The sequence below is a fragment of the Heterodontus francisci genome, chromosome 3 (assembly GCF_036365525.1).
Source record: "Heterodontus francisci isolate sHetFra1 chromosome 3, sHetFra1.hap1, whole genome shotgun sequence".
NCBI classification, from domain to species: Eukaryota; Metazoa; Chordata; class Chondrichthyes; order Heterodontiformes; family Heterodontidae; genus Heterodontus; species Heterodontus francisci.
The window spans coordinates 102624506-102912863 of NC_090373.1; the positions used below are offsets into that span (position 1 = coordinate 102624506).

Sequence of the window (288358 nt, forward strand, 5' to 3'; positions counted from 1 at the left end):
CATGTATTTTTCTTATTAATTTAATTGTTCAGTTAAAAACTGAACAGCATCCATAAATTAAGAAAATAATGAAAATCAGAAAAACTTACTGGTAATGTGTTACTGACAAGTACACCTGTTCTCTGTAGCCATTACCGAGTTCTTGTCAGGAATGTGTAACAAATTGAAGAGCCAGATTTGGGTAGCAAGCATTTCTATCATTCCAGTCAATCAAAATGTATATGCAATAAACTCATAAATAAATAACAATAATTATATACTATAACGCTAAACATAGAATGATAGTCATGTCATAAACATATAGTCTGAGAATTCAGTAAAGGAAATATATTTTTTTATTTGAAATACAGGTGCTTTTAAGCAGTTTAGTGGCATCTGTTGACAACAATGACACTAGCTCAGGTGTGTGCACTGTTTCTTACAGAGGTCATAAACGGAAACTTAAAAACAATACTTTAAAAGAAAGGTAACAGTTGGTTCTCCAGGCTTCAAATGACATTTATTACATTCCTCTATATTACAAGGCAGCAATCTGTTAATAATTAAAAGAAAAAAGAAAAAAGATCCTATTGTCATTTTATACAGAAACTAGAACATGCACAAATGCACATCACATTTGATGAGGAATCTCCAGCACCAAAGCTAAAGACTTCCCTTAAAATGGAATAGTTTTTCTCAGCATAATTGGCTTTTTTTTTAACCCTTAAAGGGCTAGTCACGATACTTGTTGTGCTAACCATCTGGAGTTCTAATTTATTCAGTGGGGCAGGGTACAATTATGCCTAATATTGTATAAACTTAGGTATATCTACACTTTCGGCTTCAACTGTAGTCCTTGAAATGATTAGCAATGTCCATGAAGGTCAGGAATAAGGATTAGAAGTAGGAATCCAGCGCTGGATCCATTATACAGTGCACCTCTATAGGTTAGCTTGTTAATACATAGCAGCATCAGAAATCTCAGCAACCAAGTGAGGCTTTTAGTGAACAGTGCTCACTGTTGTAGGTATCTGTTTCTTATTCTGCCCTCTTCGTTTCTTGTTTTCAGGCTTTTCTTTCCTTACTCGTTCTTCTCTGATGTCTTTATTTTCTTTACCCCTATTGTTATCTTTACCTTGTTTGCCTTGCGTTGCTTCTTTATTGCCTTCTTTACTTAATTTCTTTCTCTTCTCTTTGCCCTTACTTCCTAAAATGAAAATGCACAGATTAATTACCAATGATCCAGTTTAAAGTTAAGGGCACAAGAAAACTTAGAACGAGAAAAAGTTATTTGTTACGTCAAGCCTGTTCCTTTGTCAGATCATGAAGAATCTGCTCTGTCCTGAATTCTACTCAAACCATTTTCTAACCTGAGGAAGGTAAATGCAAATCAAGTAAAACTTCAGAATACCTATCAAGTATTAAACCTTACAGCACACATCCCGATACAAAAGCAATATACTGCAGGTGCTGGAAATCTGAAATAAAAACTGAAAATGCTGGAAATACTCAGCAGCATCTGTGGAGACAGAAACAGAGTTAACGTTTCAGATCTGTGACATTTCATCAGAAGTGCAACTAAACAGAAAATGCTGCAAGTACAGAGCAGGTCTGACAGCCTCTGTGAAGACAGTTATAGAGATAACGGCCAGAATTTTACCACCCCCCTCTTGCAATAAGCTGGGAGGCTAAAATTGGGGGAGTGGAGCCTGACATCTTCCTGCCACCATAGGATATTCTCAACGGTGGGAATGTCAGTGGTGCAGCTGTTGGTTAACCTTAGGCAGGCTGTCAATTAGACCAATTAATCAGCCAATTAACACCCACTTTCCGCCGCCTGGAATTTTACTGGTGTCAAGACGGGCCCTGACGGGTGGGGAGACCACCAGGTAAACTGTAGCAGCCTCCCAACAGTTCCTCGGGGAGAAAATCTCACCCAAAGTCCCACTGTCTGTCTGGCCAGGACATTCTTTCAGTCCCGGCAGCAGGACAGCCTGGGATTTGGTAAGATTCTGGCCAACTTTTCAGTTTGATGGCCTTTTGTCAGAACTGTTTTGATGACAGTATAACGGTCCAATTCAAAGTACTTCATGACAACGCTACGTTCTCGCATACGTCATCAGGATGCGCCGCGTGCGCACATACGCAGACCGTCTGCGCATGTGCCAAAACAGCGCCATCTACCGATCGCGTTGTCAACAATTGCGGTCTTTATAATATGTGTCTTCTCGTGGTTGGATCAAAAACTGCAGCCAAAGTGGTTTTAGGCCAGATTGCCTCTCCCTCATGCACCTTCCTGGCTGGGAAAGGTGCAGGGGAGTGAATAAGAATAAAATGCCCCCTTCTCCTGCTTGGAAAAAGAAGGCACATTAAAAAAAGATATTAAATGTTATTTGTATTGTGAAACAATTTTTTGCAAACATACCTCAAATTGCACAATGCAAAATAATTTTGGTGAATAGCTATCAGATCATTTTAAAAGAAAAGTTGAAGAAAGACCCCCATCTCATGGAAAAAGAACCCAAATACCTTGATCATTAATCAACAAAGCATGAAACTCAGACATAGCCATTGAGTTATTGTTTGACATTCTCTTATAATGATGATATTACATTTCACAGCTGCACACAAAAAAGGAAAAGAAGTTAAACACAATGAATGACACATCCTGAGGCCCTCGGGTGCATTTCGGCATTTCTTAGTCATTGATGATAAAAGGACCCTGAGATCATTGCACTTCTGACTTTTAGTATGTTGCAAACTATTTGGAGCAATCGAGATAAAGGGGGAGGGTTTTTGTCATAACCGATATGTCTTTGTCCTCCGTAGGAAATCTTATCAGCTGGGGAATGCTTGCTTCATTCGTCTTTCTTCTTTTCCATTTCTATTCTGACTACTCAAACTAACTATGTCCCTATCAACTGTCATTGTGAAATAGCAGCTTTGAACTCCTGTAACACTTCTATATCATTTCATGAATATAAGGCTCAAAGTTTACTTTTAGGAAGCTGCAACTGTGGTAGTGCATTGAGAAAGACTCTTATAAGCATTGCAAGCACAATTGACTTAAGACTGCTGTTTATACAATAAATGCATAATTTCAGAACATGTAATGTTTGAGTATTCCTTTAGGAGTCAGGGTTCATCCAGCCTCTCTACCTTCCCCCCCCAGCTACCCTCTGCACACACCCCAAAACATTTCCCCTCTACTCATGCTCTCTCATACTTTACACAAGGGGCCAATTCCCATGTGTGAGTCTATTTCCTTGTGAGAAATTTGAAATTAAAATAGCACGGTATGGAAGCATACAGTCTATGACAGTCTCAGGTTCAATCCCTGGTCTGGAACATAGGAACAGGACTAGGCCATTCATTCCATTTGAGCCATTCAATTAGATCACGGCTAATCGGTGTCTTAAATCCACTACCTGCCCTGGAAATCAGCCAAAGTTCTTGCTCAATGAAATGGCATCATGTCCAACTCTCCTTTCCCACCTGGCCAAATTATGTTGCCTTTTTGGTATAACCTAAGTGGAAATTTAGGCTCATTTCTCTTCATAGAACAGTTTCAAGATCTCCATTGTGATCAGAAACACCAGCGGCTTCTGAATGCTGAACCTTCATATTTTGCCATTAATAATCAACTGCGCCTTGACACCTGAATCCCACTGTAGCTTGGAGAAGGATGAGCATAGTACTGAGTCTAGACATTGATAGTATTTACTGATTCCCTAATAACTACAATTGTCTATCCTTACCCACTTGAACATCCCTATCAAGTGTAATACCTGCCCATTTACCTCCTCTCTCCTCACTATCCCAGGCCCAAAACACTCCTTTCAGGTGAAACAGCGATTTACTTGTACTTCTTTCAATGTACTATCCTGTATTCGCTGCTCACAATGTGGTCTCCTCTACACTGGGGAGACCAAACGCAGATTGTGTGACCGCTTTGTGGAACACCTCCGCTCAGTCCGTAAGCATGACCCCGAGCTTCCGGTTGCTGGCCATTTCAAAACCCACCCTGCTCTCATGCTCACATCTCTGTCCTGGGATTGCTGCCGTGTTCCAGTGAACACCAGCGCAAGCTTGAGGAACAGCATCTCATTTATTGATTAGGCATGCTACAGCCTGCCAGACTGAACACTGAATTCAATAATTTCAGAGCACGACGGGCCCCCACTTTTTATGTTTAGTTATTTTTTTCTTTTTTATTTGGTTGTTTTATTTTAGTTTTTTTAGCTTGATTAGTTTGTTTCTACGGTGCCTACCCACTGAAAGTGTTTCTTTAAATAAAATTTGAAAGTTTGTGCTTGGAGTTCTTTGTGCTTTACAGTCAATTCACACCCTCTCTGTACTAACGCTTTGTCTTTCAGCACACCATTAACATACCATTTGCTTTTGTTCCATGACCTTCTGGTCAGTTATTCTCTGTGACCTTGCCCTATCAACACCTTCACCTTTGTTATCTCTTGCCCCACCCTCCGCTTTACTTGCTTAAAATCTTTTACATTTCTAATATTTGTCAGTTCTGAAGAAGGACCACTGACCTGAAACGTTAACTCTGCTTCTCTTTCCACAGAGGCTGCCAGACCTGCTGAGTACTTCCAGCATTTCTTGTTTTTATTTCAGGTTTCCAGCATTTGCAGTATTTTGCTTTTATTATCCCTATCATCATCTCCCTTTGCCCTTCTGCAATCCCTATCTTCATTCCTCTATCCCTTCTACAATCCTTGTATCTTCTATCCTTTCTATCTTCCTCATCCTGTCTGCAATTCCTTTCTTAATTTCCTTCATTCCGCTTTGGATTCCCTATCCTCTTCTATCCTTTCTATCTTTCTCATCCTGTCTGCAATTCTTTTCTTAATTTCCTTCATTCCGCTTTGGATTCCCTTTCCTCTTCTCTCTCACTCTCTCTGCAATGCCAGTTCTCATCTCCCTCATGCCATCTGCAATCCCAATCTTTTCTTCCTGCCCTCAGGAATCAGTCACTCCCACATGCAGATGTGAGCTCAGAGTGAATGCTTTTGGTAACAATGCAGATTTCAACCGAGTGTAGAACCAAGGAGTCCTAATAAACCTGAGGTCAATGGGGATTGCGGGGGAAATTCTCCACTGGTTGGAGTCGTACCTATGACAATTGAAAATGATTGTGGTATTTGGAGGCCAACTATCTCAGTCCCAGGACATCACTGCAGGAGCTCCTTAGGGCAGTGTCCTAGGCCGAACTATCTTCAGCTGCTTCATCAATGGTTTTCCATCTATCATAAGGTCAGAAGTAGGGCTGTTCGCTGATGTTTGGAATGTTCAGCTCCATTAGTAATCCCTCAGATAATGAAGCAGGTCATGCCCGAAGACCTGGACAACATTCAGCTAGAAAGTTGCAAGTAACATTCATGCCACACAAGTGCCAGGCAATAACCATCTCCAACAAGAGAGTTTAACTATCTCTCCTTGATATCTAATAGCATTACCGTGATGAAATCTCCCTCCATCAACTTCCTGAGGGTCACCATTGATCAGAAATTCAACTGGACTAACCATATAAATGAGGCGCTACTACAGCAGGTCAAAGGTGCATGGCTCATTTTCTGACTTACCAAAGCCTCTCCACCATCTACACGACACAAATCAGGAATGTGATGGAATACTGTCCATCTCACTGGATTGGTGCAGCTGCAAAAACACTTAAGTATGTCATCACTATCGAGTGCAAAGCAGTCCACTTGATTGGCAACCCATCTGACACTGTAAACTTCCACTCCCTCAACCATCTGTGGCTATAGTGTGTACCATATACAAGATACATTGCAGCGACTTGCCAAACCTCCTTCAACAGCATCTTCCAAATCCCCATTTCCACCACCTAGAAGGACATGGTCAGCAGGTGCATGGGAACACCACCATCTGCAAGGTCCCCTCCAATTCACACACCATCTTGACTTGGAAGTATCGCTGGGTCAAAATCCTGGAACTTCGTACCTAACAGCACTGTGGGAGTACCTTCACCACACGGACTGTAGTGGTTCAAGAAGGCTCACCACCACCTTCTCAAGGGTAGCTAGGGATAAGCAATAAATGCTGGCCTTGCCAACTACCCAAATCCCAAGAATAAATGTTAAAAAAATAATTTTTCTCATTTTCATTACCTCCTCTCCAATCCATTTACCTTACATTCCCGTGGTATCTAAACTAATCTAAATTAATTTTTCGATGAAGTAACAGAGAAAGTTGATGAAAGGCACTTGTCTATATGGATTTTAAGGAGTGTTTGACAAAATACCACATAAAAGGCTAGTTAACACATTTAAGACTCATGGAATAGGAGAGTCAATGTCAGCTTGGATAAAAAAAATTGTCTTCAGGACAGAAAACAGTGAGTTGTGATTAATGTTTGTTTTTCAGACTGGAGAATAGTAGACAGTGGTGTTCCTCAGCAGTCACTGTTAGGACCATTGTTTTTCTTGATGTGTAAAAATGACTTGGATATTGGAATACAGAATAAAAGTTCAACATTTTCTATTGATACCAAATTTGGAAGAGTGGGAAACATTGATGATGATACCAATCAACTGAAACAGGACATAGTTAGGCTAGCAGAATGAGCAGACAGGTGGCAGATGGAATTTAATACAGAGAAGTGTGAGGTGCTGCATTTTGGCAGAAGGGATAGGGAGACACAATATCAACTTAATAGTACAGTTCTAAACAATGTGCAGGGACAGAGGGACCTTGGGGGGGGGGGGGGGGGTGGGGGGGATGGTGAGGGTGGTGCATGTGAATCAGTCTTTGAAGGTGGCAGGACATATTGAGACAGTGGTTAGCAAAGGGACCTTGAGCTTCATAAATAGAGGTACAATAGAGGGAAGTTATTCTGAATGAACCTTTATGAGACTCTGTTTAGGCCACAACTAGAGTATTGCGTCCAGTTCTGGTCACCACACTTTAGGACGGATATGAGGGTCCTTGAGAGGGTGTTTTACCAGAATGGTTCCAGGGATGAGGGATTTTAGCTTCAAGGTTAGGTTGGAGAAGATGGGGTTGTTCTCCTTGGAGCAAAGGAGATTGAGATGAGATTTGATAGCAGTGTACAAGATTATGACAGGATTAGATAGGGTAGACAAAGAAAAACTGTTCCCATCAGCTGATGGGATAGGAACTAGGGAACACAGGTTTAAGGTTTTGGGCAGAGATGCAGGGGGAATGTGAGGAAGAACATTTTACACAGGGAATGGTAATGACCTGGAACTCGCTGCCTATGATGGTGGTGGAAGTAGAGACAATCAATGATTTCAAAAGGAAATTGGATGGGCACTTGAAGGAAATAAACTTACAGGGCAATGGGGATAGAGCGAGAGATTGACTGGATTGCCCCAGGAAGAGCCAGCATGGACTCAATGGGTCGATTGGTCTTCTTCTGTGACATAAATGATTTTCTGGCTGAAATTTAACACCACCCCACCCTCCCAAACAGGAATGGGCTAGGAGGCGGGTGTGGGGTGTAAGATCGTGTGGTTGGTGGGGGGGTTACCGTGCCCATCGCCTACCCGCCCCCGCTACTATTTTACCAGTGGCGGGGGAGGCAGCAAATGACCTGCTTGTCCCAGGTCAATTGAGGCCCTTAAGTGACCAATTAATTGCCACTTAGGGGCCACTTCCCACCTGCGATGATATTTTACCAGTGGTGGGCGGACACTTAGCAGCTGAGGAGGCTGCCCAGAAATTCCTGGTGGCCTCCTTGCGGGCTGGGGCCCTGGGGCCCTCCTGAGTGGGCACCCTGTGCCCCATGGAGACCCTCCCCAGCAGCACGGGCCGGCCCCACTAAAACTACCCCTTTCCCTGCTCTCTGAAACCACACCGCCCCTCGCCGGGGCCTAGCCGAATATCCCCCATCGAGGCCCGACCCCCCCCTTACATCTTTGAAGGGTGATGTCCATTGTTCCTCTGCTTGCTGGGTGCAGCTCTAGCAGTGGACACCACTCCCAGTGGTACTGCTGGGACTGAAGAGCTGCCGGCCCTCACATTGGCCAGCATCTCTTGGAGGCAGGACTTCCTTCCTACCTCAGAGGCGGTGGCAGAGTGGTATTGTCACTGGACTAGTAACCCAGAGACCCAGGGTATTGCTCTGCCGACATGGGTGCAAATCCCACCACAGCAGAAGGTGGAATTCGAATTCAATTAATAAATCAGGAATTAAAAGCTAGTCTAATGATGGCCATGAAACCATTGTCGATTGTTGTAAAAACCCATCTGGTTCACTAATGCCCTTTAGGGAAGGAAATCTGCTGTCCTTACCTGGCCTGGCCTACATGTGACTCCAGACCCACAGCAATGTGGTTGACTCTTACATGCCCTCTGAAATGGCCTAGCATGCCACTCAGTTGTATCTAACCACTACGAAGTCAATTAAAAGGAATGTAACTGGACGGACCACCCGGCATCGACCTAGGCACCGGAAACGACAACGGCAAACCCAGCCCTGTTGACCCTGCAGAGTCCTCCTATCTAACATCTGGGGGCTTGTGTTAAAGTTGGGAGAGCTGTCCCACAGACTAGTCAAGCAACAGCCTGACATAGTCATACTCACGGAATCATACCTCACAAACAATGTCCCAGACTCTGCCATCACCATCCCCGGGTATGTCCTGTCCCACCAGCAGGACAGACCCAGCAGAGGTGGCGGCACAGTGGTATATAGTAGGGAGGGAGTTGCCCTGTGAGTCCTCAACATCGACTCTGGATCCCATGAAGTCTCATGGCATCAGGTCAAACATGGACAAGGAAACCTCCTGCTGATTACCACCTACCGCCCTCCCTCAGCTGATGACTCAGTACTCCTCCATGTTGAACAGCACTTGGAGGAAGCACTGAGGGTGGCAAGGGCACAAAATGTACTTTGGGTGGGGGACGTCAATGTCCATCACCAAGAGTGGCTTGGTAGCACCACTACTGACCGAGCTGGCCAAGTCCTAAAGGACATATCTGCTAGACTGGGTATGCGGCAGGTGGTGAGAGAACCAACAAGAGAGGAAAACATACGACCTCGTCCTCACCAATCTGCCTGCCGCAGATGCATCTGTCCATGACAGTATTGGTAGGAGTAACCACCGCACAGTCGTTGTGGAGACAAAGTCCGCCTTCACATTGAGGATACCCTCCTTTGTGTTGTGTGGCACTACCACCATGCTAAATGGGATAGATTTCGAACAGATCTAGCAATGCAAAACTGGGCATCCATGAGGCACTGTGGACCATCAGCAGCAGCAGAATTGTACTCGACCACAATCTGTAACCTCATGGCCCGGCATATTTCCCACTCTACCATTACCATCAAGCCAGGAGTTCAATGACGAGTGCAGGAGAGCATGCCAGGAGCAGCACCAGGCATACCTCAAAATGAGATGTCAACCTGGTGAAGCTACAAGACAGGACTATCTGCGTGCCAAACTGTGTAAGCAGCATGCAATAGGCAGAGCTAAGCGATCCCATAACCAACGGATCAGATCTAAGCTCTGCAGTCCTGCCATATCCAGTCGTGAATAGTGGTGGACAATTAAACAACTAGCTGGAGGAGGTGGCTCTACAAATATCCCAATCCTCAATGATGGGGGAGCCCAGTACATCGGTGCGAAGGATAAGGCTGAAGCATTTGCAATAATCTTCAGCCAGAAGTGCCGAGTTGATGATCCATCTCGGCCTCCTCCTGACGTTCCCAGCATCACAGATGCCAGACTTCAGCCAATTATATTCACTCCGCGTGATATCAAGAAACGACTGAAGGCACTGGATACTGCAAAGGCCCTGACGATATTCCGGCAATAGTACTGAAGACCTGTGCTCCAGAACTTGCCGCACCCCTAGCCAAGCTGTTCCAGTACAGCTACAACACTGGTATCTACCCTGCAATGTAGAAAATTGCCCAGGTATGTCCTGGACACAAAAAGCAGGACAAGTCCAAACCGGCCAATTACCGCCCCATCAGCCTACTCTCAATCATCAGTAAAGTGATGGAAGGTGTCATCAACAGTGCCATCAAGCGGCACTTGCTTAGCAATAACCTGCTCAGTGATGCTCAGTTTGGGTTCCGCCAGGTCCACTCAGCTCCTGATCTCATTACAACCTTGGTTCAAACATGGACAAAAGAGCTGAACTCAAGAGGTGAGGGGAGAGTGACTACCCTTGACATCAAGGCAGCACTTGACCGAGTATGGCATCAAGACGCCCTAGCAAAACAGGAGTCACTGGGAATCAGGGGGAAAACCCTCCGCTGGTTGGAGTCATTCCTAGCACAATGGAAGATGGTTGTGGTTGTTGGAGGTCAGTCATCTGAGCTCCAGGACATCACTGCAGGAGTACCTCAGGGTAGTGTCCTAGGCCCAACCATCTTCAGCTGCTTCATCAATGACCTTCCTTCAATCATAAGGTCAGAAGTGGGGATGTTCGCTGATGATTGCACAATGTTCAGCACCATTTGTGACTCGTCAGATACTGAAGCAGTCCGTGTAGAAATGCAACAAGACCTGGACAATATCCAGGCTTGGGCTGATAAGTGGCAAGTAACATTTGTGCCACACAAGTGCCAGGCAATGACCATCTCCAACAAGACAGAATCTAACCATCTCCCCTTGACATTCAATGGCATTACCATTGCTGAATCCCCCACCATCAACATCCTAGGGGCTACCATTGACCAGAAACTGAACTGGAGTAGCCATATAAATACCGTGGCTACAAGAACAGGCCAGAGGCTAGGAATCCTGCGGCGAGTAACTCACCTCCTGACTCCCCAAAGCCTGTCCACCATCTACAAGGCACAAGTCAGGAGTGTGATGGAATACTCTCCACTTGCCTGGATGGGTGCAGCTCCAACAACACTCAAGAAGCTTGACATCATCCAGGACAAAGCAGCCCGCTTGATTGGCACCCCATCTACAAACATTCACTCCCTCCACCACCGACGCACAGGGACAGCAGTGTGTACCATCTACAAGATGCACTGCAGCAATGCACCAAGGCTCCTTCGACAGCACCTTCCAAACCCGTGACCTCTACCAACTAGAAGGACAAGGACAGCAAATGCATGGGAGCATCACAACCTGCAAGTTCCTGTCCAAGTCACACACCGTCCTGACTTGGAACTATATCGCTGTTCCTTCACTGTCGCTGGGTCAAAATCCTGGAACTCCCTTCCTAACAGCACTGTGGGTATACCTACCCCAAATGGACTGCAGTGGCTCAAGAAGGCAGCTCACCACCACCTTCTCAAGGGCAATTAGGGATGGGCAATAAATGCTGGCCTGGCCAGTGACGCTCACATCCGATGAATGAATAAAAAAAAAGAAAAGAGGGTCTCAAGTCCCAACCAAGGCCAATTATAGGCCAGGGTCATGCAAAATAGCAGCGTGGCTTCCAGGCCCGTGCTCTCCCCAGATTTTGCTGCTGGTGGGCGGGGCCACTGCCTTAATGTTAAATTCCAGCCTATGACTCTATCTTACCTCATCTGCTTTTCTTGACTACCTTATCCACCTGTGTTGCCACTTTCAGTGACCTGTGGGCCTTTAAAGAACCATGAGAAAATCTGAAGTTTCTTTTGAAAGTAATTGGGTAGGATAATTATCTGTACACCTGATGAAGACTGGTGCGTTTTCAAATGTATGTATTTTAAATGTATGTATGAGAGAATCTTTGAATTACATGTTGGTGGTCTTCACATTTCCTTACAGCATGTGTCCCTTGGAAATGAATTTGTGCTACTGTGCTCTGCTAGTATGGCAGCAACACCATAATCTGCAGTCCAAGTGTCTTGGAGGGAGCTGATGAGAGTGTGGCACTGTGGTACTAAGCAGTCGGTGCAGGAACTGGGAAAACATGTGGGTATGAAGAATGGTGTAGCAGGAATAGGAGGAGGGCACTGGATTGACTTTGAATTTCTCTTTTTATTCTAAGTGACGTGTTCCAGGTGTCTGGTTAGGGCGAGGAGGGTCCCTACTGTGTGACAGGGAAACAGATACTTGTGGCTCAGGAGAGGCCAAGGGGAATTAACTCAGCAGCTGTAAAAGGGGATTGTGGTTTTTATCCCCCCCGTCGGCTTCTAAATAAACAATAATCACAAAAGGGCGAGTGGGTGGGGGAATGACACAGTACTAAACATGAAAGGGTGCAAAAGACACAAAGGTGTATTCTGTGACAACGACAGAAACAGCAAACCATATTTTGTTCAAAATGCCAAAAATAAAGACCTCCCATGGCAATACCAACCCATCCTCTAAGATTAAAAGCAATGAAACAGCCACTCTGGAATTAGTCATGGCTGGTCCTTGCCTTTGAAATGCAGCTGGTGCCATTGTAGAAAGTTTGGGTACAGAGGTCTCTGACAGTCATTTACATTGCTGGGCCCAGGTGGCAGACACCAGAAAAACTCTAGAGGAAGTTCATATTGAAGAGCATAATGAGAGCACTCAATTGGGCACCAGCTGCCTGATACCCAAGTGACCCCCATCTAACCATCAGGCAGCTGGAGCGCACTTGAATGCTCTCATTTTGCTCCTGATTAGCACTGCACATAAGCTTCCTCGATAGATTTTCTGGCATATGAGGTATTATGTTTCTAGGTGCAGGTTATTATGGGAGATCATATGAGTGGAAGAAGATTTACCCCAGATTCTCTGAACAGTTACTGACTGTGTAAAGCCAGTAACACTTGCTGTGTGGATTAGAAAGTGAAAAAATTATATAACGATATAAGTTCCATGGACATATGAAGATTCAAATGTCTCTGGCCTACCTTGTCACTTGAGGCATATTGATATTGTAAGAAAAGGTGAGGTAGTCTTACTGCTTGCTTCATGTTTGGACAATTGAGCCCAGCTGCACACGGACCTGCTGACAGATCAACTTTTGGCCAGTTTGTGCCAAGCTGCAATCAGTTTATCCCAGCTTCTCCAAACCCCTCGACTTTAAGTAGTTCCGTCATGTTTAGAACTCCTTTCTCGTTTTTGTGTCTGCACTTCTGACCATGCATTCATGCATGTGAAAGTTTCTGCCAGGTTTTGGAGAACACACTTGTTTTAGCATGTTGGATACCTGTACCAAATAACTTGGCTGAATTCCTCATTGCTTCATCCACAAGTGATTCCAGTTTAATGGCTCACTTACATTATTTTTGAAATTTGGAGCTGCTAATACTCTCTATGAATATTCAGCATTGTGATCAGCACATTCCAGTCTCAAGATCTCAAAATCTTTATGGGGTTAATTAGGACACATTGAGGCTGATTTTTATCCACCCTGGTTTTAAGTGCTAACAGGATGGTAGAAGTCAGGAAATCTGGTTTCCTGCTGGTTTTTTGAATTCTGCTGAATCTTTCAGTCAGGCCTGGGTTAGGCATATAAAGCTCCTGTCAGAACATTAACATATAACATATTAATATTATGTGAAAAGGATCAGGGAAGATGCTGCTCCACCTTCCAGCTGGTGTGTGTGTTGGACGTGAAGTCCCCATGATCTCAATAAAATCTTGTGGAAAGAATTCAGTTGGACATTCAGTCAGGAGAGTCTTTCAGAGGGCTTGAGATTTTACAGTTAAGTATTTCAGAGCTGTTAAAGGCTCTTATTGCATTTTCTTCCAGCTCTCATTTAGGCTTTCATTTAGTGTGTAATTTTATTTTGCCCACAGTTCCAGAGGGTTTCCAATAGTTGACATGTTAAGAAGAAGAGGAGTTGTTGTGGAAGGATGACAGGTCAGGCTAACCAAGAGGTGCTTCATGTCCTCCCAGCAGCTCCTGAACCCCTGCATCTGCAGAGAGAGGTGTTATTTCAGTAATCACAGTGTTGGTGGAGGTTCTCTTTCCCTAAGGAAGATATCCCGGCAGATTCTCAGTGACACCATAATGAGATGTGAATGCATGACTAACCATGCTGCTGGCAGTTTCTTCAGAAGTCCCCCAATCACAGCGTGTCATGCTACACATGGCACTGCAAGAAAAAAGGCATTCAAGGGTAATTGGGAGCCAGCATTGTCTGTTTGGTCACATCAGCCATGATGTCACCAACTATTATTTCCCTGGCAAACCTACCTGGGAATGACCATGGGAACCTGCCTCCTCAAGGTCTGGGCCAGCAGAGGAGCTGATGCTGAGCTGTGCCATTTCCTGTAAGGATACCTGCAGCTACCATGCAGCAAAGGACTTGCAAGGGCAGTAATGATCAGCTGAGGCTGTAAGTTGGCTGCACCTACTTGCAGGCATGCTACAGTGATGACTTATGGGATAGTGCTATGGTTGGTACAAAAGGCAACTCTCCTCTCAACTATGTCATGCAGCAGAGGCCATCAAAGAGGAGGCCAGTTGTTGGAGTCTGCGTGCCATTAGTTGTCTGTAGATTAATGCCTGCACCTCGGGATACCTTTCTGTTTACCTTGCATATCACATCTTAATCTCATGCCCCTTTAATTTTGGCAAACGTTGCTAATGAGTGGAGATTTTTTAAATGCATTCCAGATACTTTTAAAATTTTTCTCCCACTCCTTATTTCCTTAGCACTGTAAATTGGATTTACAGATTTTCCTCCTCCTACAGGTGTTGTCTTCCTTTTGTCCATTTGAGTTTGCACCTAAAGCTGTGACTCATTAGTCAAATGAAGTCCAGCAGTTGAATTGTGTACTATTTACACATGAGCATCTTAAGGTGGTGAAAACCAAATTAGATCTGACTTACACACAAAGACAAATATTTTAAAGTTAGATGTCAGCCTTGACTTAGTGGTTGCATTCTTCCCCCTGAGTGTGTTGTGGGTTCAAAACCCACTCCTATTAGCCTAATTTCGAGGCTGGCAATTCAGTGCCATTATGAGGAACAAAGAACAAAGAAAAGAACAAAGAAAATACAACTTAGGAACAGGCCATTTGGCCCTCCAAGCCTGCGCCGATCTTGATGCCTGTCTAAACTAAAACCTTCTGCACTTCTGGGGACCATACCCCTCTATTCCCATCCTATTCATGTATTTTTCAAGATGCCTTTTAAACGTCGCTATCGTACCTGCTTCCACCACCTCCCCCGGCAGCAAGTTCCAGGCACTCACCACCCTCTGTGTAAAGAACTTGCCTCGCACATCCCCTCTAAACTTTGCCCCTTGCACCTTAAACCTATGTCCCCTAGTAACTGACTCTTCCACGCTGGGAAAAAGCTTCTGACTATCCACTCTGTCCATGCCACTCATAACTTTGTAAACCTCTATCAGGTCGCCCCTCCACCTCCATCGTTCCAGTGAAAACAATCCGAGTGTATCCAACCTCTCCTCATAGCTAATGCCCTCCAGACCAGGCAACATCCTGGTAAACCTCTTCTGTACCCTCTCCAAAGCCTCCACGTCCTTCTGGTAGTGTGGTGACCAGAATTGCACGCAATATTCTAAGTGTGGCCTAAGTAAAGTTCTGTACAGCTGCAGCATGACTTGCCAATTTTTACTCTATGCCCTGACCGATGAAGGCAAGCATGCTATATGCCTTCTTCACTACCTTATCCACCTGCGTTGCCACTTTCAGTGACCTGTGGACCTGTACGCCCAGATCTCTCTGCCTGTCAATACCCCTAAGGGTTCTGCCATTTACTATATACCTCCCACCTGTATTAGATCTTCCAAAATGCATTACCTCACATTTGTCCGGATTAAACTCAATCTACCATTTCTCCGCCCAAGTCTCCAACTGATCTATATCCTGCTGTATCCTCTGACAATCCTCATCACTATCCGCAACTCCACCAACCTTTGTGCTGTCCGCAAACTTAATAATCAGACCAGCTACGTTTTCCTCCAAATCATTTATATATAATACACACAGTAAAGGTCCTAGCACTGATCCCTGCGGAACACCACTAGTCACAGCCCTCCATTCAGAAAAGCACCCTTCCACTGCTACCCTCTGTCTTCTTTGACTGAGCCAGTTCTGTATCCATTTTGCCAGCTCACCTCTGATCCCATGTGACTTCACCTTTTGTACCAGTCTGCCATGAGGGACCTTGTCAAAGGCTTCACTGAAGTCCATATAGACAACATCCACTGCCCTTCCTTCATCAATCATCTTTGTCACTTCCTCAAAAAACTCAATCAAGTTTGTGAGACACGACCTCCCCTTCAAAAAACCATGCTGCCTCTCGCTAATAAGTTCATTTGTTTCCAGATGGGAGTACTGCACTGTTGGAGGTGCTGTGTTTTGGGCAAGATGTTTAACTAAAGCCCCATTTGCCGTCTCAGGTGGGTGTAAAAAATCCCATCGCACTATTCAAAGAAAAGCAGGGGAGTTCCTCAGCATACTGGGCAACATTTATCCCTCAATCAATATAATTAAACAGATGATCTGGTCATTTATCTCATTGGTGTGAATGGGACCTTCCTGTACACAAATTGGTGGTGTGTTTCCCAGCATTACAACAGTATCTACAGGGCCGACTTTAACTCCCTCTGCCCAGCAGGAATAGGGTAATAGCAGAGTTAAAATTGAGGCAGTTGACCTGCCACCTGGATGCCATTTTTACTATGGCCTTCTCCTGGGCACCCCTGGCTTCTCGATAATCTACTCAAATCGGAATCCAATGGTGTCTAATTTCGAGGACCGACTGTGTGCTTCTCTCATTTCCACAGGACTATTGTAGACGACGTGATCCTGGGTTCCAGCTCGCCCCTACTGTGATCGCCACACACCCATGCGAACTCTACCTTCATGCTGGCCAGGTTGGCTATTGGGCCACCCAATAATGCAGCAGCCAAGGCAGGTGAGCCACAGTGGGAAACAAGTTCACAGCACAAAGCACATCAGTGGTGTGTTAACGAGACCTATGCTCACATCTAAAGGAATTAGACAGCCAGTCACTGCACTCGTCAGAAGTATTAGACAGCTAGTCATGCGCACTGCCAGAGGGAATAGACAGCCAATCACTGCACTCCACCAGAGGGATTAGACAGCTAGTCATGCACACTGCCAGAGGGAATAGACAGCCAGTCACTGCGCACTGCCAGAGGGAATAGACAGCCAGTCACTGCGCACTGCCAGAGGGAATAGATAGCCAGTCACTGCACTCGCCAGAGGGAATAGATAGCCAGTCACTGCACTCGCCAGAGGGATTAGACAGCTAGTCATGCACACTGCCAGAGGGAATAGACAGCCAGTCACTGCGCACTGCCAGAGGGAATAGACAGCCAGTCACTGCGCACTGCCAGAGGGAATAGACAGCCAGTCACTGCACTCGCCAGAGGGAATAGATAGCCAGTCACTGCACTCGCCAGAGGGATTAGACAGCTAGTCATGCACACTGCCAGAGGGATTAGACAGCCAGTCACTGCACTCGCCAGAGGGATTAGACAGCTAGTCATGCACACTGCCAGAGGGAATAAACAGCCAGTCACTGCACTCCACCACAGGGATTAGACAGCCAATCACTGCGCTCTTCCAGAGGGATTAGACAGCCATTCACTGTGCACTGCCAGAGCGATTAGACAGCCATTCACTGTGCACTGCCAGAGGGATCAGACAGCCAATCACGGCACTCCACCAGAGGGAATAGACAGCCATTCACTGTGCACTACCAGAGGGAATAGACAGCCAATCACGGCACTCCACCAGAGGGAATAGACAGCCATTCACTGTGCACTGCCAGAGGGATCAGACAACCAGTCACTGTGCACTCCGCCAATAGGATTAGACAGACAGTCACTGTGCACTGCCAGAGGGATTAGACAGCCAGTCATTGCACTGCACCAGGGGGGACTGGACAAGCTGTCAATGAGCTCTGACAAGAGAGATTAGACAGCCATTCACTGTGCACTGCCAGAGGGATTAGACAGTCAGTCACTGCCCTCTGCCAAAGGGATTAGACAGTCAGTCGGTGCAGTCTGGTGCAATCTGGTGGTGGGTTTAAATAGTCGGTCGGTGCAGTCTGGTGGTGGGATTAGACAGTTGGCGGGTGTGCTCTCTCTGAGTGGTTAGACCAGTGTTGTCCAATAGGATTTCGATGCTTGCCAAACTTGTGGCGATCAGTTCATCATATTTGCCACACGATACAAAATATATATAATATTAATAAAACAAATATGCAATCTTTTGAAAATAGGTTTGAATTTTTAAACTGCCAGCAATCAAGACTGATACACTCACTGCAAGAACCAGAACAGTTTCAAAAAGCTTTGCAATCCAACTGATCCACAAAACAAGGGTGGTGACAAACTGTTAACTGAAGTGTTCTGTTTCTGACAGTGTGCTCCAGTTTATTTTAAAAAAAAATTCTTCAAGAGTAAACTGTCTTGATTTTATCAGAATTGATATATTAGGAGACTTGGGGAGGGAAAAGAATCGACAAATCTCTACATATGGGCTTCTGCACTCTGACTCTTGCCTTGCTTTCATTCTCTCGCCACCATTTCCGAACACAGCGTCTGGATATTTGATAGATCTTTGGCACATGGCTAATATCCTGTAATTTTTCCCTTTACTCCAAAGGAGTATTCCTTTCAGTTACTCATTTCAACAGATCTAATAAGATGAAGGTTGAACACATTTGGATGTTGCTGCACTGGTCCAGCTTGCCAAAATTGCACATTTCAATCCTAATTGGCAGCCATGCAGCATGGTCATGGCTCACACACCTCAACTGTTCTGCGAAAACTGTCAACTGTTAACTAAACAAAACCAAGTTCTTCAGTCACCATCACCCATGCCATTAGATTCCCGAAGAAAATTTCGAGGGCAATCGGACCGCTGTCCTTCCAAAGGCTGACCCTGCTTCACAGTGCTTGTCTGTTGAGTGGTCCTGTAGATCTGAATGTATCATCATTTAGAGGCACCCAGAGATAACAGGAACACAAGGTAACAAACAGTGGATGAATTTTCTTGTATCATTCAGCAAGGGGCCCTTCATCTTCCAGGTCACTAGAAACCTGACAACTGAACTATATTATGATAAACATTGTCATGTTCTGACCAATATGTGACTCGGTAGTGGGCAAATTATTGGAGAGGATTCTGAGAGACAGGATTTATGATTATTTGGAAAAGCATGGTTTGATTAGAGACAGTCAGCATTGCTTTGTAAGGGGCAGGTCATGCCTCACAAGCCTTATTGAATTCTTTGAAGATGTGACAAAACACATTGATGAACGAAGAGTAGTGGATGTGGTGGATATGGATTTTAGCAAGGCGTTTGATAAAGTTCCCCATGGTAGGCTCATTCAGAAAGTGAGGAGGCATGGAATACAGGGAAAGTTGGCTGTCTGGATACAAAATTGGCTGGTCCATAGAAGACAGAGGGTGGTAGTAGATGGAAAGTATTCAGCATGAGCAGAGGGTGGTAGTAGATGGAAAGTATTCAGCATGGAGCTCGGTGACCAGTGGTGTTCCACAGGGATCTGTTCTGGGACCTCTGCTCTTTGTGATTTTTATAAATGACTTGGATGAGGAAGTGGAAGGCTGGGTTAGCAAGTTTGCCGATGACATTGACAGGATGCAGAGCTGGGCTGAGAAGTGGCAGATGGAGTTCAACCTGGAATAGTGTGAAGTGATTCATTTTGGAAGGTCGAATCTGAATGCAGAATACAGGCTTAAAGACAGGATACTTGGTAGTGTGGAGGAACAGAGGGATCTTGGGGTCCATGTCCATAGATCGCTCAAAGTTGCCACCCAGGTTGATAGGGTTGTTAAGAAGGCGTATGGTGTGTTGGCTTTCATTAACAGGGGGATTGGGTTTAAGAGCCGCGAGGTTATGCTGCAGCTCTATAAGGCCCTGGTTCGACCACACTTGGAATATTGTGTTCAGTTCTGGTCGCCTCATTATAGGAAGGATGTGGAAGCTTTAGAGAGGGTGCAGAGGAGATTTACCAGGATGCTGCCTGGACTGGAGGGCATGTCTTAGGAAGAAAGATTGAGGGAGCTAGGGCTTTTCTCATTGGAGTGAAGAAGGATGAGAGGTGACTTGATAGAGGGGTACAAGATGATGAGAGGCATAGATAGAGTAGATAGCCAGAGACTTTTTCCCAGGGTGGAAAGAGCTATCACCAAAGGGCATAATTTTAAGGTGATTGGAGGAAGGTTTCGGGGAGATGTCAGAGGTAGGTTCTTTACACAGAGAGTGGTGGGTGCGTGGAATGCGCTGCCAGCGGTGGTAGTAGAAGCAGATACATTAGGGGCATTTAAGCGACTCTTGGATAGGTACATGGATGATAGTAGAATGAAGGGTAGGTAGTTAGTTTGATCTTAAGAGTAAGTTAAAGGTTTGGCACAACATCGTGGGCCGAAGGGCCTGTACTGTGCTGTACTGTTCTATGTTCCTATCTAACAGCAATATGGTTGATTCTTCCTCGCTCAATTAGGGATGGACAACAGTAGCAGTCCAGGGAGTGACGCCCATACTCAAACCCACCGCTGCAAATTTAACACATATCAATATTGTGTGGCTCTAAAAATGAACAGTATCGATTTGCCATATGTGTGTGGATGATTCGCCACATGGGAAAGCAGAGAGGCAGTGGACATGTGAGGAATCGCAGCAGAGAGGGAGAGCTGATGGCCCACACTCACCTGCGAGAGCAGAGAGGCAGGCTGGGGGATCAGAGAGGCGGACTTGGAGAGCGGAGAGGCAGACCAGGAGAGCGGAGAGGCAGGCCAGGGGAGTGGAGAGGCAGACTGGGAGAGCAGAGAGGCAGGCTGGGGGAACAGAGAGGCAGACTGGGAGAGCGGAGAGGCAGGCTGAGGGAGCGGCGAGGCTGTGGAGAGGCAGGCCAAGAGAGAGGAGAGGCAGACTGAGAGAGCGGCGAGGCAAGCTGGCAGAGAGGAGAGGCCGTGGAGAGGCAGGACGGGAGAGTAGAGAGGCTGCGGAGAGGCTGCAGCGAGACTGCGGAGAGGATGGCCGGGAGAGCAGAGAGGCTGCGGAGAGGCTGCAGAGAGGCTGTGGAGAGGCTGCAGAGAGGCTGTGGAGAGGCTGCAGAGAGGTTGCGGAGAGGTTGTGAAGAGGGTGCGGAGAGGCTGCAGAGAGGTTGCCGAGAGGGTGCAGAGAGGGTGCGGAGAGGCTGCAGAGAGGTTGCCGAGAGGGTGCAGAGAGGGTGCGGAGAGGCTGCAGAGAGGTTGCCGAGAGGGTGCAGAGAGGGTGCGGAGAGGCTGTGGCTGCAGCTGAAGGTCAGCGCACACTGCGTTTGAAAAAAGAATGAAAAAAAATCTAACAGTGACATCACAAGAAAGCCATAAACTGATTGGTTGATGACTAACTGGTGTTAGAGAGTACCTGTAAATAGCTAGAAAATCAGAAAAAATTGTAGTTTTTTTTTTAACCCTCAAATAGCTACCTTAAAAGTGGTACGGTTAGTATTACTAAAGTTTTAGTTGGTATAATTTATTACTAATTACTAATTAGAAAGTGCTGCTCGGACAGAGTGTGAAACTGTGAGTTTGGTGTGAGAGCAGTTCAGTGAAGAGGGGAAGGAGATGTTCCTTTGGCTCTTTCTTTTCTATTTCTGCCTTTTCAGCCTCCGGTATTTAGTTCTTACTTTGATACAGGGGAAGAAACTGATTGGCTAGTAACTTGGCTCTTGCTGCACTCCTCTGGGGACCCCTCACCTTCACCCCAGTATTCAAAATGGAAAACCGGTTAGCAAGCAAGATCGACTCAGGGGACTCATGCACTACTTGCTTGGTCCTCTTAGACTGCCTAGCAGTCACCCATTCCCTCTCTTGCTGCACACTCCTAACCTGCGGTATGACCACCTCCTTAAACGTGCTATCCATGTAGTTCTCTGTCTCACAGATACACCACAGTATCTCCAGCCGCCACTCAAGTTCCGAAACTCGGAGCTCAAGCTTCTGTAGCTGGTGACACTTTCTGCAGATGTGTTTGTCAAGGACATATGGTGCGTCCACGACTTCCCACATACCACATGAGACATATTCCACTCAGCCGAGCTGCCCTGCCATACCTTAGCTTTACAAACTAATTATTGTGGCACCATGGATGACTCAGCTGCACATGAGGGGAGGAAGAAGAATGGAAGGGCAATAGTGATAGGGGATTTGTTAGTTAGAATAACAGGCAGGCATTTCTGCGGCCACAAATGTGACACCAGGATGGTATATTGCCTCCCTGGTGCCAGGGTCAAGGATATCACAGGCTGGCTGCAAGACATTCTTCTGGGGGAGGATGAATAGTCAGAGATCATGGTCCACATTGGTACCAATGACATAGGTAAGAAGAGGGGTGAGGTCCTGAAAGCAGAGTTTAAGGGTTTAAGGAGTTAGGAAAGAAATTAAAAAGCAGGACCTCAAAAGCAGTAATCTCAGAATTACTTCTCATGCCACGTGCTAGTGAGCATATGAATAGAAGGATTAAGTGATGTAACACGTGGCTGGAGAATTGGAGCAGGAGGGAGGGCATAAGATTTATGAGACATTGGGGCCTGTTCTGGGGTAGCTGAGAACTGTACAAGATGGACAGGTTACACCTTAGCAGGAAGATTTGCTAGTGCTGTTGGGGAGGGTTTAAACCAAATTGACAGGAGGTTGGGAACCTAAGAGGGAGCTCAGATTGGAGGGAAGCAAAATTGGTAACAGGAATTAAACAGCTATTACAGAAACATGGCTTAAGGAGGGACAGGAATGGCAGCTCAATGTTTCTGGTTACAGGGTTTCCAGACACGACAGGGAGGGGGATAAGAAAGGAGGGGGAGTGGCAATTTTGGTGAAAGAAACAATTACAGCTGTGAGGAGGGATGATATGTCAGAAGGTTCATCAAATGAGGCCATATGGATTGAGCTAAAGAACAAAAAAGGGGCAGTTACACAGCTGGGAGTGTAGTATAGACCCCCAAACAGTCAGAGGGAGATAGAAGAGCAGATATGTAGGCAAATCTCTCAGAAGTGCAAGAACAATAGGGCAGTAATAGTAGGGGATTTTAACTACCCCAATATTAACTGGGATAGTTTTAGTGTGGAAGGAATTGAGGGAGCAGAATTCTTGAGGTGCATTCAGAAGTTCTTTGGCCAGTATGTAACAAGTCCAACAAGAGAGGGCACAGTTTTAGACTTAGTTTTAGGAAATGAAGATGGGAAGGAGTGGGACAGCATTTTGGTGGTAATGATCATAATTCAGTCAGTTTTAACATAATTATGGAAAAGGACAAGGATAGAACAGGAATTAGAATTTTCAATTGGGGCAAGGCCAATTTCACTAAGCTGAGGAGCGATTTAGCGAAAGTGGACTGGAAACAGCTACTTGAAGATAAATCAGTGTCAGAGCAGTGGGATGCATTCAAAGGGGAGATTCAAGGGGCTCAGAGTAAACATGTTCCCACAAAGAAAAAGGGTGGAACGGCCAAATCTAGAGCCTCATGGATGTCTAGGAGCTTACAGGGTAAGATAAGGCAGAAAAGGAAAGCTTATATCCGACACAGAGAACTCAATATACAGAAAGCTGAGAGCAGTATAGAAAGTGGAGGGGTGAAATCAAAAAGGAAATTAGGAAAGCGAAGAGAGGGCATGAAAGAATATTGGCAAGCAAAATCAAGGTGAACCCAAAGATGTTTTATCAATACATTAAGAGGAAGAGGATAACCTAAGGAAAGAGTAGGGCCCATAAAAGACCAAAAAGGTAACCTATGCAGATATTGTAGTTAAGGAAGAGAGGTGTGAAGTATTAGATGTGATAAACATAGGAAGAGAGGAAGTATTAATGGGATTAGCATCCTTGAAAGTTGATAAATCACAAGGGCCGGAAGAAACGTACGCCAGGCTGTTAAAAGAAGCAAGAGAGGAAATAGTGGAAGGTCTGACCATCATTTTCCAGTCCTCACTGGATACAAGTGTGGTGCTGGAGGATTGGAGGACTGCTAATGTTGTACCTGTTTAAAAAGGGAGCAAGGGCTAGACTGAATAATTGCAGGCCAGTCTGTCTAACCTCAGTAGTGGGCAAATTATTGTAATGTATTCTCAGAGACTGGATACTTAGAAAGGCACAGTTTAATCAAGGATTCTTAGCCTGGGAACAGCAAGCTGAGATCATATAATTCAGCAAAGATCAGAGATGAAACTAGGAGCTTCCTCATCTCTGGGTTAGTTTCACATCTTGTGATGCATTTCTCCCATTCTTTTAATCTATATCAACAACAAATGCAGTGGTTTCTTTTCATCGTCTCTAATCTTGAGCTCTCAATCCTCAAGATACAAAGCCTCAATCCAGCCTCGGTTGTCCTTCCGCCGTCACTGCTGGGAGCCGGGAAAGAAGCTCCACCGTCAGCTGGATGGCGACCACGAGCGCAGCGTCAGCCTGGAGGACGCTGATATCGAGGAGGCCGTGCAGGCTGTGGGCTGGCCCGCTTGCCAGGCTCGCGACCCCCGCCGGACGCCTCTCCCCTTCCCCCGACACCACCTATCCCCCAGCACCCCCTTCCCCCACCCTTTCCCCCTGCACCCCCTTCCCCCTTGCACCCCCTTCCCAGGTCACCCCCGCACCCACTTCCCCCCTGCACCCCCTTACCCCACCCCCTCCCCCCTCGCACCCCCTTCCTAGCTCACCCCTCGCACCCCCCTCCCAGCTCACACCCTCGCAACCCCTTCCCCCCACCCCCTCGCACCCCCTTCCCAGCTCCCCCCTCACACCCCCCCTCCCAGCTCACCCCCCTCCCAGCTCACCCCCCTCACACCCCTTTCCCCCCACCCCCTTGCAGCCCCTTCCCAGCTCCCCCCCCCACACCCCCTCCCCCTCGCACCATCTTCCCCTTACACCCCCTTCCCCTACCCTCCTGCACACCCCCTTCCCAGCTCCCCCTTGCACCCCCTTCCCTCCACCCCCTCCCCCCGCACCCCTCCCCCTCGCACCCCCTCCCCCCCTGCACCCTCTTCCCCCCACATCCTCCCCCGCCCCCCCAGCATCCACCAGCATCCACCTATCCCTCAGCAGGGGCCCTAACAACCCCACTCACTTGTGGGCATCTCGGGAGAGACCAAGGCTAAGATAGTAAGCCCTAACAGAAAATCTGGAGTCGAACCCCGAAGGCGGTCATAGAGTCATCGAGTCGTACAGCATAGAAACAGGCCCTTCGGCCCACCACGTCCATGCCGACCATAATGCCTATCTATACTAATCCCATCTGCCTGCATTAATTCCATATCCCTCTATGCTTTGCTCATTCAAGTACCTGTCCAGATGCCTCTTAAATGTCACTACTGTTCCTGCCTCCACCACCTCCTCAGGCAGCTCATTCCAGATACCCACTATGCTTTGTGTGAAAAATTTACCCCTTTGTTCCCTTTTAAACCTCCTCCCTCTCACCTTAAATCTCTGCCTTCTAGTTTTAGTCACCCCTACCATGGGAAACAGACTCTGGCTATCTACCCTATCTATGCCTCTCATAATTTTATATACCTCTATCATGTCCCCTCTCAGCCTCCTTTGCTCCAGGGAAAACAGACCCAGCCTATCCAATCTCTCTTTATAACTCAAACCCTCCAAACCAGGCAACATCCTTGTGAAACTTTTCTGCACCCTCTCTAGCTTAATCACATCTTTCCTGTATTGCAGCGACCAGAACTGCACACAGTACTCCAAATGCGGCCTAACCAACGCCATGTACAACTGTAACATGACGTCCCAACTCTTGTACTCAATGTCTCAGCTAGCTCACCCTGGATCCCATGTTTTCGAACATTCTGGAGCAGCCTACGATGCGGGACCTTGTCAAAGGCCTTGCTAAAGTCCATGTAGACAACGTCAATCGCCCTGCCCTCATCAATCCTCTTGGTCACTTCCTCGAAAAACTCAATCAAATTCGTGAGACATGATTTCCCACACACAAAGCCATGCTGACTATCCCTAATCAGACCATGCCTTTCCAGATGCATATAAATCCTGTCTCTCAGAATCCCTTCCAATAACTTTCCCACCACTGATGTAAGGCTCACCGGTCAGTAGTTCCCTGCCCTTCTTAAATAAAGGCACAACATTAGCTATCCTCCAGTCTTCTGGTACCTCACCCGTGGCTAACGATGATACAAAAATGTATCACCTTTGGTATGTTTCCGGCAGTTCCTGCAGCCATACCGGTGCCGAACATCATGCTCGGCACTCCTTTGGACCCCACCAGGAAGGCTGAGAGGGGGGTTTTGACACTTGAGCAACTCACAATCTCCACACATCCGTCCAGGCATGCACCATGGAGAAGTCACTCCATAGTCCCCTCACAGCGACCAAAACAACACAGAAGGCAGCAGTTACGGGTTATAAGTCCAGCTCAATTGGCATAGAGATTGGGCGCCACGGGTTGCCTTTGTCGGTGGGAGAGGTCATCGCATCTCACTGGACAGCTACCGTCCGCCTCAAACCGGGCAGCCCCCAGTCAGTAAGGTTCTGTCCCGCCACAGTCCACCTGCTTCAATGAGTGCTTGGAGCTCAGGGTCATTGCCTGACAAGTGGTCTGTAACACTGCACCAAACAGCATGACAAAAAAAGGAAAGAAGGTACCAGCCCTTCGTTTTGCAAGCTGGAACATCAGAACTATGTGTCCTGGCCTGTCGGAAGACCTTACACAAATCAACGATTCTCGGAAGACTGCCATCATTAACAACAAGCTCAGCAGGCTCAATGTGGACATTGCAGCACTTCAGGAGACATGCCTCCCTGTGAGCGGATCTCTAAGATAGCAAGACTACACTTTCTTCTGGCAGGGTAGGGATCCTGAAGAACCAAAACAGCATGGAGTGGGCTTTGCCATCAGAAACTCATTGCTCAGCATAATAGAGTCACCTTCAAATGGCTCGGAATGTATACTGTCCATCTGACTGCTCACCGCCTCTGGTCCAGTACACCGACTCAGCATCTATGCTCCACCACTCTGCTCCCCACTTGAAGTTAAAGACCAGTTCTACGAGGAACTCCATAATATCATTAGTAGCATCCCTAATACCAAACATTTGTTCCTACTGGGGGACTTTAATGCCAGGTTGGGGCCGACCATGACTCATGATCCTCCGCCTTGGGCGCTATGGCATTGGAAGGATGAATGAGAATGGACAGAGACTGCTTGAGTTGTGTACCTATCACAACCTCTGCATCACCAACTCGTACTTTCATACTAAACCCTGTCAACAGGTTTCATGGAGGCACCCAAGATCACATTGTTGGCACCAGCTGGACCTCATTGTCACAAGGCCTCTTTAAACAGCGTTCAAATCACACATAGCTTCCACAGTGCGGACTGCGACACCAACCACTCCCTGGTGTGCAGCAATGTTAGACTTAAACCAAAGAAGCTGCATCACTCCAAGCAGAAGGGCCGCCCGCGCATCAACATCAGCAGAATTTCTTATCCACAGTTGTTACATAAATTTCTAAATTCACTTGAAAAAGCCCTTCAAAACACTCCTGCAGGGGATGCAGAGACCAAGTGGGCCCACTTCAGAGGTGCCATCTATGACTCAGCAATGACCACCTATGGCATATGTGTGAAGCAGAATGCAGACTGGTTTCAATCTCACTTTGAACAGCGGGAACCTGTCATAGCCGCTAAGCGCATTGCACTGTTGAACTACAAGAAAGCCCCCAGCGAGTTAACATCCGTAGCACTTAAAGCAGCCAGAAGCACTGCACAAAGACCAGCCAGGCGCTGCGCAGATGGCTACTGGCAACACCAATGCAGTCGTATTCAGCTGGCCTCTGACACCGGAAACATCAGAGGAATGTATGATGGCATTAAGAGAGCTTTTGGGCCAACCATCAGGAAGATCGCCCCCCTCAAGTCTAAATCAGGGGACACTATCACTGACCAATGCAAGCAAATGGACTGCTGGGTGAAGCACCACCTAGAACTGTACTCCAGGGAAAATGTTGTCACTGAGACTGCCCTCAATGCAGCCCAGTCTCTGCCAGTCATGGATGAGCTGGACGAAGAGCCAACAAAATCGGAACTCAGTGATGCCATTGATTCTCTCGCCAGTGGAAAAGCCCCTGGGAAGGACGGCAGTACCCTTGAAATAATCAAGAGTGCCAAGCCTGCTATACTCTCAGCACTCCACGAACTGCTTTGCCTGTGCTGAGATGAGAGAGCAGTACCACAGGACATGCGCAATGCCAATATCATCACCCTCTATAAGAACGAGGGTGACCCCGGTGACTGTAACAACTGCCGTGGAATCTCCCTGCTCAGCATAGTGGGGAAAGTCTTCGCTCGAGTCATTTTAAACAGGCTCCAGAAGCTGAGCGTGTCAACCCTGAGGCACAGTGTGGCTTTTGAGCACAGAGATCGACCATTGACATGCTGTTCTCCCTTCGCCAGCTACAGGAGAAATGCCGCAGATGCCCCTCTACATTGCTTTCATTGAGCTCACCAAAGCCTTTTACCTTGTCAGCAGATGTGGTCTCTTCAGACTAATAGCAAAGATCGGATGTCCGCCAAAGCTATTAAGTATCATCACCCCATTCCATGACAATATGAAAGGCACAATTCAGCATAGCGGCGCCTCATCAGACCCCTTTCCTATCCTGAGTGGTATGAAACAGGGCGGTGTTCTCGCACCTACACTGTTTGGGATCTTCTTCTCCCTGCTGCTTTCACATGTGTTCAAGTCTTCAGAAGAAGGAATTTTCCTCCACACAAGATCAGATGGCAGGTTGTTCAACCTTGCCCATCGAAGAGCGAAGACCAAAGTACGGAAGGAAATCCTCTTTGCTGACGATGCTGCATTAACATCCCACACCGAAGAGTGTCTGCACAGACTCAACGACAGGATTGCGGCTGCCTGCAATGAATTTGGCCTCACAATCAGCCTCAAGAAAACGAACATCATGGGACAGGACATCAGAAATGCTCCATCCATCAATATTGGCGACCACGCTCTGGAAGTGGTTCAAGAGTTCACCTACCTAGGCTCAACTATCACCAGTAACCTGTCTCTTGATGCAGAAATCAACAAGCGCATGGGAAAGGCGTCCACTGCTATGTCTAGACTGGCCAAGAGAGTGTGGGAAAATGGTGCACTGACACGGAACACAAAAGTCCGAGTGTATCAAGCCTGTGTCCTCAGTACCTTGCTCTACAGCAGTGAGGCCTGGACAATGTATGTCAGCCATGAGCGACGTCTCAATTCATTCCATCTTCGCTACCTTTGGAGCACCCTTGGCATCAGGTGGCAGTACCGTGTCTCCAACACAGAAATTCTCGAGGTGGCCAACATCCCCAGCATATACACCCTACTGAGCCAGCGGCGCTTGAGATGGTTTGGCCATGTGAGCCGCATGGAAGATGGCAGGATCCCCAAGGACACATTGTACAGCGAGCTTGTCATTGGTATCAGAGCCACCGGCCGTCCATGTCTTCACTTTAAAGACGTCTGCAAACTCGACATGAAGTCCTGTGACATTGATCACAAGTCGTGGGAGTCAGTTGCCAGTGATCGCCAGAACTGGCGGACAGCCATAAAGGCGGGGCTAAAGTGTGGCGAGTTGAAGAGACTTAGCAGTTGACAGGAAAAAAGACAGAAGCGCAATGAGAGAGCCAACTGTGTAACAGCCCCGACAACCAATTTTATCTGCAGCAACTGCGCAAGAGTCTGTCACTCTAGAATTGGCCTTTATAGCCACTCCAGGCGCTGATTCACAAACCACTGGCCACCTCCAGGCACTTACTCATTGTCTCTCAAGGCAAGGAGGCCAAAGAAGAAAAAGAAAAGAAGAATCAAGGACAGTCAGCATGGATTTGTGAAGGGAAGATCTTGTCTGACCAACTTGATTGAATATTTTGAAGAAGTACCAAGGAAGATAGATGAGGGTAGTGCAGTTGATGTGGTCTACATAGATTTTAGCAAGGCTTTTGATAAGGTCCCACATGGCAGACTGGTTAAAAAAATAAAATCCCATGGGATCCAGGGAAATGCAACAAGGTGGATACAAAATTGGTTCAGTGCCAGGAAACAAAGGTAATTGTTGACAGGTGTTTTTGCAACTGGAGGGCTGTTTCCAGCGGCGTTCCATAGGGCTTAGTACTGGGTCCCCTGCTTTTTGTGGTATGTATTAATGATTTGGACGTAAACGTAGGGGGCATGATCAAGAAGTTTGCAGACGACAAAAAGATTGGCTGTGTGGTAGATAGCGAGGAGGATAGCTGTAGGCTGCAGGAAGATATTGATGGTCTGGTCAGATGGGCAGAAAAGTGGCAAATAGAATTCAACCTGGAGAAGTGTGAGGTGATGCATTTGGGAAGGTCAAACAAGGTAAAGGAATGCACGATTAATGAGAAAATATTGAGACGTGTAGAGGATATGAAGGACCTTGGAGTGAATGTCCACAGATCCCTGAAGTAGCAGGACAGGTCGATAAGGTGGTTAAGAAGGCATACAGAATGTCGAGGTATAGAATGTAAGAGCAGGGAGGTTATGCTGGAACTGTATAAATCATTGGTTAGTCCACAACTTGAGTACGCTGTGCAGTTCTTTTCGCCTTATTACAGAAAGGATGTAATTGCACTGGAGATGGTACAGAGGAGATTTACAAGGATGTTGCCGGGACTAGAAAAATGCAGCTATGAGGAAAGATTGGATAGGCTGGGGTTGTCCTCCTTGGAACAACGAAGGCTGTGGGGAGATCTGATTGAAATGTACAAAAATGTACAACATTGTACTGGCTAGAGTGGAGTTAAAGGGCCAATTTACCTTAGCAGAGAGGTCAGTGACGAGGGGGCATAGATTTAAAGTAATTGGTAGAAAGATTAGAGTGGAGTTGAGGAAAATTATTTTCACCCAGATGGTGGTGGGGGTCTGGAACTTACTGCCTGAAAGGGTAGTTAAGGCAGAATCCCTCAACTCATTCAAAAGGAGTCTGGATATGCACCTCAAATGCCATAATCTGCAGGGCTACGGACCAAATGCTGGAAGGTGGGAGTAGATGGGGTGGATCGTTTTTTGGCTGGCACAGACATGATGGCCAAGTGGCCTCTTTCTGTGCCGTAAACTTCCTATGATTCTCAGAAGTAGAAAAGTAGTGAGTTAAATTGGAAGGCAGATGAGACAAAGGCAAACATCAAATAGGATTGGAATGAGGAATAATGTTAAGACAAAGTTAAGGGCACTCTATCTGAATGCAGGCAGCATTTGCAACAAGGTAGATGATTTGAACGCATAAATAGAGGTAAATGGGTATGATTTAATTGCCATTGAGGAGATGTAGTTACAAGGTGACCAGGACTGGGAACTAAATATTCAGAGATATTCGTCATTTAGGAGGGATAGGCGGGGCGGAAAATTAGTGCTGTTAATAAGGGACGAGATCAGTATATTAGTGAGAGAGGATCTTAGATCAAAGGAGCAAAATGTAGAATCAGGTTGGGGGGAGCTAAGAAACAGCAAGGGGCAGCAAACATTGGTGTGAGTTGTTTATAGGCCACCAAACTGTAGTGTTAATGCTGGGCATGGTATAAATCAGGAAATTACAGCTGCATGTTCATGGGCAATTCAGTAATAATGGGCGACTTCAATTTACATATGGATCAGGGAGAGTCAACATGGTTTTGTGAAAGGGAAATCATGTTTCACCAATTTATTGGAGTTCTTTGAAGAAGTAACATGTGCTGTGGATAAAGGGGAACTGTACTTAGATTTCCAGAAGGCATTTGATAAGGTGCCATGTCAAAGGTTATTGTGGAAAATAAAAGCTCATGGTGTAGGGGGTAACATTTTGGCATGGATAGAAGATTGGTTAGCCAACAGAAAACATAGAGTAGGCATAAATGGGTCAATTTCTGGTTAGCGAGATGTAACCAGTGTATGCCATAGGGAACAGTGCTTGGGCCTCAACTTTTTACAATTTATATAAATGACTTAGATGAAGGGATCGAAGGTATGTTTGCTAAATTTGTTGATGACACAAAGATAGGTAGGAAAGTAAGTTGTGAAGAGGACATAAACAGGCTACAAAGGAATATAGATAGGCTAAGTGAGTGGGCAAAGATCTGGCAAATGGAGTATAGTGTGGGAAAATGTGAAATTGTCCATTTTGGCAGGAAGAATAAAAAAGAAGCATACTATCTAAATGGTGAGAGATTGCAGAGCTCTGAGAAGTAGAGGGATCTGGGTGTCTGAGTGCATGAATTGCAAAAGGTTAGTATGCAGGTACAGCAAGTAATTAGGAAAGTTAATAGAATGTTATCATTTATTGCGAGGGGAATTGAATACAAAAGTATGGAGGTTATGCTTCAGCTATACAGGGCATTGGTGAGACCACATCTGGAGTACTGTGTACAGTACTGGTCTCCTTATTTAAGGAAGGATGTAAGGGTGGGAGGATGGAAGCAGTTCAGAGAAGGTTTACTAGACTAATACCTGGAATGGGCGGGTTGTCTTATGAGGAAAGGTTGGACAAGCGAGGCTTGTAGCCACTGGAGTTTAGAAGAGTGAAAGGCAACTTGATTGAAACATATAAGATTCTGAAGGGTCTTGACAGGGTGGATGTGAAAAGGATATTTCCTCTTATGGGAGAATCTAGAACTAGGGGTCACTATTTAAAAATAAGGGGTCGACCATTTAAGAAAAGATGAGGAGAATTTTTTTCTCTCAGAGGGTCGTGAGTCTTTGGAACTCTCTTTCTCAAAAGGCGGTGGAAGCAGAGTCTTTGAATATTTTTAAGGCAGAAGTAAATAGATTCTTGATAAGCAAGGGATAAAACGTTATTGGGGGTAGGCGAGAATGTGGAGTTGAGGTTACAATCAGATCAGATCTTGTTAAACGGTGGAGCAGGCTCGAGTGGCCATGTGGCCTACTCCTGTTCCTAATTCGTATGTTCGTATGATTGGGTAAACATAATTAGCACTAATGCTGTGAAGGATGAATTCCTGGAGTGTGTATGATGGGTTTCTGGACCACTATATTGAAGAACTAGCTAGGGATTGGGCTATTTTAGATTTAGTATTATGTAATGAGAAAGGGCTAATTAATAACCTTGCTGTAAAGGAGCCATTAGGAAATAGTGACCACAATATGATAGAATTTTACATTAAGTTTGAAAGAGATATAGTTCATTCTGAAACTGGGGTCTTAAATCTGAACAAAGGTAGCTATGTAGGTATAAGAGGCAAGTTGGCTATGGTGGACTGGGAAAATGCATTAAAAGATTTGACAGTAAACAGACAATGGCTAGTATTTAAAGAAGTATTATACGGATTGCAGCAAATACACATTCCTCTAAGACACAAAAACCCAACAGGGAAAGTGAATCAACCGTGGCTAACAAAAGAAGTTAAAGATTGCATTAGGTCAAAGGGAGTGGCTTATAAGGTTGCCAGAAAAAGTGGTAAGCTTGAGGAGTTGGAACAATTTAAAATCCAACATATGAGGACCAAGAAACTGATAAAGAAAGGGAAAAGTGATTATGAATGTAAGCAACCTGGAAGCATAAAGGTGGACTGTAAAAGCTTGTTTAGGTATGTAAAAAGGAAAAGATTAGAAAGGATGAATGTGGGTCCATTGCATGCGGAGACAGGATAGTTTGTGGTGGAGAATGAGGGAATGGTGCAGAGACTAAACAATTACTTTGTATCTGCCTTCACAGAGAAAGATGCAGAAAATCTCCCAGAAATACTAGGGAACCAAGGGACTTGTAAAAATGAGGAACTGGAAAATATTAGAATCAATAAAGATTAATTGGATTGGAAGTTGATAAACCCCCTGGACCAGATGAGCTACATCCCAGAGTATTGAAGCAGGTGGCTATAGAGATAGTGGATGCATTGGTGGTTATCTTTCAAAATTCGATAGCTTCTAGAAGGGTTCCTGTAGACTTGGAAGTAGAAAATGTAACCAATAGTAAGAAGGGAGCGAGAGAGAAAATGGAGAACTACAGACCTGTTAGTTTGACATCAGTATTGGGGAAAATGTTAGAATCCATATAAAGGATGAGGTAACTGGACACTTAGAAAATAATGATATGATTGGGCAAAGTCAAAATGGATATATGAAGGGGAAATCATGTTTGACAAAGCTCTTGGAGTTTTTTTGAGGATGTAACTTGTAGCATAGATAAAGGAGAACCAGTGGATGTGGTGTATTTGGATTTTCAGAAGGCTTTTGATAAAGTCCCACAGGAGGCTAGTTAACAAAATTAAAGCACATACGATTGGAGGTAATCTACTGCAATGGATTGAGAATTGGTTAACAGACAGAAAGCAGAGAGTAGGAATAAATGGATCATTCTCGGGATGGCAGGCTGTTACTAATGGGGTACCACAAGGATAAATGCTTGGCCCACAGCTGTTCACAATCTATATAAATGATTTGGATGTGGGGACCAATTGTAATATTTCAAAATTTGCTGATGACACAAAACTAGGTGGAAATGTAAGTTGTGAGGAGGATGCAAGGAGGCTTCAAGGGGATTTGAACAGGCTAAGTGAATGGGCAAGAACATGACAGATGGAATATAATGTAAATAAGTGTGAAGTGACCCATCCTCATCTATCCGCTGAACCAACCCAGCAAACTCCAAACCACCTCCCTGCTGCTACTAACCAAGATCCAGCCTCTTCTTTTATAGCCTGCAGCAGCTACTAAGAAGTGACTTTAATTATGCCTTTATGCAGTGCTATCCAACTGCATGCAGTTATTTGTATACCCCTGTATCCATAACTAACAATGGCAATTAGAAATGGTTCATATGCTGTTCAGATCTTTTGGGTTGAATTTTCCTGGCCCTGTGGAGATGGGGTTGAAGGCGGGGGTCCAGGAAAAAAGTGGGAAGCCCTGTCGCGATTGATCCCCGATGTGTTCCTGCCTCCTGGAAACTTTCCCGAGGTGGACTGGAACCAGGATCAGCTCCATGAGGTGGGAAGCCAATTAGTGCAATTAAGGCACCAATTAGAAGCCATTTTGTGATGGCGTTGGCTGTCAGAGCAGCCCCCCCACTCCCCCGCCGAGCATGGAGGCCGCAGTCCCATGAGGTCATCAAAAGCCTCGTTTGTCACTACTCCTGTGGAGATGTTTCACCTCCACCCTGATAGCCTTACCAGCTTCAGGCCTCTTTATTTGATAACTTCAATCCGGGCAATTACAGGTGCGTCCATGTTGAGGCACCTTTGTGCTCGCCTGCCTGCCTCGGCAGAGCCCATCTCTCCTGGGGCTGGCCTGACATTGTCATGGGACCTCAGATTGGGTCTCCAGCCTCAGGAACCCACCCGTCTTCATTAATAGGATGGCAAGCGTGATGGCAGCCAGTTAGGAGACCACCCTCTGGAAGTATGTGCCAGTGGGCACTTTGACAACTTGGGCGGGCTTGACGCCCAGGGTCCCGAAGCCTGCCGGAAAATTCTGTCCTTTGATTCTTAGATAGCAATAGTAACCCTGATTTCAATTATTATCCCAGTTTCTATGTGCTCCACTAGATAGCGCACTTGCAACACAAGAAACTTTGTCCCAATCCACAGTCAGAGTAAGATCAAACTCCCTTCACTTAACTGTCTAGACAGCCACCCGTTCTTCATATATTATGAATGGATGGTTGCCAGCACAGCTCTCCAGATGCCTATGTCTGGTCACACTCAAGGGGCATTTGTTACCTCAAAACACTGAATCATCCTTTTACCTACCATTCAGTTGAAGGGCTCCCTCATTTCTCCAGATGAAAGCCAAAGTTAAACTCTCAGAATTATCTCATAGAACAAATTATCCAGAAGAAGTTCCACATATTATTGCAGTTTTTTTACATTTTGATTTTAGTAGAAAAATAAACAACAAAAATATCAGGTGAAAACAATCGCAGTAATTGCCTGATCTGGAAACTGAATTGCAAGTTATGTTTAGGAGATGCAATACTTTCTATAGCCTCAACTTTTACAATGGGACATTAATATTTTCATGATATGTAAATGTCATGTAATAAAGAAGGCATGTAAAAAGCTAATCTCAGTAACAGTACATTGAAACAATCATCAAATGTCATAAAAAAACCCATCTAGTTCACTTATGTCCTTTAGGGAAGGAAATCTGCCATCCTTACCTGGTCTGGCCTACATGTAACTCCATACCCACAGAAAAGCTGTTGACTCTGAAATAGTTGGCTAAGAATAAAATCGGATGGACCACCTGACATCAACCTAGGCACCAGAAATGACAAAGGCACACCCTTCCCAGTTGACCCTCAAAGTCCTCCTCACTAACATTTGGGAACTTGTGCAAAAATTGGCAGAGCTGTCTCACCGACTAGTCAAAGAAAATCTGACATTGTCATACTCACCGAATCATACCTTAGTGCCAATGTCCCAGACTCCTCCATCACCATCCCTGAGTATGTCCTGTCCCACCGGCAGGATAGACCCACCAGAGGTGGTGGCTCAGTGGTATACAGTTGGGGAGGAAGTGACCCTGGGAGTCCTCAACATTGACTCTGGACCCCATGAAGTCTCATGGCATCAGGCTAAACATAGGCAGTGGACATTTCTGCTGATTACCACCCATCCTCAGCTGATGAATCATCCTCCATGTTGAACATCACTTGGAGGAAATACTGAGGGTGGCAAAGGCGCAGAACATACTCTGAATGGTGGACTTCAATGTCCATCACCAACAGTGGCTTGGTAGCACCACTACTGATTTGAGCTGGCTGAGTCCTAAAGGACATAACTGCCAGACAGGGCCTGTGGCAGGTGGTGAGAGAACTAACATGTGGGAAAAACCTACATGACTTCATCCTCAACAATCTACCTATCACAGATGCATCTATCCATGACAGTATTGGTAGGAGTAGCGACTGCACAATTCTTGTGGACATGAAGTCCTGTCTTCACACTGAGGATATCCTCCATCGTGTTGTGTGGTACTACCACTGTGCTAAATGGGATAGATTTTGAACAGATCTAGCAGTTCAAAACTGGAAATCCATGAGGCGCTGTGGGTCATCATTAGAAACAAAATTGTATTCAACCACAATCTGCAATCTCATGGCCCGGCATATCCCTAACTCTAACGTTACCATTATGCTGGGGGAACAATGCTAGTTCAATGAGAAGCAGCACCAGCCATACCTAAAAATGAGGAAATGAGGTGCCAACCTTGTGAAGCTACAAAACAGGGCAACATGCATGTTAAACAGCTAAAGCAACATGTGATAGACAGAGCAAGGCAAACTAAAAACCAACAAATCAGATCAAAGCTTTGCAGTCCTTCCATATCTAGTCGTCAATGGTGGTGAACAAATAGAAACAACTAACTAGCGGAGGAGTCTCCACAAACATCCCGATCCTCAATGATGGGGGAACCCAGCATGTCAGTGCAAAAGACAAGAATGACATATTTGTAACCATCATCAGCCAGAGATGCTGAGTGAATGATCCATCTCAGCCTCCTCCTGAGATCCCCACCATCACAGATGCCAGTCTTCAGCCGATTTGATTCACTCCACCTGACACCAAGGAACAGTTGAAGGCACTGGACACAGGAAAGGCTATGAGCAATGACAACATCCTGGCAGTAGTATTGAAGACTTGTGCTTCAGAACTAGCCGTGCCCCTAGCCAAGCTGTTCCAGTATAGCTACAACACTGGCATCTACCTGCCAATGTGGAAAATTGCACAGGTATGTCCTGTTCACATAAAGCAGGATAAATCCAATCTGGCCAATTACCACCCCATCAGTCTACTCTCAATCATCAGCAAAGTGATGGAACATTTCATTGACAGTGCTATTGAGCAGCACTTACAGAGCAATAACCTGCTCACCGATGATCAGTTGGGTTCTGCCAGGGCCAGTCAGCTCCAGATCTCATTACAGCCTTGGTCCAAATATGGACAAAAGAACTGAGCTCCAGAGGTGAGGTGAGAGTGACTGCCCTTGACATCAAGACAGCATTTGACCAAGTATGGCATCAAGGAGCCCTAGCAAAACTGGAGTCAATGGAAATCAAGGGGAAAATTCTCTGCTGGTTGGGGTCATACCAAGCACAAAGGAAGATGGCTGTGGTTGTTGGAGGTCAATCATCTCAGCTCCAGGACATCACTGTAGGAGTTCCTCAGGGTAGTGTCTTCGGTACAACCATCTTCAGCTGTTTCATCAATGACCTTCCCTCCATCATAAAGTCAGAAGTGGGGATGTTCGCTGATGATTGCACAGTGTTCAGTACCATTTGCAACTTCTCATACTGAAGCATTCCATGTCTGCATGCAACAGGATCTGGAGAACATTCAGGCTTGGGCTGATAAGTGGCAAGTAAGATTCACGCCACACAAGTGCCAGATAACGACCATATCCAACAAGGCAGAATCCAACCATTCAGCATTGCCATCGCAAAATCCCCCATCATCAGCATCCTGGAGGTTACCATCGACAAGAAACTGAACTGGACCAGCCATATAAATATTGTGGCTACAAGAGTAGGTCAGAGGCTGGGATGCTGCCTGTCCACCATCTAGCTAGACAGATTTTTGATCTATAAGGGAGTAAAGGGTTATAGGGGCCAGACAAGCAAGTGGAGTTTAGGCCACAATCTTATTGAATGGCGGAGCAGGGCCAAGGGGCCAAATGCCTACTCCTGCTCCTATTTCTTATGTTCTTATGTTCTTATTTACAAGGTATTGGCAAATTGGATCCAAAATTGGCTTAATGGCAGGAGGCAGAGGGTGATGATTGAGGGTTGTTTCTGTGAGTGGAAGCCTGTGACCAGAGGTGTACTGCAGGGATCTGTGCTCTGACCCTTGCTGTTTGTAGTGTAAATTAATGATTTAGACATGAATATAGGAGGTATGATCAGTAGGTTCGCAGATGACACGAAAATTGGTGGTGTCGTAAATAGTGAGGAGGAAAGTCTTAGATTACAGGACGATATAGATGGGCTGGTAAGATGGGCGGAGCAGTGGCAAATGGAATTTAATCCTGAGAAGTGTGAGGTGATGCATTTTGGGAGGACTAACAAGGCAATGGAATATACAATGGATGGTAGGACCACAAGCTCAGAGGGACCTTGGTGTACTTGTCCATAGGTCACTGAAGGCAGCAACACAGGTAGATAAGGTGGTTAGGAAAGCATATGGGATACTTGCCTTTATTAGCCGAGGCATAGAATATAAGAGAAAGGAGGTTATGATGGAGCTGTATAAAACGCAAGTTAGGCCACAGCTGAAGTATTGTGTACAGTTCTGGGCATCACACTATAGGAAGGATGTGATTGTACTGGAGAGGGTGCAGAGGAGATTCACCAGGATGTTTCCTGGGCTGGAGCATTTCAGCTGTGAAGAGAGACTGAAAAGGCTAGGGTTGTTTTCCTTAGAGCGGAGAAGGTTGAGGGGGGACATGATTGAGGTATACAAATTTATGCGGGGCATTGATAGATTAGATAGGAAGAAACTTTTTCCCTCAGTGGAGGGGTCAATAACCAGGGGGCATAGATTTAACGTAAGGGGCAGAAGGTTTAGAGGGGACTTGAGGAAACATTTTTCACCCAGAGGGTGGTTGGAATCTGGAATGCACTGCCTGAAGAGGTGGTAGAGGCAGGAACCATCACAACATTTAAGAAGTATTTAGATGAGCACTTGAAATGCCATAGCATACAAGGCTACGGGCCAAGTGCTGGAAAATGGGATTAGAATAGGTAGGTGCTTGATGGCTGGCACAGACACGATGGGCTGAAGGTCCTGTTTCTGTGCTGTATCACTCTATGACTCTCAGACTAAGGCACAAGTCAGGAGTGTGATGGAATATTCTCCACTTGCCTGGATGGGTGCAGCTCCAACAACACTCAAAAAGCTCGACACCATCCAGGACAAAGCAGCCTGCTTGATCATCACCCCATCCACCACCTTAAACATTCACTCCCTTCACCACCAACGCACAATGCCAGCAGTGTGTACCATTTACAAGATACACTGTAATAACTCACCCAGGCTCGTTCGACAGCACCTTTCAAACCCGCAACCTCCACCACCTAGAAAGACATAGGCAGCAAGAGCATGGGAACACCACTACCTGCAAGTTTACCTCCAAGCCACACACCATCCTGACTTGGAACTATATCGCCATTCCTTCACTGTCACTAGGACAAAAACCTGGAATTCCCTCCCTAACAGCTCTGTTGATGTACCTACACCATATGGGCTGAAGCGGTTCAAGAAGGTGGCCTTTCTTAAGGGCCAATAGAGGCGGGTAATAAATGCTGGCCTTGCCAGCGATGCTCATATCCCTGAACAAATTTTAAAAAAAAATCACTGATATAATATCCAATATGATGGCGTGTCAAATGTTTATCGGACTTGTAAGAAATACATCTGTAATTCATATGAAATTCCTCTATGCACTACTTCAATGCTTTTATTAATTTGTTTTGTTACAAATACCAGTGAGAACAATTTAAACCCTTATATTGTTGGAATGTATTAGAGGACATCAACAATCCTAGAGTTTAGAACATGTTAATAACTGTACTAACTTCATTCTCACAATTTATGGCAAAGGGGCGGAGACTCAGGGTTATAATTACAGGAATCTTTTTCACATTATTTGAGCATAGAATGCTCTACTACAAGTGGTTATTGAAACTATAATGTAATTTAAAAAGGAATTGGATACGTATTTAAAGATGAATATAAAAGCGTACAGGAAAAATACTGGAAAATCAGAAAATCAGCTCTGGTTAAAGAGCTAGCAGCAGTAGTGGGCCAAATGGCCTTTTATTGTGTTGCAATTTGAATCTATGACAGAGTTTCAAATGTGGTGCCAAGTGTTTTTCATATAGTGTTTAACAATTCTTTATGTTTGGTGCCTAACAGTGTTTGGTGTCTGATGCCCAACAACATCTCATGAGTGGTCACCAAATGTGAGACACTGTCCGCATGAAATCCTGCTGCTCCTCACTTTTAAAATGTTTTGGTCAATATATGTGAAATGTTATCAGATACCAGCTGTGAAATGATGTTGCATAGCAGATTTCAGGCATTGCTTTTGATCATCACACATGAAACACCACCAGGTGCCAGACATGAAGTATTAACAGGCATAGAATTATGTGTAAAATTCTATGAAATACCTGATTATCACTTTCGACAGTGATGAAAAATAGGTGGTAGCAGATTGGGCGTCTGTTATATGCTGCACCTATTATACACATTGCCAGATTCCCTTTTCCCTTGAAGTTAATGGAAGAGAATATCAAACAAGTGTATATAATGGGCGGCCAATCTGCCACTGCCTGTTTTCCGGCTCCGCTGAAAGTTAAAATGAGCTTTTATTGGCCACTGCACACAAAAACACTGCCGGACACCAGATGCAAAAGCACTACTGGTCACCATCTGTGAAATACTCCAGGACACCAAATGCAAAATCTTGCCAGACCCATACTGAAATGCTGTCAGAAGCCACTTGCAGAGCACTTGTTCACGATGGGCCGAAGGGCCTGTTTCTGTGCTGTATAACTCTATGATTCTATGACACCCACCACACTTGAAACATTGTAGGAAAATACTCCTGGATTCCATACACAAACTGTCATCAGACACAACTTCTCTCTATTTAGTCACTTTTGATACAACTGAAGGAAATTAAGAGTAAAAATGGTCTTTCTGCCACTTTAAATACCTTCCAAAAGTGACTGGAAAAGATCATGTCCCACAGGTCAGTGGCATCTTAGAGGACAATGACCTAAGAAGATGACAAACGTTGGGAGAAACAGCATTGTCATCTACGGTATGATCTGAATAGGAGGGACTTTATCATCTGTGTCCACATTTTATTGTGTTGAATTAAATACTGCTTTTAAAATTGTGATATGTAGAAATTAAGAATCCTGTTTTTGAAAAGTTCCTGAGTGCATTTACTTGCATTTTCAGAAATAATTGTGCTTATTTAAAATGTGTAAATTTATTGCAGATTTGTTACCTTGACATGGAGCTCTGAAGAAAAATCATTTACCAATAATGTCTGTTCTATTGTACTATTCCTGCTGCATTTACATCAACAAATTAAAGAATCCATAGGAAATACATTAGAATTTTACACACACCTCAAATGTTTTTGTTCGTTATTTGTAAATAGCATGAGATTACAAATGAATACCATTTGAAAGGAAATTCGAACAGACCTTAAAGAACATAAAGGCATCCTTCCACCTTCTCTACTCTTGCATATTACTTATTATTGGCAGCTCACTCCAAGTCACGAAAACATGAATCCTGAACTTCCTTATGTCCACAACCAACAGCACTCTGTGGTTCGTCAGTGATTCAACAGCAGCAAGGCAACTAATGTCTTTTGTTAGTTTTTTGCCACCTTCTGGTAAGGGTGTCATAGCCCATATTGTACTCTTGCTACTAGCATAGCTGAGAAGTGATGGAACTTACCCAATAGAGACAAGTGAGTTTGCCGTCCCCTACAGTTGAAGGGACCAGTGCTGATTGTAGCTGAATTGACTACTTATAGTAAGACAGAATTTTGTGAGGACATTTGGAGTGGGAATGGAGGCTTGGGGATGCTGGAGAATTGCATCGGACAAGCTTGCCCATAAATCCGAGGTCATGATGTCTGTCCCGGATTTAGTCAGTGGTGGGAAAGCTCCAAGGTGGTGTTGGCGCCTCGGTGCAACTGGACTGCAATTTGAATTGCTGAACAGGTTTTTGGAATACATTAGCATGAAATTGATTGCGATACAATGGGGGATTGGGAATTAAGTGAACAGTGGGGGGCCTCATGTGCCTTTGGATTCCTGGCCGTTGAAAGATGGCATCAGTGCTGTGACAGGTAGGCAGCCATGACGAGCACTGGATAGGGGAAGAGGCGGGAGCAGGGGCCATTGTCGGCCTCCAGTGCTGTAAACTCTGCACCAGTGGGCTTGGTCTCAGTTGGCGGTGCTGGGTGGTCTTGGTCTTGAGTGACAGTGCTGGGTAGATTTGGTCTTGGGTAGCAGTATTGGGTGGGCTTAGACTTGGGTGAAAATCTCTGGTGGCCATAGTACTGGGTAAGAGGGTCGGGTGACCATACTACTGGGTGCTGGACAGGTTCTCAGCAAGGGTAGGCACTGAGGGGCATTAATGAATAAGCCGAGGTGAGTAGCAAAGGCAAAGATTCCAAGGCAACTTTCTCTCTGCAAGGACAGCAGTCTGGAGGGCTACTGATCAACTGCTATGGGTCTCAACACCTTGTCCTTTTGGACCCCATGACGTGGTGCAGCACCTCCGATGGAGGAAAGGCTAGGAGGCAGCTGTGCCTGCCTGTGAAGCTCCATGATGAGAGCGACAGCAGCCGGCCATGCCAAGAAGGGCCCATCTGCGCAAAAGAGTGTACCAGACTCCACCCAGCTACCTCCAAATGTCCGAGTGGCATTGTCAGTGAAAACTGTGGCTCTCCAGGAAAGCTGTCACCGATTTATGTGCCATGCTGCAGAATGAGTTGCAACCCATGGGATTTGGTGGTCACCCTATGCCCATGGCCCTGAAGATCACTGTGGTATGAAACATTTACATGTCTGCCTCATTCTAGAGATCCACCAGGGATATGTGTGGGGTCTCCCAGGCAGCAACCCACTGCTGCATTAAGGAGGCGATCAATGCCATGTTCAAGAGGGCCAGCGACATGTGTGACTGACCATGACAGTCAGGCGGGAGAGGTCCATCGGATTTGGGGCCATCACTGGATTCCCCAGGTGCAAGGTGTGATAGATTTCACCCATGTGGCTATCATGGCTCCAACAGACCAGCCAGCCAGCTTCACTAACAGGAAGGACTTCCATTCCATCAACGTTCAACTGGTCTGTGACCACCGAAAGTATTTCCTGAAGGTGTGTATCCGCTTCCCCAGAAGCAGCCACAACGCCAATATACTTTGACAGTCCCAGGTGCCACAGCTTTTCAGGCCCCTCACTCACTTTCAGGGATGGATTCTAAGTGATAATGGCTACCCATTGAAGACATGACTACTGATGCCTGTGAAGAACCCTCGCACTGCCTCAGAGGAGAGGTACAACAGTTGCCACGGCTCCACCCGTGCAACCAACAAGTCGGCCAATGGGCTGCTGAAGATGGTGTGCAGATCTGTGGGATTTGTGGGATCTGGCTCTCCATGAGGGTCGCCAACCTCTAGGTGGAGGAAGCCATGTGCTCACATGCCTGAGACATGGCAGCTGTCATGGCATGGATGGACTTCTGCATTGTCCGCTCATGGCTGCACATAGCCTCTGGCATCTCTGCCAGATATTGCCTTACCTCTCTCTGCAACTCCAGCATGCCCTGTGCTGTCAACAACGGAGGCTCATCATCAGCTTGGGGCTCAGCATGGGCCTGGCCACCCATAGTCCTCCATCTGTCAGAGGCCTCGGCTATCACAGCCTCAGCCAACTGCTTGGATGCATGTGTGGTGCTCTCACCAGCTTGTTACCCACCGACGTGAAAGTATCTGCATTGGTGGAAGGTGCAGGAGAGTCATGTGATGGTGCAGCCTCTGACAGCTCCTTCTCAGAGGTTGACGGCTGTCACCATTCAGCTGGAGCCTCCTGAGGATGACGACCTTCATGAGAGACCACAAACATCTGTGGGTTAGGCTGTGCAGATCTTGTCATTCCAACCATGCATGACGTGGATCTCCAGAAGTGCTGTGGATATCGAATGAAGACAATCCTCACTCTCTTGCGTATAGACTCTAGTCTCACCATCCGCTATTGAACGGCTGCCCTGGGTCCTCACTAGATCCAGTGCCTCCTTCTCAGCGGTGGAAAGGGGCCGGATATTGGCTATTCCTCCACCAGTCCATGCGGTCTCCCTGACGTTATGGGCCTGTTTGTCCTGCAAGTGGAAAGGGGGACAATAGTAAGACTTTGCAGGGTGAACAAGGAACAGTTCTGCTCGTGGCAGCCTCTCGTCCCCTGATGGAGTTTCCTACATGGCTCCTCCCTATGTCTGCTCTCAGGGGACATCATTCGGCTGAGCTGTGAAAGAAGATGGCCTGTCATCGAGATATATCCATGCATCAGCCTGGATGTGGTGATACCTAGGCCCCTTGTCATTGCATTTGTGGTGACTCCCTCCCCATGTCCCACTGCCTTCCACATAGCCACAAGCAAGCCCCAAAGAAGAGAAAGGTATGAAGCACTCACCTTGGCAGAACTAAGTAGGTCATTGACTCTCTTCCTGCACAGGACCCAGTTGTGTTTGGTGACCCGACGGCTGCTGACCTCCTCTGGGATCTCCATCCAGACTCACTTGGTCAGGCAGGAGGACCTCTTCTTGCCATCCCTTGGAAAGAGGACCTCCAGTCTTTCCCTTGCAGCCTGGAGGAGAATCTGTAGGGAGGCATTGCTGAACCATGGTGTCTTGTGCCTGACATGGTCCCTCTTGGCTTCCGGAGAGCTCCTGGCCTTTTGAGGCCTTAGTCAGCAGCACAGCAGCACAGGGACTCCAGGCAGGGGGTCAGCAGCAGAGGGATTCCAGGCAGGGGGTCAGCAGCAGAGGGATTCCAGGCAGGGGGTCAGCAGCACAGCAGCAGAGGGATTCCAGGCAGGGGGTCAGCAGCACAGCAGCACAGGGATTCCAGGCAGGGGGTCAGCAGCAGAGGGATTCCAGACAGTACAGCAGCACAGGGACTCCAGACAGGGGGTCAGCAGTAGAGGGATTCCAGGCAGCACATGAGCACAGGGACTCCAGGAAGGGGGTCAGCAGCAGAGGGATTCCAGGCAGAGGGTCAGCAGTAGAGGGATTCCAGGCAGGGGGTCAGCAGCACAGGGATTCCAGGCAGGGGGTCAGCAACACAGCAGCACAGGGACTCCAGGCAGGGGATCAGCAGCACAGCAGCAGAGGGATTCCAGGCAGGGGGTCAGCAGTAGAGGGATTCCAGGCAGGGGGTCAGCAGCACAGGGATTCCAGGCAGGGGGTCAGCAACACAACAGCACAGGGACTCCAGGCAGGGGGTCAGCAGCACAGCAGCAGCAAAGGCAAAGGAGCAACAAAGTCAGTCAGTGAAGCAGCAGGTTAAACGGGCTGGCAGTGCTTCAAATATGGCGCCAGCACCTGCATTCCTCTCCACAGACCATGTCATTGGTGTCTCGCTGCCGCCCCCATCCTGCAATAAGACTGGCACCACGCCTCCTGCATTCAAAAGGTCCAGCTGCTGTGTGATTGCGGTCAGCCAGCTACACACGTGACGAGTGGTGATGGCGCCCACTTCCAGGCTTGCTGCCCGGACTCGTGACGGACTCACTGCATTTGGTAACAACAGAGTAACGCCTCTTGTGTAAAAATGTTTTCTTCATTCAAGCCAGGACTTGCCTAATGTTGGAAGAGGTCCTTATGTGTCAGCAATAATTAAAGCAGATTGATGACCTGTATAGATGGCTTGTGAGCTCAGACGCACTGGTGAATTTAACACAGGTACCTCTTGTAGCACGACTTTGTCAGTAGAGGATGGTAATGCCTCTAATGGCACTGGTGCAGATTGTTTAGCGAAAGAAAGAACTAGAATTTATATAGCTCCTGATCACATCCTGAGGACATCCCAAAGTACTTTACATCCAACAGATAACGTTTTGAAATGTAGTCACCCTTATCATACAGGCAAACACGGTACAAAACTTCATATACAACCATATCCTGCAAACAAGGCATGACTAGTTAATCAGTTTTTTGATGATTTTTATTGAGGGAGAATTGTTGCAATAACTCACTACTCTTCTTCAAATAGAACCATGAGATCTTTACATCCGCCTGAATAAGCAGATGTGATATTGGTTTAATGTTTCATCCAAAAGACGGCACCTCCAAAAATACTTCACTCCCTCAATTCTACACTGAAGTGTCACCGGAATTATGCAGTCAAGTCCTCTCGTGGAGCTTGAACCCACAACCTTCTAAATCAAAGGCAAGAATGCTGTCATCTCAGTCCACAACAAAAAACATAAGTTATCAATTTTACAAATGTTACATAAACGTGCTCCCAACAGGAAACTGCACACATTAGGAAGCACACATTCGGAAATTGTGGCCACACTCCTCAAGATTTCCTGTCCATTCATAGCATTATCCTTCTAATAACTATGTTGCCTATGATAACGTGACAATACATTTTCTGAGTTCATTAACCATTTCAGCTACTAGATGTCCTAAAGGTTTAAAAAGGCTTCAATTATAGAAAGATAGGACTTGCATTTATATAATGCCTTTCAACTCCTAAAGACATTGCAAAATACTTCAGTCAAGGAATTGCTTTTGACTGTAGTCACTGCTGTTATGTAAGCAAATGTGGGAGCCAGTTTGTACAAATCACGGACACATGAATATCAATTAAGGTAACTTGCCGTGCTGGTCAAGACAGAATGCTGCCCAGAACATTGTGAGAATTCTCCTGCTCTTTTGAATATTGACATGGAATCATTTATAACCACCCGAAAAGGTAGATCGGGATTTGGTTTACTATCTCATCCTACGGATGGCAACTCTGACAATGCAGCTGTCCCTCAGTATGGCATTGAAGTTTTGTTACCATTTACAGCTTGTTGCAATCTATTTGCAGTGATAATCATTCCTAAAGTTATCACTATTTATGGACTTGCAGCAGGAAATTATCAAATGCCTATCTGTCTGACAGGTAGTGGGATGTTGCAAAGATTCTAAAGTAAAGCTAACTGAGATCAGTTAGTTTACTTTATATCATGCTGGTCTATTGTTCCCAAATTTCATTCAATGTAAAATAAAGTAGATGAAATTGTAATTAAATTTTATCTCTTGATACAAAGTAACAATAAAGCAGGTGTAGATGCAGAAAACTCTGATTAAAAATCAACATCTACAACTACTCTGCATGTTCCAAACAAAACCCAAAGAACACTGGGGCCAACAATCTGTAGCCCTTCCGGTGCACTCCCACCGTATATTCAGCAGGTGTGTGGCAGAAAGACCTGGAATTAGGCCAGGACCCTGATCTCCTACACCAGTTTCAGCGGAACCTCATATGAGAAGGAACCTTCAGCACCCCATACAAGGTCACCCAAGTCAAAGGAGGCATGGCCAGGTGGTAGTGAACAGCCAGGTCAAGATTTCCCAGTTTGGCAGTCAGTGAAAAAAGACTGGACAAAAAATAATCAATACAGCTAGCTCTAAGATGAATAAGCTTCCAGATGAAATCATCTGAAGTTCACTGCATTTACAAAGGGTTTCTGTCTCTCTGATTTATAATGTGTTGCGCTTGAGACAGATTAATTGTAATGCAGGATATTATTAAATGGAATTGCAAGAAAACCTATTTGGTCCCAGCTTTTAAATTGGCCCTATTTTCAATCATATTTAATCGTATTTTAATCATTTCATATCCTCTACTGCAGAACATTAACAGAGTTTGGTTTCAGTTGCTTTCCCAAGGAAAGGGAAAAAAGACGAAAATGAAAGGTGAGTTAAGCTATCATGCTCCATGCACTATCCAGTGACCCTCCCACACCACCCTCAAGAATAACGTTTGCAGATGGCTGGGGATATATCGGAGTGAATTTGCTGCTGGCTGATATAGCTGCTTTGATTCCGGTGAATGGTGTCCGGAAATTGTGTGGCTAATGCTACTGCTTGGTCCCTGCTGAAAAAGTGCCCTGTGCATTTCTGTGGGGGCTGTATGTCCACAGCAATGACTGTCCTTTTGAAGAGGAGTGTTATAAAATGTGCACAGACCATTTTAATGAAGGCCAGGAGCAGGCTTGTTTTACTTTCTGATGAAGTGGGTAGAAATCCCATGCTGTGGTGTTTCTGCACATTCTAATCACCCATCAAAGAGTAGCTGCATGAAGTCCAAATTTAGAAGAGATAGGAAAATGTTTTAGGAAAATATAAAATGTCTTCTGTTTCATTCTTCAGCAGTGTAACAAGAGGAGCAGCTGGATTATTGTTTCCAGCATCATAAAGTAGCTGACGGGACAGCAAAACTTTCCAAGAGTTCTGTAGAACAGAAAAATCCTTACAGAAGGCAAACTTGTGATTGATGTTGCATAATATCAATATTCACATTACTTAATGATACACCACTGTATCCAACTGGAAGCAATACCAAGTGCAGTGACCTTTGGCAAGTCCCTGCCACCTTACTATTTGGGGTATGCACCGAAAGCACCTCAATTTTTTTTAATTCATTCATGGGATGTGGGTGTCACTGGCTAGGCCAGCATTTGTTGACCGTCCCTAATTGCCCTTGAGAAGGTGGTGGTGAGCTGCCTTCTTGAACTGCTGCAGTCCATGTGGGGTAGGGACATTCACAGTGCTGTTAGGAAGGGAGTTCCAGGATTTTGACCCAGTGACAGTGAAGGAACGGCGATCTAGTTCCAAGTCAGGATGGTGTGCGGCTTGGAGGAGAACTTGCTCCCAACTATTTGCAGCCCTTGTCCTTCTAGGTAGAGGTCACAGGTTTGGAAGGTGCTGTCTAAGGAGCCTTGATGAGTTGTTGCAGTGCATCTTGTAGATGGTACACACTGCTGCCACTGTGTGACGGTGGTGGAGGGAGTGAATGTTTGTGGATGGGGTGCCAATCAAGCAGGCTGCTTTGTCCTGGATGGTGTTGAGCTTCTTATGCGTTGTTGGAGTTGCACCCATCCAGGCAAGTGGAGAGTATTCCATCACACTCCTGACTTGTGCCTTGTAGATGGTGGACAGGCTTTGGGGAGTCAGGAGGTGAGTTACTTGCCACAGGATTCCTAGCCTCTGACCTGCTCTTGTAGCCACGGTATTTATATGGCTACTTCAGTTCAGTTTCTGGTCAATGGTAACCCCCAGGAAGTTGATAGTGGGGGATTCAGCAATGGTAATGCCATTGAATATCAAGGTGAGATGGTTAGATTCTCTCTTGTTGGAAATGGTCATTGTCTGGCACTTGTGTGGCGCAAATGCTACTTGCCACTTATTGGCCCAAGCCTGCATATTGTCCAGGTCTTGCTGTTTTTATACATGGACTGCTTCAGTATCTGAGGAGTCGCAAATGGTGCTGAACATTGTGTTATCATCAGCGAACATTCCCACTTCTGACCTTATGATTGAAGGAAGGTCATTGATGAGGCAGCTGAAGATGGTTGGGCCTAGGACACTACCCTCAGGAACTCTTGCAGTGGTGTCCTGATTGACCCCCAACAATCACAACCATCTTCCTTTGTGCTCGGTATGATTCCAACCAGCGGAGAATTTTGCTCCTGATTCCCATTGACTTCAGTTTTGCCAGGACTCTTTGATGCCATACTCAGTCAAGTGCTGCCTTGATGTCAAGGGCAGTCACTCTCATCTCATCTCTTGAGTTCAACTCTTTTGTTCATGTTTGAACCAAGGTTGTAATGAGGTCAGGAGCTGAGTGGCCCTGGCAGAACCCAAACTGAGCATCATTGAGCAGGTTATTGCTAAGCAAGTGGCACTTGATAGCACTGTCGATGACACCTTCCATTACTTTACTGATGATCGAGAGTAGACTGATGGGTGGTAATTGGCCGGGTTGGACTAGTCCTGCTTTTTGTGTACCAGACATACCTGGGCATTTTTCCACATTGCTGGGTAGATACCAGTGTTGTAGCTATACTAGAACAGCTTGGCTAGGGGTGCGGCAAGTTTTGGAGCACAGGTCTTCAGTACTGTTGCCGGAATATTGTCAGGGCCCATAGCCTTTGCAGTATCCAGTGCCTTCAGTCGTTTCTTGATATCACGCGGAGTGAATCGAATTGGCTGAAGTCTGGCATCTGTGATGCTGGGGACTTATTTTGCTGCATTCGGGTGCAGACTAATTGTAATGTCAGTGTTTTGATGATTGTTTTAATATTTGTATTTAAGAAAATGACTTCCTGTTAAACAACTCTTGTTTATCAAGTAATATTGCATTTGTTTACAGTCTGGTTCTACCAAAACACGCATTTGAATTTGCTAGAAAAGAATATTGGTGTATAGCTAAGACTTACTAAGATTAAAGGTAGCCTTGAAGATGTGAATAAGATGCAGTGAGATGCTTTTCGTTGCAGTCTCCGAATTGGGTAACATTATTATTTGATTTATTTTAAATTAGTGGTAAAATCATTCATATGGTTATAGTTTGAGAACTTTTTTAAGGAGGAGGCTGAGATGGATCACCAACTCGGTACTTCTGGCTGAAGATTGTTGCAAATACTTCAGCCTTATCTTTCGCACTGATGTGCTGGGCTCCCCCATCATTGAGGATGGGGATATTTGTGGAGTCACCTCTTCCAGATAGTTGTTTAATTGTCCACCACCATTCACAATTAGATGTGGCAGAACTACAGATCTTAGATCTGATCTATTGGTTATGGGATTGCTTAGCTCTTTCTGTCGCATGCTGCTTACACAGGTTGGCATGCAAGTAGTCCCGGCTTTTACTGGTACTCAATTGGAGCACTTTTAAAATCAAATCTTTTCTTCTTTATTTCTTTCTTGCAGATAGAGGTATTCAAGATTTTGTCATTGTGGACTGCACAGAGGAGCTACAAATAAAGTTTAAATCCATGTTCCCATTAATTTCCATGTATCTCTAATTGCTAATAATAATAAGCCTTGGTGTTCTATTTTAAGACCTATCCACCAATGGGGCAACAGATCTAATAAAACAAGATATTTTCAAACCTCCAGGCCCACAAGAGACAAACCAACCAATAAATAATCAATTTAACTGCAAATAGGTCAAGGTGCCTAGGCATTGAGACCAGAATGCCAGGGCTGCGGGACTGCATGATGGACAGGCTTCAGGCCACCATGGAGCCAGTTGGTGATTTGTCCCACCTGCTGCAAGAACACTTGCAGCCAATCTGCACCACAGGGTAGGCACTGCCAGTGCCGGACAAGGTTATCTGTGCACTCACTCTTTCCATGCTAATACAACCTCTGCACTTTCAACCAATGTTGTGCCCACATGAATGATGTATGAAACATCTGACTGATACATGCCAGCATAGCCAGCTACTTCTGCTCCTCTCCTATCAACTGCTTGCAATTATCATTGCATTGCTGCATCTTCCAAATAATGGCAGCTAACAGATCCCTGCTTCTCCTTGGCCTGCACCATTTGCTCCTTCTCCTCTGTGTCTTGTGACCCTCCCAGAACGTGTGCAGCTGTGCTGCAACCTGTAAACTTTGGTCAGAGGGGTCCAGGATTCTTTCTTGTTGTAGCTGTCTTGTTCTGGTCCGCTGGCAGGTTGATGTGTTAGGGCAACAATGACAGAAAAATTATTTAATAAGGCTAATTCCACATCTCTGTGATCCCAGTAGTCTGTCCTGTGTGCAGAGAGTACAAGGACAGGCTATAGTCGCTAATGTGCACTCTGTTCAGGTGCAACATCTTTTTTTTCATAAAGAATGCAGTGTGTCTTTAAGGCTGGAAAAGGAGCCGCACTGCTTTAAGAACCAGCAAGTCTCAGGAGTTAGAGAAAGTGAATTTTGGTTGCCATTGGATACAACCATATGGAGAGGGAACCAACTAGCTTCAAAGAATGCATTCTGGTTACCCAGCAACAGCCATTCAGAGACCAAGGACTGGATATACAATGTTGCAATTATCTTTTGAACTGGCTTTTTAGTTGAGACAGACTTTTCTAACTGAGAAACAAACAGACAGCTGTGTGTTGGCACCTGAAAGGAGTGCTCTCAGACCATTTAAACTGAAGGAAGAGAATGTAGTTTGTTTATTTATTATTCTCTCAAAATTCTAAAAACTCAAACCAAAACACAGATCTCTGATATTTTAAACTGAAGGAAGGGAAGTTGGACTGTGACAATCTTTTATCTCTCAAAAAATTCTAAAATTGATTCATTAACAAGTTTTTGCAACTTGTTAATTGTTGAAATTCATCGCTGGAGCAGGAAAACAACAATTTCAACTTCTGGATTAGACTACGGACTGTTTTACTGTTAAAGAACTTTTTTTCCCCATTTGATGGCTATGAGAACTTCAAGCAATCTTGGACAGTGCCACATCCGGCAGGAACGTAAATCTGCAAGGACTCTAATTTTTTCTATTGTAAATGTTGTTGATATCTTAGCAGTGTTTAAGAATTTAGTTTTTCTAATTAAACAGTTAATTTGTTGATTTAAAGACACCTGGTTTGGTTAGCCTCATTCGGGGGTTAATAGATGGTACAATTTGGCTGGGTCTATCTTTCATTTGGAAAGTTTAAAATGATATGGTTCGGCGATCTGTGGAGGGACGGGATTGAATTAGCAATGCGTTTCTCCCACCACAATCAGAATTGTATATTTTGATTGGGGACTTTGACTTTTGTCAGTCATAACAGCTAGTATTGTGAGATCATGGAATTAAGCTTAATTTTACAATACAATTTCAACAGAGCTGTCATAAACTGTGTATTTTCTTTTATTCGTTCATTGGATGTTGGCGTTGCTGGCTTGGCCAGCATTTATTGCCTATCCCTAATTGCCCTTGAGAAGGTGGTGGAGATCTGCCTTCTTGAACTGTTGCAGTCCTTGGGATGTAGGTACACAAACAATGCCGTTAGGAAGGGAGTTTCAGGGTATTCACCAAGTGACAGTGAATGAACAGCGATATAGTTCCAAATCAGGATGGTGTGTGGCTTGGAGGGGAACTTGCAGGTGGTGGTTTTCCCATGCTTCTGCTGTCCTCGTCTTTCTAGGTGGTACAGGTTGTGGGTTTGGATGGTGCTTTCAAAGGACCCTTGATGAGTTGCTGCAGTGCATCTTTTAGATGGTACACACTGCTGCCACTGTGCATCGGTGGTGAAGGGAATGAATGTTTAAGGTGGTAGATGGGGTGCCAATCAAGTGAGTTGCTTTGTCCTGGATGTGTCAAGCCTCTAGAGTGCTGTTGGAGCTGCACCCATCCAGGCAAGTGGAGAGTATTCCATCACCCTCTGACTTGTGCCTTGTAGATGGTGGACAGGCTTTGGGGAGTCAGGAGGAGAGTTACTTGCCGCAGGATTCCTAGCCTCTGACCTGCTCTTGTAGCCATGGTATTTATATGGCTACTCCAGTTTCTGGTCAATGGTAACCCCCAGGAAGTTGATAGTGGGGGAGTCAGCGATGGTAATGCCATTGAATGTCAAGGGGAGATGGTTAGATTCTGTCTTGTTGGAGATGGTCATTGCCTGGCACTTATGTGGCATGAATGTTACTTGCTACTTATCAGCCCAAGCCACTCCATCACTTGTTCAGTTTCCTTCCTCCATGTTTATTCCACCAGCCACTAGAATTGTCAGACTTTTTTTGGTCTCAACCAGTCTTCAGAAATGCCCTGAAAATATTTGCAGCCGTTTCAAAAAAGAATAATTTTCAATCTCATTTATGATGCTTACCAAAATGTCTTGTGTGTCAGCATTCATCCAATTGGAAGGATCCAAAAACCATTACTGGTATGATAATATACAACAAAACTGTAAGGTTGTGTGAGGGTTTAGCATGGGCAAGCAACAAACATGGAAAAGGTTCACAGGCCACACTTTGTGGCAAGTCTACTTAAAGGGTACCATGAAATACAAAACAGGGCTACTCTCCTTATACTCATCACATGAAGCAGTGCTTTCATTTCAAATAACAGTGTTTAGATGTTATGTTGCTCCTTCACTTACCTGAAGACTCCATTTCCTGCCTCTATGTTTATTTTGCTGGCCACACCCCACCCCCACCCCCACCACCATATAGCCTCTGCAAAGGCTGAAAAATATATACATTTTTTCAGCTACAACAATATTCAGCCTCTAAGTATTTGCACCCCTTCAACATTTAGCCCTTTAAGGTCTACTGATGTATTGCTATTTTCTGTTCTCTTCTGTTACTGATCTCCAACACCAGTGCAATTATGGGCTATGAGCTCACAGTGAATAATTCAAAGTCTTGGGAATTTGGTCCACATGTGGCCATACGAATTAGGAGCAGGAGTAGACCACTCGGCCCCTCGAGTCTACTCCACCATTCAACAAGATCATGGCTGATCTGATTGTAACCTCAATTCCACATTCCCGCCTACCCCCAATAACCCTTCACTTGCTTACTTATCAAGAATCTATCTACATCTATCTTAAAAATATTCAAAGACTTTGCTTCCAACGCCTTTTGAGGAAGAGGGTTCCAATGACTCACGACCCTCTGAGAGAAAAAATTTCTCTTCATCTCTGTATTAAATGGGCGACACCTAGTTCTAGATTCTCCCACAAGAGGAAACATCCTTTCCACATCCCCCCTGTCAACACCCCTCAAGATACTATATGTTTCAATCAAGTCACCTCTAAACTTCTAAACACCTGATAGTCAACCAATATTACACTTGCTGTGCTCCAGATTTTCTGCTTTATCCCCAGGAACAGAAATACACCTTCCATCTCACTTTGGCAATACGGCAAAGAAGTTACAGGTTTGTACAACTTTGTGCACAGAATTATACTCGTACCCAACAGAGGAAACAATAGAAATGAAGCCCTTAAATTGTACAGTGCAACCCACTCTCTGAACTGATAGGCAACTCACAGTACCAAGATAAAACACCAAAAATAAAATAATTGGGCAGAGGCCAGATCATAAAACATTTCAGAAATCAACTATTGTGAAAAGAGTCTTTAAATTTTCAGTGCTAGAATTGTTCATGAAGACAGAGAAGCATTAACCCTTGCTCATCACTATAAATCATTCCAGATGCAAAGCATCATCAAAAGTGACTGCAAAATACTGCACAACATCTCAGTGACCCATTTCTACAAGGCATATGTAGAAAAGGGTCTTCACACTAGGCTGGGCTCCCTGCAATAAAAATTTGATTTTTTATTGTTTTGCAGCGAGAATTTCCAATAATATGCATACTCCTGTCCAAGGGGAGTATTTTGTACTATTCTACATTAGGGATCATCATAAACAATATGCCCTATACTGGAAATGTCATTACAGTGAGTGGCCTGATATCTGTCATTATTTATTTAAACTAAATGTCGGTAAGGCAGTGAACAGCTGTAACATGACATAAAAAAGCAGAATTTAAATAAAGTTTATAAATAATAATTTCTAAACAGGCAGCTGTGATGCCTCAGGATTGAAACTGTTTACAGTTTTTTAAGAGTGCTGTACACTTTTTAGGCAATTTATTTACACAATATTCATAGGGTCGCAGTCTTATTTCAGTTGGAGATAATAGAACATTAATATCAAGTACATGATACCACAGGCTAATTTTACTAATATTAATCTGAAGTACCTGTAAATAGAATTAAGAGTTCTGCCCACTGAATGAAAATACCTACCCTTAGTTTGGAAGAAAGAAACAATTCTAGGTTAATTTTTATCCTTAGTGCTCCTCGTCTGAGAAGCACTATATTGGGAGCATTGAAGATAAGAATTCAATCCTATATTTTTCAAGAGTGTTGGGCACTTGTTCTCTCTTTCCTAATCTTAGTGAAAAATATGATGTTAGTGATAAGTGGTAAAATCAACAGACTATCTATGTTTAGCATTGGTCTGAAGATTCTTTTCCCTCTAAAAATGCATTATTGAACACCAACCACTCCCTGGTGTGCAGCAAAGTTAGACTCAAACCAAAGAAGCTGCATCACTCCAAGCAGAAGGGCTGCCCGCGCATCAACACTAACAGAATTTCTTATCCACAGCTGTTACATAAGTTTCTAAATTCACTTGAAAAAGCCCTTCAAAACACTCTTGCAGGGGATGCAGAGACCAAGTGGGCCCACATCAGAGATACAATCTATGACTCAGCAATGACCACCTTTGGCAAACGTGAGAAGCGGAATGCAGACTGGTTTCAATCTCACTTTGAAGAGCTGGAACCTGTCATAGCCGCTAAGCGCATTGCACTGTTGAACCACAAGAAAGCCCCCAGCGAGTTAACATCCGTAGCACTTAAAGCAGCCAGGAGCGCGGCACAAAGAACAGCCAGGCACTGCGCAAATGATTACTGGCAACACCTATGCTGGTATTCAGCTGGCCTCCGACACCAGAAACATCAGAGGAATGTATTATGGCATTAAGAGAGCTTTTGGGCCAACCATCAGGAAGACCGCCCCCCTCAAGTCTAAATCAGGGGACACTATCACTGACCAATGCAAGCAAATGGACCACTGGGTGAAGCACCACCTAGAACTGTACTCCAGGGAAAATGTCGTCACTGAGACCGTCCTCAATGCTGCCCATTCTCTGCCAGTCATGGATGAGCTGGACGAAGAGCCAACAAAATCGGAACTCAGAGATGCCATTGATTCTCTAGCCAGTGGAAAAGACCCTGGGAAGGACAGCATTACCCTTGAAATAATCAAGAGTGCCAAGCCTGCTATACTCTCAGCACTCCATGAACTGCTTTGCCTGTGCTGGGATGAGGGAGCAGTACCACAGGACATGCGCGATGCCAATATCATCACCCTCTATAAGAACAAGGGTGACCCCGGTGACTGCAACAACTGCCGTGGAATCTCCCTGCTCAGCATAGTGGGGAAAGTCTTCGCTCGAGTCGTTTTAAACAGGCTCCAGAAGCTGGCTGAGCGTATCTACCCTGAGACACAGTGTGGCTTTCGAGCAGAGAGATCCACCATTGACATGCTGTTCTCCCTTCGCCAGCTACAGGAGAAATGCCACGAACAACAGATGCCCCTCTATGTTGCTTTCATAGATTTCACCAAAGCCTTTGACCTTGTCAGCAGGCATGGTCTCTTCCGGCTACTAGCAAAGATCAGATGTCCATCAAGATACTAAGTAGCATAAGTATGGGTGGCACAGTGGCGCAGTGGTTAGCACCGCAGCCTCACAGCTCCAGGGACCCGGGTTCAATTCTGGGTACTGCCTGTGCGGAGTTTGCAAGTTCTCCCTGTGTCTGTGTGGGTTTTCGTCGGGTGCTCCGGTTCCCTCCCACATCCAAAGACTTGCAGGTGATAGGTAAATTGGCAGTTGCAAATCGCCCCTAGTGTAGGGAGGTGATAGGGAATATGGGATTACTGTAGGGTTAGTATAAATGGGTGGTTGTTGGTTGGCACAGACTCGGTGGGCCGAAGGGCCTGTTTCAGTGCTGTATCTCTAAATAATAAAATAATCACCTCATTCCATGACAATATGAAAAGCAAAATTCAGCATAGCCTCATACCTACCCTGAGTGGCGTGAAACAGGGCTGTGTTCTCGCACCTACACTGTTTGGGATCTTCTTCTCACTGCTGCTCTCACCTGCGTTTAAGTCTTCAGAAGAAGGAATTTTCCTCCACACGAGATCAGGTGGCAGGTTGTTCAATCTTGCCCGTCTAAGAGTGAAGATCAAAGTACGGAAGATCCTCATCAGGGAACTCCTCTTTACTGACGATGCTGCATTAACATCCCACACTGAAGAGTGTCTGCACAGACTCATCGACAGGATTGCGGCTGCCTGCAACAAATTTGGCCTAATCATCAGCCTCAAGAAAATGAACATCATGGGACAGGACATCAGAAATGCTCCATCAATCAATATCGGTGACCACGCTCTGGAAGTGGTTCAAGAGTTCACCTACCTCGGCTCAACTATCACCAGTAACCTGTCTCTTGATGCAGAAATCAACATGCACATGGGAAAATTGTCCGTGGCTATGTCCAGACTGGCCAAGAGAGTTTGGGAAAATGGCATACTGACACGGAACACAAAAGTCCGAGTGTATCAAGTCTGTGTCCTCAGTACCTTGCTCTACGGCAGCGAGGCCTGGACAACGTATGTCAGCCAAGAGCGACGTCTCAATTCATTCCATCTTCGCTGCCTCCGGAGAATCCTTGGCATCAGGTGGCAGGACCGTATCTCCAACGCAGAAGTCCTTGAGGCGGCCAACATCCCCAGCATATACAACCTACTGAGCCAGCGGCGCTTGAGATGGCTGGGCCATGTGAGCCGCATGGAAGATGGAAGGATCCCCAAGGACACATTGTACAGCGAGCTCGTCACTGGTATCAGACCCACCGGCCGTCCATGTCTCTGCTTTAAAGATGTCTGCAAACGCGACATGAAGTCCTGTGACATTGACCACAAGTCGTGGGAGTCAGCTGCCAATGATCACCTGAGCTGGCGGACAGCCGTAAAGGTGGGGCTAAAGAGTGGCGAGTCAAAGAGACTTAGCGGTTGGCAGGAAAAAAGACAGAAGCGCAAGGGGAAAGCCAACTGTATAACAGCCCCGACAATCAATTTTATCTGCAGCACCTGTGGAAGAGTCTGTCACTCTAGAATTGGCCTTTATAGCCAGTTCAGGCGCTGCTTCACAAACCACTGACCACCTCCAGGCACTTACCCATTGTCTCTCGAGATAAGGAGGCCAAAGAAGGAGAAGAGGAACATTCAGAAAAAAGTGACAAAAGGGCAATTTTTACTTTTTCAGTTCATTAATAATCAAACCAATAGTATTTTGCGGATGTATAGTCAAAGCAAGACACATTAGAATCCATGTTAAACCTGGAGTTAATGAGTTTAATTGACAGGGCAACATTAAAGTATGACTACAGCAGTAACAGAAGCGAGTCATACCCATGAGATTTTTTTTCGTGTCACAGCAAATGGCTGTGGAGGCCACTGATAGGTATAATGCAACAGAGAAGCAGGAAGCAAAGATTCCCCAGTGATATAAAGTACATGATTCGTAACAGAGTCAAGTACAAGACCAAGGCAAATGACTATTACGTGACTCCAATGAGATAGGGATGTTTTATAACTCGGTCACAAAGACCTGTAGAAACATTGAAGCATCTGTACTGATCTAGACATAGCTTAACATAGGCCACCACTAGCCTCTACTTTAACACCACAGGAGTCATTCCAGGGACCTACAGGGAATATGCTGGGAGTCACTTTGTTTGCCTTTTGGATAATTGACACTTTTTAGCACAATGGTGGTTGATACATTTCTACCCAATGAAAATGCCACAGACAGCAAAATATGATGAGAGTGAAATGATTTTATTAAATTGTGCAATAGTTATGATTTATACATTTTGCTAGTGTTTTATCTTGTGTGTTTTGCATGTCATGCTGGTTGTGCTTGTGCCCGACTACTTGGTCTCCCCTGCTTAAAAGTAGTACAGGTGATTACTTGCAAACACAATTGATGAGCTGCGGAGAATGCAAAATGGCTGCTACCTGTAACTGTGTCTAACCCAGATATGCATTGATAATTCATCTATCCTTTTCAGGAGTTGATTTGAACTCATTGCTTTTGGAGGCAGCATCTGTTCTTGTTTTCTGGGACTGATAGCATAGTGGTTATGTTAGTGGATTAGTAAGCCCGAGGTCTGGACTAATGGCCTGGAGACATGAGTTCAAATCATAGAAACATAGGAAATAGGAGCAGGAGTAGGCCATTCGGCCTGTCGAGCCCGCTCCGCCATTCAAACAGATCATGGCTGGTCATCAACTCTATGCCATTTTTCCCCACTATCCCCATATCCCTTGGTGTCGTTAGTATCCAGAAATCTATCAATTTCTGTCTTGAACATGCTCAATGATTGGGCTTCCCAGCCTTCCTGGGCAGAGAATTCTGAAGATTCGCCACCCTCTGAGTAAAAACTTCCTCCTCATCTCAGTCTTAAATGGTCTGCCCCTTATTCTGAGACTGTGTCCCCTGGTTCTAGACTCACCAGCCAGGGGAAACATCCTCTCCACATTCACCCTGTCACACCCTGTAAGAATTTTCTAAGTTTCAATGAGATCACCTCTCATTCCTCGAGACACTTGAGAATACAGGCCCAGTTTCTGCAATATCTCCTCATAAGACAATCCTGCCATCCCTGCGATTAGTCTGGTGAATCTTTGTTGCACTCACCACAGTAGCTTGGGAATTTGAATTAAGTTAATAAATAAATCTGGAATTAAAAAGCTAATATCAATAATGGTGTTCATGTAAATAATGGATTGTTGTAAAAGCACATCTGGTTCACCAACGTCCTTTTAAGAAGGAAATCTACTGTCCTTAACTAATCTGGGCTATATGTGACTCCAGGCCCTCAGCGATGTGGTCGACTCTTATCTGCTTTCTGAAATAGCATAGCAAGCCTCTCGGTTGTCAAGAAGGTGGCTTGCTTAACTATCTCAAGGGCAATTAGGGATGGGCAATGAATGTACAATGTTATGTATAAAATTGCTACTGGCATGAGTGCCAATTAAGTGCTCCTGTGCCACTTCACACTTGCCATTTCCGAAGAGCATGATTTCATAATTCTCATTGATCTTGTGAAGATAGAGCAATGAAAGGTCTCAGAATCCCTGCATCATGGTTGCCTGCAATTATTTTTTAGTAAGTGAACCAAAGTTGTCCATGGCTGCATCTCAGAGTTAAGACCTGAATTCATCTAAGCATCACATGGAAAATTCCACTGCAGACACCATTAGTATTGCCCTGGGTGAGTAGAAACGTTTACTTCATGGTATTGCTCATACAGCAGATTATATCTGGGTGTTGGATTTCACAACACTACCCAGACCACTTTACAATGTAGAGAGCTAGGAGGCAACCAATTCCTTCGTATAGTTCTACTGCTGCACCAGGTGGCATTGGAAAGTAGGACTAATAATGTTTGAATCCTCATATAACTGAGAGGATCTCAGCAAACTCATTCTTCAGCCTGTTCCACCTGTACCATAAACTACCTACCATTATTGCTACTCCTTTCTCACCAGGTTTCAATAGCTCAGCCTGTACTTTCTCCTCAACATCATTAACTGCTTCTCCATACTGCGTATATTTGTGCCGGTTACTGATTCTAGAGGCAGTGCTAATAGATGATGCAATGATGAGTGGCACTCTTCAGGTTAGGTTGAAGAGCAATTGGTTTCTCCTTGCTCTGTGAACAGAGAGGATGGTATGTTTCAGTAAATAAGCACGGACTCACTTGTGTATTGCATTTTGTACACATAACACCATATGCTTGTGCATAATTATTTTTTATGGACATGTTGATGTAACATCTCATGCAGACCACTGAAATCTGAATAAAATAATGCATAACACATGTTGTGCATCCTCCATCAATCTCCACAGAATCCACATTTTCCAAGCTCTCCCTTCTGAACAGATCCATAATGTATTATCATAATGCTTTTGTAGATTTGGATTTTGAAGCCTGACACGCTGCAACTTCCAATTATGTGCAAGTTTAGCTTTGAAATATAAAGACCAATAGTGATCAAGATAGAGTGATTTCACCCATGGAAATTCCTCCCTACAGGACATTTCCTCCCATCACAGCATCTATAATGTTACGACCAGGTGAGGAAGGGGTCTAAGGCTCCCGTCTTGGCCTTTTCCTGGTTTGACCATAACAGGTTTAATTTTTAAAACAGTGTTTTTAGCTCCCCTCAGTGAGACCTTTCTCACTGCTGTCTAATTGTACTTGTAAAGGAATCACTCAGACAGGTTTTCTCAGGTATAAACACGAAAGGTGTAAGTTTATTAACACTAAAACTCTAACTCAGTTAAAACTACTAAGAATATTCGATGCAACCATGCTAGCATGCAAACGCGATAAAGACACTCACAGATAGATATACAGAGGAGGAGAAAGAATGAAAGGGGAGGAAGGTTTGAAGTAGTCGATGGAATTCAGTTACTGGTTTTGGGTTGGATGTAAAGTCTTTGATTGATGTTAAGTCTTGCAGTTCCCGTTGCAGTCCAATGCACACTTTCAAACTTGTTTCGCTGGTACCAGAAGGCTGCAGGGGACTTCTGTCTTGAGGCTTAAGTTACTTCTGGGGGTCCCTGGAACTTTGCATGAAAGGGAGACAGAGAGAGAGAGAGACCATGCTTCTCATTGGTCTTCAAAAAGCACTTTATCCCAAAACTTTACTGCAAGCACAATTCAATCAATTCCCAGGTTGGCCAGTAGGTTAGTCATGTGACTAGCTCTTTGTTTGAAATGGCATTGCCTGCAAGGTTTGTTGATTCTTCAAACCTTCCTAGACACCCGCAGTTGGGGGAAGGGGTGGAATGCTGGCTCTTATGCAGAAAATGACTCTCAATGTCTTTTGATCATGACTATTGACAAAACCTATCTGGTTAGTTGAGTCAGGAAGCACTTCCATTGTCTCTCTGTGCAACTGTCTCTCAGAAAGCAAATGTGCAGCCATGTTTTCAGCCACTGCTCTGTGGTCTTTTTAAACAAGTTATTTTCAATGTCCAGTAAGCGTTCAAATAATGTTCCATATGACAAAATTAATATGTTTACATTTGGCAGGTGTGGTTTCCGTCACACCTCCACATCCGGCCGAACGAAATGCGGCATTAGTGGGAGTATTTCATTATAAATTAGAAGGAAGAGAAAGTACAGGAAAACACACATGCATTTCTCTCATTTATTCTCATTCATTCAGGAATCTTAAAATTGTTACAGCCCGTCTTTCATTTGTGGCAGTGCTGCTTTAAACTGCTCCTTTCCCTGAGGTGGATCTGAGATAGTTCTGTGTTGCCCAAGGGGTTTAAAGTTTCTTCACTATCAGCCTGCAATACATTGGGAATGGTCATCCCAATAAACATGTGATTTTTGGGGAGGTTTGCAGTTTGCACATTTCCATGATTGTCTAGGGTGCCTTTGTTCCAGTTGAGGTCTGAAGGGAGGGTGGTTAGATTTAATTAGCCTTGGTTTAGAGTTCTGATCATGGGAGTCGGTAGTGAGTGGATCCACTCTGATCTCTCTTTCAGTGCATTGATGAGTCATGCAAGTGCTTTTCACTTTAGGGTATGGCTGTTTCCCTTTCTCCTGACTGTGGGGGATGATTCTTTGCTCATCCTTCCTTTGTCTGCTGGGACATTCCTGCTTGCAGGTATTCTACTGCACTCCCCGCGGCACTTTGACTAGGTAAGGCATCACCCTCACGGTTTCTCTCCCTCTTGAGGATTTTCTTTGTCCCTGCAGGTATCTGCTAGTGCTGTTAGCACCCCTGGTGGGGTGCTTCTGGTGTCTGCATTTACATAAGAGGATTTTGGTCTAATTTTCCCAACATTTCGGGGTTGGCTCATCGGACAGTAGGGGTTTTCATTTGGGAATCCTCCTGGACTTCCTTTAACCTGTCCTCATTGTCCCTTTTTCTCCATTTCTCTCTAACTTTTTGCCAGCCCGATGCCTGTCTGTCCCCTTTTGTTCTTGGCACTGGTTCCTTACAATTCACCAGCCCTTTGCTGGAGGGTTTCCCAAAAGCTGATACAGGACTTAGGGGTGCAGATTTCACTACAAGTTGGGGTTTCTCCTCAACCTGGCACATTAGCAACTCCCACAGTACGCCACCACATCTTTGTGGAGTTTTGGCCAGTCAAACTGCTGCCTTATGCAGGCTTTGGCTTTTCGTATACTGACATGTACAGCCATTGTAATCTCATGGGCAATTCTTAATATTTCTCTCCGGTACCTCTGCCGCATCACTAACTGGTGAACCACTGTCCACTCTTTGTCCTCAGGTCTGTGAGGAGAACTCCACTTCCTCATCAGTAACTCATTCTTTAAATAATAGCAATCAGGGACTCTCTCTGCTTTAATTTCAGTCTGGGCAGCCTGTGCTAACGGTCTCAGTACTGGGTCGGCTCACTGAGCCTCAGCTAGAGAATCCAATTAATCCATTCCCTGGATCCTCTAACTTTCCAAAGAAAGTTTCAGACAGACAGACCTCATGGTCATCTGCCTGCAGTGCCAATCAGGCTCCTCTGGGGGTGCTGGTTTGGTCATGGCCCGATTCACTGCACATTCAAGGGAACTGCAGGGGACAGTCTCTTGCCACTGCCCTGTCTCTCTGACCTCTGGCGGTCTCTCTTTCACTACTGGGGAAGCTACCACTTTCACCCCCGCTAGACCATTACCTAGGAGCAGGTCAACCCCGTCCACAGGCAGACTAGGGACAATCCCTACAGTCACCGGTCCCGAACCTAGGTCACACTCCAAGTGCACCCGGCACAAAGGTATGGGCGTACACTGCCCTCTAATACCATTTACTATCATTCTGGTATTTTCTGCACTCTCTGGGGGAAAGGTCAGGCCTTTTCAAAGTAAAAGGGATTGTGTGGCTCCTGTGTTCCTGCGGATTACGATGGCTTGTTTGTCCCACTCGAGGGGTGTGGGGTTACTCTCCCTTCAGACACAAAATCCTGATAACTTTCACGGATCCCATTAAATTTTTCTGCACCTACAGCAGTATGTTTTCTGAGTCTTACTATTGCTGCAGTTAAAGGCACAACTTGTTCAGCTGTGATTTCCAGCAGGGTCTCTTCTCCTTCAACAAGCGGGTGTGTCCTGATTAACCCTACAGGCTTTCCTCGTAGTTTTCAGCAGTCAACTTTCAGATGACCTGCTTTATTACAACGGATGCACGTTGGTCTCCGGGTCTCACGTTTACTTACAGCACCTCCCTGTTTGACTGGAGGAGGCCCCCCTTTGTCTCCTGCTTTTCTTTCTCTCCTGGGACTGCTTGGGCTTCTATCACCTTCCCACCCTTTCTCCTTTTGTGGACTTGTGGGAGTGACGAGGAAAGGTTTTCCCTTGGGTAAACGACTTGTATATTAGAGCAAACTCATCAGCCAGAACTGCGGCTTGCCTTGCTCTATGCACTTTTTATTCTTCCACATGAGTCTTTATGGAGAGGGTGAGAGAGATTTTAAATTCCTTTAGCAAAATTACCTCCCTGAGGTTTTCATAGGTGGGCTGCACTTTAAGAGCCTTCAACCACTGGTCAAAAGCCACCTGCTTACTTCTCTCAAACTCCAAGTAAGTTTGATCAGTCTGTTTCTCGAGGGTTTGGAACATCTGACGGTAAGCTTCTGGTACTAGCTCATAGTACTTCGGGTACTATGCCCCGGGGATAGCATTTTTCATCAGTTCATAATTTGATGAACTCTCATCTGGCAACAGGGAATAAACCTCATAGGCTTTTCTGGTTATCTTAATTTGCAGCAGAAGAGTCCAACTCTCAGCTGGCCATTTTAACTGCCTTGCAAGTTTCTCAAAAGATGCAAAAAATTTTTCCATATCTCTCTCATTGAATTTTGGAATCAGTTGGGAAAATTTTAAAATTCAGTACACAGCCCCATACCACTTGTATTTTTCATGCTTTCACTGGGGTTATGCTGTCACCCACTAGTTAACTCAAGCCGCCTCAGCTCTCCTTCCTCCCGTTCCTTCTGGAAATTTCTTTCTCTCTCTCTCTCCTGTCTTTCTTTTTCTTTCTCCACTCTCTCTTTTTCTCTGTCCTAACTTTCTTTTTCTTTCCCCTGTCTCTCCCTTTCTCTCTTTCCCTGTCTTCTAATTCAAGTTTCCTCTTTTCCAGTTGTATATTTCCTAACATTATGCTGTTGGAGTCTATTTCTAACCCTGTCTCTGATTCTTCAGATTTGAGGGAACAATGGGTGCCCACTAGTCTTAGGAGTTCTGATTTCCTAGCCTTGGCATAGACAGTGATCCCACACTGCTCAGCCATATTCCTCAACTCTTCCATAGACAGTGCTTTTAACTTATCCCAAGTTACTTCACCCTGACTTGGGTAGTTACTGGCTTCAGTCTCAGACATGTTAATATTCTAGCACACACAATCACAGGAAAACCTGTATTGAAATCTTTTCTCTTTTTGATTGGGGTCAATTTGATTTCCCACTTCCAATTTCACATTTGTCTGTGGGTCCAATCCCAGATGCTAGCCTCCAAATTTCTGTTACGACTAGGTGAGGAAAGGGTCTAGGGCTCCCCTCTCAGCCTTTTCCTGGTTTGGCCGTAACAGGGTTTAACTTTTAAAACACAGTATTTTTAGCTTCCCCTCAGTGAGTCCTTGCTCACTGCTCTCTAATTGTAATCGTAAAGGAATCACTCAGACCGGTTTCTCAGGTTTGAACACGAAAGGTGTAAGTTTATTAATCTTAAAATTCTAACTCAGTTAAAACTACCAAGAATACATGACGCAACCACACTAGCATGCATACGTGATAATCACACACACAGATAGATACAGAGGAGGAGAAAGAATTAAGGGGGGGGGGAGGTTTGAAGTAGTAGATGGAATTCAGTTACTGGTTTGATTGAAGTTAAGTCTTGTAGTTCTCATTGGGGCCTAGTGCACACTTTCAAACTTGTTTCACTGGTACGAGAAGGTTGCAGGGTCTTCTGTTTTGAGGCTTAAGTTACTTTCATGGGTCCCTGGGACTTAGCATGAGAGGGAGACAGAGAGAGAGAGACCTTGCTTTTCTTTGGTCTTCAAAAAGCGTTCTGTCCCAAAACTTTACTGTGAGCACAATTCAATCAATTCCCAGGCTGGCCAGCAGGTTAGTCATGTGATTTGCTCTTTGTTTGAAATGGCATCGTCTGCGAGGTTTGTTGAGTCTTCAAAGTTCCTAGACACACTCAGTGGGGGGTGAGGTGGGGATGCGGCGGGATAGTGGTGATGGAACGCTGGCTCTTACACAGACAATGACTCTCAATGTCTTTAAATCATCACTATTGACAAAACCCACCTGGTTAATTGAGTCAGGGAGCACTTTCATTGTCTCTCTGTGCAACTGTCTCTCAGAATGCAAATGTGCAGCCATGTTTTCTGCCACTACTCTGTGGTCTTTTTAAACAAGTTATTTTCAGTGTGCAGTAAACTTTTCAATAGTGTTCCCTATGATAAAATTATTATGTTTCCATTTGGTTGGTGTCATTTCTGTCACAATAATATCATTTCTATAACTGTTATTTTTGATTTTATTGTCTTACTTGTTACATCCATGCTAACATTTTTCTGTCCCAGAACTTTTTAAAAGAATTATCCATACATGATCTGTTCTGTTACTTGACAGTAATATTGATGTCTTATCTTTGTGTTCTTTAAAGTCTTGATATTTCTTCTGCCAGGTCCTCTGGTCTTTGACACTCCCATGCTTTTTACCTCATTTGTATGTTTGAAAGTTACTCTGCCCCACCATAAATTGTTCTCCTGCACTTAACGTATCTGGATGCCCAGAGTGTGGTGTGTGAAAAAAACCTTTCTCAAAACTTGTTGAGCCAATTTCTCTAAAACTGATCAATTCACAGATGGATTAGTGAACTTTTGGCATTTATAATGGTTGCATAGCATATTAGATATTTCAGAATCATTAAATGATTGATATCACAGCTGCATTTGGATTGCCTCCTATTTATTCTTGCACCAATAAAATTGTTTTCCAAACAATTCTCACATACCAAAACTTCCATTTTGCAATTAGTAGATTAGGAATTATGAAGTAAAGTGGTCATTCTCCCAATTTTTGAACAGGATGTTACCTCATTTTAAAAAAATATATTAATATTTCACAGCACTAACTGAATCCATACATTAGCACCATTTTGTGCATTTTGATTTAGCTTAAGTATTGTTCTGTGCAAGTTTTAGTCTCCTTTCCTAAGGAAGGATTTAAAAAAATTCTTTCATGGGATGTGAACGTTGCCCAACCTGAATTGTCCTTGAGAAGGTGGTGGTGAAGCTTGGGAGATTGATACAGTGCATCTTATATATGGTACACAAGCAGAACTGGCTGAGAACTGAACATTGATAACTTTGAAAGCAAGCCTCATCATCAAAATTCATCCACTTTTTGTTTACAATTTGAACTTTACTTTTCAAAAATGAACCCAAGATAATCTGTGCTAAATCCACTTTAATTTCTTTTTTATTCCTGGGATGTGGGGGTCGCAGGCTAGGCCAGGATTTATTGCTCATCCCTAATTGCCCTTGAGAAGGTGATATTGAGCCACCTTCTTGAATTGCTGATGTACATGTGGGGTAGGTACACCCACAGTGCTGTTGGGGAGGTAGTTCCAGGATTTTGATCTAGTGACAGTGACAGTGAAGGAACGATTTTGATCTAGTGACAGTGACAGTGAAGGAACGGTGATATAGTTCCAAGTCAGGATGGTGTGTGGCTTTGGAGGGGAACTTGCAGGTGGCGATGTTCCCATGCATCTGCTGCCCTTGTCTTCTGGGTGGTAGAAGTTGTGGGTTTGGAAGGCGCTGTCAAAGGAGGCTTGGGAAGTTGATGCAGTGTATTGTGTAGATGGTACACACTGCTGCCACTGTGTGCCAGTGGTGGAGGGAGTGAATGTTTCAGGTGGTGGATAAGTTGCCAATCAAGTGGGCTGATGGTGTTGAGCTTCTTGAGTGTTGTTGGAGTCGCAGTCATCCAGGTAAGTGGAGAGAAATCCATTACACTCCTGACTTGTGCCTTGTAGATGGTGGACAGGCTTTGTGGGAGTCAGGAGGTGAGTTAATCACTTCTAAATTTCCAGCCTCTGACCAGCTCTTGTAGCCACAGTATTTATATGGCTACTCCAGTTAAGTTTCTGGTCAATGGTAACCCCCAGGATGTTGATGGTGGGGGATTGAGCAATGGTAATTCCTTTCAATGTCAAGGGGTGATGGTTAGATTATCTCTTGTTGGAGATGGTCATTGTCTGCCACTTACATGGCATTAATTTTACTTGCCACTTATCAGCCCAAACTTGAATGTTGTCCAGGTGTTGCTGCATGTGGACACGGACTGCTTCAGTATCTGAGGAGGTGTGAATGGTACTGAACACAGTGCAATCATCAGCGAAGGGAGATCATTGATGAAGCGGCTGAAGATGGTTGGGTTTAGGACACTATCCTGAGGAGCTTTTCATTCTTTTTTTTATTCATTCATGGGATGTTGGCGTCGCTGGCCAGGCCAGCATTTATTGCCCATCCGTAATCGCCCTTGAGAAGGTGGTGGTGAGCTGCCTTCTTGAACCGCTGCAGTCCATGTGGGGTAGGTACACCCACAGTGCTGTTAGGAAGGGAGTTCCAGGATTTTGACCCAGTGACAGTGAAGGAACGGCGATATAGTTCCAACTCAGGATGGTGTGTGACTTGAATGGGAACTTGCAGGTGGTGGTGTTCCCATGCATTTGCTGCCCTTGTCCTTCTAGTTGGTAGTGGTCGCGGGTTTGGAAGGTGCTGTCTAAGGAGCCTTGGTGCATTGCTGCAGTGCATCTTGTAGATGGTACACACTGCTGCCACTGTGCATCGGTGGTGGAGAGAGTGAATGTTTGTAGATGGGGTGCCAATTAAGCGGGCTGCTTTGTCCTGGATGGTGTCGAGCTTCTTGAGTGTTGTTGGAGCTGCACCCATCCAGATAAGTGGAGAGTATTCCATTACACTCCTGACTTGTGCCTTGTAGATGGTGGACAGGCTTCAGGGAGTCAGGAGGTGAGTTACTTGCCGCAGGATTCCTAGTCTCTGACCCGTTCTTGTAGTCATGGTATTTATATGGCTACTCCAGTTCAGTTTCTGGTCAATGGTAGCCCCTATGATGTTTATAGTGGGGGATTCAGCGATGGTAATGCCATTGAATGTCAAGGGGAGATGGTTAGATTCTCTCTTGTTGTCGATGGTCATTGCCTGGCACTTGTGTGGCGCGAATGTCACTTGCCACCTATCAGCCCAAGCCTGGATATTGTCCAGGTTTTGCTGCATTTCTACATGGACTACTTCAGTATCTGAGGAGTTGCGAATGGTGCTGAACATTGTGCAATCATCAGCGAACATCCCCACTTCTGACGTTATGGTTGAAGGAAGGTCATTGATGAAGCAGCTGAAGATGGTTGGGCCTAGGACACTACCCTGAGGAACTTCTGCAGTGATGTCCTGGAGCTGAGATGATTGACCTCCAACAACCACAACCATCTTCCTTTGTGCTAGGTAAGACTCCAACCAGCGGAGGGTTTTCCCCCTGATTTCCATTGACCTTAGTTTTGCTAGGGTTCCTTGATGCCATACTCAGTCAAATGCTGCCTTGATGTCAAGGGCAGTCACTCTCACCTCACCTCTTGAGTTCAGCTCTTTTGTCCTGCAGCAATGTCTTGGAGTTTAGATGTTTGGCCTCCAATAACTCCAAGCATTTTCCTTACTGTTAGATATGACTTACCTGGGATGAGGGGATTTTCTTATGAGGAAAGATTGAGTAGACTAGGTCTATATTCCCTAGAATTTAGAAGAATGAGATGTGATCTCATTTAAAATTCTTAAGGGGCTTGACAGGGTAGATGCGGGAGCATGTTTCGCTCGGATGGGGTTTCTAGAACAAGGCATCGTGTTTCAGGATAAGGTGTGGGTCATTTAGGACTGTGATGATGAGAAATTTCTTCATTAAAAGGGTTGTGAATCTTTGAGATTCCCTACCCTAGAGAGCTGTCGATGCTCAGTTGTTGAGTATATTCAAGACAGAGATCGATAAATTTTTGAATACTAAGAGAATCAAGGGATTTGAGGACAGTGTGGTGAGGATGAGTTGAGGTAGAAGATCAGCCATAATCTTCTTGATTGGCGGAGCAGGCTTGAAGTGCTGAATGGTCCACTATTTCTTCTATTTTTTATGGTCTTAAATAGGTAAAACCATGTGTGTCGCAAATACTATTACTTATCTCTATGCACCTGTATGGAATAGAAACATAGAAACATAGAAAATAGGAGCAGGAGTAGGCCATTCAGCCCTTCGAGCCTGCTGCGCCATTCATTATGATCATGGCTGATCATCCAACTCAGTAACCTGTTCCCGCTTTCGCCCATTATCCTTTGATCCCTTTAAACCCAAGAACTCTTTCTAACTCCTTCTTGAAAACATACAATGTTTTGGCCTCAACTGCTTTCTGTGGTAGCGAATTCCACAGGTTCACCACTCTCTGGGTGAAGACACTTCTCCTCATCTCAGTCCTGAATGGTTTACCCCATATCCTTAGACTATGACCCCTGGTTCTGGGCTCCTCCACCATCGGGAACATCCTTCCTGCATCTACCCTGTCAAGTCCTGTTAGAATTTTATAGGTTTCTATGAAATCCAGCAAATATAATCCTAACCGACTCAATCTCTCCTCATACGTCAGTCCCACCGTCCCAGGAATCAGTCTGGTAAACCTTCGCTGCACTCCCTCTATAGCAAGAACATCCCCCCTCAGATAAGGAGACCAAAACTGCACACAATATTCCAGGTGTGGCCTCACCAAGGCCCTACATAATTGCAGCAAGATATCCCTGCTCTTGTACTCGACTCCTCCCGCTATGAAGGCCAACATACCATTTGCCTTTTTTACCGCCTGTTACACCTGCATGCTTACCTTCAGTGACTGGTGTACGAGAACACCCAGGTCTTGTTGCATATTCCCCTCTCTCAGTTTATAGCCGTTCAGATAATAATCTGCCTTCCTGTTTTTGCTACCAAAGTGGATAACCTCACATTTATCCACATTATACTGCATCTGCCATGCATTTGCCCACTCACTCAACTTGTCCAAGTACAAGACCACGCGTAACTCCATAGAGTTATATATAAAATTAAGTCGCTGATTTTTTTTGCATCCAAAAACCTGTCTGCAGTATATGTGGGACTACATAATATTTTTGTAAATTTAATCAGTATTTCTTTTTTTTATAGTTTCAAATATTTTGTTTTTGAAACTTACAGAGGGTAATATGTAGTTCAGTAGAAAAGATCATTTGTCAAATTTTTGTTGAAGATTACTCTAGTAAATTTTAGTTCCATTCCAGCTAAATTCTAATTGATCTTATTTGTACTTGCATCATGCACACATGGAAACAGTGCAAGATATTTCAAAGTGGGGAGAGGGTGTATTGGATACAAGGAGTGTGTCAAATCTTCAATTTTTGCTCAGCCCTTATTCAGCACTCACCCTTGGAGATACATCAGAGATTTGGAACTTAATGCATGAAGAATCAGGAGCACGTAGGCAATATCCTTCTGCTCAATGACGTTAGGACATTGCAGCACAGGCAGCCTAACTGCCCTGCTGTCCAATGTAGCGGTGAGCTTAAACCAGTTTACAGTCTGTGTTTCTTTAACTTGTCAACACAATACGATTTTGCTGAGGAAACTGTTTTCCTGATGAATTAGATAATAATCCAGATGACATTTTATCAAAATACAAACATCCTGTTATGCACTAAGGGCCCTATCTTCCGAATGTATGTTTGTATGCAAGTTATAGAGTTGTGTTATGCATTTTTTGCTGCTTTTTACCAAAATGTTATCTTCAATATTTTTGTACATTCGTAAAGAATGTTACAGGTTTCCATGGGCAATCAGCCACATACTATAAAAATAACATTGACTTGGAAGCCTGAGGAACAATTGTCATAAATTAAAATTATAATGAATGGGAAAGCTCCTTGCCTCAATAAAAATAGATATTAATAATTAGAAATATTGCTGCACTGGGTAAAAAGCTGACATCTTTCATATGCATTTCTATCACAGAAAGAATACTCCAGCTCCTTCTAATTTTCCTGTAGTTTTTGCCTGTGGAGTTGAGCTTGAGTCTGTTCCAACCTAAAGTGGTGCAACACAAGCAATGTTAACTAGCTCACCCAATGACTCAACGGGAAATCATTGCATGATGCGGCACCTAGGAATTTGTATTTTGAGGATCGTATGTTTGATTCTGATCAATGCTGAGTTAGTCATAGGGCAATAGCAGTTGTCTTCATTGTTTCTGGTTTGATGAGAGAAATAAATCCCACTCTTGACCACTATCAGGGGAATTCCATTACAAAGTATTTGTGTTTGATTTTCAGGTGAAGGTTAGGTTCAGCTGTGACATCCTGGATATCTCGTGACATTCATTGTTTACACATGAAGAATGGCCATGTGGGCAAGTTAATCAAATGGCTGCTGGCAACTTTGGGAGGTGAAGGACAGCAGGGAGAAAAGAATGGAAACTATTAGTACAATGCTCTGCTTAGTTGAAAATTTCCCTTTTGAAGAGCTTTTGACTTTTTTCTCTATTTACCCAATGCTGATCAAAACTAGTGCGAACACATAATCTAGATGTTCAAATTGCTATTATTTTAATGCCAGTGTCAATCAGTTTAAAATAAATGAGCTAATGCCAATTAGAAAATCTAGATCCCACTGTGGGTACAAGATTGAATTATAAATTAGTTTACAAGCACAATTTGCAGAAATAATGTAAAAATCTTTGGAAATTTGAATGAAGTATTCATGTAGTTGAATGACTTTCCTGTTTATCCCCTATCCTGCTTCTTTGTAACTTAAGTACAGTGAGGAAATGTACTGTGTCCAGGGTAGTCAGTATATACTACAGGACAATTTGAAGATAAGTGCCTATTAATTATGATCTGCAGAAACCCAGTATGTTCAATTAGAAGTATTTCTTTTGAAGCATCCTGTTCCTCATTCACAGAGATCCTGACACACTTTTAATCATGACCTTCACATCCTGGAGCATTGCCTTTTAATCCCAATTGCATTCTCAGTTCAGTTTTGATGATATACTGCAGCAAATGCTCCATGTCGTATTAATTATAGTCTTTGATTATGTCTAACATCAAGCTTTCTTGGTTCTAGCATCACAGGAATGTAATGTTGAATCTGGATGATTGCATCCTTAACCCAGGCACATATTGGCAATGTATGATTCTCATTTACTTGCATCATATATAAGTCTTTTCTGACCAGCGAATTTCTTATGGCATTGCACAAAGGAAGTCAAGACCAAGTGTAGTCTTTATGTTACAGAGTATCTTACTGGGACACACAGATAGAGTCCTAGAGAGATACAGCACTGAAACAGGCCCTTCAGCCCACTGAGTCTGTGCCGACCAACAACCCATTTATACTAATCCTACATTAATCCCATATTCCCTACCACGTCACCACCATTCTCCTACCACCTACCTACACGAGGGGCAATTTATAACCTATCAACCTGCAAGTCTTTGGCTGTGGGAGGGAACTGGAGCACCCGGCAGAAACCCATGCATCACAGGGAGAACTTGCAAACTCCGCACAGGCAGTACCCAGAACCGAATCTGGGTCACTGGAGCTGTGAGGCTGCGGTGCTAACCACTGTGCCACCCTATATAACTCGTTCCCATTTTAAAGTAATACATTCTATCCTTATTTTTATATTTCCATTATAATTTCCCACATCCACATTAATAATGGGAATAGCCAATGTAAACTTGTCTCACTGTAATAATACTCTCCTGCCAGTAGTGACAATGCAGCACTTCCCCTGGCTGGAGGGTGTCATAACAGCATGATACCTTTACATAGGCCATTTTAATTATAAGTGTGTATATACAAATTTATAATTAAAAATTTGACAGGAAATGCATACAGGTTCAAGTTATTTTTAGAATATTATATAGATTGTAGCAATTTGCATCTTTAATTGGCTGCAATATTAAATTCCTGCAAAGTTATGACAAGAGTCCTTTTAGTCATGTATAATTAGTGTTTGTGGTGCAATTTAACATGTCAGCATTTATTCCTGTAGAATATGGATTAAGCTAACCTGGATTTTGACATATATTTCCAATCAAGTTTGTATAAATTACCATGCTTTGTCATGCCTTAATTCAGTGACAGCACATCCCCAGTCCCGGATGAACAGAAATTTCCTCCAATTAAATACTGGGAACACTGAAGCCATTGTCTTCCGTCTCCGCCACAAATGCAATTCCTTAGCCACCAACTCCATCCCATTCCCTGGCCACGGTCTGAGGCTGAACCAGCCTCTATATTGGGGAGACCAAACACCCAAACACAGATTGGGTGACTGCTTTGCAGAACACCTCCACTCAGTCCGAAAGCATGACCCCCGAGCTTCCGGTCACCTGCCATTTCAACAACAGCAACCGTCTTTTGACATGTGTCGTCCTGTTGACATGCCATTGTTAATATCTGCCTCCTTGCCCCTCCAGGCGAAGAGGGCCCACAATTTGAGGGAGTCCTCCCGCACTGATGGAGGTCCACCACAGATGCAAACGCTAACAGATGCCAAGGAGGAGGCCCTGCAGCTGGCACCATGACAGCAGCTGCACTCATTTGACCAAATTAACATTGGGCTCCAAGGTGAGCAGACGTCCAATTGATATTAAAAATGAGCACTGTGGAATGTCGGTTCTGTAATGCAATGCTGCTGCAATTGTGAAATGTGCGACATCAAGACTGACAATGTCCTCTTCCCATTGTGTATTCCAGGTGAAAGAACAGAGTTGACCCCAGCTGCACGGGTGACTTCCAACACCTCAGAGGAAGAGCCAGACTCCAAGGAAGCAGCATCCCATGACACTAATGCACCTTCCACCAGCGCAGATACTGTCACCTCTGTGGGTATCCGTCTGACCCTAGAGTGGGGGTCACAATCTAGTGAGACCACTGCACACATGCCCAAGCAGCTGACTGGGGCTGAGACAGCCGAGGACCCTGACTGTCGGAGGCCTGTGAGTGACCTGGCCCAGGCTGAGCCCCAGGCTAATGATACTCCTCTGCTGTTGACAGACCAGGGCAGGCCGGAGCTGTTGAATAAGTTATGGCAACTGCAGGCGGAGATGCCACAGGCCATGCGCAGCCTTGAGCGGATGATAGCAGTCCATCCACGCCATGACAGTTGCCATGTCACAGGCAATTCAGTGCTTGGCGTCATCCATTGAGGCAGCGGCCCTCGTGGTGAGCCAGAATCAATTAATACGCTCTGACCTGCAATCCCTCACCGCTGCCATGACATCCAATCAGCAGTGGTTAGGCGAGAGAGGTCCCTGCCCCTGGTCCCTCCCAGGAGTGCAGAGGAGTTCCACCGAACCATGAGATGAAGGAGCTGAGCCAGTGCACCATATCTGGGGTTCCCCCTCCAGGTGATTCCAATATGGATGCCGGCCCCTCCGCCCTCTCGCCTGTGAATCAAGCTCCAGCAGCCGCAACAGCTGAGGAGGATCTGTGATGACGCAGGATTCCCCCAGCCAGCCGGGACCCTCCAGGCCTTGTGCACGCAGAGGATGACCGCCGAAGTCATCCACAGCCAAAGGGCAGTCAGGTCAGCAGCCTATCTCCAGTCAGGCTGTCAGCGCAGAGGTTGCACCAAGAAGGGGCACTCGCAAGCATTTACAGAGAACACACTGACACAAATCGGAATGCATGGGTGTCACAGCAATGTAAATACGTTTTTCACTAAATATTCTTCAACAACATGTGTGTCCTGTTTCTCTGTGGGAAGGATGTGTGCCAGCACGTAGTGCCAATGTCACATCCCTTTGCACCGTTGGCCCTTCAGGAAAGCTAATGTATGCAATAAAATCATTGCAATGCCACCATAACTCATGAGCGTCTCCACGGATGCAGTGACATGGACATTGGCTCAGTCAGCTGCCGCCTTTAATGGTTAACACAGGGATACTACAGATGTGGACTAGTGCACAGCAGGTGAGCGAGGGTGATGTGTGGCTTGCAGAGTTCATGTCGGTTCCAATGGAGCAGACAGATTTTGTCTGCTAAGCCTCTACCGTTCATCCCTAGCTCACTGCTAGCCCTACATGAAGAGCCTGGGTGCCATCTGCCCTCTCATGCGCCTTTCCTGTTGTAGGTCCTCAGCGTCCTCATAGTCCGAGGAGGAATCCTATTGACGTTTCTCCTCATCATGCCAGGCCTGGCCCCTATTGGGTGTGTAGTTGTGCAGAGCACAGCGAGCAGGAAAGAAAGGAGCTGGCCTTTTCATCCCATAGTACAGGGCATCACCCTATCTATCCAAGCACTGGGAGCATGTTTTGAGCATAGAGATCGCCTGCTCAATGGCAGATCTTTTAGCTCAGTGAACAGTGTTGTATCTCTCCTCTACAATAGTGGTGGGGTCTCTCACTGGTGTCAGGAAGCATATCTGCAAGGGATAGTGAGTCCAAGAAGCCACCCCTTCATTTTAGCCAGTTCAGTGAACAGCAGCGGCAGCTGGGACTGGCGCAGGACCCAGGTGTCATGGCAGCTGCCAGGGAAGCGGGCACAGATTTGCATGAAGCACCTCTGGTGCTACATACCAGCTGCACCTAGATTGAAATGAATCATCTGCAGGTGGTAGCCTGGCGGGAGCCTTGATGGCCACATGGATGCAATCTATGACCCTGGCTTTCAGGGTCCTGGCTTTCAGGGTCCATCGTGAAGCGGACATAGTCATCAGCCCTCCGGAGCAGGGCATCGGTGACATCCCTGATGTAGCAGTGAACTGCTGACTGTGTGACCCCATAAAGGTCTATGGTGGGCCCCTGAAATAATGCAGACGAGTAAAAATTGGGAGCCGCTGTCACTTTGAGGGCCACATGCATAGGATGTTCACTGAAGACCCTGGGCTGCAGGTCATCAATCAGCAAGGCACAAAGATGTGTCACCACCTCTCTCGACATTTGCAGTCACCTCTGACACTGGCGCTCTGACATCTGCATGTCTGTCATGCGGGACCTGTAGATGCGCAGCGATCTGTAGTGGCGAGCTCTCCTTGGGTGCTGCTGCTCACGACTGGGGGCCTCCATGTGGGCTGCAGCTGCCTGCTGGTTTTGCCTGTGGCACATATGGGTCCTCACAAGAAGCGGATCAATGAATATAGGGTGAACCATCCCCATTTCCAAGTTGCAATTAAACTGGGTTCCTTCACTTCTTCGAAGGTTCCTGACAGGGCAGAGATTGATGTTGAGTGGTCCATCAGATGCTTTCATGCAGCAGCTATGTGGCATGGCATGGCATTGTCCATCTTAGTTCCCACTAAGAGTGGCACTGCATGACCACATAGAGATTGTACAAGCTTCATTGATTGGCCCACCAGACATATAAGCTTCACACACCTACCATTTCTGGCACTCTCCCCACATACAGGGTGTCTCGAGTGCCATTGCTCCTTCACTGACAGAGGCAATCAATGGCACAGAGCTGACAACCTTTACAGTGGGTGGAATTGCAGTGGCTCCCTGCACATCTGCAGAATGAAACCCCTGTAATTCCCCCCTCCCTCCTCCATTCCAGTATGCAAAGTCAGACCCCTGTATATCTGGACTTACCTTCACTGTCGAGTATTCCTGCTTCTGATGTCCCGTCAGCTTTTCAGTTCATGAATGGAACGGCATGGGATGGCTGCTCATTCAAAGTAAAATGTGGAAGTGCGGAGCGAGAGATGGCGGGCTGCATAATCTGTAGAGGTAAGTAGCGTTTTACATATGGTAATTGGGATTGCTGCCGCCGAGCAGCTGGGATGGGAGGGGGGGCGGGGGGGTTGCTGCCCCGAGGTCCCCCCCGCTGCCGGTAATATGCGGCAGACCCTTCTCGACTTCAGGGGTCGAGGCGGGTCTCTCCCGGCAGAATTATATTGCCCCCGCCACACCCCGCCAGCCCCACGGCATCAAAGGGCTGGTAAAATTCAGCCCAAGATTTTTCTTTTCTTCCTTAAGACAGGGACAGAGTATTTCTGTCAGCAGTTCAAGTGGGAATGCAGCCCAACTAATAGGCTGGAACAAGCCAGGGAACTTTAAAATTTAACTCTGTGTGTTTATGTTTTACTTCATTACTAATTAAGACTTATTTTATAATAAAGTGATAATTTTGTTGTTCATTTAAGAAACTTGGTTAGTGTGTTCTATTCTGGGAAAAATAGAGTATATAATTGACTGTATGGATAAGTGGGAAAATATAAAATTATATGTTGTGGCCTGTGGAGAAGTGGGACTAGAATAAACAGTACACTCCTCCTGCCTCAGTTACAACAACATATATGCCCATGACACCTAACTTTATTTAAGCACCACCTCTCTCGACCCCTCCACTGTCTTTAAATTGTCAGACTGCTTGTATGACATCCAGTGCTGGATGAGCAGAAATTTCCTTCAGTTAAATATTTACTCAGCTCCTCGATGCTGTGGGCCATGGCGGGGAGGCCCGTCAAATGCTAGCGGGAGCAGCCCGCCATGACTCACGACGCCGCGAAGGCCTCGCCAGACATTAGCGGTGGCGGTGAGGCCTTGGTGCGGCCACCTACCCCCCGCCGCTAAGTGGCGGGGCCTTCATTAAAATATTGCAATTAGATAAATTAAGATAAAAAATGAGCTTACCTGCCGCTGCCGGCTGTCCCATGCAGATTTTACGGCCAACCGACCGCAACTCGTGCGCCTTCGGAACTCAGTTGGAGTTCCAAGACAAGACGCCGTTGGGGAGGGGGGAGGAATACAATTATCAGGGCAGGAGGGGTGGGGGAGCAGGGAAAACACTTTTTATTTGCTGTGGGGATGGTGGGCATTTGAAGGGCAAATGTCAAAAGGTTGTGGGGGGGGGAAGTTCACGATGGCAATATAGTTTATTCAGGGTCGGTGGCCCTAAAACAAACATTTAGGGGGTTGAAATGCCTCCAGGTTTCAATAAAATGTTATTAACAAATGTGCACAAATTCCTCTTTAAATATTACAATTTCATCTAAGGGCTTGAAGCCCTTTATAAATGGCACTGGTGCCTGCGTGGTGGCATGGATGCCGTTGCCAGGGACGTGGCAGCCACCCCCTCTACGCCATCGGGGCGGCCGCTCTGCCCCCTCCATTCAAATGAGCTCCCGCGCGAAATATCGCGGGGGCTCTGCGACGGCACTTCCGTGCCAGAAGGCTGCCGACTTCACAGTACGCCGCCACAGGGCTCGGCGCGCTGATAAATTTCAGCTCATTGTCTTCGGTCCCTGTCACAAACATGCCACCCACTCCATCCTCTCCCTGGCAACTATCTGAGACTGAACCAGACTGTTTATATTTCTTCATATTTGACCCCAGATCCCATTCATCCATGACCCTGTGCTTGCTGACCTACACTGGCTCCCTGTTAAGCAACACCTCGATTTTAAAATTCTCATCCTTGTTTTCAAATCCCTTCATGGCCTCACCCCATCCTATCTCCATAATCACCTCCAGCCCTACAATCTTCCAAGATAATGGTGCTCCTCTAATTACTCCACCATTGGTGGCCATGCCTTCAGCTGCCTCAGCCCTGGTTATCATTCTTCCATCTACAAAAGATGATGGTCGCGCAGCAAACAATTCATTTAGGTGGAGTGTCTTCTCTTGGTGCACCTTTGTTGATGGTTGTGAAGGCCAATCCTTGAGAGGCAGGTTCTGCCACAAGTCCCACATATGAAACTGCCAAGTGATGCTATGAGATTTTGTTTCTGATGTTGGTGCCTGTTGCCAAGAAGCTGTAGCAACTGGTCATTGTGATAGTGCACACCGGTCCCACAGGATGTGTCGCCTTTTCCCTCTTTCGCCAGCTGGTGACTCCCAAGTGCGAAAGTCAACATTTAGTGCTTCATGTCACGCTTGCAAGCATCCTTAAAGCGGAACTTTGGGTACCCAACTGGTCATCTGGCCCCGACTACCTCACCATACTGCAGGTCCTTAGGTATGGGACCATCTTCCATCCTGTGGACATGTCCGATCCACCAAAGCCACCTCTGTTTGATTAGTGCCAACACACTTGGAGCTCTGCCTTTGAAAGAACTGCCACATTTGTGATTTTGTCCTGCCAGGATATACCCATAATGTGCCACAGACAGTGAAGATAGAAATTGTTGAGCTGCTTTTCCTGGTAGCTGTAAGTTTCCAGGGTTTCACAGCCATACAGCAAGGTGCTGAGAATGCAAATCTTATAAACTATCAGCTTGGTCCTAAGGGTCAGCTTGGTGTTATCCCATGCACATTTAGCAAGTTGGCCAAAGGTAGTAGCAGCTTTCCTTATGTGTGTATCGAGCTCAGCAGCAAGGGACAGATTGGCTAGGCCCTAAGCACTGGAATTCTGTCCCTAAACCTCGTCACCTCTCTACCTCTCTCTTCTCTTTTGAGATACTCCTTAACCCCCTACCTCTTTGACCAAACTTTTGGTCATCTGCCCTAATATCTCCTTATGTTGCTCAGTGTCATATTTTGTTTTATAATGGCTTTATGAAATGCCTTGGGATGTTTTATTACACTAAAGGCATTACATAAATACAAGTTGTTGTTGTTCTCACTGCTGTTATGTATTTCAGGAGCTTAATTTTCCCTAATAGTGTGCTACCTGGTGTGGTATACCTTTAAGAAGGTGAGTTTATGTTTTAAGGTACAACAGTGTAAGGAAAATGATGTAATCTACCATGTGACTTCTACTCTGTGTGTGAGTCTGTGGAGAGTAGTCCTCCAGACTAGGCCTGTGTACGATTACTCCAAGTTGTGCACTTGCAGTATAGTCATCAATAAAGAATCTACGTAATGTGTTAACCAATCCCTTATGCATGGTTCGTACTTGTGCATAGCCAACACTAACACAAGGAGAAGAAAACACCACATTACCCAGTGTATTGGCATCAAATTTTCTTTGTGCATCTATTTGAAAAGTTGCAAATGCGCCTAAAGTAAGTTTTTAAAAGTAACATAAATGTAAAGCATGAAGGAATTTTATGTGTTAAGCAATGCATTACCATGGGAAATATCACCCCAAATAAAAAGTCATAGCCAGCTTTAACTCTTTTGGAGAAAGGTTACAGGTAACCATGAGGCGAGGTTTTGGAATCTCCATATATACCATGTTATATGGTCAGGTAGATTTATGAGAATCTTGAAGTGATGCTGTCTGATTGCAGGATTTGTGAAGTTGCAAAGGAGCAGCTGGCTGTCACACAGAACTTTAGTGTTCTTTGCTAACACCTAGCCCTGTACAAATGACAGCAAGTGTCTCTGAAAACCGTCAACCTACACCAATTTCAGCAAAGGCCACCAGGTCTGACAGGATTTGTTTTATTTACACTGGGCCTTCTGCATCCTTATCGGCTCACCAATTATCAATGGACCCAGCCACCGGTAGTATCCTTCCACCAGGGGAGTATATAGTTGCAGAACTGCACAAGAACCAGCTTGCAGAAGTTCATATGCACAACAGCCAAATTCATGCACAGATCACATTAAGCACATACATTCTATCCAATAAAATAGAATAAAATAATTCACTCATTATATTTTGCAAGCTGTTATTCTTGTATTAAAATTAAACATATAGTTCTGTGATTGTACATCCATCTATAAGAATGTAATGGTGGACAATTTTACAGCTTACTGGAAGAACTGGCCAATGACACTCTCACACACCTATCTCTTTTGTTGGAGTGGCTGTCTGTTATTACACAACGCAGCTGCAATAATGCCTTGGAGCAGCTCCTCATCCAAGCTCATGCTGAGTCTTCTGCCATTGTGAATAGTGAGAAGCTTTCAGTATATGCTACTGTAAGTTTGCTGACCTTCTATGGTCACATTGTAAGCCTCTCCCCTGAGGCCAAGCATCTGAAGTGGTACCTTAGCAGCCCAAATGATTGGTCAGTGAAGGGTTTGATTGACCATGTGCATTGTTTCTCTTCTCTGCTGGGGTGTGGGAGATGTGCAGATGTGTAATCAGCCATAGTCACAGAAAGAAAATAATGTATGTCAATTCATGCTGTCAGATCGCATATTATTGGGGCATTGAAATAACAGCTCTTTCTATTAGGTATGCCCAAAGGTTAGTTATAGACAAAGGACTAGCACCATGTCTGCAATCAACCGTGAGGAAGCCAGGATTTTTTGTGGTCTTGTTTCACCATACACCAGCTTGCATGCTGAAATGTATACAGGTATGTGTGTGATGAAACAATATAGTGATCTCCTTAACAGATGACAAAGTGGCTAAATTCTTTGTCCCGTGGGGTTGCATAGAAGGACCTATAGCACAATTATAACAGTTGTGACCTTTACTGCCACTGGTAGTGCAGGGGTTGGTGGACTATCTCTGCAGGCTTTTTGACCACATGGCATACTGCAATCAAACCTATTCTGCATAGGCGCAGTTATCCCTTGCAAATTATTGACTCTGTTGTGGTAGGCCAGCTACCTCAGATAGCTGCTGGTGTGAATTAAAGAAATAACTTGGATTTTAATAGCTCTTTTCACATCCTTGGGATGTCCCAAAGCACTTCACAAACAACGAAGTTTCCCACAAACAACAGTATGATAAATGATCAGATAATCCGTTTTAGTGATGTTGGGTTGAGGGATAAATATTGGCTAGTGTACCAGGAGAACTTCCCTGTTTTCAAATAGTGCCTTGGGAACTATTGGCTGAGATTTTATTGGCATGCGGTGATTCCCAACATTGGAACCCAATGCAAGTCCCAAGCCTAGGAGTGCAAACGGCAGGACCAATGGTAGCAATTTTACCATTGGCAGCCAATTAAGAGGTCACCGCCTAGCTGCCTTGGCAGTGCCACTGATAGAAGTGGCCGCTGCTGGCACTGCAACGGGCAAGAAAGGGGAGGTGCTCTTGAAGGATGGGAGAAAAAAATATTGATGTAACGGGGCCAGACAGGCAGGTCCCAGTGATCAGAGGGTTGAACCCTCCAGTGGCAGCATCAGGGCTGCGGGGGTAGGCATTGCCACTGGGGGGCTCCTCTGTGGGACATGGAGCCTCTGGAAAGGAAGCCCCCCTCCTCTTGGGAAGCAATTGGGACGCTACCTCAATGTAGCTGATGGTCTCCCCATGTGGTGGGGGGCTATTCCAATGTTCATAAAATCCTGGTAGCCTGGTAAAATGGCTGTCAATAGGCCAATTAATTGGATTAGTTGGCTAATTGCCTCTAGTTGGTGATTGGCCAGGCCACTGCCATTCCCGCCGCTGGGAATTTCCACTGAGAAGGGAACATGTCAGCCTTCTCTCCCAACACCATTTTACCGCTCCTCTTGCCTCCCTGCCCGTCTCCGATGTCAGGTAAAATTCTGGCCATTATGTCTGCTCATGTGAGAAAATGGTCTGCCAGCTTAACATCTTGTGAAAAGCATTGCACCTTTTACAATATAGCACTTTCATAGTACTGTATTGAATTGTTATCTTAGATTAGACACAGTGGCACTTGAACTCATGACCTTTTGACTCAGAGGTAAAAATGCTGCCACTGAGTCAATGCTGATCAAGTTGTAATTGCCTATGCCCTAACCACTGCTATTCCTCCACTAAGCGAAATCCAGCAATTGCTGCTGTATTACATGCTGCACAAATGTGGTGGGACAGAAAACTCTTCTCTACTGCACTGCAATTGCTATGGCAACCTTCAGTTGTCTCATAACAGGTAAGATCTGATGTAAAATATGCACTTGCTAAAGAGCCTTCAGTGCTGTGTAATTATGTATGTTTACCATGATTGGCCTTAACAAGTACAACATGGGTTTTTTTGTTCCTTTTCACTGAAGTTTTTCTCAGTTGGGAATTCTTAGAGAAACCCTAAACGTTGTCAAAATGCTCTCTTCACAAATTCTGTCACTTTTTATTCGTGTCTCCTTTTTTTTTACTAAAGTTAATGAAGGCAAGAATTTTGGTCCCTGGTTCTAAACATTACCTTACTATCCAGAGAATCCAAGGGTACAAATGCTCTGCTTGCTGACGACTATGGTTTAAATAGATATAAAAAAGTGATTCTTGAGTTGTCCGATGCATAATGTTTTGCTTATGGTTTTTCATGACTTTGCACCATCCTTTTCAGAAGTACAAATTTAACAAGCAAAAGTGTTAGCATCTTGCCATGTTTGTGACCAAGCCCTTGCCGTCTTGAGAGTATGAAGGAAACATTTGAGAAGTGCTAGGTCTCAACTTCCTTTTTGCATGGTTTGCCAAGACACAGAAAACCAAAACTCATCATGTAATGGATAACTTTAGGGACCTTGGAAGTGTTCAACACAGCAAAGGATTAAGAGGCACCCTGCAAGATTACGGTTTGGAATATAATGTTAGGGGAAAAAGAATTAGTACATTGACCCCTTCCCTCCCCCCCATAAGAAGTGCTCCACTAAGATCTGTTCCGGTCTAGTGACTATTCAGATAATTAGATTCAATGCTTAAAACAAAATGTTCCAGACCAAAATTAATAAAGCATATTCCTGACAAAAACTAAGAGGTAAACAGCAGAACCCTGAGGACATGCTGAGTTTAAATTGTATGCAGTTCACTTTTGGTAAGTTCAAGCTTTGACCCCTTCAGCGTATGTGAAATATAAACACTACAGCTCAAAGGATACAGTAATTAGTTTTGAGTTAATTTTAAAAGGCTGCAGCCTGCTGGATAATCATGAGAGAAAGGTCATTAACTACACTGGTGTCCATTACCTATACTTGCAGCTGCGATAGTGCACAGTGCTACCAACATACCCCAGCTCCAGCCTGCAAGCACTCTGACCTAGTCATAATTTGACTGGACCAGGGTCTCGCCTGGGAATTCAGATGTTTTTCTTTTATACTGAAGGGAAATTTAAGACAAGAACTGCGCCACAGAAAGGTTAAATTACAGACATAAAACACCCTTTAGTATTTTTACAATTCATTGCCAATTACACCATAAAAAGTTAAACACTGGGCATTGCAGCTGCAAGATTTATTAACTTTCGTTTGCACCTTTGGGAAATAACTCAGCTGAACTCTGCCAGTGGCTGTTTTTATTTAATTCATAATATTTCAAACCTGCAGAATGAAATTGTAATTTCTTACTATTTTGATTTTATAGGCTGCTGCAATGCATAACACCCTTCTTGGATTGAATAGGATCTATCTTAATGCATAACTTTTGAGGTTTGAGTGCTCTTGGCTGGGTTCCCTGCCTCTTCCAGCAGTATTTGACACAGTTCTAGGAATATAAGCCAGGGACCCATTTGTCAAATCTTATTGTGGCAGCAAGTAATCTGCAATCTTTATCAAAAAGTATTAGATTACTAAGCAGCAACTTGGCTAAGACCAGGCAAGTCCCTTTTGCTTTAGTTTCTTTGGTGACTTAGAATGTGGTTTGTGCTGTAAAAATATTGCTTCATTAGTTCTGCTAGTCATGTTTACATCTAACCTTTTGATTATAGATTATTTCTAAATTTGGGACCGAACTCAATTAAAAGTGCTTGACTTAAAGTAGATTTAATGCACGCACCTTCCTTTTTGTTAATTGTTAAAGTGATTCCTGTCAAAACTCCACTCTTTCAATGAGACTGTGTGCTGGCTGCTTTATGAGTGTGCACACACTGGAGGTTACCAGAATGTCTCTACATGTACTAGACTTGAAATCATTTCAACTGGTTTTGGTTCAAAATCTCTGAGAAGGTCTCAAATGAATCACATAAATTATGCTGAGATTGCTCTGAACTACATTTACTGCAGAGTAGTAACATTAGAATTCCAGGGGAAAAAAAGCTACAGCTTCCTATGTCAGCTCATCTTATACAGAGCATTTTAAAAGCATTCAGGCTCCAAAAGGAGGAATCGGGGAATACGCTTTACAGTTTTAAGATTTAAATTCTACTGCCAGATGGATTCTCTTATTTAGGCAGGCTACAGACATGTCTGAAGTTTACTTCTGCAAAGTTTTTCAATTCATTATCACCCATGTTTAGAGTGTATTGGCCTCTCAAACAATATTTCTGAAATGATAACAGTCATTACAATAGATTGTGCTTGCATAAAATGAATGTGAATTTATGAAATAAAGTTGGCTTACCTACAGGAATGTACTATTACACTTCTAAAATTCCTGTCCCATTGTAGCTTCGTAACCTGTATGTTTCCACATAGAACAGTACCAGCATCCATTCACCACTAATCCTTCCCACTAATTAAGGACTTATCCTCACATATAACATACACAGACTAGTTGTTGAATGAAATGGTATGGTAGAACAGACAGTTATAATGTAGGAAACACAGCAGCTAATTTGCACACAGCAAGCCCCCACAAACAGCAGTATGATAATGACCAGATAGTTGTTTCTTCTTAATGATGTTGATTCATAGATAAATATTGGGCAAGGATAGAGGGAAGCTTCACTGTTCTTCTTTGAAATGGTGCCATGGAAACTTTTACATCCACCTGTGAGGGCAGATGGGCCTTGGTTTAATGTCTCATCCAAAAGACGGCACCTCCAACAATGCAGCACTCCCTCAGTACTGTACTGGAGCCCTAGAGTACATGAATGTCAAGAAACATAGGCTCCAAATTTCCTTAAGGGTCCCAGCGGTCTGAAAATATCATGGCCTGAGCACCCATCCTACACCCACATCTCCCCACCAACACCCCCACCTTTTCCTCCTCTCCAATGGACAGGCACCAGAATGTCCAGCAGGCATGGAAAAGCAGGCACTGGAGGCATAACTGAAGTGCGCAAGCCTGATCCTTGCAAATAGCATGCCCTCCAACTGGTGCAACAAACTCAGCAGAGCCAGCACTGGAGGTCAGCATCAGTCTTAACCGTCAGGATCACAACCTGAGAAATTTCAAGGCCTATGGTTATCAGTAGTTCACTCTGCAGTAATAAGGAAATAACAAGAATTTTAATAGCATCCTGATATTTTCAGGAAAAGTGGAAACATTCAATGGAATTTCCTGCACTAGTGAAATTTACACAGGCAGGTCTTTGCAATAACCTGAGCAGAACAATTCAAGGCTATTGCCAAGTGTGTAATAAAAATGAGTTATTTCTGGTACAAGCAATCAATTGTGCAGAATGTTTCTAATTCAGAATCCGAGTCCAGCAACAGCCTGACATAGTCATATCCTACAGACAATGTTTGAGATACCACCATCCCTGGGTATGTCCTGTCTCACCGTCAGGACAGACCCACCAGAGGTGGCGGCACAGTGGTATAGAGTGGCATGGAGTTGCCCTGGGAGTTTTCAATATTGGCTCTGGACCCCATGAGTTCTCGTGGAATCAGGTCAAACATGGGCAAGGAAACCTCCTGCTGATTACCACCTATCGCCGCAACCCCCGCACACCCCCCCCTCCCCACACCCTCCTAGGCTGATGAATCAGTGCTTCTCCACGTTGAACACCAATTAGGGTATCAAGGGCACAAAATGTACTCTGGGTGGGGGACATCAAGAGTGGCTCAGTAGCACCACCACTGACCAAGCTGGCCGAGTCCTAAAGGACGTAACTGCAAGTTACGGTCTGTGGCAAGTGATGAGGGAACCCACAAGAGGACAAAACCTAATTGACCTCATCCTCAGCAATCTACCTGTCACAGATCTATCTGTCCATGATAATATTGGTCAGAGTGGAGATAAAGTCTCGTCTTCCCATTGAGGATACCCACCAGCATGTTGTATGGCACTACCACCATGCTAAATGGGATAGATTTAGAACAGATCTAGCAACTCAAAACTGGGCATCCATGAGATGCAGCAGAATTATATTCAACCACAATCTGTAACCTCATGGCCTGGCATATCCCTCACTCTACCATTACCGGAGGATCAACCCTGGTTCAATGAAGAGTGCAGGAGGGCATGCCAGAAGCAGCACCAGGCATACCTCAAAATGAGGTGTCAGCCTGGTGAAGCTACAATACAGGATTACTTGCATGCCAAACAACGGAAGCAGCATGCAATAGATAGGGCTAAGCAATCCCACAACCAACGGATCAGATCTAAGCTCTGCAATCCTGCCACATCCAGTCATGTATGGTGGTGGATAATTAAGCAACTGACAGAAGGAGGAGGCTCCACAAATATCCTCATCCTCAACAATGGGAGAACCCAGCACATCAGTGCAAAAGACAAGGCTGAAGCATTTGTATCTATTTTCAGCCAGAAGTGCTGAGTGGATGATCCATCTCGGCCTCCTCCTGAGGTCACCAGCATCACAGATTTCAATCAACAGCCAATCCGATTAACATCATGTGGTAGCAAGAAATGGCTGATGGCACTAAATACTGCAAAGGCTATGGGCCCTGACAACATTCTGGCAATAGTACTGAAGACTTGTGCATCGGAACTTGCTGCACCCCAAGCCAAGCTGTTCCAGTACAGCACTGGCATCTAACCGGCAATGTAGAAAATTGCTCAGGTATGTCCTATGCACAAAAAGCAGGACAAATCCAACACGACCAATTACCACCCCATCAGTCTACTCTCGATCATCAGTAAAATAATGGAAGGTGTCGTCAACAGTGCTAACAAGTGCCACTTGCTCAGCAATAACCAGCTCACTGATGTTCAGTTTGGGTTCTGCCAGGGCCACTCAGCTCCTGACCTCATTACAGCCTTGGTCCAAACTTGGACAAAAGAGCTGAACTCCACAGGTGAGGTGAGAGTGATTGCTCTTGACATCAAGGCAGCATTTGACCGAGTATGGCATCAAGGAGCCTGAGCAAAACTGGAGTCAATGGGAATCAGGGGCAAAACTCCCGGCTGGTTGGAGTCATACCTAGCACAAAGGAAGATGGCTGTGGTTGTTGGAGGTCGATCATCTCAGTCCCAGGACATCACTGCAGGAGTTCCTTAGGATAGTGTCCTTGGCCCAAACATCTTCAGCTGCTTCATCAATGACATTCCCTCCACCATAAGGTCAGAAGTGGGGATGTACGCTGATGATTGCACAATGTTCAGCACCATTTGCGACTCCTCAGATACTGAAGCAGCCCATGTCCAGATGCAGCAAGACCTGGACAACATCCAGGCTTGGACTGATAAGTGGCAAGTAACATTCGTGCCACACAAGTGCCAGGCAATGACCATCTCAAGCACAAGAGAATCTAACCATCTCCCCTTGTTGTTCAATGGCATTACCATCGCTGAATTCCCCACTATCAACATCCTGGGGGTTACCATTGATCAGAAGCTGAACTGAAGCCCATAGCCTTTGCAGTATCCAGTGCCATCAGCCAATTCTTGCTATGTGCTGGGAGAGAAGCGGACCTGTGAGAAAAACACGGAGTGAGGAGCGGATAAATAGAGCCCAACGATCATGGCCTAGAGCACTTACCTTCCGGGAGAGCAGCGGCGAGGTGCAGACCGGCAGGAAGAACATGGAGCGAGGAGTGAATAAATAGAGCCCGAGGATTGCGGCCAACAACACTTACCTTCTGGACAGCAGTGGAGAGGAATCCAAAAGAGTTTGAAAAAAGTGAGCAGTGGCATAACAGGAAAGCTGCAAGGTGATTGTTGTTAGGGAATAACTCTAAATAGCTGGGTTAGGACACTACTGTTAGGATATGTGTGTAAATAGCTTAATAATAATGAACAAGTGAGTAGCTGGTATTATTTTTGAGTAAGGTTTATTTTAACTAGCGAACTGTATTAATTTCTAGCAGGATTTATCAGTACTAGTAAGATTTTATTAATAATTCTAAGTTCTTGTAGTATTGGTAAGTTTTTTTTTTAGCAGTAGCAAAGGGTCAACTAATAAATAAAGAAATAGCATGGGTGCTTCAACCTCGAGAGTGCACCTCCTGTGCTATGTAACAGCTCCAGGATGCTTCCCATATCTTGGAGAACCATTTGTGCAGGAAGCATCGTCAATTGAAGCAGCTTGAGCTCTGGGTTTTGGAACTTGAGCGGCAGCTGGTGACAATGTGGTGCATTCAGGAGGATGAGAGCTATGTGGATAACACGTTTATAGATGTGATCATCCCACAGCTTAAAAGTATGCAGGGAGAGAGGGAATAGGCGACCACCAGACAGTCAAAAAGAATCTGGCAGGGAGTGCAGGAGACCCCTGAGTGCAACTCACTTTCCAACAGGTATTCAGTTCTGAATACTGAGGAAAGTGATGCTTCTGGGGAGTGCAGCCAGAGCCAAGTCTATGGCTGGCTCAGCTACATAGGAGGGTACAGGGAAGACAGGAAGAGCCATTGTGATAGGTAAATCAATTGTCAGGGGAACAGACAGGCATTTCTGTGGCCGCAGACGTTAATCCACGATGGTGTGTTGCCTCCCTGGTGCCAGGGTCAAGGATGTCACTGAAGGGCTGCATAGCATCCTGAAGGGAGAGGGTGAACAGCCAGCAGTTGTGGTCCACATAAGAACCATAGGTAGAAAGAGGGATGTGGTCTTGCAGTCAGAATTTAGGGAGCTAGGTAAGAAATTAGCAAGCAGGATGGCAAAAGTAGTCATCTCTGGATTACTCCCAGTGCCACACGCAAGTGAGTATAGAAATAGAAGGATAAGACAGATGAATGCGTGGCTGGAAAAATGTTGCAGGAGGGAGGGCTTTAGATTCCTGGGACATTGGGACTGGCTCTGGGGGAGATGGGATCTGTACAGGCCGGACGGGTTACCCCTGAACAGAGCTGGGATGGAGTTCCTTGCGGGACATTTTGCTAGTGCTGTTGGGGAAGGTTTAAACTAGTTTGGCAGGGGAATGGGGCCTGAGGGTAGACTCAGTTGGGACAAAATCAGAACTTAAAATGGAAGGCGGAAAATTAATGGATGAGTCTGGAAGACAGAGGAAACAAAGGTTAGAAAATAAAAGAGTTTGGCAGTGCACAACGGTATCTATTTCAATGCAAGGAGTATAGCAAATAAAGCAGCTGACCGAAGGGCATAGATAGACACGTGGCAGTATGATATCATAGCTATTACAGAAACATGGCTTAAGGAGGGACAGGAATGGCAGCTCAACGTTGCTGGATACAGGGTTTTCAGACGCGACAGGGAGAGGGACAAGAAAGGAGGGGGAGTGGCAATTTTGGTGAAAGAAACAATTACAGCTGTGAGAAGGGATGATACGTTGGAAGGTTCATCAAATGCAGCCATATGGATTGAGCTAAGGAACACAAAAGGGGAAATCATACTGCTGGGAGTGTACTATAGACCCCCAAACAGTCAGAGGGAGATAGAAGAGCAGTAATAGGGGATTTTATTACCCCAATATTAACTGGGATATTACCCAATATTACCCCCCCTCAAATGTAAATCGGGGGACATAATCACTGACCAACGCAAACAGATGGACCGCTGGGTTGAGCACTACCTAGAACTGTACTCCAGGGAGAATGCTGTCACTGAGACTGCCCTCAATGCAGCCCAGCCTCTACCAGTCATGGATGAGCTGGACATACAGTCAACCAAATCGGAACTCAGTGATGCCATTGATTCTCTAGCCAGCGGAAAAGCCCCTGGGAAGGACAGCATTACCCCTGAAATAATCAAGAGTGCCAAGCCTGCTATACTCTCAGCACTACATGAACTGCTATGCCTGTGCTGGGACGAGGGAGCAGTACCCCAGGACATGCGCGATGCCAACATCATCACCCTCTATAAAAACAAAGGTGACCGCGGTGACTGCAACAACTACCGTGGAATCTCCCTGCTCAGCATAGTGGGGAAAGTCTTTGCTCGAGCCGCTCTGAACAGGCTCCAGAAGCTGGCCGAGCGCGTCTACCCTGAGGCACAGTGTGGCTTTCGTGCAGAGAGATCGACCATTGACATGCTGTTCTCCCTTCGTCAGATACAGGAGAAATGCCGTGAACAACTGATGCCCCTCTACATTGCTTTCATTGATCTCACCAAAGCCTTTGACCTCGTCAGCAGACGTGGTCTCTTCAGACTACTAGAAAAGATCGGATGTCCACCAAAGCTACTGAGTCTCATCACCTCATTCCATGACAATATGAAAGGCACAATTCAACATGGTGGCTCCTCATCAGAGCCCTTTCCTATCCTGAGTGGTGTGAAACAGGGCTGTGTTCTCGCACCCACACTTTTTGGGATTTTCTTCTCCCTGCTGCTTTCACATGCGTTCAAATCCTCTGAAGAAGGAATTTTCCTCCACACAAGATCAGGGGGCAGGTTGTTCAACCTTGCCCGTCTAAGAGCGAAGTCCAAAGTACGGAAAGTCCTCATCAGAGAACTCCTCTTTGCTGACGATGCTGCTTTAACATCTCACACTGAAGAGTGCCTGCAGAGTCTCATCGACAGGTTTGCGTCTGCCTGCAATGAATTTGGCCTAACCATCAGCCTCAAGAAAACGAACATCATGGGGCAGGACGTCAGAAATGCTCCATCCATCAATATTGGCGACCACGCTCTGGAAGTGGTTCAAGAGTTCACCTACCTAGGCTCAACTATCACCAGTAACCTGTCTCTAGATGCAGAAATCAACAAGCGCATGGGTAAGGCTTCCACTGCTATGTCCAGACTGGCCAAGAGAGTGTGGGAAAATGGCGCACTGACACGGAACACAAAAGTCCGAGTGTATCAGGCCTGTGTCCTCAGTACCTTGCTCTACGGCAGCGAGGCCTGGACAACGTATGCCAGCCAAGAGCGACGTCTCAATTCATTCCATCTTCGCTGCCTTCGGAGAATACTTGGCATCAGGTGGCAGGACTATATCTCCAACACAGAAGTCCTTGAAGCAGCCAACACCCCCAGCTTATACACACTACTGAGTCAGCGGCGCTTGAGATGGCTTGGCCATGTGAGCCGCATGGAAGATGGCAGGATCCCCAAAGACACATTGTACAGCGAGCTCGCCACTGGTATCAGACCCACCGGCCGTCCATGTCTCCGCTATAAAGACGTCTGCAAACGCGACATGAAATCGTGTGACATTGATCACAAGTCGTGGGAGTCAGTTGCCAGCATTCGCCAGAGCTGGCGGGCAGCCATAAAGACAGGGCTAAATTGTGGTGAGTCGAAGAGACTTAGCAGTTGGCAGGAAAAAAGACAGAGGCGCAAGGGGAGAGCCAACTGTGCAACAGCCCCGACAAACAAATTTCTCTGCAGCACCTGTGGAAGAGCCTGTCACTCCAGAATTGGCCTTTATAGCCACTCCAGGCGCTGCTTCACAAACCACTGACCACCTCCAGGCGCATATCCATTGTCTCTCGAGATAAGGAGGCCCAAAAGAAGAAAAGAATATTAACTGGGATAGTTTCAGTGTGAAAGGAATTGAGGGAACAGAATTCTTGAGATGCACATAGGAGAACTTTTTCGGCCAGTATGTAGCAAGCCCAACAAGAGAGGGCACAGTTTTAGACTTAGTTTGAGGAAATGAAGATGGGCAGGTGGAAGGAGTGGCAGTGGGAGAGCATTTTGGTGGTAGTGATCATAATTCAGTCATTTTTATGTAAAAGGACAAGGATAGAACAGGAGTTAGTTCTCAATTGGGGCAAGGCCAATTTTAATAAACTCAGGAGTGATTTAGCGAAAGTGGACTGGAAACAGCTCTTGAAGGTAAATCAGTGTCAGAACAGTGGGGGGCATTCAAAGGGGAGATTCAAGGGGTTCAGGATAAACATGTTCCCACAAAGAAAAAGGGTGAGGTGTCCAACTCTAGAGCTCCATGGATGTCAAGGAACCTACAAGGTAAGATAAGGCAGAAAAGGGAAGCTTATGTCCGACATCGAGAACTCAATATGACAGAAATCCAAGAGGAGTATAGAAAGTAGAGGGGTGAAATCAAAAAGGAAATTAGGAAAGTAAAGAGAGGGCATGAAAGAATATTGGCAAGCAAAATCAAGGTGAACCCAAAGATGTTTTATCAATACATTAAGAGTACGAGGATAACTAAGGAGTGGAAGATATTGGTATGGTTCTTAATGAATACTTTGTGTCTGTCTTCACAAAAGAGGGGGATGATGTAGATATTGTATTTAAGGAGGAAGAGTGTGAAGTATTAGATGTGATAAACATAGGGAGAGAGGAAGTAGTAATGGGATTAGCATCCTTGAAAGTTGATAAATCACCAGGGCCAGATGAAATGTATCCTAGGCTGTTAAAAGAAGCAAGAGAGGAAATAACAGAGGGTCTGACCATCATTTTCCAATCCTCACTGGATACAGATGTGGTGACGGAGGATTGGGGAATTGTTAACGTTGTACCTCTGTTTAAAAATGGAGCGAAGGATAGACTGAATAATTACAGGCAAGTCAGTCTAACCTCAGTAGTGGACCAATTATTGGAATCTATTCTGAGACAGGATAAACTGTCACTGAGAAAGGCACAGGTTAATCAAGATAAAAACAAGAAATGCTGGAAATACTCAGCAGGTTTGGCAGCATCTGTGGAGAGAGAAGCAGAGTTAACGTTTCAAGTCAGTGACCCTTCTTCAGAACTAGCAAATATTAGAATTGTAAAAGGTTATAAGCAAGTAAAGCGGGGGTGGGGCAAGAGATAACAAAGGAGAAGGTGTAAATAGGACTAGGTCACAGAATAGCTGACCAGAAGGTCGTGGAGCAAAGGCAAACAATTTGTTAATGGTGTGTTGAAAGACAAAGCATTAGTACAGATAGGGTGTTAACGGACTGAAAATTGAACAACCACAAGTGCAAACATGAAAAAAACAGTGGGTAAGCAAACTGAGCAAACTAAGAGGATAGTCAGCATGGATTTGTTAAGGGAAGATCTTGTCTGACCAACTTGATTGAACTTTTTGAAGAAGTAACAAGGAAGATAGATGAGGGTCGTGCAGTCGATGTGGTCTACACGGATTTTAGCAAGGCTTTTGACAAGGTTCCACATGGCAGATTGGTTAAAAAAATAAAATCCCATGGGATCCAGGGAAATGTAGCAAGGTGGATACAAAATTGGCTCAGTGGCAGGAAACAAAGGGTAATTGTTGATGGTTGTTTTAGCGACTGGAAGGCTGTTTCCAGTGGCATTCTGCAGGGCTTAGTACTGATCCCCTGCTTTTTGTGGTGTATATTAATGATTTGGACATAAATGTAGGGGGCATGGTCAAGAAGTTTGCGGATGACACAAAGATTGGCCGTGTGGTATATAGCTGTAGGCTGCAGGAAGATATTGATGGTCTGGTCAGATGGGCAGAAAAGTGGCAAATGGAATTTAACTTGGAGAAGTGTGAGGTGACACATTTTGGGAGGTCAAACAAGGCAAAGGAATACATGATTAATGGTAAAATACTGAGAAGTGTAGAGGAAGTGAGGGACCTTGGAGTGAATGTCCACAGATCCCTAAAGGTAGCAGGACAGGTCGATAAGGTGGTTAAGATGGCATATGGAATCCTTTCCTTTATTAGTCGCGGTATAGAATACAAGAGTGGGGAGGTTATGCTGGAACTGTATAAATCATTGGTTAGGCCACGACTTGAGTACTGTGTGCAGTTCTGGTGACCTCATTACAGAAAGGATGTAATTGCACGAGAGAGAGTACAGAGGAGATTTACGAGGATGTTGCCAGGACTGGAAAAATGCAGTTATGAGGAAAGATTGGTTAGGCTAGGATTGTTCTCCTTGGAACAGAGACGGCTGAGGGGAGATCTGATTGAAATCTGCAAAATTTTGTGGGGCCTGGATAGAGTGGAGGTGAAGGGTCTATTCACCTTAGCAGAGAGGTCAGTGATCAGGGAGCATAGATTTAAAGTAATTGGTAGAAAAATTAGAGGGGAGGTGAGGAAAAGCTTTTTCACCCAGAGGGTGGTGATGGTCTGGAACTCACTACCTGAAAGAGTAGTTGAGGCAGAGACCCTCAATTCATTCAGAAGGAGTCTGCATATGCATCTCAGGTGCCGTAAGCTGCAGGGCTATGGATCAAATACTGGAAGGTGAGATTAGGATAGGTGGATTGTTTTTCAGCCGGCACAGACATGATGGGCCAAGTGGCCTCTTTCTGTGCCTTAAACTTTCTATGATTCTTTGATTCTACAAATACAGTTGCCACAAGAGCAGGTCAGAGGCTGAGAATTCTGCAGCGAGTAACTCACCTCTTGTCTGCCCAGTGCCGGTCCACCATCTACAAGGCACAAGTTGGGAATGTGATGGAATACTCTCCATTTGCCTGAATGGGTGCAGCACCACCAACACTTAAGAGGCTCAACACTATCCAGGACAAAGCAGTTCGCTTGATTGACACTTCATCCACCAGCTTCAACATTCACTCTCTTCACCACTGACACACAGTGGCAGCAGTGTGTACCATCTACAAGATGTACTACAGAATCTGACCAAGTCTCCTTCAACAGCACCTTCCAAACCCATGACCGCTACCACCTAGAAGGACAAGGAGAGCAGATACATGGGAACACCATCACCTGCAAGTTGCCCTCCAAACCATACACCATCCTGACTTGGAACGATATCACCAATCCTTCACTGTCACTGGGTCAATATCCTGGAACTCCCTTCCTAACAGCACTGCTGGTCTAACTACACCCCAAGGACTGCAGTGGTTCAAGAAGGTAGCTCACCACCACCTTCTCAAGGGAAATTAGGGATGGGCAATAAATGCTGGCCTAGCCAGTGACACCCACATCCCACGAACGAATATAAGAAATTGATGGAAATTTTGCAATCATTTTGCACAGGATGTATAAGTTTGTGTTGGAAGAAGCAATTGTGTAGGTATATGTAGTTCTGAGGCCTTGAAAAGTGCAGCTATTGAACTGCTGTACCTATTCTATGAGTTTAGCTCTGAATTAAAAATAACTGTATGAATTAAATAGTTCCAATTAAATTCCATTCTGAATACGAGCTGGAAAGGCTGGGTTCACTGATTGAGATATACAGTAAGATTCACATATTACTACAGAATATGGATTCTTATATTATGTATTTGATTCCGAAAATCCAGTGTTTTCTCTCTCATGCCCTGAGCTTATGCATTTGGTAGACACTTCATACATGTTGAGACTTCATTTGTATTGAAGACATTAATTAATAAATATGGAATTAAAAGCTAGGCTAATGATGGCCATGAAACCATTGTCGATGGTTGTAAAAAAAAACCATCTGGTTCACTAATGTCCTTTAGGGAAGGAAATCTGCTGTCCTTACCTGGTCTGGCCTACATACGACTCCAGAACCATTTGCCTGGATGGGTGCAGCACCAAATGTGGTTAACTCTTACAAGCCCTCTGAAATGGCCTAGCAAGCCACTCAGTTGTACCTAACCGCTACAAAGTCAATGAAAAGGAATGAAACCGGACGGACCACCCGGCATCGACCTAGGCACCGGAAACGACAATGGCAAACCCAGCCCTGTTGACCCTGTAAAGTCCTCCTTACTAACATCTGGGGGCTTGTGCCAAAGTTGGGAGAGCTGTCCCACAAACTCGTCAAGCAACAGCCTGATATAGTCATACTCACGGAATCATACCTTACGGACAATGTCCCAGACACTACAATCACTATCCCTGGGAATGTCCTATCCCACTGGCAAGATGACCCAGCAGAGGTGGTGGGACAGTGGTCTACCAGTGGACAGTAGGGAGGGAGTTGCCCTGGGATTCCTCAACATCAACTCTGGAGCCCATGAAGTCTCATGGCATCAGGTCTAACATGGACAAGGAAACCTCCTACTGATTAACACCTATCGCCCTCCCTCAGCTGATGAGTCAGTACTCCTCCATGTTGAACACCATTTGGAGGAAGCACTGAGGGTGGCAAGGGCACAAAATGTACTCTGGGTGGGTGTCTTCAATGTCCATCACCAAGAGTGGCTCGGTAGCACCACTACTGACCGAGCTGGCCGAGTACTAAAGGACATAGCTGCTAGACTGGGTCTGCGGCAGGTGGTGGGGGAACCAACACGAGGGAAAAACATACTTGACCTTGTCCTCACCAATCTGCCTGCCACAGATGCTTCTGTCCATGACTGTATTGGTAGGAGTGACCACCGCACAGTCCTTGTGGAGACGAAGTCTCGCCTTCACATTGAGGATACCATCCATCGTGTTGTGTGGCACTATCACCGTGCTAAATGGGATAGATTTCGAACAGATCTAGCAATGCAAAACTGGGCATCCATGAGGCGCTGTGGGCCATCAGCAGCAGCAGAATTGTACTCATCCACAATCTGTAACCTCATGGCCCGGCATATTCCCCACTCTACCATTACCATCAAGCCAGGAGACCAACCCTGGTTCAATGAAGAGTGCAGGAGGGCATGCCAGGAGCAGCACCAGGCATACCTCAAAATGAGGTGTCAACCTGGTGAAGCTACAACACAGGACTACTTGCATGCCAAACAGTGTAGGCAGCATGCGATAGACAGAGCTAAGGATCCTACAACCAATGGATCAGATCTAAGCTCTGCAGTCCTGCCACATCCAGCCGTGAATGGTGGTGGACAATTAGACAACTAACTGGAGGAGGTGGCTCCACAAATGTCCCCATCCTCAATGATGGGGGAGACCAGCACATCAGTGCGGAAGATAAGGTAGAAGCATTTGCAACAATCTTCAGCCAGAAGTGCCGAGTTGATGATCCATCTCGGCCCCCTCCTGAAGTCCCCAGAATTACAGATGCCAGACTTCAGCCAATTCGATTCACTCCGCGTGATATCAAGAAACGACTGAAGGCACTGGATACTGCAAAGGCTATGGGTCCTGACAATATTCCCGCAATAGTACTGAAGACCTGTGCTCCAGAACTTGCCGCACCCCTAGCCAAGCTGTTCCAGTATAGCTACAACACTGGCATCTACCCTGCAATGTAGAAAATTGCCCAGGTATGTCCTGTACACAAAAAGCAGGACAAGTCCAACCCGGCCAATTACCGCCCCATCAGTCTACTCTCAATCATCAGGAAAGTGATGGAAGGTTTCATCAACAATGCCATCAAGCAGCACTTGCTTAGCAATAACCTGCTCAGTGATCCTCAGCCCCTGACCTCATTACAGCCTTGGTTCAAACATGGACAAAAGAGCTGAACTCAAGAGGTGAGGTGAGAGCGACTGCCCTTGACATCAAGGCAGCATTTGACCGAGTATGGCATCATGGATCCCTAGCAAAACTAAGGTCAATGGGAATCAGGGGGAAAACTCTCTGCTGATTGGACTCATACCTAGCGCAAAGGAAGATGACTGTGGTTGTTGGAGGTCAATCATCTGAGGTCCAGGACATCACTGCAAGCGTTCCTCAGGGTAGTATCCTCGGCCCAAACATCTTCACCTTCCTTTAATCATAAGGTCAGAAGTGGGGATGTTCGCTGATGATTGCACAATGTTCAGCACCATTCGCAACTCCTCAAATACTGAAGCAGTCCATCTAGAAATGCAGCAATACCTGGACAATATCCAGGCTTGGGCTGATAAGTGGCAAGCAACATTCGCGCCACACAAGTGCCAGGCAATGACCATCTCCAACAAGAGGCAATCTAACCATTTCCCCTTGACATTCAATGGCATTACCCTTGCTGAATCCCCCACTATCAACATCCTAGGGGCTACGATTGACCAGAAACTGAACTGGAGTAGCCATATAAATACCGTGGCTACAAGAGCAGGTCAGAGGCTAGGAATCCTGCGGCGAGTAACTCACCTCCTGACTCCCCAAAGCCTGTCCACAATCTACAAGGCACAAGTCAGGAGTGTGATGGAATACTCTCCACTTGCCTGGATGGGTACAGCTCCAATGACACTCAAGAAGCTCGACACCATCCAGAATAAAGCAGCCCGCTTGATTGGCACACCATGCACAAACATTCACTCCCTCCACCACCGACACACAGTGGCAGCAGTGTGTACCATCTACAAGATGCACTGCAGCAACGCACCAAGGCTCCTTCGACAGCACCTTCCAAACCCGCGACCTCTACCACTTCGAAGGACAAGAGCAGCAGATGCATGGGAACACCACCACCTGCAAGTTCCCGTCCAAGTCACACACCATCCTGACTTGGAACTATATCGCCGTTCCTTCACTGTCGCTGGGTCAAAATCCTGGAATTCCCTTCCTAACAGCACTGTGGGTGTACCTACCTCACATGGACTGCAGCGGATCAAGAAGGCAGCTCATCACCACCTTCTCAAGGGCAATTAGGGATGGGCAATAAATGCTGGCCTAGCCAGTGACACCCACATCCCATGAATGAATAAAAAAAAACTATCTTTACAAGTTAGGAATCCCCTCTCTTTGCAAGTTGGGAATCTTCCATTTTTCTGATTGCAGCACAAGATGTGGTTTAATGTGGCTTTCATCAAAATTAGTCTGGACAACTGCACTTTAATGCAAAAAAATTAACTTCAGGTGTAATTCCAGTGAATAAGAACTGCACAGACTCTGATAGAGCATTACAGGTGAGCTATTGTGTGATTCTGCAGCAAAATGTACTTGAAATAGGCATACTTTAGGATTCATTTAATCCAAAATCAACAACCTCACAGATAAATAAGAAATAAAATAAAATAGAAGGTAATTTGGAAAGTTGATCTTTCTCCACTCCCAATTCTCCCTTTTAATTGAAAATTGCATATCTGTGCCCAAAACTGATCAGTGATGAGTAGAATGTCCTATTTTAACTCTGAAATGCAAATAGTTGTCTGAAGTAAGATGTGATGAAAAGCTTCAAATGATTGGCGGATATTTTAACCCTTCCGTCCCCCAACTTTGGGTTTGGGGCTATTGGAGTAAACTGCTCCGGAGAGGCGGTCAGTGATTATATTATTTAAATAATGCTCTATTCCTCAGATTTTGAGGGCCACTTGACTTTAACAGCGATGAGCCAGATTTCCCAGGGGTCTGGAAACCTAGCAGCTAATAGGAGGCTGGAACTGTCAGCTCCAGCAAGTAATTGCTTTCCCAGCACTGTTTGTGGGTCAGGAGGACCAGGAGTGCTTCTCCCGGTCCCTCAAGCAAACCCTCTGCTGTGATCACTTCCTGCCAGCGATCGTCCAACCTACTATGGTTGCTGCCTCACCATGATCTCTCCCCCCTGCCTTCGCAATCAGCTGATGCCCATGACCTACTACTCCCCATGAACTCACCCTCGCCATCAGCTGACCCTGTGATCTTTCCTTCTCCACAATCACTTCCCTGTGATCTCTCCCTCTCTACAATCTCTCTGTTCCTATGATCTCTCCCTCCCAAAATCTTCTCCACCTGCAATCTCTTCCCCTGCAATCCTCCCTCCCTCCTTGTTGCCACAATCTGAGCACCCCCACGAATCCCCCGATCTTCTCCGATTGTCAGGAACCATCCCCAACCACATGCCTTCCCGCCACACATGACTGCCATGTTAATGAGGTCCAGGTTTCCTGGCCACAGATACGTGACCCACTCCCTTCCCACCTCTCCGTAAATATCAGGGCCATAAATGGTAAATAGACTGTTCACGATAAAGGTATTTATTTATATATGTTTTATATATGTACTTGTGTATGTACATATATATTGTATATATGTGTGTGTGTATCATTTTCTTTAAAACATTTTTTACTTGGAAGTGCTCACCCAACTTGCGTCAGTTATTTTGCTATTAGAATAACATAAAACCTGGTAACATTTTGAAATATGGAAATAAGGAGCTTAAAGACTGTTTCCAGTCCCCTTCCTGAAATTGGGCTGCCCAGAACGCTGCTGGCACTGGGCCCAATCCTTTCAAAGTAATCTAGTCGACATGCAGCCTCACCAGACGTCCTGGAGATCACCACCAAAAACGTATGTTTTTAAAAATACTTATCTGAATGTGGAACTGGGTCCCCTCCCCATCCTCTTCCCAGGACCTAATTAAAGGTTGCTGCCAATGATGCAATGGCCAAAAATTCAAATTTTATTTGCTGAAGAGCTCCTGGTCTTATGTAAATGAGGCCAATATTGGGTGTGTCACAGGTCTGCCTGTTCCGGCACATGGGTTACCTTCCAGTTGCTAGGCTATTGGCTTACAAAGAAAGTATTTCCAAATCTTGTGACACTAAAGATGTAGGTCGGGTAACAATGTATTTTATGTTTAGAAAGTACAGTTGGCAGTTCTCTTCTTCATTGATCCTTTGAAAACTCTCCTTCAAAAGCTGCTTCAAGACCTATTTTCACAACACTGTAAGGTACAGGTATGCAACAAAACCACCCTGAGTTATCTGAATAAAGGCAGCAAACTGTGTTATAGTCATTCCGGGAAGCATGATGCAAGTAGTCTGCTTTTACTAAACAGTTTGCTTCCAGTGCATAGATGTAACATGTGTTATTAATTGCTAGTAGCTAGTAATTTGTTGATTACTGCAGCTTTTTATAGTCACTTCAGATGTTGTTCAGGCCACTTCAACAGGATTCCTACTTTGCGTAACATTGCACATGTGTTTGCCATAAGCCTGAGATTACATGGTCTTTCATCAGCAAAAGTACAGAAAGCATTGCAATTAGATATTAAAAGAGTAATAATTTACTAGTTATTCAAATAAAAAAGCAAATAGTTACTTTCCTAGTTAACTATTAGTTAGCGCAGCATGCAGTCCTGACAATAGTAAATGGTAATAGCATTGGTACCATGCATTGGTAGGCTCAGTTATTTGAGGCATTTGTTGTTCTAATATGATAAAATTATGGACTTAGTTACTGCAGTCACCCACTATCTCACCTTGGGAGCCAGGCTGGCCCTTGCAGGGAACCTCTTACCTTTTTCTCCTATAGGGCATCGTTTTTTCTGCACAGTACATTTCCTTGTCTCAGTGTTTTTTGGACAGGGGTTGCCATGTGCTGAGGGAAACTGCACAATGCCTCGCTTCCTTGACTCACTGCCTCTCCGGAAACCACATGTCTTCCCTCGCTTTGTGCAGGGACTCCAAGCATTCCACTCACTTACTTCACAGTGCACTGTAAATGAATAAGTAAAATTGTTCAAGATCTTTTTGTTTCATATTTTAAATCAAATTTTGTCTTTCCCCACCCCCCACAGGTGCTGATTTATGCTGTGTTGAGGCTTTACATATAATGGATGCCCTCAGTCCGCACCCAGGTATAAACCTAAATACTAAGTACCAATATTCTATACAACAGAAAGTCCAGTTGTTCCACATAGGCAAATTTTTCATCAGTAGTGGCTAAATAACAATGAGAAGCAGGCACCCTTCCACCCCCCTCCCACTGTACCAGGTTTATTGAGTTTAGTTGTAATGCCCCTAGTGCCAACTCAAAATGAGATAATCCAACTTGGCTTAGACCAGCAATTAAATTTGGACTGTTCCTGGTCTGTACAGTTCAGTTCTGCATTGAATAGTAAATTTCCCAGTTGCATTATTAGGGGACCTCTATGAGACTTGTCTGATTTTCATTTCTAATTGTGCTTTTCTGGGAACAAGGAATAAGTTATAATTTCATCACTTGGTGATTGCTGTTGAAATTTACATGGAACAGTTGACACTGACCAAAATTCTGTAAGTGCAGAAGCAATTGTTTAAAAGTTTAATTCTGGACAAAATGAGGAACAAAATTATGGATTAGGAGTCACTCTCGGCTAACATGCTACCTTCTCATTCCAGAAATCTTGGTCGGGAATTTCCATGGAGCTGCTCCTGCTCCTCTACCATAACTTCATCAGAGGTCTGGCAGAAACCCCTTTCACATGTACAAAATTAAAGAAGTGGAACAGGAGCAGCTCCAAAGAAATTCTAGGCCCTTGTCTGAATCTAACCTTTGACTTTTGGGATAAATTTTAAAGTCTTCTTTCTCTAAGGGCTGGAAGTAAAATAAGTCTGAACAGTCTCAATCGAGTTCCTAATGGATGCAAAATCCACAGCACAATTTCCTCTCCCCCACCCCACTCATCCCCCCTCCCCCCAATAATTGTGCTAAACTATCATATTTTAGGGTTTCTGACTATGCCATCAGAGAGGTCCATTGGTGCAATATGTTAAATATGGTACGATTCAGTTAAACAATGCTCTCGGTGGAATGGTGGGGTGGGGAGGGGGTGGCGGTGATGCAGGACAGTAGGGTTGGAGTTAAAGGGCTGAATTTTATGGAGGTGGCAGAGATCCCTCTGCCTGAGCCGCAAGAGGGATGCGATCCCACTTTGGTGGCTGGCAGGACCCAGAATGCCGACTGCAAGCTGGGGCTGCTGTCCTCTTAAGGATGGTGGCCCAACCTCAAGAGCTGCCGGCCCAATCAGAGGTTTGGCAGCTCAGTGGCCTCAGCAGTGCCACCAATAGTGGCACTGTAGCTGCTGGAAGAAGGCGTCTCAATGACCGGGCCTTGAAGAAACTGGGGTTGGGGAATGCAAGGCCAGGCAGGCAAGCACCAGCGATCGGGATGGTACAGTCACTGAGCATCAGCACCCATTGCCGGGAAGGCAGCCATCGCTCCTGGGAGTGCCCAGGAAGGAGGCCCCCCCCCCCCCCCCCCACCAGGACCCACTAGGAGGCCTCCAGGTTTCACTGGGCAGTCTTTCCATGAGGCGGCGGGGATCCCCGAACGGGCACACTGACCATGGAGGTGGGAAGTGGCCCATAATTGACCAGTTAAATGGTTCAATTGGCCTCCCAGTGGGCAGCTGATCTTCCATCCTTCCCGCTGCTGGCAAAATGGCATGGGAGTGGGAAGACGTCAGGTACCCCCACCCCCAATGTCTTCCCATGCCATTTTGCCAGCCTTCCCGCTTCTCAACCTATTGCCAAAGGGCCCGGAAAATTCCGGCCATAGACTAAGATCAGACAGTGTGTCTGAACCTATATGCTACAGTCTATGAAAGGTAGTTTAACATTCCAGTGATAGTTCATACTTCATGCTGCAGTGACAATCCTATTCATTCGATCTCAGTGTTGTCATTGCAGAGTTAGCTTGGGGGATTCCACTATTAGATGGGTGAGGTAGAATAGTCAGTTTGACTGAATGCTGACACTGGAATCAGGCTGACTTGAGAAAAAGAAACAAGAGGTTTCAAGTAGAGGAGGTCCTGACCTGGGTTGAAGGCCAAAATGAACGGGTTCATTTTCTTACAGTCAGTAGTTGCACAGAAAGTAATATAATTCTGAAAGTACTAGGATAATCTACCAATGTGGAATGGAATGTTGGGTTAATTATTTTGTTTAGGCATGGAAAGTGAGGTTGTTTTGATTACATCTTGTACCCTGTATTGTTATGTGCTTTGAAATAAAGCAACATAACAATCAGCATCTGATCTTGTCTCACCAAATGCTTGCTCGGTCCACCTTTGGAGAGATTGAGACATGATACATGCAAAAGACAGCAATATCAGTTCAGATCATAAGGGCATATCAATTGTTACGCATTGAATTGTGCTATTGCTCAAATAGATCGAGTGCAGTGTGAATCAACTCCCATAGAAGTAAGGTGTTCAGACTCCTCAGGGGAGCAACTATTGAACCTAAGAAATATCGACAGCAGACCTGAATTGCAACATTGGCGATATGGCTGGTGTGGAAAATGAAAATGGCACAAGGACATAGAAGGGTTCACTTCTAAGGTTAGTATTAAGATATTGTTAGAGCTGATTGAGGATCTTCACAGCCCTTTTCTATTTGTGTTGCAATGGGTCCTCCAGACAACTGGTCTTAACAAGTCCCAGAAGTTTTACATACAGTTTTCAGGAGGCTGTGCAAAAGCCACCCTTTGCGAATTGGTAGGCTAAGCGTCCCATGGACACCAATGTAAAAGGAACTTTGTTCTGCATTTTGCGCATTTGATATTCTTGATCCAAACACAGATTGTAAAAGTTAAAAATGTCTGATTACTCAAGTGCAAACATCCCTCCATTTGATGTGCAATAAACTCATCAAGAATGAATTTATACTTCACAACATTCACGTGAGTCTATGTGTCGGAGGTATTATACATGCAACTTGCTCAGTTTACCTCACCTTGAGTGGACCTCATACCATTAGTGACAAAAATAGATAAATTCTATTGTCAGCCTGCACCTTTTGAGGTAAAAATCTAAAAAAGTATCCTTTATATTACATTGGTGTAAATGATTTAAGCTTAAAGGAGACCATCAGAAAATTCTGATGGATGAACAAAAATGAAAAATCTTTTAGAGTTATAAACCCTCTTTATTATAGTCAGAAGTAACATTTTAGTTATAACACTCTTAGTGAGGTAACATTTAGTCCTACAATGTTTTATAACTGCAGTAATGCTTGATCTTTCAATTATATAACCCTTTTCCTGTAGTAACATGCTGTCTTTCAGGATAGCTGTTATAGTTGCACACAAACATCAAAATATATGACAATATTTGCAAGCTAACATCAAAATATATGACTATATTACACTTTTAAAGATTAATTAGAGAAGGTTTCAACCAAAGAAAACAATACTTTAGAATAGTCAGCAGTAAAAATTTATAAAGGCATATTCACAGAAACTGAAAGAAAAGTGATTCCTAGTTTTAAAAGTTAAGCATGCATTTTGTCATTAAAATAATTAAATAGAAACAGCCTTTTGATTCCACTGGCACCAGATTCTGATGTTATGCAACACACAACTTGTGGTAGGTGCAGCATGCTTGGGAGGAAAGAAGGTCACAAAGCTCTCCACCACTGGGATTTTCCTTGTGTCATGTCTGGGTCTGTTATAGACTATTTGATAGAGAATGCTTGCTATGATTAGTAAACTGCACCATTTTCATTGTATCATGTGACTACCAGGATGGTAGAAGGTGAACTATATGGACATAGGTCTTTTGTCATCTTGCAATTCCTATGTTCCATCGCCCCATATTCTGCTCTATTTTCTAGTTTGCTTTTAACCTTACTTTTCCATGACTTTCTCAATCGGGATTTATTTTTCATTCTTTCACAGGATGTCGGTGTCATGGGGAAGGTCAGCATTTATTGTCCATCCCTCATTGCCCTTGACAGCTGAATGGCTTGCTCAGCCATTTTAGAGGGCAGTTAAGATTTCCGTGGATTTGGGATCACATGTAGGCCAGACTAGGTAAGGACAGCAGATTTCCTTCCCTAAGGGGCATTAGTGAGCCAGATTCCACCAGCTGCCATAATGGGATTTGAGCCCATGCCCCCGGGGCATTAGCCTGTGCCTCTGGACTACTAGTTTAGCGACATTACCACTACGCCACCATCTCCCTTATCCTTTTATTTGTTTCTTATGTACAATGAAGTCTACTATTTCATAAATGTTTTCCTTGGCTTTTTTCTCAATAAAAAAGTCAAAATATCACAATATGCAACTCCAGGTAGGTAGCCATTGGTTTCTGCTGATTCTAAATAGTGCATTTCTGGAGAGGAAACAGCTTGTTCTTAAGATTCTTTTAAATCAACATATTCCAATCAATAATTGGTCAATAATTCCAGGAGAACTGCCAATCTGAGGTGCTGACTTTCAGATAAGATTCTAAACCAAGGCACCATCTGCCCCCTCAGGTGGATGTAAAAGATCCCATGGCACAACTTTGAAGAGAAGGGAGGTTAAACAACATCCTGGCCAATATTTGCTAAAACAAATCATCTGGTCATTATTGCATTGCAGTTCGTGGGAGCTTGCTGTGTGCAAATTGGCTGCTGCATTTCCTACATTACAACAATGACTACACTTCAAAAGTACTTAATTGGTTGTAATGTGCTTTGGGACATCTTGAGGGCATGAAAAGCATTATATAAATGCCAGTCTTTCTTTTTTCTTTGTGTTTACTTGAAGAAGTTCTCTTACCAGCAGTAGTACACTCCATTGTCTGATTATTTGGCGCAAACCCTTCAGGGCAGAGATCAAAGCATCTTCCTTTATGCAAGTAGAATCCTGGTTTGCATTTTGTACAGAAATTTTTGTTGAAGCAGGTATCACAGTTGTCAGCTCTGCATCCTGAAACATTTTTTTAAAAAGCAGTTAAAATATGGGAAAAGGTAAACAGGCTGTGCCATTCATTTGGTGCAAAATCAAACACAACCTTACACAATCTAAACCTAATAGACAGGACCAGAGGGAAAATGCTATCTAATTACACACAAACTGAACTTAACATATTTCTTTAATGATGGTTGGAGTCAAACGAGTGCAAGACCTGAAAAAACTTAATAGCATGCAAATGTGTAAAGATGGGATTTTAGAATGGCCACAGTGACAGAGCCTGCAGCTATAATGCATGGATTCTGCATTCATTACTGCATGAAGTATATTTACATTTTAAGAGATCATTTTGTACTAATGTTTCACAAAGCTTGCAGTTAATAAATAGTACGATTGGCAATGCACTTTAAACATAAAACTCTATAAATATACAAAATAACCACAAAGTACACTGTTTTGGGAGTTGAATTAAATTTTAAATGGACAATCAGCAAGTTCCATTGTTTGGAATGTACTACTGCATCTTGCCAGCAACATCGTGAAATGAGTGAGTCTGGACTTCAATTACAAATTAATGGGATGCTGAGTTGATAAAGAGCACATTCAGGCTACATAAACTTGAAGTGAAAATTTGATTAATTTGCTTATGATATCACTAAGGTGCTTTACATGGAAGTGGATCTACATTATGGCTCAACTATAAAATTCCCATGTTTCTGTTCAGATCCCTCCATGGCCTTGCCCCTCCCTATCTCTGTAACCTCTTTCAGCCTCCAAGATCTCTGCTCCTCTAGTTCGGGCTTCCTACACATCCCCAATTTTTATTGCATCACCATTGGTGGCTGTACCTTCAGTGGCCTAGACACTAAACTTTGGAATTCCCTCGCTAAACCTCTCTGCCTTTCTACATTTCTCCTCCTTTAAATCATTGCTGAAAACCTACCTCTTTGACCAAGATTTTGGTCACCTGTCCTAAAATCACTTAACGTGGCTCAGTATCAAACTTTGTCTGATAATGAGCCTGTGAACTGCTTTGGGCTATTTTTACTATGTTAAATGTCCTCTATAAATACAAGTTATTATTGTTGTACATTGCAATGTTACAATAGTGGCTAGACTTTAGAAAAGTACTTAATTGGCTGTAAAGTGCTTCAGTGTGTCCTGAGGTCGTGAAAGGCACTTTATAACCGCATGTCTTCTGTTAGTAAAGATAATTTGATAACTAATGTATGTTTACAGAATTTCACTGAAAAGTGGAACTAGATTTTCTGAAATTAGATAATAAATTAATGAAATAACATCTGTCTCACTCACTGCCAAGAATTCAAAAGCTTCAAACCTTGAGATGTGGTGGGGCAAAAGCTGAAGGCAGAGAGCAGAATTCAAGGCTTAAACTGATTGATTGAAATTGGGTAAAGCTAGTATTTGAAGTTATTGTGTTCAATGATAAGCAATTTTCCTTTCTGTGTGGAGCTGATCACATGAGGATATGGTTTTGTTAAAAACAAACTGTTTACAGTTCTAGTTTTACAGCACTTTACCATATATACAGATCGTAGAAAGTCCTGATGATTAATTGCAGATTATTTCTTGTTAATTTTGTTATTCCTCCAGTGTGTCCATTATGATTATGTAATGTCCTGACAGTTGCTGCTTGCAAGAAAAGCCCTGAAACTTAAATGTCACCTAAGATTAATTTTTTTATTTAAAAAAATTAGGATTTAATTCCAAGGTTGTAGTCTAATCTTGGACTTCACGGTGCAATTATAAATTGCTTAGGCTTTTCTCTCACTAATAAAACTGCTATCTGAGCTCCAGATTATTGTGTTGCAGCTGCCCTCAGGTATTCTCTGTATTATCTTGCACCCCCTACAGCATGAACCCTTAAACTCTGTTCGGCATGTTAACAAGATCTCAAAACTGGCAAACAAAAAACTTTAAAATCGATATCATTCTTTTTAACCAAATAAATACATATAGTGAATTTAATTAATCTAAAGGGCAAAGTGTGAAATCACAAACAGGTACATTGAACTATGGAGCAAAAGCTTTTGTGAAAATAAAGTTGTGGTTCCTTCAATGGTTCAATACATGGTACTATGTCATACAGTCTGTTTAAAGCACTACGGCAACACTTTCATCACTTATGAGGATATTGTTACCATACAGTGCAATAGGGTAGACATTGTGGGTGATCCAAGCTAATAAAGCAATGTGAGGGAGGGTAGCATCTAGTGCAACAATTGGCCATAGTGTTCCAGAGCTAGGGAGTGGAAAATTACATCAGGATTCTTAGTTCTGATTGGTGTCTATTAACCTCTGCCAGAAAGAATGCAAGTGTGGATGTCGCTGAAGACGAGGTCGGACTTAGGGCTGGATTTTGTTGAGCTCCCAACGTTGGGCTCCATGGTGGGGGGGGGGGGGTGCCGGATGATCACACTGGCAGCAGCCCGCCATGGAGCCTGAGGCCAGGATTGCCAGGCCTGAACTTCGCGGCGGCAGCCAGGCTCCGTGGCGCCCTCCCGCTGCTGCTCTGTGATAGGACCCAACTTTAAATATTTTCATAAAGGATAGTCATGTATGTACATACCTTTCACAGCGATCTTGCCGGCTGTCCCCGATCTTCCGTGCGAATGCTGGCACTCACGCACCTTCACTTTCCCATCCAGGGAAAGCTGGCACCACCGAGGTGGGAAGGGGGGATCTTCGGGGGTCAATTCTGCATTTCTAGTGTGGAGGCGCAGGGAAAGGGGTGACCTCTGCACTTTGTGAGTTTTTGGGGGAAAGGTCAGATATAAAATGTGTTTTGGTGGGGGTGAACAGGGTGGCCATTTATTTTCTTTGTATTGAGGGGGTGGGTGGGGGGCTACAGGCCAGAAATCAATTGACAGTATATTGGGGGTGGTACAGGTTTCAACTGTGCAGGTCTGACAGCCCTTTAGAAATGGCACCAGCACCTGCGCAAAGGCAACTGACACTGTTGCTGGCGTTGCAGAACCCGCCCCCGCCACTGGATTGAGGGGGGGGATGGGGGGTGAACCGCCCGGCATATGTAGATGAACCACCGCACACTGGATCATGGCAGCATGGCGGCGCGCGGCCCGCATGTGCAGACCGCCAGTTTTGGCGGTGGGAGAATAAAATTCAACTCTTAATGTGAATAGACTGTCAACATTCACCGTTTCAGTTCACACAAGTTGCCCTTTGAACAAAGTATCGGAAGGCTGATGGTGGATATGAAACCAATGCTCAGAAAGACCCAATAGTTTCAAGGCCGTAGACTTTAGGCTATTGGTTGGCAAATGTGCTGTATGGAGTCAGCTATACAAACCAAGAAAACTCCTAGGATTGACCCCTGGCTTAGTTAGCCAATCTCAGCAAATATTAGCATCTTTTGGCTAAGGAGGGAAACAAATCATCTAGGGTTCTCAATTGTGGTCATTATCTAACTATCCTGCTGGAAAATGTGTCTATGAACTTTGGAAGAGGCATGACTGAGCTTGCCTGTGATTTTTCCACCATTGTATTGTTTGTCAGCATTCATTGTGTTTGTTCACACATCAAGAATGACACTTTGGTGAGGTATGGAAATCTGCTGGTACTTGATGCCACCAGTTAATCTACAATAACCATTATTAAAATTAAATACAGTATATCTGAATTTGATGTTGACAAATTAAGCCTCTTTGTTTTCAAAGTACAATCCATTCCTTTGAGGGGGAATTTTTGCTTACACCAAGGTGAGCAATGGCAATGTTTTTTTTGCATGAACTTCATTTGCACAGATGCTCAGAATGTAGGGTGTGTGGGTTAGTGTCATCTACTTATATAATATTGTGGCTTTCCACATATTCAACCTAAGATGTTTCTGCAGAGATTTTTAAAGTATTTGTGTTGAGGTGAGCATATAGGACCGGAACTAAAATAATGTTAGAATTCTTTTCAATTATAGCATTTAATAGCTTTCAGTGATAGATAAGCCTTCAACAGTCCTCTTTGGCTCAAATGTCAGTATAAGACCAGCATGTTATCCAGTTTCCTTTGCCTCTGGGAAATGAGCCGTTAAGATAACCAACACAACATTAACCCCCAGGTGGCGCCCATATGTTTTAAACACTTACGTGTACATTTGTTCATTTCTGGTGTACGGACTCCATAATATCCACTCGGACAGGAGGAGAGACAGACACCGGTCTGTCTCATCCCATTTCTCTCCAGAAAGAAAAAGAGTCTGGGTTTACATGACAGGCATCCATTATACTCAGAACATCGATCACACCCTTTCGGGCAACCTTGGCTCACACTTGTGTTGGCTAGAAGAAAACAACAATAGTTATTGTCTAACTGGATATTAACACTACACAAACTTTAAAGCACACACTATTCATGACCAAAATCAATCTGAAACAAATGATATTGGGATAATAGTTGACATCCTTTGGGTAATGTGTTGGATGGCTCTTAGTAACCATTTAGTACTGCTACTTTGGTGGTTCTAAAACCTGTTGATCTAGACTGTTGTTTAGGTCACAAGATCACAAAAGAAATATAAATGAAGGGGCTTATTCGGTCCATCTTAATTCATCCATCTAGAAGCACTTTATACCCCCCCCCCCAGCGCAATATCCAGTTGTCTCTTAAATTATTCCATGGTTATCACCTCTACTACTTGGAAGGCATCCTTTTTTTTTATTCGTTCATGGGATGTGAGCGTTGCTAGTAAGACCAGCATTTATTGCCCATCCCTAATTGATCTTGAGAAGTTGTGAAGAATAATCTCCTGATATTAGCCTTAAATTTATAATTTACTAGTTTGAATCTGTTTCCCCTTGTCCTACTTTCACAATTCACTGTGAAGTACTATTCTGGACTTACCTTTACCATACCCATAACAATCTTGTATACACCTATAAGATCAGCCCTCTGACATAATGTTTGCATGCAAATTACTCCAGTCTTTCCTCATAACTCAAACCTCTAACACTGGGTATCAGCCTCCTGGCTCTTCTCTACATTGCCTCCAGTACTTCCTCCTTGTGTCTTGATGACCAGAATAGATTTTTTAAATTTCTTCTTGGGATGTGGGCACATTGTCAAGGCCAGAATTTATTTCCCATCCCTAATTGCCCTTGAGAAGATGGTAATGAGACAGCTTTACGAACCTCTGCAGTTCATGTGGTATAGGTTCACCCACAGTGCTGTTAGACAGAAAATTCCAGGATTTTGATCCAGTGATTTTGAAGGAATGGCTATATATTTCCAAGTCAGGATGGTGTGTGGCTTGGAGTGGAACTTGCAGGTGGTGGTGTTCTCTTGTGCCTGCTGTCATTGCCTTTCTAGGTGGTAGAGATTGGGGTTTGGAAGGTTCTGTTGAAGAAACCTTGACGAGCTGCAGCAGTGCATCTTATAGATGATACACACTCCTACCAAGATGTGCTGATGGTGAAGGGGTAAATGTTTAAGGTGGTGAATGGGATGCCAATCAGCTTCTTGAGTGTTGTTGGAGCTGTTCTCATCCAGGTACACGGAGAGTATTCCATCACACTGCTGATTTGTGCCTTGCAGGTGGTGGAAAGGCTTTGGGGAGTCAGGAAGTGAGTTACTCGCCACAGAATTCCCAGCCTCTGATTGGTCTTGCAGCCACAGTATTTATATGGCTTGCTCAATTAATTTTCTGGTCAATTATGTTAATGGTGGAGGATTCAGCGATGGTAATGCAGTTGAATGCCAAGAGGATAAGGTCAGATTCTCTTGTAATGGAGGTAGTCATTGCCTGGCACTTGTGTAGTGCAAATGTTACTTGTCACTTATCAGCCCAAACCTGAATGTTGTTCAGGTTTTGCCAAATGTGGGCATGGATTGCTTCAGTATCTGAGGAGTTGTGAATAAAACTGAACACTGTGCAATCATCAGCGAACATTGATGAAGCAGCTGAAGATGATTGGGCCTAGGACACTACCCTGAGGAATTCCTGAAGTGATGTCCTGGGACCGAGATGAGTGGTCTCCAACAACCACAACCATCTTGCTTTGTGCTAGGTATGACACCAGCCAATGGATCTCTGGAATTCTGCTCTTTCGTTGGTGTTTGGACCAAGGCTCTACTGAACTCTAGAGCCGGGTGGTTCTTGCAGAATCCAAACTGAGTATCAGTACACAGGTTATTGGTGGGTAAATGCTGCTTGATAGCACTGCCTATGACTCCTTCCATCAATTTGTTGATGATTGAGAGTAGACTAATGGGGCAGTAATTGGCCAGATTGGATTTGTCCTGCCTTTTATGAACGGGACATACCCGGGCAATTTTTTACTTTGTCAGGTAGATGCCAGTGTTGTAGCTGCACTGGAACAGCACTGGCTAGAGGTATGGCTAGTTCTGGAGCACAAGTCTTCAGCAACACAGCTAGCGTGATGTCGGGGCCCATAGTCTTTATTGTATCCAATACGTTTAGCTGTTTCTCGACATCATGTGGAGTAAATCGAATTGGCTGAAGATTGACCTCTATGATGGTGGGGATCCCAGGAGCAGGCTGAGTAGATCAGCCACTTGGCACTTCTGGCTGAAGATGGTTGCAAATACTTCAACCTTGTCTTTTGCACTCACGTTCTGGGCTCCACCATCATTGAGAATGCAGACGTTCATGGAGCTTCCTCCTCCTGTTAGTTGTTTCCCTTCATAACTGCAGGGAGTTTTGAGCTGATCCATTGATTGTGGGATCGTTTAGCTCTGTTCCCAAGGTACAGTCTGAACTAAGCGCTGTACAATATGATCATGACTTGAATTCTACTGTTTTCGCTACGAATTTCAACTTTCTACTTGTGTTGTTGATTGCTGCTCTGAATTGGTTGGGCATGTTTACTATTGAGTCTATAAGATTCCTAGGTCCCTTTCAAAACTCTATCTTCGGCTATTTCAACACTGTACATTAGGTACTAATGTTGTTTATTTTTCCTTCCAATGTGCAGATATATGTTCAATCTCACTTTTGCATCGAACTGCAACTAACCACCATTTCCAAGCATTCAGTGAGTGACATCAACAAGAAAATAAAGCTTCTTTAATGTAGTAAAATGTACCAAGGTGACTCACAAGAGCATTATCAAACAAAGTTTGACATCCAGCCACATAACAAATTAGGACAGGTAGCCAAAATCTCGGTCACAGCAGTAGGTTTTACAGAGTATCCTAAAGAATGAGAGGGAGGTTAGAGAGGATTAGGGGATTTCTAGAGCTTAGTGCTAAGGCAATTGAAGGCAAAGCCACCAATGGTGGAGCAATGAAAATTGTGAATATCCAAGTGGCCAGAATTGGAGGAGTGCAGTGATCTCAGAGGGTTGTGGAAGGTCACAGAGGTAAAGCGGGGTGAGGCCTTAGAGTGAATTGAAAACTAGGATGAGCATTTTAAAATCGAGGCTTTGCTGAACTGAGAGCACAGAGGTAATAGGTGAATGGGAATTTGTGCGAGTTAAAATTGCAGCATCAGATTTTTCGATGAGGTCAAGTTTATGGATGGTGGAAGGTTGGAGGCCAGGCAGGTCAGCATTGGAACAGTTGAATCCAGAGGTAACAACGGCATGGATGAGGGATTCAGCAGCTGATGAGCTGAGGCAGGGGTGGAGATGGGCAATGTTACAGAGGTGGAAGCAGGTACTCTTGGTGATGGAGAAGATATGGGGTCAGAAGATTCAACATCATAAAAAAGACTGAAGTTGTCCAAATCAATACAATAGTAATGATTAGTTCACATTAATGGCTTTAAGCCACTTATTAAAGATTAAATATTTATGTCTTGGGGAAGATTCTTTCTCTGCTTTGACAACTTTTGCTCCATTTAGGCCTCTAAATGTCCAACATGTTCACTATTACAATCCTAGTACAAAACAAAATGCTTTTAGTTTAACTTGTGAAAATGTCATATCTCAACCATAATGGTTTATGGAAATCCCTGTGACAATACTAACTACTTTACGGCAAACGTATGAGTCCAGTTTGTGACCATACATACATGTTAAGATGTTATCACCTCTTTTATATGGTAATAATAATTTATTGAAAATGCAAAATATTGTATTTTGAAATCTTTAATATTTGACAGGATTTTGTTTTATACAAATGATTTCAGGATAATTATCCAGCTAACTCATTTATTTTGAAATTTATTTTGAATTGAATCAAAAATATCAAGATTGTCACAAAGGTGAAGCAGAAGTTAAAACCAAAAAAATGTATCTCCCCAGAAACTCATAATCAAATGAGTTTCACATTGGCTTGATGGTTCAGTCTGAGAGTTTCAGCACTGCTTCATGGGAACATCAACGTAATAATACATGCAATTCTCAACTTAATTCACAAAAGATTCAATTAAATATATATTAAAGTAAACCATGGGAAGCTACAGTAAAGGGACAAAAATAGAAAAACAGTGAGCAGTTGGATATTCTGTATCCTTGCAGCACATGAATGCAATGCAGCACAAATCAGAGCAACTGTGTTTGAATTTGAATTAACCCTGCTGGGCAAACTGAGTTTTTTGAATTTATACAAACAGTTTGGGAAGAAAGCAGACTGCTCCTGGGCTGAGAAGATCTCTCCTGACTAGCTCGTCACAGCCTCTCCTGTCTGCCTGCTCCCATTTCTTTCTCACGGAACTCCAAATCTACTGAAGACACATGAACCCCAAGAGAGAAAAGTCTCCTACAGCGAACAAGGTTTAAGAAGAATACTGGGCCCCAATGAAAAACAGGATCTACCCACAATCAAGGACTCTACAGTGAGCTCGAAGAACCATAACAAAAACTCTTCAGATATTGCCTCAAACTTTTCCATTTTATTTTTCTTCTGCTCTTTTCTGTCTCTATTTGCATGTGTGTATCGCATATGCATGCTAGTGTGGGCGCGCGTGTATCCGTAGGCATCACCGGAATAGAGTTTAAGTTTAATAAATTTCAACTTTTCTTCTTTAAACCTAAGAAAGGCTGTTTGTGCTGGTTTATTTCTCTTATAATTGGAAAGTGGTGAACAAGGATTCACCAAGTGGGAGCTAAAAACACGATGTGTTTAAAAATAAACCCTGTTACGGTAAAACCGGGTGAAGGCTGAGAGGACCCCTAGACACCTTTCTCACCTGGTCTTAACAGCTTTGTCAGGCATTGACACTTAGGGCTGAAATTTCCCGGCCCATGATGGTGGGCTTGGCGGCAGGGGAGCTGGGAAAATAGGGAGCAGCCACATCGGGACAGTTCCCTGATGCACTCCTGCCACTGGGGAACTATCCCAGGGGCAGGCTGGGAATTGGATCGGCTGCACACTGCACGGAAGCCAGCAGCCAATGAATATATTTAAGGCCCCAATTGGGGTGATTATGTGGCCTCACCAGCATTTTTCCACTGATGGAGCACCCTATCGCATGTGGAGGTTGCCAGCTCACTGGAGGCAGCCTCCCTGCAGCAAGCTGGGGGGGTCATCAGAGCCAGAGGGCTCATGCCCCATTGACATGGAAGCAAGAAATAAAGGCCACAATCACGCTGCACCCAAACCAGTGGAGGGGTTTTCCCTCCAACTTGATCAGCCTGCTGCCCCAGATTTTGTTGACTTATGCACTGCTGTGCAGCCCATTAAGGATGCCTCCATGTTGAGGTGCCCTTGCAGTCCCCAATCTGCCTCACCTCTCCCGGTGGTGCTGCTAAGGTTCCAGAGCTGGCAGCCCTGTTCTTGGGCTTGCAGCAGTGAGAGGACTTCTGCCTCCTTCATAGGACAGAGGTGGCCAATTAGCAGGTTTCCTCCTGGAAGACTGCGATACCCATCTTGCTGCCAACAAGTGCTGACTCTGGATCCCCATTTGGTCCTGACATTGGGGTCCCGAAGCCCACAGCAAAATTCAGCCCTTAACCTCCCTATGTCAATCTTAGTTAACTTGTGAGTTGTGAGGAGTAAGGGAAAGATCACTAGCTGAGGGAACTGAAGGGAAATTAGAAAAAGTTCCACTTCAGATAACGTTTGAATGGCTGGTCATTAAGTTCCACTGGCAGAGACGATGAAGAAGTTTGTAGCTAGCCAATGACCTCTCCTCTGAAGACCAGTGCGCATTGCTCAGAAGACTGCGGAGGTGATCAAACTGACAAAAAAATAAAACGTGTACTATTGTCTGAGACCAGTAGGTGTGACCTCACATTCTGCCTACTAGGAAAGAGTTCCCTTCCACGTATGCTTACACATACAAAATTCTGTTCCTCAGTGAATACCTTTGAATGTGAAGACATCAGATATCTGCGACCTCAAGCATTAGAAAGACTTGAGCTATCGAACTACGTGAGTGAATTTTTCAGTGCGGTCGACATCAAATGCCACCGCTTCGCTGCTGACCGCAAAATCCGGACCGATATGAAGTGAATAAAGTGCCTAGGGTATCCAGCCATCTGCCTGAGCACCTTTTGAACCTTGATTCACATTACAATGGAGTTAGACTCCACCGAGTGCTGAGCTCAAGCAATATGCACTGGTCTCCTGCAGAGGTCTCACGCTGCTTAGGCTTGAGTGGGCTGCAAAACAGTTTTGGACCCGACTTGAATTACACTGCCACTTTTGTATTCAATTACAGCTAAAGGTCACTTTGTTTCGACGTGCAAAAGGACAATTAAACTCCAGTTTAGCTGTTAAAGGCGAAATGCATGTACTAAATTTCGCCCTCCCCGTCGTCTTGGGATTTAAGCAGGAGAGAGTTTTGCCCTACGATCAGGTGTTTTGGGTGGAGTTTATAATGCACAGTCTCGGAATTTACTTTCGGCAAATCGAAATAAGCCTGTCTGCTATAGACAGCAGTCTACTATGCGTGTTTATATAAATGCAGGAATACACGTTTATAATTGTACGGTGACAGTACCGATCACCTGACATTGCCCTGCAATAAATAGCAGAATATGGTCCTGCCATATTCATCATTTTCATTGATGAGAGGCAGACCTGTCTCGCCGCGGTAAGTGTTATTGCGAAAATGCGGCATTGCCCTGTTCAGGATAACACATTTAAATGGTGCCGATTGTTCAGGAGATCTCATGCGGTGCATCTCAGAGAGCAGCATCTAGTAGTGAACGCTCAGTGTAAGCAAACGGTTTGTGGATTCGTGTCTCTGTGGACACATTAATACATAACGCCGAGTTCCAACTGAGTGCAGAGACTGTTTAAAAAGCAGCAGTATGGTTCAAACAAATCACATGCTTTTATTACTGGGACCAAATCTAAACAAAAGTCCCATTTTGCTTATAGCCGCAATTTTGACCCGTCAATAAATTCGCTTTAATTGGTAAAAACTCTGAACAAGTGACTTTTCTGACTTTAGCCCGTCGAAGAGTGATGCTTGATTGAAGGCAATGCAAATGCCTTACGCATAGTGGAGCTAAAAGTGAAGATCGAGAAATATGCGGAGTTCATTTGAGTTATAAGCGTGCAAATGATTCAAGTACTCCGAAAACAATAAAGATTGGGGAATGGAATTAATGCAGTTCGGGCACCCTTTCCATTCAGTGGGTGACCCATCTCCATATTCCGGTTTTCTGTGGGGTTCGAGAAATGAGTTACAAGTTTTTTTTAAGGATTCAGTCTCATACTTAAACCCATTAATTATTGACCATGTATGTACTGCAGCGGCTAGAGTCACCAACCATAATTGGATCATTAATGAATACAAATATTTATCTTCTCTAGTATGTTATCAAGATTTATTGTACGGCAACGTACTTGTAAGCACGAAAATACCAGTTGTATGCCTCTCGCTCTCAAAATATTGGTTTCTGTAGGCTAAAAGTAGTTTAAAAATACATCAAAGAAAAGGTATTAATATTTCATCCCTCCATGTGAATGTAAGCTCCAGACTCGCTGCCCAGAAGAGGATAGATACTGGCTGTCCTCCTTGTTAAAAAAGCCAATGTTGTTTTTGTAATAGGAGCTGCTGTTGTGTTTGGACCCCGCCATTCCCGGGGCTCGAAGAGGAACGCTATGAATTACTTTTATCGCTTAGAATGTCAGTGGAAGCAATAATCGGATCATAACGCTGCACAAACAAGAAATACCACAATGTGATACAACTGCTGGATTTTGAAAAGGCTAAAATGTCTTTTCCCACGCGGAAATCTTTTGGGGGAAGGGGGGGAGGGTGGGTTCGGTCACAATTTTACTCTAATCCACATAAAATCCGTGTTTATAGAACGTATTTTAATAATAGCATCTGAATGGTTAAACAAGGCCACGAATATAAAATAATGTCACTGTGTGCTGGCATTTGTGAAATAAAAGACAGCTGCAGACCTTTAAAATGAATACGTTCAACTGTTTTATATATTTGATAAAGTTTCCCTAAAATAACTAAACCAGCTGTGCGTACATTATGAAGTGTACTCCTGTCGGGCAGCAACTCGCTTTTTCCACCTTGTTAGCATGTACCTGAATCCACAGATTCATTAGATGCTGCGGTCAGTTTGGGCTGATTATTACTGAACAACTGTATCGAACTTTGGAGAATCAAATAACTAAGATTCACTTTATTCTTATTGCATATTTCCATACCTCTTCCGCCATTGGCGCTCAATTTAAGCCACTACAAAAGGATCAAATATATTAGCATCGCGAACATTGGACTGTCACTCCTACTAAAGAGCAATAGTGTCACCACGGACATGGGTAGGCCGCCATAAGCACCACGACTCCTCCTAAGAATTTTTTAAAAAAGAAATGTTTACCTTGCTGAGTTCATAGAATGGGGCGGTTACATTTGAAGTTATGTGAGCCGCTGTGAAATGCCCAGATCAGCCTCCCACACGCTTCCTCACAGCACTCACTGAAACAGCGCCAGCCCTTCCGTGCGAGTCATTTTTACTTATTCATCTTGTACACTGTGTCACAAATCCTGGCAAATCTTCTAGTTTCAAGTGCGCAAAATTAAATTGAAAGATTTTCTGATTGGCTTCGTTCCTCACTTTTCAGTTAAAAGGCAGCTATCAGTCCCTCAACATTTACGATCAGCCCTTCACATACAGTATAAACCCCGTATATACTAATCTGGCGGTTTGGACAAATCCCTCATGTAAGTAGATTTTTACCAACTTCTTTCTTGAGTTATCACGGAATAGGATCCCACTGTAATTCTATTTAGGTTTCCAGTGCTTTGAAGACAATTGGATCTCAGCTGTGATATTAATGTATCCTCTCATCGTCTCAGTGTCAGGCAAATCCAATGGGATTGAAGACGATTTCCTCTCATCGAGATTTTCAGTCATTTGGGATTTTTTTTAAACCCATAGGGTAATCTGTTTTTTGTTGAGTGCCATCATTCAAAGGCCCGCAGGTTCATCATATTCAGATCGACCAAACCTTCTGCCAAAACTATGAGCTATAAAATTCATTATACTTTTATTGCCAAGGACTGAGGGTATCCTCGTCCAATCCAACTCTGCTAAAGTTATTAAATAGTCATGTTAACATCAAAACAGTAGTAACTGCCTGGCCCGTTCAGCGGGTTTTTTGGATTAATTTCAAAATGAACTATTTTCTCAAAGCAACCTTCAAAAGCCGTTGCGTCTTCAATAGATACATATTCTGAACGCAGACCTGTTTCTGTTGACCGGTCTCCCGCCAATAAACACACACATGATTAGGTGTAGGGATTTGGGAGCAGGATTTGTCATGAGGATAAGACCCCCTCCCCCGCCCTCTCTGGCCGCAGGTATAACAAAGGGAGAAGATGCATGGAGCTGACTGCGGTAAAATTATCCATCGCCTTTTAAATAATTCGATTTGGTTTAGAAAATAACTTCAATTCAAAAAGCGGGTACGCGACCTTTCCTGTGTTCTTACCTACAGAGACAAAGGAGTCGGGGTTTGAAAACCCGCGTTTTACCGCAGAGCTTTATGTTAACTTGTCATATAAACGACGCTCGCTTATCCTGTACCAAGGCTTATAAGAATAGTGAATTTCAGATGCAAACATTGTGACAGAGCCACGAGGAAATCATCCACAGGGGGGCCAAACTACCTATAAATAGGAATAGATTCATCAGATTCAATCCAGCGTCTGACTCCCAAATCTTTTCTTTAAATCATAAATTTATGTTCAATTCCTAAAATGACCTGCCTCCACATCACGTCAGAATGAGATTGATCAATAATTGTTACCTTTACATGTTAGAATTACTGTCAAATGTTGGCACTGCGGCTAAATCTTTAATACGATCAATATTAGCTGTTCTCCAAACTAACATTGCTTTCTCTGGACCTGCAATGCTCTGAGGTTATACTAATATTGAGTAATTATAGTGGCTTAAGCCAAATGCGGTCGTTGTCATACGGACTTGAACAGAATTTGCACGTTTAGGTATAAACTGGTTATGTTGTAGAGTTGTCGCTAAATGAGTTATGTTTTGTCTGATGTATGTGCTATTATCACATAACTTATATCAGACAAAAGGTTCTACTTTCCGCAGTCATGGAAATACAATTAGAAATAATATTTTACAACACAAGATGTCGCAGTAGGTGTTCGTTTGGACGGTTCATATATGAAAAAAAGAGAATCAACTTTGATTAAAAGGGGGAGGACTTCGTGCGGTGTTTTTGGCACAACCAATCTGCGGGAGTTGGCACGCCTGTCTTTCCCTCGGCATTTCCCCTGAGACTCACCACTATAAGCGGTAATATCGGAAAACATGTGGGCGGGAGGAATCTCTAAGTCACAGTAATGAACACGAGAGACTGGCCTCATACTCCAGTTGTAGACACCGTGGTGACACTGATTACACAATAGCCAAGCGATAAGACAATGTTTCGCTTGCACGACATTTCAAAGGTGATGGAAGGAGTGCAGAAAACAAAACTTGTTCTTTCAGATCAATGATCTCAACTAACAATTTCATTTAGGGGGTTCGTAAAATGTTGGAAACTATGAAGTTTAAAGAAGTTCCCAGAGGTACGGAAGCTAAAACGATTCTTGGCCAGGGTGCCATTTGTAATAAGCGGATATAGATTTAGTTTTGTTGCTCACTCTGAGTCCAATTTCATATTTTTAACTTACCCTGTGGTCAGTGACCGATTTTCCCCCTTCAGAGCTCTCCAACTACCACCCTGAGAGGCACAGTCATCAGTTCACCGTCTCCTCCTTTCACTAATTCTGTCCAAGACTTGAAAACTGTAGAATGACTTTCTTTCCTCCTGCTTCCTACACTTTTAACCCCCGACGTTGGAATTTTGTAATCCATGCTTTCTGATCTACCACCTTTTGCTCTGCCGTGTCCTGCACTATGGGCTTTGGGCCTTCACCTTGGCTTCTTAGTAACAAAAATACCGGTGACAACGGGTCATCCCTGAAACGTGAGGAGTCCAGATGATCTTCGAAGCAGCGACTCACCGAGCACGTTGGAAGAGTTTATTGGTGTTAGAACCGAGAACTTCACCTGGTTGAACTGCTTTGTTGATATGATTTCTCTTTCTTTATGGTACAATAAGTTATTGTGTCTGTGATACTCGAAGCACAGATTTGTAAAAAAAAAGTATCATCACATGCAATTCAACCATAGAGGAAAAAGCGTACACACCAGATGAATTGTCTTTAAAAAATGTGTAGGTATGGGGGAGGGGTGAAACCCATTAGGTAGCCGTATCCTTTGAGCTCTGGTTGTTTTACAATTGTGCTTTCTTTCAACAGTCTTAACATGAGAAGGTCGCTCATTTTTTTCATAAGTGAGGGGGTCATATGGTCACAGATGATCACAAGAAGATGGGAAACTTATAAATAAGGAAGATTTCGGACAGGTTTTGACGACCGGTTTCATTGAATTGTGAAGGAAATTTCTTAATGCATTTTCAAAAGATCTAGAACTGAGTATCATACACTGGGCAGTTTATGGAGATGTGTTGAAATCAATGACCCGCAAAAACGCACACACCCATTATTTGCAGACAGTTGCTATTTTAAAAGCTTTAAAAAAATCTTCCCGAAACTTTAATAACAATCTCCGAAATCTGTTAGTTTACGATCTTTTCTTTCGGATCCTCAACACACTGTGTCTGGTGTTTAGCCAGTAACTTGTGGGAATGAAATACTGACAGTAAAAGGTCGTGTGTGGTGGTTGTTTTATCTGGAAGAAAATAAACATACCAAGCACTTCCTAATATCTTAACTTTATGGCATTGTGTATGAGATACACTCTATTTCAGTTCCTACATGGCGCTAAGGAATGGAAGTCCAGCTGCGAGGAGTGTCTGTCAGTAAGTTTCAGGTTACATGTAGTTGACCAAAGAAGCAAAGTACTGAAATACTTCTGCAGTCAAACAGAAGAAGCACATTAGCTCCGCGATCTCAAAGCGATAAGCAAAGTGTCAAGTACAAAAACGCTCTCAGCCGCAGAGCTCCATCTGATGAAGGAATATGCACTTATTGACCCCGCTTCGGTGACCTGATTACCCGTACCCTTGACCTACAAGTTTTTCTAAACACTCACGGGCGAGAATGGATGCTGAACGCATTGAGGTGGTGGTACTGTGTATTGTACTATCAACCAGGAACCTTTCCCCTCCACAGGTATTCATGTCAATCCACACACAACAGTAAACCCTCTCGGAGGGGAGCATTGAGATCCAGAATATCCTGCTATCTTTATTTAATAAAACACTTTTCACAAAACACAGCACATCGTCCCCCTTCACTGATTGAATTTCATGCCATTCTTAGTGCAATATTTTGTTTTCAAAAATCTCAGTAAAAGCAGGAACCTGCTGATGCTGACCCTGTTTTCACATCGACCTGCACTGACTGGTTCGCTGACTTCCCAGTCTTGAAACTAACCTATAATTGACAAGCACCTCATTGCGAAAGGGATACCCCGCCGTTTGAAACTAATGGGGATACTGGACTCTCCTCCGTGCAAAAGTTTTTAATTGTTCTAACTTTTCACTAACTCAGCGAACGGCGGTTTAACAACATCGCAGATTAGAGAGCGGCAAAGGGAAACTGGGTGCAGATATGTTTTGTAGATCACTGCATCTTTTAAAGGTTAACAGTACTTTAGCTGTCTTTCAATCAACGGATTGAAGTGTCCACTGACAGAAAAGTTAACTGAAGCCCCCCAACCCCCTCCCCCCCCCCCCACCCACCCCCATCACCGCAAAGTGTCTTTGCTACGCCGATGTTCTGAATTTAGATGATAAAATGTGAAAGGAACCAAAGATACAGCAGGCGGAAAAAAGAAAAAAAAATGTATTTGGAAATTTAAACAGGTGTAATAGTAGTACAGAAAAATCAAACTTACTTCGTCTGTGTCGCCTTCCTCTGGAGGCGTTTTGGCTGCCAATGTATTCCATACAGTTTAATAAAATTAGAACCACAGAAATCAGTCGAAATTGCATAGTAACCTGCGGGTGATGTCTCCTAAAAGCAGCTACTGCAGTGACTCGGAGCTCACTTGGGGGAATCTCCGGGATATCCTCGGCCGTACAATCAAGTTCTAGCTATCGATGCAAATGTAGCAAAAAAGTAGTGAAGACAGCCTTTGCAGATCTATAGTGCTACAACGTGCAGACAGATCTGATGTAGGGCCCCGGAATCACTGGCCCGAGTTGTAAGTAACATCTTGCAGCCAAGTGTTTTGGAAGCCTCCTCATAGAACACGGAGTGCTGGGGTCTCACCTCTTTAAAAAGAAACGCCTTGGACAGCCCCAGACCAGGTCCCGTCAACATCTACTCTGCCGACTCCCCTCAAAAACTGTCACATTTAACACCTTCACAGCCATCCAGTTCTCAACAATCTGAACAAATGCCAATGTTTTTTTTCAAAACTTGGGTAAGCCTTTCTGGAATAATTTTCTAGCTATCTGATTGCAGTTCATCCAGATCCTTAAATCACAGAAAGATTGTTAGATCAGCAGTCTAACTGAAAGAACATAACATTTTTTTTAACCAAATAGGCCTTTCGGTTTTTTAAAATCAGATTTGGTTTGGTGCTGTTTCCCCTTACACTTTTTAAAGAAAAAAGGCAAGGCAAAATCTCTCCACACTTTCGCCCACAGTGCTTGTTACAATCCAAACTCTTTCCAGTATTACTGCGATTGCTTCTTTCTTCCTTCTGTTGGAGATGCCTGGTCTTAGTTTTACGGTGCTGTGTTAAACGTCCTCGGAGCTCCTTCGAACCGCTTGATATCTGCAGGTTATTTACAGAGTTGCAGCCGCTTTCGTTCAATGAGTAGAGGTGTGAAGCGTATATCGAGGTGGGAGCAGTTGAATGCTGAGATTTCTCCCAGTACAACGCTGATGTCGTTTGCACTCTTGAGGGCGATATGACTGAGGAGAACAGCACTGAGCAGATCATATGACGTAAGCTGGCGCTTAGAATCTCGAGAAGCCAGCATAGGGCTCTGTCTAATATACTTGTCTTTTCTCAGTAAATATGGCCTGGTCTCGCCCCTTCTGCTAGAAGGCTATGTAAATCCCTTTCTGTGCTGATTTATTTAGCTTTTCCAACAGAGCAAACGCCAGTTTCCAAAAGACAGTTAACGGGGCCGCTCCCTTGCAGAGGTTATTTTATATAATTTTTGTCCGATTCCAAATACATTTAAGTATTAGCGCTTATTCCGTGAGTGCAATATGACCAACAGAGCTATTCCACTTCCACCAGAATATTCCAAATCACAAGCTTTTATTTATTATATTTATTTTATTTAGAGATACAGGCCCTTCGGCCCACCGAGTCTGTGCGGACCATCAACCACCCACTTATACTAATCCCATGTTCCTACCACATCCCCACCTGTTCCTATATTTCCCTACCACCTACCTATACTAGGGGCAATTTATAATGGCCAATTTACCTATCAACCTGCAAGTCTTTGGCATGTGGGAGGAAACCGGAGCACCCAGAGGAAACCCACGCAGACACAGGGAGAACTTGCAAACTCCACACAGGCAGTACCCAGAATTGAACCCGGGTTGCTGGAGCTGTGAGGCTGCGGTGCTAACCACTGCGCCACTGTGCCGCCCTTCACAGCAATAAATTAGGAGGAACTATTTAAGAAAACACAACATCCTTACTTAAGGCCAAGGTAAAGAGAAGTTTCGTTTTGGGGAATGATGTTTTACCCTCTGCAAAAGAATTTTAAGGGAAATAGCAATACTGAACAGGGATATCCATAAGTGAGGAAGAGTTGATATTCAGGAATAAGGAAGCCAGGGACAAACCTATTAAAATTGGTAATACTGTGGGTGGTGCTTTCAATGCAAATTACCCAGGTTATATTTTCAAAGAAAACCTTTTCTTCATGTAGTTTTTCTAAATTTGAATGTCTGCCTGTTAAAAGGGTATCTGGTAGAACTTTTGATGCAACACGATTCATAAAATCAGAATGTGATAGCAGTAAAAGCAAAACAGTACAAAACAGCTGAAATAATACGGCATCACAGTTCACAACCACTTAAGTTCCTACTAATCAGACAATGGATGAAAAGTTTGTGCAGCCTACAGAACTCAAATAAAACCTGCTTGACAATCGTACACCCAAAGCATTGCAGGAACACAGTACTGTCTTATTACTGTAAATGCAGGCTGGGTCTTATTGCTCTTATGACGAAAGGTCACAGACCTGAAACGTTAAGTCTATTTCTCTCTCCACAGATGCTGCCGGACCTGCTGAGTATTCCCAGCATTTTCCTGTTTTTATTTCAGATTTCCAACGTCTGCAGTATTTTGCTTTTGAATGGGTGTTATTACTCACTGTTGGTGGTTGCACAACCCCAACTGGTTATGGGTGCAGGGAACACACTTTTACATATCTGTTATAAAAGCAACAGTGTAACAGTCAGTTTATTTAGATTTTGTTGGAACTTGATGTAGTTATATGGTATAAATCAGGAAATACTGGAAACACTCAGCAGGCCAGCCGGCATCTGTGGAGAGAGAAACAAAGTTACCTTTTCAGGTTGATGGCCTTTGATCACTTGATGGCCTTAGTTCTATAACCCTTAATAACCTTGCCCAATGAAAATCTATTAACCTCAATTTTGATTTTTTTTTCAATTGACCTAGCCTCCACTACTTTTGGGGGGAGAGAGTTCCAAATTTCCACTACTTTTGTGTGACGAACTGCCTAGTTCTCATTTTAAGGTTATGCCCCCTTGTTCTGGACTACCCCACCAGAGGAAATAGTTTGCATTCTGAACACAAGAAGCCAAGTGGATGTTTTTTTTAAAAGATTTTAGACAAAAAGGAGTTCTTTGCCTAGCTGTGGATGTATGTTATAAATCAATGCAAAGGATGGTTTAAATTATTTTGTCCATATTCGCAGTTTCTTTCTCATTTTATTACAGAAGACAAAATAATAAAGGTTTAATTTTTTGCCATTGACCTACATTGTAACAATAAATGTAAATCAGTTTCTGCATTTCGATAACAACCGCCCATATATTTTGCTTCTTTACTGTATTGAAATCTTACTAAACAGGATGGCATTTTTATATTTTACAATGAATATTGCACTGTTTGGACAGTCGTGTCTTATTGATGTGTTGCAATGAACTACAGTTGTAAAACTGGATTAATTTTGTGCCCTCTCCTTCAAAATTCAGAAATATTTTGAAATATTTAATTTATAATAAAATTGTAGGATATTGAAATAAATCAGATTTAAAAAAAATCTTAGTCCAGATTTCATACCCATAATATGGTTACAGGATCTTCCAATATACTCTACATGTTGTTATTTTAATTCTACCCAAGCAACTTTTCTTTATGGTGCTTCTGTTTGTTCGTCACTACATTAAAAATTTATCTCGGTCTCAGGTTTGTTGTCAAATAGACTTTTTTGTATCTTCATTTTAAAATTAAATAATTATTTTGTTTAATTCTCGATCATCATGAACAATACCGCCAATCTCTAATTGCTTCTAAGAAGTGCATGTTCATCAATATGAAATCTGCATTGATCTTCAGTCTTCAGTCATGTGCTCATTATTGACCCTTTTGCATTCATGATATGATATCTTGCTTATGATCCTTATGTGATACTTATTATAGTAATCTTACTAAAAGTTCTTGTTCATATGCTTTACTTCTGAATTTCTCAACACTTCCCATGTTTACTCTTAGATTATAACTTCTCCTAGTCTCCATTTCATGCTCCTCTTAGAAGTTTCTAATTTAAATTTTCTAAATAGAAATACATTGGATCTTCAATTCCCATCATCATGTACATTTAGCTTTGGCCCATCTCTTCTAAAAATCACAACCTTCCATTCAATCTAACTCTAAACAATCTTTCATATGAGCAGATTTGTACATACTAATGAGATTTATGAGGTCTATCTGGTCATAAATTATGAGGGAGTCATTGAACAATAGGGAGGTCTCATTAGAATGGATACAAACTTACATGGTACCCATTTTTCAAAAAGTAAAAAACAATCTCAGACATCTACAGAACTATTAATCACATATTATTGCCATATAAAATAACAAAATCTATTATACAACAAAGGCAACGACAGCAGCTTGTATTTGGCTTTGGGGGACGGTGAACCTGAAGGTTATCGAGCATGGGAGTGTCAGGAGAAAACTGAAGGACAGCATTGAAAAGCATCGCTCGGTGTTTTCTAGAGATGTAAGGAAAATCAGACACCGAACAAGAGAGGAGATATTAGGAAGAGTGATCAAAAGCTTGGTCAAAGAAGTTAGTTTTAAGGAAAATGTTACAGGACAACAGGGAAATGAAGAGGTCGAGAGGCTTAGGGAGGAAATTCCAGAGTGTGAGCTCTTGGTGACTGAAAGCAAAACATCAATGGATGGAGTGAAGGGAAAGAGGATGCAATAGAGTTTGGAGTCAGTGGAATCAAATTTTGGAGGGTTGGGGGCAGGGGTGCAATGTAGAGCTGGAGATGGTTATGGAGGTAGAGAGGAGGAAGGCTACAGAAGAGTTTAAACACAAGATTGAGAATTTTCATGCACTGGGGGAGTAGGAGCCAATGTAGTTTAGTGATGATGGGAGTAACAGGAGAAATCCCGTGGATTACCTGTATAATACTGCACAGCCAGTATTGTTTCAGATGGGGCATATTTTGCCTGATCTTTGATCTTTTTATTGATAATGGTTTCCCAAGTGGATTGCAGATGGTGTTACAATATGATATATCGAAACTTTCAAAAGACTTTGGCAAATTTCTGTATGCAAGGCTGCTAATTAACCTTAAAGCAGTGGGGATTCAGCTTACAACCTGATCATGGCCAAAACATTGGGTAGGAAGCAGTGTATACTTGTCTTGCGATTGATGTTAGGCTGGGGAGATCTGGTAATCAGCAGATCAGTGTTGGCATACCTACTGCTCCTAATTTGCATTAATTGCTTTGTATCAGAAGCTTTTTAAAATTATATTCGTTTGGGAGATGTGGGTGTCGCTGGCTAGACCAGAATTTATTGCCCATTCCTAATTGCCTTTGAGAAGGTAGTGGTGAGCTGCCTTCTTGAACCACTGCAGTCCTTGGGGTGTAGGTACACCCACAGTGCTGTTTGGAAGGAAGTTTCAGAATTTTGACCCAGAGACAGTGAAGGAACAGCAATATAGCTCCAAGTCAGGATGGTGTGTGGCTTGGAGGGGAACCTGCTAGTGATGGTGTTCCCATGCATCTGCTGCCTTTTTCCTTCTAGGTGGTAGAGATCATGGATTTGGAATGTGTTGTTGCAGGAGCCTTGGTGCATTGCTGCAGTGCATCTTATATATGGTACACCCTGCTGCCACTGTGCATCGGTGGTGGAGGGAGTGAATGTTGAAGGTGGTGATCGGGGTGCCAATCAAGCGGGCTGCTTTGTCCTGGATGGTGTGGAGCTTCTTGAATGTTGTTGGAGCTGCACCCATCCAGGCAAGTGAAGAGTATTCCATCACATTCTTGACTTGTGCCTTGTAGATGGTGGACAAGCATTGAGGAGACAGAAGGTGAGCTACTCACCACAGAATTTGCAGCCTCTGACCTGTTCTTGTAGCCACAACATTTATATGGCTGGTTTGTTCAGTTTCTGGTCAATGAAAACCCTCCAGGATGTTGATAGTGGGGGATTCACCAATGGCAATGCCACTGAATGTCAAGGGGAAATGGTTAGATTCTCTCTTGTTGGAGATGGTCATTGCCTGGCACTTGTGTGGCGTGAATGTTACTTGTCATTTATCAACCTAAGCCTGGGTGTTGTCCAGGTCTTGCTGAATTTGGGCTTGGGCTGCTTCAATATCTGAGGAGTCGCGAATAGTGCTGAACATTGTGCAATCATCAGCGAACATCCCCACTTCTGACCTTATGATGGAGGGAAGGTCATTGATGAAGCAGCTGAAGATGGTTGGGCCTAGGACACTACTGTAAGGAACTCCTGCAGTGGTTTCCTGGGACTGAGATGATTGACCTCCAACAACCACAACCATCTTCTTTTGTGCTAGGTATGACTCCAACCAGCGGAGAGTTTCCCCCCCGATTCCCAATGACTTGAGTTTTGCCCAGGCTCCTTGATGCCATATCGGTCAAATGCTGCCTTGATGTCAAGGGCAGTCACTCTCACTTTACCTGAATGCAAGCCTATTGAATATGCAGACAATATCAAACTGCTAATCTTTTCTCATAACTGAGGCTTATGACTAGGGATCATCCTTGATGCTGATCTTTAGACAGCCTTCAACAACTTCCTTATGTCTTCCTTATGTCTCGGTGACCAGAAATGGACACAGTGCTCAAGGTGTAATCTAACCAGAGCACTGTACTGTTTGAAAACAATGCCCTTTGATTTGTATTATAATGTTTCGACTATATAGTTCAACACTCTATTGGCTTTCTGGATTACTGCTTTGCTTTGTTTGTATATTTTGAGCATTGAGTCTATTAAAACTCTCAGGTCTTTTGCAATGTCATCTGTACCTATTTCAATACCATTCATGGAGTACAAGAGATGTTCATTTTTCCTTCCGATGTGCAGTTCTTTATGTTTACCTGTGTTAAATGTCAAAGAAGAACAGTACAGCACAGGAACAGGCCATTCGGCCCTCCAAGCCTGCGCCGATCTTGATGCCTGCCTAAACTAAAACCTACTGCACTTCCAGGGACAGTATCCCTCTATTCCCATCCTATTCATGTATTTGTCAAGATGCCTCTTAAACGTCGCTATCGTATCTGCTTCCACCACCTCCCCCGGCAGCAGGTTCCAGGCACTCACCACCCTCTGTGTAAAGAACTTGCCTCACACATCCCCTCTAAACTTTGCCCCTCGCACCTTAAACCTATGTCCCCTAGTAACTGACTCTTCCACCCTGGGAAAAAGCTTCTGATTATCCACTCTGTCCATGCCAATCATAACTTTGTAAACCTCTATCAGGTCGCCCCTCCACCTCCATCGTTCCAGTGAAAACAATCCGAGTGTATCCAACCTCTCCTCATAGCTAATGCCCTCCAGACCAGGCAACATCCTGGTAAATCTCTTCTGTACCCTCTCCAAAGCCTCCACGTCCTTCTGGTAGTGCGGCAATCAGAATTGCACGCAATATTCTAAGTGTGGCCTAACTAAAGTTCTGTACAGCTGCAGCATGACTTGCCAATTTTTATACTCTATGCCCCGACCGATGAAGGCAAGCATGCCGTATGCCTTCTTGACTACCTTATCCACCTGCGTTGCCAGTTCAGTGACCTGTGGACCTGTACGCCCAGATCTCTCTGCCTGTCAATACTCCTAAGGGTTCTGCCATTTACTTCCTGTATACTTCTCACCTGCATTAGACCTTCCAAAATGCACTACCTCACATTTGTCCGGATTAAACTCCATCTGCCATTTCTCCGCCCAAGTCTCCAACCGATCTATATCCTGCTGTATCCTCTGACAATCCTCATCACTATCCGCAACTCCACCAACCTTTGTGTCGTCCACAAACTTACTAATCAGACCAGCTACATTTTCCTCCAAATCATTTATATATACTACAAACAGCAAAGGTCCCAGCACTGATCCCTGCGGAACACCACTAGTCACAGCCCTCCATTCAGAAAAGCACCCTTCCACTGCTACCCTCTGTCTTCTATGACCGAGCCAGTTCTGTATCCATCTTGCCAGCTCACCTCTGATCCCGTGTGACTTCACCTTTTGTACCAGTCTGCCATGAGGGACCTTGTCAAAGGCTTTACTGAAGTCCATATAGACAACATCCATTGCCCTTCCTTCATCAATCATCTTTGTCACTTCCTCAAAAAACTCAATCAAGTTAGTGAGACACGACCTCCCCTTCACAAAACCATGCTGCCTCTCGCTAATAAGTTCATTTGTTTCCAAATGGGAGTAAATCCTGTCCCGAAGAATCCTCTCTAATAATTTCCCTACCACTGACGTCATCTGCCATTGTTTTGCCCACTTGCATATTTTGTCCAGCTCATTCTATAATTTCAGAGTTAGCTTCTCCGATTTACTGCTCCTCCTAGTTTAGTATCATCTGCATATATGATCAGTTTTCACTGACTTTCTGAATCCAAGTTATTGATGTAAATTGAAAATAGTAGTGGTCCCAACAACAATCGTTAAGTACTTCCTTAGTTTGTATTTAGTACTTCCTTCCACCCTAACATAACTCCTCTGGCGAGCACCAGTTGCTTCCTACCATTCTGCCAATTTCAAAATCCCACAATATTGAGATTGCCTAATAATGTTATATGTGGGACTTTGTCAAATGCTTTCGTAAATCTAGTACAACACATTGTTGGGCAGCCTGGAGGTTTCACTGTATTTGCACCCAGAGAGGCATATATCCTGGGTGCAAACAATTTTTGTGGCTTAAAGGATCGCAGAAATTTGGGCGAGTTACAAGATGCCCTGCTCCAGCAAGATTTGGCACAATATTTATGTTGAACCCAAAATAGCTGAATATCATCCTCAAATGATATTGTTTAGTTTAGTTTAGAGATACAGCACTGAAACAGGCCCTTCGGCCCACCAAGTCTGTGCCGACCATCAACCACCCATTTATACTAATCCTACATTAATCCCATATTCCTACCACATCCCCACCTGTCCCTATATTTCCCTACCAACTACCTATACTAGGGGCAATTGCTAATGGCCAATTTACCTATCAACCTGCAAGTCTTTGGCATGTGGGAGGAAACCAGAGCACCCAGAGGAAACCCATGCAGACACAGGGAGAACTTGCAAACTCCACACAGGCAGTACCCAGAATTGAACCCGGGTCAACCACTGCGCCACTGTGCCGCCCGTTGTAATTGAAACATTTACAATAACGTAGAAGGACAGGAAGACCTTAAAAAAGAGTTCACTGCAGCTCATATAAGGCAGAAAAGTGCAACTGCAGAGGACCATGGTGGTCAACAAGTCAAGTTAAAATTAATGATGGTCTTCAGATTTCCAATATTCACAGCTTTTCTTTTTACCTCCATAATGTTGTACTATGTCCTATTTGAAGCTATGCTTCTTCTAAACCTGCAAGTATTACTGTCTTGTGGTTTCATGTACCTTTTATAGCAAAGAAAAAAAAAATCTGAAAAATCTCTTTTCAGTTTCCCTCTTGCACAATCTGTTTTTTGTGGCTGTGTTCCATTACATTGGTTGTCCACATGTGATATGTCCTTATAATCTAGGGTAGCAATAATTTGGAAATAGACCATTATCTTTGAAGTAGTTCGTTGATATCATTCATTTTGTATTTATAAAACATACATTGTTGGTCTATCTTTAATTTACTCTTTGGTTTTTGAGCTAAAACTATTGTCATGCTAGGCCCCCCACCTGCCAAGAATGCGACACATTAACTTTGTCATGAACATTGATTTTAAACTGTTACTGGAGTGAAGAAAGGACTTGTTAGACAGATCAACCATGGCTGGAACTTGATCACCAGGTATTATGTGTAAGAGGAGCATTCCAGAGACTGCTAAGGTGAGACAATCCAAGATGTGATCAGACCAGTTAGGCACATGACTAACCTGCTTGGCAACCTGGGTTTTTCTGAATTGTACAAACAGTTTGAATTCAGAGTGTCTGTTTGCTCCTGGACTGAGAAGATCTCTCTTGTCTGCTCCCATCTCTTTCTCACAAACCTCAGAATCCACTGAAGACACATGAACCCCAAGACAAAAAAGTCTCCTGCAGCGAACAAGGTTTAAGAAGAATACTGGGCCCCAACAAAAAGCAAGATCTACCTACAATCAAGGACTCTACAGGGAGCTCGAAGAACCGTAAAAAAAACTCTTCAGATAGTGCCTCAAACATTTCCACTTTATTTTTTCTTCTGCTCCTTTCTGTCTCTATTTGCATGTGTGTATCGCGGATGCATGCTAGTGTGGGTGTGTCGTGTATCCGTAGGTGTCAACCGAATTAGAGTTTAAGTTCAAGTTTAATAAATTTCAACTTTTCTACTTTAAACCTAAGAAAACCTGTTTGTGCTGGTTTCTTTCCCTTATAATTGGAAAGTGGTGAACAAGGATTCACCAAGTGGGAGCTAAAAACATGGTGTGTTTAAAATTATACCCTGTTCCAGTAAAGCCAGGTGGAGGCTGAGAGGGAACCCCAGATCCCTTTCTCACCTAACACCATAATAATTTCTTCAAAAATCTGTTCTTGATTTCCTTATTTTCTCTTTATTGGACTAATAAATTGGGAACTATTGTGAAACGAAAAAGCTTTAAACATGATGCAGTAACTCATACTGAATATTTTGGAATGTTATGGTGACATAGTTTGTTAAGGCTTTATTAATTTCAATTAATCTTTTTATCCATCTTTTTGCAAATGTTTCTAACAACTGATTTTGAGTATTCCAAGCATGGATGTTTTCCCCAATGTTCCAGTTCAGCTCTATCCACACCTTCTTTTTGGTACTGCTTCACAAATGAAGGAATGACAGCTATCAGTATAGGGATACTGGCCTCAAAATGTAAAGTCAGATAGCTGAGCCTTTTCAATTGCCTTGAGAAGTTCTTGTATGAGTTAAAGTTTCAAAGTTATAAACATAAAGGAAATGCATCAAACACTCTGATAATTAAATCATTATGCTTCCTTTTTTTTTGAAAGGAAGTTACTTCAACTTGATAACTAAATTAATGCTACAGAAGCCACGTGTTTTAGCCACTACTGAAGGATCGGTCCTTAGAGTACTGTGGGTGTATCTTCAATTCTATGCCATTTTGTTGTGGTAAACTAAATCACAGCTTTAACTCAGGGCAGAAATTGGTTGGGTGGAGGGATGGGGCAAGTGTGAAGCCCAGTGTGAGGCTCAGATAATTTTAACCACTAAGCCTTATTTTAATTGAGCTGTCTATCTGATTGCATCAGGAAATGGGCATCCTCCCACTCGCTGCAACGACTTCCTCCAATTTAAATCAGTGATGCACCTCTTAAAGTGAGGCTGCATTCTCCAATGCCAGAATTAACTGCCATACTGTTGCAAGGAGGGAAATCTCAGAGATAAGTTAAAGGGTTGCCCCCAGGATTCCTGATGCCTGCCTGGAGGTCCCGGTAGAGGAGGTCTGGGCAAGGAGGCAGGTACCCATCCCCCACAGCCACAGGGGCATTCCCAAGGTCACTGTCAAGCAGGCCTGGTCTAAAGTAGCAGAAAGTGTCAGTGGCTCCTGCATCATCTCAAGGACCAGGGCTCAGTTTAGGAAGTGCTGCAACAACCTCACAAGAACAGAAAGAATGTGTACAGCTCTTCATCTTACCATCTCTCTCAACAAACACTCCTGTCAACCCCTCCCCCACCACCCTCAACAATTCCCTCCATGTTGTATTATCTGGGGCTTCAGACTAATACAAACACAGTCCAAAGGCTGGCATAGAGATTGAACACAAAGATTTATTGGGAGGCTTCTTCTTGCTTCCGCTTACATGTGCTACTGACTATGCAAGAGAACTGAATCATGTGATATTGCATCACTTCCTGTGGTGACATACATCTTAGCATAAACATATATTTAAAAGATTATATTTAACATACTAACAAATACAGTTTCACAACATCCCCCTTCCCTCAAATGACAACTCCATATAGTATAACATTAATATGTATATGAATAAGCAACCCTTATGAGATATAAGAGATTTGACAACAGTAGCACTGTTTACATAACACATTCAGCTGTAACAAAACCATTAGGAAAACTCCTCTTCAAGGTGTTGTTTACATCTGGAACCATACTGGTTATCCGCTGACTCGACCAGACCTTTGTGACCATGACCAGACATGTGGGTGTGTTCTTGAACTGCCTGTCCTCTCCTCCTGAAGATTGTGTTTGGGTGAATTGTCCTCAGTTGTTGGTGTGTTGCTTGTTGTCTTTTCATCTTCAAAATGTACGTGGGTACACTTAGGCGATGCTGGTTGGTCGCTTTGTGCATGACTAGCGGAGAGTCCTCTGAGGTGAGATTGATACCTTCACAGTACCACACCATTTGGTGTTGTTAGCTCATATGAACGTGGTTCTATGCACAGCTTGGATATCTCTGCTGGCAGCCATGCCTGTTCTTGCGGATGAAAGACCCTCACCTTCTGGCCAACGTATAATGGCAGTAATTCCACAACCGCATGCATGTCATTTTAACTTGTTTCTGATGCAACTGGTCTGTGATGAAGGATAGCTTGGTGAGATGATAACTTGATTGCGTGGTTCTTACTGGTCGACCAAACAGAATCTCAGCAGGTGATGGCAATTGCATGTCTAATGGCATTGCACGAAGATTTAGTAACGCAACTTGGACATCTTGCCCGGCTTCTGAACACTTTATGATCAGCAATTTGACTGTCCTGACCATACATTCAGCCATTCCCTTTGAACAAGGATATCAGGCTGATGATGTGACATAGTTGATGGAACATTGTTCACACATCTCCTGGAACGGTTTTCCTGTGTATTGTGGACCATTGTCCGACACCACTTCTACTGAGGCACAAAAAGACTAAAGACTGCAGTAACAGTGTTGGGCACTGCTGTACTCGATTTGTCACAAAGCTTCTGCACAATAGGAAATTTAGAGTGATCATCAGTCACTAGCAGATAGGCTTCTCTGCCCACAGAGCACAAATCTGTTGCAATCTTGATCCATGGTGATGATGGTATGTCATGCAGTTGGAGAGGCTCTTTTTGTTGACGAGCCTGGTGTTTCTGACACTCATCACAAGATCTCAACATCTGGTCAATGTCTATGCTGATGCTGTGCCAGAATACTAATTCGCAGGCAAATCGTCTTGTTCTTTCTATTCCCATGTCTCCTTGGTGGAGCAGTCCAAGTCAGACTGAAGTGTCACTGGGATGAGTAATTGGTGTCCTTTGAATAGTATTCCATTGGATATACTGATTTCATCTTGATATGGCCAATAGGTTCTCAGATCCATAGGGATCTCCTGAATGGTCTCAGGCCAACCCTTTACAATGATTTGCCACAGAGCTCAGAGTTTGGGGTCATGGAAGGTCTCCCTCTGACTTTCCTCTCTCTTGTTTTGACTGAAGCACATTGTAGACATGCTCCAAGCTGGCACAGACTTCATCCATCTGGAAGTCGAGTGGCATGTCTCGCATCTGCCCAGGGTTGAACAGTCTACTTAGAGTGTCTGCTGGGATCATCTGACTACTGGGTTTGTATCTGACATCACAGTTTTAGCCTGGAGTTGAAGTGGTGCAATCATGAGTGATTTTCTCCAGATTATTTCCAAGGGTTTGTCGTCTGTCTCAACCCTGAACTCTTCCCAAATAAATATGTGTGGAACCTGGCAATCCCAAAGGCAAGCACAAGAGTTTCCCATTCAATGTTAGCGTAATTTGCCTGTGTGGGTGATAGGCTTGTTGATCCAAACACAACAGGCATGCCATCCTGCAGGAGACATGCACCAAGACCTTTCTGCGATGTGTCTACTTCCAGCGTTGCCACATTCCATGGATCATAATACTGAAGACTTGACTTGGATGATAGCCCTTGTTTCAATGCATTGAATATGTATTGGTGGTTATCCTGCCATAGGAACAGTGCGTCTTTCTTCTGCAATCATCTTAATGGATTTGCCTTCTCCGAGAAACTTGGAATGTTCTCTGCTAGGAAATTGAACAAACCTAGGCATCTTTGTAGGTCATCCTTGTCCTGCAGTGTTCGCATTGATCGGATGTCTTCAATCTTCCCAGGATCCAGGTGGATACCTGTACTATACTAAACGGAGCTGAAAAAATTAATCTGATCTGCCTTAATGGAGCACCTTTACTGTTGAATACCAAACCTTCAGGCCTGGTGTCCTCCGTGAGCAAGTGTAGGTTTCTGTCATGCTCTTCATTCGTCCGTCCTACCACGGTTATGCTGTCTGCGATGTGCACACCACCTGGGACCCATTCTGTTATTTGGTCCATGTGTCTTGGCTGACCGATAGCCCGAAAGGTAGACAGGGGGAACAGTACCTGCCAGAAGCTGTTCTGAATATCATCCGCTCTTGTGACTCTTTTGACAGATGTACGGACCAATATCTGCTCTCGGTAGCTAGCTTAGAGAAGTGTTTTGCTCCTGAAAATGTTGGATTAAGCTCTTCCAGTGTTCATATCTTGTGTGGACATCTCTTCAATGCTTTGTTTAGCCTCCTTGGGTCCAAACATAACTGAATAGGACCGTCCTTTTTGACCATGGTGGTCACGGAGCTGCACCAGTCCATGCTATGCTGTTCTCGGCGGATGATGCCTTGTCTCCATGCCATCCAGTTGGATCCTCAGCTTCTCCCAAATGTTTTTCTCATTCTTTCGTGGGATGTGGGCATCACTGGCAAGGCCAGCATTTGTTGCCCATCCCTAATCGCCCTTGACAACTGAGTGGCTTGCTAGGTCATTTCAGAGGGCAGTTAAGAGTCAATCACAATACTGCGGGTCTGGAGTCACATGTAGGCCAGACTAGGTAAACACAGCAGATTTCCTTCCCTAAAGGATATCAGTGAACCAGATGGGTTTTTATGGCAATCAATAATAGTTTCATGGCACCAATACTGAGACTAGCTTTCAATTCCAGATTTTATTAATTAAATTTATTAATTAATTGAATTTAAATTCCACCAGCTGCCGTGGTGGGATTAGTACCTGTACCCCCAGGGCATTAAACTGGGCCTCTGGATTACTAGCTCAGTGACATTACCAGTATGCACCGGACAATGCACACTGCACTTCCATGGTGGGTTGATAGATGGCATTGCACCTTATCTAAGGTAAAGGACTGCATCACCACGGAAGTTATCAACTGTGTCAACACAGTCTAGGACCTCTGGGGTCTTGAATTGATTCTATAGGTGTATATGCAATTTTGATTGGTCAACTCATGGATGGTGACCACGTTGAGGTCGTTGCATGCCAGAAATCCTGCTACTACAGGTCCTGATGCATCCACTACATAAAATGTCTGCCCAGACCAGGTTGAATCTTTGTACCTGCATTCGAGGTTTAGGGAACCTAGGCACCTTATTGGTGATTCATTGTAAGCCGTGCGCTTTATGCTTGTGGGCTTGACCACCGATATCCATGCCTCGTGGTACATATCTTTAAGAGTGCGGAAAGGTAGAGTGTAGGCATTTGCGCCTGTGTCAACCTTCACCTGCAATTGATGTCTCCCAGCTTTATATGGGCAAATGATCTGCAGTGTTACAAAATCTTCTGTTTTGGTTACAGAATTAACCTCTTCCGCTAGGGTGATTGTGTGAAACAGCTGCTCATCAGGAATATCTTTACCTTGATCCACTTCATCCGATTGGGTCTGGCATCCCCCCATTTCTTGGATGGGTCAGTGCTTGTGGCAATGCCAAGAACTATCTCACCTGCCTTTGCCTCTGGTTGGCACGTGTCTGTAGTTGGATTGCTGGCGTTACTGCTGCTGGGCCTTCTGCAGAGCCTGGCCCAGTGTCCTCTAAGTCCACAGGACTTGCATGTGTCTGCGTATGCTGACCATCTAAGTGGTTTGTGGGAGAGCCTGCAGTTACTGTACACCTTGTTTTGCTTGGTTACCCTGGATATTGCACCGACAGACATTTCAGACCCTATAGCTTGCAAACACTGTCTCCCAGCCACAAAAGTCTTGTATCTGCATCCATCCTGTAACATAAAGGGCTGAATTTTACAGACCTCCCCCCGCCCGCCGATGTCGGGGATCGTGATGGAGAGGGCTGGAAAATGCCACCGGCAGAGGCCCACCACGGGCCTTGACACCGGGAAGGCCTAGTCCGATATTGCCGGCGGCAGTGAGGCCGCATGATGCCCCCCCCCCGCCGCTCGGTGACGGAAGCCAAAATAATGTAAACGAAGGAATAAATGATCCACCTGCTCCTGCCATCCGTTTTGGAGCGATGTTGGTGCCGGTGGGTAGCCAGCACTCCCGTGCCTTCAGATCCCCATTCAGGGATCTGACAGAAAACAGGTGGGAGTGGGGAGCAGTTAAGTTTTTCAATGAGGGATGGGAGGGGAGGGGACCAGTCTCAGAGTGATTTCATTGGTGTAGGGTATGGTGGGAAGGGGTAAAGATTAAAGTTTATGAACTTTGGAGGTGGAAGGTCAGGTGCACAAGTTGAACAATTTTTTGGGGGGAGGAAGAGGGCAAGGCATTAAATCTATGGTTGCTATGCGGGGGAGTGGGGTGGTGGTGGGAGAGGGGCAAGGTCAATTAATTAAACTTTTTAAAAACCATTTTCCTTTAAATATTTATATGTAACGATAGGGCTCGAAGCCCTTTAAAAATAGCATCAGTGCCTGCGCAAAGGCAGTTGACGCTATTGCCGGTGATGGACTGCCCGCCCCCTCCACATCATCGGCTGGGGGGGTGGTGGTCCGCCCTGGCCATTTAAATGAGCCGCCATGTTTAATATTGCAGCGGCTCCGGGACGTTGCAGACCACCATTGTTTACATCCGTCTCTGATTTTGGCGCTGAGAATGTAAGATGCAGACCACTCTCTATGCCATGTCCTTTCGGCTTTTCCAGTAGATCTTTCTGGAATGCCTTTATGGGAGTGGAAGCAATGACCAACTCTATACTGCGTTCCGAGAGTTTTGCATCCATAAAGTAACAATCTCTTGCTTTCTTCCTACATCTGCTGACAAAAATTACCTGTGCACTCATTGGTTTTCTGCCTACATCGCATGAGCTCCAAGCAGTGTATTCTAAAATTTACTTTCACTTTGAGCTGAGCTTCTAATGTTGACCATAACATTATGGGATCCTTCTAGTCAGAAGCCAACAAACCAGAGGTATTTATTCTGCGTAGCCCTTCATTTCCTACTACAATTCTGGCTTGTTTTTCAGCATCCACAACTGGTCCACAAAACATAACTCCATCCTCGGTTTAAATAATTTGAACTAGCCTGGGACATCAAACATTTTCTAATTCATCTTAGGGAATCTGGTTGCCATGACCTCAGCCTTCTATCACTTTGTTCTCCAAGGAACAAATCTTAGTATTGGAGCTGAAGCTAACCATGATGTCTATGGAGCTGAGCTGATGCCACACCCCAAGCAGTGTTGCTGCAGCACGAACTTCGAGTTTGCAGGTGGGAGGGGCTCTGGTGGCAGGATAGGTTTGTGATGTGAAAGTATGGCAATGGCAGGAAGAAATACGTACCCAAACACGACACTGTCCTGGTCTCTCCAGTTAAAACTGTGGCTAATTTTGCTTTGCTAGGGCATCACACATTAACACCATTCTCTTCTCACATCCTACCATTCCTTCCTCACCATATTACATACACTTGACTTTACATGCAGCACATCATCATTCCACCTTGCTTCTTCACCAGTTCTCAGCACATGCTCTATTAGCACAATGCCTTGACACCTCCACTTATCTCAAACAGCCACTCATGAATCCTTTCTTTCTGTAGGACAAAACAGCATACAATGCCAGGGAGAGCACCAAGAAGGGATGGAGAGAAATTACCCAATGTCATAGTCCTCACTCAAGTGCAGCACACAGCCCCAGACATTAGTGGCCCAGGCAAAGCCATGGGCACAGGGGAAGGGGATGATGGTATGTTATCTGTATATTGCTAGTATCTTCATTCACCTCAGCAAATATTCAGCAAGCTTCACGCTTAAAGCTGCATTCTCAATCATGGAATCAAAAATTTCACACTAAGGAAGGAGGCCATTTGGCCCATTGTGTCCATGCTGGCTGACAAGTCGCCATCCAGTCTAATCCCACTTTCCAGCTCTTGGTCCATAGACTTGTACGATACGACACTTCAAGTGCATCGCCAAGTACTTTTTAAATGTGTTGGGCGTTTTGCCTGGATCAGCCTTTCAGGCTGTGAGTTCCAGATCCCCACCACCCTCTGAGTGAAAGATTTTCCCCTTGAATCCCTTCCAAACCACCTACCTCTTACCCTAAATCTATTCCCTCTGCTTATGGACCCCTTAACCAAGGGGAAATAGGGCCTTCCTATCCATTCTATCTTTGTTTGGTCATTCGTTGGTGCCATCTTCTTCCCAGAAGGTTGACTGTCATGGATCTCCACCTCTGTCTGTTATGTGCTGTCATTACACATTCTGCATAGGTCAACTGCATCCAGTCCATTCTATCTATTATCCATCTTCTTCTCTGCTTCCCTCTCCTACATTTTCCATTGATCTTTCCTTCCAATAATTGTCTCTGTCTACCTTCTGCTTTAATGATGTGACCGAAGTATTGTATCTTTTGCTCTTTGGTGTTATGCACTAATTTACTCTTTTCTCCAGGCTTTTCCAGCACGTGCTCATAGTCTTTCTGTCTGTGTAAGATATGCAGAACATCCTCAGATATGTCCACATCTCAAATGCATTCAGCTTATCAATACTCTCTTTATTTGTTGTCCATGTCACCGAGGCATATAACATAGATGACAAAATGTAACACCTCAGCATTTTTTCCCGAGGATTCAGGGTCAGTTTCTTTGATGTTAACTATCTAGACCCCTCATAATTTTATACACTTAGATTAGGTCTCCCCTCAGCCTCATCTGTTCCAAAGAAAACAACTTGAGCCTATTCAATCTTTCCTCACAACTAAAATACTCCAGTCCAGGCAACATCCTCGTAAATCTCCTTTGTACCCTCTCCAGTGCAATCACATCTTTCTCATAGTGCAGTGACCAGAACTGCACGTAGTACTCCAACTGTGGCCTAGCTAGTGTTTTACCCAATATAACCTCCCAGCTCTTATATTCTATGCCTTGGCTAATAAAGGAAAGTATCCCACATGCCATCTTGACCACCTTATTTAACTCTCCAGTCACCTTCAGGGATCTGTGGATATGCACTCCAATCTCACTCTGTTCCTCGATGTTTCCTACTATTTTTTGTGTATTCATTTGCCTTGATAGCCTTCCCCAAATGCATTACTTCAGACTTCTCTGGATTGAACTCTGTTTGCCACTATTACACCCTCCTTTTTTAAAATGTTTTTCCTGGGATGTGGGCATTGCTGGCAAGGCCAGCATTTGTTGCCCATCCCTAATAGTCTTTGAGAAAGTGGTGGTGAGCTGCCTTCTTCAACTGCTGCAGTCCATCTGGTGCAGGTACACCCACAGTGCTGTAATGGAGAGAGTTTCAGGATTTGATCCAGCGACAGCGAAGGGACAGCGAGATAGTTCCAAGTCAGGATAGTGTGTGATTTGGAGGGGAACTTGCAGGTGGTGGTGTTTCCATGCATCTGCCGCCCTTGTCCTTCTAGGTGGAAGAGGTCGTGGGTTTGGAAGGTGTTGTTGAAGGAGCCTTGGTGAGTTACTGCAGTGCGTCTTGTATATGTTACACACTGGTGCCACTGCGCGCGGTGGTGGAGGGAGTGAATGTTTAAGGTGGTGGGTGGGATGCTGATCAAGCAGTCTGCTTCGTTCTGGATACTGTTAAGCTTCTTGAGCGTTGTTGGAGCTGCACTCAACCAGGCAAGTGGAGAATATTCCATCACATTCCTCACTTTTGCTTTGTAGATGGTGGACAGGCTTTGGGGAGTCATGAGGTGAGTTACTTGCCACAGAATTCCCAGTGTCTGATCTGTTCTTTAGCAGCAGTATTTCTGTGGCTGGTCCACTTCAGTTTCTGGTCAATGAAAACCCCCAGGATTTTGATAGTGGGGGATTCAGCGATGGTCATGCTGTTGAATGTCAAGGGGAGATGGTTAGATTCTATCTTGTTCGAGATGGTCATTGTCTGGCACTTGTGTGGCACGAATGTTACTTACCATTTATCAGCCCAAGCCTGAATGTTGTCCAGGTCTTGCTAAATATGGACATGGATTGCTTCAGTATCTGAGGAGTTATGAAATGAACTGGACATCAGACAGTAATCAGCGAACATCCCCACTTTTTATTGATCATTGATGAAGCAGCTGAAGCTGGTTGGGCCTAGGACACTGCCCTGAGGAACTCCTGCAGTGATGTTGTGGCGCAGAGATGATTGATCTCCAATAACAACAACCTCAGCCATCTTCATTTGTGCTAGGTATGACTCCAACCAGTGAAGTGTTTTCCCCTGATTCCCATTGACTTCAGTTTGGCTCAGGCTCCTTGATGCCAGACTCGATCAAATGCTGCCTTGATGTCCAGGGCAATCACTCTCACCTCACCTCTTGAGGTCTGCTGTATTGTCCACATTATGACCAAGGCTGTAATGAGATCGGGAACCAAGTAGCCTTGGAGGAATCCAGACTGAGCGTCAGTGAACAGGTTATTGCTGCTTCAGTGGTGCTTGATAGCACTGTCGACAACACCTTCCATCACTTGATGATCAAGCGTGGACTGATGGGGTGGTAATTGGTCAAATTGGATTTGTCCTGCTTTTTGTGGATAGAACATACCTGAGCAATTTTCCACATTGTGAGGTAGATGCCAGTGTTGTAGTTGTACTGGAACCGCTTGTCTAGGGGCGCAGCTAGTTCTGCAGCACAAGTCTTCAGTATTACAGCTGCGATGTTGTCAGGACTCACAACCTTTCAGTATCCAGTGCCTTCAGCTGTTTTTTGATATCATGTGGACTGAATCAAATTGGCTGAAGGCTGGCATCTGTGATGCTGGGTACCTCGGGAGGAGGCCGAGATGGATCAGCCACTCAGCATTTCTGGCTGAAGTTGATTACGAGTGCTTCAGCCTTTCCTTTTGCACCGGTGCTGGGCTCCCCATCATTGAGGATAGGGATATTTGTGGACCCTCCTCCTCCTGTTAGTTGTTTAATTGCCCACTACCATTGACAACTTGGATGTGGCAGGACTGCAGAGCTTTGATCTGATCCATTGCTTGTGGGATTGCTTAACTCTGTCGATTGCATGCTGCTTCCACTGTTATAGCTTCACCAGGCCGACACCTGACTAGTCTTAGTTTAGTTTAGTTTAGAGATACAGCACTGAAACAGGCCCTTCGGCCCACCGAGTCTGTGCCGACCATCAACCACCCATTTTATACTAATCCTACACTAATCCCATATTCCTACCGCATCCCCACCTGTCCCTATATTTCCCTACCACCTACCTGTACTAGGGGCAATTTATAATGGCCAATTTACCTATCAACCTGCAAGTCTTTTGGCTTGTGGGAGGAAACCGGAGCACCCGGAGAAAACCCACGCAGACACAGGGAGAACTTGCAAACTCCACACAGGCAGCACCCAGAATTGAACCCGGGTCACTGGAGCTGTGAGGCTGCAGTGCTAACCACTGCGCCACTGTGCCGCCCGTCCATTAATATCTTCCTGCAGTCTGCAGCTTTCTTCTTGATTATCAATCACATGGTCAATTTTTGTATCATCTGCAAACTTCTTAATCATAGCCCCTACATTCAAGTCTACATCATTGATATATACCACAAAAAGCAAGGGACCTAGTACTGAAGCGGATTCCTAATGTAAACAGCCTTCCAGTCACAAGAATACCCATCGACCATTATCCTTTGCTTCCTGCCTCTGAGCCATTTTTGGATCAAATTTGCCATTTTGTGTTGGCTTTTACTTTTGTGACCAATCTACCATGTGGGACCTTATCAAATGCCTTCTAAAATCCATGTAGACAACATCAAATGCCCTACCTTCATCGAGTATTCGGGATAAATCTTCATCTGTCAGGAGTGATCTTGATCGCTTTTTCTCCCCGTTCTCTCCCTCTCTGTCTCTCTCCCTCTCTCTTCCTTTGCCTGTGCCTGTCTGCCTTTGTGTGTCTCTCATTCTCTCTCTGTCTCTGTCTTTCCCTCTTTCTGTCTCTCTGTCTCTCCCACTTTCTCTCTCTGTCTCTCTCTCTCTATGCCTCTGTCTCTCTGTGTCTCTATATTTCTCTGTCTCTGTCTCTGTGTGTGTGTATCTCTCTCTATGTCTGTCTCTGTGTTTCTTTCTCTATGCCTCTGTTTCTCTGTGTTTCTTCCCCCTCTGTCTGTGACCCCCTCCCCACCCCGGCTCCTGGGGCCCCGTTATCCCAGCACCCTGCTCCCAGGGGTCCGGTTACCCTGGCACCCTGCTTCCATGGTTCGAACCTGGGCCCTGCCACTTCCTCAGGTGGCTCCTCCTCGGTGACGGTGGTGGAGATGACGAGGCCTAGGCCAGGTCCCTATGCAGGCAGAGGTAGTGCTAGGCCTGGGGCCCAGGCTCAAGTCCGGGAAGGCCCTACTAGGAATGTAGTTCGGGTGGGAAGTGCCGGCAGCCAGCCTGCGTGATGACATCTTACTAAAGGACCCAGAACATCAGGTGCTGAAGAGCGTCTACCATTTTGGTAAAGGAGGACAAACACAGTGTCGCGTCTCCATGATGTCAGTAAAGGAGCTGCAGCTGTTGTCAGTCACAGAAAGTTTTGGCAGGCCAGGTGGATTTCAGTGGAAATCTCTCATCCTTTGCAGGCTGGATGGTAAACTATGGCAGGTCAGACTCTAGCCCGTGGGCCATATGTTGGACAACCCTGAATATGAACAATACCAACGTCCTCCACTTCCACACACAGGTTACTCCTATGGTCCCTAATAGGCCCATGTACTTCATTGCTCTTCATGTACTTATAAAAAATCTTTGGATTTTCCTTGATTTTACTTGCCAATGTTTTTAATGCCCTCTCTTTGGTTTCCTAAATCCCTTTTTAATTTCATCCCAACACTTTTTATATTCCTCTAGCTTTTTTGTAGTTCTCAGCCCTCGATATATGCTATAAACTTCTCTTTTTCTCTTTATATTCTTCTTTAAGCCCCTTGACATCAAGAGCTCTCTGGATTTGTTAGTCCCACCCTTTTTCTTCATGGGAACATACTTGCTCTGAAGCCTAACTATTTCTTTCTTGACTGCCTCTCACTATCTGGCACTGATTTAACTTCAAGTTACTCTTTCCAGTCCACTTTAGTGAAATTATATCTCAGCTTCGTAAAATTATCTTTTTCTCTATTGAGAACTTCTTTTCCTGGTTGTTGTGTTGTAGTGTTTTGAAATTGCATTTTCATTGTACATTGTGTACTGTGTAATGAGTTCTTTATGTTGTTTGATGCAACATAAATGAAATGCATGGAGTCCAGTTTGCTGAAGTTCTCAAACAAGTTTATTACAGCTAAACTATTATATACAGTACAGAGCAAACTATTTACAGAACCTTCCTCGAGGTGTTACAGTTGCAGAGTGACTCAGGCTTCGACTCACGTGACTACTTCCTGGTACTCAGCTCATTAGCATACTAAGATCTTAAAAGGACATCACTCTTAAAGGCAATCATACAACATCCCCCTACTTTCCAAAGATAAGTATCGTATTCTACAAGTAAAAACATATAAAATTAGATAACATCAAAATTAGTTATGCGGGATTATAGATCGTAAAATTTACAAGTATAGAAGCTTAAGACTCCATATATCGTTTTGATGGTTTGACAACTCTTCCAGACCTTGTTACAGTATAACCTTCTGGGGATGTGGATTTCACCCTTGGCTGTTTTCTGTTTGCAGGCATGTTGTAGATGTGTTGGTTGTTGTCCTGTTATTCCATCAAACCCTCATTGTCGGAGTGTGTTCTTTCAAGCCTGCTGTACATAATTGGAGTATTACACACTTCTCTTAGTTGGCTTCGGTTCCTTCTCAACTCCGTTCTGCTAGATGGTGTAATCTCGTAAGCCATGGGCTTGAGGATACCTCTGCGGATAGCCATGTTCTCATTATGGGGTGTATGATCCTGACCTTTTGTCCTACGTGTAGCTGAAGTAGTTCCACCCTTGCTTGTTGCTCATGCACCATCTTCATTTGTCCCTGTTTTTTGAGCAGTGTCCCCTGCATTTGGGAGAATTTGGACAGATGATGGCTTGGCAGAGTCATCCGCACTTGTCTGCCAAACATGATCTCTGCTGGTGTAGCTCTGAGGTGGAACATGGCAACATGAAGGTCTTGTTTCGTTGTCCTACACTTCAGGATAAGTGCTTTTACTGTGCGAACCATTCGCTCGGCAAGCCCATTAGACCTGGGGTAATGTGGTGAGGACATCACAAGGTTTACGCCCCATTTGGCACACATATCCCTGAAAGGTTTGCCCGTATACTGTGGCCCATTGTCAGAAATTATTTCTTCAGGTGCATCGAATAGACTGAGTATGACTTAATGCGTCTCTGACGACCGTGCTTGAAGTATCTTTTACCTGTCTGACAATTGGAAATTTGGAGAAGTAATCAGTGACTAAGATAAAGTCGTCTCCATTAATGAAATTGGTGATTTTGGACTAAGGGACTGACGGAATATCGTGAGGGTGTAGAGGTTCTTTACGTTGTTTTGGCTGATGGCTCTGGCATGCCTTGCACATTCTCGCTAACCTTTCAATCTCACTGTTGATCCTTGGCCAATAAACAGTGTCTTGTGCCAGTCATCTTGTTCACTCTATGCCCATATGGCCTTGGTGAAGTTGTGACAAGATGTCCTCTCGGACAGCTTTGGGCACAATCACTTGTTTTCCCTTGAAGGTGACGCCTCTCGAGATACCGAGTTCCTTTCCATATGGCCAAAAGAATCTAAGTGTTTCTGGCACCTCTTTTACTATGTCAGGCCAACCTTCTATGATGATTCTCCACAGTGCCTTCAGCTGTGGGTCATTGGCTGTTACAGATTGTAGTTGGTTACATTTGTGTTGACCAAAATGCAATAACTCGATTTTGAGTACATTTTCCACCTCGATGTCCATGCTGTCTACTGGTAGATCCAGTGGAAGTTCTTCATTCCTGCTTGGGTTTGGCAGTCTGCTCAGCGTATCTGAGGTGACCATTGGTACCCGATTTGTAGCAGACGTCGAAATTGTACCCCTGTACTTTTACTAAGAGTCACTGCAGTCAAGGTAGCGTGCTTGTTAATGGTTTGTGCTCGATCATCTCCAGTGGTTTGTGGTCGGTTTTCACCGTGAACTGCTTATTGAACAGGTAGGTGTGGAACCTTGTGATCCTAAATACCAGAGCAAGTGTTTCACGCTCTATGTTTGAGTAATTGGATTGTGCTGAGGATAAACATTTGGACCTGAATGCAATTGGTTTGCCATCCTGCAGGATGCACGCTCCCAGTCCCTTTTGTGAGGCGTCGACTTCCAGGATTGTCTTCAAAGCAAAATACTGCAGATGCTGGAAATCGGAAATAAAACCAAAAAGTGCTGGAAATACTCAGCAGGCTTGGCAGTATCTGTGGAGTGAGAAGCAAAGTTAACATTTCAGGTCTGTGGCCTTTCATCAGAAATTTTCCAGGATTGTCTTCTTCCTTGGATCATAGTACTGCAGGGTACAGGTTTTTGCTGACAATGCTTGTTTGAGAGACTCACATATATGCTGATGGTCCTCCTGCCATTCAAATGGTACATCTTTCTTTAAGAGCTCTCTCAGTGATGATGCTTTGTCAAAAAAATTTGGAATGTATGGTGCCAAGAAGTTGAAAAATCCATGACATCTCTGTAGATCTTCCTTGTCGTGTGCCATAGCTGCATTGCGTTGTTAGTGTGCCAATGCAAGGGATGGGTGACCCGCTGTATGCAGATAACTTTGCAGTTGTTGGTTGTATCATTGATTTCCAATGACTCCATGTTTAGCATCCAACTTGGAGAAGAATTTGGCTCCTGTGAACTTGGAATTCAATTCCTCGAATGTCGGAATCTTGTGGGGGCATCTTTTTAGGAAGTGGTTTAGATGTCTCGGATCTAGACATACCCTGATTGCTCCATCCTTCTTCAGTACGCAAGTAATTGAGCAGCACCAGTCTGTGTGATGATGCACATGATGGATGATACCATTGTTTTCCATGTCATCTAACTCACGTTTAAGCTAGTCTTGTATGCACACACTGCACTTTCTGGGAGGATCGATTGATGGAGTTGCATCCTCTCTGAGGTGCAGTATGGCATCACATTTGAAATCTCCTATGGCGCGAACCTGTCCGGATACATTTGTTGTAAGTCATGGACTGACTCAATGCGGGTACCCTTGGTCTCTTCTGCTATTATAGGTACCTTGGTGACCTCGTGGATGGTCACGATGTTGAGTTTCTCACACGCTGGTAGTCCTGCCACTGCTGGTATGCTCGTGTCCATCGGGTAAAATGTTTACGGTTTCCATACTGACTTACCTAGCTGCATTGCATTGTTAGTGTGCCACTGCAAGGGATGGGTGACCCGTTGTATGCAGATAACTTTGTAGTTGTCGGTTGTATCATTGATTTCCAATGACTCTGGTACATATCCTTCAGGATTCAGACTGGTAGGATATTTGCACAGCTCCAATGTCAATCTTAACCCTGAGTGTATGTTTGCCATCTTTCTTTGGGCACATGATATTAATGGTAGAAAAAGCTTCCAGTTGTTTGACTTCATCAACGTGATGTGTCAGGTTCACAATATGAAACGCCTCTTCACCTTCTGACTGAAAATTACTCCTTTCTGAGTCTTGTCTCACGTCTGCTTCACTGTGGACTTCCTGTATCGGCTTGCATTCATGCAGGTCTCTAGAGCTCTCCTGGCTGCTGTTCCCATGTTGCTGTGCCTGTCTTTTGTTTGCTTGTGTCCTATTGTGACTTTTGGCTGTGTCTTTGGAGCCAGATTTCTTGCGTAAGTGGGCCCAGTGTCCTTTTGCACCGCACACCTTTCACAGGTCCTGAAATGCACGACAACTTTGCGGTAAGTTGGACAAACCACACTTACCATACAGCTGCTTGCTCTTTTTGACCTGGTTATTGTGCCGATACTGTTGGCTGCATCTAGTGCTTGTGGGGTAGGCATATGCCTTACATCTTCAATTTTGCCTAGGTCACGATGGATTCTGCAACCAGAATACTTGGAGCCAAAGAAATTGATCTGACTTACAGTCACCTGGCACTTTTTGCTGTTAAAAACAATCCCTTTGCGATGAGCCACAGCCATCATTGAATGCAGATTTCAATTATATTCTTCCTTGGTTTTGCCCATTTGGCAATGCATATACAGCCAGGCACGTTTTCTATAATTCTGTCCGTGTGCTGCTGAAACAGATCTTGACTGACAGATAAGCTGAAGGGTAGACTGTGGAAGCAATATCTTCCAAATGGTGTCCCGAAGGTGGTGACTTCTTGAGATTCCTTAGCTAGGTGTACCGACCAATATCCATGTTTAGCATCCAACTTGGAGAAGAATTTGGCTGATACTGTTGTCCAGTTACAATGGCTTCGTATTTCCTGCCATCTTATAGCAGTGCATCAGTGCTGTGACCTTTCTTTTTCCCTAAGAGGTCTTTCTGAAACGCTTCAATGGGTATTGATATGATCACCAGCTCTATTATTTGGTCTGACAGCTCAGTTTCTGAAAAATCGCATTCATTGCCCTTACTTCGGCATCTGCTGATGAACTGATCTACTGATTCCTGTGGCTGTTGTCCGTAGGACATCAATTCCAGGCAGTGAATTCAAAAATGCACTCTTAATCCGAGCTGATCATCTAGCACTTTCCATATCTTTGTGGGATCTTTCTGGTCCTCTTCAGATAAGCCAGAGGTATTGATTCTGTGTAATCCCTCATTTCCAACTGCTATTAGTATTTTCATGGCCTGTTTTTCTGGTTCTACAATTACTTGGTCTGTGAAGCATAACTGCATTCTTTGTTTGAAAAGTTTGAACTCAGATATCAATGGCCTTCCAGTTCATCTTGGGAAATTTGGTATCCATACTTATGCTGTTCTTTTGCTTTAAAACATGTTTTAAGTCCTGTTCTATGACTCTGCACTGTTTCCCCTTTAAGAAATTCTCTGTTGTTTATGCTAGCTGCTTGGTTTGAGAGGAGCAGGTGTTTCATAGTGCTCACGGTTTATCTTGCTTGCAACCTTAAGCTTGTCTGTTTACACAGCTGTTCAATAGGCAGTTCAATAGCTATTTTTAGAGTTTGCTTATATTTTTCAGGCTCAAGTAGTTTAATGGTTTTTTAAAGCTGTGGCTGTGTGAATGGAAGTTCTTTGCTCGAGTGATTTAACGATTTCTTTAAACTATGGCTGCATGAAGGGAGACTTTGCAGTGATCGGGCTCCTGTAATGGCACCGTCCTCGATTAGGCTGGGAGAGGAGTCGGGCCTTCCTTTTTTTATGGAACCTTTGAAAAAAATTAACTTTTTAAGGACTGCAAAGCTTTTTTTTAAACCAGTATCCCTCGACCATTGGGACAATGACTCACCCAATTTATTAGCTCTGTCTTCTACAGCTGGATGTAAGTTCCTTTATTCTTTATACTGTTTGGGCCAGTATTTCTCTTGAACTTTCTCTCTTTTGGCTGTAGGAAAGGTCATTTTCAGAGCTGCTTTACCTGTAGTCCTCAACTTTGACTTTTTTTCTTCTCACCACAGTTGCCACAATGTAATGAGTTCTTTATGTTTTCTGATGCAACATAAGTGAGATGTGCAGAATCCAGTTTGGTGAAGGCTTATTGCAGCTAAACTATTATATTCAGTACAGAGCAAACTATTTACAATACCTTCTTCTAAGTGCTACAGTTGCCGAGTGACTCAGGCTTTGAGTCACATGACTATGTCCTAGTACTCAGCTCATTCGCAAGATCTTAAAGAGACATCACTCAAAAATGCAATCATACAATATACTCTAGCAGCAGATGCCTTTCCCATGCGCTTGTTGATTTCTGCATTGAGAAACAGGTTGCTGGTGATGGTTGAGCCCAGGCAGGTGAACTCTTGAACCACTTCCAGAGTGTGGTCGCCAATATTGATGGATGGAGCATTTCTGACGTCCTGTCCCATGATGTTCGTTTTCTTGAGGCTGATGGTTAGGCCAAATTCATTGCAGGCAGCCGCAATCCTGTTGATGAGTCTCTGCAGACACTCTTCTGTGTGGGATGTTAATGCAGCATCGTCAGCAAAGAGGAGTTCCCTGATGAGGACTTTCCGTACTTTGGTCTTCGCTCTAAGACGGGCAAGGTTGAACAACCTGCCATCTGATCATGTGTGGAGGAAAATTCCTTCTTCTGGAGACTTAAACGCATGTGAGAGCAGCAGTGAGAAGATCCCAAACAGTGTAGGTGCGAGAATACAGCCCTGTTTCACACCACTCAGGATGGGAAAGGAATCTGATGAGGCACCGCTATGCGGAATTGTGCCTTTCATATTGTCGTGGAATGAGGTGATGATACTTAGTAACTTTGGTGAACATCCGATCTTTGCTAGTAGTCTGAAGAGATCACGTTTGCTGATGAGGTCAAAAGCTTTGGTGAGATCTATGAAAGCAATGTAAGGGGGCATCTGTTGTTCGCGACATTTCTCCTGTAGCTGGCGAAGGGAAAACAGCCCTCCCGATGGGGGGAAAGTGCTCGTGGGGGAGGGAAGTGGCCCTTAATTGGACCATTAAGTGGCTCATTCGGCCGCGCGACGGGCAGCTGTGCTGCTAAGGTTTCCACTGCTAGCAATATGCCATGGAGACAGGAAGATGTTGGGCTCGTCTCCCGACTCCCTCCTCCACCATATTTTCAGCCCTCCCACCTCCCAACCCATCTCCCATGTGGCAGGAAATTTCAGCTCATGACCACTTTCGCCAAAGTGCTCCCCAACCAAAGATTTCCACCTGACATCTTCATTCCCTAAAACCAAGTCCAGAACCATCCCTTGTCAATGCACTGCCATCCTCTATTGGGTTTGCTCTGTATGTACCTGCTAAAAAAGTTCTCCTCAATACACTTTAAGAATTCTGCTCCCTCTGTGCCTTTCACACCACTTCTATCCCAATTAATATTAGGGTAGTTGAAAACCCCCACTATTTCTATCATATTGTTTTTGCACTTCTCAGAGATTTGCCTACATATTTGTTCTCTCTCTCCTCTGACTGTTTGAGGCTATATAGTGCACTCCCAAAATTGGGATTGCATGTCTGTCAAGACTGTCACCTATTAATGTCCAGCTTCTCAGTTCCATCCTAACTCTGATCTCTTCTTCTAGGTCCTTCTCAGCACCTGGACCCTACAGAAAAACACACCTCAGAGGAGGATAATCCTCTTGAGGATGTGTTGTCATATGCTCCATCCCTCCTGAGCACCAGCACAGAGATTGGCACTCAGCTTCAGTTAGATCATGAGGTCAAGGAATAAGCATGAATGTTTGACAGGAGGTGATGGTAGCAGAGACAACACAGGGGTGATATCTTTGGGGGGAGGGGGTCGAGGTCTGCTCTCATCTTGCTGAGCAGGACAGAGATGAAGACTTCAGGAGCCAAGACACGAAAAAGTAATTACTTGCCGCTCACAAGCAGTCATACCAGCTATTGGAAGGCCTGTCAAGGAGTTTCACCACCATGGTTGAAGGTGTGGTGTCATCTCGCATGGAGGTATAGTCAGCTCCAAGGATGCTGCAGCCAGACTCTCACAACAGAAGTCAGTGTCACCAGCATTTGCAACTTTGGTAGGAGCTCGAACAGCTACCATGCAGGCTCAGCACTCCACCCTGCAGACACAGGTGTCCATCTTCGACAGCTTGGCAAACAAAATTAATACAACCTTTCAAAGAGTCCCTCATCTCCTGCTTTCTGCTGTCCCAGAGATCAGTGGAAGTGATGAGCCCCAGCCAACTGGTAGTGGTAGTGGCACCAGAGGTCAGCACATTTGCTCCTTGGATATACTTGAATGGTGCCAGGAAGTTCTACAGGGCCAGACTGTCCTGGTAGCTGTTGAGGAGTAGCAGTTTGCAGTTGGGCACCCAGATTCACTGACCACAAGTATTTGACCACAAGCATTTCAAAGGACCCGACATGTGCAACAGCAGCCATCCACCTGCTTTACTGAGGCCACTCGGGGAGCACCTCATAAGAATAGTAGACTTAGAATATCTTATAAAGCACCAAAACACTTGGGTAAGAAATAATTGGAAAGCAATTAAGGTGTGGGGAATTAAATCAATGATCTTAGTCACCTTTGGCACTTTGATTCGCAATGTGGTTTTATGGTAGAGTCTTCATTATCAGTATGTCATTGATATAAAAGTTTCCTAAATTATTTCAATGTTCTTTAATACAGAATTAAGGGAACAATGAAGGATGGAACACAAATTGTTAATGCAGAGCAGCTTTGTACCAGTTTTTAGGACAGTAGAATGAACAGGGCACTGGTGTGGCTGAGCAATTAACTCATCTTTCATATACTTAGACCACCATAGACTGCCTAGTGAACAGAAGGGCAACGGGCAAGGACAGAATCCCAGCTGAGCTGCTCAATCATGGAAGTCCCATCTATTGCCACATCTTTATGATCTTCTCCTTCTCTGCTGGAAAGTAGGCTCTGTTCCACAGGAGATGAGTGATGCCAAAATCATCACACAATACAAAAACAAAGGCGATAGAGGAAACCGCAAAAACTACAGGGGCATTGCCCTCTAGTGTCACACAGAACGCCTTTGCTAAGGTCATACTGAAAAGACTCCATTTACTTTCAGACCGAGTGTACCTGGAAGAACAGTATGATTTCCGTGCCGGCAGATCGTCTGTGGATATGATCTCCATGCGCCAGCTGCAAGAAAAGTGTAGGGAACAGAGTAAACCCTTTTACCCTAATCTCATAGATCTCACTAAGGCATTCAACACCATCAGCAGAGCAGGGCTGTACAAAATTTTGGGAAAAATTGGCTGTCCACCAAAGCTCCTCAGTCTCATCCGCTCCTTCCATGACAACATGCACTGCACTGTACAATTTAATATCTCCACTTCTGACTGTTTCAGAGTGTAGAATGTAGTGAAACAGGGTTGTATCCTAGCACTCACTCTGTTTGGCATCTTCATCTCCATGCTCCTGACCTTCGTCTTCCCTGCAGATATGGAAGGAGTCTACTTGCACACATGGTCAGATGGCAAATTCTACAATTTATCAAGGCTGAAAGTGAAGACAAAAGCACATCATGTCCTGATCAGAGAACTCCTCTATGCTGATAATGCTGCACTAGTCACTCACACAGAAACTCAACTATAAAGATTCATGGACTGTCTTTTCCATGCCTGTAACTTGTTTTCCTTGACTACAAGCATCAAGAAAACCATGGTCTTGGCCAAGGTGTGCATCTCTGCTCCTGATCACATTAAGTAACACCCCACTGAAAGTGGTTAGCAAATTCTGCTACCTTGGGTCCACAGTGACAGATAATCTGTCCCTTGATGCAGAGCTCGATACACTCAAAGGGAAAGTAGCTACCACCGACTTGTGAAACATACATGGGATAACACCAAGCTGATGCTTAGGACCAAGCTGATGGTTTATAAGGCCTATGATCTCAGCACCTTGCTATATGGCTGTGAAACATGGGCGACTTACAGCTACCAGGAACACAAGTTCAATCATTTCCATCTTCGCTGTCTGTGGCACATTATGGGAATATCCGAGCAGGACAAAATCACAAATGTGGTAGTCCTCTCAAAGGCAGAGCTCCCAAGTGTGTTGGCACTAATCAAACAGAGGCAGCTTTGATGGATCGGATACATTCGCAGGATGGAAGACGATCGCGTACCCAAGGACCTGCAGTATGGTGAGATAGCCAAACGACCAGTGGGGCACCCAAAGCTCCACTTCAAGTATGCTTGTAAGTGTGACATGAAGGCCCTAAATGTTGACAATTGCACCTGGGAGTGACTAGCTGGCGAAATAAGGAAATGGCAACACATCCTGTAGACTGGTGTGCACCAGTTGACCAGTTGCTACAGCAGCTTGGCAACAGGTGCCAACATCAAAAACAACAACTCACAGTGTCACTAGGCAGCTTCACGTGCAGCACTTGTGTCAGAACCTGCCTCTCAAGGATTAGCCTTCACAGCCATCAGCAAAGGTGCACCAAGAGAAGACACCCCACCTAAATGGATTGTTTGCTGCTTGTCCATCATCTTTCGTAGATGGAAGGATGCCAACCAGAATGAACAGGGAACTGGAATCGCTGAGCAAGTAACTCACCTTTCACATCTCTTGCTGCAAGTTTTGAAGTGACCTTCCTTCATCTGCTGTATCTTTGCCTTCCACTGATCTGCCTCATCTGATGAGAACTGCTGCTATTGTTCTGCCCCTTCCAAATACAGGTCACTCTGCATGGCAAGCTTGTGCAGGATGCAGAACAGCGCTATGATGCAGGAGACTCTAATGTGCATATTGGAGGGAGCCCCAAGCCTGAATCTCTGCTTCAGCAGCTCAATAATTATCCTGGTGATCCCATGGTATGAGTTATACTTGTGATGCTCAGGTGTGATGGGGTTGTGGAGAGGCGCCATGAGCCATGTTGATATGGATATCCCTTGACCCCCCCCGCCCCAGCCCCACAGCAACCAACATGCCAAGTTGTTGAAAAGTTGAATACGGTGAATGGTTGCAGCTTTCAGGATAAATGCATCATAACAGCTGCCTGAGTACCTTGCACAGACTTGCATGACCCTGTTTCTATGATTGGAGACTAGCTGAACTGATGCCGCTAGTTCTGCACTGACTATGTAGCTCAAATATATTATCCTCAGGAAACGAATCTAATCCCATGATTATTTTACACCCCTCAATAATATCCCATTCAACTCTGTGCTCTTCCAAGTTATTAAGTCCCAGCCTGATAATAAAAAGTGCTAAACTTGAGTGACCCTCTTCAACCTTTATCAGCTTCTATCCCCAAGATGTGAAAGAGCCAAACTGGCACCTTATGCGAGATACGGCTGGTCAAAGCCTTGTACTAGGAAAAGGTTGTATTTCTAGTTTTATATTTAACTGTCCTTGCTTTATATCCTAATGATTTAGTCATTTTTGCAACTGCTTTGTGGCACTGCTCATAGTCCTTCAATAATTCATGAACTATAATCCTGAGTGCTTTTCCCACTCAGCAGCTTTGAGTTCACAATATGGTTGGAAATGTGCTTGTACCAATGTATCATGCTGCACTTGTCTACAATGAAAGACATCTGCCAGATACTGACCCATTCACCCATGGTGTCTAGATCCACCTGCCAACTAGTTTTTTTTTATCAAAGATCCTAATCCCCACACATATGTTTGTGTCATTAGCAAAGATGTGGATTGTCCATGTGGATGTCTTCATCCAGATCATTAATAAAGATGCAGAAGAGCAACGACCTTAATACAGATCTCTGTGGAGTTCCACTAGTTACCCAGAGAGGATTGATTGCCTCATGCCTGAGGCAAAATGGCTCCGTTTAGTGCCGTGAAATTAATTTTTATCTTCCTCCCTGGGGTACTGCAGGTCCAGCATTTGCTGCTCCACTTTACAAAGTTAGATTAGGACATGCTGCACTGAAGTTCCCTTACAAGTGCTGGCGGCCAGTCCCAACCATATAAATGACCCCGTCTCCACAATGTCTGACAGGTTTGGGACCAAGCATGCAGGCAGATGAAGGCTTTGCTCCAACATTCTTCTTCCAGAAGAGCAGCCCCCAAAGAATTTCAGGACCCTCTATTCATATCAAGGAATTTGTGTAATGATCATTTTCATGCTACCTTTTTAAATGATAGAAAAACATATATCCATTGTTCTTTCCCTTTATTTGTGGATAACAATATGTTGTGTGAACTGTGCATTCCACTACATTATTCCGTCTGCCACCACTGGAATCTGTAGTATAAGTATGGATAGCATCACACTTAAGCAGAACCCAAGTAAATTCTGACCTGGAGTGCTAACTGATAAATTTCATCCACCTAAAAGACTTACTTCTTGCTTCTTGTATTGTGCAGTAAATTGTGTTAGCGTATCTTTATAACCATATAAATAAAATGATTAAAAATCTACTGAACCAAACCAGTGCCTCACAATAAACATGTGAGCTCTAACATATATTTCTGACCCAGCAACTGTTAAAACCAAACAAAGGTAGACATGTGGAAACAGATAAGCAAGATGGGCTGAGGCAAAAGGATTTTATTCTATTTCCGTACTACCGCGAGTCTTGCTGATATGTGTTTCTGAAAATACAAAAACTGCTTGTTAAGGACTGATTCAGCTTTTTTTTAAATCCAAGTGAGTGAAATTCTAACAGAATTGAGGAAAGATAGAGAATGGAAATGAAAATTGGGCTGCAAGGGCCCATTTTCCTGTGCTTAAGACATCACAGGCACCTGGTTCAAGAAATTCTGGCATTATTGGGAAGCTCCACTTGGAACACATGGCACATTCAAATTAGGTAGTAATGTTGCAGAATTGAAATCAAAACACCTCCTATGTCAGCTTGCTGGATTTACACCTGGTAGGTGGCCAAAAGCAGGATTGCCCAGAGAAAAGTAGCATTACAGCCCTGCTCCTTTAGACCTCGACAGAACTCCTGAAAGATATGCTTTAATGTTTTCTAGGCCAGCAAAGAGAAATAACAGGCTAGAACATCAGATAGATAATGTTAAGTCTTGTGATTCCTAGAGCTCTGAAATAATCACACTTTTTAACACAGATACTGGATCTTGCATCTCTTATATTTTACACATGTGTGGCAGAATGATACAAAGTGTGTTTGATACACAGACTGTAGTGCAGTAGTGGCTGATGTGGTCTTATGGATATACATGTATACATATGCATGAACAATATAGATCCTAAATCAATTTGAGATAATATAGCAATATAACAGTTAATACAGTTAATTAAAACAAACTGATGCAGTAGCAAAAACATGGCAACATCTATTTTTAATGTGTTGTTATGGCCACGTGGTGAGGAGTGTGGGTGGTTCCCACTCTTCAGCTCCCACCTGTCCGCAGCAAGTGCTTTTTGTTGTCAGGGTTTAACCCCTTTGTGTTTCATTTGTCAAATAAATGGACAGCAACAGGTTTTTTAGTCAGAGAGAGATACAGCACTGAAACAGGCCCTTTGGCCCACCAACAATTTATACTATTCCCTACCTACACTAGGAGCAATTTACAATGGCCAATTTACCTATCAACCTGCAAGTCTTTGGCTGTGGGAGGAAACAGAACACCTAGCAGAAACTCACACAGTCACAGGGGGAGCTTATAAACTCCACACAGGCAGTACCCAGAACTGAACCCAGGTCACTGGAGCTGTGAGGCTGCAGTGCTAACCACTGTGCCACCCTAGGTTGGTGGATGCGTTGGGTTAAAACAGAAGATTAATTATTTATTGAGCAATACGCCTTATCCCAAAATTGTTGCAACTGCACCCGCTCATGCATTCACTTGTGCGCGCGCACACACACATATACACACACAGATCAGCACAGACCATCAACACCACCCCCCCCCCCCCCCCAACACACACAGACAGAAGAGACAGATAGGGAAGAAAAAGGGTTAGTGGTTTTCAAGTGAGATAGGTTTTCGGGGTTCATGGTAAACCTTTTGAATTCTCTTGGAAGTCAAGTTCTTGTTGGGTGCAGGCCTGAGATGTTTGTAGATTTCTTTGTTGGCTGAAAGTTCAGTTTGAAGACAGAGTATCACTTCCAATTCACTGCTGCACCCATTAAAAATGTAGAATTTGTAGCAGGGTGCCTTTCTTTCTGGCTTGCTGGATTTTCTCCCAGTTCTTAGCTGGCCAAGCTTTTTGGTGATACTTCTTTCTGTGGGATGCTTCTCTCTCTCTCTCTCTCTCTCTGCCTCGAGGCTGCCTTTTTAAGGTAAAAGTTTGTCACATCAGATTTTGGTAGGAGATGCCTTGGTCTGTCCCCCATGATGATCACACAATGGCCCAGGATGAGAATAATCTGGTTCTTATGTTTCCACTTCATACCTTCTTTTTCAGTAGAACCCATTCAATTCAGGAATGTTTTAGGATGGGTGTAATTGACACTTCTCAACCTGGTTAGCCATCCTTTGTTCTAAACAGACAGTGTGGCAATGTTTGAATACACATGCAGTCATCTTTTGTAGCATTGTCATTTTTTAAAAAAAGGTAAAGTTAATTTTTATAACTCTTCAGTTTGAGTCTGTATTTTTTCATCATCACACTTCTCGTAAGCGTGACAGTGTTGGTATGAATATACAATTATTTCCATTATTGATATATTGATATAAGATAGCTACTGTCTGGTTTTTTTTTATGTGCTTTTTAACATTGCAAGGATTCCTTTCCCATATTGGAAATATTCTTAAATGAAGACCCTATAGCTTTCCATTTATGCACTTTACTGTGATAAAATGATAAATAAACAGTTTCTTTATAGGTACAAAGTATTGCAAGCTGTCACTTTTATTTCTCAAACTCCAATGTTTTGGGTATAAAAATGAGACATGCCAGCAGCAGTGCAGGGTATTGGAAAAAAAAAACTCCTCTCTATCTGTGCAAAGAATGAAAATGATATATTTTAGGAAAATATCCCTGTCTTATGTTATTGTGAGTAAAAAGAACAACCATCCCTTGATGCCAGCTAACATGAAGGGAAAATTTCCCCTGTGAATGATGTCCAATGATCTCCTAAAGCCATTCTTTTTAGATGTGTATACAATGTAGTTAGACAGAGTGCACAGAGAACATAGTGCCCATGGAGAACATAAACAATTTTATCAGAAGCAAATAGACTAAGGTATTATACCTCCATTCTGTTGAGTATTTGTAACTACTAATGCTTGTAAGTAAAATTACCTCATTTGTACCGTAGAACATGGTCACACCAGTTTAGATGGAAATAGGAGGGCTTCATTTACTTGGATCTCATTCCTTTTAGTTTAATTTGAAGTGTGAGTTAAATAAAGAGAAAATAATGGTGTGGAAAGGCATACTACATGCTGGTGTGTGTGCAATTTCCTTTTCACACCTGTATCTCCCCATTTTGCTTTGCTCTTTGTCTTGCCCAAGTTAAAAAAGGAAGCAGGCTGAAAGTTAGTTACATTGACTCCTCTTGAGGGCTGCTGGGATGGAAACATTAGAGCATAACATGGGAGGAATGGCACTGGCTGTATCAATTCACTACCACAGACTCAAGTGTGGTGCTCACCAATGGTTCTGCTGGCAAGAAGTGATTTTTACAGAAATGTAATGACTATATAATTCCACTATGTTTACGGTGGTAAATGGAAACTGAATTATATGGTTTTCTTTCTGTTGTGGCTCCTGTTTGTCATTATAAGCGATGTATGAATGGATTCTTTGTCAGGAGATCACAGCTAAAAAACTTGTATATATGCTGTTTATATTACTGTTATAGTGGAATCAGTAATTGACTCCAGCAATTAGAATGAGTGTTTGAGTTTTAACTTTGTCTTCAGAGACCATAAAACTGTGGGTGCATTTTTCTCTTTTTGTGAATAAAAGCTTACTTTCCCAAGTGGGTGCATAGCAAGATGATCCCTGGCCATACAGACTGGTGTGTATGCTGGTGAGGGATACAAGGAAGTGATTGTAAATGGCTTAGCCTATGGAATCATGGCCCCCCCAAAAAAGACTTGTATTTATATATCACCATTTACAAGCTGAGGATGCCAAAGGACTTTACAGCCAACAAAGCACTTTTGATGTGTAGTCACTGTTATAATGCAGGAAAGGATGCAGCCCATTTGTGCACAGCAAGCTCCCACAAGCAGAAACATTATAATGACTTGATAATATGTTTTTGTGATGTCGATTGAGGGGTAAATATAGGCCAGGACACTGGGAATGGGTCCCCTGCAAAATAGCAGCATGAGATCGTTTACATTCACCTGAGAGAACAGATGGAACCTCAGGTTAATGTCTGTCTGAAAAACAACACCTTGGATAGTGTAGCACTCCCTCAGTATTGCACTGGAGCATCAATTTTGATTTTTATGCTAAAACCTTCAGCCTTCTAATTCAGAGGCAAGAGAGCTACTAACTGATCCATACCTATGTGAAAGTAAATTTCTGCCCAGTATCCAAATCAGTAGTAGAGTAAAGCTGAAAATCCAGTGTGCATTGGTGTACAGCCCTGAAGCTCATTAGGTAACAGCAGCAGGTGGGGGGTACTGTAAACTGGAACAGGTTACATTAAAATTTGAAAAGACTGAGTGGCAGAGTAGAGGTACCTCAGCTGAATTGCACAGTGTAGTCCAGCAGAGCAACTGCCTAATGGCAGAGGAATCAAGGGGCTGAATTTTATCAGCCCATCACGGGTCCCGACAGTGACACCGGAAGCTCCCACGTCACCTGTGCGGCCAGCCAACCGCGATCACGTGGAAGCAGGCAACTAACATAATCGAACTGCCGGGCTTGTCCTATTGCAGGAAAGGGGCAGGTTATCAGGCGGTGTCTGCTGACGATCACACATCTTTAAAGCGTGGCCAGCCCTGCTTATACTGCTGCCTTTCACTGATGCCGTGAATCTGAAGTCTGCTGTACCCCCTCACTGCTGCTGTTACTCCTGGACTCCCACCTACTGCTGCTGTTACTCCTGGACTCCCGTCTACTGCTGCTGTTACTCCTGGACTCCCGTCTACTGCTGCTGTTACTCCTGGACTCCCGTCTACTGCTGCTGTTACTCCTGGACTCCCCTCTCCTGCTGCTGTTACTCCTGGACTCCCGTCTACTGCTGCTGTTACTCCTGGACTCCCCTCTCCTGCTGCTGTTACTCCTGGACTCCCGTCTACTGCTGCTGTTACCCCTAGACCCCCCTCTACTGCTGCTGTTACTCCGAGGCCCCCCCTCTACTGCTACTGTTACTCTGAGACCCCCTTCTACTGCTGCTGCTGCTGCTGTACACCCACCCCGCACCCCTGCCCCAGGACAGAAAACTGACCGGATGGAGTTGGAGCCAACCTGGACCATGCCCGATGCAAGACATAGGGTGGTTTTATGGTTTACAACTTTTTACAATTTATATCAATGACTTGGATGAAGGGACCAAAGGTATGGTTGCGAAATTTGCTGATGACACAAAGATAGCTAGGAAAGTAACAGGTGAAGAAGACATAAGGAGACTACAAAGGGATATAGATAGGTTAAGTGAGTGGGAAAAGATCTGGAGTATTATGTGGGAAAATGTGAAATTGTCCATTTTGGCAGGAAGAATAAAAAAGCATATTATCTAAATGGTGAGAGATTGCAGAGGGATCTGGGTGTCCAAGTGCATGAATCGCAAAAGGTTAGTATGCAGTTTCAGCAAGTAATTAGGAAAGCTAACAGAATGTTATCATTTATTGCGAGGGGAATTGAATACAAAAGCAGGGAGGTAATTCTTCAGTTATACAGTGAATTCGTGAGACCATATCTGGAGTACTGTGTACAGTAATGGTCTCCTTATTTAAGGAAGGATGTAAATGCGTTGGAAGCAATTCAGAGAAGGTTTACTACACTAATACCTGGAATGGGCGAGTTGTCATATGAGGAAAGGTTGGACAGGCTAGGCTTGTATCCGCTGGAGTTTAGAAGAGTAAGAGGCGACTTGATTCTAAAACTAGGGTCTTAAATCTGAACAAGAGAAACTATGGAGGTATAAGGGGCAAGTTGGTTATGGTGGATTGGGAAATTATATTAAAAGATTTGACAGTAGACAGGCAATGGCTAGTATTTAAAGATGTCTTACATAGTTTACAACAAATATACATTCCTCTAGGACACAAAAATCCAACAGGAAATGTGAATCAACCGTGGCTAACAAAAGAAGTTAAAGATTGCATTAGGTCAAGGGAAGTGGCTTATAACGTCACGAGAAAAGGTTGTAAGCCTGAGGATTGGGCGCAACTTAGAGTCCAAGAAGGGAGGACCAAGATGCTGATAAAGAAAGGGAAAAGAGATTATGAATGCAAACTAGGTAGAAACATAAAGGCGGACTGTAAAATCTTCTTTAGCTATGTGAAAAGGAAACGATTAGCAAGGATGAATATTTGTCCATTGCAAGCGGAGACAGGAGAATTTGTGGTGGAGAATGAGAAACTGGCAGAGAGAGTAAACAATTACTTTGTGTCTGTCTTCACAGAGGAAGACACAGAAAATCTCCCAGAAATACTAGGGAGTCAAGGGACTTGTAAAAAATGAGGAACTGAAAGTGATTAGTATCAATAAAGAGATACTACTCGAAAAATTAATTGGATTGAAAGTTAATAAATCTCCTGGACCTGATGAGCTACATCCCAGAATATTGAGGGAGGTGGCTATAAAGATCGTGAATGCATTGGTAGTTATTTTTCAAAATTCTATAGATTCTGGAAGGATTCCTTCAGACTGGAAAGTAGCAAATGTAACCCCTCTATTTAAGAAGGGAGCGAGAGAGAAAATGGAGAAGTACAGACCTGTTAGTTTGACATCAGTATTGGGGAAATGTTAGAATCTATTATAAAGGATGTGATAACTGGACACTTAGAAAATAATCATATGATTGGGCAAAGACAGCATGGATTAATGAAAGGGAAATCATGTTTGACAAATCTATTGGAGTTTTTTTGAGGATGTTACTTGTAGCATAGATAAAGGAGAACCAGTGGATGTGGTGTATTTGGATTTTCAGAAGGTTTTTGATAAAGTCCCACACAGCTTAGCAAACAAAATTAGAAGACATGGGATTGGGGTAATATACTGCAAAGGATTGAGAACTGGTTAACAGACAGAAAGCAGAGAGTAGGAATAAATAGGTCATTCTCAGGATGGCAGGCTGTTACTAGTGCAGTACCACAAGAATCAGTGCTTGGGCCACAGCTGTTCACAATCTACATAAATGATTTGGATGTGGGGACCAATTGTAATATTTCCAAATTTGCTGATGACGCAAAACTAGCTGGGAATGTAAGTTATGAGGAGGCTGTAAGGAGCCTTCAAGGGGATTTGGACAGGCGACGTGAATGGGCAAGAACATGGCAGATGGATTATAATGTAAATAAGTGTGAAGTGATCCACTTTGGTAGAAAAAGCAGAAAGGCAGAGTATTTCTTAAATGGTGAGAGGTTGGAAAGTGTCCACGTTCCATGCCCAAAGCGACCTGGGTGTCCTCGTTCATGAGTCACTAAAAGCTAGTATGCAGGTGCAGCAAGCAATTAGGAAGTCAAATGGTATGTTGGCCTTCATTGCAAGGGGATTTGAGTGCAGGAGTAAAGATGTATTGCTTCAATTGTATAAAGCCTTGGTGAGACACTTTAGGTCTCCTTATCTAAGGAAGGATATACTTGCCATAGAGGGAGTGCAACGGAGGTTTACCAGACTAATCCCTGGGATGGCGGGATTGTCTTTTGAGGTGAGATTGCAAAAACTGGGCCTGTATTTTCTAGAGTTTCAAAGAATAAGAGGTGATCTCATTGGAACTTACAAACTTCTTACAGGGCATGACAGGCTAGATGTGGATAGGATGTTTCTCCTGGCTGGTGAGTCTAGAACAAGGGGACAGAGTCTCAGAATAAGGGGCAGGCCATTTAAGACTGAGTTGAGGAGAAATTTTTTCTCTCAGGATTGTGAGTCTTTGAAACTCTTTTCCTCAAAAGATGATGGAAGCAGAGTTTTTGAATATTTTTAAGGCAGAGGTAGACAGATTCTTGATAAGCAAGGGGGTGAAAGGTTATCGGGGATAGGTGGGAATGTGGAGTTTAGGTTACAATCAGATCAGCCATGATCTTGTTAAATGGCGGAGCAGGTTCGAGAGGCTGAGAGGCCTATTCCTGCTCCTAATTTGTATGTTCGTATGTTTAGCCGTGCCTCCCTGCAGATTCTCCTCCAGGCTACAAGGGAAAGGCGGGAGGCCCTCTTTCCAAGAGATGGCAAGAAAAGACCCTCCCGCTTGACCTAGCAAGCCTGAATGGAGAGCGCAGAGGAAGTAAGCAGCTGTGGGGTCACCCCCCCCCCCATCCCCCCACCCCCCACCGCTCCTGGAACAATGCCACAAGAGCATGAATGACCTCCTTCGCTCCGTCAAGGTGATTCCTACATACCCATCCCATCTTTGGGGCTTGGAAGTGATCATGCAGGAGGAAGCACTACATTGGAAAGGAGTGACCACAAAGGCAGGGCAAGGGGGTAAGGTATCAGCACATCCTGCAAGATGCATGGCTGCATTTCAGTGACAGACTGCCTTCTTTTAGAGCTCACTCCCACAACATTCCTGTTGTGTTACTGGCTCTTAACACAAATGTACCAAACACTATGACAATCATGGGTGAAACAAAAAATGGGTTCTCTATTAAAGAATATCAGAATTCTAGGCGAATTCTCCAATACACGTGCTACCTGCTGACTAACACCGCTCCAACTACTGTATCACATGCTAACTTGCATCACTTCCTATGATGACGTATACTAAACTATTTACAGATTCATTAGTATGTTAATACATAATGTTAAAACAATTAAAGCAATATCACAGAAAGCTATAAGCTATGTACTTAATGAAATAGGATAATTATGAACAGTATTTACACATGTATGGACTCTTGCTTAATTATTCTAGTGTCCCTGAAATGTGCGGATGGTCTGCTGACTCGACCTGATCTAGGAACAGTGAAAATTTGTTGAGTTCTGGAATTGTCAGTTCTTTTCTCTTAACTCGTAGACTGACAGTTGTTTTGGGTGTTGTACGTATCACTTAACTTCAGTCTCAGAATTTGAATTTGAGCATGTTCTTGACGCTACAGGAGTGTTAGGTATGATGCTGTTGAATAACTCTCTCAGCTGACATCTATTCCTTCTCAACATTGCTCCATTCAGGGTGGTTACTTCGTATGACTGTGACTCATTACAGATCTTCGACACTTTGCAGGGAATCATGTCTTCTCTTGCGGATGGATCACTCTGTCCTTCTGCCTGATCTGCAGAGGAGGCAACTCCACACCTGTATGATTGTCATGTGTGATTTTCAGTTTCTCTTGTCTTGCCAATAATTTATCTTGGACTGACAATGATCTGATCCAATGATAATTCAGAAGATTTGTCCTGACTTGCCTTCTGAATATGATCTCTGCTGGGGTAATCCTGTGTCTAGCGGTGTTGCTCATAGGTGCAACATTGCTCTTTGAATGCCTTGATTGGTCTCTTTACATTTCAAGATTAGTGAATTTACCGTCCGCGCTATCCTTTCTGCTAGTCAATTTGAATCTGGACAGTGTTTTTTTTTATTCGTTTGGGGGCTGTGGGCATCGCTGGCTAGGCCAGCATTTATTGTCCATCCCTAATTGCCTTTGAGAAGGTGGTGGTGAGCTGCCTTCTTGAACCGCTGCAGTCCTTGGGGTGTAGGTACACTCACAGTGATGTTAGGAAGGGAGTTCCAGGATCTTGACCCAGTGACAGTGATATATTTCCAAGTCAGGATGGTGTGTGGCTTGGAAGGGAACTTGCAGGTGGTGGTGTTCCCATGCATCTGCTGCCCTTGTCCTTCTAGGTGGTAGAGGTTGTGGCTTTGGAAGGTGTGGAGATGATATAATGTGATTTGTAGCCCACTTTGCACACATGAATTGAAATGGTTTACCGGTGTACTGTGGACCATTATCCAACACTATCTCCTCCAGGGAACCAAAAAAGACCGAAAATTGCACTCATTGTGTTCGCAACCAATGCACTTGATGTATCCCTCAGTTGGTGAATGATAGGAATTTTGGAGAAGTCGTCGATAATAAGTAAGAAATTGTCACATCTGACAGCAAATAAGTAATAATTATTCTTGACCATGGATGTATTGGAACATCATGAGGATGGAGTGACTCTCTGTGTTGGCTCAGCTGATTCGCTTGACATGCATCGCACATTCTCACTGCATGATCTATGTCGTTATTGATCCCCGGTCAATAAACTGTCATAAGTGCAAATCGTCTTGATATTTCAATGCTGCTGTGGAGAGGTGAGAGATGATAAGGATGGTTCCCCCTTTCCCACCTCACCTGACTGACCGAAGACAGTGTTTTTTTTAAGAGGATTTTTTTAGCCCCTAAGAGCATTAATTATCAAGAACAGACAAATGACAGATTTCCTCGTAAATTTAAAAAGATAAATGTCTATTATACAACACCTGAAATATCTGCAATAACATCCACTCTCACACTCATACAGATACACACACACTCAAGAAAAGATAGAGATTTTAAAGATAACAAGTATTAGGTCTGATGATTTGTAAAGAGTTCTCTGTTAACTTGTTTTTTTCTTCCGGGGTGCAGACTTGAAACTGTGCAGGTCTGTAATCTTTTCCCTTGTTCACTGAAGAAAGATTTCGGAGGTTCAGGAAGATGGATGCACTGTTGCAGACTGCTCCTGTTATATTCCAGCCAAAGGTCAATGGCGAAGTCCTGGCATGATTTCTGAGTTAAAGAGTTGAAGGACTACTCCATCACTTCCTACATGTAGTTTATAGATAGTGATCTTAGGCTTCACTGGAAAAGATGGAATCCTCAATTTTGAACTAATAACTGAATTAATCAACACTGATTCCGCTCTGATTGTCCCAGAACGCACTGCCGCAATCCTTTCTCCTGATTGGTCAGTTTGAATCTGGGCTGCTTTAGTATGCCTCGAGTCTGTTTGGATTTGTTTCATAAGTTTACAATTTCTCCTTGCGTGAGCATGACAATGCCCATGTGACCCTTGATCTAATTGTGTAAGGATATCTTGACAAAGCACTTTTTGGTAACAACAGTTGCCTGCCCTTGAAAATGCACTTGATATCCCTTATTCATCACGATATGTCAAAAGGTTCTGAGGTCTATGGGAACCTTTTGCATTCTATCTGGCCATCCACTGATGATCAGCTACCATAATGCCATAAGGACAGGATCCCTGGAAGTCTCTCTTTGGAGCTCTTGGCGTTTGTTCTGTCCAAATCGCATTAGGTCAATGTTGTACACATCTTCTAGTTCTACATCTACTCGGTCCACTTGGACATCCAATGGTATATCTTCTGTTTTCTTGGGGTTTAGCCACCTGTTCAATGTTTCAGACATAACCATGAAGTTTCCAGGCTAATATCAAACCTCACAATCATACCCCTGTACTTTGATCAATAATCTTTGGAGTCGAGGTGGCACGCTGGTGAGTGGTTTTTGCCAAATCATTGGCAATGGTTTGTGATCATTCCTGATGACATAATGTTTGCCAAATAGGTATGTATGGAATCTGGTGATACCTAACACCAATGCCAATGATTCTTGTTCTGTGTTTGAATAGTTCGCCTGAGTGGGTGACAAACTTTTAGAACCAAATGCAATTGGTCTACCTTCCTGTAACAGACATGCTCTGAGACCCTTTTGTGAAGCATCTACTTGGACTGTAGTTTCTTTCCTTGGGTCGTAATGTTGTAACATGCTTCTGCAGAAAGTGGCTGTTTTAACGAATCAAACATGTGCTGATGATCAGTGTGTCACAAGAATGGTGCTCTTTCTTGAGAAGCTCATGCAGTGATGATGCTTTCTCACAGAAATTCAATATATATGGTGCTAAGAAGTTAACTGTAGAAAGCAATGTGGTTAGTTCCTGTGAATCTTTAGAAAGGTGCACGGACCAATATCCATGTTTCGCATCCAACATTGAGAAGAACTTGGCTACAGCAAACCTTGGGTTGAGCTCCTCTAAAGTAGGGATCTTATGAGGACATCTTTTGAGTGCTTGATTTAATCTTCTGGGATCCAAGTATACTCTAATGGTATCATTTAGGGTAGGGTGGAACAGTGGCGCAGTGGTTAGCACCGCAGCTTCACCACTCCAGTGATCCGGGTTCAGTTCTGGATACTGTCTGTGTGGAGTTTGCAAGTTCTCCTTATGACTGTGTGGGTTTCCACCAGGTGCTCTGGTTTCCTCCCACAGCTGAAAACTTGCAGGTTGATAGGTAAATTGGCCATTGTAAATTGCCCCTAGTGTAGGTAGGTGGTGTGGGAATGTGGTAGGGAATATGGGACTAATGTTCTTTCTTTTGGGCCTCCTTATCTCGAGAGACAATGGATACGCGCCTGGAGGTGGTCAGTGGTTTGTGAAGCAGCGCCTGGAGTGGCTATAAAGGCCAATTTTAGAGTGACAGGCTCTTCCACAGGTGCTGCAGAGAAATTTGTTTGTCGGGGCTGTTGCACAGTTGGCTCTCCCCTTGCGCCTCTGTCTTTTTTCCTGCCAACTACTAAGTCTCTTCGACTCGCCACATTTTAGCCCCGTCTTTATGGCTGCCCGCCAGCTCTGGCGAATGCTGGCAACTGACTCCCACGACTTGTGATCAATGTCACACGATTTCATGTCGCGTTTGCAGACGTCTTTATAGCGGAGACATGGTCGGCCGGTGGGTCTGATACCAGTGGCGAGCTCGCTGTACAATGTGTCTTTGGGGATCCTGCCATCTTCCATGCGGCTCACATGGCCAAGCCATCTCAAGCGCCGCTGACTCAGTAGTGTGTACAAGCTGGGGATGTTGGCCGCCTCGAGGACTTCTGTGTTGGAGATACGGTCCTGCCACCTGATGCCAAGTATTCTCTGGAGGCAGCGAAGATGGAATGAATTGAGACGTCGCTCTTGGCTGACATACGTTGTCCAGGCCTCGCTGCCATAGAGCAAGGTACTGAGGACACAGGCCTGATCCACTCGGACTTTTGTGTTCCGTGTCAGTGCGCCATTTTCCCACACTCTCTTGGCCAGTCTGGACATAGCAGTGGAAGCCTTTCCCATGCGCTTGTTGATTTTTGCATCTAGAGACAGGTTACTGGTGATAGTTGAGCCTAGGTAGGTGAACTCTTGAACCACTTCCAGAGCGTGGTCGCCAATATTGATGGATGGAGCATTTCTGACGTCCTGCCCCATGATGTTTGTTTTCTTGAGGCTGATGGTTAGGCCAAATTCATTGCAGGCAGCCGCAAACCTGTCGATGAGACTCTGCAGGCACTCTTCAGTGTGAGATGTTAAAGCAGCATCGTCAGCAAAGAGGAGTTCCCTGATGAGGACTTTCCGTACTTTGGACTTCGCTCTTAGACGGGCAAGGTTGAACAACCTGCCCCCTGATCTTGTGTGGAGGAAAATTCCTTCTTCAGAGGACTTGAACGCATGTGAAAGCAGCAGGGAGAAGAAAATCCCAAAAAGTGTGGGTGCGAGAACACAGCCCTGTTTCACACCACTCAGGATAGGAAAGGGCTCTGTAATGTAGGGTTAGTATAAATGGGTGGTTGTTGGTTGGCACAGACTCAGTGGGCTGAAGGGCCTGTTTCAGTGCTGTATCTCTCTATGACTCAATGTTTCTTAATTACTGTGGTTATAGAGCTACGTCAATCTGTGTGATGGTGAACAGTTCCTTGTTATTCAATCATATCAAGCTTGGTCTTTAATTCTCCTTTATGTGGACTTCCGTGGTGCTTCTATGAAGGGACCTACATCATCTTTCAGCTGAAGAGCAGCATCTCTTATTTCACTGCCCACGGTGTCAGATCTATCCTGGTTTTCCTGTTGCAGATTTTGAACAGAATCAATAGGGTCACACTTGCCTTGATTATATAACATTGGCACTTTACTGATTTTATAAATCATCATAAGCTGGAGTCCTTTGCATGCTGATAGTCCTGCTACTATTGGACCATTGGTGTCCATAACATAGAAGAATTGTGGCGATCATGAAGAACTTCCATACCTGCACTCCATCATCAATACTCCATACTGTAGATTGGTGAACCGTTATATGCGGTGAGTGTAGCTCTTGTTGGCTGTAACAGAGACTCCCACTTTGCAAGGTACATGTCTTTGAGTATCTGCAATAGTAAAATGTTGGCACTTACCTCAACATCTATCTTACGTTGTAGCTTGTGCTTACCACTTTTGATAGGACATATAATTTCAATGGTGGTGAAAGCTTCCAGTTGTGTGATTGCATCCATGTGCTGTGTGACTGTCACTATATAGAAAGCTTGTTCACTTTCTAGTTTGTATTTGCCTCATTTAGTGTTTCTTTGCTGTCCAAGTCTCTGCCTACCTTTTGAATGTGCCTGTGCTTGAAATGGTACTTGGTGAACTCTTTTTTTTATTGAGCTGTAGCTTCTGACAACTTCTTCGCTGCCAGATTTTCTACACAGTCTTGCCCAGTGTCCCTTTAGATCACACATCTGGCAGGTATCTCTGAATGCAGGACAGTTAGGTGGCTGATGCATTAGATTGCACTTGATGAACGCCTTGCCCTGTCAAGGTGCCTTGGCTATCTCACCTATGATTGTTGCTGTTCCATATGCTTGTATATATCACTGGCTCACAGCTATGGCTTTGTATTTTCGGGCATCTTTGAGTAGACTGTCGATGCCGTATCCTTTTTTCTTATCAAAAAGATCCTTTTGGAAAGCTGCTATTGGAATTGATATGATTACCAGCTCCATTACTCTCTTGGAGAGTTCATGTCTGAGAAATCACAATCTTTGCCTTTATTTCGACATCTACTGATGAACTGGTGAATAGTTTCTTTGGGCTGTTGTCTATAGGCCATCAGTTTGAGGCTATGGATTCTAAAGTTGACCTTGATGCTCAATTGATCTCCAGCGTTGTTCTGAGATTAGATGGGTCTTTCTGGTCTGCTTCTGACACTCTAGAAGTGCTAATGTGATGGAGACCTTTATTGCCAATCACTATCGTTATTTTTATTGCTTGCTTGATGGGTTCTCTGACTGCAAGGTCTTAAAGACATAACTCCATACGTTGTCAAAATAGTTGGAATTCATGAAGGGTGTCCAGAACCTTCCAATTCATAGCTGAATATTTTGTCATCATGGTGGCAAAATTTCTTGCTTCACAAAAATTCTTTTTGCCAGAGCTTTCCCCTTAAACTATTTTTCCTTTAGTGATTTTTCTTCGAGGAAAGAATAATGCAGGTCTACTGCTCCTGGAGTACTGGACCTCTGCCATGCCCCGAGTTCTGTGGCTGCAGCACGGGCTTTCAGCCTCTGCATGAGAAGACTCTGCCCACGGAGCTCTTTCTGGCAGGAAAACTCATGACACTCAATGGGGTGCGGTCTTGCAGCCCTGATTCGGATTGACTTTTTTTTAAGCCAGATTCTGCCAGAACACTGCCTTTCTGGTCAACTACCGTTCCGATTCGGGGTTTTCTAAAAGAGCCTGCTGGAAAACCCTGAATCTGTCCGAAGTTGGGAAGTGGATTCCTGCTTCAGCAGCTGTGAAACTGACAGCGCAATGTTTTTAAAAAGGCTGGTCTGCAAGAAGAAGACAAAGGGAAGTTTCCCATTTTAGTTATGGACCCCTGGCGAGGATGAGGAATAGCCTCGTGTACAGTTTGTATCCGCAGTCTGGATTAAAACCTTTGGTGGTCTGGATCCTGGCCCACGGGCCATAGGTTGGATAACACTGCACTATTACAACGATTGATAAACTAAACAGAGGGTTCTTTATTGATAGAAAACAGGATTCTAGGAGAGCTTTTCAATACATGTTTTACTTGGTCCAACTACTGTTAACTTGCATCATTTCCTGTGATGATGTTTACTAAACTAGTTACATATTCAGTAGTATGTTAATCAGTATTTTAGCAATTAAAGCAATATCACAACATTCCCCCAAGAGCGAACGTAAGGAGGAGCCATAAGGGAGACCCCATCAGGGATGAGGAGCTGCCACTAGCATGCGTGCCCCATTGTTCTTCGCGCAAAGTCTAACTGTGTCCCTCTTTCTGTGCAGGATAAACAGGCCTATAACACCAGAGAGACATTGAGGACTAACAGTGGGATCGTTGATGTGCATTCTCTGACACCAGCAAAGGAGGAGGCTCTGAAGCCAGTGGGGGCCTAGGGCAGATGAGCAATCATGAACAGTGAGACTGGAGTGTCTGCACAAGACAGTGAGGAGACATTGTGTTCGTGTGTTCTCCACCACACTTCTGGAGATCCACATCACGCATGGTTGTCATGAGGAGATCTGAACAACTGAACCCACAAATGTTTGTGTTCTCTAGGCAGGTCGTGGAAAGTTGGAGGCAACCGCAGCCACTGTGACAGGTATGCTGTTGACCTCCGAGGAGGATGAGGAACAGTCAGAGGATGCACTGTCACATCATTCCGCTGCACCTTCCATCAGCGCAGATATTCTCACATCGATGGGTATGTGCTTGGGCTTATGTTAGACATAAACGCTGGTGAGAGCACCACACATGTGCCCAAGCAGCTGTCTGAAGCTGTGATAGCAAAAGCCATTGATAGTCGGTGGGCCAGGCCCATGTTGAGCGCCAGGCTGATAACGGGTCTCTGGTGTTGGCAGCCCAGATCATGCTGGAGTTGCAGGTAGAGGTAAGGCATCATCTGGCAGAGTTGCCAGAGGCAATGTGCAGTTATGAATGGGTGAAGGAGGAGCCCATCCATGCCATGAGTGCTACCATGTCTCATGTGTGTGAGCACATGGTTTTCTCCATTGAGAGGTTGGCGATTCTCATGGAAGGCCAGATCCTGCAGATGTGCGCAGACCTGCACACCATCGCCTTGGCTCCATGCAGCAGTGGCAAGGCAGGGGAGGGTCAAGGTACCTGGAGTCTCTGGTGGCTCCTTGTCCATCTCAGATTTGCAGGGACATTCAAGTAAGCCATTAAAAGAAGGAGAAGAGTCTTCCCTCCAATCTGGGGGCTCCACCAGGGTGCTCTGAGTGTGGACAGTGGCTTTTCAGCCCTCTGCCGGTGATCCCAGCTCCAGTAAGAGCTGTACAGGATCCCCTCAGGCAGTCGGGGCACTCCAGGCCTCAGGTAACCAGAAGACAGCCGCCAAAGTCATCCCAGGCTAAGGGACAGCCCGATCAGCAGCGTACCTCCACCTCAACTGCCAGCCTAGGGGTTGCACTGTATAGAATCACACGAAAGCGTATAAGAAAACCACCTAGACGCATTTGGGGTTTCACGGGTATTTTAATTGTGGCCTTGTCATTGGTTGCTCCATTTGTGTGAATAAATGGAGGTCGAAATCATTGCTGTAAATGGCTCATGCTTTTGTTGCTGCCATAGAGTCATAGAGTCATTTAACGCATAGAAAGAGGCTATTCAGCCCATCGAGTTAATGCCAGCTCTCCATGGAGCAATCCAGTCAGTCCCAGTCCCCCGCTTGATCCCCATAGCCCTGCAAATTTATTTTCCTCAAGTGTCCATCCAATTTCCTTTTGAAAGCATTGATTTTCTTTGCTTCCACCAGCCTTGTAGGCAGTGAGTTCCAGGTCTTCACCCCTTGATGCGTAAAAATGTTCTTCCTCACATTCCCCCTGCATCGCTTGCCCAAAATCTTCAATCTGTGTCCCCTACTCCTTGTACCAGCAGTTAATGGGAACAGTTTTTCCTTGTCTAATTTATCTAAACCTGTCATAATCTTGCACAACTCTGTTAAATCTCCCTTCAATCTCCTTTGCTCCAAGGAACAACCCCAGCTTTTCCAACTTAACCTTGCAACTAAAATCCCCCATTCCTGGAACTATTCTGGTAAATCTCCTCTGCACCCTCTCAAGGACCCTCACGTCTTTCCTAAAGTGTGGTGACCAGAACTGGCTGCAATACTCTAGTTGGGTCCTAACTGGATTTTTATAAAGGTTCAGCATAACTTACCTGCTTTTGTCTTCTATGCCTCTACTTATGAAGCCTGTTGCGATCAGATGAGGAGTGATCAAAAGGCTCCCTCTTGTTCCTCTCCTTACATAGAAAATAGGAGCAGGAGTAGGCCACTTGGCCCTTCGAGCCTGCTCCGCCATTCATTATGAACATGGCTGATCATCCAACTCAGTAGCCTGTTCTGGCTTTCGCCCATACCCTTTGATCCCTTTAGACCCAAGAGCTATATCTAACTCCTTTTTGAAAACATTCAATGTTTTGGGCTCAACTGCTTTCTGTGGTAGTGAATTCCACAGGCTCACCAGTCTCTGGGTGAAGAAATTTCTCCTCATTTCAGTCCTGAAAGGTTTACCCCGTATCCTTAGACTATGACCCCTGGTTCTGGACTCCCCCACCATCGGGAACATTCGTCTTGCATCTACCCTATCAAGTCCTGTTAGAATTTTATAGGTTTCTGTGAGATCCCCCCTCAATCTTCTGAACTCCAGCGAATATAATCCCAACTGACTCAATCTCTCCTCATATGTCAGTCCCGCCATCCCAGGAATCAGTCTGGTAAACCTTCGCTGCACTCCCTCTATAGCAAGAACATACTTCCTCAGATAAGGAGACCAAAACTGCACACAATATTCCAGGTGTGGCCTCACCCAGGCCCTGTATAATTGCAGCAAGATATCCCTGCTTCTGTACTCGAATCCTCTCGCTATGAAGGCCAACATATCATTTGCCTTTTTTATTGCCTGTTGCACCCGCATGCTTACCTTCAGCGACTTGTGTACGAGAATACCCAGGTCTCGCTGCATATTCCCCTCTCTCAGTTTTTAGCCATTCAGATAATAATCTCCCTTCCTGTTTTTGCTACCAAAGTGGATATCCTCACATTTATCCACATTATACTGCATCTGCAATGCATTTGCCCACTCACTCAACTTGTCCAAATCACCCTGGAGCCTCTCTGCATCCTCCTCACAACTCACCCTCCCACCCAATTTTGTGTCATCTGCAAATTTGGAGATATTACATTTAGTTCCCTCATCTAAATCATTAATGTATATTGTGAATAGCTGGGGTCCTAGCACCGATCCCTGCGGTATCCAACTAGTCACTGCCTGCCATTCGGAAAAAGACCCATTTATCCTTACTCTTTGTTTCCTGTCCGCCAACCAATTTTCTATCCATCGCAATACACTACCCCCAATCCCATGTGCTTTAACTTTACATGCTAATCTCTTATGTGGGACTTTGTTGAAATCCTTCTGAAAGTACAAATAAACCACATCCACTGGCTCCCCCTCATCAATTCTACTAGTTACATCCTCGAAGAATTCGAATAGATTTTTCAAGTATGATTTCCCTTTCGGAAATCCATGCTGACCCTATTTGATTCTACCACTGTTCTCCAAGTACTCTGCTGTAAAATCTTTGATAATGGACTCTCGAATTTTCCCCACTACCGACGTCAGGCTGGCTGGTCTCCTTGTTTGACTGCAACAGGGTTTATTTCTTTTAAACAGTTGATATGCTTAGCAATTCATTGAATGTTTGACCTTTTATGTGCTATGATCATAAAATAACTAATCAGACAGGTTTTCTTGAGTTTAAACAAGAAAGAGGTTAGTTTATTTTATTTTAAAACCAGAACCCAATCTAAGTAAAATAATAAACTGCACTCCAACGTTCACACACATACACACAAACACAGATGAGAATCACATACACACAAATAGGTTACAGTGTGGAGAAGAATAGTTTGGTTGGATTAGGGTCCAGAACAATAAAAATGAATGTACTGTCTGTGGAGTCTGGTAATTCAGTTGTCTTCCGGCTGAACTCGATGGTCCTGAAGTTTCTGGCTGGTAGATTGACTAACTGGCTCAGGGATTTCTTGGAGGCAGTGATGCAGATGGTTTTCTTCCTGGAGTCTCTGTTTGCAGCAATAATAGACTTGGATGTTTTGCAGCCAGCAGGCGGGGTTCGAACTTGCAAAGTCGCTTGGAGAGAGAGAGAGAGAGACAGAGAGCGAGGGAGACACCACTTGGGTCCTTCACGGGTCAACCACTGTCGTAGAGTGAAGGAACTGCAAGTTTTCACATAGTCTGGAGAGTCTGTCACATGATGGCCCAGTGTATTCTCTCTTTTGCAACTTAATTAGATCAAGTCTAGTGGGGACCTCGGGCGGCCGTTCAACAGCTGATGGAGAGACTGAAGTCTTCACGCAAGAGAATGAGCATTGTCCTCCATCGACATACACATCACTTCCTGAGACCCACATCACGTCTGGTTGGCATGACGAAATCGGCACAGCCTAACCCACACATGTTTGTGTTTTTTCATGCAGATCGGCATTCACAGCAGACTCCAGCAGAAGGGGGCATAATTCCATCTCTGAGACGGAACTGCAGTCAGGGATGCACTGTCCCATGACTCTCCTGCACCTCCCACCGGCGCAGATACTTTCACTTCACTGGGTTTCTGCTCGGCTGTAGAATCAGGTTCACAAGTTGGTGAGAACACCACACACATGCCCGAGCTGCTGGCTGAGGCTGAGACAGCCAAGGCCTCTGATAGTTGGAGGACTGCGGGTGGCCAGGCCCATGCTGAGCCCCAGGCTGATGACGAGCCTCTGGTTTCAACTTCACAGGGCATGCTGGAGTTGCAGAGAGAGGTAAGACAACATCTGGCGGAGATGCCAGGGGCCATGCATAGCCGTGAGTAGATGGTGGAGGAGTGTGAGGCATGTGAGTGCATGGCTTCCTCCATTGAGAGGTTGGTGAACCTCATGGAGAGCCAGGTCTCACAAATGCATGCAGACCTTGACCACGAGGTTTTCTCAGCAGTGGTAAGGCAAAAGAAGGATGAGGTGCCTGAAGTTTCCTCCAGCTCCTTGTCTTTCTCTGATCAGCAGGGATTTTCAAGTGAACCTTGAAAGGGAGGAGGAGAGGCTGACCACCCCAGCTGGGAGCACCCCTCAGAGTACTCCCAGCATGGACACTGGCTCCTCAGCACCTCTGTCAGTGAACCCAGCTCCAGGAACTGCGATGCCCGAAGAGATTCTTGCACCATTGCAGGAAACCCTCAAGCAGCCAGGGTCCTCCAGGCCTCAGGCAGCTAGAGAATGTCCGCTGAAGGCATCCCAGGCAAAGGGGCACCAGCCTGACTCCAGCCCAACTGCTAGCAATGGGTTTACACCTTGTAGAAGCACTCATAAACATATAAAGAAAACCATCTAGACACATTTGGGGATCCATGGGTTTTTGAAACTTGACAGGTGCTGCATCACATAAAGTTCTTTTGTTCAACCAATTAACCTTTGTTGTGTAAAAGTGATTATTCTATCATGAATTAATTGTGAGCTGCTGACTTCACCCTTCCACCTTAGTGGATGCCAATATAGGCACATCCCTCATTTGAATATAATCTCTCATGGCACTAGCACATCTGGGCGCTGGGCACGGATCGCAAATAGAAAGGATGTGACAGGCTGCATGCATTGAAGTGACTCTTTATTGTTTTTACTCTAGGTGGCCATCAGGGTATCTGGAAAGAGGTAAGTATGAGATTGTCCCTTGCCTCCTTGGTCTGGCCTCCGGTGCAAGGGCTTCAACATCCAGTGCTGCTTGCTCATCTCCCTCCTCCGCATCCTCCTCATCGCTTGGTGGCCTGTTGCTCAGTCGTGTCATCACCATGCAAGGCCATCCCCCTCTGCAGTGCTAGATTGTGCAAAGCACAGTAGACTACAATGATACGTGAAACCCTCGCTGGAACATACTGCAGGGCTCTGCTGGATTGATCTAGGAAACGGAATTTCATCTTCAGCAGCCCAGTGGCCTGCTCGATGGTCGCTCGATACGGGCTGTGGCAAGTGTTGTACCTCTCCTCTGCTGCAGTGTGAGGGTTCTTCACTGGTGTCAGTAGCCATGTCTTCAATGGGTAGCCCTTGTCCTTGAGAATCCATCCCTGAAGGCGAGTGGGGGGGGGGGGTGGCCTGAAAAACTGTGGCACCTGGGACTGACGAAGTATGTCAGTGTTGTGGTTGTTTCCTGGGAAACAGGCACACACCTGCAGGAAACAGTTTCCGTGGTCACAAACCAGTTGAACGTTGATGGAATGAAAGTCCTTCCTGTTGATGAAGGTCACTGGCTGGTCCGTTGGAGCCTTAGATTGCACACATGTGGCCATCATCACGCCTTGCACCCAGTGGAATCCAGCGATGGCCCCGAATCTGATGGCCCTCTCAGCCTGACTGTCAGGGTCTGTCTGGTAATGCACACAGTCGCTGGCCCTCTTGAACAGGGCATTGGCCACCTCCTTGATGCAATGGTGGGCTGCTGCCTGGGAAACCCCACACATGTCCCCGGTGGATCCTTGGAATGATGCAGATGCATAAAAGTTGAGTGCCACTGTGATCTTCTGGGCCACAGGCATAGAGTGACCCCCAAATCTCATTGGTCACAACATGTTCTGCAACAGGGTGCATAAGTTGGTGGCGGCCTCCCTGGAGAGCCGTAGTCTTCACTGACAATGCCGCTGGGACATTTGGAGGTAGATGATTTGATTCTGGTACACTCTCTGGTGCAGGTGGGCCCTTCTTGACAGAGCCGGTTGCTGTCACTCTCATCATGGAGCTTCACAGGCAGGCACAGCAGCAGTTTTTAACGGTCAGGAATCCGAAGGCACATGAGGGGACACTCGCCTTCCACTTAATCCCAAGACCCCACTGAATCGCAATGAATTAGATACTAATGTATTAAAAGTAAGTGCTCTACAATTTAAATTACATTCCCGTTGCACGGGGCTGCAATGCCACCTTCGTACTTTCCCGCCGCTGACTAAATCTGGAACCGATGTCACAATGCTAGATTTCCGGGCAGATACTTCCGACATGATTCACCGGCCCACGACACCACCATTCCCACTCCAAATGGCAACACTGTATTCAGGCCTCTCTTTCAGCTCCAGCACCAGCCTCATTTCTGTCAAAGCAATTTTTCACCAAAGAACAGGCAAATTAATTTTTCATTCTCAAATTTAACATTTTGTGTTTATTATCACTTGGATATTAAATATTTTTTCTTTCCCGTAGGTTTGTCTATTGTTTTACATGTGGTAAATGGCACAGGAGCCCAGTGGAACCTGGTCCCATGTCAATTATCAACCTTGTATACCCCTTGCAACACTACACATTATTACACTGCAATTCACACAGATTTTCAGGACAATACATTTTGATGCTTGCAACCTGACATTGTAAGTTTTTCATTGTTATTCTGTGTGGCAATTCCCAGTTGCAGTGTTGCAGTTTCCGTGTCTAGATAGCTAATGTAGAACAGCATAAGACCTTTACATTCAGATTTTCATATAACACAATCATATTTTTTTTCCAAAATTATACTGTGGGCTGCATGGCAAGCTTCAAAGATGGCAACCCGCACACGCGGGCTTTACTATGCGGAACCCCCGTGATATTATACGCGGTGGCTCATTTACATGGCTGGGGCGGACTGCGGTCCCCATGATGACTTGGAGGGGGCGGGTGAGTAGTCCCCGGCAATGGTGTCTGGCCTCACTGTGCAGCCCTGTATTTATACTTTATACAGTTTGTAAAAGTACATTTCATAACAGTTCAAATTTGACACTACATGAAGTGCAATACAGATCAGTTTCTTTCAATATGGTAAATGAGGTGCCTCACTTCACTTACCATTGCAATATATATTTACATTACATGTCAAACATTCGCTGGTGCATACTGCCTGAGGATTTTACATGGTTTCCTTTCCCTTGGTATACTATAGCAGGAGGGCCTCAGATGGTGGCCTTTCCCCATTGAGCCTTTGCAGTGGCTGCCCCAAGTTTTAGTGCATCCCTTAGCACTTAGTCCCGGACCTTGTAATGTGCCAGTCTACAACACTCATTCGCGTTACACTGGAAGACCAAGAAGCTTTGGGCAGACCAAAGTGTATCTTTCACCGAGCTGCTGGTCCTCCAGCAGAGTTGATGTTTATCTCAGAGTGCATCCCTGGGAACAGCCTGTAGACCACTGAGTCCTGTGTTATGGAGCTGCTCGGGATGAACCTCGACAAAAACCACTGTATCTCTTTCCAGGCCTGCATTGCAAAGGCACATTCCAGAAGGGGGTGGGGTGGTGACGGTCTCTTCCCCACCATAGCTGCCTCGAGAGCAGTGCACGGAAGCAGTGAGACGCCGGGCGTGCAGGAAGTTATCTGATGGGGATGGCCCTTCTCACTGCCAGCCAAGATAGGTCTTGGTGCTTCTTTGAAAGTTCTGGCAGTGAGGAATTCTGCCCAATGAGTTTGACAGTCTGCTCAAGGAACCATCCGATAGGTTCCACCATTTCCTCTTCCAGCACTGCCTTGAGGACCTGACATGCAGACCACCGCCTGATGGACTTCTGGTCAAAGACATTTTTCTGTACAAAATTTTCAATGAGGGACAGGTGGTACAGCACTGTCCAATTGAATGGAATGTTCCGCGGCAAAGTGGCCAGACCCATCCTTCACAACACTGCAGACAGAACATCAGCACGCAGTGAAACTTGGTGTTTGCGAACCAAGGGTCTATGCACAGCTTGATGCAGTCATAAAACACAACTATATCACTGACAATCATGGAAGGGTCCCAGAGATCACCGAAAACAAGCTGTTAGTGCAACACAGCACTGCTGATACTTGCTGAGTACTACAATACAGAACAAGCGTTTAGTGTTAAATTTAGAGGTGAACTACTGCCAACTCCTGTGTTCATGTCAGAAAGAATCATTTTGACACATCATGACCCATAAATACATTTGGCATCAAGGGATCCTTTTCGGTCCTAAATTTCAATGCCAGCATTCTGTGCCAAAATGCAAGGCAATCATGCACGATCAAAGCAGATTGAATATCAGCAGGTTTAGTAATTTCATCAATTTTGTTAATAACATGCTGATTCTGTGTGTATAATCATTCACATCACCATATTAACATGTTTATTGATATATCAGTGGCGAGCTCGCTGTACAATGTGTCTTTGGGGATCCTGCCATCTTCCATGCGGCTCACATGGCCAAGCCATCTCAAGCGCCGCTGACTCAGTAGTGTGTATAAGCTGGGGATGTTGGCCGCTTCAAGGACTTTAAGGACTTCTGCAAACGCGACATGAAATCGTGTGACATTGATCACAAGTCGTGGGAGTCAGTTGCCAGCATTCGCCAGAGCTGGCGGGCAGCCATAAAGACAGGGCTAAATTGTGGCGAGTCGAAGAGACTTAGTAGTTGGCAGGAAAAAAGACAGAGGCGCAAGGGGAGAGCCAACTGTGCAACAGCCCCAACAAACAAATTTCTCTGCAGCACCTGTGGAAGAGCCTGTCACTCCAGAATTGGCCTTTATAGCCACTCCAGGCGCTGCTTCACAAACCACTGACCACCTCCAGGCGCGTATCCATTGTCTCTCGAGATAAGGAGGCCCAAAAGAAAGAAAAAGAAAATTGATATATGCAGCACTGCTGTTCAGATCTGCATTCTCAGGTCAAATTATGGTGTATCACAGAAACATAACCGATAAGTTTGATGTTAACGATAAAACATGTCTACGGTGTTTGTGGCAGATGGAGCACTTCCTTTTTAAACCAGCCTGAGACTTCCTCCATTCCTTGGGCCATGCAATATATTTGTCTCTACTTCTGCACTGTCCCACATGCTGAGTTTATCAGTATCAGTTCATCTTCCATACCTTCCCATTCTGATAGTCTACCACGTGCTTTGAACAAATGTGATATACATGGGGTGGGTGATTTTACATGGGACTCTCAGGGTCTTTAACTTCAGCTTTCCAGGGTTTCTATTGCTCTTCTGTTGAAGTTACGCTAGATGAGTGGGAGAACCCCTGCAGGTGTCCGGATTTCGCGGTCAGCGGTGAAGTTGGCCACCGAGATCTAGCGGTTTCTGTGGTGTGGTTTCCTCTTTCCCAATGTCAATTTGAATCTGGTGCCAAGTCAAGGGGATTTCCAGCAGCAGTGCTGTCATCAAGCAGCGTAAGGTAAGCAGCTAATCACATTGAAGTATGCTCATAGATAACAAACCAGGAAGTAAAATGGAATTAATATTTCACTTTTAATTAAAATTTAACGGCGAGCAAAAAGAAAAGATTGTGGGGTACACCTGGGATTAAGTTAGAAGCTGAAATATCATAAACAAACTTAAAAAAAATACTTTAAGAATACGTGATTTTTAAAATCATAATAACGAAATTTGATATTCCACAATATAAAGTTAGTTTTTCAGGGTCACTGAGGCTATTCAGCAGTAATTATGAATCTAGCACACCATTAAAAACCCAGTTACACCTCATTCAACAATGTGTAACATTTTGAAATGTTTTTGCAGCAAGACTAAAAGCTTAAAAGGATACGTTTTCGTCAGTTCAATGACTTCTACTCGATTTTATTCTGTGGGGACTTCACCAGCACAATCTATGGGGAAGTGTAAATTCACTGAAAGCAACTTCTGGATTTCCACATTTAACTGCACATGAGTGAACTTCAGAAGTATCTGCCAGTTTCAGAGGAGCATGGACGGTGAATGCTGAAAGTTTTGCCATCATTATTACCGCAAAATTTGGGCCAATGTGAACATTTCAGGTTGATGGCCTTTCATCATGATATGAAATTGTTGAACTGAATGTTGAGTTCAGAAGGTATTAAGTTAATATGTTAAGACCGACGCTCAAGTCAAAGCCCCCAATCAAGATATATGATTCTGATTGTGGTGGGAGAAATGCACTGTTGATTCAGTCCTGTCCCTCCACAGATCACCTAACATATCATTTTAAACTTTCCCAATTAAAGAAAGACCCAGTCAAATTGTACCGTCTATTAACCCCCGAATGAGGCGAACCAAACCAGGCGTCTTTATATCAACAAATTAACTGTTTAATTAGAAAAACTAAATTTTTAAACTCTAAGATATAAACAACATTTTAAAATAGAAAAAAAAAAGTGTACTTGTAGATTTCTGCTCCTTCCAAAGTGGGCTCTTCCAATGTGGACCAGTCTAAGGTTGCTTGACGTCCTCACAACTGTCTGATGGGGAAAAAAAGGTTCTTCAACAATAGAACATTCCGTAGTCTAGTTCAGCAGTTGAATTGATGCTCATCTTTAATTGAATAATTAATAATAATTATTTAATTTAATTGCCTAATTGAAAGATTAGGTACTGTTCAGCGAGCTTCCATTGAGCTTCATCGGAACAGTTTAGGAGGCTGAGGACAGAGAGACCGGAGTGAGAATAGGATGGAGAAATAAAATGACAGGTGACTGGAAGCTCACGGTCACACTTGCGAACTGAATGTTGGTGTTCCCCAAAGCGGTCATCCAATATGCGTTTGGTCTCATGAGCAGCTAATACAGCACTCTAAATTGAAAGAAGTCCAATTAGATTGATGATTCACCTGGAAGGAATGTTTGGGACCCTGGAAGATGGGAAAGGATGGGATTAAAGGGCAGGTGTTGCACCTTTGCATGAAAAAATGTCATTGGAAGAGGAGAAGGATTTGGGGTGATTGAAGAGTGGACCATCGTGTCATGGAGGGAATGGGGTCACTTCAGAATGCTGAAAGGGGAGGGGAAGATGTGTTTGGTAGTGGCATCACAAGTGAGTTAGCTGAAATGGTGGAGAGCAATTCATTGAATTTGGAGACTGGTGGGATGTAAGATGAGGACAAATGGAAAAATATTGCGGCTCCGGGAGGAAGGGGAAGGGGTGAGGGCAGAAGTGCGCAGATGGACAGGGTCAATCACAGTGGAGGATATCCTCGTTTGAAGAGGAGGGAAGACTTATCAGAAGCACTGGGGTGGAAGGTGGTAGCAACAGAACAGATATAATGGAAACAGAGAAACTGGGGTAATGGAATAGAGTCCTTTCAGGAAGTGGGGTGGGACGAAGTATCGCCAAGGTAGCTGTGGGAGTCAGTGGGCTTATAATGGATATTGGTGGATAGCCTATCCCCAGATATGAAGAGAGAGAAGCGAAGGAAGTGAAGGGAAGTGTTGGAGATGGACCATGTGAAGGTGAGGGAAGGGTGGAAATTGGAAGCAAAGTTGATGAAGTTTTCCAGTTTGGGGCAAATCAAGGAAATGGCACCGATACAGTCATTGATGTACCAGAAAAGGAGGTGAGGGAGGGGCCCTGAGTAGCACTGGAACAAAGAATGTTCCATGTATCCCACGAAAAGGCTGGCATAGCTAGGGCTCATATGCATTCTCATAGCAACACCTTCTATTGGGAGGAAGTGTGTGGAGTCAAAGGAGAAGTTGTTCAATATGAGAACAATTTCAGCCAGATGGAGGAGGGTGGTGGTGGATGGGGACTGGTTAGGCCTCCATTCAAGGAAGAAATGGAAGGCCCTCAGGCCATCCTGCTGAGAATGGAGATGTGGAAGGACTAGTCATCCATGATGAAAAGTAGATGGTGAGCGCCAGAAAACTGAAAACTGTTAAAGTGGTGGAGAGGGTCAAAGGAGTCATGGATATAGGTGGGAAGAGACTAGACAAGGGGAGAAAAAATAGAGTCAAGGTAAGCAATAAGTTTCATGGCACAAGAACAGGCTGAAACAATAGGTCTACAAGGGTAGTCCTGTTTGTGGATTATCACACACATTGGAAGTGCGATGATACAAATGATGGACTAACCCTGAAGAGTTATAAAAAACTGACTTTGTCTTTTAAAAATAAAACTTTATTTTAAAAATTGAACAATGGTCCAAATGGCCACCAAAGAAAAAAGGATTGGTCTTTGTGGATTCAAACTGTCTGACAGGGACAAAGGAAAAATCTTCAAAGCTAAGAGGTATCAATTGCACCCATCCTAAAACATTCCAGAATTGAATGTCTCCTTCTGCAAGAAGAAGGTGTGAAGAAACCATGTCCTGGGCCATTGTCCATCACCATGGGGAAGAGACCAAATCGTCTCCTACCAGAAGGTGAGAAGTAACACAGTTTTTACCTTTAAAAAAGACAGCTCAGAGAGAAACTGCAGAGAGAAAACAAGACCAGCAGCTTGTTTTCCTGCAAGCCAGAAGGCGCGTGCCCTGCTGTAGAATCCTACATCTAAACAAGACAGCAGTGAACTAGAAGTGAATCACTGTCTTCAGTTGAACTTTCAATCAATAGAGAAATCTACAAACATCTCAGGCCTGCACCCATTAAAAACTTGATTTCCAAGAGAATTCAACAGGTTTACCGTGACCTCCCAAGCCCACTAAAAATCACTTTCCCTTTTTTCCCTCTCTATCTGTCTCTTCTTGTGTGTGTATGTGTATGCGCGAGCGAATGTTTGAGTGGATGCTGTTGCGACAATTTCGGGATAAGGTGTATTGATCAATAAACAATGGTTTTTCTGTTTTTTAAACCTACACGAAAACCTGCCGCTGTCTGTTTATTTGAAAAATAAAAAACCAAGGGGTTAAACTATAATAACAAAACAAATTTGCTGCGGTTGGGTGGGGAGTTAAACAGTGGGAACCATCCATGTCGCACCATGTGGCCGTAACAGGATCTTGGGAAGGAGGTAGAAGTGGTTTGCACGGAATTGAGGAATAATGAGGTTTAAGGGAAGATCTCCAAAAGAGCTGAGGCCAGTGACAGTGTGGAAAACGTTGGCGTAATCTTTGGTGTTGGGGTCCTGGCTGATGGGATGATATTGGAATTTCAGCCTCCGCAAGGTAGAGGTCTGTCCATCAAATGACAGTTGTGGTGCCCTTGTCAGCAGGTTTGATGACAATGTCATGGTTGAACCTGATAGAATGGATTGCTGCAAGTTCAGAGGGAGATAGGGTAGAGTGAGTGAGGGAATAGAGAAATTGAGACAGCTGATGTCAATGAAGAGATTGTGAGAGTAAGAGGCCAGAGGGAAGAGTCAGGTGGAATGAGAATTCTGAAGATGGGAGAAAGGGTCTGCTGTGCGGGGGGCAGGACTCCTGGCTAATACATAGATTTACAGGTGAAGGAGAGGGTTATGGAAGAAGAGCTCAGCATCGTGTTGAGCTTTAAATTTATTGAGGTTAGGGTGTAAGGGGATGAATCTGAGGCTTTTGTTGAACATTGATGCTGAACTGAAGGAAAGATTTACCTTAAAAATCCAAAAACAAGGGACTGCAAGTTGCGTAAGTGTGAACTCTGCAAATACCTCCACATTAACATTTGAACTGCATGTGTTAAAGAGGTAAAAATTGGAAAAAATTATCTCCTTATTGGAATGGGTTAGAAGACTGGCTATCACTTCTGGGAATTAATCCAAATTCAGCCTAGAGTATGGTGCCAGTTTCTAATTCCTTTCTTTCAAGACTGCTTTGATTCTCATTTGAGAAAAGGTTGTGTAATCTAGCTTTTCTCAGAATTAGACACAGAAGTAAATCTATCTCTACACTGCCTGTAATCTGGTGGAGCGGATCAACTGTCTATTGTTGAACTTGCCCAATTTTAATTCTAGTGATTTTAATGGAATAATAATGTGTGGTTTCCAACAAGCAGGGAATCTGTGCCACCAGATTACGACCTAAGCAGTGAAGATAAATTGTTTTACTCCAGCATTCCAGGTGGTGAAAGACAGAACTTGAATAATTCTTCATATGCTTTTATAAGCATTTATTTACAGAGGTATACATTAAAAAGTGTACCTCCTAACCCAGCCATCATAGTTACAGTCTGTTCCTATTTATCGGAGCACAAGTAAATGCCTAGTTAATGCCCATCGCCTGAATACAATTAAACATAATTAATATACAATTAACACAAATATCCATCCCATTGTAAAAGTGGGTTCTTCCTTTTCTCAGTTTGTAAAGCACGGTGAGAATTATTTTCTATGGTACAACTCTTCTAAATCGTTGAATGGTAAAAAACAATGAACATGGTCCTCATTAATGTGATGCATTGACACCCACAGCAGTTTGCTGGTTTTAATGAGCTAATAATAATATAGCAGTTAACAAAAGTAAAATAAATTATCATAAAAGCTTTAGAAAAATAACATAACTTATCACGATTGTTCAGTTTTGTAAAATACTTCAATGTTTGGTTTATGTTTTTATGAACAGTGCCTCCCCAGATAGGGGAACGATATTCCTGCCATGGACAGATTCAAGCTTTATATAGTTAACAGCACCGCAAAGTCCATGCATTCTGAAGAGCATCCTCCCTCAGGTCAATAAAATAATCATGTTCAATGGCAATGAAGGACAAAGTATTCCTTGTGCTGGACCACCACAGAAAGAGCCAACATTTTCAGAGAATGCCTCAGACCTGCCCATTACATTTAAGGACATCTTCTTTGCCAAGGGGATAGCAGTCAACTCCCTTCCTCTCCTTAGGATTCATAGAACATAGAACATAGAACATTACAGCGCAGTACAGGCCCTTCAGCCCTCGATGTTGCGCCGACCTGTGAAACCATCTGACCTACACTATAGAACACAGCATGATGAGTGCCTGGAAACTGTGGAACATTTCCAGTATCTTGGAAGTTATCTTTCACAGAAGGCTGACCTTGATGACGAAATCCAGCATTGCCTGAAATCTGCTGGTGTGGCCTTTGGCCACTTGTGGAAGCGAGTGTTTGTAGATTGTGACATCAAAACTGAAACCAATCTCATGGTCATGCTCGTGATCCCTACATTACAGCGCGGGGCTGAAACATGGACAACGTCTAGGAGGCACCTCAAAGCACTGGAGTCATTTCATCAATGCTGCCTGCAGAAGATCCTACATATCTAGTGGGAGGACAGGTGCACCAACATCAGTGTCCTCTCACAAGCAGGCACCACAAGCATCGAGGCTATGATTATCCACCATCAGCTTCGTTGTGTTGGTCATGTAGTTCAGATGTCAAATACCAGGCTCCCAAAGCAGGTCTTCCTCTCCCAGCTCAGTCAGGGCACATACACCAGAGGAGGACAAAAGAAGTGCTTCAAGGATGTGCTGAAAGCCAACATGAAGAAATGCAACATTGACATCAACTCCTGAGAGACTATTACCCTGGACCAGACCAGATGGTGGCAGAGTTTGTGGGAATGATCCCAGCATTTTGAGAGCCAACACCAACAAAATGAAGAGGAAAAATGAGAGTGGTGGAAAGAACAAGCCATGACCCAAGCTAAAAATACACAACCAGACATCCCACATGATAACAAATGCCATACATGCCATAAAGTCTGTAGATCCCGAATCGGCCTCATCAGCCATCTACAGACTCACGGAAAACAATCAACCTCACCTGCGAGGGATAGCCAATAGGTAACTACTCTCTGGTGTGCAGCAAAGTTAGACTCAAACCAAAGAAGCTACATGACGCCAAGCAGAAGGGCCGCCCGCGCATCAACACTAACAGAATTTCTTATCCACAGCTGTTACATAAATTTCTAAATTCACTTGAAAAAGCCCTTCAAAACACTCATGCAGGGGATGCAGGAACAAAGTGGGCCCACATCTGAGATGCCATCGATGACTCAGCAATGACCACCTTTGGCAAACGTGTGAAGCGGAATGCAGACTCGTTTCAATCTCACTTTGAAGAGATGGAACCTGTCATAGCCGCTAAGCGCTTTGCACTGTTGAACTACAAGAAAGCCCCCAGCGAGTTAACATCCGTAGCACTTAAAGTAGCTAGAAGCGCTGCACAAAGAAGAGCCAGGCGCTGTGCAAATGACTACTGGCAACACCTATGCAGTCGTATTCAGCTGGCCTCCGACACCGGAAACATCAGAGGAATGTATGATGGTATTAAGAGAGCTTTTGGACCAACCATCAAGAAGATCGCCCCCCTCATGTCTAAATCAGGGGAAATGGTCACTGACCAACGCAAGCAAATGGACCGCTGAGTGGAGCACTACCTAGAACTGTACTCCAGGGAAAATGTTGTCACCGATATCGCCCCTCAATGCAGCCCAGTCTCTGCCAGTCATGGATGAGCTGGACAAACAGCCAACAAAATCGGAACTCAGTGATGCCATGGATTCTCTAGCCAGTGGAAAAGCCCATGGAAAGGATGGCATTACCCCTGAAATAATCAAGAGTGCCAAGCCTGCTATACTCTCAGCACTCCATGAACTGCTTTGCCTGTGCTGGGATGAGGGAGCAGTACCACAGGACATGCGCGATGTCAATATCATCACCCTCTATAAGAACAAGGGTGTCCGCGGTGACTGCAACAACTACTGTGGAATCTCCCTGCTCAGCATAGTGGGGAAAGTATTCACTCGAGTCATTTTAAACAGACTCCAGAAGCTGGCTGAGCGTGTATATCCTGAGGCACAGGGTGGCTTTCGAGCAGAGAGATCGACCATTGACATGCTGTTCTCCCTTTGCCAGCTACAGGAGAAATGCCGCGAACAACAGATGCCCCTCTACGTTGCTTTCATTGATCTCACCAAAGCCTTTGACCTCGTTAGCAGACGTGGTCTCTTCAGACTACTAGCAAAGATCGGATGTCCACCAAAGCCACTAAGTATCATCACCTCATTCCATGACAATATGAAAGGCACAATTCAGCATAGCAGTGCCTCATCAGACCCCTTTCCTATCCTGAGTGGTGTGAAACAGGGCTGTGTTTTCACACCTACACTGTTTGGGATCTTCTTCCCACTGCTGCTCTCACATGCGTTCAAGTCTTCAGAAGAAGGAATTTTCCTCCACACAAGACAGATGGCAGGTTGTTCAACCTTGCCCGTCTAAGAGCGAAGACCAAATTATGGAAAGTCCTCATCAGTAAACTCCTCTTTGCTGACGATGTTGCATTAACATCCCACACAGAAGAGTGTCTGCAGAGACTCATTGACAGGATTGCGGCTGCCTGCAATGAATTTGGCCTAACCATCAGCCTCAAGAAAACAAACATCATGGGACAGGACGTCAGAAATGCTCCATCCATCAATATCGGCGACCACGCTCTGGAAGTGGTTCAAGAGTTCACCTCCTCGGCTCAACTATCACCAGTAACCTGTCTCTCGATGCAGAAATCAACAAGCACATGGGAAAGAATTCTGCTGCTATGTCCAGACTGGCCAAGAGGGTGTGGGAAAATGGCGCACTGACACGGAACACAAAAGTCCGAGTGTTTCAAGCCTGTGTCCTCAGTACCTTGCTCTACGGCAGCGAGGCCTGGACAACATATGTCAGCCAAGAGCGACGTCTCAACTCATTCTATCTTCGCTGCCTCCGGAGAATCCTTGGCATCAGGTGGCAGGACCGTATCTCCAACGCAGTAACCCTTGAGGCGGCCAACATCCCCAGCATATACACCCTACTGAGCCAGCGGCGCTTGTGATGGCTTGGCCATGTGAGCCGCATGGAAGGTGGCAGGATCCCCAAGGACGCCTTGTACAGCCAGCTCGTCACTGGTATCAGACTGGCCGTCCATGTCTCCGCTTTAAAGACGTCTACAAATGCGACATGAAGTCCTGTGACACTGACCACAAGTCGTGGGAGTCAGTTGCCAGTGATCGCCAGAGCTGAAGGACAGCCATAAAGGCGGGGCTAAAGAATGGCGAGTCGAAGAGACTTAACAGTTGGCAGGAAAAAAGACAGAAGCATAAGGAGAGAGCCAACTGTGTAACACCCTGACAACCAATTTTATCTACCGCGCCTGTGGAAGAGTCTGTCACTCTAGAATCGGCCTTTATAGCCACTCCAGGCACTGCTCCACAAACCACTGACCACCTCTAGGCGCTTACTCATTGTCTCTCGAGACAAGGAGGCCAAAGAATAGAAGAATAATAATAGTCAACTATTTATTCAGACCAGATGGAGAAACAGACAAAAAAAACATATTTTCCTATGTGCAGCTAAGAGGTCAACAGTGTGCTGGACTCACACCCAATACCATCCCGACTGACAGGATCTTAGAGCAATCAAATTGACCTGCTTGAAAAACGAAAAGGAGTAAACACATAGTGGTGCACAATAGCGTATTTTCAAACATGCACATTATGTGTCTTTTGTTATTCTACCTGATGAAACATGTGAAGTTCACTCCCTGTGCCTGTTTTACTGTCCGTGCCTTTGTGTTTTCTTGTGGTAGCACTTACATTGATAGAAGGTGTCACATCCAGTTGAGACTATCCAAATTCATTTTGGAGCTGGAGGAGGGATCAGTGAAACTTGTCAATCTCAATACACTATACAGAGGAATGCTTTGAATTTTCATTAAATTGAGCTCAATGTCTTGGAATTGGGGTTCTAAAGATAAATGCTCTGGGCTTTCTGATATTGTGTACAGATCCTGTTTGGCCTCCTTATCTCGAGAGATAATGGGTAAGCGCCTGGAGGTGGTCAGTGGTGTGTGGAGCAGCGCCTGGAGTGGCTATGAAGGCCAATTCTAGAGTGACAGGCTCTTTCACAGGTGCTGCAGAAAAATTTGTTTGTCGGGGCTGTTACACAGTTGGCTCTCCCCTTGCGCCTCTGTCTTTTTTCCTGCCAACTGTTAAGTCTTTTCGACTCGCCACACTTTAGCCCCGCCTTTATGGCTGCCCGCCAGCTCTGGCGATCGCTGGCAACTGACTCCCACGACTTGTGATCAATGTCACAGGACTTCATGTCGCGTTTGCAGACGTCTTTAAAGCGGAGACATGGTCGGCCGGTGGGTCTGATACCAGTGACGAGCTCGCTGTACAATGTGTCTTTGGGGATCCTGCCATCTTCCATGCGGCTCACATGGCCAAGATCATTACAGATCATTAACATAAAAGGACATAATCCACTGTTTCTGCTGGCTGAAGTTTTAGTCTCAGGATGTCTTTGGGAGTGCTGAAATGTCCAGAATTTATGGTTTTTGTTTTTTTGCTTCTATTACAAACACTAAGTCTGTTATATTGAGAATGTATAATATTCTGATCAGACTGCACCTTGACTACTTTGTTCAGTTTTGGCCATGAAAGCATAAGGGAGATATTCAAGCACTGGATGTGGTGCAGAAAAAGGTCACATGGCACCAGTATGAGAGAGCTAATTTGGGAGGAAAAGGTAGAAAAACTCAGAGGCCCAGATGGTCAAAGGAGCTACACTGAGATTACAGCTGCTGCAGAACTCAGTCACTTATGCCACTGAAATTCATGAGGTCGAAGGAGGTGTCCCACAAGTGGGTCTTTGACAGTTTGAGGGAACAACTATGGGGACCCCGTTTTCTGAGGACCCCGGAAATGTCACTGTGAGCTGGCCTACAGGGCAAGGTCTGCTCTCGTAATTGTAATCTCACTGAGCCTACAGGTTCCCTGTGTCATGGACTGTTTTAAAATGTAAAGAAAAATGTTCTCCTCCCAGTCTTTGGAATTCAGGCCCTGTCCCTAGCCCAGAATTCCAGGTAGCTCCCATTCTGCTGCTGCCGACCAGGTACGTTTGGTGAGACTAGGCACATCTATGCTGATTGCACAGTGGCTCCTGACCGAGTATTTAGGAGCAGGAACTCCCAGTTTACAACACAGGATACTCCTCCGTAATCCCACCTGAAATCAGCCAGGGCAGCAGCGGAAGATGAAGGAAAATTCTTGCATCGAGGCCGAGAACAGCTTCACTGCCCCAATCTGGATTTTCCTCCCTGCCTCCACTGGGTCTCCTGCTGGCCATTCCTTCATCATCCACTGCATGCGAGTGGCGACGGAATGGTGGGGGTGGGGTGGTTTCCAGGTCCCAGTCAGGTTTTCCTGGCATCCATGGCACCGACCATCACTTCTTGAGACTATCGAGTGGAAGATAGTAGTAAAAGAAAAATAAATTTACACTCATATAGCCACTTTCAGACTTCAGGGCATCCTAAAGTATTTCACACCCAATGAAGGACTTTTCAGCTGTAGTCACTGTTTTAATGTAGGCAAATGTGGCAACAAGACCCCACAAACAACAACAAAATAATGACTAGGCAATCATTTTTTGTAGCATTGGTTGATGGAGAAATGTTGGCCAGGACACTAGAAGAACTTCCCTGATCTTCTTCAAATAATTTTGTTGGATATTTTACATCCATCTGAGAGGGCTATTGGCTCTTCCAATTAACATTTCACCTGAAAGACAGCACTTACAACAATGCAGCACTCCCTCAATACCGAAGTTCTAGCCTGGATTATTCGTTCATGATTGGCCAGTGTATATTTATTTCATCAAGCAGAACTGAGAAGTGAACATTGATAACTTTGATACCAAGCCTCATCATCAAAATTCATCCACTTTTTGTTTACAATTTGAACTTGACTTTTCAAAAATAAACCCAAGATAATTTGTGCTAACTCCACTTTAGATTTTTTTTATTCCTGGAATGTGAGCATCGCTGGCTAGGCCAGCATTTATTGCCCATCACTAATTGCCCTTGAGAAGGTGATGCTGAGCTGCCTTCTTGAACCGCTGATGTTCATGTGATGTAGGTACACCCACAGTGCTGTTGGGGAGGAAGTTCCAGGATTTTGACCCAGCAACAGTGAAGGAACGACGATATTGTTCCAAGTCAGGATGGTGTGTAACTTGGAGGGGAACTTGCAGGTGGTGGTGTTCCCATGCGTCTGCTATACTTGTCCTTTTAGGTGGTACAGCTGCAGATTTTGAAGGTGCTGTCGAAGGACACATGGTGAGTTGCTGCAGTGCATCTTGTAGCTGGTACACACTGCTGCCACTGTGTGTCGGTTGTGGAGGGAGTGAATGTTTAAGCTGGTGGATGGGGTGCCAATCAAGTGGGCTGCTTTTTCCTGGATGGTATTGAGCTTCCTGAGTGTTGTTGCATATGCACTCATCCAGGCAAATGGTGAGAATTCCATCACACTTCTGAATTGTGCCTTGTAGATGGCGGACAAGTTTTCGGGAGTCAGGAAGTGATTTACCCGCCACAGAATTCCCAGCCTTTGAACTGCTTTTGTAGCCACAGTATTTAAATGGCAGGTCCAGTTAAGTTTCTGGTCAATGGTAACCCTCAGGATGTTGATGGTGGGGGATTCAGCAATGGTAATGTCATTGAACATCTACGGGAGATGGTTAGATTCTCTTTTGTTAGAGATGGACATTGCGTGGCACTTGTGTGGCACAAATATTATTTGCCACTTTTCAACCCAAGCTTAAAAGTTGTCCAGGTCTAGCTGCATGTGGGCATGGACTGCTTCAATATCTGAGAAGTTGCAAATGATATTGAGCACTGTGCAATTATCAGTGAGCATCCCCTATTCTGACCTTATGATGGAGGGAAGATCATCGATGAAGCAGTTGAAGATAGTTGGGGCGAGGACCCTCCTCTGAGGACCTCTTGTTGTGATGTTCTGGGACTGAGATAATTGGCTTCCAACAATCACAACCATCTTCCTTTGTGCTAGGTATGAGTTTACCCCAATTCCCATTGCCTTCAGTCTTACTGGGGCTCCTTGATGCCACACTCAGTCAAATGCTGCCTTGATACCAAGGGCAGTCACTCTCACCTCACCCCGTGAATTCAGCATTTTAGAACCAGGGCTGTATTGAGGTCTGGTGCCAAGTGCCCCTGGTGGAACTCAAACTGAGCATCATTGAACAGGTTATTGCTGAGTAAGTGCCAATTGATAGCACTGTCGACGACACCTTCCATCATTTTACTGATGATCGAGAGTAGACTGATGGGGCGGTAATTGGTGAAAGGGCATCCGTAGTATTTTGCTTTTATATTGATGGGGTGGTTATTGGCCAGTTTGGTTTTGTCCTGCTTTTTGTGGACAGGACATACCTGAGGAATTTTCCTAATTGTTGGGTGGATACCAGTGTTGTAGCTTGGCTAGGAGTGCAGCTAGTTCTGGAACACAAGTCTTCAATACTGTTGCCGGGATGTTTTCGGGTCCATAGCCTTTGCTGTGTCCTGTGCGCTCTCAGTCATTACTTGATATCACGTAGAGTGAATTGAATTAGCTCTGTAATGCTGGGAACCTCAGGAGGAGGCCAAGATAGATCATTCTCCTGGCATTTCTAGCTTCAGCCTTGTCCTTTGCACTGGCGTGCTGGGCTCCCCCATCATTGTTTGTGGGGCCTCCTCCTCCGGTTCATTGTTTATTTGGCCACCACCATTTATGACTGGATGTGGCAGGACTGCAGATCTGATCTTTTGGTTATGGGATTGCTTAGCTCTGTCTATTGCATGCTGCTTATACTGTTTGGCATGCATGTACTTCTGTGTTGTAGTTTCACCAGGTTGGCACCTCATTTTTAGGTAGGCCTGGTCCTGCTCCTGGCATGGTCTGCTACACTAGTTATTGAACTAGGGTTGTTCCCCTAGCTTGATCGTAATGGTAAAGTGAGGGATATGCTCGGCCATGAGGTTACAGATTGTGATTGGGTACAATTTTGCTGCTGCTTATGGCCCACAGCACCGCATGGGTACCCAGTTTTGAGCTGCTAAATCTGTTCTGAATTGATCCCATTTAGCACAGTGGTAGTGCCACACAACACCATGGAAGGTATCCTCAATGTGAAGATGGGCTTTCGTCTCCACAAGGACTGTGAGGTAGTCACTCTGACCAGTACTGTCATGGACAGATGTATCTGTGACAGTTAGATTGGTGAGGACAAGATCAAGTAGGTTTTTCCCTCTTGCTGGTTCCCTCACCACCAGCCGCAGGCCCAGTCTGGCAGATATGTCCTTCAGGACTTGGCCAGCTCAGTCAGTGAGCCACTCTTGGTGATGGACACTGAAGTCCCCCACCTAGAGTACATTCTGTGCCTTTGCCACCCTTAGTGTTTCTTCCAAATGATGTTCAACATGGAGGAGTACTGGTTCATCAGTTAGCTGAGGGAGTGCGGTAGGTGGTAATCAGCAGGACGTTTCCGTCCCCATGATGCCATGATACTTCATGGGGTCTGGAGTTAATGTTGAGGACTCCCAGGGCCATGCCTCCGGGAAAATTGCTGAACTGGTCCAGATGCCGGCAAGTGCAGCTCGGATCTCCCCTTTCGTCCTGACTTCGGGGTTTTAACCCCTAGTAAAATCCTGCCCCATGTTACTGAGGATTACATAGGGTATACGGCATAGAAACAGGCCATTTGGCCCAACAAGTCTATGCTGGCATTTATGCTCCACTCAAGCCTCCTCCCAGCTTTCCTCATCTAAATCTATCATTGTAACCCTCTATTCCATTCTCCCACATATGCTTGTCCAGCTTCCCCTTAAATGCATCTATTCTGCTCACTTCAACCACTCTTTAGGTAAAGAAGTTTCTCCTGAATTTCCTATTGCATTTCTTGGTGACTCTTATATTGATGGCCTCTAGTTATGCTCTTGCCCACAAGTGGAAACATTGTTGCTGCATCCGCTGTATCAAAACCTTACCTTTTTTAAAGACCTCTATTAGGCCACCCCTCAGCCTTCTTTTTACAAGAGAAAAGAGACCCAGTCTGTTCATTCTTTCCTGATATGTTTCCCCACACATTTCTGGCATCATCCTTGTAAATCGTCAATGCACCTTCTCCAGTGCCTCTATATCCTTTTTATAATATGGCAACCAGAACTGCGCACAGAACTCTAAGCATGGTCTAACCAAGGTTCGATACAGGTTTAGTATAACTTCCCTTCTTTTCAATTCTATCCCTTTAGAAATAAGGCCTAGTGCCTGGTTTGCTATTTTTATGGCCTTGCTAACCTGTGGCACAACTTTTAGTGATCGGTGTTTCTGGGGCTATTAAAGCAAACGTAAATTGAAATGACAAATTGCATGATATAATATAAATAATTATAATCATTGAATTACTTAGAAAGTTTAACATAAAATTACAGGGCTCTTTAGAATACATAGAATAACAAAAAATTAAAATAACATGTCCTACACTTAATACAAACTACATAGCAAAGTGTAAGATGACAGAATCCATTAATTTACTATATATGTAATCAAAATCTAGGTTCTCAGGATGGGAATTCCTTTGGGAGTTTCGGTAACACTGAGGTTTGGAGGAGAAAGATGAACTCATAAGGAAACAAGTAAGACAGATGTTATTACACCTCCAGTATAATTCTGGTTGAGCTATGTGCCTCATTGTATTTCCATTCAACCACTGTTGCTAGGATTTCTCAGGAGTGTCATCAGTCAGGGGAGACAAGGAGCCCTGATCTCCTAAATGTCATCTGTCCAGTCTCCCTGTGCCTTCAAATAATTCCGACATAGTGTACTGATACAAAATAAAGGCATCTGGGATGCTTCCAGGACATTGGCCTTTGTAAAGTTCTGTGCCCTGTCCAGCAGTTAGGAAGGGAGCTGTGCCCATCACTAATAGAGAACATAATAAGTGCCTAATCCAGCCACTGCAAAATCTGTGTTGCTCAATTAACATTATGTCATACACTCAATTCCAGTCCAGTTTAAGTACTATATTTACCATCCTTCCATCTGATGTTGCCTTAATATCAAAGAAATTGTTTGCACAAAGGTAAAATAAAGTGCACTAAATTGATTTCCTTACAAATAAAACACAAATGGCAAATTAATTATAGCCATGATGCTTCTCCTTGGTGCCTCTATCCGATGCATGTGGACTCGATCCTAACCTTGTGTTGCAGCTCGGGATTAGCCCAGAGGGAGGAGTAAGGAGGTACTTTGTGAGAATCAGGTGGTCATAGAGGCCAGGAGACAGCCTGCAACAGCTGGTGCCACATCTGATAATGCAATTGCAGGTTGTCCCTGCATTTACCATTACCTGGCACTTCTTCAAAGCTTTGATGGGGCTGTTTGTGTTGAACAGATGTGCTATCTAGCCTGAGAGGTAGCTGCCTCATTAGTCCCTCCTCCAGTTGCAGGATAATCTGGATGGGAGAAGGCACAGTACAAATCTTAAATAGTGTGAAGCCCACCATCAACGTTCTTCAAGCCAATTGCCCATCCCTAAAATCTGGAACGGAGAGACTGCAGTAAATTCACTGTTAAGGTCTGAATAACCCCCGTGTTCCTCAGTACAATGGCATCTAGGCTTGGGTTATCTGTCGCCACTGACTCTCCTGCAGATGATCATGAAGTTGTTCCTCACTCCAAGTTCTACTGTAGTCGTGTGCATATGTCATGCATTACTGCAGAGATGCTGATGTTGCACTGCTGCACATTTCTCAGCAATCTTTGCAGGATGCTCAGCACATTCCCAAAGAACAATATGAAAATTCTTTGTTCATCTGACAATGACAGATTTAGTGAGATCTTTGGCCCACACAACTGAAGAACATCTGGGACTGTTACAATGGCTAGAATCTTCCTATCCCCTCATTGTCACCTCCAATTGTTCTTCACTTGTGCTGTTTGGTTCATCCAGTGTTCCTTCCACAAATTCACTGTCTAAATGCATCAGGATGCTTTCATTTGTGATGGTGCATGCAATAGAACATGCTATGAAATACAAAGTTCTTTCAAACTACTGGAAACTGTCACCTTATCAGGTCAAACATGGGCAAGGAAACCTCCTGCTGATTACCACTTACTGCCCCTGCCCCCCCCCCCCCCTCCTCAGCTGACGAATCAGTACTCCTCCATGTTGAACACCACTAAGAGGAAGCACTGAGGATGGCAAGGACACAAAACGTACTCTGGGTGGGGAACTTCAACGCCCATCACCAAGAGCGGCTCGGTAGCACCATTACTGACCGAGCTGGCTGCATCCATAAGGACATAGCTGCTAAACTGGGTCTGCAGCAGGTGGTGAGGGAACCAACAAGAGGAAAAAACATACTTGACCGCATCCTCACCAAACTGCCTGTGGCAAATGCATCTGTCCATGACAGTATTGGCAGGAGTGACCACAGCACAGTCCTCGTGGAGATGAAGCCCCATCTTCACATTGAGGATACCCTTTATTGTGTTGTGTAGCATTACCACCGTGCTAAGTGGGAAAGACTTTGAACAGATCTAACAACTCAAAACTGGGCATCCATGAGGTTCTGTTGGCCATCAGCAACAGCAGAATTGTACTCAACCAAAATCTGTAACCTCATGACCCACTATATACCCCACTCTACCATTACCATCAAGCCGGGAGACCAACCCTGGTTCAATGAAGAGTGCAGGGGGGCATGCCAGGAGCAGCACCAGGTATACCTCAAAATGAGGTGCAGGACTACTTGCATGCCAAACAGTGTAAGCAGCATGTGATAGACAGAGCTAAGCGATTCCACAACCAATGGATCAGTTCTAAGCTCTGCAGTTCTGCCCATCCAATCGTGAATGGTGGTGGACAATTAAACAACTAGCAGGAGGAGGTGGCTCCACAAATCTCCATATCCTCAATGATGGGTGAGCCCAACATATCAGTGCAAAAGATAAGGCTGAAGCGTTTGCAAGAATCTTCAGCCAGAAGTGCCGAGTGGATGATCCATCTCGGCCTCCTCCTGAAGTTCCCAGCATCACAAATGCCTGCCTTCAGCCAATTTGATTCACTCCACGTGATATTAAGAAATGAGTGAAGGCACTGGATACTGCAAAGGCTATGGGCCCTGACAACATTCCGGCATTAGTACCGAAGACCTGTGCTCCAGAACTTGCTGCGCTCCTAGCCAAGCTGTTCCAGTATAACTACAACACTGGCATGTGGAAAATTGCCCAGGTATGTCCTGTATACACAAAGCAGGACAAATCCAACCCGGCCAATTACCGCCCCATCAGTCTACTCTTGTAATCAGAAAAATGATGGAAGGTGTTGTCGACAGTGCTATCAAGTGGCACTTGCTTAGCAATACGCTGCTCAGTGACACGCAGTTTGGGTTCTGCCAAGGCACTCAGCTCATTACCTCATTACAGCCTTGGTTCAAACATGGACAAAAGAGCTGAACTCAAGAGGTGAGGTGAGAGTGACGGCTCTTGACATCAAGGCACCATTTGACCAAGTATGGCATCACGGAGCCCTAGTAAAACTGGAGTCAATGGGAATCAGGGGGAGAACTCTCCACTGGTTGGAGTCATACCTAGCACAAAGGAAGATAGTTGTGGTTGAGATCAATCATCTCAGCTCCAGGACATCACTGCAGGAGTTCCTCAAAGTAGTGTCCTAGGCCCAACCATCTTCAGCTGCTTCATGAATGACCTTCCTTCAATCATAAGGTCAGAAGTGGGGATGTTCGCTGATGATTGCACAATGTTCAGCACCATTCGCGATTCCTCAGATACTGAAGCAGCCCATGTCCATATGCAGCAAGATCTGGACGATATCCAGGCTTGCGCTGATAAGTAGCAAGTAACATTCGCACCACACAAGTGCCAGGCAATGACAATCTCAAACAAAAGAGAATCTAATCATCTCCCCTTGACATTCGATGGCATTACCATTGCTGAATCTCCCACTATCAACATCCTGGTCATTGCCATTGACCAGAAACTGAACTGGAGTAGCCATATAAATACCATGGCTACAAGAGCAGGTCAGAGTCTAGGAATCAAAGAACAAAGAACAAAGAACAGTACAGCACAGGAACAGGCCATTCGGCCCTCCAAGCCTGCGCCGATCTTGATGCCTGCCGAAACTAACACCTTCTGCACTTCCGGGGCCCATATCCCTCTATTCCCTTCCTGTTCATATATTTGTCAAGATGTCTCTTACGTCGCTATCGTATCTGCTTCCACCACCTCCCCTGGCAGCAAGTTCCAGGCACTCACCACCCTCTGTGTAAAGAACTTGCCTCGCACATCCCCTCTAAACTTTGCCCCTCGCACCTTAAACCTATGTCCCCTAGTAACTGACTCTTCCACCCTGGGAAAAAGCTTCTGACTACCCACTCTGTCCATGCTGCTCATAACTTTGTAAACCTCTATCATGTTGCCCCTCCACCTCCGTCGTTCCAGTGAAAACAATCCGAGTTTTTCCAACCTCTCCTCATAGCTAATGCCCTCCAGACCAGGCAACATCCTGGTAAACCTCCTCTCTACCCTCTCCAAAGCCTCCACGTCCTTCTGGTAGTGTGGCGACCAGAATTGCACGCAATATTCTAAGTGTGGCCTGACTAAGGTTCTGTACAGCTGCAACATGACTTGCCAATTTTTATACTCTATGCCCCAACCGATGAAGGCAAGCATGCCGTATGCCTTCTTGACTACCTTATCCACCTGTGTTGTCACTTTCAGTGACCTGTGGACCTGTACGCCCAGATCTCTCTGCCTGTCAATACTCCTAAGGGTTCTGCCATTTACTGTATACCTCCCACCTGCATTAGATCTTCCAAAATGCATTACCTCACATTTGTCCATATTAAACTCCATCTGGCATTTCTCCGCCCAAGTCTCCAACCGATCTATATCCTGCTGTATCCTCTGACAATCCTCATCATTATCTGCAACTCCACCAACCTTTGTGTCGTCCGCAAACTTACTAATCCTGCAGTAATGAACTCACCTCCTGTCTCCACAAAGCCTGTCCACCATCTACAAGGCACAAGTCAGGAGTGTGATGGAATACTCTCCACTTGCCTGGATGGGTGCAGCTCCAACAAAACTCATGAAGCTCAACACCATCCAGGACAAAGCAGCCCGCTTGATCGGCACCCCATCCACACATATTAACCCCCTTCACCACCAACGCACAGTGGCAGCAGTGTGAACCGTCTACAAGATGCACTGCAGCAATGCACCAAGGTTCCTTTGACAGCACCTTCCAAACCCGTGACCTCTACCACCTACAAGGACAAGGGCAGCAAATGAATGAGCTTCCTTCAGTCATAAGGTCAGAAGTGGGGATGTTTGCTGATGATTGCACAATGTTAAGCACCATTCGTGACTCCTCAGATATTGAAGTAATCCTTGTAGAAACGCAGCAAGACTTGGACAATATCCAGGCTTGGTCCGATAAGTGGCAAGTAACATTTGCGCCACACAAGTGCCAGGCAATGACTATCTCAAACAAAAGAGAATCTAATCATCTCCCCTTGACATTCTTCCAAGCCACACACCATCCTGACTTGGAACTATATCACCGTTCCTTCACTATCGCTGGGTCAAAATCCTGGAACTCCCTTCCTAACAGCACTGTGGGTGTACCTACCCAACATGGACTGCAACGGTTCAAGAAGACAGCTCACCAACACCTTCTCATGGGCAATTAGGGATGGGCAAAATATGCTGTCCTAGCCAGTGATGCCCACATCCCATGAATGAATGAAAAAAAAGCTTCATCTGGGAAGCCTCTATAAAGGTGGAAAAATAATATGTGTTACAGTGGTTTCAGGAGGGAATGCTTCCAAACAGAAGTAAGATGCCAACTATTGTGTGCATACTGTTGTTGTGTGAGAGCAAATAAGTGAGGGGAGTAGGATCTTGCTGTGCACTAGCAACATGTTTCCTTTATTTCTATATATTTGGGCCAGATGGTATCAAGGGCTATTTCTTTTATTTATTTCGAGATACAGCACTGAAACAGGCCCTTCGGCCCACCGAGTCTGTGCCGACCAACAACCACCCATTTATACTAACCCTGCAGTAATCCCATATTCTCTACCACCTATCTACACTAAAGGCAATTTACAATGGCCAATTTACCTATCAACCTGCAAGTCTTTAGCTGTGGGAGGAAACCGGAGCACCCGGCGAATACCCATGCGGTCACAGGGAGAACTTGCAAACTCCACACAGGCAGTACCCAGTACTTTGAAGTGAGCAGTTGACTAAAATTGGGAAGTCCCTCCAGTCCAAGTTCTTTCTCTATGGTTGAGTGCTTTTGTCTCCTCAAAGCACATGAAAAGCATAGAGATGTTGCCTTTTGCAAGACAACCTATATTGCTCCTAGTGGGGGCCTAGTACATTGCATAATGTATGCAGTTTCTTGTGAGATGTTAGTTCTGGACAAATTCACAAAATTTCTGAGGCAGTGGAACACTGACAGGCAGATGGACCGGCATTAAGGATGGATGGTGGTAGACCCAAAGACAAACAGACATAGAACTGAACACCACCTGCATGCCTTTCTTTACATTCTTAATAGGTTGCATTCCATGTATGCCCTACAAGCCTTGTCAATGGTTCATCTATCTAAATACACAGGAATGCTCATGTTTTTCCTGAGCACTTAGTAATATTACCATATCAATGTGTTGATTGTTCTGGTCCATTAAACAGTGACTGCCAAGCAACAAATTTTTTTTTTTTAATTTCCAAAATATACTTTATTCATAAAATCCGTAAAAATTACATTGCCAAACAGTTTCCAAACAGCACCAAAAAATACAAACATTGCAAGGGAGATCAGTTTCCTTCAATACTGTCATGAATTTCTTCCCAACCCTTCCGTTTCACAATTGTCATGTCAATTACAGTTTTACATTTACAGCAATTGTGAATATTAACGATACAGTTCGAGGGGTTTCCCATGGATCCAGCCCCTCAGTCCAGCTTGGTGGGGGAACCTTACACTGTGGTCTTTCCCCATTGAGCCTTTGCTGCGGCTGCCCCAAGCTTTAGTGCGTCCCTCAGCACGTAGTCCTGGAACTTGGAATGTGCCAGTCTGCAACATTAGGTGGTGGACAACACTTTGCGCTGGAAGACCAGCAAGTTTCGGGCAGACCAGAGGGCGTCTTTCACCAAATTGATAGTCCTCCAGCAGCAGTTGATGTTTGTCTCGGTGTGCGTCCCTGGGAACAGCCCATCGAGCACAGACTCCTGTGTTACAGAGCTGCTTGGGATGAACCTTGACAAAAACCACTGCATCTCTTTCCACACCTGCTTTGCAAAGGCACATTCCAGGAGGAGGTGGGCGACCGTCTCTTCCCCACCACAGCCAACGCGGGGGCACTGTGCGGAGGGGGCGAGACTTCGGGTGTGCATGAAGGATCTGACGGGGAGGGCCCTTCTCACCACCAGCCAAGCTACGTCTTGGTGCTTGTTTGAAAGTTCTGGTGATGAGGCATTCCGCCAAATGACTTTGACGGTCTGCTCGCGGAACCATCCGACAGGATCCACCGTCTCCTTTTCCCGTAGGGCCTTGAGGACATTCCATGCAGACCACTGCCTGATGGACCGGTGGTCAAAAAATATGGAACGCTTCACGAATTTGCGTGTCATCCTTTCGCAGGGGCCATGCTAATCTTCTCTGTATCGTTCCAATTTTAGTATATGTGCTGCCAAGCAACAAATATGCTGCCAACATAAGATACCGAAATGCTACATGTTCACAAACTCCCAGGCGTTGACCTGGAGAATACTGAAACACATCTTCTTCACACTCCTCTTTCCCATATCTGTCCCTTTGATATTTGCTTGCAGAAGAAAGAGCTTGCAATTATATAGTGGCTTTCATGATCTCATGCACTTTATAGCTAATTAAGTACTTTTGAAGTGAATATAAGGAATATAAGGAAATGAAGCAGCTAATTTATTCACAGTGTAACCCACAAAGTCAGGTAGCATAGTGTATTCATTATTTTGATAAAGTAGGCATAGACAGCTTGTTTCTAGTGGTGAAGAGCAAAACCGGAGGTTATCAATATGAGATAGTCACCAAGAAAAAACATAGAGAATTCTGAAGAAACTGCTTTACCCAGTGAGTAGTGAGAATGTGGAACTCACTACCATAAGAAGTAGTTGAGGAGAATAGTATAAGCTAGATAAGCATATGAGGGAAAAGGAGTAGCGGATTATGCTGTTAGTGTGAGATGAGGAAGGACGGAAACAAGGCCCTACGGGAAAAGGAGACGGGGGATCCTGTCGAATGGCACATTCCAAGGTCCAGGACTACGTGCTGGGGGATGCACTAAAGCTTGGGGCAGCCGCAGCAAAGGCTCAATGGGGAAAGTCCACAGTGTAAGGTCCCCCCACCAAGCTGAACTGAGGGGCTGGATCCATGGGAAACCCCTCGAACTGTATCGGGAACATTTTCATTTGCTGTAAATGTAAAAATGTAATTGGCATGACAAATGTGAAATGAAGGGTTGTGAAGCAACTCATGATTGTATTGAAGGAAACTGATCTCCCTTGCAATGTTTGTATTTTTTGGTGCTGTTTGAAACTGTTTGGCAATATAATTTTTACAGATTTTTATGAATAAAGTATATTTTGGAAATTAAAAAAAAGAGGAAGGACGGAAGGAGGCTTGAGTGCAGCATAAACTGTGGCGTGGCCTCATTGGCCCTAATGGTCTGTTTCTGTCCTATATATTCTATGTAATTCTATGTAAATATGTGAAGACGAATTGTACTGAAGTAAGTATGTGAATTCAATTGTAATTGCTGTTCTGTATTTTCACCTGGTATGAAATAATACAGCTGAATGATTTGTATCTAGCCTTGTTTCATCAATTGGGCGCTAAGTTTGTCCTTGAAGATATTAAAGAGATCCATATGGAAAAGACATGAGTTTATGGTCCAACTATTGTTACATATATACTGTGGCTACAAGAGCAGGTCAAAGGCTGGGAATTCTGCAGTGAGTAACTCATCTCCTGACTCCCCACAGCCTGTCGACCATCTACAAGGCACAAGTCAGGAGTGTGTTGGAATTTCCTTTCTAAACCCTTTGGAAAAGTTGCTGTTCTATCTCCCTCGCCTTCTTTAAGACCCTTCTTAAAACCCACCCCTTTGACCAAGCTCGTGGTCGCCCTTCCTAATTTTGCCTTTTTTAGTTTCAAGTCTGTTTTCCTCATGCCTCTGTGAAGCATCTTGAGATGTCTTTTACGTTCAATGTGCTATATACATGCACATTATTGTTGTTCATCACCGCTGCTGATACTATCGTTTCAAACAACTGGCAGAGACCTGATGGGCTGAACAGTCTCCTTCTGTGCTGTATGATTCTATGATTCTATCTTGCTGACTAAAACTGCCCTAGCAGGATTATTGTTATGCAAAATATATAGAATGTGGTCACTTAGTGACATTCGGATTTTATTGTAATTAACAGGAAACATGTTAAGAACTATTCTTCAGTTACTGTAATTTTCCTCACTTTCACACGAACTATGGACAAAATGATTCTCCAAATTTGATGCCTTCCTATGTAGTATCATCATAAATGTGTCTGTAAAGATTTTGTGCTGGATTTTGTGCTGGAGGTGAGCCTCCCGGCAGCGGTTGAAAAGGCAGGGGCAACCTGCCTCTGCCGTATTTTCCTTCCCAGGAGTGATCTTGCAGTCTTTTGGTGTCAAAGTTTTAGGAGGTGGGATCCCTGTCCCTTTAAAGATCCCAGCGGTGACGGGAAGAGGTCCTTAATTGGCCATTAATATGCCTCTTAAGGGCTTCAATTTGCCTCTGGGTAGGTAGGCTGTCATCGGCCTATCCCGCCCCGGGAAGAATGCTGGGTGATGGGGAGGCGACTGGCTCTCTGTCCCGCCACCTCCACCGCAACCTGTCGTGATTCTCCATGCCCCCTCCACCTCCAATTCCGCCTCCGGGAGCCCTTAAAATCCCGGTCTATATCTCTTTCATGTTTCTAGCAAAATCATAAACCCATTTATATGAGCATACGAATTAGGAGCAGAAGTAGGCCATTTGGCCCCTCGAGCCTGCTCCGCCATGCAATTCATTTAGAACACGATTATGATTTCACTAGAAATAGTGATTGAAGGAGATTTTAACAAATTTATTTATGAAATGGCAATTCTCATTGAATTTTTTTAACCTAAGTATAAGGTTTTAAACGAAAAGGAACCACACTTTCTGTGTCAAGATTCATCCAAAAAAAACTTAACAGCTCCAATATTGGGCCATAATTTGCTGTGGCAGGGCATCTAATGGTGTCTGCTGTTAGGTTTTTAACTTTTTCACATGGCAAGCTGCTGAAAGTGAGTTCATAATGTCACAACGAGAGAAACCGGGCATCTGAGACCTGAGTGAATTGGACAAGTGACTGTGTATGTCCTTCACCTTAATCAGATTGAAGGATTGTGAAATTAACAGTGCAAGGGCTGAGAAGGAATTATAAATTAGAGTGGGTGAATTCATTTTCAAATCAGGTACAGAAACAGAGCTAAAGAGACGGAAAGAAAAATTGGAGAAAGAGAGAGAAAAAAGAGACAAAGTAAAGTAATTTGTAAAAAATTAAAATTTTACATTTTTGAAATCTCCAGCGCGACTAATGGGCTGAAGTTTGCAGTCATTGGAGAAGCAACGGTGCTTACCACTGACCTTGAAGAAAACTGCCCATAAAGATCAAGCGTTCGCTGTGCTGTGGATTTCTCCTTTCCTGACACCACTTTACTTCTGGTATCAAGTCAAGGAGGATCTGCAGGCATCCAGTGACAGTGATGGCATCAAGCAGGGTAAGCAGCCAATCACATTGGAGTATTCTCACAGACAGCAAACTGAGAAGTAAAAAACACAGAAATCCTATGCTTTTAATTCTTAAGTTTTACAGATAGTGGAATAAGTGATTGGGATATACACATGGGATTAAGGTAGAAGCTAATATATCATCAACTTTTTAAAAATTAAAAATGTGTGGAATTCCTTATCATAATGGAGAAATTTGACATTCAACAAACATAAAATTATACATTCAGGCCCTGTGATGCTGTTTAACAGTAATTATGAAGTTAGCATGCCATTAAAAACACAGCTACACCTCATTCAACAAGGTATAGCTTTTTTTCAGGGTTTTCACAATGAGCCTAAGAGCGTAAGGGTGGAAGTTCTCATCAGTTCAATGATTTTTAATTGATTGCATTCTGGGAGGACTTCAGCAGTATAGATTCTGGAGTAGCTTAGAATCACTGACAGCAATTGCTGGATTTCTGTGTTTTAACTGTGCATGTGTGGACTCTAGAAGTTACTGTCAGTTTTAGAGACGTAATGATGATGAATACTGACAGTTTCACCATCATTACCATGGCAAAATCTGCGCCAATACTTAAAGGAATGAAACCTCACTCTGGTAATAGTTAGTTTTCAGTGCTGGAGAGATTGAAAATAAATAACACTTATTGTGTCGTTAAAAGGGTACTCAGACTGAAACAGACTAGACTGAGCTTTCTGTGCTGTGTTTAGTTCATTATCTATGGTACAAATAACTTCACACTATTCAATGCATTTCAATGGTGAGTCAAACGTCAAAATACCATTTATGGGAAGCTGACAGTGTAGCAGCACAACTCGAGCAGCAACTTTTGGATAATTGAGTTTAACCGTGCATCTGCCCCACGTCTGAAGTTGCTGTATTTTTGTGCATAAATAATGTCAAATTCCATTAGCTACACTGTGTTTTAGACAGCAAATTATGGCCCAATATTGGGGCAATAAAGCCTGATTGAGGATTTTACCCCATGGGGTTTGATTGGTGTAACGAACTGTTTAGACTAGCATTAGTATTTTATTGTTGCCATTTGTGTGCTGCTATGGCAATGCAAATGGTGTTCCACGTGACACCGCCATGGTTATTTTTATGGGGACACAACACTGAGCTTCAGAACATCTGCTAATCATATGTGAGATAAACATCTAATGAGCGTGTGTGATAATGATGCATGGCTGAGATGTTGGGAGGATGCATGTGTGGAGTGACTGAACTTGAATGATCTCTTGGTTAGCTGCATGCCATCAGACTGTAGGAAAAGTATGCTTTAATTACTCAAAATGCCTTTGATATAAAAAGTTGCAGCAAACCACAGGGAAACTGAAAATGAATACTGCAGAGAGAAGCAGACTTTATGGTTTTGTCCATTTGTTAATCCACATGTCAGACAGATTAGCCAAGTACCTGAACTGTCAGCAACCAAAGGGCAGAGCAGTGTCAATCAGTGCTAGTGTGTGTTAAGCTAAAGTAAGTAATGGCAGTGGCTGCATGAGTTCAATCTGATAAAGAGTCCATTGTTAGTAACGTTATTTTCAAATTAATGATTCCAGTACTCTAAATTTCTTCGGGCTTTCTGTTGCTGTGTCGCTGTAAGTGAATGGAGCTGTTGTACTTTTGCGAACTTGTGGCAGTGTAGCTGCAGAAAGTCCAAGGGATTTTAGAGGCTTGTGTTTTTTTTTACCATTTGAGAAATTTAAATTAAATTAAAGTGAATGCGATCAATCTTTCAAAAATTATGGGTTTCAAATATAGGTTTTTTTGTGGAACTAGGATTGGAAACATAAGGAATTAAAAAACTACAAGCTCAGGTTGCACTTCATTATTGCACTGTGGCAAAGCAGTTTCACTCCTGCTTCAAACCCCTGGCAGCTGAGCATGTTTTCCAGTTTCTAGGTAGCAATGTAAGGGTCTCAATGTACAGCAGAATGGCCAATACTATAGCTCATCAACAAGCTGTATTGTAAATGTTTTCTTTCATGTACCTCTGGCCCCTTATGTTTAAGTTTCTTCCATAAATTTTCACTTTCACTGCTTAGTTTTGGAATTACATATGCATGAGTGCATGTTTGTCATCATATGGATATCCATAATATGCACACATCTTGGGGCATGGAACCAGTTTCAGAATCACTGAAAAAGTCAAGAAATCTGTTTGGCAGGAGCCACCTTTGGATGAGGATCTTCAGCATGATGAGGGAATGGACACTGAGGAAAACAAAATGAAAGACTTGCATTTATATAGCGCCACCAGGCATCTTAAAGTGCTTTACAACCAATAAAGTACTTTTTCAATTGTGGTCACTGTTGTAATGCAGGATAGTGAGGTAATGGGAGGGATACATCAGTTGCCCACTTCTCTCCATGGATATTGACAGATGTTAACAGTATTTTAAAATGGTTTAAATTGGCCAAAATATTCCAGTGTTCTTTACTTTAGCACTTTAGCCAGAGAGCGAAAGCCAAACGTATGAACAAAAACCGTTTGGAAACTCAAAAGATAATGATAAACACCCAGATCAGGAGATGGCCTATCTTGAGATAAGGGGGCCATTGCTAAGACACCACATAAGAGATGTTTTGGCACCTGCCACCCATCTATTGGGAAGAGTAGCTTGTTCCATCAGCGTCTCCAGCACCACATCAGAGAACCTCAGGGCATTGCTAGATACCATATTGCCTGCTGCTGCCCGATCAGTCTGGTCTCTGTCCACTGTAAGCTGCTGTTGCAGGCCGCTAAGAAGCAGCCACTCCACTAATCGGCGAGCTGGGAATATGTTGCATTCCAGTAGCTCGCCAGCAGTGTTGAAAACAGGAGAAATCATGAAAATTGCACAGAGCCCATGACAGCTCCTCTAGGTGCTCGTCCAAGTTACCTGCAGCCCAAGGTCTGTGAAAATATACAAGTGGATTCAAAATTCTTGAGATTTACATTCTGCCAGGATAAATGCTTAACACACCTTTATAAAATTATTTTTTCCACTATTGTAACAAATTTGTTAACCCAATTAAAATAACTAAAAAGAGAATACCTGTTCTAGTAGTAGTTTTGAATCATGCCAATATTTGAATCTATATCCAAGTCCAGTGCTTCATACAAAATATGCAGTCGACATTTTTTCACTTCTGCAAGACACAGAAATATCAAAAGTATTAATTATAAGAAAGGGATCATATCAATCATATTAGCATTAACATAATTATGAAGTCCAGTTGTAAAATGTGTCCATTTTCTATTATGTTACCCATCCAGGACTGTCTCCGACTCTACTATTTCTACTTTTGATTTTTTTTTTATGTTCACAGCTGGCAGACAGTCATCAAAACCACACAATATGATCACCATCTGCAGTCCAGGTCTTCCTTTTGTGGTTGCATTACATACCCATATATGGAGGATGCATGAGGTGCAGGAGGTCCAATATGAAATCCTCCTTGATCTTCTTACAACTTGTCAACAGATGGTGTGATTCCTGAGGCAAATTCTATTTGGGGTAGATGGTTATTTGATTAAGGCTATTGCTGCTGCTTCATCTTAAAAACACCAGAACAAATAATTTATTGATTAACTAACACTGCTCTGACTGAGACTGTTTCTCAAACTGCAAAAAAATCGAACAAAAAAAAGGATGATCCTTCCCATTCCAACTCCCAAGATGGCAGACATTTTATTTTGCCATGTGCCATTATCTCATTACCACCCAGGACAAGACACCATTTTAGCATCTAAGATATTAAATTATTCAGGGAAATATGGGACAAGAATGATTATCTCTTTTATTACTGTTATTTATTACTAACTTATTGAAAATTTTAAATGCTTCTAGTTGTGTAGAATTCTCATCACAATCAATTTGTGATTTCTCTTTTTTTGCATATTCACAAGTAGAATATAGCTGTAACAATAAAATCCTGATAAAAAATATTATGTATCAAGAGTCTGTCAGTTCTTCATCCACTATTAAGCTGTACATCTGTAGCTGCTGTCCAACATGTGCACGCTATTCAACATATATTATTCCAAAATGTCAACCTAGCACACTAGATACAGCATTCAAAATTAAATTTCGAGCCTACTTCTTCCCTTGAACCTCCATGAGATGTTTTTACATGCAATTTGCTGGCAATGTAGAATATTTCTAGTACTACATTATGTGGAAATACTATCTTTTCTGTCACTCGTACATAATGAAATTGATACTTTGAACTACAAAATCAATATAAGATAAAGAGGATGGCTATCACTTCGATAGACCTAGGTACAGATAAAACTGAGGAACTTGAACATATATCAACAGTACAGGATAAATCAATAGTATAGTAAGGTACAACTGGATGTAATCATGACTAATTGCTGTCCTAAAAGCAATCTGTTTGTTGCAAGCTAAACTAAACAAATTATGTTGCAAAGATCTTTGTCCCATCTGTCATTGTCAGCATCTTCACTGTTTTTCAAAGTGTGTACCGATTCAGTGATGGAATAGAATCATTGAAATTTATAACGTAAAAGTAGGTCATTTGGGTCATCACACCCATACTGGTTTTCTGAAAGAGTCAACTTAGTCTTAGTGCCATTATCTTCCCCTTCCACACAACGTTTGGCTTCAAATGAACTTTAAATCATACTTTAAAAAATTAGCAAGAGAAAGATAGCTAATCTGATCTGAGGATCAGTGTGTAACTGACCTTAGGAAGTCACAACAAAAACATCTTCTGGTTTTAAAGTAACATTGCAAAATTCCCAATTTGCATTTTGCGGCAGAATAATATATTGTGTGTTCTACGTTACAATGCACTTATCCCTACAAAACAACATGACAGGGAAGTGTGAAATTATTCAGTAGGAAGAATGGAAAACAGAATATCTTTAAAAGGTGAGAAACTAGTTAATGTTCGGATTCTGAGGGATTTTGATGTCCTTGCAAACAAGCCACAGAGAGTTAACGTGCAGGTACTGCAAGCAATTAGGAAGACACATGGTATGTTAGTCTTTATTGTGAGAGGGTTGCAGTATAAGAGTAAGGGAGTCTTGCTGCAATTACATAGGGTTTGGTGAGACCACACCTGGGGTACCGTGCACAGCTTTGGTCAAGGATATACTTAGAGGGGGCACAATGAAGATTCATTAGATTGATTCCTGGGATGAGAGGGTTGTCCTAAAAGGAGAGAGTGAGTGGAATGGGCCTATATTCTCTGGAGTTTAGAAGAATGAGAAGTGACCGCATTGAAGCATAAAGTTCATAGAGGGTTTGACAGGATAGATGCTGAGTGGTTGTTTCTCCTGGCTGGAGCCTTTAGAACTAGGGGTCATAGTCTCAGGATAAGGCCATTTAAGACTGAGATGAGGAGACATTTCTTCACTTAGAGATTTGTGAATCTTTAGAATTCTGTTCCACTGAGGACTGTGGATGCTCCGTCATTGAGTATATTCAAGATTGAGATGGATAGATTTTTGAACACTAAGGGGTCAATAGATTTGGGGCTAGGGTAGGAAACTAGAGTTGATGTAGAAGTTCAGCCATGATCTTACAGAATAATGGAGCAGACTTGAGGGGCTGAATGGCCTATTTTTACTCCCGTTGCTTATGTTCTTTTGTTCTAACATGAGCCCTGACCAAACATGAACTGCACGACTAGAGATCTGCTAGTGTTGTACATACAAAAAAAAGTGACTTTTAGATCACTATTTTACATCTATAACCCTGAACTGAAAATAAGGATTTTGTAGTGGAATTTGATTGCATTATATTTGCATTCTGTTAGATCTGAGTATAGCTGTTGGCTTGTCTTATGGTGAATAATGACTGTGACATTTAAGAGTGAGTCAGACCTAACCACAGCTGAAAGAAATAGCTAAACTGTCCAAAAGAAGGAAATGATGCTTATGAGGCAGTGAAAGAAGATCTCTCTTTCAGACCTCCCTCAAATGTTTAAACATCCAAATAGTTTTATGATGAATTAGAAATGAATAGAAAAAGTGATTTACCAACTTATTTACAATTTCTCTACATCTAGCATACAGAGGGGATCTTTCCCCTTCGAGTACAATGGTTAAGGAGAGGTAAAGATTGATCTATAGCTGTCATATTAGGTGCAAATTAAAGGATTATACTAAAACTAAGAAAGCATGCATGTCGTGATATACTTGCAGCCAGCTTAACACAAGTGGCTTCATGATTATGGCAAAGGATTAGTTTCATTTTGCTCTAGTAAAGAACTGGCACATGCATGACAGGTCAAATGGCCTTCTCTGTGCTGTAAACTTATATGATTCTATGCTGTTTAAAGTCAAGGTCATATTATTACTAAATTGCCAGGAAATAGATGCATAGTGTACACCATCAACAGATTACTAGAAATCATGCATACAGTGTGCCTATAAGATTGGCAGAGATGTTCTTTTCCTACTTCCCCTTCTCACCATCTATTATATACTAAAAATGTTGAGTGTATTGCAACATTCCATTTAAAAATTATTTAAATTCCTACATCTGGCTTTGCCTACAGAAAAAACACATTCTAAAAGTATTAACCAGTACCTGCAGTATTAGTTATGCCTGTAGGTGGTACTGTAAATGGCCAACTTCAATTTTAAATGTATCATAGCAACCTTAAATAGAAAAGCGATATTACATATCATTGTTTGTGAAACAGCCTGAACTTCCACACATTGACCACCTGACGCCAGGGCAGCAGCCTCTTTATTCCAGAAGTTTATCCAAGTCTGGCGACTAATATCTTGCCTCATGTTCTTTGACTTCAGAAAGCCTGTTAGTGCTATTGGTATTTACCAGCAAAGCTAAATGTTTCCAGACCCTGCAAGCATTGTGGTCTTGTCTCCCATATATCACAAGGATTTACATCCATATCCTTTGCTAAAGGTACTCTTCCCTGAAAATCCTATCATTGGCAGCCTCTGAATTCTGCACTTTGAATAGTAGCCTAACCAAATGCCTGGAAGGTAACGTAGCTGTTCAAAGGGCCAAATGCCTACTCTAGCTCCTATTTCTTATATTCTTATTGGGTATAATGTGGGAAGGTGGATTTAAGGTAGAAGATGGGCCGTGATCTTGTTGAATGGTGGAGGAGGCTAAAAGGGCCAACTGGTGTGTTCTTATGTTCAGTTGTTTACCAGGACATTTTGATTTAATTTATTTCTCCATTCTTTGCACCCCACCCCTTCCCCAATAAGATGATATTGGAGCCTTGCCCTAGTTTGGCACCACAACCCCATACATTGCCCTACCCAGCCTGCCACATCTCATCCCTGGTGCACTTCGTTTGAAGGAACCCAATGCGCACCAGCCTGACATTCCCACCTCATGAGCATACTAACAATGCATACATCTGCATCACAATTACCCCTGATAAATATCACTGTACCTCTGAGGTTATTTTTTTTATTATTTCCAAAATATACTTTATTCATAAAAATCTGCAAAAATTACATTGCCAAACAGTTTCAAACAGCACCAAAAAATACAAACATTGCAAGGGAGATCAGTTTCCTTCTATACTATCATGAGTTTCTTCACAACCCTTCCATTTCACTATTGTCATGCCAATTACAGTTTTACATTTACAGCAAAAGAAAATATCAACAATACAGTTCGAGGGGTTTCCCATGGATCCAGCCCCTCAGTTCAGCTTGGTGGGGGGACCTTACACTGTGGCCTTTCCCCATTGAGCCTTTGCTGCGGCTGCCCCAAGCTTTAGTGCGTCCCTCAGCACGTAGTCCTGGACCTTGGAATGTGCCAGTCTGCAACATTCGGTGGTGGACAACTCTTTGCGCTGGAAGACCAGCAAGTTTCGGGCAGACCAAAGGGCGTCTTTATCACACAAACGACTTCCCTTGCCCTGCCAAAGCAGCTCTTACCATCCTCAGCCTCCCAACCATGCTTTATAGCATTATTCCCCATCTCAGCCATCGCCCTTTCTTCACTGGCAGCTTATGTCAGACATCGCCCCCATTCTTCTGGAAACACTTTCTGACCTCAGCATTCCCTGAAGCAATTTTGAGTTACTGCTCCCCAGGCACAAAATGCCAGACTGCTGTCCAAGGATTTTACAGCTCCAGACAGAGCACATACTTTTTTTTATTGTATCATGGGATGTAGACATTTCTGGCAAGGCCAGCATTGGTTGCCCATCCCTAATTGCCCTTGAGAAGGTGGTGGTGAGCTGCCTTCTTGAACCGCTGCAGTCCATCTGGTGTGGGTACACTCACAGTGCTGTAAGGGAGGGAGTTTTAGGATTTTAATTCAGCGATAGTGAAGGAACAGCGATATAGTTCCAAATCAGAGTGGTGTCTGCCAGACTATCCACTCCCACTCACTGGTAACAATGACCATAATGTACATTATGCAACATCCTAACTACCTCTTATGTGCAGTGATATCAGCTTCCTACAGGAACATGTTCAGTTCCCCTTTGAATGTTTGCAGAGTTCACCGGTGGGAGGCGACCAAGGAGAACACCAAGAGATTCTTTATCTTCAAAGGTGTTCAGAGGGCGAGAGAGAGAGACAGAGGGAAATATCCCGACTCCAGAAAAGAATGCAAAATCTGTGCCATCTGCAGTCGATGGGGGGCGATGTCAAGGAGAACCTCCATGAGGTGAAGAGCCAGCAGGCCTCACTCTTTCCCACGGAAGCCTCCAAGATCATCTTCCGGTCCAGAGTCTGCTCCATTGAGCAGGATGAGACGTGTTTGTGTTACTTCTTACAAAAGGCACACAGAGAAAGCTCTGTGATCAGCAGCCTGAAGGAAGAGGATGGCTCGGTAACGTCTTTGTAGTCCGACATACTAAGGATCAGCAAATCCTTTTATGCTGGGCTGTACGATGTGAAGCCCACAGACAGCAGAGCCTCCCAGTCCTTCCTGTCATCTATCACAGAGGTCTTAGATGACAGCATGAGGGAGAGACTGGACAAGATGCTAACTCTGGATGAGCTGACAAAGGCCGTCAAGTTCTTCGAGACGAGTAAAACTCCTGGAAGCAATGGCTTACTGGTTGAGTTGTATTCGGCCCTGTGAGACTGGGTCGACCCAGACCTGCTGGAAGTCTACGAGAGTATGCTTCTGGCTGGCAGCATGTCAGAATCCATGAGGATAAGCATCATCACCCTCATCTACAAGCGGAAGGGGAAGAGGGCAGAAATCAGAAATTGGCAGCCCATCTCACTGCTTAATGTTGACTACAAGATTCTGTCCAAAGTCATAGCCAGTCAAGTCAAGTCTGCTCTGGAGTTGGTGATTCACCCTGACCAGACCTGTACTGTACCTGGCAGGAAAATCTCTGATGGTCTCGTGCTACTCAGGGATACGATTACCTATGTACGTGACAGGAGGGTGGACACCTGACTCATCAGCCCGGACCAGGAGAAGGCTTTTGACAGGATATTGCACACCTACATGATGGACGTGCTTTCCAAAATGGGGTTTGAGGAGGGAAGCTACAATTGGATCAAACTGCTCTACACAAACATCAGTAGCGCAGTCTCAATCAATGAGTGGGAATCAGAAAGTTTCCCGATCCAATCTGGAGTCAGACAGAGCTGTCCTCTCTCCCCTGTGTTGTTTGTTTGCTGTATTAAACCCTTTGCTGAGTCTATTAGGAAGGATGCGGGCATAAGAGGGGTAACAATCCCAGGCAGTGGAGGCACTCAGGTTAAAACCTCCCTGTACATGGACCGCATCACCGTCTTCTGCTTGGACCCGCTGTCCGTTCGCAGACTGATGAGCATCTGCGACCAGTTCAAACTGGCCTCGGGAGCCAAAGTTAACCACGGCAAGAGTGAGGCCATGTTCTTTGGGAACTGGGCTGACCGATCCTTTGTCACCTTCACCATCTGTTCAGACTACCTGAAGGTCCTGGGGATATGGTTCGGGGGGCCAGGGCGTGCACCAAAACATGGAGGGAGCGAGTAGCTAGGGTACACCATAAGTTGAGCATGTGGGAGCAGCGATCTCTCTCCATTATGGGTAAGAACCTGGTCATTAGGTGAGAGGCGCTCATGTTGTTGCTGTACGTGGCGCAGGTCTGGCCCATACCCCACTCCTGCGCCGTGGCAGTCACCCGAGCCATTTTCTGCTTCATCTGGGGATCCAAAATGTACCAGGTCCGGAGGGACACGATGTTCAAACCTCTGGATAAGGGCGGGAAACATGTACCCAACATCGCCCTCATCCTGATGACTAGCTTCGTGTGCGGCTGCATCAGGCTGTGTGTAGACCTCCAGTACGCAAACTCCAAGTGTCACTACGTGCTGAGGTTCTATCTGTCCCCGGTGTTGCGAAGGATGGGCCTGGTCACATTGTCGCGGAATGCTGCATCCAGTTGGACCGTGCCGTACCACCTATCCTTCGTGGAAAAGTGTCTGCGGTAAAACACCTTTGACCACCAATCCATCAGGCAGTGGTCTGCATGGAATGTCCTCAAGGCTCTATGGGCAAAGGAGATGGTGGATCCTGTTGAATGGTTCCCCGAGCAGACTGCCAAAGTCATTTGGCAGAATGCCTCATCACCAGAACTTTCAAACAAGCACCAAGATGTAGCTTGGCGGTGGTGAGAAGAGCCCTCCCCGTCAGATCCTTCCTGCACGCCCGGAGTCTCACCCCCTCCGCACAATGCCCTTGAGGTGGCTGTGGTGGGGAAGAGATGGTTGCCCACCTCCTTCCGGAATGTGTCTTTGCAAAGCAGGTGTGGAAAGAGATGTTGTGATTTTTGTCGAGGTTCATCCCAAGCAGCTCTGTAACACAGGAGTCTGTGCTCTACGGGCTGTTCCCAGGAATGCACACTGAGATAAACATCAACTGTTGCTGGAGGACTATCAATTCGGTGAAAGACGCTCTTTGGTCTGCCCGAAATTTGCTGGTCTTCCAGCGCAAAGAGTTGTCCACGACTAAATGTTGCAGACTGGCACATTCCAAGGTCCAGGACTACGTGCTGAGGGACGCACTGAAGATTGGGGCAGCCGCAGAAAAGGCTCAATGGGGAAGGATGATTGAGTAAGTTCCCCCCCCACCAAGGTGAACTGAGGAGCTGGATCCATGGAAAACCCCTCGGGCTGTATCCAGCAAATATGGGTTTGCTGCAAAATGTACATGGCATGTAAAATGAAATGGAAGGGTTGTGAGGCAACTCACGCCTGTATTGAAGGAAACTGTTCTCTTTTGCACTCTTGTGTTGTTGACTGAGTACTGTTTTGAACTGTTTTGCAATATATTTTTTTACAGTTTTTTTATGAATAAAGTTTATTTTGGAAATAAAAAATAGTTTGCAGAGGCTTTCCCTGTATAAGGCCCTCTTGTCATAGTATACCGAGGGTCTGGAACCTGTGTAAAATCCTTTGGGCTGTATGCACCAGAGAATGTTTGACATGAACTGTAAATGTATATTGTAGATATAACCTGGTGTAGTGAGGCACCTCATGTACTGTATTGAAAGAAACTGATCCATATTGCAATTTTTGTAATGCCAAATTTGAACTGTTTTGTAATGTAGTTTTACACATTTTATGAATAAAGTATATTTTTGGAAAAAAAAGTTTGCAGCGAATCTACATCCATTACACAAGCCAACAACTTAATCCAATGATCAATGATCCTCTCTGAAGAGAAAAAGCTGCTGACACCTAACCTAGTTTTATGTTTACATGGTTTGTATGCATGTTCCTTGCTTCTCCCTAACTCATTTAACTCCACATATGCACAGTCGATGGCCTACATTATTTTAAATACTTAATTTAAGTATCCCTGATGTCTACACTTTTCTGCAGTAAAAGGACTAAACTGCTTGAGCCAATTGTGATAGCTAAGGGCTTTTAAACTCTATTAATATAAAAATATCAAAGATTTACATTTATATAGCACCTTTCATGACCTCATGACATCCCAAAGCACTTTACAGCCAGTGAAGTACTTTTGAAATGTAGTAATGTAGGAATCCAGTGACCTTTGCTGAAGTTTTTCTATGGTTTTCTATGGGGAGAATTTTGATGCCCAAAACCGGACCACCTTGACCCTCCTCCATCTTCCCAAGGATGTTTTATCATAAGAACTAGGAGCAGGAGTAGGCAATTCAGCCCCTCGAGCCTGCTCCACCATTCAATACGATCATGGCTGATCTCATCTTGGCCTCAACTCCACTTTCCTGCCCATTCTCCATAACCCTTCAAACCATTACTAATTAAAAATCTGTCTATCTCCTCCTTAAATTTACTCAATGTCCCGGCTTCCACCGTACTCTGGGGTAGTGAATTCCACAGATTCACGACCCTTTGAGAAAAGTAATTTCTCCTCATCTCTGTTTTAAATCTGCTACCCCTTATCCTAAAACTATGACCTCTCATTCTAGATTGCCCCACAAGAGGAAACATCCTCTCTACGTCTACTTTGTCAATCCCCTTAATCATCTTATATACCTCAATTACATCACCTCTCATTCTTCTAAACTCCAGAGAGTAAAGGCCTAAACTGCTCAATCTCTCTTCATAAGACAAGCCCCCCATCTCTGGAATCAATGTAGTGAACCTCCTCTGAACTGCCTCCAATGCAACTACGTCCTTTCTCAAGTAAGGGGACCAAAACTGTACGCAATACTCCAGGTGCGGTCTCACTAATGCCTTGTACAGTTGCAGCAACACTTCTCTACTTTTATATTCTATTCCTTTAGCAATAAATGCCAAAATTCCATTTGCCTTCCTTATTACCTGCTGTACCTGCAAACTTTTTCTGCGATTCATGCACGAGGACACCCAGATCCCTCTGCACTGAAGCACTCTGAAGTTTCTCTCCATTTAGATAATAATTTGCCTTTCTATTCTTCTGACCAAAATGGATAACCTCACACTTATCCACGTTAAACTCCATCTGCCAAATTTTGGTCCATTTATCTAATTTATCCATATCCATTTGTAGATTTCTTATTTCTTTATTGCAACTTACTATCCTACCTATTTTAGTGTCATCTGCAAATTTGGCTATAGTACCTTCTATCTCTGCATCCAAGTCATTTATATAGATTCTAAATAGTTGGGGCCTGAGGACCGAACCCTGTGGCACCCCACTAGTTACATCTTGCCAACCAGAAAAAGACCCATATATCCTGACTTTCTGTTTTCTGTTGGTTAGCAATCCTCTATCCAAGCCAATAAATTGCCCCTAACTCCATGTGAACTTACCTTGTGTATTAACCTTTTGTGCGGCACCTTATCAAATGCCTTCTGGAAGTCCAGATAAACTACATCTACAGGATTCCCATTATCCACTTTGCTGGTTACAGGTTCGAAGAACTCGAGCAAATTAGTCAAACATGATTTACCTTTCATAAAACTGTGCTAACTCTGATGGATTGCATTTTGACTTTCTAAATGTCCTGTTATTACTTCCTTAATAATGGATTCTGACAATTTCCCAATGACAGATGTTAAACTAACTGGTCTATAGTTTCCTACTTTCTGCCTCCCTCCCTTTTTGAATAAGGGCATTACATTAACTTTTTTCCAATCCACTGGAACCTTTCCCATATCCAGAGAATTTTGGAATATTATAACCAATGGATCCACTATTTCCATTGCCGCTTCTTTTAAGATCCTAGGATGTAGGCCATCAGGCCCTGGGGAATTGTCTGCCTTCAATCCCAATAGTTTGCTCAGTACTTTTTCCTTAGTGATGATGATTGTTCTAAGTTCCTCCCTTTCTATAACCTCTGCATTACCTGTTACTATTGGGATGATACTAGTGTCCTCCACCGTAAAAACTGAAGCAAAATACTGATTTAGTGTCTCTGCCATTTCTGTGTTTCCTTCTATTAACTCCCCAGTCACATCCTCCAATGAACCAACATTCACTTTAGCTACTCTCTTCCCTTTAATATACTTATGGAAGCTTTTGCTATCCGTTTTTATATTTTGCGCCAGTTTTCTTTCATAATTTACCTTTGCTCTTTTTATTACTTTTTTAGTAAACCTTCGTTGATCTTTAAAAGTTTCCCAATCTTCCAGCCTGCCACTGGCCTTTGCAATATGGTATGCTTTAGTTTTTGTCTTTATGTTATCCTTAACTTCCTTGCTTAGCCATGGATATTTTCCCCCCCTCCTAGAATCTTTCTTCCTCTCTGGAATATATTTTAGTTGGGATAAATTGAATATCTCCTTAAACATCTGCCACTGCTCATCAACTGTCCTACTTTGTCGTCTTCCTGCCCAGGCCACTGGGGCCAAATCTGTCCTCATGCCTATGTAATTACATTTGTTTAACTCCAGAATGCTCGTGTGGGATTCAATACATTATCAATACATTAAGAGTAAGAGGATAACTAAGGAAAGAGTAGAGGTCATAAAATACCAAAAAGGTAACCTATGTGTAGGGGCAGAAGATGTTGGTATTGTTCGGAATGAATACTTTACGTCTGTCTTCACAAAAGAGGGGGACGATGCAGATATTGTAGTTAAGGAAGAGGGGTGTGAAGTATTGGATGCGATCAACATAAGGAGAGAGGACATATTAATGGGATTAGCATCCTTGAAAGTTGATAAATCACTAGGGTTGGATGAAATGTACCCAGGCTGTTAAAAGAAGCAAGGGAGGAAATAGTGGAAGGACTGACCGTCATTTTCCAGTCTTCACTGGATACAGGAGTGTTGCTGGAGGATTGGACGACTGCTAACGTTATACCTCTGTTTAAAAAGTAAGCGAGGGATAAACCGAATAATTACAGGGCTGTCAGTCTAACCTCAGTAGTGGGAAAATTATAGGAATCAATTCTGAGAGACAGGATAAACTGTCACTTAGAAAGGCACAGGTTGATCAAGGATAGTCAGCATGGATTTGTTAAGGGAAGGTCTTGTCTGACTAACTTAATCAAATTTTTTGAAGAAATAACAAGGACGATATTTGAGGGTAGTGCAGTTAATGTGGTCTACGTGGATTTAGAAAGGCTTTTGACAAGGCCCCACATGGCAGACTGGTTAAGAAAATAAAATCCTGTGGGATCCACGGAAATGCAGCAAGGTGGATACAAAATTGGTTCAGCGGCAGGAAACAAAGGGTAATTGTTTATGGGTGTTTTTGCAACTGGAAGGCTGTTTCCAGTGGCGCTCCGCAGGGCTCAGTACTGGGTCCCCTGCTTTTTGTGGTATATATTAACGATTTGGACGTAAATTTGGGGGTAATGATCAAGAAGATTATGGACGACACAAAGATTGTCCGTGTGGTAGATAGCTGTAGGCTGCAGGAAGATATTGGTGGTCTGGGCAGATGGGCAGAAAAGTGGCAAATGTAATTCAATATGGAGAAGTGTGAGGTGATGCATTTGGGGAGGTCAAACAAGGCAAAGGAGTACACAATTAATGGGAAAATACTGAGATGTGTAGAGGAAGTGAGGAACCTTGGAGTGAATGTCCACAGATCCCTGAAGATAGCAGGACAGGTCGATAAAATGGTTCAGAAGGCATATGGAATCCTTTCCTTTATTAGCCGAGGTATAGAATACAAGAGCAGGGAAGTTATGCTGGAACTGTATAAATCTATGGTTAGGCCACAATTTGAGTACTGTGTGCAGTTCTGGTCACCTCATTACAGAAAGGATGTAATTGCACTAGAGAGGGTACAGAGAGGAGTTATGAGGATGTTGCTGGGACTGGAAAAATGCAGCTATGAGGAAAGATTGGATAGGCTGGGGTTGTTCTCCTTGGAACAGAAGGCTGAGGGGAGATCTGATTGAAATGTACAAAATTTTGAGGGGCCTGGATGGATTGGAGATGAAACGTCTATTCACCTTAGCAGAGAGGTCAGTGACTGGAAGGCATAGATTGGTAAGATTGGTGAAAGATTAGAGGGGAGATGAGGAAAAGCTTTTTCACCCAGAGGGTGGTGGGGGTCTGGAACTCACTGCCTGAAAGGGAAGTTGAGGCAGAAACCCTCAACTCATTCAAAAGAAGTCTGGATATACAGCTTAAGTGCCGTAATCTGCAGGGCTACGGACCAAATGCTGGAAGGTGGGATTAGAATGTGTGGATTGTTTTTCGGCTGGCACAGACATGATGGGCCAAGTGGCCTTTTTCTGTGCCGTGGAGTTTCTATGATTTCTATGAGTTCCAACAAGTTCTCTCCCTGCTGCTGAGCTAATATTGGGGCCTACATCTCCCACCATGTGAGAGGGCTACAGCTGGGTACAGTGAGGATGAAATTTGACTTTGTTGGTAACACAAAATCAATCGATAATGAACTAGCCGCTTGTTATTCACTATGGTGCCTTGCGATTCTGGCCAGATCAAGGGCCAGCTCCTGGAAATGCGTCAGCAACGTAAGGTGTGGGACCCCACTGTTCAGGCTCACTTCCCCTAGCATTGTTCTCCTGTTTGGCCTACAAGGTGAAAAAAGATGCTGCCTCTCTCTCTCACCAGTTGCAGCTTTTCCTTTGCATAGGATGTTGCAGACTTTCGTCTAGCCGACTGTCCAATAGCATTGAGATAACTAACTATGATGTCGTGCACACATCTCTTCTATGATCAGGAGAACTCTATGTGCCCTCAGGATGCCCCCCTCATTTGCACTCTGTAGACTGCTGACCAGCGACAGTGAAGGAACGGCAATATAGTTCCAAGTCAGGATGGTGTGTGACTTAGAGGGAAACTTGCAGGTGGCGTTGTTCCCACACATCTGCTGCCCTTGTCCTTGCAAAGGTCACGGGTTTGGAAGGTGCTGCCTGAGTAGCGTTGGTGCAGTGCATCTTGTAGATGGTACACACTGCTGCCATTGTGCGTCGGTGGTGGAGGGAATGAATGTTTGTGGACAGGATGCCAATCAAAAGGGCTGCTTTGTCCTGGATGGTGTCGAGCTTCTTGAGTGTTGTTGGAGCTGCACCCATCCAGGCAAGTGGAGAGTATTCCATCATGTTCCTGACTTGTGCCTTGTGGTGGACATGCTTTGGGGAGTCAGGAGGTGAGTTACTCGCCGCAGGATTCCTAGCCTCTGACTTGCTCTTGTAGCCACGGTATTTATATCGCTACTCCAGTTCAGTTTCTGGTCAATGGTAACCCCTAGGATGTTGATAGTGGGGGATTCAGTGATCATAATGCCGTTGAATGTCAAGGGGCGATGGTTAGATTCTCTCTTGTTGGAGATGGTCATTGCCTGGCACTTGTGTGGTGCAAATGTTACTTGTCACTTATCAGCCCAAGCCTGGATATTGTCCAGGTCTTGCTGCATTTCTACATGGACTGCTTCAGTATCTGAGGAGTCGCGAATGGTGCTGAACATTGTGCAATCATCAGCGTACATCCCCACTTCTGACCTTATGGTGGAGGGAATGTCACTGATGAAGCAGCTGAAGATGGTTGGGCCTAGGACACTATCCTAAGGAACTCCTGTAGTGATGTCTTGGAGCTGAGATGATTGACCTCTAACAACCACAACCATCTTCCTTTGCGCTAGGTAAGATTCCAACCAGCGGAGAGGTTTCCCCTGATTCCCATTGACTCCAGTTTTGCTAAGGCTCCTTGATGCCACACTCAGTCAAATGCTGCCTTGATGTCAAGGGCAGTCACTCTCACCTCACCTTATACACCATGTCCACCCATTCCACCAGCCAGTCTATGTTCTCTTGAAGTTCATCGCTATCCTCCTTACAGTTCACAGGTGTTTGTGTTTGAATCACCTGTCATACTTCAATGGAACTGAAAATTGAGTGGCCGATCCACAACTGCCAGTTTACCACTGGTATTGAAAGTGAGCATTAACACTTTGGGATCTTAATATCTCCCATTATGCAGCTGATACTCAACTCTGAATTTATCCTATGCCTGGTTTGTGTGACACCTGACTGGTGGAGAGGCGGGCCGTTGCTGCAAGAGTAATTAAAGTCAGTGATGCAAAGCATGGTGATGTTGCCAGAGGCCTGTGCTGCACAGATCTCCTGTGGTCAAGTCAGCCCTGTGGGCCAAAGCCATCCAGGGGCTAAGATCCACACTTGTCCCTAACTCAGTAAGATGTATCAAGGATGCCCAGGCTCATGCAGCCATTCAGTCCAATCTCAGCCCTGTTCAGACTGCATTGCTCATTGGTATGATGCTTCTGAATCTCCCTTGAAATCCTCCATCTCATATTCTGAGCCTTCGCAGGGAAATTCTCTCTGTGTTATTCCATTTTGCCCAGAGGGATTTCTTGTATAAGTTTCTACTGTATATACTCCACATTCTTGACCTCGTCTTTCATTTGGACACACCCTGGTGTTACATTGTTCCACCCCAAGGAGGCGAGCATTCTTATTGCAATTTGGGATCGTCCCCAGCACCAGTGGAGAGATAGGGTGGAGAGTCTTGCGCAGCACAGTGGCTTTGAGCATTTTTGTTAACCATCTTCACAGATTCTCAGGCTGCTTAACCATTCTTCAGCCTAGATGCAGACATCTTTCATATCTTTATACAGTTACAGAGACTGCAGTCCATGTTTCACTATCTAAAAGGGCTACTCCTCTGTTTCTGGCAGGATTTTCGCCCCTTTATCTTTGGTCATCCAACTTTAGTACTAATGGACAAGCAGATCAGAGGGCCTCCTAGTAGGTCTGCTCCTGGTCCTTACTAAGACTGCCATCTACAGGTTCGCTTTGCGTAGGATCCTCCAGGAAGGTTACTCTGACTGCTTGGCTCTCTCCGCAGTCGTGTGCATTCCAGATGACCTTAGAGAAGAGTCACACAGTGCCCACCAGCATGCTTGAAACCCCCTGTGATTGGTGAGCATAGGTGGATATGGATTTTCTTTCTAGATAGACCAGATAATATCATAATTTAATATATTTAAATTTTGTTGATTTCAATTCTATTAATGATGCCCTCCTCTGGGGGGAGGGCACTTGTAGAAAATGTTCTTTTGCTGGGGGCTTTGGGTATCACCACAATCAGCTTATTGGTCTATAAAAAGAGTCTCAACTCAGCTGCTCTAATGGTTTGTGTCTAAAGTGCCTCATCACAAATGTTTGCTAACATTTGGACGTACAGGAACACCCAAATGTGAAGTGTCCTGAACTGGACTAAACTTTGTCTCAATGAATCAACTTGACATTGCTCAACTTCGATTTTGAATTCAATTTGAATCTTGAGTGAAAGTAACTTTTAACCCCATAATGTATTATTACTTATGCATGGGATATTGTTTACATTTTATTTACATTGAAAAATAGAAGAAATTGAACTACATGAATAAATCTGTTCCAAGTTTTCATTAAAACATTAGCTACTGGTGGCAAAATGCTTTCATCGCCTGCTACACCTGGGCCTCAAATTGCATTTCATCCATAAGTGCAAAAGGTTAGGGTTACATCCTAAAACATTCATCACATTTTTTTAGGAATAACAATTATATTCCACCTATACCTGTGCTGTAGGGGTAAACCTAATGCAATAAACATTAAATACACGTTAACCACTTCAACCCTTATGTCTACTGACAGTTGTCACCATGACAAATCACCTTGAAACATAAACTTTGACTCTGCATTGTATTGCAATTGGGTAAATGTCTTCTTAAATGTAATGGAAAATAATATATTACTGATGTGAAATTGGGATTGGTATCACCAATTGATTGGGTGTTACGGGTGCCATTTAGGGATAAAAACAGCATCCATGGCACAAAGGAAGATGGTTGTGTTTATTGGAGGTCCATCATCTCAGTTCCAGGACATCACTGCAGGAGTTCCTCAAGGTAGTGTCCTCGGCCCAACCATCTTCAGCTGCTTCATCAATGATCTTCCTTCCATCATAAGGTCAGAAGTGGGGTTGTTCCCTCATGATTGCACAATGCTCAGCAACATTCACAACTCCTCAAATACTGAAGCAGCCTGTGTCCATATGCAGCAAGACCTGGACAACATCCAGGCTTAAGTTGATAAGTGGAAAGTAACATTCACGCCACACAAGTGCCAGGCAATGACCATCTCAAACAAGAGAGAATTTAATCATCTCCCTTGATGTTCAATGGCATTACCATCACTGAATCCCCCACTTATTGAGAGCTAACTACACTTCATTCTCTCTTGTCATAGGGAAGCAGGTGGAGTGAGCACACGGCTTCGCTAGGATTGCAGACTTCCGCAGGGTGCTATTGGCTGTACACACATTGCTTTGCAGGCAGCACATGCCAACTCTGCCCCATACCACAACTGAAAGGGGTTGCAAACCTTCAATATCCAGCTGGTGTGTGAATATAGGCAGAGACTCATGCAGGTCAATGCCCGGCAGCAGTTATGATGCCTTCATTCTGTCGCAGTCTGCACTGCCATCTGCATTTGGGTTGAAGCAGCAAACCAAAGGGTGGCCACTGGATGACAAGCGCTATCCATTGATGACTTGAGGTTGGTGCACAACCTATGCACACGTACACAACATGCATCCAATGAAAGCCATGCTGCTACAGCAAATGTGACAGTGCAGACCATTGGCATGAATAAATAATGCTTCTGCTGTCTGAACAACTCTGAAGGGGGCCCTGCAGTACCTGGCAGAGTTCGTGATTGTCTGCTACATGCTGCACAATCTCACTATCGTGAGCAGTCAGCCCTTGACCGTGTATGGTGAGCAGCTGAGGAACAGAAGCATGAGGAAGAGTAGAGGTAATGTACAGAAATAAAAACAAGAAATGCTGGAACCACTCAGCAGATCTGGCAGCATCGGTGAAAAGAGAAGCAGAGTTAACGTTTCGGGTCAGTGACCCTTCTTCGGGACTGACAAACATTCGAAAAGTCACAGGTTATAAGCAAGTGAGGTGGGGGTGCGGCTCCTTTCTGCCCAGCTGTCCATGAGCAAATCAGCTGACTGAAAACAAGCAAACACAACCCCAACTTCCACATTCCTCAACAGTCCCACACCTTGCCTTTCTTCTGTTACAGCATCCACTTGTCCACAATGCAAAAATAAAAGCTAACATAAAATAAACATTCCAAACCAAATTATTAAATGAAATAATTCCATATACAAAAATCAACTAATGACCCTTGTGCATTCCCTCATGCCTGTCTTCCGTGTCCCTTCCCCTGCCCTAGTGTTCCTAGGCAGTGCTACCCTAGTGTCTGCAGCATTGTTTGCTGGAAGACTACTGGCTTTCAGTGGCGAGGGCTGCAGACGGCCTTGAAGGCTGACCTTGAGCAACTCTGGTCCCGGAAAGCCTGGCTGCAGCCTGCACCATCTATGTATGGGCGGCAGCAGTCTGGATGGCCAAGCTGACAGGCCGCAGCAAAGGCTCTGGCGTGTGGCAAGGGGTGGTGGGTGGGGGATTGAATTCTGTCTTCCTGAGAGAGAACAGCAGGTTCTTGAGAGAGAGCGAGAGAGGGTGGAACCAACAAGCAGTGTAAAAGAACGATAGCAGAGAGAGAGAAAGAAAGAGAGAGCGGGACCAGTGGGCAGTGTAAAGGAGCTGGCCAGTCCAAGCTAGTCCAGGCCATCAGAGTGGACAGACCTCGTTCAGAAGAGAAGAAAAAAAGTCATAGTGTGATGTCACAGGAAAACAGGTAGTTGACTGGTTGGTGAGCTTTTTATCGTTTATCTTTCAAAACTCCTGTTAATTTTACTAATTGTAAGGTTTTATTTACTAACAGTAGTAAAGCTTAATAGATTGGTTGGTGAATATTTCCTATTAATTAATTAAGTAAATAATTAATTATTTATTTAAAACACAATCAGGATGGCAGAGCAGGTGATGTGTTGCAACTGCAGTATGTGGGAGCTGGTGGACGCCAGTGCAATCCATGGCAAACATGTCGGCTGTAAGTGCCTGCGGCTCGAGGAACTTCGGCTTAGTGTCAGTGTTATATTATCTGTAAAGTGCTAGGAACTAATTAGCTAGGAACTAGTTGTTATGTGTAAGTGTTCCAGTGTGGCGACATTCATGGCTGTACTGGAGAGTCATGTGATATGTAACAGAAAACCAGTTTCACCAGTCCTACAGCAGGCAGCATGGTGGCTGAACAAGTAAATGAAAAGCTCATGCATTTCCAAGTTTAAAGCTTGATTCTTTCCAACATCTGGAAACCAGAAAACAACAAGAAGATGTAACAGTCAGTGAGCTGGAGGCCGAGCTACAGACACTGCAATGCATCAGAGAGGGGGAAAGTTACCTGGACACTTTGTTCCAGAAGGTAGTCACACCCCATAGGATAGCATCTTTTGATTTGGTCAGTGGTCAAGGACAGGAGGGTGTGACTGCGAGTGAGGCAGGTAAAGGGATTGAGAAGGCAGAAGTGGAGGAGGCTCAGTCCTTGCAATTGTCTAACAGGTTTGAGGTTCTTTCTGCTTGTATGGAAGAGAGCGAGGGCTGCAGGGTGGATGAGCAAACTGACCATGGCACCGTGGTACAAGAAGCCATTCAAGAGGGGAATTAGGAATGTAGTGGTAGTAGGGGACAGTATAGTCATGGGGATAGACACCACGCTCTGCAGCTAAGAGTGAGAGTCCAGAAGGCTTGTGTTGCCTGCCCGGTGCCAGGTTTTGGGACATCTGCTCAGGGCTGAAGAGGAACTTGCAGTGGGAGGGGGAGGATCAGTTGTCGTGGTCCACGTGGGCACCAATGACATAGACAGGACTAGGAAAGAGGTTCTTTCAAAGGGAGTATGAGCGGCTAGGGGCTAAATTAAAATGCAGAACCTTAAAGGTAATGATCTCTGGGTTATTATCTGAGCCACGAGCAAATTGGTGTGGGGTAAATAAGATCAGACAGTTAAATGTGTGTCTCAAAGATTGGTGTAGGAGAAATGGGTTTTGCTTCATGGGGCATTGGCATCAGTACTGGGGAAAGTGGGAGCTGTACTGTTAGGACAGTCTACACCTGAACCGTGCTGGGACCAGTTTTCTGGCAAGTCATATAACTAAGACAGTAGAGAGGGCTTTAAACTAAATAGTGGGGGTGAGGAATCAAGTGAGGGAGGATGTGATAATTTAAAGAGAGAGGAGAAAGCAAGAGAGCAAGATAGCAATAAGGATAATGATAATCAAGGTGTGACAGGAAGGGACAGTGCATACAAACCCAAAAGTGAGTCAGCAGATGAGACTAGAGGTTGTGAACTAACAGTGTGGGGGGAGGGTTTGGGAGAGGTGAGATTTAGAAATCCAAAGAGAAAGGCCAAGGTAACCAAACAGTATAGTGTTGTGGGTAAAGACATGAAGAATGGGACAGGAAGGGACAGAGCGTTTAACAGAAATTGTACATCAGCAAACAAGGTCATTGAAGGGAATAGAAGCAAAGAAATGAAATTAAAGCTTCTATATCTGAATGTGTGAAGCATCTGCAATAAGATAGATGAACTAACGGCACAAATAGAGGTAAATGATTTAGATCTAATCACCATTACAGAAACCTGGTTACATGGTGATCAAGGTTGGGAAATGAATATTATTTCAGAAAGACAGACAGAATAACAAAGGAGGAGGGGTAGCACTAATGGTAAATATGACATAAGGGCATTAGTGAGAAAGGATCTGTCCTCAGAAGATCATGAAGTAGAATCAGTATGGGTGGAAATAAGGAATAGCAAGGATCAGAAAGCACTGGTGGGAGTACTTTATAGGCCCCCTAACAGTAGTTATACCGTTGGACAGAGCATTAAACAAAAAATTATTGGAGCTTATAAAAAAGGCAATGTAATAATTGTAGGGGACTTTAATCTTCATACAGACTGGGACAATGAATTTGGCAGAAGTCGTCTAGAAGAGTTTGTAGAATGTTTTCGGGACAGTTTCTTGGAGCAATACGTTGTGGAGTCAACTGGGGATAAGATCCACTGGGAAACAGTAATCATAATACCATTTAATTCCATGTTAAATTTGAAAGTGACATGTTCCAATCACAAACAAGAATCTTAAACTTAAACAAAGCAAATTATGTAGACATGAGTGGAGAACTGGCTAAAGTAAATTGCATAAATAGACTAAAAGTTATGGAGGTAAATGATCAATGGGAAACCTTTAAAGAAACAATTCAAAATGTTCAACAAAGTACATTCTTTTGAAAGACAAAAACTCAGCCAGAAAGACTCATCCCTGGTTCACTCAGGAAGTTAAGGCTAGGACTAGATTAAAAGAAAAGGCTTACAATATTGCTAAGAAGAGTAGCAAGTCTGAGGATTGTGAGTATTTTAGAAACCAGCAAAGGGCCACCAAAAAGTTGATTACAAAGGAAAAAATAGAATGAGTAAACTAGCCAATATTATAAAGACAGATTGGAAGAGCTTTTATAGGTATATCAAAATGAAGAGAGTAGCTAAAGTAAACATTGGTCCCTTCGAAGCAGAGACAGGAGAAATCATTACGAGGAATGAGAAAATGGCAGAGGCACTGAACAAATATTTTGTGTCTGTCTCCACAGAAGAAGACACAAGCTCGATACCAGAAATAGACAGTAACCTAGGAGCTAAAAAGAGTAAGGAAATTAAAGAAATTAATATCAGCAGAGCAAAAGTATTAGAGAAACTTAAGGGACTAAAATATGACAAATCTCCAGGACCTGATAGCCTAAACCCTAGGGTTCTAAAAGAGATAGCTGCAGATATAATGGATGTGCTAGCAATGATTTTCCTTAGATTTGGGAACAGTCCCATCAGATTGGAAGTTGGCAAATGTTACACCACTTTTCAAGAAAGGAGGGAGAGAGAAAACAGGGAACTACAGACCAGTTAGCCTAACATCAGTCATTGGGAAAATGCTGGAATCTATTATTAAGGAAGTCTTAACAATGCACTTAGAAAAGCACAGCATGATTAGAACAAGTCAACATGGTTTTACTAAAGGGGAAATCCTATTTGACAAATTTATCAGAGTTTTTTGAGGATGTAACTAGTAGGGTCGATAAAGGGGATCCAGTAGATGTAGTGTACTTGGATTTCCAAAAGGCATTCAATATGGTGCCACACAAAAGGTAAATTGTCAAGATAAGGGCTCATAGAGTTGGGGATAATATATTAGCATGGATAGATGATTAGTTAAGGAAGCAATGAGTGGGCATAAACGGGGCATTTTCAAGTTGGTAGGCAGTAAATAGTGGAGTGCTGCAAAGCTCAGTGCTGGGGCCTCAGCTATTTACAATCAATATTAATGTCTTAGATGAAGAAACAGAGAGTAATGTATCTATGTTTGCTGATGATACAAAGGTAGGTGGAAAGGTAAGCTGTGGGGAGGGTGTAGAGAGGCTGTAAAAAGATATAGACAGGTTAATTGAGTGGGAAACAAGATGGCAGATGGTGTATAATGTAGGGAAGTGTGAAGTCATGCACTTTGTTTGTAAGAATAGAAAAGCAGAATATTTTTTAAAAGGTGTGAAACTTGCAAGTGTCGATGTTCAAAGAGACTTGGGTGTGCTTGTACAAGGAAGGCAGAAGGTTAACACTAAAATAAAAGCAAAATACTGTGGATGCTGGAAATCTGAAATAAAAACAGAAAGTGTTGGAAGTACTCAGCAGATCTGGCAGTATCTGTGGAGAGAAAAGCAGAGTTAACGTTTCAGGTTTGTGACCTTTCATCAGAAAAAGTTAGAAATGTAATAGGTTTTAAGCAAGTGAAGCGGGGTGGGGGGAAAGAGAACAAAAGGGAAGGTGTGTGATAGGGCAGAGGGCAGGAGAGACTAACTGACAAGGAGGTCATGGGGCCATGGCAAAGGGAGTGTGCTACTGGTGTGGTGAAAGGCAAAGCATTAGTGCAGAGAGAGTGTTAATGACAGAGTAATGAACAGCTCTGTCCTAAAGCACAAACAAGGCCCCGAACACTCCTATCAGGTGAAGCAGCAATTTATTTGTACTTCTTTCAATTTAGTATACTGTACTCACTGCTCATAATGTGGTCGCCTGGACACTGGGGAGACCAAACGCACATTAGGTGACCGCTTTGCGGAACCCCTCCACTCAGTCCGCAAGCATGAGCCCGAGCTTTCGGTTGCTGGCCATTTCAATTCAGCACCCTGCTCCCATGCCCACATTTCTGTCCTTGGCGTGCTGCAGTGTTCCAGTGAACATCAATGCAAGTTCGAGGAATGGCACCTCATTTTCTAATTAGGCACTCTACAGCCTTCCGGACTCAACATTGAGTTCAATAATTTCAGAGCGTGACTAGCTCTATTTTATTATTATTTTATTTTGTTTTATCATTTTTTTACCATGTGCCTGCCTTATACTTAGGCTGGAATTTTATGCACCCCCAAACAGTGGGCTGATGGCGGGGGCGGGGCGCGGAGGGGTGGTGGTTGGTGGGGGTGGAGGTGTAAAATGGAGTGGGAGGCTCAGGGGGCCCATTCCGACCTGCTCCGCCTCCGTCGCCATTTTACACGGGGTTGCAGCACTGGGAAACGGCCCGCTCATCCCAGGCCAATCAAGGCCCTTAAGTGATCAATTGACGGCCTCTTAAGGGCCTCTGCCTGCTGCCACAGGGATTTTACCGTTGGCTGGTGGGTGGCCCTGGCCTGAGAAAAGCCACCGGACAAAAGCAGGCAGCCTTCTGACGGCCTGGGTCGGGCCCTCCTGATTGGACACCCTGTGTCCGACAGAGGGCTGCCCCCGATGCCCCACCCACCCCCAACACCGAACATGTCCCCTGCCCCCACAATTGACTCCCTTGCCTCGCTGGGGTCCGAATGATCACCCCCAGCGAGGCCCCAAAAACCTACCTCTCTGCTGGGCTGTCCTTCCTCTTCATCTTGAAGTTGGGTGCAGTGGCCACCACTCCCGGTGGTGCTGCTGGGGCTAAGAGCTGCTGGCCTGCTGATTGGCCGGCAGCTCCATTCAGCGAGACCTCCTGCCTCAATGGGGTGGAAGTCCCTGCTAAGACCAATTAAGGGCCTGGGGACCATAAAATCCAGTCTGGATACCCAGGCCCGGCAGAGGCGGGATCGTCACCGACTTATTGGTTTGTGGACAGCTCCCATACGACAAACGAAAAATTCCGGCCTTGGTTTATCTTATTTGTGCTTTTGGACAGAGCTGTTCATTATTCTGTAATTAATGCTCTCTCTGCATTAATGCTTTGTCTTTCAGCACACCATTAGAACACTCCCTTTGCCATTGCCGCATAATCTCCTTGTTAGTTAATTTCTCCTGCCCTCTGTCTATCACACACCTTCCCTTTTGTTCTTTCCTCCCGCCACCCCCCCCACCCCACCCCCACTTCATTTGCTTAAAACCTATTACATTTCCAATCTTTGCCAGTTCTGATGAAAGGTCACAAACCTGAAATGTTAACTCTGCTTCTCTCTCCATAGATGTTGCCAAACCTGCTGAGTATTTCCATCATTTTCTGCTGAAAGTTGACATGCAGGTACAGCAAGCAATTCGGAAGGCAAATGGCATGTTGGCCTTTATTGCAAGGGGATTGGAGTACAGGAATAAGGAAGTATTGTTACAATTGTACAGGGTTTTGGTGAGACCACGTCTAGAATACTGTGTGCAGTTTTGGTCTCCACATTTAAGAAAGGATATACTTGCACTGGAGGCAGTGCAACGAAGGTTCACTAGATTGGTCCCTCGGATGAGGGGGTTGTCCTATGATGAGACACTAAGTAAATTGGATCTGTCTTCTCTGGAAGTGATCTCATTGAAACAGATAAGATTCTGAAGGGGCTGGAAATGGTAGACACTGAGAGATGATTTCTGCTGGTTGAGGAATCTAAATCACAGGGGCACAGTCTCAGGATAAGGGGCAGATCATTCAGGACTAAGAGGAAGAGAAATTACATCACTCAAAGGGTTTTGAATCTTGGGAATTCTCTATCCCAGAGGGTTGTGGATGCTCCATCATTGAATATATTTAAGGCTGGGATAGACAGATTTTTGGTCTCTCAGGAAATCAAGGGATATGGTGAGCGGGCAGGAAAGTGGAGTTGAATCTTAAGATCAGCCATGATCGATTTGAATGGTGGAGGAGGCTCGATGGGCCATATGGTCTATTCCTGCTCCAATTCTTGTGTTCTTGTGTTCTTGCTCTGTGAAGCCACTACCACTCCCCCCAGAGCAGAGCCTCAGCAATCATGGTAGTCTGCTCGAGGACAGATTTCTGGATGGCAGTGACCCCCTGCAAGGCTCTTTGCACACTGTAACACACAACCATGATGGCAGCAGTCTGTGATTGCATGGCCTCAAGCAGGCCTTACTTGACAGCAGTCTGAGCTTTCACTGAAGCACTAGTGGAAGCTGCATGTGCTGCAATGGAACCTGATACATTGACCATCAGACCAGTTTCATACTAGAAAGGATGGGCTCCAACATCTGCACAAAACCCTGTGTCAAGTTGGTGTTGGACTCCTCCACGCTCCTGGACAATGACAGCAGGCTTTCTGGCTGGCTTCCCAAAGCACTAAGCATTTTGTTGTGTACACCCATCATCCTTCTTCTGCAGTCCCAGCAAAGTCCTTATCTGAGTCATCTGCAGTAGAATTTGTGTGCAACCTCACTCTCCGGAAAGCTGGCACCTGCACTATCCTTGCTGCCCGCCTTGGCTGCAGCCCACTCGTACCCTGTATCTCACCAGATTTCGATCCTGCTACTAAGTTATCCTCTAAGTTATGCACAGTGTCAGTATCTGAGGTGAATGTGAGAGCCAGTGAATTTGTGTCTTCTTCATCACTCTCTTATTGCTGTTCTATCACTGCCTGGCCAGATTGCACTCCTTGGGTCTCAGAAAGGAGTAAAGAACAAGAGTAAGGTTGTGATGCTGTGGGGTTGAGGGGGAGTGTTGTGGTGGTTTGGGGGTGTGTGTTGTTACAACCAGGTGAGAAAGGTGTCTAGGGGTAGCTCTCAACCTTTGCCTGGTTTTACCGTAATGGGGTTTAATTTTAAACACACCGTGCTTTTAGCTCCCCCTTGGTGAATCCTTGTTCACCACTTTCCAATTATGAGGCAAAGAAACCAGCACAAACAGGATTTCTTAGGTTTAAAGAAGAAAAGTTGAAATTTATTAAACTTAAACTTAAACTCTACTTCGGCTGACCCCTTCAAATACACAATATGCCCACGCTAGCATGCATATACAATACAAACATGCAATTAGCGACAGAAAAAAACAGAAGAAAAAATAAAGTGGAAAAGTTTGAGGTAATATCTGAAGAGTTGTTGTTATGGGTCTTCGAGCTCACTGTAGAGTCCTTGATTGCAGGTAGAACTTGCTTTTCATTGGGGCCCAGTATTTTTCTTTAAGCTTCTTCGCTGTAGGGACTTTTCTCTCTGGGGTTTATGTGTCTTTAGTGGATTCAGAGGCATGTGAGACAGAGATGGGAGCAGACAGGAGAGACCTTCTCAGTCCAGAAACAAACAATCTTTCTCAGTTCAAACTGTTTGTACAATTCAGAAAACCCAGTTTGCCAAGCAGGTTAGTCATGTGACTAACTGGTCTGACCACATCTTGGATTGTATCACCTGAGCAGTCTCTGGAATGCTCCTCTTACACACAATACTTGTTGATCAAGGTCAATTGTGGGTTGAATGTGTCAGGGAATGGTCCTTTGTCCTTCCAATCACTGTCTGTTAATATGCAAATATCTTTACCAGCCACACTGATCTGTTTAACAAGTTCTTTCTTCACTCCAGTAACAGGTTAAAATCAATGTTCATGACAAAATTAATGCGCCTCATTCTTGGCAGGTTGAGCCTAGCATGGCAGTGTGGTAAGTAAGTGATGCATGCCTACACCATCTGCAGCTCTGCGGCTTCTAAATCAGAAGAGAGTGTGAGATGAGGGGCAGGTGGGATGTGAGAAGGAAGATTAGGTATGAGGTTACCATCATCTTCATTGATTTCAGCTCCTCTGCTGGCCCCAGCCTTAGCAATGGGCATCTCAACAATTACCAGTCTTCTGCAAGGGGTAAGTACATGCAGGTGCACCTCTCCCACTCTGGTTCACTCCTTCTGTCTCTCGTTGTGCTTCACTTTGTCCTGCAAAAGAGAGGGAAGTGTGTCAGTGACCAAAGTGCAATTTATTTGCGTCATGTGGCTGTCATGGTTGAACAGCTGGCAATTGTGTAAGTTGTGAACTGTGGGTGTGAGACTTGCAGCAGTGCTAATCGTGTGAGGTGCGCTGAAGTATATACATGTTAGGTATGAGTCCTTACTGATAGAGATTGTTGGTAAGTGAGTAATGGGGGTATGGTGAATTGAGCAGTGACTGAGGCTAGTTGGTAGGATATAGAATCTGAAGATGCATTCACTGACCTTGATCAGTTGCGTGAGGTCATTGAACTTCATGCTTCAATGCATCCAGTTCCTTGGGGCTTGACTCCTGGTGCTGGATTTTCCTTCCTGGTTCGGGCTCTTCTAGGTCTCAACCCAGCATCAGAAGCTGACCCCCAACGTGAGTTTTCAGTGCCAGATGAATACTTGCCGTCCAATTAAGCATGGTGGGCAGGCTCCTGAGACTAGAGGGCCAATAGGAAGCCCTCTAGCAATGACACATCAGCAGCCTCACTGTCCAAGATGGGAGCTGCTGACGTATGTAGGAAGGAGAGAGAGAGAGAGGGACACTCTGTGAACACTTATTAAAAATATAAAAATAGAAAGAGGGCTGTCAGGCCATGCTGGTGGAGGGGAACCCCTCCACAGGCGAGTCTGCATGCACAGCTGTGGCCATCATGGTATGGTGGCTAAGGTGGGGGGAGGGTTTAACAGCCCACTGGAGTGCTAGCCCTTGGTCAGCTGTCAGGAGGCCGCCTCCTCTTACTGGCGCTGCCTGCTGACTGGAAAATTCTAGTCCACGTGGGAGAGGGCCTTAATAGGCCCCTCAATTACCTTTAATGGTTACCCGCTACTTGTGAGTGGGTAGCTGTTCTCCTGCACCCCCACCTGGCCTATTCGAAAATGGCTTGGGGGTGGAACTGTGCTGGCAAACTGGCATGCTGGCGGGCAGTGGGAAATTCCAGGCTAACTGCCTCTGGTCCCACCCCCATTGGGCTTCGAAGTTCCGGCCCCTGATATTGATCTCCATGGCTAACTGCTCCCACTGTCATCTCAGCATGAGTCTGGAGGCCCTCCTGGCCCCATACAGATACAGAACATCTCTCCTACTTTCCATCTCCTGTATCAAGGCCTCCAGTGCAACATCCAAAACCTGGGTGACTGTGTTCTCTCATGTGCCATTATTCAATGTTTCACTGGTCGCATTCACTTCCTGCACAATTACCAGATCCTGCTCCAGCCACAATGCACGTCACCTTTAAGAGATGCAGACTGCTTTTACACAGTGCAGGCTAGCTTTAACTGGTGCTAGCCACACATGACTTTGGGCCCCTGCTCAGGCATCCAGTTAATCAACAGTGTGTTTACTGTTAGTTCAATGTTGAGATCATTTAAAACTACAAACAGCACAAAGTTGGGATGCTAGCTGCATTGCAATCATAAGGTGCGGATTAATTGTGCATTGTGATCCCCACGCCCGTTTTCGGGGCCTATTGAATTCTGTCCCTTACTAGCCCGAAAATGTTTGTGTTATTAGTGGGTTCATGAAATTAATATTATTTTAACATTTCATTTGAAGCTTTATTTTAAGAAAGTTTGCATTGTGTGTTGATTTGTTTGCAAAAACATTGGGATACAGTGGAATATTAGCATGAGGATGTGTTAAGACATTCATATGAAATTATTCGAACTGCTTTTTCAGCTTTAAGATGTTTATTTTAAACATATTTGTTAAGGTAGTGGACAGCAACATTTCATACATATATTATCTTGTTCATATGCTAAGATACTGCATGATTTCATCCCATTTAAATAACAGTTTGTGAATGGTTTTTGCTTCAATATAAACCTTGAAATTACTTTCAGTAATTTTAGTGCATGAACAATAAATGTGCTATTACTAAATTCCTCTCTCATTATTGTAACAGAAGAGTTAATCGGTTTATTTTAAAATCATTAAGGCCTTCTTTAAAATAATGAAGAGTGAAAATGTAATATCAAAGTAATTAGTGTTCACGTGTAAACAATACTGTCAGTAATTTCAATGTATGCTGCAGTGCAAATCATAAAATAATAGAATCATTCAGCACAGAAGGGGGCCATTCAGCCATCGAGTCTGTGCCAGCTCTTTGAAAGAACTATCCAATTAGTCTCACTTCCCTGCTCTTTCCCCATAGCCCTGCAATTTTTTCCTTTTCAAACACACATTAATTTTAATACAGTTTCCCACATGACAACAAGCCAGGAGCAGGCAATAATCTAGGCTGCCACTTCATTGCAGTGGCAGTGGCATAATTGAGGGAGTGCTGCATAATCAGAGGTGCTACTAAGACCTTATTGATTACAATTAAAAGCGATTCATTGGCTGTGGAGTAGTTTGGGACATCCTAAGGATATGAAAAGTCCTATATGAATGCAAAATATTTTTTTTCCTCTATTTTTCGCTCTGCCTGTTCCTTTTCCTGTCTCAGCCAGTCTCTTTTTCTGAAGTAAAATAATTACTTGTAAATAGTTTCCTTGTCACAACATTTCTTTAAAACGGTTCCAAAATTCAAGCTCTTACGTTTTAAAAATTTATTTGGAAAAACAAGCTATAAACAATTGTATTGGCTAGAGGAAAAACATGTTGCAAGTTGTTCCACTGATTACCTGAATTGTGCTGATCCATGCTGGGAGATTCTCCACAACGCACCTGCTCATTCTGAGTCATCCTGTAAATTCTAGGCACATGTATAGTCGTTACCTCTCGTAAACAGACATAGTGACAGCACTGGGAATTTGGGAAGAATATCATCTCAAACCTGAGGCTACTCAGAGAGGAAAATTATGCAGGGCATATAATGAGCGTCTGGTCTGATACTGCCGGTTTTACACTTTCATTGAAGTTCAAAGTTACTCACTGCCGTCGTGGTGTCTGAAAGGATTCTGAAACTTTTTGATGAATTTGATTTTTATTGGTAGGTTTACTCACTGTTCAAAGTTGTAACATTCTAATTTATCCCTTTTTATGATTATAAAATTGAAAGTAATTAGGTGCAAGTGTGGCATGAACTTTGCATATCAGACGTGTGATGTCCTGAATGTACTAATTTTAGATATCCATAAATATCACATTTACATTTTATCTTATGCTGCTCAATGGATGACCACCTGCAGTTGTATGTAAACATGATTTGCTCTCTTGATTTTTCCATGCTACGTTCGACACTTGTTGGACATCAAATGCGAGAAGGATTTGTTTGTATTAGTTGAACGCCTCTACTGACATGAGCCAAAGCTGTTAGCAAGATTAGAGATTAAATATAGCAAGTATTTTCAGAGCGTTCTTTCATATCAAGTTCAGTTTTCAGATAAACGTAAGCAATAAAAAGTGAAACTAAGAAAAAGGCTGGTATTAATTAACGGAAATAGTGCCAAAAAACATATAAAAATTTGTACTCTTGTTATGATTTTAAAACTTTATTCAAGTTTCATCATTCTATAATTCCTGGAATGAATAGGATTTGTGACCTTTGACTGAGCGTGGGGGACTGCTACTTCTGTTTACTTCAACATTAACTTCATGAATAAACTATATTACTTTAATATTTTCTTTCATATTTCTTTTAATTCCATTCTAAAGTGTTCTACATTTTAACCCCTTGTCAATTTTCTAATATTTTTGTTATTTTGTTTTTGTATACATGTTTCTTTTCCTTTTGTTATTCTGTTGCTTCCATTTTGTACTTTTAAATTTGTTCTACTTTATGAATATATCTTCGCTTCTTTCTAAAGACTTTTAGAGCAGGATTCCTTTCTGTGATACAGCCCAAAATTGAGCAGAATAGCAGTAGACAATGAGGAGAAATTCATGCAGTAAGGCTCACCACAGGACCTGGACTTCAGTCCCCATGTGTGTCACCTTCTCCCCTGCCAATGATTGCTGTTGACCACTCTTTTCCTTCCTGTAGCATGCAAGTGGTAGAGGGGAGAGGGACTAGTCTCACCATATATTTTCCTCTCTTCCACCTGTAATACTGCTACATCCTGGAGCCATCATGTGGAAGGTGGGAGGAGGGCCCAGAAAGTGGCAGGAATTCCACCAGGTGGAATGAGAGGATCTTGCAGAGGCTTTCTTTCCCTTCATTTTACCTCCAGCACTTATCATCTGAAGGCCCCAATTTTGGCTAAGACCTTCTTTGGGACATTTCTTCTCTGGGAATCCTGCTGTGTATGGCACCCAGTAAAATAGGCTGAGGTTGGGATGGAGTGGGGGATATAACTCGCACCGTACCAGCACCGTACCACCGATCTACCCTTGAAGGAAATCAGAGCCCCTACTTCATTGCTGATTAATATTCCAATTTACATTTTTACACTTCGTTTTAATTTTATATTTCCTTTTCACTGTTTTCCTCTTGTTGTTTCCTTTTCTGTTTGATGTTTTTATTTCTAGGTTTTTCCATTTTATGTCATGTTTTTCTAACCACTACTGGCACTGTAGTCAATCTGATCAAGGATAAAAAAATGTTGCTTTTTTTCTAAGTCTTCTTCAAAACCCCCCTCAGAGAATAGGAAAGCTTTGGTTTCACTGAAACTCTTAAAACCTCTACACTTCAATACTGCTAATTCGTGAGAACTAATTCACAGTTATAGTCACATTTTCTTTTATTTACACAGAGTGGCAGTATCTATAGAGGGGTAAATTTTCATCTTAATCACATGTTTAGTAATCAGGCTGAGCAGATTGCTCATCCATTAGAAAACACACTTAATTTTCATTCCAATGAAATTAATGGGATGAAAAATGGGTGAGTTCCATAATGGGCGGGAGATCTGCTCTAACAGATTATCACCCATGAGTTGAAGAGGAAAATTTAATCCATGATGTCCAGTTTTTGACTACCTGTCATTTCTGGAATCAGTGAACTTTATTACATTTTTGTTTTTTCATTGTTCTTAAGTGCATTCTGCAGCATGGTAAAAAAACAACTGGAACAGAAAGTATGGAGGATTAATTTATAAATAGTTTTCCCCCCCAAATATATGAATACAATAAAATATATACAGATTGAAATGTATGAACTTATGGCTGCCTTGTCCATATATGCCTATCATCTTCATAGCAAGTAAGACTGGGTGGCCTGTCAGCTGTAAGTTCATTCATTTGGATGTGAGTTGCTGTGGAAGTCAGGCCAGTTTAATGCTAAATGTGGGAGTTGGATTGTGTCACAGCTACCAATGGGAGTTAAATTGTGGGCACCACTGCCAGTTGGATCAGGCCAGGACCGCCAGCTGGTTTTGGTCTCATGAGTGATGCAGCTGCCAAACCAGCATTCCCCCTAAATCCACTGCTGCTTCCTTTTAATCAGTAAGTACCAGCTGTGCTGAAACTTCCAGATTTGAGCTTCTTTATTGCAACTAATCCACATTCTAAGTGGAAGTTCAGAATTCAATTTTTTGTTTCTGTGTTCCTGTGCAAGCATTGAACAAGCATATTGAACAAGGAATTTCCTTGGAGCTGCTCCCATTCTGTCTCCAAATTTGCACTGGAAATATGGTGGAAACCTTGTTAAATGGGATCCCTGCCCTATTTTGGCAAAGTTACAAGGGCAGAGCAGGAGCAGCTCTTGGTCACCTAGAGGAAAATTTACCCCTAAGTACCCATGTGAACTACAAGCAGTTACTGACAGCAGTAAAGTTTTCTGCTTGAAAGTAAAAATTAAGATTGTGAGATAACTTTCACTTTGGCTGCTCTTACTAGCAGATGGAAGTTATCTTTTAATAAAATGGAAATTTACAGAAACACACACACAAATATGCATGCTTATTTCATGTAAAACTTGTTAATTGTCTTAAAACCTATAGTGAAAATATGCAATATATTTTTATTTCTTCAATTATTTTCTTTATGCCCAGCCCATGTTTTTTTTCCTATTTGACTGAAATAATGAAGTGAACATAAGACACAAATCTGTATCTTTGCACAAAAAATTTGGACCTATTCAAATACTTGTTCATTAGTAAGAGAGGAGTGAGCATAGCAATAATGCCAGAATGTATTTCCTCTATACTAGCAACTTTGTTGACTGCTTGCTCCACTATTGCACCATTACCGAAGATGCTGATTAAATTCCAAAATTTGTTGAGGCCCTTTTTTGGAAAAATAAATCAGCAAATGATATGCGACCCACGTGAATACGTTTTACACAGTAGACCATTATTGCTGCTGGAAAAGCCATTATGCCAGGATGGTGTTTCTTCAGAAATTTCTGTCCGCTGTGTACTGGTGATATCAGATTCCTCAGGTGAGGCTGTCATCTTGTTTTTGAATCAGGAGGTTAAGGTGATCTTTTAATTATTTTTTCTGGGTGCTCCAATGTAAAGTAAGAAGTTACAATTTAAAGTTGGTCTTAATCCAGGAGCTGGAGAGTACAAGATCTTTAAAAAGACTGGAGTCAGCATTCTGATTTCTGCTTTGCCTTTGTTTCTACAATGGTCGCACAATAATAGTAATCGACATATAAATCAGGTTTGTACAATTACTGCTGAACAGGTACTTTCTACTTCTGCTGAAAGCCATGTGTGCTATTAAATCCAGTAAATCACCTCTTTTGGACAATAAAGCACTCCAGCCTTTTTATTTTACCTTAGGGCTACTCTGAACAGGACAAGCTTATGGACTTGTAAAGATTATGGGATTGGTTTGCAAAATAGTTTAAGACCATTTTGCTCTTTTTACATGTTTTCTAATAACAAGTTTATGATAGTTTTGAGCATTTTAAAGTGGCATAGATCATAATAGAGGCAGATGTATAATGTCTCAAGTTGTCACTTAAAAAAATGGTTGACATAAATATTGTCATTTGTTGAAAAAATATAAAGGGCAGAGCTATTCTACCTGGGACTGAATCCAAGCATGATTAAAGGTCCTATGTGAAATAAATTTGGGCTGTCTTGACAAAAATTCTAGTCACTGCAAGCCCACAGTATTTGTCAGATGACAGTAAAAGGAAAGGGTCTGAGACAAGCATATAAAAAGGAGATACAGAGAGAAATGGAGAGAACAGCCTAAGCTTACTTCTTCATTGTGTTTAACACTGGTACAAGCTTTTTTTTAAATCTTTCATTGGATGTGATTGTCACTGGCAAGGCCAGCATTTGTTGCCCATCCCTCATTACCCTTGAGAAGGTGGTGGATCCTGCAGTCCATCTGGTGTAGGTACACCCAGAGTGCTGTTAGGGAGTTTTTTGCTTGGACTGGGGTGGGGGGGGGGGGGGGGGTGGGGGGTAGCAGTGAGCAAATTTTGAAAGATAAAGGCATTAAAAATTTATCTTACTAATAAAAACAACAATAAATGTACATTTTTGTGAAGAAACTTTAAATGAGAAGACTAAATTATTAACATACTTTCTCGTCACTATATTGAAAACTGATTTAGCGACATGCCTGGCATTGTTTTTATTTTATTTAATAGTCAATCTTTGCCCACACACTTGATGCAGCAATGCAGAGTATTCTGGATACATGTCCATCTCATCCCCCCTCTCTCCCCTCTGTGTCCCTCCCCTCTCGCTCCCCCCGTCTCTCTCTCCCCCTCTCTCTCTGTTCCCACTCTCCCTGTCTCTCCCCTTCGCTCTCCCTCTCTCTGCCCTTTCTCTCTTCCACTCTCTCTCACACAGTTGCAGAGAGTAGAATGCTCTTTTAAAGTTCTTTTAAAAATCAATTCTTTTTTCAAAGATCACTGTCAGTTTCACAGATGACAACCGCTGACATCGGGAACAATCGTTTTCCAACAGGCTCAGGGTTTTCTGGCGGGCTTTTTAAAAAAAAAAGTCAGAACCCGCCAGAAAACCCTGAGTCAGTTGGGGAACAACTTTTCCCGATGTCAGCAGCTGTCACTTCTAAAACTCAAAATGATCTTTTTTAAAAGAACTAACTTTTAAAAGAACTTTAAAAGAGTGTTTCACTCTCTGCAACTGTGTGAGAGTCAGTGGCTGTCACCTGTGAAACTGACAGTGCAATAGTTTAAAAGCCAGTTCTGACAAAAGGAAATTTCTCATCTCCAATCAAGGTGAGGATAAGGAATGGCGCCAGGAACAGTTTACACCTGTTGTCCGGATGGAAACGTTTGGTGGGCTGGATCCTGGCCCGTGGGCCGTATGTTGGACAACCCTGATGTAGATGGTACATACTGCTGCCATTGTGTGCTGGTGGTGGAGGCAGTGAATGTTTAAGGTTGTTATGACCAGGTGAGAAAGGGGTCTAGGGATCTCCTATCAGCCTTTGCCTGGTTTGACCGTAACAGGGTTTAATTTTTAAAACACCATGTTTTTAGCTCCCCCTCAGTGAATCCTTGTTCACTGCTCTCCAATTGTAGGCCAAGGAAATCAACCGGACAGGTTCTCTTAGATTTAAACAAGAAAGGTGTAAGTTTATTAAACTTAAAACTCTAATTCGGTGAAAACCACTACGGATACGCGATGCGACCACGCTAGCATGCACATGCGATAAACACACACACAGATAGAGACAGAGAAGGAGGATGAGTAAAGGGGAAAAGTTTGAAGCAATAGCTGGGGTTCATTTACTGTCCTTTGAATTGAATGTAGAGTCTCTAATTGCAGTTAAATCTTGCTGTTTCATTGGGGCCCAGTGCACGCTTTCAAACTTGTTTCGACGTAAGTGTCTGCTCTCTTGAGGTTTAAGTGGCTTCAGTGGATCTGGAAATTCGCGAAAGGGAGAGAGATCTTCCTTCTATTTTGTCTTCAAAGCAGTCTCTGTCTTCAAACTGTCCTGTGAGCACAATTCAAGCCTCCAAGTTGGCCAGCAGGTAAGTATGTGACTAAGTTTTTCAACAAACTCTCCTGCATTTTTTGTGGATTCTCCATTTTAGCAGCCACCCTCAGTTGTGGGGTGGGGGTGGGGGGGTGGATTAGTGGTGGTGGTGGATGGAATGCTGGCTTGTTACACATTCAATGTCTGGAGTTCCATTGTCTCTCCAGGAAACTGTCTCTTAGTATGCAAATGTTCCCAGCCACTGCTGTTATCTCTTTAAACAAATCATCTTTTCAGTCCAGCAACAGTTTAAAATTAATGTTTCATATGATGAAATTAATATGCCTCATTCGTAGCAGGTGGGGGTCTTCATGACACTTCCACACCCAGTGGAATGAAATGCAGTTTTAGCAGAGCATTTCATTAAAAAAGACTAGAAAGAAGAGTAAGACAGGAAAACACACGTGCAGCTCTCTCATTCATTCTCATTCATTCAGAAATCCTAAAAATTGTTATAGCCTATCTTTTCTTGGTAGCAGTGCTGCTTTAAACAGCCCTTTTTGGCATCCCAGTTTGCACATTTCCATGACTGCCTAGGGTGTCTTTGTTCCTGTTGAGGTCTGTAGGGGGAGGGTTAGATTTAATTATCCCTAAATTGGAATTCTGCTCAGGACAGTCAGTAGTGGGTGGATCCACTCTGAGCTCTCTTTCAGTGCTTTAATGAATCATGCAAGGGCTTTTCACCTTCAGGGATGGTTGGTTCCCTTTTCTCCTGACTGTGGGGGTAGATTCCTTGCTAATCTTTTCTTTGTCCTCTGGGACACTCCTGCTTGCAGGTATTTGCCCAGATTCTAATGCACTTCCCTGCGGCACCTCGACTGGGTGAGGCATCACCCGCATGGTTCCTCTGCCCTCTTGAGGACTTTCTTTGTCTCTGCAGTTTCCTGTAAATGCCGTTAGCAACTCTGGTGGGGTGCTTCTAGTATTTGCATTTACATAGGAGGATGTGGGGTCTAACTTTTCAAATATTTCGGGGTTGACTGACCGGACAGTAGGGGTTTCCATTTGGGATTCCTTCCGGATCTCCTTTGTCCCTTTTTCCCCTTTCCTTTCTAACCTTTTGCCAGCCTTGTGCCTGCCTGTCCCCTTTTGTTCTCGGCAAGAGTCCCTTACAGTTCACCAGCCCTCTACTGGAGGGTCCTCCAAACACTGATGCAGGACTTAGGGGTGCAGATTTCACTGGAGGTTGGGGTTTCCCTCAACCTGGCACATGTGGCAACTCCTACAGTACTCCAGTACATCTCTGTGGCGTTTTGGCCAGTCAAACTGTTGTCTCATGTGGGCGATGGTTTTTCGTATATTGACATTTATAGACACTGTAATCTCATGGGCCCTTCTTAATATTTCTCTCCGGTACCTCTGTGGCACCAGTAACTGGTGAACCACTGTCCACTCCTGTGAGGAGAACTCCGCTTCCTCATCAGTAACTCATTCTTTAAATAGTCGCAATCAGGGACTCCCTCTGCTTTAATTTAAGATTGGACAGTCTGTGTTAACACTTGCAGTGCTGGGTCAGCTTGCTGAGCCTCAGCTAGGGAAAATTCATTTAATTCATTCCCTGGGTCTTCTAATTTTCCAAAGAAAGTCTCAGACAGACAGACAGACATCATGGTCATCCGCCTGCAGTGCCAGTGGTGGATGGGGTGCTGATCAAGCGAGCTACTTTGTCCTGGGTGGCATCAAGCTTCTTGAGTGTTGTTAGAGCTGCAGCCATCAAAGCAAGTGGACAGTATTCCATCACACTCCTGACTTGTGCCTTGTAGATGATAGACAGGCTTTTTAGAGTCAGGAGGCAAGTTGCTCCCTGCACAATTCCAAGCCTCTGACCTGCTCTTGTAGCCACAGTGTTTATATGGCTGGTCCAGTTAAGTTTATGGCCAATGGTAACCCCCAGGATATTGATGGTGAGGGATTCAGCGATGGTAATGCCATTGAATGTCAAGGAGAGATGGTTAGATTCTGTCTTGGAGATGGTCATTGCCTGGCAATTGTGTACGATAAATGTTACTTGTCACTTATCAGCCCAAGCCTGAATGTTGTCCAGATCTTGCTGCATGTAGACACGGATTGCTTTAGTGTCTGAGGAGCCGCAAATGGTGCTGAACACTGTGCAATCATCAGCGAACATCCCCACTTCTGACCTTATGATGGAAGGAAGGTCATTGATGCACAGCTTGAAGATGGTTGGGCCCAATGGAGGGAGAAGTGCCTTGTAGCAGCTCCCTTCCTCTCTGCCCCAAGTTGAGTCTTGTGCTTACCTGCTGAAGTTTTCTGTTTCGGCCATGGTCTTCAGCAGGAACCATAATGAAGTTTTCAGTCCTTTTCTGCCCTTTTAAGATTGATGCCAGGAATTTGCACACTTGCACTGGTGGATTCTCTCTGGATGCTGAGAATCATGCCAGGAGCCTACCATGCATACAGGATGAATTCTGACCTAGGAAAATGAGTTATGGGTGTGGCCCCAAACCAGAATACTACCTCAAATAGGAGAATCCCAGTAAATGTCTCAAGTTAAAAAGCAGACCAACCAATGTCACACAAACAAGTTAAACATTTGTGCGCTGATGTCACAATGTTGCAATTTCTAGGATACAAGGATAAAATAGAAGTAAATCCTTGCCAACCACATCATGCAGCTAATCAAATTATTTTAAATCAGAAACAACAAAAACTGAAATCTGTACCATGCATTTACCATAAAAAAATCCCACAGCACTTCTTAGATAGGCGTCAGAAAAATGTATTCTAATCCAGAAGGTGAGAGTTGGTTGGGGACAGGGTTGGGGAGATGACCAAATGCTTGGTCAAAGAAATAGATTTCAAGAATATTTCTATGGGTAGAGAGAGAGGTGATGAGACATAGAGGTTTAGGGAGGGGGTTCTAGAGACTAGGACCCATATTGCTGAAGACTCTGCCACTAATTGTTAGCAAAAGGAAGGTTGATGACGGAAAGTGGCAAGTGAAAAAAAGATAAAAGACTTGCATTTGTATCATGTCCTTCATGATCATTCGATGCCTGAAAGTGCTTTTCAGCCAATGAAGTACTTATTGAAGTGTAGTCATGGTTGTAATGTAGGAAACACAACTCCCACAAACAGCAATGACCAGATAATCTTTTTTGTGATGTTGACTGAGGGATAAATATTGGCCAGGATAGGGAATAACTCCCCTGCTCTTCATCAAAATTGTGCGATGAGATCTTTTAGGTCCACCCAAGGAAACAGATGGGGCCTCAGTTTATCATCTCATCTGAAAGACAGTACATCTGGCAGTGCAGCGCTCCTTCAGTACTGCACTGGAGTGCCAGCCTTGATTTTTATGCTCAACCCTATTAGAGTGGGACTTAAACCTTGTGACTCAGAGGCAAGAGTGCTACCAACTGAGCCAGAGCTGACACTAAAGAAGTGGGAATAGAGCTGGAGTAGATTGCAGCAATAGAGTGGAGCATCAAGGGATTTATAGATAAGAATGTAATTATTATCATTCTTCCTGTATCATTGAGGCACACGAACAGAATTTAATGCGTGGTAGGATGGAGACTCACGTTGGAACCATCTGCCCGGAAATCCGGCATTGTGATGTCAGTTCCAGATTTTGTCAGCGGCGGGAAAGCACCAAGGTGGCAATGCCACCACTATGCGACGGGAAGCTATTTTAAATTGCTGAGGTTGTTTATAATGCATTTATCTATCATTATTTGGGATTCAATGGTTGGCTCTTGATTTAGTGGACAGCAGGCGGCACTTGCGTTTCTTCAGTTTTATGGCCGTTAAAACTTGGTGGCACCGAGGCGAGAGGCTTCTGAGCTTTGGTGGGGAGGCAGACCTAGTCACTGCTGCATAGTGAAAAGGTGGGGTTTAGCAGGCCACTATAGGACTGTGTTGTTGTGTGCTCTGCAAGGATATTCGGGGTCTTGGGGGCACTGCAAGGGTTTTGTGTGGGTTGGGGGGGGCCTGAAATGGGTTAGAAAACTGCTGTGTGACAAGATTTTTTGCTCATAAGCTGGAAGAGAGGGTTGGCTATCTGCAAGGTTGGCCTTTGAGTGCCATCAGGGACCCTGCTGAGAGATTTCTCAAAAGATTGGTTGCCAAGACAGGCTTGTCTCTGCATCGACAGCGCTCTGGAAGCCTACAGGTCACCTAGCATGTGTCTCACACACCCTGTCTTTTTGGCGTGATGCAGCACCTCCAATGGAGGGAGGGCCAGGAGGCAGCTGTGCCTGCCCGTGAAGCTCCATGACGAGAGCAGCAGCAGCCGACAATGCTAAGAAGGGTCCATCTGCATCAGAGGGTGTACCAGACTCGAATCAGTTACCTCCAAATGTCCAAGTGCCATTGTCAGTGAAGGCTGCACCTCTCCAGGGAGGCAGTGACTGACTTATGCACTCTACTGCAGGATGAGTTGCAACATCTGAGCTATGTTTGTCACCCTATGCCAGTGAAGGTCACTGTGACATTCAACTTTTACACCTCTGGCTATTTCCAGGGATCCACTGGGGACATGTGTGGGGTCTCCCAGGCAGCAGCCCATCATTGCATCCAGGAGGTGACCAATGCCCTGTTCAAGAAGGCCAGTGACTATGTGCACTCCTGGACCGACAGTGACAGTTAGGCCAAGAGGGCAATCGGCTTCGGGGCCATCACTGGATTCCCCCAGATATAAGGTGTGATAAATTGCACTCATGTGGCCATCAAGGCTCCAACAGACCAGCCAGCCACCTTCATCAACAGGAAGGGCTTCCATTCCATCAACGTTCAACTGGTCTGCAACCACAGAAAGCATTTCCTGCAGGTGTGTGCCCACTTCCCGGGAAGCAGCCATGACACCTACATACTTTGACAGTCCCAGGTAGCACAGCTTTTCGGGCCCCCCACTCGCCTTCAGGGATGGATTCTCGGGAACAAGGGTTACCCATTGAAGACTTAGCTTCTCACGCCTGTGAGGAACCCTCACAATGCAGCGGAGGAGAGGTACACAATTACCACGGATCCACATTGGCCTACTTAAGATGAGACTCTGTTGCCTCGATCGATCTGGTGGAGTATGCCCCTGCGAGGGTCTCGCATATTGTGGTGGTCTGCTATACCCTGCACAACCTAGCCCTGCAGAAGTGGGGAGGCCTTACATGAAGATGAGATGCCTGAGCAACACCCCTCCACCGATGCGGAGGACGCAGAAGAGGGAGCAAGCAGCACTGGATGCTGAAGACATCGCACCGGAAGCCAAGCAGATAGAGTGATGTGCCAAGGAGGCAAGAGGCAAGCTCATAATCATTCGTTTCCAGCCACCCTGATGTCCAAACACAGAGACTCCAATTAAGACTCACCTTAGCTCATGTCGTCTGTTGCCACCTTTCAGTTTGAGTTCCTTGACTTTTGACCAGCTACAATACGTGCTAGTGCCTATAGGAGAACATATGTTAATGAGGGCTATGGACATATTGGCATTGCATAAAGGGAGAAGGGGGAAGTCAGCAGCTCACAATAAAGACATAATGGAAAATTGCCTACACACAATGATTGTTAATGATTGTAACAAAAGAACTTTCAATTAATCAATAAATTGCGTATGTTCTACACCTGTAAGTCTCCAAGTGTGGCTAGGTGGATTTCTTAAAATGTTTGCGAGTGCTCCTATGTGGTGTGATCCCTGTGACAGCAGCTGGGCTGGAGACAGGCTGCTGGTCAGGCTGCCCCTTGGCCTGTGATGACTTCGACAGATGTCCTCTGGCGGCCTGAAGCCTGGAGGGCTCTGGCTGCCTGAGGGTTTCCTGCATTGATGCAGGACTCTCCTCAGTCATTGCGGCTGCTGGAGCTGGGCTCACAGCAAAGGAGCTGAGGAGCATCTGTCCTGAGTCCCCGCCAGTTCAAGTACCTCCTCCTCCGTTGTGTAGAGAGGCCTGATGTTGGGCCCTCTTGTTCTGCAAGTGGAAAGAGGTAGATAATCATATTTCGCTGAAGTATCAATATGACAGTTCTGCTAGGGGCTGGCCCTTGACCCTTACTTTCTCATATAGCTCATCCTCCAATCAGCTGTCAGGGGAATTAATGGTGGTGAGCAGTAAAAGAAGGTGGCCTGTGGCCGAGTTGCAGCTATGCATCTGTCAGGAGGAGGTGATGCTTAACTGCCTTTGCCAGTGCCTTTGTGGTACTTCCCTCTCCATAACCCACTTCCTCCTGTGTACCCTCAAAAGGAGAGACGCATGGAGCACTGACTTTGGTGGAACAAATGAACTCATTGACTCTCTTCCTGCACTGCACCCATGTCCGGGGAGTGACCCCACAACTGCTGACTTCCTCAGTGATCACCGTCCAGGCTTGCATGGTCATGAAAGAGCACCCCCTTCTTGCCATCGCTGGATAAGAGGGCCTCCTGCCTTTCCATTGCACTGGAGAAGAATCTCCAGGGAGGCACAGCTAAACCATGGGGCCACCCTGTATAATCCTTCTGCCAGGGTCAATGCAGGCTCCGTTTCAGCTTCCTTGCTTATCAGTCCAGTGCAGGGGTCCTGAGGCAGCAGGTAGCAGCTGGAGGGGTCCTGAGTCACCAGGGGCAGCTGGAGGGGTCCTAAAGCACCAGGGGAAGCTGGAGGGGTCATGACGTACCAGGGACAGCTGGGGGCAGGGGTGGTCCTGGGCATCAAGTGACAGCTGAAGGGTTCCTGAGGCACCAGGAACAGCTGGAGAGGTCCTTGGCCGCAAGTGACACAGTGGAAGGCAGCCGTTCTCAAAATGCAGAAGTGAATGCAGGGCTGGCAGGCCTTTAAGTATGGTGCCAGCACCTGCTGTGGTGTCATCTGATGATGTGATGAAGGTCTCACCTCCCGTCCCTGCCACGTGATGGGGGGGGTGGGGCCATTGCCTCCAGTATGTAAAACGGTTGCCATTGCATTATTGCAGTCAGCCGGCCATTCACATTGCATTCGGGAACGGCGCCTATTTCTGGGCCTGCCACCAGGACTGGCGACAGGCTCACTAAATTCAGCCCAAGGAGTAACCAATCAATATTCTATATTTGGCTTTTGTTTTCTGTTCATATTGTCTGATTAGCAAGTTTGCAGATGACACTAAGATTGGTGGAGTAGCAGATACTGAAGGGGACTGTCAGAGAATACAGCAGAATATAGATAGACTGGAGAGTTGGGCAGAGAAATGGCAGATGGAGTTCAATCAGGGCAAATGCGAGGTGATGCATTTTGGAAGATCCAATTCAAGAGTGAACTACACAGTAAATGGAAAAGTCCTGGGGAAAATTGATGTACAAAGAGATTTGGGTGTTCAGGTCCATTGTTCCCTGAAGGTGGCAACGCAGGTCAATAGAGTAGTCAAGAAGGCATACGGCATGCTTTCCTTCATCGGACGGGGTATTGAGTACAAGAGTTGGCAGGTCATGTTACAGTTGTATAAGACTTTGGTTCGGCCACATTTGTAATACTGCGTGCAGTTCTGGTCGCCACATTACCAAAAGGATGTGGATGCTTTGGAGAGGGTGCACAGGAGGTTCACCAGGATGTTGCCTGGTATGGAGGACACTAGCTATGAAGAGAGGTTGAGTAGATTAGGATTATTTTCATTAGAAAGACGGAGGTTGAGGGGGGACCTGATTGAGGTGTACAAAATCATGAGAGGTATAGACAGGGTGGATAGCAAGAAGCTTTTTCCCAGAGTGGGGGATTCAATTACTAGGGGTCATGAGTTCAAAGTGAGAGGGGAAAAGTTTAGGGGGGATATGCGTGGAAAGTTCTTTACGCAGAGGGTGGTGGGTGCATGGAACGCATTACCAGCGGAGGTGGTAGACGCGGGCACGATAGCATTTTTTAAGATGTATCTAGACAGATACATGAATGGGCAGGAAGTAAAGAGATACAGACCCTTAGAAAATAGGCGACAGGTTTAGATAGAGGATTTGGATCGGCGTAGGCTTGGAGGGCCGAAGGGCCTGTTCCTGTGCTGTAATTTTCTTTGTTCTTTGTTCTTTGTCTTTGTTCTTTGTTACACTCCAGCTGTAGCCATTGTTACTGTGTTGCATAGAGTTCCTCTTGGTTCACCACTAGTTCTTTTCCTTTGTGGCTTCCATTTCCATGTTTGCTTATAGAGTTCCCTGTGTTCCCAAAATATCAGCAATGCAGGTCCCTTTTCTCTTCAGGACTGTTATAATCAGTGATCACATCTACACTCGCTGGTGTATATTTTCATTTGTGACTTTGCTAAAGCTATCTGATATTAAAAACTCTCACACGCATGTAGACTAAGCCCTGTTGTGGGCATGGATTTTAAGTATGAGTTGGGGGACTGGGAGCCAATGGAAGTCTGTGAGCACAAGAATGATAGGTGGGTAGGGCGTAGTTCAGAGGAGGATACGTGTGGTATTGTTTTGAACAAGTTGGAGTCTTTGAGGAAGGAAGATTTGAAGCCAGCAAGGGGGATGTAGGAGAAGCTGAGTTTGGAGGTGACAAAGATATGTACAAGGGTTTCAGTGGTGGAGGGGCTGAAGCAGAGGCAGAGGCATTGCAAAGTTGGAAGTAAGTTGTCATGGTGATGGAGCTACCAAAAAGGTAAGTTTAAAAGACTCCACAGCAATTCCAAACATTGTTGCTATCCCCCTCTCGACTGCCTCCACTCCCCACCTGAGGGCTGCTGCCAGCAATGTAATGGCATGAAATTTAAATCTGCTTCACCAGAGAACATAGCAGGCGTCCGCCACTCACTGTTATAATAATTCCTGAGACACATTATCAAGTGTGTCGTGGGCTTACCCGTTCTGGTGCAGGGATCGTTTTCTGTGCCCAGTTTGCACCTGCAAACCGGCACTATCCAATTTCACCCCTTTAAGATTAAAAACAGGACACAGATTCCAAGCCCCAATTTGGCATGCACCCATTCCAAGTGGTTAATCCTGTCTGGTGCTCAGCTAGTCAATTTAAATTAACTGAACTCAAAAATAGAGCTGGGCCCATCCAGCCAAGATCAAATTGAGCACATGCAACATATGCCGCAGTGAGGGATAGGAGGTAGGTCTTCCCCATTTAGGGCAGAATCTTCTGTGCGGGCTGCTCATTTAAATAGCTAGGGCGGGCAGGGATCTGAAGGCACGGGACTGTCGGCCACTAGGCCGAAGATCGCAGTGGGACATGAGGCGGTGGTGCAAGTATAATTAATTCATTAATTTTAATTTATTTAAATTTTCAAATGGGGGTCCTGTCATCGGGCACCGGGGGGCCACCACGAGGCCTTGCAGCCGCCGTTAATATCGATCGGGCTGGGCCCTCCCAGCGTCAGGGTGCATAGCGGCCCTCTCCCAGAGGCATCTTCAGGCCCCAACTGCCACAAACCCTGACACCTGGGAGAGAACAAAATCCAGCCCGTTGTTTCAAATGTATCCACTGTCCTGGGTAAAGAAGGGAAACAGCAATTGAAAATTTTATTAAGTGGTTTAATCGACCTGTTTGTGGTACTTACTGTAGAGTTCATATTGCATTGTAAGGCTGCCATTCACTTATGAATTACTAAATAATATGACACTGCTTCTCTACAGGATTTTTATTGCTCATTTTTCTGCTGGTTACTAATTCCTCTGGTAATTTTTATTATTTTTGATTTATTTATACATCGTCAATTGGACATTTAATATATAACAGGTAAGTGAAAGCAAATCATTGACATTTTGAAGATGTGGCATCTCCTGGAGTAACACATTTGAGGTGTGAAGCCTTTGAAAGGTGTGATGCTACAAATGTGCACGAGATTTGAGTGGTTTCATTATGTAGGTAGACAAAAGCTTCTTGTAAAATGGTGAGTTATAGTTGTTTAGCTGTCTTGTTGAGGTGTCTCCACCCCACCTCCTTGAAACATGCAGCCTTCCTTATGTGGCAAAGGTTTATGATGACATCGACTGGATAAGTACAGGCCTGTTCAGCACAGGACATGGAAAGCAGAACATGCCTTGATCATGATAACTGGAGAAGTTGAAGTACTCTTCCATAGCTGCCTGACAGGATATATGACCATGGAGAAGTCAGGGCACACAGAATTGGATGGTTTTCAGTCAAGAACTTCTTCAACGTAATGTGTAGTGAAACATTTTGGTGTGCAGAACTGTTGAGCTTTTGTCAATCATGTCTATTATAATAGAAAATCATGATTTTAAGAAAATTTGCAATTGATTCTGGTTGGTTGCACTATTAATAGCTGGGAATTTATTTGCTTCTTTTCATAAAACTAGTAAAAATGTCCAAATTCAAATCACCTGGTACCTACTATTGCTGTAACTAGATACAAAGTGCTGTGGTATGTAAGAGATTACTTTGTAGCATTCAATCTACATTAAAAAGGGAAAGGCTTTACAGCATTAATGTTTCAAAAAGATATGTTACCCAGATTTAATTTTCAACAGTATACGTTACATCCTGAATGGTTTATTTACCAGTAACCAGCTGCCAAAAAGTACACATAATAGTATCTGTCTCATGATTCCATATACCTTCAGGTCAAACATTTCAATTAGCTTCATTAACCAACATCATGCTACCTCTGCTGAGAAATTGCATGTCGGCTGCATATGGTAAGGAAAGTAGAAAACAAATGTTATTAAAAAGGGAACTATTCAGTCTATATTGTAACTAATAGCTGTCAGTGAGTTTGAGGCTCTAATTCAACCTCAGGGGTTCTGCTGATGATCAGAAACCACTCGAGTTTCACTCTCACTGTTTATGATATCACCAGAGCTCATTGATTGAATTACAGCCTCGGAATTAACTGCCAGCTATTTATTATCCTGTATTTAATTATAGCCTCTGGAAAGGTAACAGAATGATACTTTGTTCTTTAACACTTCCTGAGATAGAATTTTTAAAAAAAGAAGCTGCATTTTCTGCTTAACTATAAGTGGTGCTCTTTTCACAAAGAAAGTGGCAGGGGGCTTTTCTCAAATTATAAATTGTGTATAAATGCTTGGGGGTGGGGGTGGCGGTGATGGGGGGAGCATTTGGAGAGTTGCTTTGATCTGTATGTAACCATAATGTAGATCTATTCAAAAAGACCATGTTTACAATTTTGTTATACCTAGCGAGCAGACTAAGGAAATTGATTGAGATGAAGAAAATGAAGCTTAGTTCTCACAGCTTATCTTCCTTCCCGTGCAAAAATATAGATTTGCCACATACATTCTCATGAAGACATCCTCTCTTTTAATCAATTTTACTGTTTTCAAAAGTTTGCTGTACAAAGGGTTAATGTGTACCCTGAAGCATCTCACCTGAGGAACTTTGTTAACTCAAAACCTCCTCTTGACCCTTCTGTTGTGTTTTCATTTCAAATGTGGTATGTCTATGAATGTCAGCAAAACAGGGCAATTAGAAGCTTAAAAAGGGTTGTAACATAAACCATCATTGCTGTGAAATGGATACCAGCAAGAGCTGCTCAGGACTCACTTAACATTACATTAAGTTTGAAAGTGCAGATCCTCTCATTCTGCCATGGTGGCCTGCTATTAAACACATTTGTCTATGGCCTGACCTACTATTAAAAAGGACTCTTTGCGATTTGATACAATGAAGTAACACAGCATGTAAAAGACTAGTAAATGGTGACCAGTAAAGAACAGACACAAATCTGACAAGGATAAGACCTTAATTGCTGTCTCTGCTTTTGCTTGAAACATGATGCTACCCTTTCATGCTTCTTTGGCCACCCCCATTTTCTCCTCTCTCCTGTATTCTCCTGAAGGCATTGGCTTTTGCTGCTAAATGGCTCCCTGGGCACCAGCAATCCTCCAATATCTTACCCAAATGGCATCTCTTCAACTGGGTTATGTTGAAAGGTAAATTCACCTTGTGGGACATCAGAGCCAAGCTTGATCCTCTCCTCATCCAACATCGACAAATATCAATTTTCCAGCAAGAGTCATTGGATAGATTAGAAATGGGAATCCTGGCTAATTTTTCCTCTGTATCCCAAGGGACCAATTTTAGCAACCCAACAGCTGCTTTGGGTGAGGTCAGCACAAAGCAGGATTTGAAGCTAGCATTTTTCTGGTGTGTATAACTCAGTACTACACTGGGTAGTGCAGTTACCCATTAACTCATTAGTAGAACGTAAGTTTGCATTCTCAACATAGAGGGATGTAAGTCATGGATATTTGTTGTTTTTATTTAGGAAAGTCACAAAAACTGCAAGCAAGAAAAAGTGCATGGACAGCATCAAGGTGTCTACTAAGGGTATTGTAGCACCTTTCCATATTTGTTGTATATAATACATTTCTAACTATATTGAATAGTCTATTAAATTGCCAGACCAAATACATTAGTGGAAGACTCATAGACCTATTCAAACTATAGAGAACAAGATAAATAACTTAGACAACGTTCTCTAAGTAGTGTAGCCCACTCAATGATACTTTTCTTTAGTTACTGAGAATTAAGAAGGTTCTCCATCACAAGTTGCTTATTAAAATAATATTCTGTAAACTCCACACCAAAGCTAGCTCAAGCCAATTAGAATAAAGCACAAAACATAGAAGCGCTCCTTTGTCTAATACTAATACTACAAGTCTGGATATGCTTCAAAGGTTTTCAGACTATTAATATTGTAGTTAGTACTTGGCTCAGTAGAAGTGCTTTTATGAAGGTTGCAGGTTCAAGCCCATTTTAGAGCTGAGCACGTAATCTCTGAAACTTCAGTGCAGTATTGAATCAGTATTGAATCAATACTGCATGGTACAAAGTGTTGTTTACAGATCAGAAGTTAAGACTCCATCTACCTGTTCAGGTTGATGTTAAAAGTCCTGTGCTGCCTTTTTGAAGAAGAGCAAAAAATTCTGGTGATCAAGTCAACACTAATTTCTCAACCAATGCCATGAGAAACAGTCATTTCATTACTGTTTTCTAAAAATTGACTGTTATAGTTAGCTACAGATCAACAGATACACTTCAAAAGTAATTAATTGGCAGTGATGTGTTTTTGAGATACTGTGAGAATGAAAAATTTGCCAAATAAATGCAAGTTCTTCCTTCCTGCATTATCAATCTGACAAGAATCTCAGTGAACAGAATTCATATTACATTGTAAGGCTGCCATTCACCTATGGATTACTAAATAATATGGCACCGCTTCCCTTTGGTCCAGTGGATAAAGCCCAATGTACTGAAAAGTCAGTCAGATGAGAATATCACAGATCCAATTTCTGATCTTTGCTGAATCAGCCAAAGCAGCAGTTAAGATGGGGAGATAGCGGTATAGTAGGAATGTCACTGGATGAGTAATCCAGATGCCCAGGACATGGGATTAAATCCCAGCACGGCAGCTGGTGGAAGTTAAATCCAATTAATTACTTTTTAAAAATCTGGAATTGAAAGCTAGTCTCAGTAATGGTGCCCTATCATCGATTGTTGTAAAAACCTATCTGGTTCACTAATGCCTCTTTAGAGAAGGAAATCTGCTGTCCTTGCCTGGTCTGGCCTACACATGACTCCAGACTCACAGCAATGACTCTTAGCCACTCTCTGAAATGTCCTAGCAAACCACTCAGTTCAAGGACAATTATGGATCGGCAACACATGCTGACCTGCCAGTGACACCCACATCCCATGAAAGAATTTTTAAAAAATTGACTGTGGCTGACTGTCCAGTAACTCAACTGGATAATGCATGTGTGTGGATGTTAAGTGAAAATTTAATTTTCTCATCTCTGATGCCTCCATAAATGAACAACTAACATCACTCACTGAACAAGCTCACAACTGAAGGATGGTCTCTCAATAAAAATGTATCATTGTACTTGAATGAATGGTTGCACAATTGTCAATATGCAAGATATAAGAGGTGATATTCTTACTTGCACTTTAGACATTGCTGAACATGACTGCTCATCACACTTGTGTGAAACTACCAGCTTCCTCTGTGTTGTTCCAGGATGTTGTCCTTCTTAACTCTCAGGTCATCTGCCACCCTTTCCACAGTGGGGTAGGGGTTTGTGCTGTTAGGGCCTAGTATCTTATGGCTGAGGAGGGCCAGATCCAGACTACTACGTTATGGAAGATTCTTAGATTGGCAAGTCCCCCACGCTCTCCACTGAGAGTATAGAATGCTGATATGACCCTTAATATCTCCAGATATATATAAATGATATGCTTGTTCATGTAACTGAAATATTCTATACAATATTAACTAAACATTTATAGTCCTGGAATTTCCTCTATTTGATTTGTACCACAGTTGCCCTTTAAAAAGATTTCTCTACAGAGAGTTACATGAGAAATACGCCCCTATAGAGTTAAGGTCTGGTGTGAGTTAGACCAATGTTATGTATGTCATTTAATGCTTCAGATTATGCAGCATGACTAAACTGGATCTGTACTTCAATAATTGACTCAAATGGTGTTTTTATTCTACACCATAACAGATTTACCACAATGTCAAACCCATTTCAGAAACTGCTAATGACCATGAATATTGTCCAAATGCTCTTCCAGGCCTGGAAAACTGTTTTCAGCATAGTGATCAATCAGAGTAAACATTGCCTTCAGGCAAAATATTATCTCCATAATTCCAATATGATTTGCATTGCCAAAAGTTCCCCTCAGTGGAGTCTGTACTAGATTAGTTCTGGCATGAGTTTGGCATTGTAAATGAGATATCAGGCCATTTAGTGCAAAGTAGGTCATCTTTCAGTTAGCAGTCATTTAAGTTAATAAATGTTCTCAATGAAATATTATAAATACTGGTGACTTATTTAGTTATAAAATTGCATTTTTGATGCAGAGAATTAACAATTGAAACAGTACAGGTAAATTAATATTTTCAGAATAATATTCAAATGGATGATGCTGTGAAACGTTACTGACATGATGTCTTGTTTTATTATATTAAACCATGGAATAGAGTAGCATATGGATTAAAACTGGGGAAACTATGCAAACAGAACATGACAAACCTCTATATCTTAGCACTCCAGAATGCTCTTGAGAATTTTGAGCTGTCTACAAGGGAACATTGTAACGAGCCATGGACAAATACATAAGCAATTTTGATATTGCACTTAATGTGTTGCTAGGCATGCTGGCTCCCAGTGCAAGGGTTTTGCACAGCTGTCACAACTCCAGAGTAAATTTGTGAAATTTGCTGAGGTCAGCCACTGTGAAGATCCAATTTTTACTTTCTAGTTCACACAAGGAGCACATTCCAAAGAAAAGGGGTGAGAAGGTAAAAAGACTGACTTAAAGACAATAAAACTGTCACATATTTTGGTCGTGCTGATAAAATAATGTAGAGACAATTCAGATTAAAGGAAAATTAGGGGCACATGCACTATGATCAATTCAAGTACAAGTAGTGAAACCCTATTGTGAACTCCACATGGCAAGTCAAGTTGGAGGAAGAGATCACGGGTACTCACTTCTCCTGCTCAGTCTTTCAGAATCCCGCAGGAGTTGTCTTGAGCTGACCCACATTCTGGAGAGGATAGAGGTGAGCAACAATAAAAGCAAATACTTAATGCAAGCATTAATATGTTTCATGAACTGAGTTAGCTAAAGTGGAAAGATGTTAACAACTGGTTAGCTTCAGCAGTCAACAGAAGAAATTATCAATATCACAAAAACAGAGGGTCCCTCAGTGATGAATTTTGAATTGAAATCAGCCTTTGGATTTCAGAAAAGAAATGCAATGCTCCTGAAATTTCATAGGGAGACACATCTCAATATAAGTGAAGAGATGCAACCACAACGGACCCTACCATGGTTTGCAAGGTGGGGGAGGGGCTGATGATTTGGATGGCAATGACAGGCCTGAGGCACATCTAGAATACAACACCCTAACCAAAGAAGCCAGAAAGTCTAACGTAGGAACACAGCCTGAGGTATGGAAAAGGTGATGGTGTTAAGTTCTTCCCCCCACATTCACCCAAAAACCTTCCATAAAGAAGCTGTAGTAAAAAGATTGAAAAAAAAACTTATAGCCTTTTTCCAGGGTCCAGGCCACATTCCCAGCCTGGATGCCCCTGTATTCTCCAAGTTTTGGACTAACCATGTGAGCCAAGGTAATGCCAACCCATTCAGGGACTAAGGTATTAGTAGCTTTCAATTAAGAATGTTGCTGCCGTGCCGTTAAATCAATATCCTTATTTGGGGTGAGCATTGGCTCCAGCCCTGAAAGGCCATTCCGACACTGGAGAACATGACCATAGCTTGACGTATCTGGGTCCTGGCCTCATTCCCAGCTTTTCTTGGAGACTCCCATTGAAGTTGTGGAACTGGATTGGAATAGGCACAGATTTTTGGTCACCATACTTGTGCATCTTCATGTGGAATTTCCTGCTGTTTTTCCAGCTACTTTTACCACCTCTCTTACCATAATATTTTTTAAAAATTAATTGTTTTGGTTCTTCTTTGTTTAGAAACACAACGCAATGAGATAACTTGTTAAGATGTATATCACTTGTGTATAATATTATCTTGACAAAAATGATACACTGCTGTTCTGGTCCTACTCGCTTATCAAATAAAGCTCCCAATATTTTCAATGTTAAAACTTCAGTGAAATTTTTGAGCTGAAAGCATCATTCCTTCTTAGGTGCCAGAATGCTATATTGGTAATTTGAAATTAAAACTTCAGCATAATTCAATAATTCACTGTTTTTCTGTTATAAACAATGAAAAACAAAAACAAGAACTATTCACTTTACATCGCAGTATCTGTCAGCTTGAACACAGTAGTACATAACAAAAGTTTAAGGATATTGTCATGCCAAACTGCTGCTAACACAGTGAATGATATTTCAATCAACAAATTGTTTAGAGTATGACAGAATATAGAGGCATGTTGTTGAAGTTTTTTGTCTTGCACTCATCAAGGCAATCTGCAAGAATACCAATGTAAGGGAACACAACAACTTTATTACTGTATGAGAAGAGAATGCTGATTGGTTGGCTAGTGAACTCTGATTGGTAGAGGTGTTGCCATGCAGAATGCACCAGTTTACGGTGATTGACAATTAACTGCCAAGCTTTGTTTTACTCTGGTCAGAAATAGGAGGGAGATGACCTGGACTGGAGGAGGACTCCCAGAACCATGTCCACTCACCTCCACTGAGGAAGAGGCCTTGGAACTGACAGGCACCCAGGGCTGCTGCGCAATATCAGATGGGGAGATTGGAGGCCCTGCGCAAAGAGTGAGGATTGCCTCCCATCGGCATGCTCATTAATGTTAGAGACTCACATTATGCATGGTTGGCATCAGGAGATCTGCAAACTAATTCACACGTTTGTGTTCTCTCATGCAGGTTGCCGTTCACAGGGGTCTGCAGCCACAGGAGGCAATGTCCACCTCTGAGGAGGAGGACAACTCAGAGGATGCACCATCACATGATTCTCTTGCACCCTCCACTACCGCAGATGCTTTCACCTCGGTGTGTACCCGCTCGGCTGTAGAATTACGTTCACAAGCTGGAAAGTGCACCACACAGGCAACTGAGCAGCTACTGAGGCCGAGACAGCTGAGGCCTCCGACAGTCGGAGGACAGTGGGTGGCCAGGCCCATGCTGAGCCCCAGGTTGATGACAAGCCTCTAGTGTCGACAGCACAGGGCATACTTGAGTTGCAGAGAGAGGTAAGGCAACATCTGGACAAGATGCCAGAGGCAATGCACAGTCATGAGCGGATGATGGAGGAGTCCATCCAAGCCATGACTGCTGCCATGTCTCAGGCTTATGAGCACATGGCTTCCTCCATTGAGAGGCGACCCTCATGGTGAGCCAGATCCCACAGGTGCACACAGACCTGCACACCATCGCCTTGGCCATGAGCTCAATGCAGCAGTGGCAAGGCCAGAGAAGGAACAGGAGGTGGTGGCGTACTGGTATTGTCACTGGACTAGTAACCCAGAGACCCAGGTATTGCTCTGGAGACATGGGTTCAAATCCCACCACAGCAGAAGGTGGAATTTGAATTCAATTAATAAATCTGGAATTTAAAAGCTAGTCTAATGATGGCTGTGAAACCATTGTTGATTGTTGTAAAAACCCATCTGGTTCACTAATGTCCTTTAGGGAAGGAAATCTGCTGTCCTTACCTGGTCTGGCCTACATGTGACTCCAGATCCACAGCAATGTGGTTGACTCTTACATGCCCTTGAAATGGCCTCGCAAGCCACTCAGTTCGAGGGCAATTAGGGATGGGCAATAAATGCTGGCCTGGCCTGGCCTGCGATGCCCACATCCCATGAAAGAATTAAAAAAACATGAGCCCGGATGATTCTGCTGCGCTTAGTCCTTCTCTGGTGAGCAGGGAGGCTCAAGACAGCCTTCAAAGAGAGGAAAAGAGGCTGACAGCCACATCTAGAGACTCCCCTCAGGGCGCTCTGAGTGTGGCCACTGGCTCCTCAACCCCTCTAACAGTGAGCCCAACTCCAGCAGTCACGACGCCTGAGGAGAGTCCTACATATGAACATACGAATTAGGGGCAGGAGTAGGCCACTCGACCCCTCGTGCCTGTTCCACCATTCAATAAGATCATGGCTGATCTGATTGTAACCACGATTCCTGATAACCTTTTACCCTCTTGATTATCAAGAATCTATCTAGCTCTGCCTTAAAAATATTTAGACTCTACTTCCAATGCCTTTTGAGGAAGAGAGTTCCAAAGACTCCTGATGCCTTCACTCACCCAACGAAGAGTCGCTACCTTCTCCTGCTGCTCCGCCGGGAAATGAGGCCGAGTCCACGGAGCTCCGCACCTTTAAGGAAAATACCTACCCAGGAGTTCCCGGCGGAGCAGCAGGAGAAGGTAGCGACTCTTCGTTGGGTGAGTGAAGGCATCAGGAGCTGTGTTTTAAAAGTAAGTACTTACTGTTTTACTTACTGTTTTCCTTGTCTTTGAGTTTCTTTTGGCGCCGGAGGAACCGGAAGCTGGTCGGCAGCGAGGACTCCTGGGTAGGTATTTTCCTTAAAGGTGCGGAGCTCCGTGGACTCGGCCTCATTTCCCGGCGGAGCAGCAGGAGAAGGTAGCGACTCTTCGTTGGGTGAGTGAAGGCATCAGGAGCTGTGTTTTAAAAGTAAGTACTTACTGTTTTACTTACTGTTTTCCTTGTCTTTGAGTTTCTTTTGGCGCCGGAGGAACCGGAAGCTGGTCGGCAGCGAGGACTCCTGGGTAGGTATTTTCCTTAAAGGTGCGGAGCTCCGTGGACTCGGCCTCATTTCCCGGCGGAGCAGCAGGAGAAGGTAGCGACTCTTCGTTGGGTGAGTGAAGGCATCAGGAGCTGTGTTTTAAAAGTAAGTACTTACTGTTTTACTTACTGTTTTCCTTGTCTTTGAGTTTCTTTTGGCGCCGGAGGAACCGGAAGCTGGTCGGCAGCGAGGACTCCTGGGTAGGTATTTTCCTTAAAGGTGCGGAGCTGAGTAAACCCGAGCCACTACACATGTAGTGTCTCCCACCCATCCTCCTCATCTAACCTAATAATAAGACCCTTTTTACCCTCCTCCTCTAACCAAAAAGGACTGAGCAGGTAAGCTATTTACTGTTTTTGTTAATATCTATAGTTGTACTTAACTAAGGGGTAATTGAATAAAAGAAATGGCAGCCAGTGTAGTGTATTGCTCCTCCTGCAGAATGTTCGAGGTGAGGGGAACCTCCGGTGACCCTGCCGACTTCACCTGCTGGAAGTGCATCCGTCTCCAGCTCCTATCAGACCGTGTTAGGGAATTGGAGCTGGAGCTGGATGAACTGAGGATCATTCGGGAAGCTGAGGGGTTGATAGATAGAAGCTACACGGAGGTCGTTACTCCACAAATCAAAGGCAGCTGGGTAACAGTTAGAGGTGGGAAGAGGTCAGTGCAGGGATCTCCTGTGGTCGTTCCCCTCAACAACAAGTATACAGTTTTAGATACTGTTGGGGGGAACGGCCTATCGGGGGCAGGCTGCAGTGACCGGGCCTCTGGCACGGGGTCCTGCACTGTGGCTCAGAAGGGAAGGAGGGAAAATGGGAGAGCACTAGTCATCGGGGACTCGATGGTGAGGAGTACGGACAGGCGGTTCTGTGGGCGCAGGCGAGACGCACGGATGGTTTGTTGCCTCCCTGGTGCCAGGGTCCGTGATGTTTGTGATCGCGTCTTCAGGATCCTTAAAGGGGAGGGGGAGCAGCCAGAGGTCGTGGTGCACATTGGCACCAACGACGTAGGAAGGAAGGGTGGCACAGATGTTAGAAGTGAGTTTAGGGAGTTAGGCTGGAAGCTGAAAGCTCGGACGGACAGAGTTGTTATCTCTGGTTTGTTGCCGGCGCCACGTGATAGTGAGGCTAGGAATAGGGAGAGAGCACAGCTGAACACGTGGCTGCAGGAATGGTGTAGGAGGGAGGGCTTCCAGTTCTTGGATAATTGGACTGCATTCTGGGGAAGATGGGACCTGTTCAAACAGGACGGGCTGCATCTGAACCAGAGGGGCACCAATGTCCTGGGAGGGAGGTTTGCTAGTACTGTTCGGGAGGGTTTAAACTAGTTTGGGAGGGGGATGGGAACCGGACTTGTAATCCAGGGACCAGTGGGTCCACTCAGAAAGACAAAGAGTGTAGTGAGGTATTGGGGAAGGTAGCACTGTCACAGAGGACAGATGGGCACGGAGAAGGGTTAAAGTGCGTATACTTCAACGCAAGAAGCATCAGGAATAAGGTGAGTGAATTGAAGGCGTGGATGGGCACTTGGGACTACGATGTTGTGGCCATCACTGAAACGTGGATAGGTGAGGGGGAGGAATGGTTTTTGGAGGTACCTGGTTATAGATGTTTTCATAAGATTAGGAATGGTGGTAAAAGAGGTGGGGGGGTGGCATTGTTAGTTAGAAATAGTGTAACAACTGCTGAAAGAATTTTCGAGGAGGATCTGCCGACTGAGGCACTGTGGGTTGAGGTCAGGAACAGGAAAGGAGCAGTCACCTTGATGGGAGTTTTCTATAGGCCCCCCAATAGCAGCAGGGAGGTGGAAGAGCAGATTGGGAAACAGATTTTGGAAAGGAGCAGAAGTCACAGGGTAGTAATTATGGGGGATTTCAACTTCCCAAATATTGATTGGCAACTCTTTAGATCGAATAGTTTGGATGGGGTAGTGTTTGTGCAGTATGTCCAGGAAGCTTTTCTGACTCAGTATGTAGACTGCCCGACCAGAGGGGAGGCAATATTGGATTTGGTACTAGGTAATGAACCAGGGCAAGTGATAGAGCTGTTGGTGGGCGAGCACTTTGGAGATAGTGATCACAATTCTGTAGCATTCACTGTGGTAATGGAGAGGGATAGGTATGTGCAACAGGGCAAGGTTTACAATTGGGGGAAGGGTAGATATGATGCTGTCAGGCAGGAACTGAGGAGCATAAGTTGGGAGCATATGCTGGCAGGGAAGGGCACGGACGAAATGTGGAACTTTTTCAAGGAGCAGATAGTAGGGGCCATTGATAAGCATGTCCCTGTCAGACAGGGAAGGGATGGTCATGTGAGGGAACCGTGGTTGACAAGAGAGGTTGAGAGTCTTGTTAGGAAGAAGAAGGATGCGTATATAAAGTTGAGGAAAAAGGGCACAGGCATAGCTCTGGAGGGATACAAGATGGCCAGGAAGGATCTGAAGAAAGGGATTAGGAGAGCTAAGAGAGGGCATGAAAAATGCTTGGCGGGTAGGATAAAAGAAAACCCCAAGGCCTTTTACGCGTATGTCAGAAATATGAGGATGACCAGGGGGACCATAGGTCCGGTCAAGGACAATAGCGGGAGACTGTGTGTTGAGCCGGAAGAGATAAGTGAGGTTTTGAATGAGTACTTCTCTTCGGTATTTACGAATGAGAAGGGGTGTATTACTGAAGAGGACGGTGTGAAACAGACTGGTAAGCTCGAGGAAGTGCTCGTTAGGAGGGAAGATGTGTTGGGGTTTTTGAATAACTTGAAGATAGACAAGTCTCCCGGGCCTGACGGGGTATATCCAAGGATGTTATGGGAAGCAAGGGATGAAATTGCAGAGCCGCTGGCAATGATCTTTTCATCTTCTCTGCTGACGGGGGTGGTACCAGGTGATTGGAGGGTGGCAAATGTTGTGCCCCTGTTCAAGAAAGGGAATAGGAACAACCCTGGGAATTACAGGCCAGTTAGTCTTACTTCGGTGGTAGGCAAGTTGATGGAAAAGGTGCTGAGGGATAGGATTTCTGAGCATCTGGAAAGACACTGCTTGATTCGGGACAGTCAGCACGGTTTTGTGAGGGGTAGGTCTTGCCTCACAAGCCTGATTGAATTCTTTGAGCAGGTGACCAAGCAAGTGGATGAGGGTAAACCAGTGGATGTGGTGTACATGGATTTTAGTAAGGCATTTGATAAGGTCCCCCATGGTAGACTTATGGAGAAAGTCAGGAGGCATGGGATAGTGGGGAATGTGGCCAGTTGGATTAAGAATTGGCTAACTGATAGAAGGCAGAGAGTGGTCTTAGATGGTAAATACTCAGCCTGGAGCCCAGTTACCAGTGGCGTGCCGCAGGGATCAGTTCTGGGTCCTCTCCTGTTTGTGATTTTTATTAACGACTTGGATGAGGAAGTCGAAGGGTGGGTCAGTAAATTTGCAGATGATACAAAGGTTGGTGGAGTTGTGGATACCGAGGAGGGCTATTGTCGTCTGCAAAGGGACTTGGATAGGTTGCAGTGCTGGGCTGAAAAGTGGCAGATGGAGTTTAACCCTGAAAAGTGTGAGGTCGTCCATTTTGGAAGGACAAACATGAATGCAAAATACTGGGTTAACGGTAGGGTTCTTGGGCATGTGGAGGAGCAGAGAGACCTTGGGGTCTATGTGCATAGATCATTGAAAGTTGCAACTCAAGTGGATAGGGCTGTGAAGAAGGCATATGGGGTGTTAGCGTTCATTAGCAGAGGGATTGAATTTAAGAGCCGTGAGGTGATGATGCAGCTGTACAGGACCTTGGTAAGGCCTCATTTGGAGTACTGTGTGCAGTTCTGGTCGCCTCATTTTAGGAAGGATGTGGAAGCCTTGGAGAGGGTGCAGAGGAGATTTACCAGGATGTTGCCTGGAATGGAGAATAAGTCTTACGAGGAAAGGCTGAACATTCTAGGCCTCTTCTCATTAGAAAGGAGAAGGATGAGGGGTGACATGATAGAGGTTTATAAGATGATCAGGGGAATAGATAGGGTAGACAGTCAGAAACTTTTTCCCCGGGTGGAGCAAAGCGTTACAAGGGGTCATAAATTTAAGGTGAAGGGTGGGAGATATAAGGGGGATGTCAGGGGAAGGTTCTTTACCCAGAGAGTGGTCGAGGCATGGAATGCCTTGCCCGGGGAAGTTGTTGAGTCAGAAACTTTAGGGACTTTCAAAAGGCTTTTGGATAGGTATATGGATAAAGGAGAATGATGGGGTATAGATTAAATTGTCCTTGACAGAGGACAAAGGATCGGCACAACATTGTGGGCCGAAGGGCCTGTTCTGTGCTGTATGTTCTATGTTCTATGACTCATGACCCTCGGGGAATAAAAATTTCTCCTCATCTCTGTCTTAAATGGGCGACCCCTTATTTTTAAACAGTGATCCCTAGTTCTAGATTCTCCCACAAGAGGAAACATCCTTTCCACATCCATCTTGTCAAGACCCTTCAGGATCTTATATGTTTCAATCAAGTCACCTCTTACTCTTCTGAACTCCAGTGGATACAAGCCTAGCCTGTACAACCTTTCCTCACAAGACAACCCGCACATTCCAGCTATTAGTCTAGTAAACCATCTCTGAACTGCTTCCAACGCATTTACATCCTTCCTTAAATAAGGAGATCATTATTGTACACAATGCTCCAGATGTGGTCTCAACAATACCCTGTATAACTGAAGCATGACCTCCCTACTTTTGTATTCAATTCCCCTCACAATAAACAATAACATTCTATTAGCTTTCCTAAATACTTGCTGAACCTGCATACTAACCTTTATGATTCATGCACTAGGACACCCAGATCCCTCTGCATCTCAGAGCTCTGCAATCCCTCACCATTTAGATAATATGCTTCTTTTTTATTCTTCCTGCAAAAATGGACAATTTCACATTATACTCCATTTGTCAGATCTTTGTCCACTCAGCTAACCTATCTATATCCCTTTGTAGCCTCCTTATGTCTTCTTCACAACATGCAGATGCAGCAAACTATTAGGAAGGCAAATGACATGTTGGCCTTTACTGAAAGGGGATTTGAGTACAGGAATAAAGAAGTCTTACTAAAATTGTACAGGGCTTTGGTTAGACTGCACCTGGAGTACTGTGTGCAGTTTTGGTCTCCACATTTAAGAAAGGATATACTTGCAGTGGAGGCGGTGCAGCGAAGATTTACTAAATTGGTCCCTGGGATGAGTGGGTTGTCCTATGATAAGAGGCTGAGTAAATTGGGCCTATATTCTCTGGAATTTAGAAGAATGAGAGGCGAACTAATTGAGACATACAAGATTCTGAAAAGGCTTGATAGGGTCGAAGCTGAGAGATTGTTTCCACTGGTCACAGAATTTAGAATGCGGGGGCACAGTCTCAGAATAAGGGGCTGATCATTTAGGACTGAGAAGAGGAGAAATTACTACACTCAAAGGGTTGTGAATCTTTGGAATTCTCTACCCCAGAGGGTTGTGGATACTCCATCATTGAATACATTTAAGGTTGGGATAGACAGATTTTTGGTCTTGCAGGGAATCAAGGGATATGGGAAGCGAGCAGGAAAGTGGAACTGAAGCCCAAGATCAGCCACAATTGTATTGAATAGCGGAGCAGGCTCGATGGGCCATATGGTCTACTTCTGCTCCTATTTCTTGTGTTCTTTGTGTTCTTGCACATTCATACCTATCTTTGTGTCATCAGCAAATTTAGCAACCATACCTTCAGGCCCTTCACCCAAGTCATTTATATAAATTGTAAAAAGTTGAGGCCCCAGCACTGATCCCTGTGGCACACTACTCATTACATCTTGCAACCAGAAAATGTATGCTTACTCTTTGTTTCCTGTTATCTAGCCAATCTTCCATCCATGCCAATATGTTACCCCCTACACCATGAGCTTTTATTTTCCGCAATAACCATTGATGTGGCACCTTAGCAAATGCGTTATGGAAAACTAAGCACCAGTCCAGGACACCCCCAGGCAACTGGGAGCTTCCAGGCCTCAGACAGCCAGAGGATGCCCACCAAAGTCATCACAGGCCAAGGGGCAGCCTGATCAGCAGCTTGTCTCCAGCCCAGCTGCTACCCCCGGGATCACACCGCATAGAAGCACCCACAAACGTAGTGTTATGCCAATGTGTTTTGTTGAATGATAGTTTTCTTTAATCCACTAACTGGAGATCTGAATTTATATATATTTTTAAAGACTTTTTAAAAAGATAAGCTGCCAGCAAAGTCATCCTTTCAGCTTAAGATGATAAGCTAATTTGCAACATTGTATCCTAGACTGCAATGCTTGTGAGGAGAGAGACGAAATGTCTGCTCAGTCTCCAGCAAAAACCAAGACCCAGGAAGTTTAAAGGAACTACGTGTTCTCTCAGCAATCAGAGAAATACTGCTAACTGCTATGTTTGAATAACTGAGTGACTGTTATGTAACAAGCCCCACCCCATCTGTGGTTTTAAGCTGGTGTTTTCTCTGCAGCAGAGGAGAAGCAGCTGGACTCTGACATGAGCAGATCCTATGTGGGGGTCCCTCCCTCTCTTTCAAATCCTGCTTGTTGACTGACTACCTTTGCATACTCTGGCTACATACAGAAAACCAGTGGGAGGAAATCACCTGCTGTCTCCAAGAAAGTCACCGAACCAGTCATCTACCTCTTCAAACTAAAAGCCTCAGGACTGCTGAATTCAGCTAGAAGCCAGCTGAATCACCAAACTCCACACACTGTATACCTTTTTTGTTAACTCTAACTCAACCAATCCACCTTTCCCCACTCTGTAACCTATTTGTGTGTGTGGAAACCTTTAGTGTGCGTGTGACAGTGAAAGTTGGTGCATTGTTTATTATTTTATTATTTCAGTTTAGGTACAATAAAGTTAACCTCTTTCTTTGTTAACTCAAGAAAACCTATCTGTTTGGTTCTTGTTATGATCATAGCAAGTAAGTAATCAAACACCTACTGAATTTGCCAGCACATCCAAGAAAGAATTAAACCTGCTGTGGTCTAACAATGAGTGGGAAAAGAGGGAAGCCCTTCAACCCCTTCTCTCTTGACCATAACAGTATTAAGATGAGCACATAGCCACATTTTGTGGTGCACAGATGTAGCATATAGGTTTTGAGGTAAATAATTAAAAGATCCTTTATTCAAATCATTAGCCATCATTGTCTGAAAGCAAAGTGATATTATGCCTTAATTGTGAGCTGCTGACTCCCTCTTCCCCCTTAGGGCTATGCCAATGTGACCACAGCCCTCATTAATATGCCAATGTGATGAGAGCCCTTGTTAACATATGTTCTCCCATGGTCACTAGCGCGCGTTGCATCCGCTCGCAAGACAGGGACCACAAATGGGACGAGAGTGGCTGAGTTCATGCATTAAGATGAGCCTTTATCTCACTCTCTGTGAATGGACACCAGGACGGCTGTAAATGAGTCATTATGAGGTTGTCTCTTACCTCTTTTGCACGTTGCTTCACCCGTCTGGCCTCCTGCCTTGGCACCTGAGGATGTAACAATTCTGTCCGTGGAGTTGCAACAATTGCCTCCAAACCCCCCTCTTCCCCTACACAGCAGTGCTCAAGGCTGCCTACCCATCGCGGCACTGAATTCTCTCACCTCAGTGCCGCTAGGTTTCACCGGTCGGGAATCCAGAGCCTCGTGACTGCTGCCCGCTGTTCACAAAATCTCTCACCTATCATTAAATCACTTATAATTATATTTTAGTGCATGTAATTCTGTATTTCAGCAATTTGAAATGGGTTCCCGTCGTGTTTGCGGCGTCGATACTGACATCGTCCCTTCCTGCCACTGATAAAAATCCAGAAGCAACATCATAATACTGGATTTACGGGTGGATGGTTGCATTGTGATTATCTGTCCCTGCATGTTACCAGACCCATCTTCAACAGCCACATTAAATTCAGCCCGAATGGTCACCTGAGTGAAGTTTTCTGTGTTTGTGTTGTCTTTGATTCATCTTGTTATAATGAAAACTTCTGATGATCTTGATCAGACTTGTGTGTTTTTAAAGCTTGCTGAGAAAAGTGAAATGAAGGGTGAAGTCATAGGGCTGAGAGGCGCTCAAGTGAAACATTGCTGAATTAGCATGGCCCTGGCGGCCAGGCCAGCCTGTTGATCTCCATGTGACCTGGGATGGCCTCATTGGTCTTTCTCCAATGTTTGGGCACTGGGCTCCTCTGGAGTGCCCCCTCTACCCTCCTCTTCTTCTTCCTCCTCTCCGTCCTCCTCCAAGGTAGAGTGGCATTCCAGGCCCTCCTCTTCATCTAGCTCAAGACCTCTTTGTATAGTCATATTGTAGCAGACGACCACACTACGAGACACCCTGGCAGGTTCATACTGAAGGGCATTATCTGACCGGTCAAGGCAATGAAAGCGCATCTTCACGATGCCAATGGTCTTTTCAATGCAGGCACATATTAATAGGTGGCTCTGGTTGTCGCACCTCTGTGTATCCATATGTGGGTAACGGATGGGCATCAGGAGCCACCTATTAACATGTGCCTGCATTGAAAAGACCATTATCCGCAGCAGCCACACACGGAGTCTGGATGTGGGCCTGAAGAGGTGCGGCATCTGGCACTCTCCCAGGATGAAGGAATCATGACAGCTGTCCAGGACCTGGGCACAGAACTGCAAGGTGCACTTCGTGTGGTCACAGATGAGCTAGACATTCAATGAGAAGAAGCCTTTTATATTCAGGAATCTGGCTGGCTGCTCTGTCAGTGAATTGATAGCTACATGGGTGCAATCAATGATCTCCTGGACCTACAGGAATCCATCAGTGGACAGAAAACCCAATTCCTTCAGTGCCTGCGCTGGTCCATCTGTTTCAAAATGGATGTATTTCCCTGCCCTCCATAATATGGCATCTGTGACCTGCTAGATGATGTGATGAGCTGCTGACTGTGAGTTGCCACCCAGGTCCACAGCTGATCCCTGGAATGAGCTGGAAGCATTAAAATTCAGGGTGATGGCGTAGGTAGGTGACTTTCATGGGATCCATGAGGTCTTACGTCATTATGAACCAGAGCACAAATGTCCAAGACTATCTGCCTGGATAGGTGCAGTCTCCTATGGCACTGGCGCTCTATCATTTGCAGTTAGCTGATTCGTTGGTCATCCATCTTGGGTAGTGCCTTCTTCCCCCTTGCAGACCCTCTCTGGGCTCCTCCCAAACAGGAGGATGCCCCTGCTGTGACTCCTCTCGCTACTCTGCCCAATGTCAGTATAGCCAGCTCCCATTTCCACTCCCTCAACTGGCACTCGTTTGTTCACCAGGGCTTCCTCTGCCAACCTCTGCTGCCCAAAAGATGCCAGCAGCCTGACACCTCCTCTCAGGGCTCCTACCTTTCACTGTTTACAAATACAAGCCTCTCAGTACCAGCGTTGGCAATTCTGTATCACCGGTTGTGCAGCCAAATTTTATTCTCCCCCTTTTAAATGAGTTGACCAGTTTATCCAATAGCCCTCATGGCTCTTTATGGTGTTCAGGCCAGCTGAACCCTGACGTCTCCCACAAACTGTGCGCTCCCCGTGTCTGCCAATTGAAAATTTCTGACTGCTCCTATCAATGAGCTCATTAATGAGCTCAACGAGCACTGAATTGGATGCGAGTAGGTTTCAGAATCCCAGCCCCCCATCCCTGGTCTCTGTTTGAAGATCACATCATATTCCAGAGATGGCAGGCCCCAGTGCCACCCTCCAGGAAGGCGATTTTCAAATTGCGTCCACACCCGCTTCCGACCCCAACGGCATTTGAAAATCCAGCCCAGAGTGAGTGAGCACTTGGACAAGTATGAGCTAATGAAAGAGAATCAGCATGGCTTTGTGAAGTGCAGGTCATGGTTGACTAATGTAGTTGAATATTTTGAGATCACTAACATGGTGGATAATGGAGTATCTATGGATGGTGTCTCCATGGACTTCCAAAAGGCATTTGATAAGATTACAAATATGAGATTATTCACAAAGTTAAAAGTATATGGAATTGGAAGGTAACTTTGTGACATAAGTTGATAATTGATTGGAAACAGAGAGTAGGGATAAAGGGAATATTCCAGCATCACCAAAACTACAGATCATCAGGATCAGGTTGGCAAATGGAACTGCTGCTTCATTTTAACTGCTCCCACATTCATTTCCCATTCATTGGTGAGCATTAAAATTACCCCTTAAGAGTAATGGTACAAATGGACCATTATTTGATTTCACCAGTCTTGCACCTTTTATCTTTTTTTTACGTAGACTTACCTTTCTTCAGTCAAAATTAACATAGAGGGAAAATGTAGCCCAAGACAATTGAAGCAGCTTATTTCCCCTTTTCTAGAAATCTTAATTGTTATCTTTCTTTTCAAAGCTGTTATAAGCAGACGTAGCAAAACCATTTGGTTCAAAAAGCACACATTGGGCTGGATTTTAAAGGGTGCCCAACGGCGGGAACGGGTGGTGGGGGCATGAAGATTGCAACGGATGAGGCCCACCACTGACCCCGATGCCAGTAGAGCCCATTCCGACCTCTGTGGTGGCGGCGAGGCCTCGTGGCTGCCACCCCACTGCTAGACAACGGGACCCGCATTACAATATGCAAATTGGGGGTGATGCACAGCCAAATATAGAAGAGAAACTGAGTCAGTCTGGAAGGCAGAGCAAATATAGACCTGTTAAGGCACAAGTGAGAAATGCAAGGCTGGATTGCATTTCCTTTAATGCAAGGAGTCTGACTATTAAGACAGATGAATTGAGGGCAATGATTAGCACAAGTGATTATAATATTATTGCTATCACAGAGACATGACTGAGGGAGGGGCAGGACTGGCAAATCAATATTCCAGGGTATAGAATCTTCAGACGTGATAGGGGAGGGGATAAAAGAGGAGGTGGCATTGCACTGTTGATCAAGGAGTCAATTACTGCAGTAAGGAGGGATGATATCTTAGAAGGTTCCTCAATTGAGGCCATATGGGTAGAACATAAGAACAAAAGGGGGGCAATCACATGGCCGGGCGTGTACTACAGGCCTCCAAACAGTCAGGGATAGATAGAGGAACAGATATGTAGACAAATCTCAGAGAGGTGTAAAAATAATATGGTAATAATAGTAGGGGATTTCAACTTACCAAATATCAACTGGGACAGTCTTAGTGCAAAAGACTTAAAGGGGGAGGAATTCTTAAAATGCAGACAGGAGAGCTTTTTGAGCCAGTACGTAGAAAGTCCTACAAGAGAAGGGGCAGTACTGGACCAAATCCTAGGGAATGAAGCTGGACAAGTGGTAGAAGTATTAGTGGGGGAGTATTTCGGGGATAGTGATCATAACTCTGTAAGATTTAAGATAGTTATGGAAAAGGACAAAGACGGGCCAGAAATAAAGGTACTGAATTGGGGAAAGGCCGATTTCAATTTGATAAAACAGGATCTGGCCAAAGTGGACTGGGAGCAGCTAATGGTAGAAAAGTCTACATCAGGCCAGTGGGAGTCATTCAAAGAAGAAATAGTGAGGGTTCAGGGCCAACATTTACCCATTAAGGTGAAGGGTAGGACCATCAAGTCCAGGGAACCCTGGATGTCAAGGGATGTAGAGTATTGGATCAGGAAGAAATAGGAGGCTTATGGCAGATTTGGAGCGCTGAAAACAGCGGAGGCACTAGAGGAGTACAGAAAGTGTAGGGGGGTACTGAAAAAAGTGATTAGGAGAGCGAAGAGGGGACATGAAAAAACATTGGTTGGCAAGATAAAGGAAAATCCTAGGGCGCTTTATAAATATATAACCAGAGAAAGAGTAGGGCCCATTAGGGACAAAAGTGGCAATCTGTGTGTGGAGCCGGAGGATGTAGATGAGGTTTTAAATGATTACTTTTCATCTGTTTTCACTGTGGAGAAGGACGATGTAGGTTTAGAGATCAGGGAGGGGGATTGCGATATACTTGAACATATTAACATTGAGAGGGACGAAGTATTAGTTGTTTTAGCGGGCTTAAAAGTAGATAAATCCCCAGGCCCAGATGAGATGTATCTCAGGCTGTTATGTTAGGCAAGGGAGGTGATAGCAGGGGCTCCAACACAAATTTCCAGATCCTCTCTGGCCACGGGAGAGGTGCCAGAGGACTGGAGCACAGCAAATGTGGTACCATTATTCAAGAAGGGTAGCAGGGATAGACCAGGTAATTACAGGCCGGTGAGACTAACATCAGTGGCAGAGAAACTATTGGAAAAAATTCTGAGGGACAGGATTAATGTCCACTTGGAAAGGCAGGGAATAATCAGGAATAGTCAGCATGGCTTTGTCAGGGGGAGATCGTATCTAACTAACTTGACTGAATTTTTCGAGGAGGTGACTAGTTATGTAGATGAGGGTAAAGCAGTTGAAGTATGCTGCATGAACTTCAGTAAGGCTTTTGATAAGGTCCTGCATGGGAGATTGGTGAAGAAGGTAAGAGCCCATGGGATCCAGGGCAATTTGGCAAATTGGATCCAAAATTGGCTTAATGGCAGGAGGCAGAGGGTGATGGTCGAGGGTTGTTTTTGCGATTGGAAGCCTGTGACCAGTGGTGTACCGCAGGGATCAGTGCTGGGACCCTTTCTGTTTGTAGTGTACATTAATGATTTAGACGTGAATATAGGAGGTATGATAAGTAAGTTCGCAGATGACATGAAAATTGGTGGTGTCGTAAATAGTGAGGAGGAAATCCTTAGATTACAGGACGATATAGATGTGGCAAATGGAATTTAATCCTGAGAAGTGTGAGGTGATGCATTTTTGGAGGACTAACAAGACAAGGGAATATACAATGGATGAAAGGACGCTAGGAAGTACAGAAGGTCAGAGGGACCTTGGTGTACTTATCCATAGATCACTGAAGGCAGCAGCACAGGTAGATAAGGTGGTTAGGAAGGCATATGAGATACTGGCCTTTATTAGCCGAGGCATAGAATATAAGAGTAGGGAGGTTATGATGGAGCTGTATAAAATGCTAGTTAGGCCTCAGCTGGAGTACTGTGTACAGTTCTGGGCACCACACTATAGGAAGGATGTGATTGCACTGAAGAGGGTGCAGAGGAGATTCACCAGGATGTTGCCTGGGCTGGAGCATTTCAGCTATGAAGAGACACTGAAAAGGCTAGGGTTGTTTTCCTTAGAACAGAGAAGGATGAGGAGGGACATGATTGAGGTGTACAAAGTTATGAGGGGCATTGATAGGTTAGATAGGAAAAGAGGTTTTCCCTTAGTGGAGGGGGTAATAACCAGGGGGCATAGATTCAAGGTAAGGGACAGGAGGTTTAGAGGGGATTTCAGGAAAAATATTTTCACCCAGAGGGTGGTTGGAATCTGGAATACACTGCCTGAAGGGGTGGTAGAGGCAGGAACCCTCACAACATTTAAGAAGTATTTAGATGAGCAGTTGAAATGCCATAGCATACAAGGCCAGTTGCTGGAAAATGGGGCTAGAGTTAGGTGCTTGATGGCTGGCACAGACATGATGGCCGAAGGGCCTGTTTCTGTGCTGTATAACTCTATGACTCTATGACTCTAATTAATATGCAGGACGCAGTGAGTATGACATCAGATTGAGATCTTCATTCCGGCAGCCAGCAATGCTGCACCTTTGAATCCCCATTCAGGGAAATGAGGCAGAACACCTGTGGGGAGGGGAAGGAGGTATTTTTCTCAGTGCGGGAGCAAGGGAGCGGGGTCAAACTCTTCAGATTGGTTGAGGGGGTGATGGGAAGGGGTAAAGGACAAAGTTTCTGAACTTTGTGCGAGGGGAAGGTCAAATATTCATGGTAGGTTTTGGGGGGGGGTTGTGGGAGAGGGCATGGAAAGATTATTTTATTCATTTTTATAAAGTTTACAGTCACTGTCTCTTTAAAAATTTAAATAGTCATTGAGGGCCATAAGCCCTTTAAAAATGGCGCCGGCGCCTGCGCACTGGCACCAGACGCCATTGTCGGAGATAGCTCGCCCGCCCCCTCCACATCATCGGAGGGGGGTAGGCGACTGCCCTGGCCTTGCTAATGAGCTGCTGCGTTTGGAATCACAGCAGCTCCGCGACGTGCGCCTGTGTGCGCAGGCTGCAAATTTTTTTGCCCGCTGCCTATTATGGTGGCGGGCTTTTAAAATGCAGCCCATTATCTTTGGTATACTCAATGATTTAGCTCAGATCGTCATACAATTTGTCAGAAATTCAAAAGGAACATTGTTATGAAGGTGTCTCTCTTTTTCTGTTAAAATTTGTTTTTAGGAATTCATAGTCAAACTGAATAAATGTTGGATCTGTTTATTTTTTCATGAGAGTCATCAAGGGGATACAAAAGAACTGGCTTTGCAACAATGTACTGGTTGTCACATGACTCAAGTTAGAAATAGAACAGAAACCCTGGTAACAGGAGAAGATGTGGGCAGTAAAATGACAGGCGCCCCTTGCTTGGACAAGCCCAGGAGCAGCAGAGTTTATCTGAGAGGGCAGAAAACTCACAAGCTTTTGGTTGTAGTATCAGTTTGTTTTCCCTTCTGGAGTGAGCGGCTGAGATAGTTAGCCTACTGCAGAAGTGAAGGAAGGAGAGAAGACCACAACCCAGCTCGCTTTCCAGCAACTCTCTATAAGACCCTGCAAAGTCCATTGTGTTAATTCATCTTGTCTCCTGTCTTTGAAGAAATCCTGCTAAATTAATTCTCAATGCTGCCTGAAAAGAACTGTTCTAAAAGATCCCACTGACCTCGGAGGCCAGACTGTATGCCAGTTTTGGAACAACATATCTCATCTATTGTTTTCTTCAGAAATGAGCCAGTAATCAGTCCAAGTATCTTTTTTTGTTTGTAACATAGCTCTGAATTGGAAAAATCCATTTTATTTTTCTGGTTAACCGGTGTGTGTGTGTGTGTGTGTGTGTGCGTGCGTGCGTGCGTGCGCGTGCGTGTGCGCGTGCTCTATTCTGGGAAAAATAAGAGTATGTGATTGACTGTAATAGTAAATGGGAACATTTAAAATGTATGTTGTGACCTGTGGAGAAGTGGGATTAGAATAAACAGTGCACTCCTCCTACCTCAGTCGTAACAACATAGACTATATTTGTAACAAATATCAAACACGAAACAAAACTTCTCATTGTTTTCTATTTGGATACTCATTAGTTTCCGGTAAATATTAAACTGGGATTTATTTCACCTTTCTGTGAGAAAAGTGACTCATAAAGTGACTGGCAGAGTTCCTTCTGTGTTTTACAACTGTTATATGCGAAAATTTTGTGGATGTGAAAGGCTATCTCCTACACCCCAATAAAACAACAAGTAAGGGAGGATATGAAGGCATTAGAGAGCGTGCAGAAAAGATTCATGGGAATGATTCCAGGGATGAGGAACTTCAGTTATGAAAATAGATCAGAGAAGTTGGGACTGTTTTCCTTAGAGAATAGAAGGCTGAGAGGAGATTTGATAGAGGTATTCAATAGCATGAGGGGTCTGGACAGAGTAGATAGAGAGAAAATGTTCCCACTCATGAAAGGATCGAGAATGAGAGGGCACAGATTTAAAGTAATTGGTAAAAGAAGCAAAAGTGACAGAGGTAAAACTTTTTCATGTAGCATTTGGTTACAGTCTGGAATGCACTGCCTGAGAGTGTGATGGAGGTAGGTTCAATTGAAGCACACAAAAGGGAATTAGACAGTTATATGAAAAGGAAGAATGTGCAGGGCTATGAGAAAAATGTGGGGGAGTGACACTAGGTGAAATGCTTATTAAGAGACCAGTGCAGGCATGATGGGCTGAATGGCCTCCTTCTGTGCTGTAACAATTCTATGATTCTGTGGTTAAGCATTCGAACAGCAATATCATCATACAGCCCGCTTTGATTTCAGGTAATACAATTTTATTTTCTACTGTCAACAAAGAGAAATGAACAACTGGGGGTAGACTGTTATTGTTTGAGAGTGGTAGACCAATTGAATAGGATTGTATTTGCCTTATCTATAAGGTTTGTGACTGTATTTTAGTTTTGTCATGAGCACATGCTATGCGGAATCAGATTTTTTTTCAATCCATTGGTTGGAAACCTGAATTAAACTTTAATAAAAAAGCAGGAGACTAAGAACTTGAATTAAACTTTAAAAAGCAGCAGGAGACAAAAATAACTGGTAAAAGGATCCCTGCTAGCAGCTAAAATGGCCATCATAATTTGCATTGAAATACCTCACATACCAAAGTATCGAGGTGGAGACGAATGTCTGATTAATCTCCCACCAGAACAGTGGCTTGTGAATTTTGAATGAGCAGCTGCCTCACCTCCATTAACAAGACATTCAAAGCCATCTTGGAACATTAACACTGGTGGAGACAAACCTCAAAGGGTAAACTCTGAAACAATGGGAACCGAGATAGATTGGGCATTCTTAAGACTTGAACTAATTAAGATGCAAAATACATTGGACAACTCTCCATCTGTGTGAAAAACTTGCAGTCTCTTTCTCTGTAGCAAGCACCTGAGTTTGACCAGTGCAGGATCTAAGTTGGTGTCTGTCTCTCTCCAGGCAATCCTTTAAGTTTTAATCCTGCCTGTGGGCTGCAAAACATCCAAGTCCATCATTGCTACAGAGACCCTGGGGAGAAAACCATCTATATCACTGTCTCCAAGAAAACCCTGAACTAGGCGGCCACTTCTATCAGCCAGAAACTTTAGGATCATGAGTTCATCCAGAAGACCACTGAATTACCAAACTCCACAGACTGTATATTCTTTTAATTGTTCTGTACTTTAATCCAACCAATCCATTCTTTTTCACTCTGTAACCTGCTTGCATGTGTGTGATGTTCATGTGTGTGTGTTTGTGAAAGTTGGAGCATAGTTTATTATATTACTTAGATCGTGTTTTGGTTTTAAGGATAATAAACTGACCTCTTTCTTGTTTAAACTCAAGAAAACCTGTCCTATTGGTTCTTTTATGATCATAGCACATAAAGGGTTAAACACTAATTGAACTGGTAAGCACATCCACTGTTAGAAATAAGCCTGTTGTAGTCAAACAGGGAGAGGGACAGGAGGGGAGCCTTTTGGCTCCTCCTCACTTGATCGTAACGGTTTGCTGTGTCTCATAATCAATGAATGTTAAATGTTTCTGTACTATTTGTGTTTGATGACAATTACAGGCAGGACAGAAAAATTAAACTTATCAATTTTGAGTCAACTACTTTTTTTCCTCCCTATTTGTACAGGTTGTGACAGAAACCACACCGGCTAAAATGAGACATATTAATTTTGTCATATAGAACATTATTTTTGAACTGTTACTGAACTTGAAATAACTTGTTTAAAAAGACCACATGGCTGAAAACATGGCTGCACATTTGCATTCGAAAAGACAGTTGCAGGAAGAAGACAATGGGAGTACTCCCTGATTCAATTAGCCAGATGGATTTTTGTCAATAGAGATGATCAAGAGACTTTGAGAGTAATTGAGCCAGCATTCCATGACCCGCAGCCCCCCACCTCCACCCCACCCCCCCCCCCCCCCCCCCACCACACGCACCACCACTGAGAGTGTCTGGTTATCTTAAAGGAATCCACAAATCTCACAAGCGAGGCTGCTCTAAACAAGGAGCGAGTCACATGACTAACCTGCTGGCCAACCTGGGGCTTTTTGAATTGGGCCTGACACAGAACAATTTTAGGGAGAGGCTGCAACTGAACTTCAAGAAAAGAGCACCTCTCTCTCGCTCTCTCTCACACAAAGTTCCAGGGACCCATGGAAGTAACTCAAGCCTCAAGACAGAAGACCAGTGAAACAAGTTTGAAGGTGTGCTCTGGGCCCCAATGAGAACTACAAGACTTAACTTCAATCAAAGACTTTACATCCAATCCAAAACCAGTAATTGAACTCCAGCTATTACTTCAAACCTTTCCCCTTCTTTCTCTTCCTCTGTCTCTATTTGCATGTGTGTTTATTGTGTATGCATGTTAGTGTGGTCGCGTCGCATATCTTTAGTTGTTTTAACTTAATTAGAGTTTTAAGGTTAATAAACTTACACCTTTCTTGTTTAAATCTGAGAAAACCTGGATGGTTGGTTTCTTTGCCATTATAATTAGAAAGCAATGAGCAAGGATTCACTGAGGGGAAGCTGAAAACATGGTGTTTTTAAAATTAAACTCTGTTACGGCCAAGCCAGGAAAAGGCTGAGAGGGGAGCCCGAGACCCCTGCCTCACTTGGTCGTAACAAGTTGTTTCTTAATCTTAAAGTAACAAAGCTCCAAAATACCATTCCGATTTGTTTCTGATAGTTTAAAATTATTTAAGTAAACAATGTAACTAATGATTGTGAAGTTCAAGGGAACACATAAGGTTCCTACAAAGATTCAATTGGTTTATCCAATGAGTAACTGAGATAAACAAAGCAGAAAGGCTGCATGTTCTATTTCTGGTCAGTGTAAATTTAACTGATTCAAGCCAGATTAGTAGCTAATCTGATGCTGAAATCCTCAACCATGATTTTGTTAGTTCCAGACACAATGGGCTGAATTTTTCCAAATCCCAGGTTG

General features: G+C 44.2%; 1 protein-coding gene and 1 non-coding gene across 2 annotated transcripts; both read right to left on the bottom strand.

Moving 5' to 3' along the window:
- Positions 1-342: 342 nt before the first annotated feature.
- On the bottom strand, positions 343-127222 carry rspo3 (R-spondin 3). The gene is made up of 5 exons (XM_068018205.1): positions 126215-127222; positions 113045-113236; positions 108789-108938; positions 103779-103976; positions 343-1186 (listed from the first exon to the last, which is right to left on the bottom strand). Exons 1-5 carry the CDS (start codon positions 126309-126311, stop codon positions 981-983), a joined length of 843 nt encoding a protein of 280 aa, XP_067874306.1. The 5' UTR covers positions 126312-127222; the 3' UTR covers positions 343-980.
- An 81453-nt stretch (positions 127223-208675) lies between these two features.
- On the bottom strand, positions 208676-208780 carry LOC137368124 (U6 spliceosomal RNA). Its single transcript, XR_010974353.1, has one exon. It is a non-coding gene; the product is annotated as a U6 spliceosomal RNA (small nuclear RNA).
- Between the last annotated feature and the right edge of the window lie 79578 nt (positions 208781-288358).

Coding starts and splice junctions, on each gene's coding strand:
- rspo3 (XM_068018205.1), bottom strand. CDS start 126,311: ATGCAATTTCGACTGATTTCTGTGGTTCTAATTTTATTAAACTGTATG. Junction 108,939..113,044: donor AGAAATGAACAAATGTACAC/GTAAGTGTTTAA, acceptor AAAATGTTTCAG/GATGCAGAGCTGACAACTGT. Junction 1,187..103,778: donor ATGCCCTATAGGAGAAAAAG/GTAAGAGGTTCC, acceptor TTTTCATTTTAG/GAAGTAAGGGCAAAGAGAAG.